General features: G+C 39.6%; 1 protein-coding gene across 1 annotated transcript; it reads left to right on the top strand.

The window, feature by feature from the left end:
• Positions 1-79,635: 79,635 nt before the first annotated feature.
• Positions 79,636-282,099, top strand: DNAH5 (dynein axonemal heavy chain 5). The gene is given in 79 exon segments (XM_060145962.1): positions 79,636-79,656; positions 80,395-80,529; positions 82,417-82,501; positions 84,751-84,911; positions 86,798-87,019; positions 88,871-89,008; positions 90,023-90,199; positions 91,134-91,247; positions 92,195-92,302; positions 94,689-94,811; positions 95,484-95,699; positions 98,561-98,668; positions 102,486-102,571; positions 103,432-103,753; positions 105,032-105,238; positions 109,015-109,186; positions 111,453-111,598; positions 114,853-115,018; positions 115,744-115,983; positions 117,385-117,575; positions 117,690-117,777; positions 122,194-122,327; positions 126,585-126,786; positions 127,358-127,593; positions 129,741-129,959; positions 132,293-132,355; positions 132,658-132,896; positions 133,633-133,873; positions 135,987-136,186; positions 138,611-138,764; positions 140,584-140,747; positions 141,871-142,027; positions 145,499-145,711; positions 146,450-146,674; positions 148,079-148,251; positions 157,718-157,896; positions 158,297-158,484; positions 158,820-159,014; positions 163,728-163,862; positions 164,726-164,833; positions 166,750-166,903; positions 171,575-171,721; positions 174,243-174,484; positions 177,120-177,296; positions 177,731-177,932; positions 179,212-179,354; positions 180,261-180,395; positions 188,860-188,982; positions 189,175-189,388; positions 190,687-190,910; positions 193,435-193,633; positions 195,781-195,953; positions 200,809-200,939; positions 204,505-204,658; positions 205,182-205,449; positions 216,516-216,747; positions 218,155-218,269; positions 218,515-218,691; positions 224,054-224,257; positions 227,879-228,058; positions 231,219-231,356; positions 235,553-235,688; positions 236,256-236,572; positions 237,707-237,862; positions 238,753-238,935; positions 246,958-247,201; positions 248,210-248,324; positions 248,810-249,000; positions 252,899-253,020; positions 256,107-256,256; positions 259,062-259,307; positions 262,069-262,288; positions 263,908-264,113; positions 264,759-264,962; positions 266,715-266,930; positions 268,633-268,845; positions 271,631-271,783; positions 272,202-272,433; positions 281,202-282,099. Coding segments are annotated over 79 exon segments (13,839 nt in total). The 3' UTR covers positions 281,354-282,099.
• Positions 282,100-288,358: the final 6,259 nt, after the last annotated feature.

Here is a 288,358-nt window from a genome sequence, read left to right as displayed (position 1 = left end):
ACAAGTGGCCTCTAGAAGCTGGAAGAGGCAAGGAAACAGATTCTTGCCTAGAGCCTGCAGGAAGGTCGCAGCCCTGCCAACCCAGCGATTTCATTCCAGCGAAACTGATTTCAGAATTCTGACTGCCAGCACTGTAAGATAATATATTTGTATTGTTTTAAGCCACTAAATTTATGGTAATTCGTTACAGCAGCAATAGCAAACTCATACACAGGGGATTCAGATCAACTTGATGAGGATCTAGTTCTTTGTTCCTGCATGTGAGCCCTCTCCTACGGTGTGAGAGAGCGACCAGACCCTGGAGACGGACCTGTTCTGCGGACCGTCCTGGGTCTGGGATGCCTGCAGGGCCAGGGCTCGTGTGAGTGCTTTGGTGTCTTGCTAGAAATGGGTCTGTTGCCAGTTCATCGCTCTGAGACTCCGGGAAATGAAGCCAGATGGAAGCTGAGCCAGGAGGGGGCCTCTGCTGAAGCCTCTGGCTGAAGGGCTGCGGTGAAGGCAGGTGATGCTGGTGGTGGTGGAGACGGGGGGTCAGATCTGGGGCGGCCAGGGATACAGGGAGATGCGGCAGGTGGAGAAGGACCTCAGCACCCACGCACAGAGCACAGCACTTCCGGGTCCTGCCTTTTTTCTTCATTGTGGTAAAATGCACGTAACATAAAATTTACCTTTTAAATCATTTTTAAAGTGCACAGTTCAGTGGTATCAAGTATGTTCACAGCGTCGTACAACCAACTGTCACCACCTACCAACCATCTCCAGAACTTTTTCATCTTCCTAAACTGAAACCCTGTACCCATTAAACAGAAGTCTCCCTTTCCCCCTCCCTCCCCCTAAACCCAGGCAAGCACCATTCTACTTTCTATTTCCATGAATTTGACTATTGTAGGTACCTCATATAAGTGGCATCTTTCAGTAATTGTCCTTTTACGACTGGCTTATTTCATTTAGCATAAATGTCTTTAAGGTTTATCCATGTATGTGTCAGAGTTTCCTTTTTTCCAAAGGCTGAATAACATGCCATTGTATGTATAACATTCCATTGTATGTATGTATGTATAATAACATTCCATTGTATGTATTGTATGTATAGTCCACATTTTGTTTATTCATTTATCCGTCAAGGGACACTTGAGTTACTGCCACCTTTTGGCTATTGTGAATAATGCCGCTGTGATTATACATGTACAAACTATCCCAGTGCCCGTCCTTAACATGTGGCTTTGTTGGTTGGGAAGCAAGCTGGGAAAGGATGGTGTGAACCCGATATAAGGCCGCAGTCTCTTATCCAAAAATGTGGGGTCAGATGTGTTTCAGAGTTCGGAATTTTTCTTTTGAGTTAGAAAGGTAATTCAGTTTATTGTGGTATGTTATATCATAACTACAGCATCATTCTAAACAGACTACAAATAGCCCCACGTCAGTTTCAGGTTTGGTTTTGCAACCAAAGCTGTTTGCCACAAATATATTTTTAATTTTTTAGAGCTTTTTAGATTTCAGAATTGTGGATAAGGGATTGTGGACATATATCACAGGTTATCAGTTTGTAGAGATAAGAAAAAAAAGAAATGGCTTCACTTCTAATCCATACTGTCCTCTGTGTATGGTTTATCTCTGTAAGCATTTTGGGTGAATTAATTGGTCAATTCAAGGAAGAAAAGTGATTGACTTGAAAGAACCAATTAAGTATTTGGTAACTCAATCATTCTGGTAAAAGGAGTTTCTGGGTACACAGAGCTCAAGTCAACGTGAGTGTGGAAAGGAGGCAGTTTTGACAAAAATGACTGGGAAGAGTAAAGCAGACCATGTCAATTATTTGAAAATTAAGATTCCAAGCTGAGGTACTCAGAGGTACTCAGAGCATTCTTAAAAGAAAGGTCAGCAGAATTTAACTAATTGTCCTTTGATTAGATGGGTAGGAGGCCTTCAGAAAATACATGTGTTTTGGATTTAACTACCTAGTTGGGATGGTTACACCATTTTGGAGAACTTATCCTATGTGAAGCTTTGTGTTACGTACTTTAAATACATTCCCTTATTTAATCCTTCTAAACTTCTGCAGTGAATTTTCCTGTCCCCAAGCTGAGCTGTGCAATTTGTGTGGTCCAGTGAAAAATGAAAATGTGGGACCCCTTGTTCAAGAAGTATTAAGAATTTCAAGATGGCAATCGCGTTGCGTTAAAGCAAGCTCCTGGCCCTTCTAAGAGTGGGGCTCTGCATGCCAGCGCAGGCTGGGTGTTACTGTCCCCATTTTCACACGAGGATACCGAGACCCAGAGGGGCCGTGTCCTGCTCCGGGTCAGACAGCTCTGATGCTGAAAGCTAGAAGACAGGGCAGCCTTACCGGTCATTGTACCTCCGGTTCAGCTCAGGGCAGAAGCTCAGTGAGTATGATAGCGCAGCGATCGAGACAATTCAGCAAGTGCTACGGAGCACCTAGAACTTTTGTAGGTATTGTTACTAACACGAGAGAGAACAAGCTAAAATCTGACAACATACGCTGATTGTTCTTGCTGGTAAATCCCTATAAATATATAGGAAACACTCACTCCTCCACCAGACTTTGTGGAGGTCTCTTTCGTTCCTCTGGGAGGGTAATGGGAGCCGTCTAACTTGTGAAGATTTCTCATTCAACAACTATTTGTCTAATTGGGGTAAATCAGCTAAATGCTAATTAGTATCTTCCAAAGAGTAAAAATAGATCTCTAATCACTCACATTATTGCTAAGCACAGAGAGCACCAGGGAACGGTGTTTTCAGAGCCTCCGTCTTATTTCATGTTTTACAGATTCCATGCAAAACCCCACATGCCAGTTGCATGGCAGTAGCTGACACGCAGCTGAGATGCTTGAATGTGGTTGATTTCCAGAGGCTGTTGTCATGAGAAACTCAGTCGTTAGTGGCTATAATTGTGCTTGTGCAACCCTGACAAAGAATTTCCTCCACAGTTCTGTGGCTAGAGTCATGTTAGTGAAATTCCAGTGACAGCTGAAGACAACAGGATGGAACGAGAATGGACCAAGTTATGACAAATAGCTACACTCGTCACATAGTGTGACTTGGGGACGGGCTTTGGCAGATGGTGCATTTGGACTCCCGTGCTCTCCTGCAGGATTCCCGAGAGATTGTTCTGTGACAGCTGACACTTCCAGCTGACCTTATATCTGAGACTCCTGGCTTTGCTGGTCTAAAATTAAAGTGGTTCTTTTGCCTTTACTGACACAGACGTTCTGGAACATCTTAGGGATCACTTAGGGTGCTCCAGTGAAAGTGGCCTAAATGATGGAATGGGGAGGTTCATCATCTCCTTCCAACAAGGATGGAGGGAAAGAGCTGCTTGGGGTCAGCTTCTCAGGGGTGTCACCAGGAGGCCCCAACTCTTCTCATATTTCCATTCCATCATCCTGAGCATGTTGGCTTTCATCCTGAGCTCTGTCCTCTCAAAGTACAAGACACCATTTCTTCATAAAACTGAGTCCGGGTACAGGGAAGTTGAGTTATTCTGGGTTCCCTGAAAAGCAGAGCCTGATACCATTTATTTGGGAGCTGGTCCAGGAAGCAGGAGTGAGGGACTGGGGACACGAGACAGGGAAGGGGGAAAAACCAACACAAGAGCATGTCATTGAGCTGCTGCTGTGAGCACCAGGGGCTAAGTTCTGCTGGGATATACTGGGAAGTGTGCAGAGCAGGGCCAGGATTGCCCATCTGGAAGGTGAGCTCCTGGATCTCCATCCACTGCTCCTATTCTCCAGTGGCCGGGAGGGACGTGAAAGCAGGTGTGTGCTGAGAAGACTCAGGGGCCAAGATGTAAAGAAGTTCAGGGTGTGGGCTTGAGGTGGGATGCTGTCAGCTCAGGGTGAGTGTGAGTGCCTGAGAACGCCCAGCTAGGCCTGAAATTAAGGTTCAGTAGTATGTGCCGCCTCGTTATCTGAAGCTGGGAGGGCTAGTTCTCCCACCCTGCTCCCGCAGACAAGGTCCATTAGCCAAACAATCTTCCTTATCCCAGGACCAGGCCCTGCTGCGGCTCATCCCTGAGTAAGGGCTTCAATTTCCTGCCAGACCACAGAGTTATCCAAACAAGCCTATCCTAGTCTCCTGGGAGAACAAAGGGGTTCACCCCCTCCTTTTGATACTACAAACCCTGCCTCCCAAGGCCATGCTTGTTCACTGTGTTCCTAAGGGCAGCCCTGTGTGCCCTGCATGGTATGCTGTTTCCTACCCCCTCCCCAGGCATGAGTATATGTGACTATAAACTGCTGTTGATCTCATCTGTCCAGTGTTGGGTGTTCAGCCATCCCCAGAGCCCTAAGGTAGGAATGCCTCCCTCACCAGTGCTGTGAAGGTGAAGAGCTCAAACAACCATAACTGAGAACATCCGCCATGCCTGCAGGTGAAATCAGGGTGGGCCAAGACACGTGTTACAGGGAGCCAGAGGCATCTCCTACAGGGGGAAAATGGGGACTTTTTCCTTTCCTGGCTCTTTTCATCAGGGTCAGGAATCCCAGAAGACCCCAGCAGGCACCCATCGCATCTCACTGGACAGAACTGGGTCACCTTTCTCTCTCTGAACCAATCCCTGGCAAATGGCAATGATATTATGATGACTGATTGGAGACCCATCACAGTTAGTCCCCTGTGGTGGGGTAGGGCCCCCTTTCCATGAGCACATCTTCCCAAAGTGCCTGAATGAAATCAGGGTTCTGTTGGGTTCTATTAGAACAAAATAAGGGCGAAATGGCTGTTGGGTGGATGGTCAGCTGTGTCTACTCTCTATATGATGGAGAAACCATTCAAGGGTGTAGGGGCAGGAACAGTGCCATCTCTGTTATGTTTTAACTCTGGTGACAGTATGAAAAAGAAAATAGAAAGACAAGAAATTGGGACAGGTCAACTGATTCTGGGGCAACTGCCTGAAGTGAGGACAGGGGTCATAGCAAATAGCAATCATGTGGGATGCTGACAATTGAGGAGGGGAAAATCCCAGGGGTGACCATTACAAAAGACCCAGATTCATTGCTTCTCTAACTTTAGTGTTGTCAGCAATCACCTAGACCCCTTCCAGGAATTCTGATTGGGAAGGTCTGGGATAAGACCCAAGAATGTGCAGTTTTAACTCCTATCCCCAGGTGATTCTTTTTTTTTTTTTTCAGTTGTGCCATGTGGCATGCGGGATCTTAGTTCCCCAACCAGGGATCTAACCCGTGTCCCCTGCAGTGGAAGCTGGAGTCCTAACCACTGGACCGCCAGGGTATTCCACCCCCCACCCCCTGCCAGGTGATTCTGAAGCAAGTGGTTGGTACCCACAGGCTGAGTGTCCCTTGGGCTGGAATTACTGCAACTATCCCAGTGGGGGTGGGAGGTCATCTTCACTCTTCCCGAAGTTTTTTTGTCCAGCCACCACCGCAGACCAGAGCTCTGCGTCTCTGAGCTGGTGTGCCGGGACTCAGTATCGGCACAGGCTTGTGGTTTCAATGACAAACCTCTTAGTCTAGCTGGAGCCCTCCTCATTTTCCCCTGACGGCTCCCGGCTAGCCAGCTACCTTCAACCCTGGGGTCTACCTGATGCTCGTAGCTGACGTTCACATACCAGACGGCTGTCGTTGTGCCTTCCTATTGAACCGGCTGTTGGCTGACTTGGCTTGAGCCAACACCATCCCATGCACAGGCTGCCTCATTCCTTCCTGCCACGAGTATTTACTGAGGAGCCATGTGCCACGCGTTGTTCTAGGCCATGGGGATCCAACATGGAAACAAATGGGCAGGCTCCCCACTCTCATGACACTGCACAACAAGAGTCACATAGTAAACAAAAGAGTACGTAGCCTAATGGGTGGAATTGTGGCCCTCTCCGAAAAAAAATGATGTCCAAATCCTAATCCTTGGTACCTGTGATTGAGACCTTATTTGGCAGTAGCATCTTTGCAGATGTAACTAAGTTAAGGATCTCAAGACGACATCATCCTGGATTTAGGATGAGCCCTGAATCCAATGACGGATGTCTTTATAAGAGAAAGGAGAGGGAGGTTGGAGACGTAGAAACGGATGGAAGAAAGCGATGTGAACGTGGGGGAAGAGACTGGAGTGATGTTGCCACGAGTCAAGGAACACCTGGACCCACCAGAAGCTGGAAGAGGCAGGAAGGATTCTCCCCTAGAGACTCTGGAGGGGGTACAGCCCTGCTGACACCTTGATCTAAGACCTTTGGCCTCTGGAATCGTGAGAGAATAAACTTCTGTTGTGTAAGCCACCCAACTTGTGGTCATTTGTTACGACAGCCCTAGGAAACGAATATGCAGAGTAAATCAGGTAGTAGTGAGAGCTGGGAAGGAAAATAGAGCAGGGTAAAAGGATGGAGAGGCTGGGAGGGTGGAGGAGATGCTCTTCCAGGCAGAGTGACCAGGAACACACTGGTCCTCGCTTGTCCTTGTATCTCCTTCCCTGGTCACGGCCTCCTGGCCTCTTCCTATTTGTCTCCCAGCTGTGTTCTCAGACCTTGACTTATGATCTTACCTCACAGTCATCTGAAGACGGCAACTCAGTGGGAACTCTGTTTAGACTCTGCAGAAAATAAGTAGCTCCCTTGTGGGTAGGGGCAGGGGTCCCACACTCAGACGAGGCTCGGGTGAAGGGCAACGTGGAGGGCAAGTGCCCCTCCCTCAGTCAGGCAGCTGATGCTCTGCACCAGCTGATTGTTGCCACATGGGGAGAGGGCGAGCACTGCCAGATCTTCTAGTTTCTGAAGTGAAGCCAGAAATCCGATAGAAGTCTCTCTCTCTTTCTCTCTCTCTTTTTTTTTTGGTACTTAAAAAAAATTGAGGTGAAATCAACATACCATAAATTAACCATGTGAAAGTGAACAATTCACTGGTATTTAGTTCATTTACAGTGTTGTGTAGCCGCCACCTCTATCTAGTTCCAAAACATGTTCGTGTCCTGAAAATGAAAGCCCGCACCCATTGGGGAGTCACTCCCTGTTCCTCCTTACCTCCAGCTTCTGGAAACCACCCGTCTGCATTCCATGTCTATGGATTTAGCTCTTCTGCACCTTTCATGTAAATGGGCTCATGCAATTAAATGTCAACAGCAAACTGCAACCACAGACGCCGTGGGGACCATTGGGCTGGCCCTTGGACATTCAGTTTCTGATCTCTGGCTCTGACAGGTGGCTCCTTACATCAAAGGGATGGGGTCACATGGCAGCTGTCTCTGTGGCCTGTTAGGAGGCTGACAATGCCAGGCTGGGGAGTGGTCCAGTAGGTCTGCCCTGGGTAAGTGGTTTTGGCGGCAGTGCTCTGATTCCAACATTGTCCCCAAGAGGAAAGGTGGCTGTGACCAGTGCAACTGGAAAGGCAGCCTCTTCTCTTTATGTGAGAGGGCTCTGAGGGGTTAGAGAGGATGCTCTCCTCCTCTCCTCTCGATGGTCTGGTCTAGGGCACTCCTTGGTGAGAGAGACGGCTCTGGAATGACATCCAAACGGGAGGAGGGCGGAAGGAAAATGGTGCTAGCGAGGACTCAGATCCCATCGCCACAATGGTCCCTTGTGTTCAAGAATTCCCCTTTCCACCTTGGAATTCTGCTCTGGAGAACAAAGTGTGGTTGGTCATTTTCCCTCAGGGGAGGTGAGGTTGTACTCCTTCCTTTAGTTAGAGTGAGAAAAATATGAGATGTGAATGTGGGAAGGCTGTGTTCATTCTTTCCCAGGGTCATTCAGTCCTTTAGTGAGGGGATATTGCGCACCTGCCAGGTACCCAGTGGGATAAAGGTATATTACTCGTCAGCTCTCAGATGTGTTGGGTGACAGATTAAAGAAGAATTTGTGTTACCTAGTGTCAGCAACAGGAACCATGGGGGTAGAGCAGGAAAAGATAGATTTTCACAGCGGGGGAGCGGGAGGCATCAAAATTTGCATTTACTTCTTCCCAGGCACTGCACTTGGTTCTGGGCTTGTTCTCTGTCTAGGAGCGGGGGTGGGGAGTTGGGTGTGTGTGGGGGCCAGTGGTGAACGAGCTGAATCTATTGCTGAATAGATTGCTGAATCTATTCCCCAGTTCTGCATACAGGATCTGGGCAGCTTCTGCCCCAGTGAGGGGGCTTCCCCTAATTCCTTCATCCCCCGGGGATCACTTTTTCTTATTTGCACAAAAGCACTGTATGAGCTGGGCTCCCTGCTTTGCATAGCTCTGCTCTTTCGTTTATACTTTGGGGTCCAAATTTGTAGCCCCTAGCTGTCGTGGTTGGAACACGAGTGTATATAGGAATGAGGTTTATTATTGTTGTAAATGATCCTCCTCTGAGCAGCTTATTAAAAAACACGGTTCCTTCTCTTCTGGCCGGAGTGGTCTAGGTGCGGTGCTACCCCAGGCAGAGCGAGGGATGCGGTGATGACTCACTTCGGCTCTTTTCCAACGTGTAATTCAATGAATTCAGTTTGCTTTAGAGCCCGTGAGTCATTTTCCCTCTCAGTGACTTGCATGACAGGGTGGTGAGATAACCAAAAGCACAGGGAGCCAACGGGTAGGTTTTTGTAAAGAAATGTAGACTTTCACAGACCTGGGGGAGATCCAGAGTGCGGAAAAACATAGTCGTTTAAGGCTACAGTTCCCGAAACAAGGGAAAACATCTTCCAACAGTGGTGTAATTTTTCACCTTCTCACGTTTCACTTTTGTTTAAGAAAAATTTCTGACATCACTGGTAGGATTTGCCGTGTCAGAAATACTGCGGGTGCCTTTGCAAACAGCTGCAGCCTTTGTGCTGGGCTCATTGCTCAGTGTGGGTAACTGTTTTGTCCACTGAGGTTAGAGTCATTCCCCCCAACCCCGTCCACTCAGCTCTTCTGCATTCCTGTTCCACATTGTGCGATGGCTCTTCAGAAAATGCCACGTTCATCTTAGCGTCATCAGATGGTAAACCGGAGTAACGTGAGAGAAGAACCCGCGTATCTGGGTGTGATTAAATGTGTGTAAAGACAGGGGAGAAAGCAGATGTTATCTCTTGATTCTTTTTCAAATTGGAGTTGAACACTCAAAAAGCTGTTGGGTGCCACAAATGGAAATGGTGAAATTATGAAAAGAATGTCCTATCTGTCCCAGCTGTGCTTTCACAGACATTTTCTTTTTCACAGTGTTTGATAACTTTCAAAGGAAAAATTATTTTATGGGTGACATTTCAAATCAATCCGTTGAAAGCCTATTTGTCTGAAATACAAATTTGCCAGGCTCGCGCGTGTGTGTGTGTGTGTGTGTGTGTGTGTGTGTGTGTGTGTGTATGTGAATTGCCGTATGAAAGACTGGAGGGCTTGTTTGTTTCATTATGACCATGTGTTAGCCTGGACCTTGACTGTTTATTTGTTTGGCACTATGAAGGGAGGAAACTACAAAGTGAACTTGTTGCACACTCCAGTTATCTTTTGCGGTGTACCAGACTACCCCCAAACTTGCTGGCTTGAAGCAGTTTTGTGGGTGAGGAATTTGGGCAGGGCTCAGCTGGGCAATTATTCTGCGCCATGTGGCCTTCACTGAGGCCCCTCGGTGGTATTCAGCTGGCAGATGGGCTGGTCTGGAGGGCCCAAGACAGCTTCACTCATGAGTCTGCCACCTCCGTGGGGATGGCTGGAAGGCTGGACTCTGCTGGGACCGTCAGCTGGGGTGCCAACGCTTGATCCCCCAGCATGGCGGCTCAGGAAGCCCAGAGAGAGGGCTCCCAGAGACCAAGGTGCACCTGTCAAGCTTCCTGCAGCCTACCGTCGGAAATCAAGCAGCATCGCTTTCCTATTTTAGTGCCCAAATTTGGTCACAGGTCAGCAGATTCAAGGGAAGTGGAAATAGATCCCGCCTCTCAGTGGGAGGAGGACCAAAGAATTCCTGGCTATCTTTAATGCACCGTATGATATAAGAGAGAGATTTTTCAGCCAGGCTTTCAGGAATGCTTAAAAATATGCTTAGACTTTACCCAGATGGGGTCCTTCGGTGACCCCCATAGAGGCTGTTTAAAACCTTTTCCACTTCCTTGTCTCAAGCCTTTAAAACCCAGCAGGATCCTATGGGGCCTTCTGGGGACAGGGCTCCCTGCCCCCATGTCCTCTGCTTGCCTCTTGCCTATAGAAAAACTTTAATCAAAGAATAAATTTAATCAGAAAAAAATGAGAAAGTGCAGAAGCAAAGGAGAGCAGTCAAACAAGAAGAAATAACAGTAGTTTAGCCATTAAACAAAGGCAAGGATCTTTATAGTGTCTCCTCAAGTGCTGTAGATAATATTCTGAGCCATACCCCTTAAGCTGTTTTGCAGATACAGCCCAGTGCCTCATGACTAAAAAGATGTCTTTATTCCTACTTTCCTGATAAAACATGGACCGTTAGGCATAAACTAAATAGAGTGGAGAAAAGCATGGGTTCAAAAATCATTGTTTACCATCCTTGAGACTTTGGTAAGTTGATCAACCTCTCTGACCCTCAATGGCCTTATCTGTAAAAAAAGAGAATAATAATACCAAAATCACTGTGGTGTTGTTGATAAGTGTGTATAAAAAATGCTTAATAAAAACCTTGGTTAGTATAATTTAAAATGTAGTTATCTTTTAGCCCCATTCTTTCAGAGCCTGTCTTAACATGGGCTATTTTCCTGACACTGACATTTATGAGAACAAATCACTAAAACTCTGAGAATTTTAATTATTTACAGGGTTGAAGAGATGATGAAATAAAATGATGCCGCTGAAACCCTCTGTGGCTGTCAAGTGCATTATAATGATGAATAACATAGCAACAGTATCAACATCACAATCAACTCATAACTGCTTTGTATTCTGCATGGTCACAAGTCAACACCTAGTTAGTTCTCTTCCATCACTTATTTTCACGGTGCCCCGAAGTTGCAGATATTATGGAGTGAGCAGTAGAGGAAAGGAACTTTTTCAAGGGTGGGAACAGACAACCAGCTCATCCACAATAATTTATGTAGTCTAAGCATATGTGCATAATTCACTATTATAATGAAATAAAACCCAACCGAGTTGATCTGACACATCTAATGATATACATAATCCTTGCTTTTGCTGCATGATAATTAGGCATAAAAAGTTAGATTTCACATAAATAACTGTAATTAGTATCACTTGGATCCCACCAAAGCAAATTTTTAATCTATTCTGTGCTTTATTTTTTTCTAGTACCCCTAATTAGCAACCATGCTAACAATTTCCCCCTGACAACCTACACTGTTTAATTCTTTTCATTCGTTCATTCACTCATTCATCAATTCATCAAATATTTATTAGGTTGCCCACCACATGCCAGGCATGGAGCTAAGTAATGTAAAAATAGCCAGTAATGGACGGACAGAGAAGACAAAGGGGTTATTTCAATACTGTTAACCCTCCTGCAGTAGGAGAGTTCTGCACTATAAGAGCACAAAAGGGGCACATAATCTAGTTTTGGTTCCAGTGAGGACTCCCTGGAGGAGACGGTGGCCAGAGGAGTCTGGAGGGGCCAGATCAAGAAGAGCCACGTTAAGCTGTGCTGTCCTAGGAGAGGAAATATTCAGGAGATAGACTTGGTGTCTTGCCGCATGTGGAAGCCAAGGGAGAAGGGGAACCAAGGAGGACACCCATGGTTTGGGTTGTGAAAGAGGCATCTCTTCTGAGACAGAAGGAGGAGCAGTTTGAGGGGAAGACATTTGTCGTGAGCATATTAAGAGAGTTTGGGTTGCTTGTGGGATGTGCAAGAGGAGCTGCCCTGCAGACAGTTGATATGTGGGTCTAGAGCTGCCGCTGTCCAAGATGGGAGCCACCAGTCACATATTCCTATTTAAATTTAAATTAAGAGGAAATGCAATTATAAATGCAGTTCTTTAGTCATACCAGTCACATTTCAAGTGCCCAGTAGCCACCTGTGGCTAGTGGATGCTGTGTTGGACAATGCAGATATAAAACATTTCCATCAATGCTATATTAAGGCTGTCATTAACAAATTACCACAAACTGAGTAGCTTAAAACAACAGGAATTCATCCTCTCAGTTCTGGAGGGTTTTCAAGTCTGAAATGACAGTGTCAGCTGGCCATGCTCCCTCTAGAGGCTCTGGGAGAGACTCTGTTCCATCACGTTCTCTTAGCTTCTGGTGTTGACAGCCGTCCTTGGCGTTCCTTAGCTGTGCAATCTCTGCTCAAATCTCTGCTCCCGTCTTCATACGGAATTCTTCCTTGTGGACATGTCTCCAACTCTTTCTCTCCTTATAACAGCACCAGCCATTGGATTTAAGGGCCCACCCTAATCTAGTATGACTTCATCTTAACTTGATGACATGTGCAAAGAGCCTGTTTCCAAATAAGGATGCCATCACGTGAACTGGGGTTAGGACTTGAACATGCCTTTTTTGGGGAGCATAATTCAACCCATAACAATAACAAAGTTGGACAGCACTGTCCTAGAGCCTAAAGGACAAAAGAAGGAAATCGAAGCCATGGGTCTCATACCTGAGACCATCCAGGAAGTAGATGTGGAGAGAGAAGAGAGGAGTCTGACTAACATTTATGGGATGGGTAGAGGAAAAGAAACTCACAAGGGAACTGAGAAGGAAGGCCAGGGAGATAAAAAAGGAGCACTAGAGGAGTATGGAGGCTTGGAAGTAGAAGAAACCATTTTAAGGTGATGAGTGTGGGCAATAGAATTAAAAACTATGGAGAGGATAAGTAGAAGAATAAGTGAAAAGAACTCACAGGATTTAGCAACAAGGAGGCTGTTGACAAAGACTCTTTCAGGAGAGGCAAAGGGCAGAAGTCAGGTTGGGCTAGGAATTAATGGTGCATATGGAAGTAGAGATGGTACTTCATTCCCCTTTTGAAGATTCACAAATAATAATTAACTATAATTGATATTAACACACATTAATTACTACACATTAATTAATATATATGTAATATAATACACACTCCTATTAGTACACAGAGATAATAATAGTGAACCTTTAGGGTTTATTATGTGCCAGGCATGGTCTTAAATTCTTTACCCAGATAAATTAAAATGAATTAAATCCTTACAATTTCCCTATAAGCGAGGTACTCTTATTATCCCCATTTTATAGGAACTGAAGCACAGAGAGTTTAACACCTGCCCAAGGCTGCAAAGCTGGTAAGGGTCATGTCAGGACTCAAATCCCCATCTGCGCATTGACCTATTTATCCTGTAAGGGGTGGGGGGCTGAGTTTTGGTGGTGTTCAGGACTCTTCCCTGAGAGAGACCAGAAGGAGAAAGGGTGACCCACGTCAGGGCAGGGGAAGGGATTTTGAGCCAAAGGGAGGGATGCTGACGGAGGTCACAGCCCGCAGTGCCTCCTTTTCACTGAAGGTGAAATACACTGTGGGGAGAGAGGAGGGTAGAGGTGGAGGTGGGGAGCTGAGAGAAGTGATGAAGACTTACAACAGCTGCAGAGAGGGATGGAAAGGAAATCATGTAGTGATTAGGAACATGATTGTCAAGAAGCATTCAGAACCCAGCTGTGAGATGGAAAACAGATTTGTAGTGGAACCACTCAGCTCAGTTAAAATTTTTGCCATCAGCATTTAGGCAGTTACAGAGCAGAGTATGTTGTCTTGACCCCAACTCTTGAGTCTATTTATGCTCTGGGGGTGTTAGGTGTTATGGTCCTGATAGATCCTCTGACTTCCATTCTCCTTCCCCTTCCTTCTGACTAGTAAGACTGTCCAGTTCTCTGCTCTCGTCCCAAAAACTTGAGGCAAAATTCAGGGTGTGAATAGTTGGGGCAGACATGGCAGCTCTGGAGAACCAAGAGCCCAGAAAGCATGGCATCAGGGAACAAACAGAGGGTTGGAGGAAGGAAAAAGAGGAAGAAACCCAACTGTCCCCTCTATTCCAAGCACTGGAGGGTAACCCAAGCCATTACCACCTAGGGTCAACCTCTGTGTTATTGTCTTTCCAGGGACATTTGAAAGGAGACCCCAATCACGGCTTCCAAGGCAGGCTGAGCTAAATCACTCTTCTTGCCCAAAGTAGAGGAACATTACTGGCTTCAGCATGGGGTAGAATGCAGGATCTAAAAGGAGAGAAAGGGGTTCTGGGGCCAGCTGAGGGTCCAGTCTGTGCCCACGGAGAAACAGAAACCATTTCAGGGGCAGTAAAAAATTATCAGTAGATCATTTTGGGCATGCCACTGATCAAGTCCTAGAGGATAAGTAAAGTTTGAGCAGAGGTTAAGAAATTTCTGCAAATAATAGAGGTTCTGCAGTAAGAAAGTGGCATCTGAGAATGGACCAGTTCAAGACAAGAGCACCACTGGATTCACAGAAACACCCACTAGGACCAGCATAAATAGGGACCTGCACAGAAGACATTTTCTTACCCTCACATTATTCCTAATGGGGAAGTCAGAAATTACTAACTTGAAGTTCATTTCCTCCTACTCTATATCATTACTCTTCGGGGTGTATAATTATGCTTAAGTCAAGTATATTGTAAACTACATTTAGTTTTGACTCCATGGACTAAATTCATTCTTACCAAATCCATATGTGTTGTTATGGATAATTTTCTGACCTTAGTAGCTCCTTCGTACCTATCATTCAAGATTCTAATTCCCAGAGTGAGTGAAACAAGGAAATTTGTTGCCTTCAGAAAATGCTGCTTTTATGAGGCTTATTTCTCTGGGGAGTGTTCCTTTTTATGTTAGTGTTTCCATTCAACAACGTGTCTCACTGCTTTGACCTGAAGTTGCATGAAGCATTTCCTTTTCTCTTTTTATAGTTTTATTGGTATTTTTATTTCATATAATATGAAATGCACCCATTTAAAAGATACAGTTCAGTGAGTTTTAGTGTATTCAAGGAATTGTGCAGCCATCACCATAATCCTGTTTGAGAATATTTTCAACACGCCAGAAAGATACCTCTCCCTGTTAGGAATCATTCACCATTCCTGCACGGCTTCTCCCCAACCTTAGGTAACCACTAATCTACTTTCTGTCTCTTTGGTATGGAGTTGCCTATTCTGGACATTTCACATAAATGGAATTATACAATACGTGGTCTTCTGTGACTGGCTTCTTGCATTTATCATTATATTTTTAGGATTCATCCATGTTCTAGCATGTACCAGCACTTCATTCCTTTTTATTACCAAATAATATTTCATTGTATGGATATATCACACTTTGTTTATTCATTCATCAGTTGGATGAATAATGTGGTATTTCCAGGTAACAGAATATTATTCACAGATTTAGGTTATTTCCACTTTTGGCTATTATGAATAATGCTGCTATGAACATTTGTGTCCAAATTTTTGTTTGAACATATGTTTTCATTCTCTTGGGTCTGTACTTAGGAGTAGAATAGCTGGGTCCTATGATAAATCTGTGTTTAGCATTTTGAGGAACTATCAGACTGTTTGCCAAAGTGGCTGGACCATCTGACATTCCCACCAGCAATGAATGAGAGTTCTAGTACCCCCACATCCTTATCAACACTTGTTATTGTCTGTCTTAAATTTTAGCCACCCTAGTGTGAAGTGCTACCTCACTGTGGTTTTGATTTGCATTTCACTAATGACTAACTGATGTTGGGCATCTTTTCATGTGTTCCCTCTGTCTCTTTATCTTCCGACCTCCTACACGTTTCTGGAAAGACTTCAATGTGCAAAGCATGAGGGCAGAATATCATGTTCTCAATGACTTTATAGTCTTGTTAAGGAGACAAGAAAGTGGCCAAATGAGAGCCCAGGCAGTAGGGGGTTAGAAGTTCAGAAATTGTGGTGACACACAGGAAGCAAAAATGATGGGTACATTACCCAGAGGACAGGGAGGATCTGGATAGGAAGAGAATGAAATGATTCCCCTTATTTTAATTCAAATAAAGTAATTTCTGTTTACCTTTCAATGACACTAGAAACCAAAATCTCCATGCCTAGGTCATTGAAACAGAACTCAGAGTGGGAGTTTACTCCAGTAAATGAATTTAAAATGAGAGGATGAGCATCCCATGTGCTTATAAAATATAAAGATTCACTCCTTCGTTTATGTGTTTATTCATTTATTGCATAATTATTTAATGCCATGTGATTTCAGGTCATTTTAGGAAGAAATTGAGAAAAATCAGACCCATAGATTCCATTTATACACTGTGTACTGCTCACCCATCTACACTAATTTATAACCCCCGCCCCCCAACATATAGACATGTTCAAACATGTTTGCCTACAGTTACTTAGATCTGTTCAGAACTGCTTACCATTTGTGAATGTTCTTCTCTTACTGCTTTCCTTGTTGCCTATACCTTGCACATATGTACTTCTATTACTTAAGGGTTTCACTGTATTATATTTATTGGTTGACTTGTGGGTTTTTGAGAGTAGGGGCCATATTTATATTACTTGCCTTGTATCTCAGTGCCTACATATTTTAGTTCCTGTTGTGTAATTAGTGTCCAAAAAAAAATGCTGAATGAAATCAAAGAGGAGCCAGGGACTCACAGACATTATTCTGTTCAGAAATCAAGATAGAATTAATACATTCTTTTTGAAAGGCATCGCCTAGAAACCAGGAAACAGAAGAAAGAATTTCAACAGTAGATTCTGTTTTCTTTCATTCATAGGCTCATACACATACCCACAAACCGATGTGTAATTCCAAGGTGCTTTTGTGTCGATGTATAAGGGCACAGGTCCTGAAGTGCCTGAAGGAACAAGGGAGGATCCTTGTCTTTTGGGAGCTGGGTCTGCACAAAACAAGGTAAGGCACTCAGTGGAGTGGAGAGAAAGCTCAGTGTCTAGAACAAGAGTCAAGCCCAAGAAGCCCTGAGACTAAGTTCTGGTTTGGGATTCCTTTTGGTCTTCCTTCTAGTGCTTTCAAGGTCTGGAAAGGGCCAAACCTACATGGCTGTAACTATAGGCAGGGAATGTAGCAGACAAGGTGTAGAAAGAGGTGGAATGTCCAGGAAGTAAAGATGGTAACTGGCCAACCCAACTGCAAGGGATGGCTAAGGCTTTAATAGTTGACTAACTACCATATTACCAGTGCTGAGTGTGAAAGGGTCTACTGATTCTGACTCCAATTACAATGTGTGGGTTTTGCCCCCCACACCAAGCAATTCTCCAACACCAGCTGGGTGTCCTACAATTCAACTCAGTTATGACATTCTACCTGGAGACAGCGTCAGATCTCACAGGTTAAGGGCTCAGTCCCACAAGACTACCCTCTACCCGCACTTCAGGTGCCAATGGAAAGTCAAGATTTTCACCTTTACTATTGACCGGCCAGCTATAGATTGGAGGTTCCATTGACCCCCTCCTTGGGTTTAATTAATTTGCTAGAGCAGCTCACAGAACTCAGAAAAATATTTTACTTACTAGATTACCAGTTTATTATAAAAGGCAATAACTCAGGAACAGCCAGATGGAAGAGATGCACAGGGCAAGGTATGGGGAAAGGGTGAGGAGTTTCCATACTCTCTTGGGGGGCACACCACTCTCCCACATCTCCATGTCTTCACCAACCAGAAGCTCTCTGAACCCTGTCATTCTGGGTTTTTGGGAGGCTTCAGTACATGGGCATGATTGGTTAAAATATTGGCCATTGGCTATTGAACTCAACCTTCAGCTCTCTCCCCTCCCGGGAGGTCAGGGGGTGGGACTAGAAGTTTCAACCCTCTAATCACTTGGTTAGTTCTCCTGGCAACCAACCATAACCCTTAGGAGTTTTCCAAAAGTCATCTTGTTAACAAAAAAAAAGACACCTTTATCTCTCTCATCACAGAAAATACCAAGAGTTCTGGAATGAAGAACTACTATATATTTTTTATTATAAATCACAGTATGATGAAGGGTCTTGGAAAGATCCTCTAGGAGTGGGGAGATGCTACTCAACTTCTCACACTTTTTACTGTTAAACTCTGCCAAAAGAAGGAAAGAACGTGGAGAGGATGAATCTTTCACAAAATAGGGTAATGTATTGTTGAACTGTAATGTCATCAGCCATTAAGTTCTTTTTGCACGACAACCAAAACAACATGATAATGAGTGCTAATCCAAGAGGTATTTGATGTTTGTAATTGGGCTCAGCACTCATATGTGATCTTCCATCCATCACAGCTCTGCACTCGATCAACCATCTGTGCTTCTCAGAATTTTAAATCACATCTTGTTAAAATATGCACACTCAGGGCTTCCCTGGTGGCACAGTGGTTGAGAGTCCGCCTGCCAATGCAGGAGACGCGGGTTCGTGCCCCGGTCCGGGAAGATCCCACATGCCGCGGAGCGGCTGGGCCCGTGAGCCATGGCCGCTGAGCCTGCGCGTCCGGAGCCTGTGCTCTGCAACGGGAGACACCACGGCAGTGAGAGGCCCGCGTGCTGCAAAAAAAAAAAAAAAAAAAGCACACTCAAAGTAGCTTGAATGTTAACCCTCGTTGTTACATTCCATATCGTGCCACAGCCTTTTAAGCAAACTAAATCATGCTGTAGTAAATTGAGAACCCAGTATACACATTCTAGTACCTCTTTCCCTGTGTAAGTCAGGAAACAGGTCTTGCCATAGTTTAAGGGACATATGCCACGTGGTATTAATAACATTGTTATTGGTGGACACAGAAACGCATTTCTTAGAACTAAAAGCTCTTCAAAAATCCATTTAATGAAAGCTAGTTTTGAAAAGAGTAATACAACCACTGCATTTCTATAGTGAATCTAAGGATGGCGGATCCTTTATTTAACTTGACGTAGGTCTACACCTTTCCCAGGATTTTAACTCTCACTGTTTATGATTCATGTTGTGAAATACAGACAACCAGGACTTCCCTGAGGGTTCCGTGGCTAAGACTCCATGCTCCAAATGCAGGGGGCGCAGGTTCAATCCCTGGTTGGGAAATTAGGATCCCACATGCCATGTGGCATGGCCAAAAAATTTTTTAAAAATTAAAAAAAATAAATTTAAAAAATGACAATTTCTAATAAATAAATAAATAAAATATACACAACCACTTCTGTAATGATTAGAGGAAAATAAATGAATGTTTTGGAAAAATGAAGACAGAAAAGAGTATTGTATGTTTACTCTCTGGCAATGAATTTTTCCCAAATATTGGCTTCATTCAATAAATGGTTATTATGAAAAATTTAAAAGGGGGAATGTACTTAAGACACCAAAGGATAAAAATAAAATAAATAAGGATAAATTGAAAAAGAAAAAAAAGTTTTAGCCACCTTCTTCAAACACTACCAAGGAAAGATCTGGTGGAAATAGAGTGGAGTTGAGTGTATTGCTTAGTGTCTGCCTCACCTATTTCTCCTTTCAGCTCCTTAAACTGAGAATGTCACCTGCCTCATATTAAGCCTCCTAGAAGCATGACCAAGGTCTTAGTTGCTCAAATTTAACTTTCTGAAAACCTAAATGTAAGGTAGGAGTTAACAAGAGGGAAGTATTTTATTGTATTTTTTTGGTGGTTCTGTCACGTAGAGAGTTTCTATTGAAACATTCATTCATTTAAATTGCTTTTAAGATATCTTGTAAAAAATTTTCCCCTACCCCTTTTGGTGCTTTTGGCTGGCCTAATAATTAAATTGACGTAAGATAGATTAACAGGAGAAAAAACAAATTTAATTACTTTTGTACAGAAGTATGGATTCTCATAACTCAGAATCAGAAAAAAAAAAAAAAAGACCAAAGCAGACAGCTTTCATACTTTTTAAACAAAGAAACAATAAATTGTGCAAAGCTAACAAGACAAAGAAACTCATGCCTGGGTACTAATTAGTGAAGAACTTAAGCAGAATACCTCTGGTGGGTGATAAGGCTGTCTCCCCATCTTCTGGTGCTGGGAGTGTACCTGTCATATGGGAGATTTACTTACTGCTTTCATGAGGACAGAGAGGAGGGTCCAAGTGTCCTTGCACCAGCTCTTTCTCAAGTAACTTTAATTCAAAATAATCCATATGCCACTTTGGCATATTTTGGGGCAGACTGACCTGAGCCCAACAGTACAATGTTTATTATTTTTAACTATACACAGCAATTAGGGTCAGGATAGCAAAGCACTGCCTAGCAGGAGTCCTGAGGGAATCAGATTTGATGAATATATAAGAATGCTTTCCAATTAATGTATCAATGATTTCTAAATATGCAGTTCCCTGGAACGCTTACAAATATTTGAAAACTGTAATTACTTACAGAAGGATTCAACAGACTATTTTTCCCCCTCAAATAAATTTTGTATACACCATTCATTTACTCAGCAAATCATTTCTTTACAAATAATGAAAAGACACAGGAGCCCAGCCTTTGTTTGTATTATCACAAATGTCCAGTTTTGTGGAGTCTGAATTATGAGACTTTGTACGTTTAAAGTCTTGAGGTGGCCTATCCCCAGGTTTACCTAAACACATTGGATTTGTCACCTTAGAAGGAACAAGGATTCCTCAAGATCTATCACACCATTCTTGCCCTGGTGAGTAAAACTCAAAAGAATGAACAGCAGTTGTCTCAATAGTAGTAATGACAAGTGGCATAAAGTGAGCCATTTAAGTTTTAAAAATTACATTAAGGTAAAATATTAATTTTATTTAAGTCTTTATCTACTACTTAAGTCTTTTCTTTTTTAAATTTTATTTAATTAATTAATTTTTAGCTGCGTTGGGTCTTCGTTGCTGCGTGCGGGCTTTCTCTAGTTGCGGCGAGTGGGGGCTACTCTTCGCTGCGGTGCACGGGCTTCTCATTGCGACGGCTTCTCTTCTTGTGGAGCACGGGCTCTAGGCACTCAGGCTTCAGTAGTTGTGGCTCGCGGCTCAGTAGTTGTGGCTCGCGGGTTCTAGAGTGCAGGTTCAGTAGTTGTGGTGCATGGGCTTAGCTGCTCTGCGGCATGTGGGATCTTCCTGGACCAGGGCTTGAACCCGTGTCCCCTGCATTGGCAGGCGGATTCCTAACCACTGTGCACTGGAGAAGTCCCCTTAAATTTTATTTTTTAAAAAATTGAAGTATAGTTGATTTACACTTAAATCTTTCTCTTAAGGTCCAATTTTGAAATTAAATTACTGTAAGAAAAGTTTTTCTATCCAGACTGACCTTGATTTTCTTAATAAGAGTCCTGGGATAAAGAAGATGATGTCAGCCTGACTGTGGGCCAGTCTGCAGTGACCACATCCAGGGTCCACGGATCAAATGAGGAACTGGTTTGAGAGAAATCAGAAGTTTTAGTATGTTTGGTCGTTAAGAACAGACATATTTCTTGAACTGAAATGTTTTCATTTGTTCAAGAAATTTAATGGACTTTTATTTGACAGTGGAAAAAAAAGGGCAGGGATTGTGTCTTATTCTTTCTTTGTCCCTAGTACTGCTCCTGGCACATGGCCAGTATTCACAACATGTTTGATTGATGAATGAATGAAGAAATACATGGAATGTTATGTTATGGTGTGAGATGGAGGTTGGAAAAGTGAGAAGAAAGTTTTCACATCCTTGGAGAGGATGCTCTTGGATTGTAGTGACACCTCCTGGGTGTCTGTCTATTCCAGGCCCTTCCTTCCTTCAGTCTTTAGGTCTTGTGGACCCCTCTGGCCAGAGCTGATTGGATCAGGGTGGGGATGAGATCCAAAACTCTCTCTCCAGGAACTGGAGTTAAGGCATCCTTGTCTGTCTGTCTCTGCTGGGCGCTTGAATTAAGGACTTGTAAACTGGGGAGTCCTGGGGCAGTAACCTCCTGCCGAGTGCACAGAGAGGCAAAGCTCTTTAGGGAGAGCTATAGAGAGAGGCAGGGGCTAGGGATCGGGTCCCACTGAGGGGACAGAGTTGCCTGCTGGCTGCTTCCATTCTGCCCTGGGATACTGAGATGCCCCTGTATCCTCCTTGTTCATCCTCCTCTTTGCTTAAACCCATTCGAGTGGGTTTCTGTTCATTTCATCAAAACAACTTGACAAAGATGAGACATTCTGAAATTCACTTTCCGTTTCTGGCTTGAGTTTTCATGAAGGAGAATACAGACTATGAAGTATGTCAGAGGCATACGATAAAGTCTCCTCTTTATAGGCAAGAGAAATTTTTTAAGTGCCCAATTCTAAGAATTATCCGGCATTTTTCTTCCTGATATTCCTCCCCCAGTATAATCCTGTGAAAGAGTGTAATTCTATGGTTATTTCTGTCTATTGATGGTAGACGATATACATAGTGTTTTCCAAATTTAAAAAGGCAGCTCAGAAAGCAAACTGTCTCAAACAAGATCTGGTACCTACATTTTTTTTGCAGACATAATTTACAACTCCTGGGAAAAAATTAGCATTCCAGAGCAATTTTCTGATAGACTTTAAGGAGGTTAAGATATCCTTTTGGAAAGTTATGTGCCTATCTACCCACCCAACTGACCATCTGCCTTTTTTGGAGTCTGAGGTCACCATGCATATTTTATATTGTATCATATCGAAGTATAACTCAAAACTTCTAAAAGCATGATTCTTAATTCTTACATAAATATAAAACAGCATGTGTCACAGATTTATTTTACACATTAATGAGAGATCCAGCTAGTTTAAAAATTATGCGAAATATTGAATATCATCAATGGAAGAATGCAAAACTGGTTAATGTCCTACATGACAATAAAACGGTAACTTTTGTGATTATATTTTCTCCCAGACAGAAATCATTTCATTTGTACAGGACAGAAACCTACTAGTTAACCTGTAACTTCACAGTCTGCTCTCTAATTAATGGTAATAATTCAGACACAGATGCATTCTTCTGAAGAATTAAATAATCCTTGGGTGGACCAGTTATTAAACGATTTTCTACTCTAAGACTGAAAAGTCACACAAGTTTCTTTCTTTCTTATTTCCAAGTTTTGGAAAATTTTTCTTAACAGCCAACTTTTTTTTTTTCTATAAATATCTCTAACAGAAGGGATATCTTTAAATTGGCTGGCTCTTCTCTTGTGGAAAATTTTAAATAAAACTTTGACACATGCTCTTTTCAATTTGACTATGAAATTGCTTTAACACTTCAATATTAAAAATTATTAGTGAGGTCATTCAAATACCAGAAAGTAGCTGTTTCTTTGATAGACTATCTCATTTGTTTTTGAAAATCTAACGCCATACCCAAAGGCCCAAACTAAAACACACAGTGTAAAGGCAATTTAAATAACAAGGAACTCTTCATGCATTTATACCATTTTTTGATTTTCATCGTTAATTTTTTCCAAACATTTAAGCAATTAATTGGCTATATTCAGCTATAGGTGGAAAATATTGTTTTGATTAAAATGTAAATTCTTTTTATAAAGTGTCATTATCTTATTAGAACATTGCACTTTGGCAAAAAATAGATGTAGTTTTATTACATACATTCGATGCTAGCATTTAACACATTGTAATTGCACACCCTACTTGTTACATTTCACTGTTAGATATTGAGGTCTGTCTATTGGTTTTATAGGTAATATTTTCTCCATCTTTAGATAGAAATATTTTGGTAAACCATGATTCTATAAATATACGATACAATGGAAAATTCTTTTCTGTTTCTTTTTCAGTGCGTACCTTTTCAGTTTAATCCTGTGGTAATTTTATGTTTTCTCAGATAAGAAAAAGCATTCATCCTGTGTGTGTTGCTTACCATATTATAAGATTTTATTTTTAGTGCAAAGTCTAAGTTTTAATTATAAAAGTATTTGTATCCCTAAAATTTTGCAAAGAATGCACTGCAAAAGACATCTGTCTTATGTTTGTTTTGTATCAGATTGATGTTGAGCAACTGATAATCGTTGAAAGGTTGTTAGAGCAAAGCTGAGGTTTCCCTGAGGAAGAAGGAGTCGCCCGTGGGCTTTGGCTTCCACTCCAGCCCAGGAGTTTCCAGCCTGATCTTGCCAGCCTGCCCTAAGGATTTTAGGCCTGCCAGCCCTCACAACTGTGGAAGCCAATTCCTTGAAATAGATCTCTTTATATGTAAATGTATATAGTTCACTTGTGTGGTGTGTGTGTGCATATGTGTGCGCATGTGTTTATATACGTGTTATTCTCCTGGTTCAGTTTCGCTGGTAGAACTCTGACTGTTACACCTTTGAAATTGGTAAAGAAAGCTAGGAACTTGCAAACTGCTCCCTCTTTCCCTAGGAAGAAACTCCCTTTGAAGAGCTTAACTCTTTAAAATTGGCCCCCCAGGGGGAAGGAGGGGTGGGATGAATTGGGAGATTGGGATTGACATATATACACTACTATGTATAAAATAGGTAACTAATGAGAACGTATTGTATAGCACAGGGAACTCTACTCAATGCTCTGTGATGACCTAAATGGGAAGGAAATCCAAAACAGAGAGGATATATGTATACATATAGCTGATTCACTTTGCTGTACAGCACAAAGTAACACAACATTGTAAAGCAACTATACTCCAATAAAGATTTTTAAAAAATGGCCCCCCAAGTCTGAGAAGTTTATATTTTCTGTTACTTTAAATCTCTCCTCCCTTCCTTCCTTCTGTAATTCTTCTATTCATTAGTATTTCCCAGCTTGAATAAAGGTCATTACGCACACACCAGCCTCAAGTTAATGTTGTTCAGAGGACTTAGAGGATGGGGCAGTGTTAAATGTGCAGCTGTCAAAATCATGGCTCTCAATCGCAGTCAACAGAAATTTACTGTTGCAAATTTTTTGTTTGCTGGACTGAAGCAAAAAAAAAAAAAAAAGAAAAAGGAAAAAGGACTGGATTAAAAGGACAATTGGGCAGCTCAGAATAGCTGAGAAAGTTGGACAGTGATGCTTGGAAAATGGCCCGGAGGATCTGTCAGCCGCAGCCAGGAGCTGGTCAGACACCTGCCACACAACCAGCCTGTTCATGATACTGCTACCGCCCTGACCTACCGCTGGATGCACTGCTTAGGGGGCCACTGCAGCCACGGCTGGCTAGGAAATTTACTCAGGGTTGTTGCTGACACTGTCCACCAGAATGCATTCTCCACCGCCCCACGTCTTTGGGTCATCAGCTCCTGGTTCAAGTCCAAGGTTGATGCAATTGATTGGGTCACATGCCTGGGTCACCTGCTGGTGCCCTAGTGGTGAGGAGGTCGGGAGAATATTTGGTACTTTTGGCTTCTATATGGGAAAGAGAGCTCTGCTTGGTGGGAAATTCTCCAAACACAGGGAGGGGAATTGGATGGGGGTCAAAGAGGAAAAATGCCCACTACAGTGCCTTCGGGCACCACCCCTCTGTGGAAGCTAGCAGGGATGTAGCAGCCTAGACTCCATGCAGCAGTCGTGCTGGAGCACCTGGCTGTTACCAGCACGGAAGCAGAGCTGGATGAGACCGGAAGAAGCATGTGGGGCAGCCAAATGGCTGGAGGGCACCCGAGGATGGTGCCCTTGGGCCTCATGGACCATGGAGGACCAGAGGGGAAAAAGGCATCTGCAGAGAGTGGCTTGGCCAACACCCACAGATCCTTATAGGAACATCTCTGAATGATGCCTGTGGAGAGGAGCCATGCCTGCAGCCCTTCTCATTACCATCATCCAAAGGATGGCTCACCTCCAGGCACCTGCTCAACTTCTAGCAGGACTGATGCCCACTTGTGCCTGGAGGCTTTGCTTGGCTCATCTTAGCAAAAGGGAGGCTATCCCTGCTTCAGTATCCAAGGGTATTTGTAAGCCCTTTTAACCCCTGCCTGCAAAACAGAATTGGGATTCTGGACACCAAGGGAGACGGTGGTGGTCGTGGAGTAAAAGAGATGCCACCTGCCCAGCAGCTGTATTTGGGAGGATCTGAATAAAACCAGCTAGAGGTTTTATTCATGGATTGTTTCACTTCTGCCACTCCTCCTTGCCTCAGGTTGGGACAGTGGTGAAAGTTACCTCTAGTCTGAGACTGTCCAATGTATAATTCATGTTTGTAAAATAAAATTGACCCACAAAAAATCTAATGGTTGGCAGTTGCCATATCACTTAGGAATGCTTTCAGTTGCAGGGAACAGAAAACACCATGTACAAAGCTTTAATTTCCCATCTAACAAGTGGTCTGGAATTGGCAGTTGCTATTGTTGGTTCAGACTCAAAGACATTAAAGCTATCATTTTTGTAATTCAAAGGGCTGTTCCCTGATGGTCATTACAATGGACTGAATGTTTGTGTCCCCCCTAAATTTCATATGTTGAAACCCTAATCCTAATATGATGTTATTAAAATGTGGGGCCTTTGGTACTTCATTAGGTCATGAGGGTGGAGCCCTCATAAATGGGGTTAGTGTCCTTATAAGAAGAGGCCAGTGAGTTAGCTAGCTCTATTTCTGTCATGTGAAGATACAATGAGATGTCAGCATTGGTAATCTGGAAGAGAGCTCTCATCAGAACCAGACCAGGCTGGCACCTTAATTTCGGACTTCCAACCCCTAGAACTATGAGAAATGTTTGTGTTTTTTATAAGTTATCCAGTCTATGATACTTCTTTATAGTAGCTCCAAATGACTAAGACAGTCATAATGTAGCTGATTGCAACAGCTCCAGGAATCATGGTTGCATTCCAACTGCAAGAAGGTGTGAAGGGGACAGCTGAATCTGTCTCTTTCCTGAGGAAAGCAAAGGCATTCCCAGGGGCCCTAGTAGACTGACTTTTATGGTTCACCAGCCAGAATCATGCCACATAGCTACCTATAACTACAAGGGACCCTGGGAAATATTTGCCATTTCCTGCATATATAGGAGAGGTAGATGTTTCTTTGCCAATCTTATTCTTCTTAATGAGACTGAAAAATGTGTGGGTTAGCCAACCAACAGTGACTTCTTCCGCTGCCAAGTCTATAATTCAACTTAATATTGATTTGTGAATAATTCCTTCACTGTCTGTTGATGCTTGCTAGCCCACAATTTGTGACCAGCAACAAAAGTTTCCCCTCCAAATTATGGAAGTAAAATGGCTAACAAAATTCTCTCCAGTAATCAATTTTTTTTAAATTAGAAGTTACCATTATATCATTTTAGTGGCAAATACAATCAATTTCGTGGAATGCTACATTGCTGACAAAGCATTGTAAAGCATTGTGATTTTGAAAATCACACGTGGAGGAAAAAACTGTATAATTTTTAAGTCTTGAAATAGATTATAAAACTCAGTACAAAAAAGGAGACTTGGTTTCTAGTCCTGTCTCAGTTATTACACAGCTTTGTGGCCTCTGACAAGTTGGTCTTTGTTTTCTTTTCCATACAGTGATAATCTTTTCTATACAATAAAATTGTGATCTACATTAGTTATTGTCAGATCTGAAATTTCATGATTCTATGTAATTAGTCTTGGTGTCTTTGATTCTGTGTGGGTGGACAATAAATAAATTGCTACATGTTCATTCATTTGGTTTTCTTAAATTCAAGAGCTATTTTTTGAACACCTACTGTGTGTTGGGCAACAGAAGCACCAAGGATAAATCTCTTGTTAAAAGACCAATTTAAGCGGGGATTTTAGTTTGAGGTTTACTTTAAAATTTTTTAGGGAAAATAATTGAATTATTTTCCTTAAAGCAGATTTGCCCAATTCCTTCAGTGGTGGGGTTATTTCCAGCCATGGTCAGAGAGGGCAGGACCTAAGGAACCTGCAGGGTCCTCTGGCTCAAGCATCTTCCCTGCCACCCTGTCATCTCACTCAAGGTTCCTATCACTGGGCTGACTCCATCTCCAGAAGGTCAAGTCTAAGAGAACAGATGCAGGAGGGGCACGAGAACGGGCTGAGACAGCTATCTGCCCAGCAACAACTAACTGCTGGGATTAATCTAGACTATTAGGAAGCCAGAAGGGCGTCCTCTGAGGGTGGTGCCCCAGGCAGGAAGTTATGGACCCCTATAGCTAGGGAAGGTCTGGGACTCAGGCCAGACCCAAGGAGGTCTGCTCTAGCTTGGGGATCCTGAACAATGTATACCCCTCTGAAAGCAAAGAAGAAATTTTAGCAGGAAGAGAAGACCAAAGACAAAAATATCTAGTTCACAGTTTTGCCTAAGATGGTACAGACCAGGGAACTACAGAACTGTTTTGAAAGTTAGCTCTGGCTTTCTTTCTGAAATCAGCCAGACTTGTGTTGGTGTGTCATCATTTCTGAAGGTGCCCCTCTCTCCTGCTAGCCCCTCACCTTCACCTTCTGTCACCTCAACACAGGCATACCTTGTTTTATTGCTCTTTGCTTTATCAGGCTTCGCAGATAGTGTGTTTTTTTTTTTTTACAAAGTGAAGGTTTATGGCAACGTTGTGTGGAGCAAATCTAACAGCACAATTTTTCCAACAGCTTTTACTCACTTGGTGTCCCTGTGTCACATTTTGGTAATTCTCAAAATATTTCAGACTTCTTCATCATTATTATATTTGTTAGGGTGATCTGTGACCAGTGATCTTTGGTGTTACTATTGCAAAAAGATTACAACTGGCTGAAGGCTCAGATGATGGTTAGCATATTTTAGCAATGAAGTATTTTTAAACTAAGGTATGTACACTGTTTGGACATAATACTATCGCACATTTAATAGACCACAGTATGGCATAGACATAAATTTTCTATGCACTGAGAAACCAAAAAATTCATGTGACTCACTTTATTGCAGTAGTTGCTTTATTGCAGTGGCCTGGAATTGAACCTCCAATGTATCTGAGATGCCTGTATAGTCCAGAGCTTAAACACCAGATGGAGTCATGTTTCAGGGCTCACAACCTCTTTCTGGTTATGGTCCTGGGGAACTCTCTGTCTCCTCTGTAATATAGTGATAATGGCCAAGTTTAGAGTGTGTCTTAAGATATGATTTAACTCACAATCATGACCTAGAAGAGTGTTAGCTCTCATTTCCCATTCTCACACCTACCCACTACAGACACCCTCTTTTCCTGGGCTGTCTTTCCTGGCCAAGCTGAGTTTTCATCTCTGTTAAAAGAATAACTCTTTTCTTGAGGGCCTGGTTTTAAATCTTCCAAGGTGATTATTGGGTGCACAACGAACTCTGACAATATGCTACGGAGAGAAACAGGATGATGACACTCCCTAGAACCAAAAAAAGTCATTTAATATTTTCTTAGTTTCTGAAGAGTGTTTAGAGTTTGTACTGCTTCATGGTTTTTTTCCTAGTAAGAATTTGAACAATTGTTCAAGAGCTAATCGGTATTTAGTAGCCCTTATGAACAGATGCAATCTTCTCCTTCCCATGGAGACTTGGAGCTGGTCTCCCTAGAATTTATAGTCTAGTAGATTTGAACTGTTTAATACAGTAGCCAGCAGTCATATTAACTATTGAGCATTTGAAATGAGACCGGTCTGATCTGAAACCTACTGTTCGTGTAAAATACACATAAAAATTTGAGGATGTAGTATAGTTAACGCAAGTTCGTGGTTCACATCTGCAAAACAACTCAGGAAACGTGCATCAGATACGGCTGCGTAGGTACTTCACAGAGGAGCTAAAGCAGAGGATATGGGGGTAGGCCTGTCCCAGGAAGGCCCCATAGGGTCCGGCTCGGTTACAGCTGATAAAAAGAATCTAAAGTATCTCACGAATAATTGTTACATTGATAACATGTTGAAATAATATTTTGGATATGTAGGGTTAAATGAAACATTGCTAAAATAATTTCACCTGTTTCTTTTTACTTGTTAAAAATGTGGCTCCTAGAGCTATAAACGGACACATGTGGCAAACATATTTCTAATGGTCAGACCTAGTCCCACTGACAAAGAACAATTTGCAGAGATAAAATATTTATATTCTCCTTTGTAAAGTCCTTAAGGGCAAAGTTCCTGGAATCTTCACACATGCCAATGCAGCTACTGTTCTGACAGATAGACAGCATTTAGGAAATTGTCACCTCCAGGTTAAAACTCAAGGTTAAACATTTCCAGTGAGTTTTAGGCTGAAGAATCATCTGTGAAGCTACCTGACAAGGACAAAACGAGAGGAACCAAAGTATGAGTCAAGACTGTGGGAAGATGTGCGAATAATTAAAGTTGAAACATTCTAAATCTCAGTTTGAAAAATTTTCTCCTGAAGCTAGAAACATAACATTCAGAAGAGACACTCCAAGCAAGGGGACTTGGTTGACGCTAGCAGGAACATTCAGCTCAGAGCCAACCGAAACTGGACGGAAAGCAGCCAAGAAACGGCATCTGGGGCTCGGCAGCCGAAACCTCTGGATTTCCGCTCTCCGGGAGCCGGCGGCGAGCTTGCCGCGGCGTAAGCGCCTCTGGACCCCCGAGCCCGGGGAGGCGCTGGAGCACCCAGAGAGGGAGGAGGGAACCCGGTCTAGGCGGAGCAAAGCTCGTCGCCATGGCGACCGCCTGAGCCGCAAACAGCCCGGTGAGCGGAGCGAGAAGCAGCCCGAGCGGACGCCGGGGAGCAGCGCGGGCCGGCTGGCCCCGACCCGTGGCGTGTCCCCGCGGAGCGCCGGAAGGCAGCGCCATGGACAAAATGGTACTGTGCGTGCTCGCTCCGCGCGGCTCCCACGCTCGGCCCGCCCCGCCACGGCACATGCGCGGCCTCCCAGCTGCCGGGTGCTCGTGGCTCCACGGGGTCCGCGCACGGGCGGCGCGGGCTTCGGTTGCGGGCTTCAGCTTCAGGGCGTGGGTCCTGAAAGCGCCTTAGTGAGCCTGAGGGGCTGGAGTTGTCGGGTTTTGAGTTTGGCGTGTTTTGCTCAGGATGCCAGGGCGCTCATAAAATACAAAAGCCTAGGTTCAGGGACCACCTCTCCCCTTTATCTTCAAGTTGCTGCGGAAAGGCCACTAGTGTGCTGCGTTGTGGACCCAAGCAACCCTTGACCCATAGCGAGCATTCAAATAGGTCCAGGTGTGGCGGAGGCAGCCCTTGTGGGAAGTTGTTGGCTGTAACTAGCTCTCATTAGCCCTTGGGTTTGGACAAAAGCCAGTGTTTAGTTTCCTTGGAGAGAGGGAGAGGGGTGAGGTGCAGAGGAAGCCCCATTGGGCAGTTTCCTGGTGTCTTACTTTTGCCTGAGTGCACAGCAGGTGAGAAAGGGCCGGAAACGAACTCTGTGCATTTAAATCAGCGTTCGCTTCATTTGGCTTTGCTCGCTCTCTTAAATGAATATTGTGGAGTGGAAAAAAAAATCCAGGTACTTGTTTTTGCATTTATCTCCAAAAGTGATTCCTGCTCTTTGGAATTCAGGGAACGTCTAGGAGACTAAAGCTTTTCCTACAAACAAGAAACTAGGGACACGGAGGGGCTTTTGTACGCAGGAGGGCCCGGCAAGGTCCTACTCAGTTTCCATATAGATTTCTGTGGTTACATTATACATTTTATCATTTACACTATCTATAACTATATTACTATAGGAATATATTATGCTAATCAATAAAATATGCATCCTGTCATGATTTAATAAACATAAATTGTATTACTGACTTAATTAAGAGCAATGTATATAGTTTGTATATATAATACTTCAACGTTTTCCTCCCCTCTGTAGATATTTACCTTGCAGAAAATTACCTGTTTTATTCTTGTGAGCATCTTGCTATGGTAGACTCATATTAATATCTTATTTTCATATAACATGTCATAAATGTAAGGTCGGATCTTAACAAACGGCACCGCGAAACAGAGGAAAGCTTCAAGTGAGCTTTATTAGGGAGCGCTCCCGGGCGAGGGTCACTGGTCCGAGAGAAAGGGGCCAGAGAAGTCGCGTCCAGTACTGGATGAGGGGGATTTTTATTGGGGTAAAAGCAGAAGGCGGCTTGCAAGGGGAGGGGGTGGTTTGCTATACAGGGTAATTCCTTATTTGGTGAGGATGCAGCAGGGCCAGGTGTTGGTTGGTCTGTTATGGGGCGTAAGCCCATTTTCCCTTCCCGTCAGCCCCATTGTTTTCTGGGCAGGAAGTTAGAGTCTCTTGTTGATTCCCAGAACAGGTGAGGTCGTTATGTCCCAATACCTCTCCTACCTCATACTGGTCGATGTTTTCTCTTACCCCCCGGGCCTCCTTTCACCCGGGGCCAACGGACCTTACAATAAATACTTGGAATATACAGTGTATCTACTTTGTGTTTCATTAAGACAAATACTCGTTAGTTCACTTTAATCTTTTTAGTGACTCTTTTACCCATTTTCTGTCCAGAAAAACAGACCCTGAAATGACAGATGGCATTGCAACTGCTAATACCTATAACCCAATGTCTTTTTTGTATTCCTTAATTTAAAATCCATATATTATATAATCTTACATAAATTTATCAAGTTTAACCCTGTAAGAATATAAAAATATGGCTATTAGCCTTATAGCATATTCTTATGTTTTATTAATTATGCTCACTTTAAGGCTGAAAAAAGTAGGCCACTAAAACAATATCATTCCAATTTTATAAAAATGAAAAAGGTATGTAAATATGTATAGAAAACAGACTAAAAGGACATATACCAAAATATTGATCTCTGGCTGGTGGCATTAAAGAGGATTTTAGTTTTCTTTTTTTCCCTTTATTTAAAATTTTTCATAATGAATATACATATGGTAAATCTGTAAATATTTATATATTTAAATATAAATTATCGGTATATATTTAAATTATATACTTAAGTAAAATGCAAACATATTGTTAAATATATATATATATATATATATATATATATATATATATATATATATATATATATATATATACTCCCTGATGGCTTTCAGGGGAGGATTTTTTTTTTTTTTGGCGGTACGCGGGCCTCTCACTGTTGTGGCCTCTCCCGTTGCGGAGCAGAGGCTCCGGATGCGCAGGCTCAGCGGCCAAGGCTCACGGGCCCAGCCGCTCTGCGGCATGTGGGATCCTCCCGGACCGGTGCACGAACCCGTGTCGCCTGCATCGGCAGGTGGACTCTCAACCACTGCGCCACCAGAGAAGCCCTAAAATGCCTCTTGAACGTGATTTCTCATGGCTGTGTTTAATTCCATCGTACACCTCTACAGTAAGTTATTTTACGAATCTCTTATTATGAAGCTGGGAAGATTTTTGTCGTAAACTATTTCCTACATTAATAATTAAAGAAATATATATGCTATTGTTATCACAATATCCCTATGCCTCTGCTCCCACCTGCAGGCATCACGTCCTCCACCCACTGGCACCCCCTGCTCCCAGCACTTCCTATCTTCTCAGGCCTCCATTTTCCCTGGCTTCATTTGAGAAATGCTCTTTAGGAGATTTTTCTTGGTTATCAAAACACCTTATTTAAACAGCAAACACCTAATGGATGAAGATGTGGTATATATATATACAATGGAATATTAGCCATAAAAAAGAATGAAATAATGCCATTTGCAGCAGCATGAATGGACCTAGAGATGATCAGACTAAGGGAAGTAAGTCAGAAAGAGAAAGACAAATATATGATATCACTTATACGTGGAATCTAATAAAAAATACAAATGAACTTATTTACAATATAGAAGCAGGTTTATATGTATCGAAAACAAACTTATGGTTACTAAAGGGGAAATGTTAGGGGGAGGGATAAATCAGGAGCTTGGGATGAACACACACACACTACAAAATATAAGATAGATGACTAACAAGGACCTACTGGATAGCACAGGGAACTCTACTCACTATTCTGTGATAACCTCTGTGAGAAAAGAATCTAAAAAAGAGTGAATACATGTATATGTTTAACTGAATCATTTTGCTGTACAACTGAAACTAACAACGTTGTAGATCAACTATACTCCAATAAAATTAAAATATTAAAAAAAACCCCAGCAAACAGTGATACCCCTTCAAAGTAAAGTAAAACAAAGCCAAAGCCCTCATCAAACTCTATAATAATGCCTCCCGCCAAAGGGTAGGAAGCTAAATGGAGCAGCAGGAAAAAAATACAGCCCCAGGACAACTAAAATGTTCTCTACTTTTGTATTATCTATAATAAAACAATTCTCAACTTTTTAAATTTAGACAGTTCTTACATTCTCAGGTTATTGCAAGTAGATCTTTATTTGTCAAATAGCAAAGTCTTAACAACCAGAATAAGGGCAGAGCCAAGCCTGGAGTGTCTCTTTTAGGTAAAGAATCCAAGGGATGGTTAAGCTCTCCATCTAGTGGCTGCCCAGGAAGTGGCTTCCTTGAATCTGGCCTTTTTCAGTTCTGGTTTCTGTGTAACAGGCTTATCACGATGTGTTCATTTTTCTCCAGGCAAAGTAGTTATTACTTGAGAAGTCCCATTGAAACATCTCATTAAATTCGCTCATATCTGGTATAGAACGAGGCAGTAAACTTAGTTCATTTGCTAATAGGATCTTTCCCTTCATTCTCTTGTGTGGGAAATCGATTGCTGATCTGTTACTACGGCAACGCTCAGTGGAACCCACTTACAGGGGGATGAATTGCTTCATGTCTCGTGTCCAGCTACTGTAGTATCCTATGGCATTTTCAGTTACTGAAAAGAAAACTAGCCAGGAAGTTTTCGTCTCTACCATGTTCAGCTTCTAACTTGACCATAGACCTCATTTAAATCAAGAACATCTTGGAATGAGTTCCCTAAAAAAACAGAGCCGGGGCATGGATTTGTGTTACCAATTTGTTAGGAGTGCAATCCCAGGAAAGCAGGCGTTGAGAGGAAAGAGGAGTGAGGTGGGGAAAGAGGTGTGAGGTAGGGAAAGAGGGAAAACCAATAGGAGGGTGTGTTATTTAGCTGTATGCTTCCAGGTAGCAGTCTGGTGGGACTCCTCGCCACGAGGCGGCTGGGAGCATGAGGCTGGCCATGCAGCAGGAGGGGGAAGGGAGAACTTGCCTTGTGCTGTACTTTCCCACTAGTGAATGTTTGCTTCATTGACATTAACTAATTCCCTTTTTCTTCTGGTTGTGCATCATGGGTGACAAGCAGATTCCAGGTGTCTTGTGGCAACAGGGAAACCTTGGGCAGGAGGTGAGGGGCATACAGTCTGGAAATGAAGCAAGAACTGTTGTGGGCCATGTGTATGCAGAGGTGGTCAGCGCCCACCCAGAGTTGGATACAAAGCCACAGCTGGGCCAGAACAGGTGGTCCAGGGCCTCAGAGACAGGTGAGGCTGAACGGATGAGAGGTGGTGCTTGAAGGTGTGGGACTCAGTGACCTTGTTTAGTGTGTTTAGCCCAGATTCTGCTCATGGGAGCCCATCAAGGAACTAAATAAATATTGGTTATGGATTTTAATATATTTTCTAGTAAATGCTTCCTGTAAGATTCCTTCTAATGGTGATATCGTGCATAGATTAGGATCCTTTTGGTTGCAGAAACCTAAACCAATGAAAGCAGGGAAGGGTTAAAGCCCAAGTGGCCAGGGTTGCCCTGGGGAATCACAGTGTGGGCAGCAAGGAGGCTGGATCTGAGAAAAGGGCAAGAGTCAGGACTGGCAAGTACCCTGGACTCTCATCTCTGCACACGTGGGGTGTTTGCTTCACTCTTGTCCATCTCTTTCTCAAGACCGGCTTTGTTTGCGTCCATAGTCTGCGTGAAGGCATGGCATTTTGTTCGGAGGGGATTGGGGAATAAGGAGGTGCAAGGTCACTGGGAGCAGAGATGGAAGAGTGCCCTTCACACTGGCTTTCCTAGTGAAGTCGAGAACTGGGGGCTGTAGAATGCAAGCCTGGACTTGAAGACAATTGCATGAACAAGCAGAGGCTGAGAAGTTACAGCTCCTCAAATGGTGCTGGAAATCCCTACCCTTCACCTTAATTAATGATTCCTAGAGTTGCAGTTAACGAGCCATCCTATCAAGACAGCTAGCATGAGTGACACTTTATAATCAAACATTTTCAAAATGCCACACGGCTTAGCAACAGAATTGCTTGGAGAGTAGCCCCATCTTGTGGAGAAGCCTAAAAATATTTCAGTGACTTACTGCTCAAGGTTAAGGAATTGAAGCCAAATGCATTTGAATTTTAATATTATTACTCTTTTGGGAAAATACCATGAAATTTTATGTAATCAGACCAGTACATTTTGTGTGAAACTTATAGATGTTATTTTTCATAGGTGATGAAGTTATTTCAGCAAATGATACTGACTCTAATTGCACTCATTTCTTAAAGTCTAGATGGCTTACCTTTAATTTCCTGCACAAAGCATTATTGTCATGATTCTACTCCACTCACTTATGTGAATTCTAAGCAAATCAAGGATGATTATGATTAGCTTGGACATGAATAAAGATTCCTATAAACTCGAGGAGGCTGGGTAAACCATCTAAGGATAGAGCAATGAAACAGAGCTGGATGGATGAGAAGGTTTTGTGTTAATGTAGTTGAAACTCCCTCTGTTTTTCTAGAAGTTTAACAATGTCATGAAATGCAGCAGATGGCTAGATTTTCTTTCTCTAGGTATGGTTAATATTAAGGAAAGGGCTGAAGTAGGATGCAGAATCACTTCTTACTAGAGAATCTTAGACCAACTCTTCACCTTCAAATGTGCAAAAAGACCATAAACAAGGAGCCCTGAGTTCTCGTCCTGGCCAGTCACCACCTGCCTCCCTCATCTGGGGGAAGCGACTGAACTTCTCCAGGGACCAGTTTCCTAATCTGTCCTGCGAGGAAATTGATCTTGTAAGATTCCACCTTTCAGGTTTAAGCGTAGGAGCAAACCAGAGGCATTGCACGATGCTGCCCGCCCCCACAAGAGGCCCCACGTGTGGGTTGTGAGAGAGGAGGTGGTGCCTAGGTGCCCAGGTGTAGCTGCCCCGGGAATGTGAGCTCCCTGCTCACGGAACTTACCTGTGCCTTCCGGATCTGGTGGACAGTCATTGCAAAAGCCCACATTTATGACCTGAAGGATCAGAAAACACTGGGTTTATGAGGGGAATTTCAGGTACCATGGCACTTGGAGTTTCTACCGGCCCCAGTAGCAAGCTAGGAGCTGTTTCAGGAAGAGAAGAGTTATTTCCAAAGCGGGCAGGGGGCCTCTGCTATGATTTTCTTCCCAGGCCTCTATGCAGCATTCCATCTTCCCCAGGAGCTTCAAGCTGGGTCAGAGGGTCAGAGGGGCTTGCACCAGATGGAGCCGTGTCTTGCTCTAGGCTCCCTGCGCCCCGACTCAGAGCTGGAAGCGTTATACATTACTATGTCCATGGCAGGAGCAGTGCCCCCCAATATGGGATATATCGCTTCCAAAAGCCAAAGAGGCTCAACAACACTTGTGCTCCTTTTTAGTTCAAGAAATCATCTTTGGAAACAGCAGCTGTAATTAGAGTCAATCTCTGATTAAGCTTATTTCGTGTTGTTCAGAGCTTCTCACCCAAGAGCAGTTTTGTCCCCCAGGGGGCATTTGGTAATGTCTGGAGACAACATCGCAACTGGAGAAGGTTTGCTACTGGCGCCTAGTGGCTAGAAGCCAGGGGTGCTGCTAACCGTCCCACAGTGCAAGATTTATCCACCCCAAATAGCAGGAGGGCCAAGACTGAGAAGCCCTGCTCCAAAGTCGTTTGTCTTGAGACAGGTGCTGGTAGAAGAGGAGGATTGGAAGGGTTTGCGGCGGGGATTGCCACCTGCACCTGTCACAGCTCTGACAGTGCACCGCTTTCTGTTTTCAGTGGGAGAGGATGTTCCAGGAGGATCTATACCTGAAAAAATGGAGGGTTCTGTCATTTGCCAAGGATGTCTGTTCCGATGATACACTTAGGCATTGTGGAAGCAACCACTGGATGAGTTCAGTTGTCCATTGGCTCACAGGATGAGTCTGTGTATCCACGGGGTCCGCTGGAGAGAGACTTGGAGTCAAACGCCATTTATCACTAACCCCAGACTCCCCTGCTTTGACTGGTGGCCAGCTGCTTTGCCAGCTCAGAGCAGGATTCACTAATTTCCAAGGGTCTGGGAATCTCCTTTCCCCGGTGCAGTTACCTTGCTCAGTGGCTGCCACCCTACAGCGCTGTATTCTTTGCATTCCCCGTAATTGTTAATTGCAGGAGACCTTGGGGTTTCTAAGGCCATGGCCTTCAACGTCGCTTCATTCCGGACCACTACAAGTGACTATCTAAGTGCTTTGCCACTGTGTGCTGTGACTGTTAGTGTCCCCGTGTCTGAAAGCATCTGGGTACAGGTAGCCAAGCTCAGATTCCACATTCCTGTGAGGAGCTGTTTCCTGAATTTCATTTCTGGTACCATTTGCTCGGTCATTGTTCTCCGTTATAGACATCAGCATCCACTTTCCTGTTTAAAGTGCAAAGGACTTTATCAAGAGGTTCAGCTGTCACACTGAATCGAGTGTGAAGTTTTGAACAAAATAAACAGTATAAAATATAAAAATAAGCAGCTGAGCTTCCAAAGCCACACCACAGAGCTGGGCCACTAAAGGGAACGTGGCGTCTACTTGATCAGTGAACTGCCAGCCTGGTCCTGGTCCCATGGCCACATCACCTCTGCCGTAATTTGCACTAGCAAAGTGGATGTCTCACACCCTACCTCCCATCAGAGCTTGGTCTGATTCAAAATCTCATGCAAGTTCACCTGATGGGAAGAACCTAAGTGACATATGGATCCCTAGCTGCAAGGGAGCTGCAAAGGAGTCTGGGAAATATAGTTTTTAGCTGTCAAGTTACTACAGTACAAAAAAAAATACTAGAAATGGATTGGCATGGATGTTGAATGAGTGAATCTTCGATATCCACTGCAGAGTACAAGGTGGAATTTTAGACAAGGCTGAAATTCAGCAGATACATACTGGTACAGCCATAATAATTGTTGAAATGTTGGGTACCTCCATTCCATATGGTAAGTAAACCCTTGCTTCTGAACTCTCAAGGGCCCCGTTGTTGCCCTGGGTACTCTCTGTCCCCTCACTGGGAGTCCATGATTCTTCTCCATTATCCAGCAATTTAAAGACTTCCGCCTGGACAGAGCTGTAGACTGTCATCTCTTCTTTTTGTTGGTGCCCAAGTCCATCCCCTAAAGTTCTGCCTCTTGGATGCCTGCTATTTGCCCCCTCCCCATGTAGACTCCAGAGGGTCAGTCTGTACTCCATCAATACTCCCCACGTCCTGGGAAGTCCCAAGGGAGCCTGCCATTCAGCCATCCTAGTCTCTACCAGCCTCCTAACCACCTAGACACGCTTTCCATGGCTTCTGGGTCATCCACATGCCTCTCCCAGTGGGCTCAGAGGCGATGGGGAAACAGTGAATGGTGGTGGTAGCATTGGCACCCCAATGGGCAAACACCTGGTGCCCATCTGGCCCATGAAGCTGTGGCTGTGCACTCTTGTAGAAACTGGTCTCCTTAGGACTTTGGCTGTAAGGAAGCCAGGGAAAGAGTGTGAGTGGCAATGGGGGCCACCCAGGCACTGATGTGGAGTGTCAGTCTCCCTGGACATCATGGGTACTCCTGAGGCTGGAGAGAGACCCTAGAGGATGCATGGGACTTGTGTGGGTGGTATGGGGCCAGGGAAGTTGCTTTTCAACATCCCTGGAAAAGTCATTAAAACCCCTCAATGCCAATGCCAACCTATCATAGGCATTAACGAATATATATATATATGTATCTCACTGCTCTGTGCCAAACATGTTCTGAAAGAAAATTAATTTGGGTACTATAATTAGCATCCTCTTCTCCCCACCATTTTATGAAGGAGAAAACTGAAGCATAGAGAAGATACTTTACACCAAAGTTCTACAGGAGGCAACCCAGCCTAGAGCCATCCCTCTTACCCACACCACTGCACCATCTCTCACAGAACCTGAATGGTTGGGTTCGACCTTAAATACGACATGCCAGCAAACACCCTGAAGACTTAGTTGTTTATTAGTTTCCTACTGCCGCTGTCACAAATGACGACTAACTCAGTGACTTAACCCACATTTCTTCTCATACAGTTGTGGAGGTCAGAAGTCCAAAGTCCATTTCACTGGGTAAAATCAAGGTGTTGGCAGGCATTCCTTCCGGATTCTGGGGTGAATCCATTTCCTTTCCTTCTGTGGTTTCTCAAGGTCACTTGCATTGCTTGGCTTGTGGCCCCCTCCTGGCATTGTTCCAACACCCCGTCCTTTATCACATCAACTTCTCTCTTGAGTCTGACCCTCCTGTTTCCTGCTTAGACAGACCCTTGTGATGACAGTGAGCCCACCTGGATAATCCAGGATATCCTCTCCCTTCCCCAGGTCCTTAGTTTATTCACCTTTGTGAAGTCACTTTTTTCATGTACGGTAATTCATAGGTTTACAGGTCAGGACGTGGACGTTTTTGGGGCTGAATAATGATATTCAGCCTACCGCTGTTGTTAGTGGAGATTTTGAATATGTAAGAATCTCAGTATTAGGAGGGCTAGGAAAATTTTGAATATATTTGCCATTAATTCAGTAGAAACTGGGTGAATATTCAGCCCCATGAATAATAGAGCTGATATTAAAAATTCTCCAAGGCTATGCCACTTAATGACTGTCAAATCAATGGGGGAGATTTATTGGAAGATTATTGATTATATCAAATAATGCCTTAGACCAGATATGTATTTTAAGCTGATGTGCTATAAGACCGTCTTGTTTTATAATATATATAATTTATTTTCTCTAGAGATAAAAGGGAAAGTACTAAAACATCCAGTTTATATGTTGGTTTATATATTGATTTTTTTTCGTGTATAGGTTGTTAAATATTATTAATATACCCCCAACAATAAATGCTTGAAGGGCTCAGTCTAGTAGAGGGGAGAGAATTATCTGAACACACAATTATATTACATTGTGCTGTGTGCAAGCAAGGAAGGGTGTAAGGATGGAGAACAGCGGGTGACGTTGGGGAAATCTTTCCTAAGGTGAGTCCTAAGCAAGTTGGAAGCAAAGAATAGGAACTTAGCAAATGGACAAGGCACAGGGCATTTTTCCCAACATAGGAGGACCGGTACCAGACAGGTGTTTTGGACATTGTGGTGTAACTAGAGCAGATGGTATAAAAGGGTGTAGAGAGAGGGCGTTTGGGGTGAGGAAGCCTGGGACCCCAAAGCAACAAGACAGTGTGATTTCTGTTCACGATGTTCACATTATTCTCTCACATCAGATGGATACTTCTCAATCCTTCTCCTGCTTGGACTCCATGTCAATTTAAACACTATAAATCATTAAAAAAATTTAAAGAATACACAAAAGTAGACAAAAAAGTCGGATGAAACCTCCATGATGCTCATCACCCACCTCAACAATTAGCCACATTCTCTGACAGTTTTGGAGAATTGTTTTATTTATTCTTCTCCTTTGTTGTTGCCGGGGGATTTTAAAGCAAATCCCAAACATCACATCATGTATGTATGTTTAACAAGTAAAGACCAAAAAATCACAGTATCATTTATCACACTCACCTATTCTCAGTGTCTTTAGTACTCATTCCATGTCCTTTTATTTAAACAATTTGGAAACTGTTGGTTTATTAGAAGGTTAGTATACTGCCCTGGGTTGGTGTGTCTTGTAAATCTCTTTCAATCTATAGCAGCTCCTCCCCCACTCTCCTTTTTTTTTTTTTTGCGGTACGCGGGCCTCGCACTGTTGTGGCCTCTCCCGTTGCGGAGCACAGGCTCCGGATGCGCAGGCTCAGTGGCCATGGCTCACGGGCCCAGCCGCTCTGCGGCATGTGGGATCTTCCCGGACTAGGACACGAACCCGCGTCGCCTGCATCGGCAGGCGGACTCTCAACCACTGCGCCACCAGGGAAGGCCCCCCCCCCACCCCGCCTCCATTTAAGCATCACTTCTTGCTGGTTGAAGAAACAGTGTCATTTATACTGTTAGAGTTTTCCCTGTTGTGAGTTTGGCTGACCTCATCATCATGGTGTCATCTAACAATTTCCTCTGTCCCCACCTTTCCCTTAACTGGTAGTTTGATATAGAAGCTTGATGAGAATCACTTTTCTTTTTTCTTATTTTGACAAGAATATTTCATAGGCAGTGCTGTGTAGCTCCTATAACATCGCATTAAGGGGCATAATGTCTTGTAATCTCACTTTTAATGACGTTAAGATTGATCGATGAATTTGCCCTCATTTTTCTACTGTAAAATTCTCCATCAATCTTCCACCCAATGGTTTTAACATCTATTTTTCTAAAAAATTAATTAATTTATTTTTGGCTGCGTTGGGTCTTCGTTCCTGCGTGCAGGCTTTCCCTAGTTGTGGTGAGCGGGGGCTACTCTTCATTGCGGTGCGTGGGCTTCTCATTGCGGTGGCTTCTCTTGTTGCGGAGCACGGGCTCTAGGTGCGCGGGCCTCAGTAGTTGTGGTACACAAGCTCAGCAGTTGTGGCTCGCAGGCTCTAGAGCTCAGGCTCAGTAGTTGTGGCGCACGGGCTTAGTTGCTCCGCGGCATGTGGAATCTTCCCAGACCAGCGCTCGAACCCGTGTCCCCTGCATTGGCAGGTGGATTCTTAACCACTGCGCCACCAGGGAAGTCCCGGTTTTAGCATCTATTGATACTTGCTGCCTAGATTCACTGTTTCATTAAGGGTTCAAATGGTGACTTACTCTCATTTATTCTGCATTTTAAAGCTAGAATTTTTCTTTTTTTTTTAATATCTTTATTGGGGTATAATTGCTTTACAATGGTGTGTTAGTTTCTGCTTTATAACAAAGTGAATCAGTTATACATATACATATGTTCCCATATCCCTTCCCTCTTGCGTCTCCCTCCCTCCCACCCTCCCTATCCCACCCCTCCAGGCTGTCACAAAGCACCGAGCCAATATCCCTGTGCCATGCGGCTGCTTCCCACTAGCTATCTACCTTACTACGTTTGTTAGTGTGTATATGTCCATGACTCTCTCTCGCCCCGTCACAGCTCACCCCTCCCCCTCCCCATAACCTCAAGTCCGTTCTCTAGGAGGTCTGCGTCTTTATTCCTGCCTTACCCCTAGGTTCTTCATGACATTTTTTTTTCTTAAATTCCATATATATGTGTTAGCATACGGTATTTGTCTTTTTCTTTCTGACTTACTTCACTGTGTATGACAGACTCTAGGTCTATCCACCTCATTACAAATAGCTCAATTTCGTTTCTTTTTATGGCTGAGTAATATTCCATTGTATATATGTGCCACATCTTCTTTATCCATTCATCCGATGATGGGCACTTAGGTTGTTTCCATCTCCGGGCTATTGTAAATAGAGCTGCAATGAACATTTTGGTACATGACTCTTTTTGAATTTCGGTTTTCTCAGGGTATATGCCCAGTAGTGGGATTGCTGGGTCATATGGTAGTTCTATTTGTAGTTTTTTAAGGAACCTCCATACTGTTCTCCATAGTGGCTGAACCAATTCACATTCCCACCAGCAGTGCAAGAGGGTTCCCTTTTCTCCACACCCTCTCCAGCATTTATTGTTTCTAGATTTTTTGATGATGGCCATTCTGACTGGTGTGAGATGATATCTCATTGTAGTTTTGATTTGCATTTCTCTAATGATTAGTGATGTTGAGCATTCTTTCATGTGTTTGTTGGCAGTCTGTATATCTTCTTTGGAGAAATGTCTATTTAGGTCTTCTGCCCATTTTTGGATTGGGTTGTTTGTTTTCTTGTTATTGAGCTGCATGAGCTGCTTGTAAATTTTGGAGATTAATCCTTTGTCGGTTGCTTCATTTGCAAATATTTTCTCCCATTCTGAGGGTTGTCTTTTGGTCTTGTTTATGGTTTCCTTTGCTGTGCAAAAGCTTTGAAGTTTCATTAGGTCCCATTTGTTTATTTTTGTTTTTATTTCCATTACTCTAGGAGGTGGGTCAGAAAGAATCTTGCTGTGATTTATGTCCTAGAGTGTTCTGCCTATGTTTTCCTCTAAGAGTTTGATAGTTTCTGGCCTTATATTTAGGTCTTTAATCCATTTTGAGCTTATTTTTGTGTATGGTGTTAGGGAGTGATCTAATCTCATACTTTTATATGTACCTGTCCAGTTTTCCCAGCACCACTTATTGAAGAGGCTGTCCTTTCTCCACTGTACATTCCTGCCACCTTTATCAAAGATAAGGTGTCCATATGTGCATGGGTTTATCTCTGGGCTTTCTATCCTGTTCCATTGATCTATCTTTCTGTTTTTGTGCCAGTACCATACCGTCTTGATAACTGTAGCTTTGTAGTATAGTCTGAAGTCAGGGAGCCTGATTCCTCCAGTTCCTTTTTTTGTTCTCAAGATTGCTTTGGCTATTCGGGGTCTTTTGTGCTTCCATACAAATTGCGAAATTTTTTGTTCTAGTTCTGTGAAAAATGCCAGTGGTAGTTTGATAGGGATTGCATTGAATCTATAGATTGCTTTGGGTAGTAGAGTCATTTTCACAATGTTGATTCTTCCAATCCAAGAACATGGTATATGTCTCCATCTATTTGTATCATCTTTAATTTCTTTCATCAGTGTCTTATAATTTTCTGCATACAGGTCTTTTGTCTCCTTAGGTAGGTTTATTCCTAGATATTTTATTCTTTTTGTTGCAATGGTAAATGGGAGTGTTTTCTTGATTTCACTTTCAGATTTTTCATCATTAGTATATAGGAATGCCAGAGATTTCTGTGCATTAATTTTGTATCCTGCCACTTTACCAAATTCATTGATTAGCTCTAGTAGTTTTCTGGTAGCATCTTTAGGATTCTCTATGTATAGGATCATGTCATCTGCAAACAGTGACAGCTTTACTTCTTCTTTTCCGATTTGGATTCCTTTTATTTCCTTCTCTTCTCTGATTGCTGTGGCTAAAACTTCCAAAACTATGTTGAATAAGAGTGGTGAGAGTGGGCACCCTTGTCTTGTTCCTGATCTTAGTGGAAATGCTTTCAGTTTTTCACCATTGAGAATGATGTTTGCTGTGGGCTTGTCGTATATGGCCTTTATTATGTTGAGGAAAGTTCCCTCTATGCCTACTTTCTGCAGGGTTTTTATCATAAATGGGTGTTGAATTTTGTCAAAAGCTTTCTCTGCATCTATTGAGATGATCATATGGTTTTTCTCCTTCAATTTGTTAATATGGTTTATCACATTGATAGATTTGCATATATTGAAGAATCCTTGCATTCCTGGAATAAACCCCACTTGATCATGGTGTATGATCCTTTTAATGTGCTGTTGGATTCTGTTGGCTAGTATTTTGTTGAGGATTTTTGCATCTATGTTCATCAGTGATATTGGTCTGTAGTTTTCTTTCTTTGTGACATCCTTGCCTGGTTTTGGTATCAAGGTGATGGTGGCCTCGTAGAAGGAGTTTGGGAGTGTTCCTCCCTCTGCTATATTTTGGAAGAGTTTGAGAAGGATAGGTGTTAGCTCTTCTCTAAATGTTTGATAGAATTCGCCTGTGAAGCCATCTGGTCCTGGGCTTTTCTTTGTTGGAAGATTTTTAATCACAGTTTCAATTTCAGTGCTTGTGATTGGTCTGTTCATATTTTCTATTTCTTCCTGATTCAGTCTTGGCAGGTTGTGCATTTCTAAGAATTTGTCCATTTCTTCCAGATTGTCCATTTTATTGGCATAGAGTTGCTTGTAGTAATCTCTCATGATCTCTTTTATTTCTGCAGTGTCAGTTGTTACCTCTCCTTTTTCATTTCTAATTCTATTGATTTGAGTCTTCTCCCTTTTTTTCTTGATGAGTCTGGCTAGTGGTTTATCTATTTTGTTTATCTTCTCAAAGAACCAGCTTTTAGTTTTATTGATCTTTGCTATTGTTTCCTTCATTTCTTTTTCATTTATTTCTGATCTGATTTTTATGATTTCTTTCCTTCTGCTAGCTTTGGGGTTTTTTTGTTCTTCTTTCTCTAATTGCTTGAGGTGCAAGGTTAGGTTGTTTATTCTAGATGTTTCCTGCTTCTTAAGGTGGGCTTGTATTGCTATAAACTTCCCCCTTAGAACTGCTTTTGCTGCATCCCACAGGTTTTGGGTCGTTGTGTCTCCATTGTCATTTGTTTCTAGGTATTTTTTGATTTCCTCTTTGATTTCTTCAGTGATCACTTCATTATTAAGTAGTGTATTGTTTAGCCTCCATGTGTTTGTATTTTTTACAGATCTTTTCCTGTAATTGATATCTAGTCTCATGGCGTTGTGGTCAGAAAAGATACTTGATACAATTTCAATTTTCTTAAATTTACCAAGGCTTGATTTGTGACCCAAGATATGATCTATCCTGGAGAATGTTCCATGAGCACTTGAGAAAAATGTGTATTCTGTTGTTTTTGGATGGAGTGTCCTATAAATATCAATTAAGTCCATCTTGTTTAATGTATCATTTAAAGCTTGTGTTTCCTTATTTATTTTCATTTTGGATGATCTGTCCATGGGTGAAAGTGGGGTGTTTAAGTCCCCTACTATGAATGTGTTACTGTCGATTTCCCCTTTTATGGCTGTTAGTATTTGCCTTATGTATTGAGGTGCTCCTATGTTGGGTGCATAAATATTTACAATTGTTATATCTTCTTCTTGGATCGATCCCTTGATCATTATGTAGTGTCCTTCTTTGTCTCTTTTAATAGTCCTTATTTTAAAGTCTATTTTGTCTGATATGAGAATTGCTACTCCAGCTTTCTTTTGGTTTCCATTTGCATGGAATATCTTTTTCCATCCCCTTACTTTCAGTCTGTATGTGTCTCTAGGTCTGAAGTGGGTCTCTTGTAGACAGCATATATAAGGGTCTTGTTTTTGTATCCATTCAGCTAATCTGTGTCTTTTGGTGGGAGCATTTAGTCCATTTACATTTAAGGTAATTATCGATATGTATGTTCCTATTCCCATTTTCTAAATTGTTTTGGGTTCGTTATTATAGGTCTTTTCCTTCTCTTGTGTTTCTTGCCTAGAGAAGATCCTTTAGCATTTGTTATAAAGCTGGTTTGGTGGTGCTGAACTCTCTCAACTTTTGCTTGTCTGTAAAGGTTTTAATTTCTCCATCAAATCTGAATGAGATCCTTGCTGGGTAGAGTAGTCTTGGCTGCAGGTTTTTCTCCTTCATCACTTTCAGTATGTCCTGCCACTCCCTTCTGGCTTGTAGGGTTTCTGCTGAGAGATCAGCTGTTAACCTTATGGGGATTCCCTTATGTGTTATTTGTTGTTTTTCCCTTGCTGCTTTTAATATGCTTTCTTTGTATTTAATTTTTGACAGTTTGATTAATATGTGTCTTGGCGTATTTCTCCTTGTATTTATCCTGTATGGGACTCTCTGTGCTTCCTGGACTTGATTAACTATTTCCTTTCCCATATTAGGGAAGTTTTCAACTATAATCTCTTCAAATATTTTCTCAGTCCCTTTCTTTTTCTCTTCTTCTTCTGGAACCCCTATAATTCGAATGTTGGTGCGTTTAATGTTGTCCCAGAGGTCTCTGAGACTGTCCTCAGTTCTTTTCATTCTTTTTTCTTTATTCTGCTCTGCAGTAGTTATTTCCACTATTTTATCTTCCAGGTCACTTATCCGTTCTTCTGCCTCAGTTATTCTGCTATTGATCCCATCTAGAGTATTTTTAATTTCATTTATTGTGTTGTTCATTGTTGCTTGTTTCATCTTTAGTTCTTCTAGGTCCTTGTTAACTGATTCTTGCAGTTTGTCCATTCTATTGTCCATTCTATCTCCAAGATTTCGGATCAACCTTACTATCATTATTCTGAATTCTCTTTCAGGTAGACTGCCTATTTCCTCTTCATTTGTTAGGTCTGGTGCATTTTTATCTTGCTCCTTTATCTGCTGTGTGTTTTTCTGTTTTCTCATTTTGCTTATCTTACTGTGTTTGGGGTCTCCTTTTTGCAGGCTGCAGGTTCGTAGTTTTTCCTGTTTTTGATGTCTGTCTGCAGTGGCTAAGGTTGGTTCAGTGGGTTGTGTAGGCTTCCTGGTGGAGGGGACTAGTGCCTGTGTTGTGGTGGATGAGGCTGGATCTTGTCTCTCTAGTGGGCAGGTTCACGTCTGGTGGTGTGTTTTGGGGTGTCTGTGGCCTTATTATGATTTTAGGCAGCCTCTCTGCTAATGGGTGGGGTTGTGTTCCTGTTTTGGTAGTTGTTTGGCACAGGTTGTCCAGCACTGTGGCTTGCTGGTCGTTGAGTGAAGCTGGGTGCTGGTGTTAAGATGGAGGTCTCTGGGAGATTTTCGCCGTTTGATATTATGTGGAGCTGGGAGGTCTCTTGTGGACCAGTGTCCTGAAGTTGGCTCTCCTACCTCAGAGGCAGAGCCCTGACTCCTGGCTGGAGCACCAAGAGCCTTTCATCCACACGGCTCAGAATAAAAGGGAGAAAAAGTAAAGGGAATTAGTAGAAGTATAAGGAAAGAAAGAAGGAAAGGAGGGAAGGAAGGAGGGAAGGAAGGAAGGAAGGAAGGAAGAAAGAAAGAAGCAAAGAAGGAAAGAAGGCAAGAAGGAACGAAAGGAGGGAGGGAGGGAGGAAGGAAGGAAGGAGGGAAAGAAGGAAAAACAGAAAGAAAGAAGATACAGTAAAAATAAAATAAAGTATAATAAAGTTATTGAATTAAAAAATTCTTATTTAGAAAAAAAAAAAAGGGACGGATAGAACCTTAGGACAAATGTTGGAAGCAAAGCTATACAGACAAAATCTTACACAGAAGCGTACACATACACCCTCACTAAAAGAGGTAAAGGGGGAAAAATCATAAATCTTGCTGTCAGAGACCACCTCCTCAATTTGGGATGATTCGTTGTCTAAAGGAGGGAAGGAAGGAAAGAAAGAAAGAAAGAAAGAAGGAAAGAAAGAAAGAAAGAAAGAAAGAAAGAAAGAAAAGGTAAAGTATAATAACATTCTTAAAATTAAAATTGATTATTAAGAAAAAAATTTTAAGAAAAAACCATGGACGGATAGAACCCTAGGACAAATGGTGGAAGCAAGACTATACAGACAAGATCTCACACAGAAGCATACACATACACATTCACAAAAAGAGGAATAGGGAAAAAAATCATAGATCTTGCTCCCAAAGTCCACCTCCTTAATTTGGGATGATTGGCTGTCTATTCATGTATTCCACAGATGCAGGGTACATCAAGTTTATTGTGGAGCTTTAATCCGCTGCTTCTGAGGCTGCTGGGAGAGATTTCCCTTTCTCTTCTTTGTTCTCACAGCTCACAGGGACTCAGCTTTGGATTTGGCCCTGCCTCTGCGTGTAGGTCGGGCGTCTGTTTTTTGCTCAGACAGGACGGGGTTAAAGGAGCCGCTGATTCGGGGGTTCTGGCATACTGAGGCTGGCGGGGAGGGAGGGGCACGGAATGCGGGGCGGGCCTGCGGCGGCAAAGTCCGGCGTGACCCTGCACCAGCCCGAGGCCCGCCGTGCGCTCTCCCGGGGAAGTCGTCCCCGGATCCCGGGAACCCGGCAGTGGCGGGCTGCACAGGCTCCGCGGAAGAGGGGCGTGGAGAGCGACGTGCGCTCGCACACAGGCCCCTTGGTGGCGGCGGCAGCAGCCCCAACGTCTCCCGCCCGCCTCTGGAGTCCGCGCCTCCAGCCGCGGCTTGCGCCCGTCTCTGGAGTCCGCGCCCTCAGCCGCGGCTCGCGCCCGTCTCTGAGGTCCGCGCTTTCAGCCGCGGCTCGCGCCCGTCTCTGGGGTTCGCGCTTTCAGCCGCGGCTCGCGCCCGTCTCTGGAGTTCCTTTAAGCAGCGTTCTTAAACCCCTCTCCTCACGCACCAGGAAACAAAGAGGGAAGAAAAAGTCTCTTGCCTCTTCGGCAGGTGCAGACTTTTCCCTGGACTCTCTCCCGGCTAGCCGTGGTGCACTAACCCCTTCAGGCTATGTTCAAGCCGCCAACCCCAGTCCTCTCCCTGCGCTCCGGCCTCAGCTCGCAGCCCCGCCCGCCCCGGCGGGTGAGCAGACAAGCCTCTCGGGCTGGTGAGTGCCGGTCGGCACCGATCCTCTGTGCGGGAATCTCCCCGCTTTGCCCTCCGCACCCCTGTTGCTGTGCACTCCTCCGCGGCTCCGAAGCTCCCCCCTCCGCCTCCCGCAGTCTCCGCCCGCGAAGGGGCTTCCTAGTGTGTGGACACTTTTCCTCCTTCACAGCTCCCTCCCACTGGTGCGGGTCCCGTCCCTATCCTTTTGTCTCTGTTTATTCTTTTTTTCTTTTGCCCTACCCAGGTACGTGGGGAGTTTCTTGCCTTTTGGGAGGTCTGAGGTCTTCTGCCAGCCTTCAGTAGGTGTTTTGTAGGAGTTGTTCCACGTGTAGATGTATTTCTGGTGTATCTGTGGGGAGGAAGGTGATCTCCGCGTCTTACTCTTCCGCCATCTTCCTGCTCTCCTAGAATTTTTCTTTAAATTCGACCATCTCATAAACTATTTGATTGCTGTGAAATACAGTTTGTTCTGGAAAGGCAGGAACAATGATTGATCCTTTCCCTTTATCAGTTTTCAAAGTAAGTTGGTGCCAGAGCAACTTCCTGAAATGACCAAAGTGTTTTTGGTTTTTGCTTTTTAAATATCACCATGAAATCATGGATCTTGTATATTTTCTGTTTCAATCCATTGCAGTCATTATTGTTTTTATTGTTTACGTTTCTTCTTTGGTCCATGGGAGATGCTGCAAGTTGGCTCCTGTGTTCTTTGACATGACTTCAGTTGTCTTTGACAGCTTCCGTGCTTTCTGGTATGAAGATGCTCCAGGCTCACCTTGTCTATTTCCTGCTCCACTCTAAGAATCCGAGGAAATCTGGTTCCATTTCATAGGGGATGTATTTAGAGACTCTAGTCTGGGTCCTAGGGGTGTTCATTGCTGCTGAGTTGATCGTTGTTTATCACTATTTCAGTGGATAGAGCAAGGAAATACATTGTTTTCAAAAGGAGAAACATACATCTGAGTTCATAAAGATACTTCCAGTCAAAATTAAGATTAACCAGCTTTGGGACTTCTCTGGTGGCACAGTGGTTAAGAATCCTCCTGCCAATGCAGGGGACACAGGTTTGAGCCCTGGTCCAGGAAGATCCCACATGCCACAGAGCAAGTAAGCCCATGTGCCACAACTACTGAGCCTGTGCTCTAGAGCCCTTGAGCCACAACTACTGAGCCCACGTGCCACAACTACTGAAGCCCACGCACCTAGAGCCCATGCTCCGCAACAAAGAGAAGCCACTGCAGTGAGAAGCCCCCACACCGCAACAAGGAGTAGCCCCCGCTCACTGGAACTAGAGAAAGCCTGAGCACAGCAACAAAGACTCAAAGCAGCCAAAAATAAAAAAAATAAAAATAAAAAAAGATTAAACACCTTTTACTTATTTGATTTTTATGTTTGTGTTCCTTTTCTTTTACACTGAAAATCCTAGTTCCTAATGACATTACCCTAGTTGCTTATTTGCTTTATCCTACTATATGGTAGGATATAGACTATCCATTATATATTCCCAATAACAATCATATTATTATTACCAACAATATGATTACTGAAAACAATTTAATACTTCTTTGAGGTTCTTTCGATCTTTAGTATATATCATAGATATACACAAAAAAATTACTTCATTTTAAAGTAGCTTAAAATAGTTCTTCTGTTTGTGGTTAAGCCACCAACTTGAGACATAATTAGGGCCATTTCTCTGTTTTCCTTTTTTTTTTTGGCCACGCCACGTGGTTTGTGGGACCTTAGTTCCTTGACCAGGGATCGAACCTGGACCCCTGCAGTGAAAGCACCAACTCCTAACCACTGGACCTCCAGGGAATTCCCAGAGCCATTTCTTTTTCAATTTACTTTCCATTTTTAGAGATTGTTTTTAAAAAGAATTTGATACCCTGTGTTTTATGATTATGTGTTGAACCGTGATAAGTCAAAACTATAAAATATGGTGCATTTAGGGAGTTCCAGTTTTCATTGTTGTCTTCTCCCCTTGTAGGTAACTTTTTGATTTTAGGTTTTTGGCTTATTCTTCCATTGTTTGATTTTAAAAATATAAGCAAATACGTGCGCATGCATGCATTTGTGTGTTCCCCCTTTTTACACCGAAAGTGGCATACAACACACTGCTCTGCACTGTGCTTTTTTTCACCTGTGTCTGAGGGATCACACACAGCAGGATATAGAGGTCTCCCCATGCCTCTCTACTCCATTGTATGGCTGTATCATGGTTTATTCAAACAGTCCCTTCTTGAGGGACATTTGGATTGAGGTTTAACGCTCTTGGCTCCTTTTTTCTTTCTTTGAAACATTTTTCTTCTTTGCCTTGAGTTCCAATACATTCCTCTTCCTTGGCTCTCATGCTGCCTCTCTGACTGTTCTCAGTTTCTATAATTTGTTCCTTTTTCTCAACTCACACTGAATCTCACTGATCCCTGATGCCCCAGTGTTCACCTCTCTTCTCAATGTTTACCTTCTTCTTGGGGTGATTACATTAGTATCACTTTTATGCTGATGATTCTTAGATCCATATCGTGAAGCCCCCGTTTCTTTTCTGAAATACAGATTTTCATTTTCAGCTTTTCACTGGAACATTCAGAGACCTCGAGTTCAACGGACCACTGAATTCTTATCTCAGATAATAGCTTTACCACTTACCTTGTGGTTCAAATGAGAAATCTAGGCATCTCCTTCAGATCTTTTTATCCCCAACTTCTACTCAGCCAGCAGGTTCTTCCAGTTCTGTGTCATCTCCATTCCCGTGGCTGCTGCCTTGGTTCAGGGCCTCCAGTCAGGTGCCCTGGTTTGGGACTTGAAATCTAGGGGGAGTGAAACAAGGTCAAGCGTGTTTACAGCCTATTTGTGGTGGTAGCTGAGGCAGCATTGAGAGTCAGGGGGCATCTGGAGACCGTGTCACATAGTGTGACCTCGGCGGATCTTTGACCTCCAGCATCTCTTGGTTCCCATCTAACTTCTGAGCCCGATCGTCTAGTCTTTCTGTCTATCCTCTGTACCTTTTAAATGATCATTCTAATAGATTCCTTTTCTGCCATTTATCCAGAGTTGATTCCAGTTGTCTGCAGCCAGGAGTTCTGGTTGATCCAAGGAGTAATAGGAACCGTTGAAACAAAAGGAGAAGGAGAAGGTTGCTGAGTCATCAAAGAGGTGGAACACTTGGGCATGGAAGATGCTCCCTGCTCTGGAGCCTGACCACTGTAGTGAGGGAGGCACTGCCGGAAGCCACTGTGGGGTGTGATGGATGTGGCATTTCTCTGTGAGGCTGGCCAAGCAGCTGCCATGACAGTTTGTCACTCGTTCATTTATTCTTAAACTCCCATTACCTCTGGCAAGGACTCCACCCTTGACCAAACTTTAGTCAGGCTCCTCTGAGCCCTCTTTGTGACTCTGCCTCATCCTTGGCCCAGTGCTTGGCCTGCAAAGCCCAGTTTTAGCCAGAATCCTGCTAAGCCAGTATAGTGAGAATCTCCCCACCCTTGAATCTAATCAAGTTCCTCTTAGTGTTTTCTATCCATTGACCCCTGACTATTGGCTATAAACCAGCAGCTGCCCCTGCTGTATTTAGATTAAGCTCAGTTCTGTACTGAAATCTTGCTTCCTTACTGCAATAGCTTGAATAAAATCTGTCTTGCCATTTTAACAAGTGTCCATTGAGGTTTCTTGTTAACACCTGTATTCATAAGAGTGTTTTTCTGTTCCTTGCGATTCAAAAGAATCTTGAAAAACACAGACGTGTTCTATAATATTAAAAATTAAACATATTGAATGTTTTATTACAAATTTATTGCTTTCTAAAGTATCAAAACATGATTTTTCATTATTTCTTGGATTCGCTTTCTTTTTCTGTGAAAAACTTAAATGATGACATATAAATTAGAAAATATTATTTGATTTTCTAATATTCCATTTACACACAAGAATTCATGTTCTATGTTATAGAAAAGAATCTATACACATTGCCACATGCTTTGAATTCAAAGTAAAACATACGACAGATACAAATAAAATAATATATACAAATAGTAAAGGCTTTAAGGATTAATTTCTCTGTAGAGGAGTACTCAGGGTCAGTGTCAATCAGGGCACCATTCTTGGAGCAGGTAAGATGTGCGTCAGCTGGCAAGGGAGCTGAGAGTCAAGGGTTAGTAGAAATAATGGGAGAAGCATCTTAAAAAGATGACTTATAATGCTCTGTTATGAACATGGACACTTTGTCCACAGGCTTTGGACAAGTCACTTTACCTTTCGGACTGTGTTTCCTCATCTGAGCACTTATTTTCTACTCTGACCTTCATATTCAACTGTAGCACGGAGTGAGTCCAGATTTGGGAGCTCCCTTCCTGGAGAGAGGAATGAGGAATCTTGATAGAACACACCTAGAATTCCAGAAAGGGAGCTGAGAACCAGTTAAGGAATGAATAAGGAGACTTTAGGTGGTAATACCACCTCCAGTTCTCACCTGTTCTTTCTGCCCTGGACTCACTTTTGGGCCCCATCTATTCTCCCAAGTACCTGGGGGGCTCCAAGGACTTGTGGGCTCTGGGTTGGTCCTGAAACACCTGCACTCAAGGCATGAAGAGGCAGAGTCCCATCCCTGAATTAGAGGTGCCAACTCAGCCTGACTAGGGCTGCCCCTCTCCTGACCTTCTCTGCCCTATGTTCCCGGGATGCTGGGAGTGAATGCAGTCCCTTCCCTCTCTGTTATTCAGTCCTCTTGAGTCTTTAGTGGGATTTATTACATTCCAAATGGCCTCTATTTGCAGTTTGGAGTTCTGCAAGAATCCAATAGTAATTTCAAAGAAGATTTTCTAAACTTTAAAGCAGTTGAGAGAATAAAATTCCTTCAAGATTAATTTCCAATTTCCAACATTATTGTTGGCGATTGTGACTTGTGTGGTTTCTGTGTTCCAGCAAATGATTACTTTTGTTGACCATCTACAGCACTTTAAAAGACTAATATTATTTGGGGAGTGTCAGGGTATTTCTATGACATTCTTTTAGAACAGCCTTTTATTACGGTTTTTCTGTTCATGTTGCCTGTATTTCTACCAGGTTTTGCTTATTTTACTTTAGGACTGTTATTCAGTACATAGCTACCATATACTCGTAGTGGATTATACCTTTTATAAAAGTAAAATGCTTATCTTGGTCCAAATCTTTTAGGCTTTTGTCTTTAATTCTACTTTGTATGATAGTAATATTGAAGCAGCTATTCATTTTCTGTATATGTGCTATCTTTATCCAATCTTAAAAGGAGCAATTATAAATCAGGAGAAAGAAAATCACTAGGAGAAAAATAGGGACATGTACAGGCAATTTACAAACCCTCCCATCCCAAATGGCCAATAAATATTTAAGAAATGTTTAGCTTCACTATTGTCAAAGACTTGCGAATTAAACTAGCAACGGCGTAACAGCCATTTCTCATCTATCATATAGGCAAAGACGAAACAAAATTAATTTCTCATGGGAACCAGTGGATATAATTTTTAAGGAATATTTTTTTCTAATAATTTATTGAAATAAATAAGCAGAGATCTATGCAAGGATTTGACCACCGAGATATTCATTATATTGTTATTTATAACAGTAAAAAATTGGAACCAATCTAAAAGCTAAAAAAAATATTGGCTAAATAAATTAAGGCCTAACAATATGATATGTAACCGTTAAATCATAATTCGAGGAATATTCAGTAGAACATTTTCATGATATCTTGTAAACTAAAATTAAAGGTGTACATATGCATATATATATATTTATGTGTATATATACATATAAAATATTTTTTTAAGAAAAGGGAGATGGGAATCAGAGCATTTCTCTTAGAAAGCACACTGTTAATGCTCAGATTATGGTGATATTTATTTTTTTTACCTTTTTACAATAAATGTGCATCACTTTTATAATAAATAATTGTCAAAAAGTATTTAAAAACATTGGTATTATAATTGTTTAAAAGAGGTTAAAGATTTAAAATAAGAGAATGGTATTACATTTTACATGAGCGAAAATGATAAAAATCATTCAGAATGAATTCACTATGTAACTGTAACCATATTGGGATCACTATGGATATATTTGCATGTTTTTCTTCCCTAGAGATTGATATCAAAATTTTTGCCCCTTCAATGTGCTGTATCCCATGCAGTCAGATCTATTTTATCATTGATAATCATTTTATTATTTAGTTTGGTTCATATGACATAGATAGGCAAATTTTCTAAATTGGGCATTTTTTAAAGGGAAACCGTTTGAACATAAAGATAAGTTTCTTATGGCTTAGAATTATAAAGGAGGAGACTGTGGCTTCACTTCCACTAAAGCATTCAATAATTTTCCCATCATTCTGTCTTTACATAAATATGAGACAGTAAATGTATATTACTGTTAGCCTTTGATGTACTTATGAGACGTGGCTCCGTTCAGCATTTCCTTAGCTCATTGGGCAGTGGGTGTGGGTGAATTATACTTCCAGCCGCTGGATGGCAGCTAACATGCACTAGTAGTCAGTTGTTTCCATATCCCTCTTTCCATAGCTTAGACTGCATCATCTAATGTAGTGCATTTGAAAGGAAAAAAGAAAAGACCCCAACATGCAGTATCTCTGGATCAATCTATTTTATTAACCTCCAAACATAAGATTTTAAAGGTCATAAGACTGAAATGCTGTAAATCTTGTAACTGGAATTCTGAAGATTTCTTTTTAAAAAGAAAAAAAAAAAGCCTGAGAAGCCTAAGCCTGTTGATTGCAGGCACAGTGCTCCTTTCATGTGTCTACAGATCCATTGTTAATAGTAGAGCTTTACCAACTTGACATTCCCCTGCTAGAAATACTATTGCAACAACAATTCCCTGTAAGGAAACATTTGTAAACTTTAGCTGATGGCTCCGAGCAATGGTAAGTTGATGTTCAGTATATTGAAATTCACTCTAATGAATAATTCAGTTCACAAAATTCCAGTTTGCAATTCTATCCCATTTGATAATCATTCAGTAAAATAATCATTAAAAAAGAGCACCTGCTTGTATATTTCAGTGCAAGAAAAAAAGTGTTAGAGTTGATTGTGGTGTAAACCTCAAGCTTCAGTCTAGGCTAATTAAGGAAAGTAGAAATGCAGAATAAGTAAGTATGCATCCTCTATTTAACTAGGGACACAGAGAAAGAAAAGTGACACGGGGGGGGCTGGAATTGCCTTTCACATTTATCAATGCTTTCTTCTGCTGCACACCCCAAATAACACTACTGCTACCGATTCAACACATTAGAAAAGGAAAACAGGGCTTCCCTGGTGGCGCAGTGGTTGAGAGTCCGCCTGCCGATGCAGGGGACACGGGTTCGTGCCCCGGTCCGGGAAGATCCCACATGCCGCGGAGCTGCTGGGCCCGTGAGCCATGGCCGCTGAGCCTGCGCGTCCGGAGCCTGTGCTCCGCAACGGGAGAGGCCACAACAGTGAGAGGCCCGCGTACCGCAAAAAAAAAAAACAAAAAAAAGGAAAACAACAGAAAGAATGAGAACAACAGTGGCATGAAAAACACCTTCAACAGGGTTAAAAAAAATAGAGGGACTACTTAACAGAAAGAAATACCATTTTTGATTTATTACTATATACACTATAGGTTAATTTAAAAATGATCACCTGCTATGTGTGAGATGCTGCAATTCACAATATTCAAAACCTTTATTTCAAAAAATATCCTAGTACAAATTATGTTTCTAAAATGTAATTATTATTCAGGATGAAAACTATTTGAATCAAGGAATGAGCAATAGAATTTCAGAGAAGGGAACCTTGAGATTCAGGAAGGACTCCATAGAGGAAGGGACATGGGGACATACCCTTGTCACATGAATGGGACTTTAACCTGCACAGAAGGAGGGATGTGGGTTTCAGACAGATTCTGAAGGTCCGTTTGGAAAAGAACGTGGACCCTCACTGGGGAGAGTGGGCGATGGGTGATGTCCTTGCCCAAGGGGGAGGTTTGTAGGAAAGGGAAGGAAATGGCTTGAAGCTCTTTTCTTTGTTCACTGTTGCACATTTTTGGCCAGGACCTCCCCTGCCCTTCAAGTCTTGCTTTTCCCTATATATCAGAATAAAATTTTAATACTTAAACAAGAGTTTTGACCTGATTTTAATGAGATTGAATCTCAATAAGAGTTGAATGGAACTAATTAGAGAAAAATAAAGTCTGATAGACTGCTTACCACTTGGAAAACTTTCTACAGGACAAATTTTTGTGACTTAAAAATGTTCTCCATTTCATTAATTTTTTTTTTTTAAAAAGGTCAAATGTAATTCCCCAATGAGGATGACAGGTGGGAGGAAAATCACCTTCACCTGTAGTTCTTATATTCGTAATTGCCTCACATTTTCTCTTAGGAGATGGCTGTTTTCGGCTTTGTGTATTTTCTGGATTAGAAAAGCAATAGATTTTCTCCTATTAGTCTACATCACTCAGTGCATTAACACCTTCAATTTTTGTGTTTCTGTGCTTTGTTATTATAATGTAATAAGCAATTGGGCACACCATGTTTTCTTCCTTGTGTGGTTTGGCTGAAAAACCCACTCGCCGAACGATTCTGTGGTCTGCCTCAGTCTTCTGGTTGACGGTGTGATCCTGGTTTGTTTCAAAATGATGCTCAGAATGGCAAGAGAATCGGTGATGATGTGCAAGAGAGCGCGTGAGATTTGGTTGAGAGGTGATCTTCCTTTAGGCTTGAGGTTAAGAAAGGAGGGAGACTGAAGCAGAGGGGGAGGTTAAGAGAGAATGAGGAAGACCCAGATGTAGAAGGTGGGATAGGCCTCCCTCAGGAAATGGCAGTGATACGAATGCTGGGGTGGTTTCATGGGGAACAGGGAGGCACTGTCTTCCTTCTAGAATTTTCTCTTGGAGCAGATTCACATGTTAACCTTTTGCTTTGGTAAAGGGGGAGGAAATGGAAAAGCAGAAAGTATTTTCTCCTGGCCTGCTCTAGCTTACTTTCAGAACATTTAACTGCAAGAACATATTTTCCTTTATCTTGTGTTGTGAAAGGAAAATGGTACAGAATTTTTTAGCTTTTTAATTTTTCCCTTTAGTTTTTAAGTGTACTCTTGCTCCTACTTTAATTACGTGATTTAGACTAATTTCAAAACTGCGTTTTTGTTTTATTTTTTTCTTTTAAAATTTTTGGCCGCACTGTGCGGCTTGCAGGATCTTAGTTCCCCAACCAGGGTTTGAACCCGGGCCCCTGGCAATGAAAGCTCAGAGCCCTGACCACCGGACCTCCAGAGAATTCCCTCAAAACTAAGTTTTATGAAAAGTTCTTATCTTTTAAACCTTATTGCATATTAAGGGTATATTTTACACACATCGACTTGATATCGCAGCCTGGATTCCAATATACCTTGATAGGTTCTTATAATTTAGTGCTTCATTATTGACTAATTGTGGTTTTGTCACCTTTGCTAGATTATAAACTCTTTATATCTTATACTTGAATAACATTATGTTGGGTGTATCAGAGAAGCTCAATAAATATAATGGTGGTTGACTTTGATGAGATTAATGAGCTATACTAAAACATTTTCTTAAAATATATAACACTTTTACTTAGATCACACCTAAAATATGGAAATAGGGAAGGAATTATACAACCAGGTTTTATCCTTAGCGTTTTTCTTCGCATCTTTGGTTACTTTTAAACAAGAACGTTCCCATATTTTTGATGATGTAATGTTTGAAAGTTAAAACAATACAAAGAAAGTAATTGTTCAGATTAATTTCATGTCAAACACTAAATCACCAGGTAAGGGCTACATTTTCAAAAACCTTGCCTTATCCTGGCCTTCACATTTTCGTACCTGGTACATTTATGTCCCCATAATAATGGAATTAATCAATGGAATTTTATTTATGTAATTAATTGTGCCATTTTACTTGGATATTTGAACATTTATGTCCCCATAATAATGGAATTAATCAATGGAATTTTATTTATGTAATTAATTGTACCATTCTACTTGGATATTTGAATCTACCTGGGAGCTGCCTTTGAGTACAAGACCCAACGTCAACCGTTTTCGGTGGAAGAGTTTTAGTAACAGATAGAAAAACCAGGGAGCTGGTAATTAAGTAGCAGGAACGAGATGTTGCATTATAAAGCATGGTTAAGTGTACTTGTGATAGGAAACGCATGTATATATATTAATATTAACTGGGTGTCCTTTCATCCCCAGTCTGTCAGGAAAGTTGTGATGCTGGTTTTGTAAGTCGTAAGCATGAAAACTCATCCTAAAGAAGCTTAGAAAGAACATTTGCGATGCACAGCGTTTATATAACTTAGTTTTGTTAGCAATAAAATGAATTTATTCTTTATGTATGCAGTAATGGAGTTTATGTTTCCTCTCTGAAATGATATTTTCACACTTTTGCTGTCGAAGGAAATGGCAGTGTTTGAGATTTGCCTTGTGAAACCTATAGGCAGTAATGACATTTATTACAAATTATGTTACGGTCTTTAAGAAAGGTGAAGTCTAGAAAATATGAACAGGTAAATAAACTGGGTTATTTTTGTCTTCATTGGCAAAAGAAATTTTGCTCTCTTGGTAGCAGAGTAACTTATTTGTAACTGTAGGTTGTTTGGGGTTTAAAGACCTAATTAGCTCCTGGATGAGGTTATAAATGGGACTGTTCATTCACTTAATGAGCAGTGCAAAGATCCAGAAATACAGCTGTGATGCAGACAGATCCATCCTTGACCTCTTAGAGTTTGCAGTGGTATTGGTGGAGGTCAGAGGTCACCAAAAGCAAAGCATCTGAGCCTCCCCTGGAACTCAGACCTTCTATCAGCAGCTTGCTTTCTGAAGTGATCATTCTTGGCTCTGACTGGACACATTTTCCTTTGATGTCTCCCCAAGTTTACCCTTAAGCTTTTCAAAGAGAGACAAAACATTCTTTAGAGAAATTACTGCTTGGTTCCAGATACATGGATTTTCTGTATCTGATCACGTTCTTGTAATCAAAAGTTTTTCTGCCTCACGAATCAATGTGTCTCATTTTACTGCCAGACACCTTGGCATGGGTATGAGTGCTAACCACTGGTGTTTATAAATATGTCTTGGTTATTTTCATGGGTTTCTATTTATGATAAATATCATATTAAATGAGGGTTTGCAAAGTCAAGCTATCATACATTGGGAAGTTTCCCATGATGGTGGCTAATTAATGTGCTTCCGATGGGGTGATATTAGAAGCCCTGGGAGGTATTCTTCTTTATTGCTTTTAGAAGATGTATCTTGAGTGAATCAACTAATCATCTCTAATATTAGGCTTTGATTTTTACACTGAATGACATTTGACTTCATTCTCTGAAGGAAAGGAACACGATTTTGAGATTACCATTTCATGACATTTTAGCACAAGAGAAAAGCAAAGAGGAACCAGATGCAGGATTAAGTAAGAATTTTGATGTTTGCTGGTGAACCTGATTCTCTACTTTTTTCTTTCCCTGTTTAACAAAACAAGCACAACTGTGATAACAGCAGATAGCCCTTAAACTGGCCCTCCAGTGCACCCTGGGCCCCTGATCCTCATTCTGCAGCTGTAGTCTTGGCTTCCTGGAGGGTTGTCTGTGTCTGTTGGCGAGTCAGTGAGAGCAGGCGGATAGGCGCTGAGGGACTTCTCAGTATTATTCACTGGTCCCCGATGTCTTCAGTACCAGAGGTCAGATCTGGGGATGGGCAGTGACTTATGTAATGAAATATAGTTTTCCCCTAAATAAATACCCGATAAACTAAATCAGAACCAAAAAAGGTGGAATACGAGTTGAAGTTTCTGTCTTTCTTTTTTCACTGTCGTGGCCTCTCCCGCTGCGGAGCACAGGCTCCGGACGCGCAGGCTCAGCGGCCATGGCTCACGGGCCCAGCTGCTCTGCGGCAGGTGGGATCCTCCCGGACCGGGGCACGAACCCGCGTCCGCTGCATCGGCAGGCGGACTCTCAACCACTGCGCCACCAGGGAAGCCCTCTGTTGTTTTATATTCAGGAAAATGATCATGCCTTGGTGCCTTAGAAAGCCCATGTGTGTAACAGTAGCAACTAAAAGGTAACATAAAGGTAAAGGTCGTTTGTGTCTGCTGCTTTTATAAAGCAAGAACTATCACATTAATAAGGACTCGCTTCATATCTCTCTAATTAATACTGGTCTTATATTTGTTTGAACCTTGGATTTAGGAAAAAACATGTAATCAAGGCATAGGATCATTCCCAAGCTGTTGCTTATCCTTTAGATTATAACTACAAACAAGATTCTACTTAAAGAAATATTATTTTTCTCAGTTGTGTGTGAAATAATGCTAAAATTTTGGTCTTAAACAGCGAGTGGGATAACTGATCTGGAAAGGATTAATATGAAAAATTATAACCATGCTAAGCAGCCAACCCCAAAGCAGGATACTGGCTGGACTTATTACCATGAACTCCGAGATTTGCAGCCGAAATTTTTTTTTTTTTTTTTTTTTCTGTACGCGGGCCTCTCACTGTTGTGGCCTCTCCCGTTGCGGAGCACAGGCTCCGGACGCGCAGGCTCAGCGGCCATGGCTCACGGGCCCAGGCGCTCCGCGGCATGTGGGATCCTCCCGGACCGGGGCACGAACCCGTGTCCCCTGCATCGGCAGGCGGACCCTCAACCACTGCGCCACGAGGGAAGACCCAGCAGCCAAAATTTGATTTCCATATCTTCATTCGGAGCTCCTGAGCCTGTGTTTTGGTTTGGGAGGAGAATCTTATAAAGCATTACAGCTTTACTGTTTTAGTTTTTAAAGTTTTTATTGAAATGTTGATTAACAATGTTGTGTTAGTTTCAGGTGTACAGCAAAGTGATTCGGTCGTACATATACATCTCTATTCTTTTTTAGATTCTTTTCCGTTATAGGTTATTATAAGATGTTGAGTATCATTCCCTGTGCTATACAGCAGGTCCTTGTTGGTTATCTGTTTTATATATAGTAATGTGTGTATTTTAATCCCAAACTCCTAATTTATCTCTCCTCCCCTTCCCCCTTTGGTAACCATAAGTTTGTTTTCTATGTCTGTGAGTCTATTTCTGTTTTGTAAATAAGTTCATTTGTATCAGTTTTTTAGATTCCACATATTAGTGATATCATATGATATTTGTCTTTCTCAGTCTGACTTAACTTCACTTCGTATGATAAGCTCTAGGTCCGTCTATATTGCTGCAAATGGCATTATTTCATTCTTTTTTTATGGCTCAGTAATTCCATTGAAAGCACTATAGCTTTATACACAAAGAACAAGTGTCATGGTCCAGGGGATGTCATTTGTTCAAAATTGGGCATCTAGAATGGGAAAAAATTCCTATGGGGAAAACAATAATATCAAAGTTGTTACAGCACTGTACCGTTAAAGCGATCAGCCTCATTTCAGATGGTTCCAATGATATCATAATTTTTTCAATGTTTTGTATGCCACGTTGTAAAATTGTATGTGTAAAACTCATGTTAAAATAATGTTTCGATGACTTTAAGATGCTGTGTGCTTGGGATCCAAGTGGCAGAGATCGCTCACTTAGTTCATGCATCTTGCTTAGAGCTGGACAGGACTTGTAAGATCATCTGGCCACCTACCATGTATTGTTCACGGGGAAAATGGGGTCAGTATGGCTGCTGGTTTATCAACATCACACAACCACCTTGTATGTGGGAGTCAAGATCAAAAGCATGGCTTCCCAAAGCCAGGACGACACTGTTTCTATGAATATGTTGAAGTGTCACCAGGGGGAAGACAAGAAGTCAGAAGGTTGTTCCTGAGCTTTTCTTGATATGTATATACCCCTCTCCCAGTACCAAATATTCCTAATTCTTACACTTTCTGCTTGAAAGGTACTATACAAAATAACACCTGGAATGTGCTTTTAGCATCGAGCGTCTCTCTTCCTTCAATGTATACCTGCAGAACTTGGATGTTCTGTTTACTGTATGCTTTACTCTGAATGCATCAGCTTTCTGTATCATCCTCTGGGATTTCACCTGTGTTTCCTCCTTCCTCTCTTGAATTTTGGCAGATGAGGCTTTCGGAAGACTTACGTATCTTTTTTTGCTTTTGCTGTGCAATTTCCACTCATGGAAATGGTGGCAAAACCAGCAAACCACACCACGTAATTTAAGCTTTCAAACATTTTTTTTGAGAGGAAGCAGCTCAAATAATTATTGAATTCGTATATGATTGGCTCTTGTATTCTCTTTTAATTATGAGTTTTTCCTTTCTATTATGAATTTAGAAATAAAGAAAAAGGTGCTGGTTGTTTTTGGTCTTTCATATACTGACCTTCACGTTTTCAAGATGAAAAGACCAACAGGAAGAGCAAAGAACCAGAGCTTTATTTCCATTTCTTTAGTCATCTCGTCTTCAACATGCACGCTTTCTCTAAATTCCCCCATTCCTGTTGAGTTATTATGATTCCTCACTTTACCAAGCTTGATCAAATGGAATCACCTTGGACAAATGTGTCTACTTCCCCCATTACCAATTGTCAAGTTCCATTTCTCTGTTCCTTCCCACTCCTTCAACCAGGATTTCCATATAGGAGTAGCTCAGGGGTGGCAAAATGGTGGATGGGATAAGAGGACTTGCCTTTTTTTATTTACTTGTTTGTTTTTGAGTGGCTTGGGTGACCACTGCCTCCGCCCCTCTGTCAAATCCTTTATTTCCTCGTGCCTAGGATTCTGACTTCAATCTTTCTTTACTCCCATCCTTCAGCATAATCTTCCTAATCAAGACTTTCATCAGCTTATTCTTCAATGACTCCCTAATGCCAGCAAAGGCCAGTGCCATAGGTTGACACCCGCAGTTCAGCCTCCACATACCTTTCAGAGATTAATCACTCATGTTTCCTCATAACTGCAGCACGGGAAAGGCTTTCTTTTGAACTGCAACCTCTGTGCTTTGCTGGTGATATTTTCCTCATGTTACGCCCTACCTCTTCCTATTTGAATCTTACTGTCGTTCAGAGCTTGACTTAAATCCCTTCACCAAGAAGTTTTCTTTGATCAGTAGATATCATAAAACTGTATGTCATCTGATCTAAGCCATTATCAGATAAAAGACGCACCACTGTTTCCTTCACCACTAAGAAAAATAACTGTCGGTTAATCTAGGATGCACTGCTTTCTTAGAACTTTATTTATTCTAATCGAAAAAAGCTCTTTCAGACTTAATTAAACATAGATTTAAAAAAAATTGTGTCACCCTCGTGCATCCATACAAAAATAGGTGCAATGAATAGGTTAAGAAATTTCTAAAACTTCTTCACGTTCAGGGTCTGACTCTCCCGGGATTTTCTTTCCGTCTACTGTCATTCATTCTGTAAATTGTGATGCTGGTGTTTCCTTGATCTTCCCAGAAGGTGTCAGTGGAAGGTTTTCAGAAAACAACCAGGACACACATTCCTCCCTCAAATGGATCTTCAGTAGTTTGTTGACTGTGATACTGAGGTGCTGCAGTGGCCTTGTCATGCTGTCCGGAGTGCCACTGAGTCTATGCAAACTGGCAATGACAACTATGTCATGATTGCTGTTGACCAACATTTATAAGGGTACATAGCAGGTGGACCCAATTTCATTATGGTAAAAAGTGCAAAAAAATGTGCAACTCCGAATGGATGAAATATGGTACTTTCTCATCCCACTGAACTCATTTACCATTTTTATATGCTGCCCCTGTATCATTGTTTACAAAGCCATTAAACTGATGAATGTGTTTAATTCTGCTGGGCGTCGGTAGGACATTTAGAAGTAGAAACTTATGAAAAATGTGTAGATGGTAACCAATAAAACCTGGACTTACTCTTTCTCTTAGGACATATTGGGAAATCAAGAGCAAAATTTCGAGATAGCTCTAGATTGGGTTAGGTTAAATTCCTTGGGAGTTTGTACCCTACATTGGTATTGTCACTAATTGTAGTCATAACTGTTTTGCAAAAATATAGTCATATTTTTCATGTATTATGTACCTGTGAGGATCCAGGAGTTTTACATATATTTAAATCATCACAAGTCTGTTAGGCAGGTGGCTTTATTTCTAAGGTACCATTTAGGAAACAAAAGCTCTGATGTCATATAGCTAAAAGAGGACAGAGCTGGGATTTAAATCCAGGTGTGTCTGACCCCAGTGCTCGCAATTGTTTATTATACCACATGGCCTAGGTTGTACATATAGGGCTGCAAGGCCTAAGGTAGGTGACTCTTCGTAATTTAGGAACGAGTTCAGGAAATTTCACACTTTGGAATGTAAGCATAAAATGGCAATAATTCAAAACACAGATCCGAGTGAAGCTGGCCCCCAATTTTCTTTTTTTATGGCACTTTCCACAATTTGTAATCATTTTATTTATAATTATGTATGCATTTATATTTATTTATTTTGTATCTCCCCCCAGTGAAGACAGGAACGTTGGCTTTTCATTGGTTCTGAGATGTACGTTTTCCACATTTTAACATCTGTGAATTCAGAATGCAGCTTCAAATTGAGGTTGTATTTAAGGGTAATTGACAGCATTTGATGTTTTTCTCTTTGAGTGTTCTATAAAACAATTATGCATCTTACAATTAATATTTTTTAGTGCTTGACTAAGTGTGTGTTTTGGTTAGCTTAGTATGTAGTACAGTGCCTGGCCCCATAAAAGGTACTCACATTTGTTGAATGAATGAATGAGTGAATGAAAATGAAACTTTAAACTTTGCCTGAAGGTACTTGAATTTCTGGATGAAGTCTCCTGCCTACATGAGGCCCATTGTCCGCTCTTGTTTTCTCGTTATGTCTGACTTAAGGTTTGGGAATGACCAGTAGTCTCAGTCTGAAACAGTGCCTCATCCACAAAGATAGGGCTGGAGGTCGACCTCGGTTTAAAAGTTCCTGGAGGAGGAGTCTTGCCTGCTGAAGCTGTTGCCTGGTGGAAACTGCTCATAGGAAAACCCTCTTGGGTCTCCCTCTGAGCATTGTTTGTTGACTCTTCTCCAATGACCAGAAACCAATTTCATTGCAGGCTGGCAATTAAGGGCAGGTGGTCAGATGCAGATTCAGGCTTGTGCTTTGCTTTGTTTGTGCTGCTTAATGACAATTCTCAGCGAGCTTCCTTTACTCAAGGGGATTCCTTAAGATACCTACTGCCTCTGCCTTGCCCACTTTGAGGCTGAAATTCAGCCACAGAGGTTGAAGACTTTGCAGTTTACTGCAAAGCCTCGAGAGAGCCATGGTGACGCCTGACAAACGCAGAATGAATGCCATCAGCCATCTGTGGAAGTCTTCCCAGAAAGTAACTCTTCCCAAGAGAGAAGGTTGTAAATGGGCTGCTGATGAAATGAGGATGGTGCCTAAAATACCATTAGGGAAGCTCCAGTTTCAATGTAACTAATGAAAGAGAATGGATGATATAATGAATTGTGACCTCTGTCCTGAGGTCATGTGTTGACACAGGATTCTTGGGACTGATACTTAGATGCTGAGCAAGGAGGATGAGAAAATTCTGATTTGCTGGTGACCTTTCAACACCGCACAGAGGAGAATGACTACTAGTCCAGATACTGTCTTCATTCATCATTAGAACAGAAAACAGCTGCTTACTGATACCCAGAGGCTGATTTAAAAAGTATTCCATAAACAAACTCTAACTTCCTGTGCTCTAGCGCTTTGTTTACCAAACAATATTTAGGTCTAAGTGCTATCTCTCTGTTAACTCTACATATGGAGGCCACGCCCTAATACTGGCTGTGGAGCAGGTGAATTTCCCAAGTTCAGGTGCCAAATTAGCATCCACATTGGTGGTAGGTGTCAGTACCAGATTAGCATCCTGGCTTTCAAATCAGTCTCTTGTGAGGTTAATTAGCAGGATATTGGTGGGTTGTGTTCTCTATTTCCTGTTTTTCCTTGGATGACCTGATTGGATTTGAGTTCCTGAAACTTGAACTTCAAGGACTAAATCCTGGATTCAACATGCCCAACCTTATATGTCCTGCCTTTTATTCATCTTTTTTCTTTTAAATTTAATTAATTAATTTATTTATTATCTTCGGCTGCGTTGGGTCTTTGTTGCTGTGCATGGGGTTTCTCTAGTTGCGGCGAGCAGGGGCTACTCTTCGTTGCGGTGCGCGGGCTTCTCATTGTGGCGGCTTCTTTCGTTGTGGAGCACGGGCTTTAGGTGCGTGGGCTTCATTAGTTGTGGCACGCAGGCTCAGTAGTTGTGGTGCACGGGCTTTGTTGCTCCGCGGCATGTGGGATCTTCCTGGACCAGGGCTCAAACCCGTGTCCCCTGCATTGGCAGGCAGATTCTTAACTACTGCGCCACAGGGAAGCCCCTTTTATTCATCTTGATGAGATAAATCACATAGATTAGATCTCTCAAATCACACTGCCTATGATTTCCCATCATATCTTTACAGTAAGGATGATCAAGATGTTTAGTCACAAAGAATAAATTACCCTGGTTTATTTGTATGTACAACTGTGTGAGTGCAAGTAATCTATGGACATCATTTTCTATTTACATGTGAAATAGGCTGCTTGTTCTTTACGGGGAGAAAATAGCTCATTTGGGTTACAATCCGCCTATCTGATGGTCACAGCCACAGTGCTGGTACTTAACCACACAGTTGTTTAGACAAAGACAGACTGAATTTCTTGTACAACTTATTCCGAGCTGTGGCTTCTCTGCTTTCTATTTTGATATGGTTTAAAGTTACTCACTGTTCAAAGAAATGATTCAAATATCTCTGTTGACTCCAAGTTTACTGTTGGGCAGTGTATAGAATTAAATGAACATCAGAGGTTGTGTTGCAACCCAGCAGTTCAAATGCTTTGATTGGTTGATAAGCATGGATGAGAGGCACAGTTAAACTGTATAGCAGGTAAATGGTATTGCCCTAACAACACAAGGCTTTGGAACAGAGGAGAGGGCAAAGGGGAGCAACTGTAGAAGGAAAACAAGGAGAGTATAGGTGCGCTTTTAATTTTTATTCCGTGTATATGGTGACTAATACCTTCAAATTAGACATGTGAACGTGAACTTCTGGTCCTCCAAGGGACTTTTCATGTGAAAGCCTGTTGGATGATGAGTAGGGCTCCCAGGAATTAGAAGATCATTCTGGAAGAGTCCATAAGCTGAGCAGATTGCTGTGATGTTTAGGATCGGTAGGAGACAGTTCTGGAAGCAGAGCGTCACCTGGGTTTTAATGGTTGCTGTTTGTAAGCTTGCACGTGTGTCTTAGACCATCATCTCTCGCACCTGTGTGCAAAAACCTTAAAAAATTCCAAAGTTATATTCAGATGAATTTGTGAGCAACACTTTGTCTACTAATTTTTGGATAGCCCATAAGGCTATATGTTGATATTTCAAATTAAAAAAAAAGGGGAGTGTATCTTTAGGCTTCTCTGCACATTGCCACATAAACTAGAACTACTTGTAGAAAGACAGGCTTCAGCTTTTGAGATGATGCTTGCCTGATGGAAAAAAACCCCATTCAGAGTGCTTTGGTGGCTGCATTCTCCCAGACCTGTAAGCTTTTGTTGGTGATGAGAAATAATTAAGGCAGATTCTAGGCTGCAAGTTTTCTAAGCCCTTTGAAATGACACCCCTCTCCACCTTCTAAAGGCCCAGAAATGTGATCACAGATCATGAGATGCAAGGATGTGCCTTTGGAGTCACATTGAAGAACGAGCTTCCCTAGCCTAGGACTCATCAGCCGCTTTTGATTACGCAGATGCGTAAAGAGATGTTTGGAGCCTCTTCCATGGCTGATTGACGTCAGAAGAAAATGGAGGGTTCTCCAGAGCTCTGTTCTCAACATTGAGACATGCTTCCTCAGGGCTGGATCGCTGTATCTTTTATGGTCCCCAGCAGCCAGATGATTCTGGCCAGTCTTGCAGCCTGCTTTTCCACCACAAGACACAGGAATGCTGTCTCTGCATTTCCTAAGCACCCTGCCACCAGCCACCCTCCACTTCCCCTCGCCCCACCATTCTGACACATCCTTCCCAAGGTCAACATCTTCCAGCCAAGCTCCCAAGGTCAACATCTTCCAGCCAAGCCCTTGAACTTGTTTGGCTGCAAACGCTTATTCTTTAAGACCGAATGCAAGTGTTGCCTCCTCCAAGAAGCCTCCCTGACACTTTGAGGAGGCGGCGGGGTCTCAGCGCTTTGCTCCTCTGGCTGCTAGAGCCCTCGTCACATCACTGTAGTGAAATGACATTTGGCTACTTGTGATTCCCTGGAGGAAAGGGATGATGCTTCCTTCATTTTTAAATAGCCTTCTGGTGACACAGAAGCTGGTACTAAATACACCTTAATTTATGCTTGTGCAATCAGTTGGATGAATTAAACTCTTCACATGTCTGAATGTGTTTCCAATTCTTCATTTCACTTTTCCATGCTTCAATACCAAGTCTAAAAAATTAAAATTGCTGATAAAATCTCAAGTATAATTAATGAATTAGATTCTTTTTTGGCACGAATGACCTTCTGGGAGTATGTTTTTTGGAAGTTTCTATATATTTAGGATGCTGGCTCTGTTCACCCCCCTGATGTATGATGTTAACAGAATTACCTTAATATTGTTGCAGTGTATTATGTAAATAATTACACATTTTTTTGTTTAGTGCATTGATTTGACAATTTATTAAATTGTAACTTTGTCATCTAACATAATCAATGAGAAAGAATCCAAAACCACTTAACATACAAACTATAACTCTCTCTCTATTTAACCTTAGTCTGGAAATATTACTGTAATGATGCCATATTATAATTAGGTTATTGTAATATAATAATTGACTTTATTCAGAATACACAGCCAAATAAACCATAAGCTCTCTGGGTTTAGAAAAGTCAAGCCATATATCCTTTTTGTTGTGTAATAAACACAAATGCTTTTCAATGAAAAAGCTCGAAATAATTCTGTATATATTGACTCACTTATGTACAAAAGTATGGCTCAGATATGATGTCTGCCTTCTTTTTTGCTTTTCTCTTTGGTGAAGAGAGCTCAGTACCAACTTCCAAGCATACAATGGACATGAATTCCAGACTTATGGATTTTGTTTTTCTTTCTTTCTCTAAAATTAAACTGAAATATATAATTTTGCTGGTTGACTTTGTTGACCTTTAGAAAAAACACACTTGAAAGATTTATGACAGTCCTCTTGACCTAAATTCACCTAATTGCAAAGCTAGTTTTGAAATGGAGACCAGTTTTCTCCCTGCTGCTGGAATGTGTATCGTTCATGTTTCCACTGATGTATTGATGCTAGGGAATACCGTTGCTCCTTGAATTTCAGATTGCTAGGTTTCTCTAAACAGTGATCCTCGCAGTGGGGCTAGAGACTGGCAGGGGAGAGAGGGCAGCTCCTTTCCCTACTGAGAAACTCCCCAGGGAGGGGCCATTGTTGCCCTGCGGGTGCACAGTGGAAGACAAGACAAGGAAAGACCCTTTGCTCTCAGATATGTTTTGAAAGCTGAAAGGATGTCAGTGTTGTTATTCTTTGGCAAAATAGTCAAACCGGTTTCAGAATCCTCTTAATCCCCAGATATGTTTGGCCCTGTGAACACATTTCACATGCACAGATCAAAACAACTTCCCTGGAGCGTTGGGAGGTGAATGGCTCTAGGATGCAGCTGTGGGGAGGGGACAGGTGCTGCTTTTTAGCGCCCAGGTAAGGGCTTCTGAACCTGAAGGCGTCAATGCCCCATGAGGCCACCTCGTACTTACACCATAGCCAGAGCCCGGGAGGATGTGACTCTAGGTGCAGATCCATCCATTCCGCTAGTATCTGTTGAACACCTACTTTGTACCAAGTGCTGTGCTTCACAGGACAGTGGGGAAGAGCACGTCCGGGCCTCGTGGGGTTGAGCTGAAACTTGTCCTTCCTGTCAATTTTTGCACGACTCTAGTAACAAGAAACAGAAAAGGTCTAGAGTTGCAGGGATCCCAGATTTATGCCCTTGGACTTTATTGAGTTCCTACTTCAAGTGAGAACCTGGTAGCACTAGTCAATCATGATCAAGTCATAAAATGCTTTCCGTTGGAGCAGTGTTCTCAGGCTGGGCTGCCACGATAGTCGCCAGGGGAACTTTTGAGAAACACCAATGCCAGGTCCCCATGCCAGGCAAGAGGGGTCAGAGTTTCTTGGGAGGCAAAGGAATCAGCATTTCAAAGTTCCCAGGTGATTGTGATGAGCATCAGCTGTAAGCACTCTGATTCATTGTGATAAACAAGGGAGATTTTGGAATTTCTCCCCTGAGCCATATATAATGTGAATGATGATGTTATATACGTACTTTTTAGCAAATGAGCGAAAACTGCTTGAATTATGTGGCTTCTGCTGCCAGAGGGGACTCTTGGAATTCTACAAGAATTTACTCCTGGTTTTAGAGTAAAACCAGTGGAGGATTGGGGGAAGATAGAATATATGGCCATGTGAAGGCCCACTAAGTCTGGATCAGGTCCAGATATGTGGGGTGTAGAAAATGGGCTCTAAGTTAGAGTTTGGATAGTGTAAGGCTGGGGGGAGAGGAGGTTGTGGTGAATGGGATACCCCTTTAGCAGGTTTTGGGTCTGCTTGGGTGAAAAATCCACATATAGTGAAAGGTAAAGAGGCATCTTTTATTTGCTTGGAAAGAATGACTGATAGGGGAGTTCATAAATGGGGAGATTTAGGGGCCCTGAAAACTCCAGCAAAAATAGACAAGGTTCCAGAGCTTACTGTCAGCACAAAAGAAAATTGATGGAACCCTCTCCGTTTAAGCGCTAGGCTCTTTGCGAGCGAAGGAGAGTGCCTGCCGTTCTCGTTAAATAAAAGAGGGCTTCACTGTAGCACCTGCTGTGAGTGGATTAGCCAGCGTGGAGTGTCTTCCCTTCCAGCCACCACTTTTCTCAAGTGCTCTTCGTGTGGGAAGGAGGTGTGGTGCTTCCTCTGCAGCTGTGGCCCTTCACCTGGAGAAATGAAACACAAGGCAAGTTAAGACGCGAAAAGTACAGTTAGGAGTTGAGAGTGGCTCAACTGTGGTTCTTCCAGCCAATTAATGAGCAGGTTTGGACGGTCCAGGAAGTGTCACAGAGGAGCCTCTCCCAGAGAGGAAACGGGGCCCTGTGGGTTAAAGTGAAAATGCTGGAAGCCAAAAAGGGAGGCTTTTCTTTGTTTGAAGACATGGAAATTGGGTTAACTTTGTGGAGAGGGCTCTTTCATTTGGAGAAATGAGTAGAAGTACTTCCCTCAGTTTCTGTAATTCAGCACATTTAAATGGGATGTAGGCTAAGCGAGGTTAGTTATATTTGCTGTGAATTGAGGGAGAGCCGTAATCCATACTAATGGTGGAATTTCGTGCAGTGGTTTATGCTGAAGCCATAACAGCATGGAAGACCCGGGAGCTTGTTGACTGAATTCTGCACCTGCGATCATGAACGCACACAGAGCTAGAATAATTTGCACCAGGCCTTAATTACTTGAGAGTGACTTGTAAATGATAAACGTGGTTAATCGTCCCTGGATTAGATATCAGTTGAGGTTTTACTAAGTGCCAGGCCCTGTTCTGGGCTCTGGAGATATTGCAAAAATCAAAATAGAAAATATCCCTCCCTGTGGAGCTGATACTCTTGTAGGAATGATGAGATTCAGGTGATATTTATTTTAGTTTACCCCTCAGGAGACGAGGAGGATCGGGTTATATATATAGCAGACAAGTGAGTTAAACTAGCCTGGGCCATTTGGTTATCTCTCTTAAAAAAAGAAAAAGAAGGACATCTTTTACCGATAACCAGGCATTTTAGCTAGGCCTACACTTGGAGTAATTTTTCCTCTGCTCATGGATTTGTCCTGATTCATCCACAGCCGGGGAAAATGGAATAAAGTGAAACTAACTGGCCTAAGATGATCAAACCCACGTCGTTGGCCTCTTTGGCACTGTTTCATCAGGTGATTAATTAATTATCTCTGGCCTTGCGATTGATACTGAGAGCCAAAGTGAAATCTGTCTCAGAGGTATTTATTTGGTGATTTAAGATAAGGAATTTCAATTGTAATTTGTAGACGCCACATTACTTACAGTGATCTCCAGTGGGGATTTAAATCTACGTTATACTCTCCCCTGCTATGTTTGTTACATTGCTATAAGCACACATACGCATAAGAGAACAAAACACCCAAATAAAAAATGGAAATAAATTCACTCAAAAATAGGCAACAGACTGACATTAAAACAGATCTCTTTCTCAGATTCAGATCTGCAACTAGGCTAATCATATTGCCTAGAAAAACTTTTTTTTTTTCAACAAAGAAATATATGTATATTTTTTTGGCTGTAGAACCTACCCCTTGCCTCACACTCTGCTGTGCAAAAGCATCCTATGAAGGCGTGGTGTGAACAGTACGATATAGATAAAAGTGAAATTGTCCAGTAATGGGTTGGGCGAAGCAGGGAGCCCAGCCCACTGGCTGCCCACCCAGGCAGGGAGCCTGAGTCCTAGGCACTTCAGGAGGCGAGGATGGGGTAGGGAGTTACCATTTGCTGAGACACAGTCGTGTGGTAGGGGAGCTGGACACAGAGCACGCCAGCTGGAAGCCGGCTGGGCACCAGTCCATCCTGGCACTAAAATATTACCGGTGTAATTCAGAAAATGGTGTCAGTTAACGCCAGTCTCCACCACAAATCCTTCTATAACCCATGCAGTGTATATGGGGTCTCCTCCCAAGAGAGCTCTAGATAACCCTTGAGTGGAAATTTAGAGAATGTCAGTTTGGATGGATGCAAAATTCTCAGTTGCCCGGGACACCCCATGTCTTGGCCTGGCCCTGCAGACACGCCAGGGCTTGAAGCCCAGCCCTGCCACTTACTTAGCAGTGTGCTCTTGGGAAAGTTGTGAGTGGTCCGTAGTCTTGATTTCCTTGTGTGGAAATAATCATGTCTGGTTCATTGGGCTTTTGTGACAATTATACCTAAGCACAGGAAGCAAATGATGACTTGCTGATCCAAAGCTAGCAATGCATCCGGGGCAAAGAGAGCAAAATGTACCCTGACATCTTCAGGAGGGTTGGGGACAAGGGTGTCCTTGCTCAGCCAACAGAGGGTTTCTCAGACCCGACAGCTCCATCCTCCGTCCATTTCTCGTTGCCAGAGACATGAGTGGGGTGGACCTGGATCTGAAACAATGCCGCCAACAGGACTGGGCTTTCTAATGGTGGAGGGAGTTTAAGCATTTGTACAACTGAAAAATCATGATTAAGTTTTGTCGCCTGAATTTTGATGTCCAGGGTCAAAGTCTCGGTCATGCCGTTTTAATTCATGCGCTGATTGCCTTAGTATTATCCCCAAACCACACCCCATTTAATCTTTGCAAATACCTTCAAGTTTGGACTTTTATCCCCATTTTACAGACAAGGGTAAGGTCTCTGTTGGAGTTGGGGGTTATAACCTGGAGCCAAAATGAAATGTGTGTGGTTCATGCACAGTTTACATACATGAACGTGTAGACCTGGGCTTTGGTTCTACAGAGTTAAAGGCAAAGGTTAGTATATTAAAAAAAATTGGAAGGATGGGTTTGTCATGAGAAAAAGTCACAGAGCTTTATTATGAAAGCACGTGGCATTGGGTCTTCGTTGGGATTCACATTTTAAAATCTCAAGTTTCACCCCAGACACCTCCCGATCCAATCAAAAGATTCCAAGAACCAAAGCCAACAAACAAAAAACCAAAAAACCCCCTCAAGTCTCTTGTCTGTATTAACTTTTGAACCAATGGGAAGCAGCCCGAATGCTAGAGAAGAAACAGAGCTTAGCTGTTGCGTAGTCCAACACTTTGATTTTAGAGTTGCAGAACCTGAAGCCTGGAATGGTTAAATGACAGATGCGAAGTCTTACAATTAATGGCAGCCCTGGGTCTGGACCCCACCCTGGCACCAGGGCTCGTTTGTGTACATGAAGTTGCCCTATCTTGAAAGCACCACTTGTTTCTTGGGAGGTAGCACATTAGTCCCTGTTTTATCCCAAGGTGGTAGTAACATTCTTTGTTACCAAGTTGCAGAAATGTGTTAAATACTGTTTTAGATTTCCTTGGACATTGAATAGGTTTCGGGCCACCCTCCCCACTCCCATCAGTTGGTGCTTGTGCATGCAATGTAAAACAATTTTAACGTAATCCTTAAAAAAAAAAAAAAAGAATTCCATGGTTCGCCTCTCGCCTTTGTCCTCCCACTCTGCCCTCCCTCTCCAAGTGTCCTAGATGTTTCAAAGGCGACAGGACAAGCCACCTCCAGTTAGTCATCTGACTGCTTGTTCTTGCAGTTCCCTGGCAGCCAGAAAGCTGCAAGTTTAAGTTTAAGGAGTGACAATGCACTGATCCCATCACCAAATATTTATTTGACATTATTGACTTTTTGTGGTAGTAAAATAGAAGTCCCTCATTGTACCCGCATACCTCGGTATAAGGCAATGAAAGTTGACATTGATAAACATTGTGCTCTTTCATGTACATGGCACTGGGGTTGACTTCATATTACTTATCAGGAGATAGAATAGTTTATGTAAGAACATATTCAATGCTTAACGTGCTTTTGAATATAGCTTTGAAAACATTTTCTTTAAAAACACACTGATAATTTGCTTTTTTTTTTTGGATAATTTGCTTTTATATGTAAAATTGCTTTGGAAGGTTTTTTCGTCTGTGATATTTAGGTAAAAATAGAATAATTAGTGTTCTGTTTTAGAGGCCAATCTCTCCTTTCCTCCACTAGAATGTATAGTTTTTTCCTTTGGAGCCCTGTAAAATCAGGTCATAGAATAATGTGTTGCCATGGCAGAATGTTATAGAAGTTTCTGGATTCTTTGGAAGCCTTCAGTTGGTTTACATCCTGACTTTTCTAGTTCTCTAGTTTTTTTTTTTTTTTTAAATATTTATCTGTTTGGCTGTGCCGGGTCTTAGTTGCGGCATATGGGGTCTAATTCCCTGACCAGGGATTGAACCCGGAGCCCCTGCACTGGGAGCGCAGAGTCTTAACAACTGGACCACCAAGGAAGTCCCTGGTTCTATAGCTTTTTAGTGTCTTTTTGGCTGCCCAGCATTTGCCATCTTGTTGGTTTGTTGCTGGATCCCTGGCTCCCCTGGTTGCCCACCATGTCTTCAAGCTGCTGAAGACATTTAGTACAAACCCAGAAAGATCACTCTGAGAAAAGCCTTTATTCCTCCCTGACGAGAGTGTGGAAAACGAAGAACAGGACATTCACCTGGTTTTAGCCATGGTTGAAAAGAGATTTAAATTTACTTCTTTTTGATGTTTATGGAATGTATACTTTGTGTCAAGACCCGTGTGTTCTCTTTTTAGGGAAATGGCAAAAAAGTAGGTAGAGCGTTTATTTTTTTAAACCTTAACCTTGCCCTGCATCCCCACCCCCAAGCCCAACTAATTTGTCTCCCTTCAGTTTTGGAAAAAAGAACATAAATCGCACATGTCTAGCGATTGCCTTTCAATCACTCGGAAATCCCCAACTTTTTCCTCTTTACTTTTTCTTAAGTCTTTTGTATCTTAAAAAATTCTCCTTTGACTCTGACTTCCCCTCTTTCTACTAGTAACCACATTTCTTTCCTTTATAGTCAAGTTTCTGGAAGGAATAGTTTATATTCAGTACCTTTATTATTTTTTAAAATTTATTTTTATTGAGGTAACATTGGTTTATAACATTATATAGGTTTCATGTATAGGACTTCCCTGGCGGTCCAGTGGTTAAGACTCCATGCTTCCAATGCAGGCGGTGCAGGTTCGATCCCTAGTCCAGTAACTAAGATCCCACATGCCATGTGGTGCGGCCAAAGGAAAAAAAAAAAAAAGTGGAGATATTCATTCCATGAATGATTTCTCTTTTACCAATCATTCTTTTCTCAAGTCTGAATCCATTTGTTTTCTGTGCAACCAATGGAATTATTCTAACAAGGATTACTCTGTTACCTACTGCTGCATAACAAACCGTAAGAGAGCTAATGGCTTAACTATCTGTTATCAATTATCTATTATCTCTTAACAACTATCTATTATCTCTCTTGATTCTGTGGGTGGCTGGGCTCAGCTGGATGGTTCTTCTGTTTCATGTGGCCTTGGCTGGGTTGCAGTCATCTGTTGGCTTGACTAGGTTGGAATGTCCAAGGCAGTTTGAAAGTTGATGCTGGGGTATCAGCTAGGAGATCTTCTGGGCTGTCAGCCAGAATGCCTTGGATTTTCTCCGTGTGGTCTCTCCATGGGTTTGGACTTCTCATAGCTTGGTGGCTGGGTTCTGAGGGAGCATTCCCAAGTGCAAAGGCAGAAGCCGAAAGTCTCTTAAGGACTAGCCTAGGAAGTTTTACAGTCTCACTTCTTCCCACATCCTTTTGGTGAAAACTGGTCACAGGGCCAGCCAGATTCAAGAGGAGGGGATATAGAGTCCATTTCTTGATAGGTTAGTGGTACAACCACATTGCAGAAGAGCTGTGAGGGTGCTGCAGTCATCTTGTAAACACAATTACAGGAAAGATCTGTCCCATATTGTCTATTGTGCTGTATTGAGAACCAGTATCTGTATCTGTCTCTGCAATGCAATTTCACCTTGGGCTCCAGATCCACATTCCCAGTGGTCTGTCTGGGACAGACATTTCCCAAGCTCTGGGAAATGCGGCCACAATCCACCTGCCTGGCCTTCCTGTCTTCAGGCTTGCATCACTCCAGTCCACTTTTTTTTTTTTTTTTAAGATTTAATTTTATTTATTTTTGGCCGTGTTGGGTCTTTGTTGCTGCACGTGGGCTTTCTCTAGTTGCGGCGAGCGGGGGTTACTCTTCGTTGTGGTACGTGGGCTTCTCCTTGCTGTGGCTTCTCTTGTTGCAGAGCATGGGTTCTAGGCATGTGGGCTTCAGTATTTGCGGCGCGTGAGCTCAGTAGTTGTGGCTCGCAGGCTTTAGAGTGCAGGCTCAGTAGTTGTGGTGCACGGGCTTAGTTGCTCCGTGGCATGTGGGATCTTCCCGGACCAGTGCTCGAACCTGTGTCTCCTGCATTGGCAGGCAGATTCTGATCCACTGCGCCACCAGGGAAGCCCCCTCCAATCCACTTTTTATACTGCTTTCAGAATGACTGATGTTTTGAGGCAGCACAGACAGCTAAACATCTTTCCTGATTTGAAACTCATCAGTGACTCTCCATGGACTTCAGATAATATTTATACTTTCTAACATGGCCCATAAGATATTTTATGGTCTGACTTTTTTTCTCATTTCCTATTACGCCTTTTTCTTTTTCTTTTTTTTTTTTTGGCCTCGCTGCATGGCATGTGGGATCTTAATTCTCCAACCAGGGATTGAACCTGTGCCCCCTGCGGTGGAAGCATAGAGTCTTAACCACTGGACCGCTAGGGAAGTCCCTCCTGTTATGCCTTTCTAGTTATTTTCAGTTCAGCCATCCTGGCTGCCTTGTGGTTTCCAGACATGCTAAGCTTTCTTATGTCTTTTGGCCTCTGCATGTGCAGAGATGCCTCTATCCCAGGGAGTGTGGCCAACTCTCCTTCAACTCGAGCTCAAGCCACCTGTTCCTGAAACTTTTCCTGTACCTCCACCCCTCTTCAGCCCTGGGCTAGAGGGGGAATCCTCCCTTCAGCTCCTTCTCTGAAGACCCATTAATGCCCCTGCATAAATCTGATGCCCCTGTAGCAACCATAATGCCATCCTCTCATATTTACATTTTCTGCTTACATTCTGCCAACCAGGCTATGAGTTTTTTTGAGGTCACTGGGTAGTGTTTACCTCTAGAGTGCTTGTACATATTTGAGGTTCAGTAACTGTTGAATACAAGAAAGGATCCAGAGGGGCTACCTAGCAGGAGCTACTGGCTAGCATTAAAGATAATGCCCTTAATTCAAAAAATGAACTAGAAGTTGAATATCCGCCAATGGTAAAATGGTTGATTATGGTACATCCATATTGTTGAATATTTTGCAGCTATTACAGGAGTTGGAGTGGTCTGTACTAAACTAAAAAGAAGTCTGTGATGTATTATTAAGGGAAAAATGCATGAAAAAGTTTTATACTATATATAAATAGAAATGTGTATATATGTTTGCATATGTTTGTATGAACAGAGCACATATGGAAAGATATGCTTCAAACTGCCAATGTTGGTTACAGTGAACTTGCTTTGTTATTGTAATTAACAGTCAACAGGTAAAAATTAAGCACTGGTATTCAGAAATTAATTTCAAAACCAGATATGAACCTGTAGACAAACAAGAAACATAGGAGATAGTGTACAAGAATAAGTATTACTTTAGCAGCCTAGGAAATGTTTACAAAAGTGGAGATCTTTTTGATTTTGGTGTGTGTCTGTTGAACGCTTACATATGGGTAAAATTAAGTCTGTAAAAATTTGGAACAAAATGTTATCGGTAATACTGTCTGGCTGGCAGATGATTTTTATTTCTACTTTTGGCTTATCTGTGTTATGTAATTTCAAAACGATGAGCACATCTTATTTTCATAATAGAAATAACATTATTTCTAAAAACAGAAGATAGTACCTAAAAACTGGTACCATTAAGCTGTTATCTGAATACCCAAGACTTGAAAAAGCACCAGTAGTATGAAATGATTACAGAATGAATCCATTTGAGAACAGCAATTGCCACATAACGTTTTTCTTCCCTTCTTGTAGCAAAGATTGAAGGAAGAGAAGGAAGCCAAGCGGGCTCGTCTGGATGGGAGACATGACTACTTATTTGCGATTGTAGCTTCCTGTGTGGACCTCAACAAAACCGAAGTGGAGGATGCCATTCTAGAGGGGAATCAGGTGCGATGCATTTGAGTTCTCACTGACTTGATTATGGAGGGCACAGCTGGCGTTGTCCTGTGGCAGGGTCTGTGCTGGGCCTTAGGGAAGGGTGTCTGTTTCAACATGCTCAGGACCCTATTCTGGCTTGGTATGGGTGGTGGCAGAATGAGCTTGGGCTCTCCAGCTCTCCATGTTGAGTGGGGTATTTAGAATTGACATTCTGACAGTGATGTCTGTGTCTCTCTACATCCAGTGAAGCTGGGCTCAGGCACCATTTTGGAACCTGAGGTTAGAGAACAGAATCTCATCTCAGCTGCTGATTTATCTTGTTTTTGTTTTTTTTTCTTTTTTGTTTTTGAGTTTATCCCGTTCTAGCCTGGGAGATTAAATGCGCCATACCTTTCTGGCTTTGGCTTTGATTCGGCAGCTGAACTGGTTTCTTTTGTTCCTGACCTGACTTCCATCTTCTGCCCTGATATCCCTCCAAAGCCTGGGGCGTGATTTAGTTGGTGGGGAGACCAAAATACTGGAAGATACAGTTTCCTGGGCAGGGAGGAAGGCATTCCAGGAGCTGTGATGTTTCCTGAAGTTTTTTTTTTTTTTTTTTTAAAAACTTTTTAGGCATTAAAAAAGAAATAAAGAGAAGAAAGGAAGGAAGCCCTTTTTGTTGACAGGGATGTCACATTGTTGATAATACTTTTTAGTGATAGGCTTGTAAAGGTTTGACAACCAGCTTTGGGCAAGGGGAAAGGAAGGCACTAGTTTGAGCGTTTCCTGATTCTGTGGAGTAAATATTCCCACCATGGCTGATTCCAAACGACCAACATGATGTTACTAAACACCGAGTTGGGAGGAGTTGTGGTCAGTTGGCTGTCCCAAGCCTGTACGAGCCGGCTGTAGCCCTCTACTGGCTTTATCCCTTCCTGCAGTGCCACTTGGGTAGGGTTAATTGGGGTCAGTGGACCAATTCAGGGTGGATAACACTAAAATAGTTAGACTACAGAATGCATCAATTAAGAGTTGAGGAAATGTCCTTTTCCTTTTTCTCCTCCTCATAGCTAACATTTATTGAATATTTACCATATGTCAGTCTCTGTGCTGATTTTTATCTATTATCCCATTTAATCTTTGTAATACCAGGAAGTAGATAAAATTATTCCCCCCAAAGGAGGCATAGAAGGAGACAAGTTCACATGGCTGATTCAGGCGTGGAGAGACAATTGGATTTGGGATAATGCAGATGGAATAACTGAATAAAAGCTCTGAACTGTAGGAATCCCAAGTCACACTCTATGCCGTATTCAGGACCCAGAAATGTCAGGACCCGGGAGGCTTAAAGACAACATCCTGTATCAGGCTTACTGAGCCAGAGGGTGGGGAGAGGGCGGGGAGGGAGGGTTTTTTTTTTTGCGGTACCCGGGCCTCTCACTGTTGTGGCCTCTCCCGTTGCGGAGCACAGTCTCCGGACGCGCAGGCTCAGCGGCCATGGCTCACGGGCCCAGCCGCTCCACGGCATGTGGGATCTTCCCGGACCGGGGCACGAACCCGTGTCCCCTGCATCGGCAGACGGACTCCCAACCACTGCGCCACCAGGGAAGCCCAACACTCATCTCTATTTATATCTGCCTTTAACAGCTCAGCACTTTAGGAAATCAGCCAATATGGAGAGACAGTCTTTTTCAAATGTGTGTATGCCACAAATATTTTTATGATTAATCAACGCACTTCTGTGAATTTAGTCTTTACTGTGGTAAGATATTTAGTCTTTCATGGTTTTATGTTAAAAAGATATGATCCTTTCTATATGGTTTGCTGAAGTCCTATGCAGATGAGAAAGATGATAGTAACTGCTGATTTAAACGTGGTTTCTGATTCAGTCATTACTTTGCCTTTCCTTTTTCCCAGATTGAAAGAATCGATCAGCTTTTTGCTGGTGGAGGTCTTCGTCACCTCATGTTTTACTAACAGGATGTGGAGGTAGCGGAAACAGGTATTTAAATTTGATGTGACATAACCCAGAAATGTGTTGTTAGATTGATCCAAGTATGGCATGAAGCAGGAGGCCACTGGGAGCACTGACCACTTTTACCTTGGCGGGTGGGACGGGTGGGGAGTGGTGAGGTGTGGTGGGTGAAGCCCAATGGAACAGGTTCTGTTTTCACCCCAAGCAAAGGACAAATGGTAGTGGGTATGTAGCCTGGTTGTTCTAACTTTATTTGGGATATTTTGTTTTCCTTTTCAGGCTGTGCTGGCTACTGGAGAATAATAAAATGATTTACATTTTGAGACTTCCCTTCCTTATGTGTTAGCGCATTCTGTGCAGTTATGTTCTAGAACTTCTTTTGGGCATCTGCTTCTTTTCTATTTCTTTTTAGCATAGGAATTGTTGCCAGTAACAGTAGTTTTTTAGTTAAATATCATATCATGTTCATTTTCTGCTGACTGTGATTCAAAGGAATAATATTGAATGACAAGTTTAGCCATTTTCACTTAAGAAAAACTTGCAAATCTTCACGTGGGTTCAACTGGCATATCCCATTCTACTTTTATGTGAATTAATGCAATTTTAAAGCCAAACTAGGGACATAAACAAATATATTATGATTATATTAAAATCATATATAGGGTCCATCCCTTTATGACCTCTTGGAAGAAAAGGAAAATAGTTATCGCTCTTGGCATACAGTGTGACCATGGTTTTTGTTTAAAAACTGAGGAAATTATGCACGCATAAGTGCCTGGCATTTTCCCAAAATTATCTGTTTTGTGTTTTGTGGTCAGAAAGGGCACTACATTTTGAGTGAAAAAATCAGAAGACAAAAATTTTAAATTATATCCCAGATTGCAAAACATAAGCTCGGGTGAATAAGTTCATCCGTGAACGACACTGGGTGAAGCTGGCCTTTGTGTGTCAGTCTTACATTGAGTAAGAAAGATTCATGGACGTAAACACAAATGCAAGCTTGTTCTTGTTTCCCACTCTCCCTTTAAACCTTTTCGGTAGGAGTACCTTTTTTTCTGACCTTGAATTGAAATCCAGACAACCCCATGAAGTTTTCTAGATATTCTTAGATAAGAAAAGTGCCCGTGGTTGTTTCCAATTACAAACACAGTCTCAATTCAGAAGCTAAAAATATCCAGTTGATCAAAACTAGTCGATCTAAAGTTAAATCTTCTCTACTCTTGGCCCTCCCCCTTCCTTCCATCCCCCAACACCCTTGCAGCAGGGCCCTCTGAGGGTCAGTGTTTGCAGTGGCGGAGGAGCCTGTGGGTCTCCTTTTCTCCCTCAACTTCTCCTTCCACCCTTTGCCCAATCATGTTAATCATAGTTTCTGACTGAGTCAGGCTTGAAGCAGGGCAGAGATTACAGCTAAGAGGTAGCGGCCAAGGTTTTACTTGACTGACATCTGTCGTGAGCTGACTGGCCTGGCGTTCTCTGGGCCTTGCTCAGATGGGAAGACTGAGGCACAGAAAGATTAAGTAACTTGCTCCAGGTCACGTGGCTCGGAAGCTCAGCCCGAGATGGAAACCCCGGGAGACTGACTGCAGAGCCCACGTCACCCATCCCTATGCCGTCCTACCGCTACAGCAGCCTCCTGACTCTAGCGATACTGCAGGGCCAGCTGGACCAGGACAGCAGGAGGTAGAGGTTCTGGAGTTCTGAACAGGTTTTTGATGTCGGCTCTGTTGGTGTGTGACTTGGCGCGGGTCACCGCTGCTCTCAGGGTTGTAGGGAGTTTTAATAATGTAGACACGGTGCCAAGCAGAGGGCCTGACACAGGACACACGCCAATAGATGCTGTCTCCTTCCTCACCCTTTCTCCCATGAATGATGACTTTTGTAGCTCCAGCAAGAAGCTGCTCTGGACCAAACTGTCTTACTCCGGTTTCTTCTATTCCGGTTTTGAAATGAACTGCAGTCTGCAATCGAGCAGATCCTTTCATTTACTTTTTATTATTTATTTATTTTATTGACATATAATTGACTTACAATATTAGATTAGTTTCAGGTGTACAGGGCAGGGATTCGATATTTTTGTCCATCATAAAATGATCACCACGATAAAGAAGATCCTTTTAAGATCCCTTTAGGCCTCAGGCTCGAGGTTGTCCAAGAGGTGGAACTTCTAGGGCACGTGGCTGAGTCAACATATCAATATTTTAACAAGGAAACTTCATTCTAAGAGGCGACCACATGGAAATAGTATTCGTAAAACTAACATTCTTTTGCATTCGTAGGGCAACTTGGCTCTCCAGGAGGAATAAATCGTATTTCTGGAAAGATTAAAAAACCTAAGGTGTTCGTGACGGAGGGAAAAGATGTTGCTCTTACTGGGGTTTGTGTGTTCTTCATCAGGACCAACCCTTCCAGACCCATCACCCCTGAGAACATTCATCAGGTAAGAGGCAACAGCAATCCTTTATCCCAAATGACCAAAAATCACATAAATTCTACCAAAATATCCCTTCCCATGGAAACAACCATCATATTAAGTATTTAAAACTACTTTCAAAGAAATATTTTAAAAGCACTAAAAGCAAGCAATTAAGAGGACAGTTCCTTAAAATCTGTTGAGTAAGAGGACTTAATATTCAATTTATTAACAAAAATTGATATAACGTTGTATCTGTGAGTGTGTGTAAAACAGTGAGGTCTTTCCTTTTAAAAACAATTCCTCTACCTCATTTACTTAATGGCATATTTCTTACATTTAAAATAAGATTTATTACAGCGGATACACCCTTGAACAACACAGGTTTGAATTGTGTGGGTCCATTTATACATGGATTTTTTTCAGTAGTAAATACTACAGTACTATATGGTCCATGGCTGAATCTGAGGATGCGAAACCAGGGATAAGAAACTGCGGATATGGAGGGCTGGCTGTACGTTACACCCAGATTTTCCAACTGCTCGTAGGGTGGGAGCCCATAACCCCAGCATTACTCAAGGGTCTTCTGTATAACTTTATTTTGTTTTGCAAAATAAAATGCATCTGTACAAGTCTCCCCTTCCTTCAATGGGTGCATTAGCTGCTTGGAGCAAATAAACTGGTAAACATCTGGTATTCTACTTATTTCTGCTTTTATTTTTATTTATTTTAAAATCTTTTTAAAAAATTATTTATTTATTTATTTATTTATTTATTTTGGTGCGTTGGGTCTCCGTTGCTGGGCACGGGCTTTCTCCAGTTGCAGTGAGCGGGGGCTACTCTTCGTTGTGCTGCACAGGCTCTAGGCGCGTGGGCTTCAGTAGTTGTGGCTCATGGGCTCAATAGTTGTGGTGCATGGGCTTAGTTGCTCCGCAGCATGTGAGATCTTCCTGGACCAGGGATTGAACCCTGTCCCCTGCATTGGCAGGCGGATTCTTAACCACTGTGCCACCAGGGAAGTCCCCATGCTTTTATTTTTTAAATTTATTTATTTGGCTGTGCTGGGTCTTAGTCGTGGCATGCGGGATGTTTAGTTGCAGCATGGATGTGGGATCTAATTCCCTGCCCAGGGATCGAACCTGGGATCCCTGCATTGGGAGCGCAGAGTCTTAACCACTGCACCATCAGGGAAGTCACCCCCTGCTTTTATTTGATGATTGAAATTTAGAAGAGTATAAAGCTTATGTCTTAACTAGGTGTCAAAATAATAATTTACTGGATCAAGAGACAATATACAAACAGACCATCTACCAAAAGACTTTGACCGACAGCCCGCAGCAATCTGCTCAGGAAATCAACCTCCCTTACCTGCAATAAACAACACAGGTAGCCAGACCGCTGTGTCAACCTGGTAGGAAGCCAGCTAGGAAATGAATTAATAACTCCTCTAACAATTGGTCGAAATGGCCAGGACTTGATTCATGACTGCCAGCCTCAATTTTTGTCTGTACTTTCAACATACTTCCTTGGGGCCAACCAGAGAAGGCCAAATGTGCACCCTTAACCAATCACATAGGATGCCCTGCTTCTAGTGAGCCCACCTTCAGCTTCCCCAGGCCAACAACCTCCCCTCAGGGCCCACCTGAGCCTCCCTTTTCTCCACTAGGAAGCTTTCCCACTCCTCTGCCTGCTTTTGAGTCTCTGCTGAAATGCAAGTGATGGTGGCCGACTCCCTTGCTATTGCAAGGAATCAATTCTTGCTCTGAATAAACAGCCTTTGCTTTTCTCATTTGGTTGGTCTTCATTTATTCCCATAGGATATTTGGTTAATGAACACCATCAGAAATGACTCAGTAGCTAGGTTGCAGTTGAAGATAATTTTTACCATAAAGGTTTTCCCGATTGTTTTGCAGGAGGTGAGCTTCAACATGCTTGACACTGCAGACGGGGGTTTGCTCAACAGTGTGAGACGTCTGCTGTCGGACATCTTCATTCCTGCTCTCAGGGCCACAAGCCACGGCTGGGGTGAGCTCGAGGGCCTTCCGGAAGCCTCCAGCCTTCAGCAGGAGTTCCTGGGCTCCCTGGAAGGCTTCGTGAGTGTCCTGGTCAGTGCACAGGAGAGTTTGAAGGAGAAGGTAAGAACAAACATGTTATTCCTTCAAACATTATCTGATGGTGAACAGATCAATATGTAAGTGTGTAATACTTCTCTTAGAGGGTCTTGATTCCACTACTTGCAAATCTTCAAAATATTTTGTGGGTGTTTTTGTTGCCCCCTGAAGAGGTGGTGGTGACTAGATTTAAATTCCTATAATTTGGAGTGATGAGTGCATTAGGGGTTCCAAAGAAATGTTGGCCGCAATGGAGGGTTTTACTCTGTCATGTCAGATGTTGGACTGCAAAGAGAAGAGTATGAAGTGCTTCTGGTATTGCTCTGCAGCCTAGAAGGAAAGGAATTTGGAGCCAGAGTGTGGTGTGTGTGGTGTGTGTGTGTGTGTGTGTGTGTGTGTGTGTGTGGTATGTGTGTGTGTGTGTGTGTGTGTGTGGTGTGTGTGTGTGTGGGGGGGGTGGTTAGTGATAGCTGTGTGCTGGGGGAAGATGGGGGGGTGATGGTGGGTAGGGATGGGAGGAAGTGTTGAAGAGGAGGGAGAAGGAGAGACGAATTGACATATCTAGAGAGAGTGGGTTGGGTCCTGTGGTCCAGCCAGTGAGCAAAAGGGCCTTTAAGAATCAGTTTGGCATTTTCAGGATTTAGCTTCAATAAAATTTGTGCCACCTACAGTAAACCTGTGTTAGTGATTACCTGGGGTAGATGGTGGTGGATACAAAACCTTGATAAATGACAGCCCAGGGCAGGCATGAGTGGGAGATAGAGAAATGGTCCCATTAGACCAATGGCAGTGTAACGTTCACTGCTCTCCAGGGAATACTGAGAACTTTTGGGACCTATTGGGATATTGGCAGGGAGGGATGCTATAGGCCTTCTAAAGGATGTGGGATGGGGGAGTTGACTAAATGTTATCCAGACAGGGGCAGGATGATTCCAGCTAACATTTGAGCTCTATTTGCAATTAACTATGATGCAGGCCATCCTAAATGCAAGTTGAACCAAATTAAATAGTTGTTCTACTGAAAAGAGTAGTGTTTTCATATGGTTCCACTTCATACTGTGGTAGAGGTTTTAAAAAATGTGGGATGGAACCTCACACAGGAGACAGGCAGTGCCACTTCATGAAGCCTGGAAGCCTCCTCTGTAAAACCAAGGAGAGGTCCAGGAGGTGTGGCAGACGGAGGGTGCAGTGTCTGTCAGGAGTGAGGAGTGGGGGGCTGAGACCTCAATTGAGAGACTCACAGGGCCAGGTGCACTCTTACCAGAAGGAAAATGTCCTCATCAAATATTGAGGTGTTTTTGGGTTATGTGTGTTTAAAAATATCCTAGGTTTCTTTGTCAAGTCAAAATCCAACACACCTCTTTTCCTACCCGTCTCCACCCCTCCCTCCTGAAATGAATCTGTGTATTTGCCATTGAACTTGCTAACCATAAGGAAGTTTTTGGATAAGGACATGACCCTCTTTTCCTCTGGTTAGTTTCCAAAAAGAATATGATAGATTAGAATTACCCCTCCCCCCCAGTCAATTTTTTTGAAGGCCCCCACTTTCTTTGGTTTCATGAGTTGACTACTTAATTTCCAAGTTCCCTATCAATTCTCAAATTCTGTGATATTATGTCTCTGTCTCTCTCTCTAGTTCACTGTTTGGTGTTTTTTTTTTTGACCCAAAATTTGACCTCAGAACCAATCACCTTTACTGGTGTGCTCAATGCAATATGTCTCACTGTGTTTTCAAGGACATTTCTCAGGGAGCAAGATAGTTTAGACTAGAAAGAATCCCCTTAAGATCCTTTTGGATCAGTCAGAAGTGTGTGTGTTTGTGTGTGTGTGTGTTAAAATAGCATCATCTGATTATTTAACTTTCATTTTAATTAGGTGAACCTTCAGAAGTGTGACATATTTGAACTGAAAACCCTGAAGGAACCTGTAGACTACTTGACTCTAGCTAATAACCCTGAGACTTTGGAAAAAATAGAAGGTTGTATGAAAGTATGGATCAAACAAACAGAGCAGGTAATTTTCAGAAACGAAACATCAGAAACTAGCTATCTGAACACTGACTAGTTCAGATGCCATGTTACTGAACCAGCCAGTGGAAGAAGGTATGTCACATCCCATTCCCATTTGCCTAAGTATTTTACCACAAGTCCCTAACAAGGTGACAGGTTCAATGCAATTTTAATTTATAGTCATTAGTTAAGAGATAGTAAGAATTCTAGGAGATGAAAGTAAATAACTTTATATACTTATATAACTAAATGACTGTACTTGGCCAGTTTTTTTTCTGAAAGGTGTAAGTTACTTTGAAGAGAATCTCTCTGTAGAAGTACAAGAAGCTTTCTAATTCAGTGTGTCCTCCAAAACAAAGCTCAAGACTTAACCTTAAAAAAAAATATTTTCAGGGCTTCCCTGGTGGCGCAGTGGTTGAGAGTCCGCCTGCCGATGTAGGGGACACGGGTTCGTGCCCCGGTCTGGGAAGATCCCACATGCCGCGGAGCGGCTGGGCCCGTGAGCCATGGCCGCTGAGCCTGCGCGTCCGGAGCCTGTGCTCCGCAATGGGAGAAGCCCGCATACTGCAAAAAAATAAAAAAATAAAAAAATAAAAAAAAAATTACAAATAAATAAATATTTTCAGAAAAGTCCCAAGTGAAGCTGGATGTTACATCAATAAGGAAGCATAATGGAAATTAACCAACTGAAGGCATGAGGGCTTTCCAAGGTTATTGTTCTCTGAGGTTCTAAGTGAATAGCCAAGGAAACTTTCTGAGGTCATGTCCTCGGAAAGTTCATGAAAGCTCCTTTAACAAATAGTTTTCCGTTAGAATGAGTCAACTAAATTTTTGTTGAAATTAAAACAATGGATACATGTTAGGTTAGTAAAAGGCTGTCATTTGAAGCATGCAGATGAATAAAAATATATCACGATTCAGATAGCAGAATTCACTTCTTTCCTTACATTTTGCTTATGTATAACTTTTATATCTCCAGACCTACTCACTGGTTCGTGGGCCTTCTGTGCACTTGCAGGTCCTTGCCGGAAGCAATCAGCTACGGACGGAAGCGGATGACCTTGGGCCCCGAGCAGAGTTGGAGTACTGGAAAAGAAGACTGTCTAGATTTAACTACCTTCTGGATCAGTGGAAGAGCCCAGATGTGAAGGCTGTGTTGACAGTGCTTGCTGCTTCCAGGTCGAAACTTCTGAAGGTTGCTTTTTGCTTTATGAAGTGGGAATGAGAATTCTGTATGCATATGTCCTGGGGGAATTAGGAACAGAAAAATGTCATTCTACCTCTATGAAAACAACTTTAAGATTGGATTATACTGTCCTTTTATAATTTTGGATACTGTGGAAATAGCCTTTGAATGAAAGGTATTTGTTGGCTGGTGTACATGTATTATTAGAGGGTACTGCAAGTCATTAAGATGTAACATAATAACATGATTGTATATATATTATGAATTCAGACCAACGAGGAGTAGTAATAATGAAACCTTACCTTATCTATTTTTTTTTTTTTTTAGCACTGGTGTATTTGTTTTATATCCCTGTGTAACAAATTACCCCAGCACTTAGCCACCTGAAACAACAAACATTATCTCATAGTCTGTGGGTCAGGGGTTTGGGTGCAGCTTAGCTGGGAGCATCTGACTTGAGATCTAGCCTGAGGTTGCAGTCAGGGTGTTGGCTCATCTGAAGGCCTGACTGGGATTTGCTTCCAAGTTGCTTATGTGATTGTTGTGGGATTCAGTTCCTTGCTGGCTGTTGGCTGGAGGCTCCCTTCCGTTCTTTACCATAGACAGTATGGGAATGAGGTGCAAAGTGGATTCAGCAGTCTGTGGAGGAGAAAGGGTGTAGGTTTAAATGGACGTGCTGCCCTCTTGAGGCTTTGTCGTAGTTATTGAATAGATGTCATAAGAGAAGGCCTGGAAGAGATACCTTTGAAAATTTTGTCAAAACATTTAAATTGCTCTTCAGTGTGGCAATGCCCCCCACCCCTCTGGATTCAGTTTTATGTGAGATGCATAGGGCAGACTGCAAGTCTGACCCATGGGACTTGTGATGACTTTTAGCAGCTGTTATAGTGGAATTTCCTCTATTAATAATTGCATTAAAATTTCTTTCCTGTACTGTGCTTAGACTTGGCGGGAGATGGATATTCGAATCACTGATGCAGCTAATGAAGCAAAGGACAATGTCAAATATCTGTACACACTTGAGAAATGCTGTGACCCCTTGTACAGTAGTGACCCTGTGAGTTAGAGATTTCTACCCCCTTGGTGTACTGATGACCCTTTCGCACTAACTGAATTGAGTCTGGAGTTTTGGTTCGTGAATATTTTATATATATATATTATATATTATATATATAATATATATATTATATATTAAATGTATATTTAAATATATATAATTATATTATATTTTTATATATTATATATTATATTTTATATAATTTTATTTTATATAATTTATATTTTATATATTTTATATATATTATATAATTTATATAATTTATATTTTATATAATTTTATATATAATTATATTATATATATTTATATTAATATATAAATATATAATATATTATATATATCTATTTATATATAATATATATATAATATATATATAATATATATATATACTTGTCTATCTACTTCTGTGTCTCTCTCTATATATCTCTCTCTATATAATATTTATATCATATATCTGTCTGTCTAGCATCTATTTATCTATCCAGATAAGATGGACAGGACATGCGACATTATATTTTAAAAACATTTATTGCATATTCCATTTCCTATTAAATATTGCAGTTGACATCCTGGACTATACTCAAATAACTGTGGGAAGAGTTATTGGCTCATTCTTTTTCTTCTTCTTTTTTTTTTATTTTAACTTTAGGATGTGCCTGTTTTTATTTATTACAAAATTAACTGTTAACACAACTTCCTTGTCCATAACAGAAAGTTAGTGTTTCTTGCATTGAAACAAAATTTGATTAACTGTGTGTGACTAAATAATAAAAATAAAATTACCCCTAAATATATTCTATTTATGTGGAGTGATAGATAATATTTTAAAAATTTAAATAAAAATATTTTACCTAAATTTTTTTCTAATGAAGTAGGAAGGATTAGCCTATTGGAATTTTGCTGAGTTTGATATCTGTTTCCCTGAAAACTTTTGTGATGTTTTCCAGATGTCCATGATTGATGCTATTCCTGCACTTATAAATGCAATTAAAATGATCTATAGTATCTCTCATTACTATAACACCTCTGAGAAGATCACGTCTCTGTTTGTAAAGGTAAGTGCATAGCATAGAGTCCATGGTCACTTAGATTTCTTTGCCAATGGTTAATTTTTTTTTTTTTTTATAATTAGAAATGACCATGGGACTTCCCTGGTGGTCCAGTGGTTAAGAATCCGCCTTCCAATGCAGGGGACGCGGGTTTGGTCCCTGGTCAGGGAATTAAGATCCCACATGCTATGGAGCAACTAAGCCTGCACGCTCTAGAGCCCACAGGCCACAGCTAGAGAGCCCATGCACCACAACTACCGAGCCTGCATGCCACAACTAGAGAGCAGCCTACGCGCCACAACTAAGACCCAACACAGCCAAAAATAAATAAATAAATATTGAAAAAACCCCATAAATCTTTTTTTTTAAAAAAGAAATTACCACATTGGTGCAATCCAATGTCTATGTACCCTACAATTAAAAAAAAAAGCTTAATCTCTCAATAGAGAGAGGAGGCTGACTCTAGCAAATCATAAGGCATTATTTCCCAAAGTAATTAATATAATAAATATTGTATTATTTATATATATGTATATAAATATATATTTATATTTTTTATATATAATAAAAATGAAAGAAAGATTCTTTTTAGAATGTCTTTCCTTATTTTATTTAGCACATGATTTCTATCTATTGGGTAAATTTTAATTAAGAAAAACTATATTTAACTGGCTATCTTCAGTTTCGTATTTTATGTGCCACTGCTCCAAATTTATTTGATGCCACAGTTGTTTACTTGGTGTTATTAGAACAGTAATCATGGTAATAAGAGCCACTTGCAACGTTCCAGTAATCCATAAAGCAATTATAATGATTCTGCCCAAAACCATAACGATGTTTAAACCTTATGTCCTAACTCATAAGTGTTTATGGTGAGCATTGTTGCTTTTTCCCATTTTTGAACAGTCTCTAAGAAGTAAATGACTTTTTCATTACCAAGGCGAAAGTTTTAAATGTTGCATTAAAATAGAGGCATTTTTGACTCATCAGGACTGTGTTGTGAATACTAATGCAGTAAGAGGCATGATTCTTCCCAGGAATAGGGACATCCAGCCTTGAGAGCTTGATGGGAAACTTCCTTCTGCTCTCGTACTCAGGAAGAAAGGAGGGGAATCCACAAGACCCTCTTCCAACTTCTTCACACATTAATGTTATGTTGGGGTCGGGAGGGGTATTCCCTGAGAAGACTCAAAAGTCAATTTGTGTTATTACTCCAAGTTTCATGCATTTGCAAGGCTTATTTTGGAACATAATTGTGAAACCACCATTTCTCTCATTTTCAAAGACCTTTCATAATGAAAAATTTGTAGCAGGTACAAAAGGAAAGAGAATTGTATGTATATGTACGTGTCACCCAATCATCAACTATCAACACATGGCCGATTTTGTTGCACCTAACCTTTGCACTGCAAATCCCAGACATCATGTCATTCCATACCTACAGTATAGACCTCTAGTTTTCCTTTTAATTTATTAAAAAATCACCAAAAGAATTCTGAAGTCTTTTTTTTTTAAGTTTGGAGGGATAAATAAAATGTTGGCAGTTACACACATTATCTTTCCTCTGTTGCCTTCTGCTTTTGACATTTCTGCTACAGATCATGGTGGCATGAAATGATCAGGGTGGACAGTTCGTTTCATGGCACTGGGAAACCGTGAGTTAGATTTTAGAGCAGGCTGCCGAAGAAGGAGACGGGGTGGGGGAAGCTCTTGACAGCTTTTAGGTAGGGAAGTGAATCCCTTCTTGCTTGGTTAAGATGTTCATCCTGCATTAACACAGGGGTCTGAATTGGCAATTTTCTGTAGTGCTTCCAGCTCTGTGATTTTACAAATGACTTTGATAATAGATGTGTAGAACTTAAAAAGTTGAACAAATGGAAGCAGAGAGTAAAATGGTGGTTGCCAGGGTCTGGGGGAGTGTGGAACATGGGGAGATGTGGGTTAAAGGCTACAGACTTTGAGTTATAAGGTGACTGAGTTCTGGGACCTAATGCACAGCATGGTGACTATGGCTGATATTGTATTGTACACTTGAAAATTGCTAAGAGAGCAGATCTTAAGTTTTCTCAACACACACACACAATGGTAATTATCTGAAGTGTTGGATGTGTTAATACTCGATTTTGCTAATCACTTCATTATGCATATGTGTATCAGGCCTCACATTGCACACCTTAAATATATACAATTTTTGTTCGTCAATTATACTTCAATAAAGCTGGAAAGAAAGAGGGTTAGTGCTTGATCATAGTTGTGATGGAAAAACAATACATCCAGAGATTTATTTACAGATTTTATACTTGGAGAGGTAGGTGAGCTAAGGACCCTTTAGCCCAATTTATGTTTGATGGCTGCTTAATGTCCTTGGCATCGTTTTATTGGAAAATTCCAGGTGACCAATCAGATGATATCTGCATGTAAAGCCTATATTACCAACAATGGAACTGCTTCGATCTGGAGCCAACCACAGGATGTTGCTGTGGAAAAAATATTATCTGCAATTAAACTGAAGCAGGTAACGGTCAACTTGATAATATATTTAGATTTTTTATTATTTTTACATTGTTTTTTGCCAATGCACCTTAAATCATTTAGCAGTTATCATATTAGTGGTTGCTAAAAAGAATGGTAATCTTTTACTGTTAAGAAAACTTGAATGTTAATAAATCAGTCCCCCACATTTGTTCACTTACTTTACCCTTTTTGAGGGCCTGCTATGTGCCAACACCACACTAAGAACTAGAGATACAAAAATGAAGTAGTTTTCCTTAAGCTTCTTGTAGACGAACGGAGAGATACACAGAGTTAAGCTTCTACTAACACAGTGGGACCCAGGGGGAAAGGCTGCATCTTTGAGTCACCTTATGAATAATTAGGAGTTTGAACTTCCCTGGTGGTCCAGTGGTTAAGACTCCACGTTTCCAACGCAGGGTGCATGGGTTTGATCCCTGGTCAGGGAAGTTCCGTATGCCATGTGGCCAAAAAGAAAAAAAAAAAAAAATTAGGAGTTTGCTAGGTTGGGGGATGGGAAAAGATGACATCCCAGGCTGATGAAGGAGTAGCTACAGAGGCATGAAACTGAAAGGTTTTGTAATTCCACCCTAAATTTGCTGTCGCTTTCACTTAAGAGAATAAGGTTGATATCTTTGTTGTGTTCCCTTTCTTGTATTTTGGTTTTTACTTTAAGGAATACCAGCACTGCTTTCACAAGACCAAACAAAAGCTTAAACAAGATCCAAATGAAAAACAATTTGAATTCAGTGAGATGTATATTTTTGGAAAATTTGAAACTTTCCACAGACGTCTTGCCAAGATAATGGACATCTTTACTACCTTCAAGACATATTCAGTCCTAGAAGATTCTAAGATTGAAGGACTGGAAAACATGGTCACTAAATACCAGGTACTGTTTTCAAAACTAAATTTGCTACCCTTATCCATAATAAAATGTTAATGTGTTATGCAAATGACTGTATTCAGAAAGCTTTAAATAATCAGTCTCTAATGTAAAAGATAAGCTCATGGCCCTTAAACAATAAAGAAGTTAAATCTATTTGAGAGTTGTGTAATGGTGCTAATATATTATTTTCAGCTATGTGATTATGAGAATGACTTCCCTATAGCCTAAAATTAATCATCATTAGCAAAAGCGTTTTCATTAGTAGCACAAGAAAAATGTTTAAATATAACTTATTATTTCATTTATTCATGCAAGAAATATTTCATCAAGCATATACTGCGTGTCAGTCTCTCGTTGACCCTGAGTTCTGAGTGGTTGGTATCTGATTATATCTGCAGTTAAGCATTTATATGGACTCATGTTAAAAAAATAATAGGGATTGGATTTTATTTTAGCTCTACTATTTTTTTTTTTTGTGGTACGCGGGCCTCTCACTGTTATGGCCTCTCCCGTTGCGGAGCACAGGCTCCGGACGTGCAGGCCCAGCGGCCATGGCTCACGGGCCCAGCCGCTCCGCGGCATGTGCGGTCTTCCCGGACCCGGGCACGAACCTGTGTCCCCTGCATCGGCAGGCAGACTCTCAACCACTGCGCCCCCAGGGAAGCCCTAGCTCTACTATTCTTAATTATTTTGACTTTCGACAGCTTTATGTTATAAGGATATATGTGTGACTAATCTTAGTTTTTAAAGTGGGCACAGGGATCTAATGTTTCGAAGATTTTTAAAAAACAATTTACAAACACGATGTGCTTTGCATTTTTAATGTGGATATAGTCAGTTTTTTTCTTGTTTGGGGACAGTGACACTAAACCTTAATTTTTTTTTGTACTTGAATTTGAAAAGGATCATATAATTTACTGTCACTCATTGATTTTTCTACTCTAAAAGTTTAGGTCGATATAAGAAATCTTTTCATTTCCTGAGTATATCAGATTTGGGGAGAGAAAAAGAAAAAACCTTTTCTATATATATATAGAAAGTTCTGCCTCTGAATCATCACATGGTTATTTTCTCCTTGGCCTCTAGATCTTGATTTAAATGACCCTCTCAATTAAGTTTTCCTTGAGCTCTGTTTCACCTCAGTCACTCTATGTTACTTATTTTTTCACTGTCTGCAATTATCCTGTTCATTTATTTGTGACTTACATAGATTCCCACCCTCTCTCCCCGACCGAGGATGTAAATTCCCGAGGGCAGGGATGTTTCTTTGTTCTGTTCATTTCTGTATCTTCCAAGTTTGCTGGCATATAATAGGTGTGCAATAAACATCTGTCAAGTAAATGATTTAGTAGATTGAGTTTGATTAGTTGGTTTAAAGGTCATGATTAATCAGCTTATTTACTTAATACTCTTAAGTGACCATTAAATCCAATCACAAAGCAGAATTTTCTAAGGGCCGCAAATCTTTTAAAATGCAACTTTAAAATGTAGGAATGTAGCTTTTCCATACTTTGTTTACACATTTCCTATAACATGATGGGTAGCATTATAACATTATATATACACAATTTCTGAATAGACCTAATTTTGTAGTTATACGGCATGAAAGAGTAGGTTGTTTTAACTTGTAAACTTGATTCAAGAAGTTATGCAGCTTATACACTCTTGTCTATTGAGACACTTGAGGTGATGTTTAAATGGAAATATCTTTGAAGAAGCGTTTGTGGAAGCTGGCCCAACATTCTTCATAAAGATTATAGGCCTGTATCAACAGTGTGGGTACCGAGTTTGAGAACGGCCTAGTACCTGGTTAAGAATGATCACAGAGCATTAGAGCTCACTATTCAGAGCAAACAGAACTTTGGATAATAGTATTTTCAAGAAGATGAGTTTCCTAATTTGCACTGTTATAGTCACAGACTGCAGCTTTGGAGGAAGCAATTAATTCTAGAGATTCTTTAAATAGTAGATTATGGTTTGATATTTTATTTAGGACATTTGAGGCTTGGAGGATAGTTTTTCATCTGCAGATGTTATAACTGTGTTCTTCCTAAGTTGTTTATATTCTGTTAAAGTCTTATTTATTTTCTGAGAAGACAAACTTTTAAATGAAAAATATTTTAGTAAATTCTACTTTGGGCTTGCTTGCTTCCTTCCTCCCTCCCTCCCTCCCTCCCTCCCTTTCTTTCTTTCGGCTGCGTCAGGTCTTAGTTGCAGCACGTGGGATCTTCGTTGAGGCATGCGGGATCTTTCCTTGCTCTTCCCTTGAGGCGCACGGGCTTCTCTCTAGTTGTTGTGTGTGGGTTTTCTCTTTCTCTAGTTGTGGCGTACAGGCTCCAGGGTGCATGGGCTCTGTAGTTGCGGCATGCAAGCTCTCTAGCTGAGGCACGTGAGCTCAGTAGTTGTGGCATGAGGGCTTAGTTGCGTCGCGGCATGTGGGATCTTGGTTCCCCACCAGGGATTGAACGTGTGTCCCCTGCATTGCAAGGTGGATTCTTTACCACTGGGTCACTAGGGAAGTTCCCTGGGCTTCTTTTTCTTTTTCATTACTTCCGATGTAGTTTGTAAGAAATTTTTAGACAGAACATCTTTCCTACTTTTCAGGTGAGGTTTTTATTTGATATTTTTCTTCAGAAATACATAAAGTCTCATGAAAATGCTTTCAAAATTATATATTTGAATGCATTCGGCAATATTATACTACCTGTAATATACATGAAGCAATGAGAATAATTAAAGAAATAAGGCTCCTCTTAAGTTGATTTTTGGGGAATGATTGCACAGGTTCTATATTTAAAGGTCATATTTACCTAAGTAATGCAAGAATATTGAAATATTGTCTTATTTCTTTCATAACATTTCAGGGTATTGTTGCCACCATAAAGGGAAAGGAATATAATTTCTTAGACCAGCGGAAAATGGATTTTGAGCAGGATTATGAAGAGTTTTGCAAGCAGACTAATGACCTTCACGTAGGTTGGATAATGAAACTCCTGTTGACAGTCTGGTGTTTATTTTTTCCGTTCTGTGTAATGCTGGTTATCATTACCCATTCAGAAGGGAGAGGCATCTTCATCATGGAGGTGACCGATAGCAAGCTTGGCCTGCATTTTGTGATTGCAGATTAATGACTGAAGGCTCTTTTTCATGGATTAAAGGGTCATAAATATAGCTTTGGGTAATGATCTGTGATCACAGACTTCTGCATGTGTTCCGTCTTAGATCTTAGAAAATTAACTTTTATCTTCTGTTGAAACAGCATTATTAGAATATAGAAATTTGTTTCCATTTGTTTGTTACTTTAGCAATGATTGTGACCAGAGGTAGCTTGAGCAAATAAATGATCAGCAATGCCTGGCAGATCTCAAAGGCAGGGTTACAGCTGGCCTTGAAACAGTGGTACCAGGACTGGCTCAGCACCTGGACCCCTCTTGGTCTCGAAGCCCCATTCTCTCTTCCTTCTCTTGTCCCTCCTCCCACCCCCGGACCAGTCCACAGGAGCAGCGTATGGCCGTCAGCGGCTTCTGAGAACGTATCATGGAAGCAGCCTCATCTCCAAGTTCCTAAGGAAAAAGTTGGGTTAGCCAATTCTAATGTGGTGCCTTGTCCTGGACCTGTTAACTGTGGGGTCATATGGTAAAAGCAGAGGGGATGAGATCCACTTGCGTGGTTGGGAGCGTTTATTATCAGCTGAGGAGAACCAGGGAGGGTAAGATTGGGAGACAACCTAAGAGGTGTCCACTATAATCAACATGCAGACTTCTTTCCATCCCAGTGAGATCTAAAGTGTGCACCTTTCTGATTATTAAAGGAAAAGGATCATTCTGTTTCTTCTTTTCCAGAATTTTTAGTTTGAAATAAATTTATACACTTCAAGGGAAAAAGAGCTCCAAAGCATTTCTGGAGGGATGAGTTCAGTGTAGGACTCATAATAAAACTAGCTAATTCTATGTGTCAGGTCTGTTCTCAGCACTTTATAGATGTTAATTCATTTAATACTCACAATAATCTGATAAAGTGGGTGCTCTTATTACCCTCTTTTTGGAGAGGAGGAGACTGATTCACATTGAGGTTAAGTGATTTGCCCAAAGTCACAGAGATGGCAAGTGGCAGGCTGTCTGGCTCTAGGATTCAAGTTTTAAACCATTATGCTGTAAGACACATTTCAGGTGATGGGAAGATAGAGTGCCGGTAATAATTTAAGCACTGATCTCTTCTGGGGGCCGATTCAGACGTAAGGAGTGTGGGTCTTGATCTCTTGTTGATGGGCGCTGGCAGATCCTGAGTCTGTGCTCCACGGTCAGTGTTTATTTGTCACATCTTCATTTGTGTGTCCTAGCAGTTTCTGATCACATGGTACTTCAGTAGTTTGTATGTGGGATCTAGGTAGATGGTGAGCACCTTGAGGGCAGGAATTGTGTTCATTCCTATTTATGTCTCCAAGGCCTAGGGGATAGGACCTTATGTTACTGGAGAGCAAAGAATGTTTGCTGAATTAGTGTATGAGTTGCGAAATAATAAGGAGTAGACTGCTAAGTGAAATAAGTCAAGCAGAGAAAGACAAATACTGTGTGATATCACATATATGGAATCCAAAAAAATACAACAAATTAGTGAATATAACAAAAGAGAAGCAGACTCAGAGAAATAGAGAACAAATTAGTGGTTACCGGTGGGGAGAGGGAAGAGGGGAGGGGTAATATAGGGGTAGGGGATTAAGAGGTATAAACTATTCGGTATAAAATAAGCTACAAGGATATATTGTTCAACATGGGGAATATAGCCAATATTTTATAATAACTATAAATGGAGTATAACCTTAAAAAATCACATCCCAGTTCCACATATATCAGGGGCATCAGATCTGAAAAAAAGCACAGGTTTTACTTTAAGTGGAACATAAATGAAATGACCCAATAAAATGTTTATTTTAAGAAAAAAATGGAAAAGAAAGATAATTACTGATAAGGTAACAAAAAAATAAGAACTAGATTTATTGCAATTAAACGTGCATTTACTGTATGTTATTTATGTATAGAGTTCTATGCTGTAGCTTATGGATACAGAAATAAATCAAGTTGATTTGCCCTCAGAAATCACATTAGACATGTGATATGATTGAAATATAAGTACATATATGTTATAGAACAGAGTAATGAATATATCATTAAAGAAGGGCAAAGAGTGGCTAAAATGGCTAATTATAAAAGTATAATATTCTGATATTGTACTGGGAAGTAAGGATCCAAAGATAAGTTGACATATTCCAAAGAAGTTCTAAAGAAACTTATATGGAGAACAGACCTGCAAAACATTACATAGACTCTGAGAACTGCTACAACCCGTAAGGTAGGGTGTGAACCTAGGAGAAAAACAGTTCCATATTGTTGCTTGACTGGGATTAGGAAAGGCTCCAGAGAGGAGGCCATGCTTGGTGTGAGAACATGATTGATGTTTTCCAAGTAAATGGAGCGGAAATGAGAGTAATGGGAAGACCGTTTCAAGACTGTGCCACTTTTTATCATACTGAGAATATAATTTTATAAATGTTTTAAAGTCTGGTTTTTAAGCACTAGTTATAGATACTAATTCCTAGTCTCTTGAATTTTTTTTTTTTTCATTCAACACTTTTATTCATCTTGTCTTCCATCTCAAAAATGGTCCACTTCTCTCCTTGGTTTGCTGACCAGTTTTCCTCTGACTTCCTTTTCCCTTTCTCCATCCACTTTCTCTTAACTAACATTTTTATACTCTCTCCTTTAAATAATTCACGCAGTCTCATGAATTCAGCCTTTGTTTCTGTAAAACTGGGGGGCATATACTGACCTCCCCATGACTCTGGGTGTAGTGAGCGGGGGTGATGAGTCTTGGAGACAGAATGGAGAAAACCAGTAACTGTGGCATCTCCAAGATGTGAGACTGGAGGGTGTGTGTGTGTGTGGGAGCATGAGATATACTGTCCATGAGTGATTTGGATCAGGGTTGTGTCCAGGCATCTGCTGTCAAGGGCATCAGGGCCTGGGATCCTGTCCAGATTTCGGGCTCATGCTTATACTAATATCAAAGAGCTGCAGCACGTTAGAACCAGGCGGGCCATTGGCAGTCTAGAAGGATATTGTCTCCAGTGGGCAAAGTAAGGCACTGTTTAGTAAAGGACCAGCGTTTGAGGTGGCAAGCCGCCTTAGGAAAAACTGAGTAGGGCCTGAGAGCCCAGAGCTAAGAGGACTAGAAGATTCCACACCAGACTCCAAAAGACTGAAAGAATGGACCTAAGGCTCAGAGAGAAAAGACTAAATTGAGGTCTTAGGTGTTCATGAAGAGCTCAGTGTAGGCCTTCGTGAAGCCATAAGTTAGAAAAGCAAGGAAAACTAGGTCCAAGCGTTAGGGCTCAGTAAAGATTTACTGTGTCTCAAGTTCTGTATAGTTTATACTCGGATATTTTTATGTCGTGAAAAAATTTGAGTGTTTATTTAGATAGGCTAACTGTACAGTTCTTCAGTGCAAGAAGATTTCTTGATCCTAAGATGTGATGTTTGTGGAAGAAATATCTGGTCCAGTATCCCTGGGGCCTGCCATGGCACCAAACCCTATGACTGCTCTGGCCTTCACGTCCCTCTTTGTTCTGGACATTTATCTTTCTTTAAGCTTAGATGAGTATTATCTTCTCTGTTATACTTTGTCCTATATTGTATGTCTTTGCAGAGATGGGGAGCTCTTTTATCTTGTTGCTAAGTAGAATTTTTTGCAATGCTAATTCATTGTTCATAATCAGACTTTATTCTGTTTTAGAATGAGTTGCAGAAGTTCATGGATGTTACGTTTGAAAAGATTAAAAACACAAATCAAGCTCTAAGTATGTTAAAGAAATTTGAAAGGTAAAAATTTGAAAGACTTTTCTAAATTCTATTTTCTAGGTTGGGGTAATATGAACATGGTTTAACTTACGTTATTATTATTTCATATTCTAGTGGGAAGGAAATCCTCTCTTGACAATCTGAATAACAAGGCCACAGTTTTAAAGTTCTTCAGAGGATTAAGAGTTTGTTTTATTTCCTCTCAGCTTTGAAGTACCTTGTGACTGCGTATCATAATATCACTTAATGTTTAAGTAATTTTTTTTTTTTTTTTTTTTTTGCGGTACGCGGGCCTCTCACTGTTGTGGCCTCTCCCGTTGCGGAGCACAGGCTCCGGACGTGCAGGCTCAGTGGCCATGGCTCACGGCCCCAGCCGCTCCGCGGCATGTGGGATCTTCCCAGACCTGGGCACGAACCTGTGTCCCCTGAATCGGCAGGCAGACTCTCAACCACCGCGCCACCAGGGAAGCCCAGTGTTTAAGTAATTTGAAGAAACTCTTACCAAAAGTTTTGACTAGGTTTTAAGGATTGATACTATTTAAAAAAAAAAAAAAGGAAACCAAAAAACACTCTAGGGAATTCCCTGGTGGTCCAGTGGTTAGGACTTTGTACTCTCATTGCCGAGGTCCCAGGTTCACTCCCTGGTTGGGGAACTAAGATCCCATTAAGACAAAAAAAAAAAAAAAAAAACAAACCGAAAAGCTATAACCTCTCTATTGTGATATGATTGACAGACTGATTCCATTTTGATTTTTTAATATGCTAACACAAATATTTCATTCTCTTCCATCAGCATATGTTTTTACAGTTAAGTCTTAATAAATAAGATTTCTCAATATCATCCCATTAATTCAAGCCTTTCACTTTAAAAAAAAAATCAGATTGGATATACCTAATCTTGGAATTGATGACAAATACCGGCGTATCCTTGAAAACTATGGGGCTGACATTGATATGATCTCGAAGCTGTATACGAAGCAGAAAGACGATCCTCCTTTGGCTCGAGACCAGCCTCCCATTGCTGGGAAGATTCTGTGGGCCCGACAGCTCTTCCACCGGATTCAGCAACCAATGCAGCTTTTCCGGCAGCACCCGTCTGTGCTCCAGACGGCGGAAGCCAAGCCTGTGATTCGCAGTTACAACAGGGTGGCCAAGGTCCTCCTGGCGTTTGAGGTTCTCTACCACAGGGCATGGCTTCAGCAAGTGAGTCTCTGCATGTATGCTCTTCAAAGACGGCTCCATAAGAGTTTATAAACTGCTCGCATTGGGCAGTTTTATTCCCCTAGAAAGTTGAGTTTGTGGGTATTTTATAAGACAGGGTTCGTTGACTCTAAGTAATCAGTCAAAGAGTGTAATATGTCCCTGAAGAAAAACAATAATTAATTTTGGAAAAAAGATCATAAGCCAGGTAACAGAAACTCATTTTTTAAAAAATAAATTAGTTATTTATTTATTGGCTGTGTTGGGTCTTCGTTGCTGCGCGCGGGCTTTCTATGGTTGCGGTGAGCGGGGGCCTACTCTTCGACTTGGTGCGCAGGCTTCTCATTGCGGTGGCTTCTCTTGTTGCGGAGCACAGGCTCTAGGCACGTGGGCTTCAGTAGTTGTGGCTCGTGGGCTCTAGAGCGCAGCCTCAGTAGTTGTGGTGCACGGGCTTAGTTGCTCCGCGGCATGTGGGATCTTCCCAGACCTCGGCTCGAACCCGTGTCCCCTGCATTGGCAGGCGGATTCTTAAGCACTGCGCCACCAGGGAAGCCCCAGAAACTCATTTTTATTTAATTTATAAACTCCTAAGGAAGAAGATCCTGTTTATGGGATCCTGTACCTGGTTGATTAGGATTTCTCTTTCTTTTTTTTTCTCCATTGTGTCTGTGAACACTAGTATGCCTGTTAAACAAAGTTTTAAATTTTATTTGGCCATACTAGGTTAGTCAAATTATATTTCATACCCTACCAACACTTGTATTTCTTTGTAGATTGACAGGAAGTATTTTGGAGGATAAAATTCAGCCTAACAAGGCCTCTAAAATGGTATCTCATTTTCCTAGTTCAAATTTTGGTGTCTGAATCAATAACAGAGATGTCTCTGTAGTGTTTTACCTTGCTTTTCTAGATAACTGAAGACTGAGCTTGGTAGGTTTCTTGAAACTTTTATTAGGAAAAATAACTGAGTAGGCATGAAGGTATCAGGGAGTGAAGTGGCTTTTGAGAAGTCACCTTTATTGCAGTATCCACTTATCAGGTGTGAGAGATTCATGACCCAAGCATTTTGTTGAATTGACTGTACATCACCACCAAGAACTTGAAAACTCTTTCCTGAGAGTGAAGTTAGGAGAAGAGTGAGAGACCCCATTGTCTTTAGTTTGAGAAGCTCAAATCCATGGAAGAAGACGTAATGACCTTCATTCCCAGAAATGGCCAAGCTAGATACCCTGTGTCTGCATTGAACCCTCTACTAGTAACAATGTTGATCTCTTCTCACAGACTGAAGAAATTCATGTAGGACTTGAGGCTTCTTTATTGGTGAAGGCTCCCGGCACAGGGGAATTGTTTGTAAACTTTGATCCTCAGATATTAACCTTATTTAGAGAAACAGAGTGCATGTCACAGATGGGTCTGGAAGTTTCACCATTTGCAGCTTCCCTTTTCCGGAAACGAGACATATACAAAAAGAACTTCAGTAACATGAAGGTATAGTACTTTTATTTTTTTTTCCCTTCTTGGCTAGCCCCAGTGTGCATTAAAAAAAAATCTGGTGGTGTGTCACTGTTGAGAAGCAGAAAGTGTCCAGGATGACTGTAGTGGAGTGACTGAGGCTAGAATGTAGAGTTGGCGAGGGCCAGGTCATCATAGAGCTTGTAAACCAAGGTTACACGTTTGAGTGCACCAGGAAGCCATTAGAGGAATCTGAGCAGGAGAAAAAGGCATGATGTCTTTTACAATAAAAATCATTCTTTCTGCTGGGTGAGGAATAGATTCTAAGGGGACAAAAAGGGTCAGTGTGAGGCTAGTTTGAGAGCTGTTGCACCGGTTCAGGTTGGAGATGATGGCAGCTTGAACTAGGATGCAGCAGAGTAGTAGATCAGTGAATTAGAGAATGATGTCAACAGGCAGGTTATGAGAGAACTCAAGGATGATCCCTTTGTTTTTGGTGTGAGCAACTCAATGGAATTATTCAGTCGTTACGTTGGTTGTATTCTGCACACATGTTCAGTAACATGCAGTGGCCCCAAATGGAAGTTCCACTCGTGGAGATGGCAAAGACTGGAACTAGCTTGTTTTGGGGGGCAGAAAGGAATTAATAGCTCCCATCTTAAGTATAAGATGATTTTTAGAGATCCAAGTAGAGGTGTTATCCATGCAGATAGATATGTAAGTCTGGAGTTGAGTGGAGAAGTCAAAGTTGAAGGTGTGTTTTTGAGAGTTATTAGAATACAGTTGCTATTTAAAGTCATTGTCCTGTATGAGATTTCCAAGGAGGAGAATATAAAGAAGCGTAGAGGGCCTACATTGAACCCTGAGTTGTTCCAATATTAACAGGTCTGATAGAAGAGGACAAATATGCTAGTAAAATTAAGGATTGCCCTTTGAGGCAGGTGGAAACCAAGTGTCAAGGAAGCCAAGGGTAAGAAAAACCTCATGATGGAGGGAATGGTCACCAGTGACAAATGCTGCCCAGAGGATGCTCAAGATGAGGTCAGAGGTGCTGCCACGATATTTGACAACATGGAAACCATTGTTAGAACTTTATAGTGGCCAATATCATAGGACAAGCCCTATAAGGCCACACATTTGCATAATACTTTACATTTCAAACCGTTTTCATATTCATTATTCCATTTGATATTTTCTACAGCCATGTTAGGTAATTGGAATAGAGTACTATTATATTATTTTAGAGATGACAAAACCGTGGCTTAGAGAAGTTAAATGACGTAGCCAAGGTCTCATAGCTAGTAAGTTGCAGAGGTAGGACAAGAACCCAAACTTGTAGTCTACTGTTTTCCCCCTCTTTCATGTTATATTAAAAAGTTAATATTGGCAATGGACAGACATTCCTCAAATGTAAGCTCATCAGATACTAGTCAGAATGTTGGAATTCCCTTTTAGATTTTTCTTGGATGTTAGAAAAATAGCTAAGTCAATCTACATATTTGTAAAGAAACAGTTAGTTTTACTATATATAAAATAGGTAAACAACAGGGACCCACTCTAGAGCACAGGGAACTATACTCAGTATCTTGTAATAACCTATAATGGAAAAGAATCTGAAAAAGAATATATATATATGTGTGTGTGTGTATAACTGAATCACTTTGCTGTACGTCTGAAACTAATACAACATTGTAAATTAAATATACTTCAATAAAAAATAAATAAAAAAGGAAAAAGAAAGTAGTTATTTTTATTAAGAAACACTGTTTATCAGAATATAAAATTATGAATGATAATTTTGTCCACAGAATTGCTGTTTCAGTTATCTGTTGCACGTAACAAACAATCCCAAAATATAGTGGCTTAAAGCAACCATTTCATTATACCTCATGATTCTGTGAATAAAGAATTTAAGCAAGGCTTGGCTAGGTGATCCTTCTGTTCCATGTGGCATTGACTAAGATTACTTTAGTTCAGTTGGCAGATGTTTGATCTGGAAGGTCCAAGAAGGACTCATTCTCTGGTTCTATGGCGGGAATGGCTGGAAGTTTTGCTTAGTTGGGGCTAAGGACTGGAGAATCTATGTGAGCATTCCAGGATGGAGGGAGGCCTCAGGGTAGTAGAATTTCTTATAATTGCAATTCAGGATTCCAACGGTGGGTGTTACAGTAAGCAGGGAGGAAGCCACATGGCCTTTTGGACAGCCTCAGATGTCTCATAGCATCATTTCTGTTGTCTTCTGTTGGGCTTCATAAGCCCACCCAGATCCAAGGAGAGGGGACATAAACCCCACCCCATTAAGGGAGGACGGTCAAAGAATGTTTTAAAACCACCACAGCTGTAAATGACAATTCTAACAAGTGAATTATCATCTGGGTGACATTTATTGTATCTTGAGGTTGAAAGCATTAAAGGTTCCCACTCACTGCAAGTACCTGGTAAGAGCAGATCTATTGACATGTTTTGGAGACTATCTCAGGTGTTGCTGAGTTATTGTGCTGAATATTTAACAGTTTTCAGGCTTCTACAGACATGCTGAAGTAGCTGAGAGTTTGTTTTCTTCATCTATTCCTTGGAAGGCAGTTCAAACTAGAAAGAGATGAGCCAACATAGACTAATAGTTACGAATACAGATTCTGAAGTCAATCTCGATTCAAAGCATTATCTTTGGGCAAATTACTTTACCCTTCTAAGCCTCAGTTTTTCATTTATAAAATGGGTGAATAATACCTCCTAGATTAAAGGATTAAGGTAGGAAGTAAAAGGCCTGCTGGAGGCTGATTTAAGAATTGCTTCCCAAATAGAATAAGTGATGAACATTGAAAAAAAGGTAAGCAGTGGATAAACGGTTCAGGAAATGTATAAGTAGCTGATAATAGAACCATCAACTTTAGGTGTTTCATGGGAATTGAAAGGATATTACAGAAATTGTGGAAAAGTATTAAATGAAGAAAGGATTATGTAGTCCAATGGGAAATGTTGAGTTTAACACAATTCACAAAGACTGTTGGGCTTCTTACTTCCTTCTTGCAATTTTCTCAGAATCATTACTATTAATTGTGACTGTCAAAGAAGGGAGATATTGTGTACAGTGTTTTCCAAACTTATCCACCCAGGGGCCATTTTTCTTATAGAATCTCTTGTGGCTTGCATTTCAGCGTAAACACCTTGGGAAACAGTGATCTAATGACAAAGTAATACTCACACGCACATTACAAAGATGAGCTTAAAAACAATTGTATTAAAAAAAAAAAACAATTGTATTTAAGAAGTGCATTAAAGTTGCTTTCTTATAATTAATTATTATTAATATTAACATTGCTATAAAAGGTAGGCTGGAAGTACTATCAGTCTTATTTAAATATGGTAACATGTGAACAAAATACTGACACAATTTAACATTATACAGCAGGTAAATTTCAATGGAGGACCATGAGTTTCTGATCACAAATGCTCGTTCTAATAACAGCTAGTTAATGAATCAGAGAAATATTGATTGATCATCTTCTATGTGCCAGGCACTGTTTCAGGCACATTGAACAAAGCAGACAACATTCTTGTCCTTTAACTTGCTCTTAAGTTCTTTCTCTCTCCTTCTCAGTCGTATTTTATTAGATTAGGAATTTGTGTCTATGGAGAGATTTCTTGCCTGTTCTATTCTTATTATGTTTTGGCTGCTTTACTTGCCAGGCTGCTATTGGAACCCTGCAACTGGACCCTAAATAAAAGTAATCGTTTTGGATAAAAATGAGCTATTACTAGATATTCAAAGTGAGATATTATTTGATTACTTCACCCCTATTTCCCTGCAGATGATGCTGGCTGAATATCAGAGAGTGAAGTCAAAAATGCCTCCCATTATAGAGCAACTGATGGTCCCTCATTTGGCAAAGGTGGATGAAGCTCTGCAGCCTGGCCTGGCTGCACTGACCTGGACATCACTGAATATTAAGATGTACTTGAAAAATGCTTTTGCAAAGATCAGTAAGTCTGTTTAAATGGTTATTATTTTTCAATTCAAAAGGCTGAGTTTTTAAGGTCTATGATATAATTTCTTATAGATGTTGTGATATGAATAATGAAACAAGAAGTGATATTCTTAAGCTGTTCCCTAAGGAATTTTTACCAAGTATATGAAGTCATTAATTTCCTGGAAACTGTATATATTCAGTATTTAATTTTATCCCCCGAGGCTAACTACATTTTAAAGTTATACTTACTGTTGGCCATTAGACTTTAAAGGAACTTGAGTCCTTCAGCTTTTTATATTAATAGGTTAGTGTATTCTGAGACCCCGATTTGAAAGATGTGATTTGGACGCAGCAGAATGCTGAACAGCAGGGTACATGGGAAAAGTTTAAGCAAACATTTTTTCCTAATGAGGGATATAATATACTTTAAAATATATGTAACGTGGTGTATTCCATTAAATACAGTTTCCCAGAATGTGTACAAGTATGCTGCAAAGAAGTCTAGGCTCAGATAAGTCTGGGAAATCCAGGTTAAACAAAGTCAGGCAGATTCCTCTTCTGGAGGACTTTTCAGAGCCCTTGATATGCCAGTATTTAGTGGTCTCCAAAAGTGGGCTCCTGTAGGTGGCATTTCCCAGAATTCCTTGGCTGCTTACCAGGAAAGCACGTTAACACCTTGTAGACCCTCTGTGGTGGACAGTGGAACACAGGTTGGAATATGGTGATAGAGGGATTGTTCTAGGAAGACTTAGAAATCACCATTCTCCTCTCCTACACAGTGTCCTCACCTGCTCTCCATGCCCTAATTCTCCCCAAGTTTTATACCCCAGAGTACGTCCCACTCCCAAGAAGCCCACTCAGACTATGCTACCACACAGGACCACTTTTTCCTGTGACTTCTGTTTCACATTGGGACTAAAGAATCTGTATTTTGGTTTCTTCTAATGGTTCTATCTTTCTCCCCATACTGACTGCAAAGGGCTTGAAAATCAGGCTGTTTCTTATGCTTTTGTATTACTCTGAGTTGGGTTTGTACTAGACACCCAGACACACATGGATTCATAATTGCAATAGTTTTATATAGTTAATCTCTTAACATTTCTTTTTCTCCGTAACCCCTTTCCTACCCTTTGATCCCATCACCTCATTTCTGGGTCCCTCCTTCCTGAGCCTCCCTTCTACATACCCCTCGTGATAACTGCTTTTATTCTCTCTCTCTTTCTCTCGTATTTGTGGCTGCTGAAATAGTACCTAGTCTTTTTATATCCTAATTTTTAAAGAGATTGTCTTATTAGTATGTTTTCACTGTACCTTCCAAGTAACTTAGAGCTCAGAAGGGTCCCCCTATTTACTTTACCAGGTTCACTATACTCAAGAATATTTATAGGTACTGGGTTGGGTGGGGTAGAGGGGTGAGGAATTTATGGTTGAACCCTCTTACCCTCTTTGTTTTGCTTTGTAGATTTGGGGACTAGATTCAAAGATAAATTGTGAAGGGGTCTTTGGATATGCATGAGATGTGTTTTAGGCTCATTACAATTTGAAGGTTGAATAATATAAAATGCATGAACCATAGCATTATAAGAATGGAGAAGATCCTCTGAGATGGAGGAGTGCTCAGGGGTCGATGCCGGCACAGGAGGAGGGGGCCATGCGAATATGGGCAGATTCACAGAAAGCCTCCTGGGGGAGATGCGTTTGAGCTGACTTCAAGTTTGAGTCAGAGTAAGGCAGGCTGAGAAAGCTGGGAAACTGGTTTAAGAAAGAACAGTATGTTGGGACTTCCCTGGTGGCGCAGTGGTTGAGAGTCCATCTGCCAATGCAGGGGACATGGGATCAAGCCCTGCTCCAGGAAGATCCCACATGCTGTGGAGCAACTAAGCCCATGAGCCACAACTACCGAGCCTGCTCTCTAGAGCCTGCGAGCCACAACTACTGACCCCACATGCCGCAACTACTGAAGCTCACGCGCCTAGAGCCCGTGCTCCACAACAAGAGAAGCCACCGCAATGAGAAGCCTGTGTACCACAACAAAGAGTAGCCCCCGCTCACCGCAACTAGAGAAAGCCCGCGCGCAGCAACGAAGACCCAACACAGACAAAAATAAATAAATAAGTAAAATTAAAAAAAAAAAAGAAAGAAAGAACAGTGTGAGAAAACCAAGTATGAAACAGCTCTATGGAGCAACTTTAATCCTGATTTTGCTACTGAAATTTAATCATGTTGGTTTTTTTTTTTTTTTAAACAAAATGCTTAATCTCTTTTATTTTTTTCCAAAGAGGCCCTGGAGTTGCTGATTGACAGGGTCAATGATTTGATCGAGTTCCGCATCGATGCCATCCTGGAAGAAATGAGTAGCACGCCTCTTTGTCAACTCCCCAGGGAGGAGCCACTTACCTGTGAAGAGTTTCTCCAAATGACAAAGGTTATTAGAAGACTGATGTTTTTATTTAAATTTTGTTTTGTGATTCATTTTTCTATAAAGGGCATTTTTGGGAGCATAAATTAAATTTGTTTTCTCTATGCATGACTGGTCTGTGATAGATGTGATTCAAACGAGGAGCCTTCAGACAATAATCTGAAAATGAAGAGGAACGTACCTGAGGGGTCACGTAGACATGAAGAACAAATCATCTCTTTTCAGATCAGTAGGAGGGAAATTGCCATGGAACACATTTCTCATTTCCTATAGTTTGTGAAGAATAGAGCTATTTTGCTGAAGAGCTTCTAATAAGCTAGGGTTAATTAATAAAACAATTGTTTTAAACAGTTTCTGGGTAGAATTTCTTCTTTAAACGTTTCTGTAGAGCAGCGTTTCCCAAACTGGTGTTCTGTGGCACACGGTTCTGGAGCCATTGCTGGGAAAGCTGGAAAAGGCGGGGTCTGTGTTCAATCTGCTTGGGGTAAAGACTGTACAATCCCTTCCCCATTCAGATTCTCTTCACATTAACGTTTTAGAATAAAGACCTTCAGAAGGGCTCCTGGGAGTGTCTAGTTAACTTTCTTTAATCCATTATTTCTCAAATTTTAATTTGCATTTTGATTACCAAAGTGAATGATTACCAATATAAAAGAATGCTTTCTCTTGAATATGTTTACTTCTTATAATTCGTTTAGTCCTTCAACAATTTTTGTGGAGCTCCTATGCGAACCACTATTTGGGAATAAAACAGTGAACAAAACTGATGCAATCCTTGCCATTGTGATGCCCACTTTCAAGTGGAAGATATAGAAAAACAAGCAAACAAAAAAAGCCAATAAACAAACAACATGCCAGGTGATGATAAGTTCAATGGAGAAAAATTAAGAGGATAGTGGAGGAAAGGAGTACCTGACAGAGAGTTGTGATTTTATGTTGATGGTCAGGGATGACTTATGTGATTACATCTGAACATAGGAAGTGAGGGAGCAAGCCATGTGAATATCTTTGGGGAAAAACATTCCAAGCAGAGGGAACAGCAAGTGAAAAGGCCCCGAGGCAGAAGCTTCTTATGGTAGAAAGATGTTGAGTTGAAGTTCATTGAGTATGTTCATATGCTGGGGGGAAAGTCAAGTAGAGAAGGAAAAACGGAACGGTTGGTAAGCATAGTCTCTGGCGAAGCAGCAGAGTGTGACTTAGAACTCAGATTGTGTGATTATGTATTCTTTTTTTAAAAATTAATTAATTTTTGGCTGCATTGGGTCTTCATTGCTGTGTGTGGGCTTTCTCTAGTTGCGGCCAGTGGGAGCTACTCTTCTTTGCAGTGCGCGGGCTTCTCATTACGGTAACTTCTCTTGTGGAGCACGGGCTCTAGGTGCGTGGGCTCAGTAGTTGTGGCTTGCAGGCTCTAGAGCTCAGGCTCAGTAGTTGTGTCACACAGGCTTAGTTGCTCCACGGCATGTGGGATCTTCCCGGACCAGGGCTTGAATCCGTGTCCCCTGCGTTGGCAGGCGGATTCTTAACCACTGCACCACCAGGGAAGTCCCTATGTATTCTTAAATAGAAGAATAAACATTGGATTCACTGACAAAGGAGGAAAAGGGGAGGCTGATTTGTCTTCTGGATAAGGGCATGGGGTCAGGGCCATGTTGTGGCCTCCATTTGCTTTGTGCTATAGAAATCAAGGTTATTATCTGAGGACGATGAGGGAGGATGGTGTAAGGATTTGAGGACGCAAGAATTTGAGGACACAGCAGTTATGGGGCCTGGCAGAGAAATATGACTGGAGTCATGTAGAATGATCCTTGGGTAGCATTAGGGGCCTGCCTGAGTTTGGGGACCATGAATTTCCAGGACCAACACCTGCCTTGCCATGACCTCTGTGTGCAAGTGGAGAGGGTAGATGCCCTGGTTCATTTGGGTAGGGCTGTGGAAACAGGTGATGGAGTAAAGGCTGTTGGCAAAGGAATGATCGATGTGGGAAGTCATGTCCTTAGGGGAGGGTGTGTAGAGTCAGAGGATTTAAGATGAAGGCTTGAAAAAATGTTAGCAATCTCTCAGAGAACAGGGAGTTAGTTCATTGTTTATATGGAATGAGGTAAGCAAGCTTCGCAAACAAACGTCCTCCTGTGTTTGTATGTGATTTGCTGATCCATAATAATAACAAGCACTTCTTGGGTACTTACTTTGTGGCAGGCACTGTTCTTATCATTTTACATACATTGCCTTTTGGAATTCTCACAACAACCTGAGGTAGGTTCTACCATAATCAGCATTTTACAGATGTGGGAATCAAGGCCCAAGATTTTCCAGAATCACACAGAGCTAGGATTTGAATCCAGGTAGTTTGGTGCCAGAGTCTATACTTGTTACTGTACTTGTTGCTGGACGGCGCTAACTCTATTCCCTCCCTTACCCAACCTCTGACCTGCATCTTTTTCATAACTGTCTGTAGGCTAAGGATGGTGATTATTAGTTAAGTGAAGTTCTGAGCTGGGAGTTATTTTATACTTTATTTGATGGTAAAGAAGTTTAATAGTTTCAGAACACATCAAAATCTTCCTGTTTTAATGATATCAAAATGCCATATGCCCTACAGCAGTGGAATGGACGTGAATGTCATGGGTAATGAGGAGGTAAATGAACCGTGAAGCTAATGCTTAGAGTGGAGGGTCCATGAGCACATTAGAGAATCTTGAGATGAATCATGGTGGAACTTGGGAAGGAGCTGGAGACTATGACCTACTCACAGTCTATTGCTTTATGGGCTTGTTTTCCAACCAGGTGGTAAATCACTGACTATCTCTCTGTCTGTCTTGATTACAGTGCTCCAGTATATTCATTTATGTTTGTTAAATCTCATTTTTGAGAAATGCATAATCCAGTTGGAGGCAGGAGAATATCTGAAATTAATTAGGGGTTGATGATGGACTGTTGGCAAAGGTGAAGAGAGAAGGAAGGCTGGCTAGAGCAGATTTATATGAAATGAAGGAAACTTCATGGGAAGAGAGGCAGTTCATGACTTTTGGAGTTATTTCCTCCATTGCTGGAGAAGTAAGCATAATTTTGGTCCATCTATGATCCAGTTGGTTCTCTTGTCTTTAACACATTCCTTTACAGGATGCCTGGCCTGGGTTAGTGTGAGAGGCATGGCCAAGCATCGTTGGGGACCAAGATCTCATCTGGAGGCTGAACCTATGTGCCCTCAAGAGCTAGTTAAACAAATATGACACAGTGCTAATTTTTTTTTTTTTTGATAGGACCTTTGTGTAAATGGTGCTCAGATACTACACTTTAAAAGCTCATTAGTGGAGGAAGCAGTCAATGAGCTAATAAATATATTGCTGGATGTGGAAGTTTCATCTAAGGAAGACAGAGAGAAATCATCCAATATGAAGAGTACTGATTCAAAAAATGAAATTTCGGGTAAGACGGGGTAATGGAAGGGTCTTGTTTTTCTAGGACATTACTGAAAACTAAAATTTAATTTTCTACATGGCAATGAATTTCACACTCTAAAAAGACCCTCCCAATTTTATAAGGACATTTATAAATCTGAAATTATGATTCAGAGCACATTTTAATGATGCCATGTCATTCATTCCCATTACTTTTTGTTCAACTCTACAAGCGTGTACTTTGCATTGGCCCTTGTTAGCTCTCTTTGCATTTAGGTCTAAAGGTATGTTTTTTCACTATCAGTAGAGTAGGATGGTTTATGGATTGGAATCCCCACTGAGGTACGTCTACACCAGAGCAAAGGCTTGCAGGACAGAGGAGGACACTGAGAGGCTGAGGACGGTCGCTGTTCCCCAAGGGTTTATGGTTATTGGTGGAAGAGAGAACCCAGAGAACGAGCACCCAGGCGCCCAGGCCCTGTCGTTCTTTTGTGGCCACAGCTCCTGCCTCTCCTCCTGTTTCCGCACATCGAGGAGGAGAGGCCTCCTCAGACCGCCTGGTGCCCCGAGTTCGTCTCCCTATCCTTTGATGGCCTCATTTCGTAAGAAGTGTGACCTTTGAGTGTTATTCAACTTGCATGTAATTTATCTTAATTTTCTTCTCTTTAACTGCAGTAGATGGTTTTCTGTCTGTCTGTCTCTTTCTCTCTTTCCCCATTCCCATCTCTTTCAATTTCTCTCATTGTGTAACAGCAAAAAGAGAAGAAGGACATTCCGACACCTTGACATCTTCTCTTAATGCTGGGGTGGGCCTCCTGCCTTCGACGACAGTCGTGAGAAAGAAGAAAGAGACCAAGGTGTTACAGGAAGGAGCCCGCGAGTTGCTCTCTCACTTCAATCACCAGAACCTGGGTGCTCTGCTGAAAGTTACAAGGAACACGCTAGAGGCCATTCGCAAGCGCATTCATTCCTCCCACATGACCAGCTTCCGGGGTAATGATCCCACACCATTTGCCTCCTGGCTGGCCAAGTCTGGTTGCTGGTTGTGTGTGTGTGTGTTCCTGTTAAATTTAAATAATAAAAACCCCCACCATTTCTTGAGTGCCTCCTTGTAAGTTTAAATGTTATGAACTTGGATTATCCCAACAATTCTATGAAGTAGACACTATCATTCCACTCATTTAAGACTGAGTCCAGGGAGGTTAAGTAATTTGCTTAATGTTGCTTAGCTCTTGTTAATAACATCATAATCAGCATCACGTTTAATCTTTTTTGTAATAAGGTGAAAACGTGTGAAATGAATTATTTTAATTAGTGAAAGAAAAAATACATACTTTAAAAAGAAGATATCCAGAAAGATAATTTCATTGTTAAATTATTAGATTATTAGTCAGTCTTATAAAGAGAGAAAGATCTTATTAATGCCATGATCTCCAAAGCAGAAATTGTCTTTACTATTTTCGTGTCAATTTAGTACTTTCCAACTGATTTCTTCATTCTCAGTACAGCCATCTCTCCTCGGCACCATTCAGAAATAGGTGTTGCATTTCCCAGAGGGGCCACAAAAATCCATCAAATTTAGAGACATTCTGAAATTAAATTTTAAATTAAAAAGATATAAAAAATAAAGTAACAGTAATTAATTAAAATTGAAAAAACAATAGGATAACAAAATATTTTAATTTATTTTGCATATTGGCAGTTAAGGGAGAGCATCTCTAATATTTAATTAAAAGTGGATGAATAAAAGTGGAAACATTAAAATAATTTTTTGATTGGTGGCATGGCTTATTATGTTTTATTTTACTTCAGAATGGAGGATAGTACTTTCCTTTGACATGGGGATAATATTAGAACTTATCAACTGTTGATATGCTGAATATTGTCACGTCTTCCTCAACTTTATATATTACAGGTATTTCCAACTGTATATATAGAGTTAACACGCACACACATATACATATTTAGACACCTATACCTATATCCAACTTTAAAAGCCCCTTGGGTATGATGTAAATGGTAAATTACACTTTATTTCTTCTCTACTCTTTAACCGCGCCCTTTTAGGCCAGAGTTTACATAATTAAATCTGACTCCAGGCAGTGGGTTGCCTTTATGGAGAGTGTACCCATAGATTGTAATCAGCAGAAAATGGCTTGGGTTCCATCGAGCTGCTCTGTTACATTGAGCAAAACTAGATCCTCCATTAGTTTTTATTCATTCATTCTTTCATTCATTCAACAAATACATACAGTCCAATGATATACCTATTATGTATTGTTCTAGGTGCTTTAATTTTTCTGGTTAAAAATGAAATAAATTAAAAATTTATTAACTAAGTTAATACATTTTAAATCAAAAAGATTAAATCCTCCCTGTTTTGTGTTAACTCAGACAGTAACAGTACCTCTAAAATGAAGCAGAACGTTCTGCCCATTTTCCGGGCAAGCATCACTCTGGCCATTCCCAACATCACCATGGCCCCAGCCCTAGAAGACATACAGCAGACGCTGAACAAAGCCGTGGAGTGCATCGTCACTGTCACCAAGGGGGTTAGACAGTGGAACAGTGAGCTATGGTCCAAGGTGGGTGTGGGATGTGGAAATCATTTCATATGATTGAAATGAATCATATGATTGGTGGCATGGTTTATTATGTTTCAAGGTCATATGGCTGAAATATGTCCTCTTCCACTGTAGAAAAAGATGCACGAAAGAAAAATGGCTGCTTTGCAGAGTAACGAAGACAGCGATTCTGATGTTGAAATGGGAGAAAACGAACCTCAGGGTAAATGTTCTTTTAGTTCTTTCTAACTAGTCATTCTAAATCAAGGTATATTGAGCTAAAAGGTATTTTCCCTCCATGCAATTCTCAAATCAGATTAGATCGGAATATTAATCTATGAGCCAATTTCTAGTTTATAAAATATGAAGATCCATGTATTTTAATATCACCATCATGAATAGTATATATATATATTTTTTTTTTTGCGGTACACGGGCCTCTCACTGCTGTGGCCTCTCCCACCGTGGAGCACAGGCTCCGGACGCACAGGCCCAGTGGCCATGGCTCATGGGCCCAGCCGCTTTGTGGCATGTGGGATCTTCCTGGACCGGGGCACGAACCCGTGTCCCCTGCATCAGCAGGCGGACTCTCAACCACTGCGCCACCAGCGAAGCCCTGTTTTTTCACTTTCTTAATGGTATCTTTTGAAGTATAAAAGTTTTAATTTTGATTCAGTCCAGCTTAGCTACTTTTTCTTTTGGTGCTTTTGATTGTGTATTTAAGAAACTGTTGCTTAACTTAAGGTCATGAATGTTTACTCCTATGTTTTCTTTAAACATTTTATATTTTTAGCTCTTATATTTAGGTCTATGGTGCATTTTGAGTGAAGTAGGGGTCCAAATTCATTCCTTTGCCTGTGGGTATTCAGTTGTCCTAGCACCATTTGTTGCAAAGACTATTTTTTCCCAATTGAATTTTCTTGAGACCCCTGTTGAAAATCAGTTAACCGCAAGTGCAAATGTAAGCATTTATTTCTGTACTCTGGATTTTATTCCATTGATCTTATGTCTATCCTTATTCCAGAACCCCCTCTTGATTACTATAGCTTTGAAGTAAATTTTGAAGTCAGGAGTGTGAGTCTTCCAACATTTTTCTTCTTTTTCAAGATTGTTTTTGAATATTCTGGATCTCTTTTATTTCTGTATGAATTTTGAAATCATCAGCCTGTTAATTTCTACAAAAAAGATTTGTGATTTTTGGGATGTGCTGAATCTGTAAGTCAATCTGGACACTATTGAAATGAAATTTAAAAAAACTGAAATAATACAAAGTATCTCCTCCAACCACAGTGAAATGAAATTAAAAATCAGTGATAGGAGATTTGGGAAATTCACTAATACATGAAAATTAAACAATATACTCCTAAATAACCAATGAGTCAAAGAAGAAATCACAAAGGGAATTAGGAAATAGTTTTAGGATAAATGCAAAGGAAAACACAAAATGCCAAAACTTATGAAATGCAGTTAAAACAGTGCTTAGAGGGAAATTTATAGTCTTAAACACTGATACTAAAAAAGAAGAAATATCTCAAATCAATAACCTAGCTTTCTAGGTTTTAAGAAACTTAACTTCAAGGTCACTGATTCTTTCTTCTACAAGCTAAAATCTGTTGAGCCTTGCAAGTGAATATTCATTTCATTTATTGTTTTTTTCAACTTTAGAACTTGTATTTGATTCTCTTCTACATTTCTATATCATTATTGATATTCTCTATTTTTTGAGACATACTTCTCATACTTTAATTCTTCAGATAGGGTTTTCTGTAGTTCCTTGAACATATTTTAATAGCTGATTTTAAATTTTTCTCTAAGTTTAATTAGGTCCCATTTGTTTATTTTTGCTTTTGTTTCCTTTGCATTAGGAGACAAATAAAAAAATATTGCTATGATTTATGTTAGAGTGTTCTGCTTATATTTTCTTCTAGTTTTATGGTTTCCAGTCTTACGTGTAGGTCTTTAATCCATTTTGAGTTTATTTTTGTACATGGTGTGAGAAAGCTTTTGCACAGCAAAGGAAACCATCAACAAAATGAAAAGATAATCTACTGAATGGGAGGAAATATTTGCAAATGATATGACCAATAAGGGGTTAATATCAAAACTATATAAATAGCTCATACAACTCAATATCAAAAAACAAACAACCTGTTTGAAAAATGGACAGAAGACCTGAATAGACATTTTCCCAAAGAAGACATACAGATGGCCAGCAGGCACATGAAAAGATGCTCAACATCACTACTCATCAGAGAAATGCAAATTAAAACCACAATGAGATATCACCTCACACCCATCAAAATGACCATCATTAAAAAGAACATAAATAACAAATGTTGGCACAGATGTGGAGAAAAGGGAACCCACTTGCACTGTTGGTGGGAATGTAAATTGGTACAGCCACTGTGGAGAACAGTATGGAGGTTCCTCAGAAAAACTAAAAATAGAACTACCATATGATTCAGCATTTCCACTCCTGAGTATATATCTGGAAAAATAAAAACAGTAATTCGAAAAATATAAACACCCCAGTGTTTATAGCAGCGTGATTTACAGTAGCTAGGAAGCAATCCAAGTGCCCATCAACAGACAATTGGATTAAGAAGCTGTGATACATATATACAATGAGCTATTACTCAGCCATAAAAAAGAATGAAATTTTGCCATTTGCAACAAGATGGATGGACCTGGAGGGTATTATGTTAGTGAATTAAGTCAGACAGAGAAAGACAAATGCTCTATGTTATCACTTATATGTGGAATCTAAAAAATAAAACAGAGGAAAGAATATAGAAAAACAGAAACAGATTTACAGATATAGAGAACAAACTTTGAGGTGACCAGTGGGGAGAGGGAAGGGGGGAAGGGAAAAGATAGGGGTATGGGATTAAGAGATACAAACTACTATGTATAAAATAAGTAAATAAATAAGCTACAAGGAAATATACAGCACAGGGAGTATAGCCAGTATTTTATAATAACTTTAAATGGAGTACAATCTATAAAATATTTGAGTCACTATGTTGTACACCTGAATCTAACAGAACCTTGTCAATCAACTGTATGTCAATAAAAATTTCTTTTTGTCTAGTAATTCCAATAGTGGGCTTTCTCATGTATATTTCTATTGGCTGTTTTTGTTCCTATGGGTGGGCATGACTTTCCTGTATCTTTGCATGTCTCACAATTTTAATTTTTGTTTAAAACTTGATATGTTAAAGAGTATAATGTAGCAAATCTGATTCTTTCTCCCAGGGTCTGTTGTTATTGTTGTTATTACTGTTTTATATTGACTTTCCTGGACCAATTCTGTAAAACTTGTCTTCCCTGTGGACTGCACCACTATAGTCTGTGCTTGGTTAGTTTAGCAGTTAACTATGATTGCACAGAGATTTCCTTTAATGCTTTGAACAAGTAAGACTTCCATGCTTTGCCTAGGGAGTTTGTGTGTGCACTGGAGCATGCTGAAAGCTCAGAAAGTTTTCAACACTGCTCTAGCCTTTATTTATTATTTGTGCAAGACCTCAATACATGAGCCAGCATGAAAGATTGGGACATTTTTAGGTCTTTCCTGGGCATGTGCACAGCTCTGTACATACACATGACCTTCTAGAACCCCAGGAATATGACAGGGCCCTATAAGGCCTTCTGTGGACATCTCATTCCCCAGATCTTTAACTTTTTTGGCCACCCTTTCCATTGCCCCAACAGATATCATTGCCTCAGACAGCTGTGAAGTTAAATGTCACTGATGTTTTTTTTTTTTTAATTGAAGTATAGTTGACTTACTTCATAAGTAAGCGACTTATGTACTTCAACATAGTGACTTGGTATTTTTAGACATTATGAAATGATCACCACTATGAGTCTAGTTACCATCTATCACCATATAAAGTTATTACAGTATTATTGACTATATTCCCTGTATTGTACACTACATCCTGTGACTTATTTATTTTATAACTGGACTTCTTAATCCCCTTTATTGATTTTGCCCATCCTCCTTTCCCCTCCCTCTGGCAAGGACTAGTTTGTTCTCTGTATCTATGAGTCTGCTTCTGTTTTGTTCTCATTGTTTTTTGACAAACACCTTGGGGATAGGGATTTTCTCAGTCAGTGGGTTCTGAGTCAGGTCAAATAAAGATAACCTCTTTGAATGGGGCTTGCCCAGGGAGCTTCCAGACAAGCCAAGTAGGGACAATTCTGTGGGGCTTCTTGAGGAGCCTTAAGCCCAGGCTGGTCCCTCTGGTGAATGTGGCCTGCTGCTGGCTGTGGTTTTCACAGCCACGGTCATTGCAAAGCTCCTGTTTCTCGAGGCTGCCGCATAGCCAGCAAGGGGCAGTGTACGTAGAACCGATTAACAAAACAGTGACAAAACTCACTGTTGTTACTCAAATTTCAAAATATTTCTCTAATAAACAATTCCTTGAATTGTTGCAAGCTTTGGTTAATGTCCAGAGTCCTGAAAAAATTATTATTGACAAATTTGCCCAGTGTTTTCAATTGCTTTTATAAAGAAGATTTTTTCAGAGGTCCTTACTTTACCATTACAGAAATTCACTCATCTTTTTAAAGCATGTTCTATATACTGTTGATATAAATGTTTCTCTCTCTCTCTCTCTTTTTTTTTTGCTTTTAGATACCTTTGAGATAGCATCTGTGAACTTACCCATTCCTGTGCAAAACAGGAATTATTATAAGAATGTTTCTGACAACAAAGAGATTCTAAAATTAGTCTCTGTGCTTAGCACAATCATCAGCTCCACCAAAAAGGTATGCCAAGAGGATCTGCAGCCAGGGTCTTTTGCTTTACAGCAAGATTGAAGTTGAACATTTAAGCTTGTCCTTCATGTAGCCTGGGTCTCACACACTGTACCTTCAGTGAGCAGCTTATGGAATCTCGTACGTGCCCAGCAAATGTTTGTTTAACTCAAGATTTTTCATTCTAGGTTGCAAGGTGAAAGACAATTATTATTTCTGTGTTTTATATTGTCTTCTGTTTAATGCCTTTAAACTCTTTATGTATTTATGTAGTACAGATAAGTCTGTTAAAAAATTCAAGATGTCTCAAACCCCAGGTCAGACTGTTGCTGCAGTTCACCTTCAAAGAGTCAGTGATGCTGGAACTGACTTGAATCATTTGAAATAGAATAAGTTTACATTCAGTTTTTGTGTTTCTGTAGTTGGGCAAATCTTATAAAATAGATGAAAATTTATATATATTGTATATACATGTATGTATATCATGGAAATAAGATAATACTGGGAATTTCGAAAATATTTTCAGCACGTACTGGTACTGGACATGGATGTAAATTCAGGTTAATTTTTTCTTCCAAACTGCTCTTCTCTCACCTTTCCCTTTTCTGTTCAGGCAAATCTGTCTTTGTGGTTAAAAAGACTCAAAATCCTGGTGTCAATTTCTACTTAAAAGAAAATATTCACATTGGCACTAAGACCTGCTGACTCTTTAAAAATGTTTCTCATTGTTGAGGGAACAGTTGTCACTCAGTAAATATATCTTTTCTATTACTCAGTTTTGATAGAATGAGTTTCACTTGTTTGAAAGTGTTTTGAAAAGCTGCCTTTGCTGTAACCATGTGAGGAAATATTAAGTTTAATTTTAATGTATTCCTGAGGGAACTGGAAGCTTTTGCATTTATACATTTTCAATTTTCCTTCTTAATATCTTGAAGGTCTTGTACTTAATTTTGCCCTAGGGACTGCGTTCACATAATTCAATTTAACAAATATTTGTCTAGTGCTTAGTTTATCAAGCTCTGTACTAAACGATAAAGGTAAGTAGAGTATTCTATGATGATAATAAACATTCAAGTGTGCTTTCAAATGTCTCAGTAATCATGGAAAATACAATAAAATAGATCAATAAGCAGCCACTGTTATGAAAATCTAAGGGTAAGACAGAGTAGTTGAAATTAATGTACTGCAGGCAACAAGGTACTTATGTCTGTGTCATTGTTGTTGCATTTGCCTTTATACTATGTGAAGGAAATGTACAGATCTTAGTACAGTCTTCCTTAAGATAATAGAAAGGGTTGGCACTTAGAATAACTTGAAGGACTTTATCCAGATGGATAGGATGGCCAGATTGTTTCTGGAAGACTATATGCACACTTGGTCATAGTGCTAGACGTGGCTCTCCACAGCCACAGACCCTTCTGAATTTTCTGTGGCTGACCCTTCCTCGACCACAGAAAATCCTCTGACCCCAGCCCCTTTCCTCTTACAATAACTGGTTGGATCAGAATACAAACCTGACCTACATTCAGCACATCCATAGTTTGGCCATCGACTTATAACACTGCCTGGCTTGAAAAGATGAGCTGGACCAAACAATCAAAATAACCATGGCAATTAAAATAACTTAAGTAGATCAGCCCTACATATGTAGTTCAAGTAATTTTTCCTTTAGGCTTTAGGTTACCTCTGCTTTCAAAAGTTCCAGTTTAATAAAGATTGACTCAGATAAAATAAATGAGAGTCTAAAACTTATTTAGTTAGGGTATGTTCTTTTTTTTTTAAATAAATCTATCTATCTACTTATTTATTTATTTATTCAGGCTGCGTTGTGTCTTTGTTGCTGTGCATGGGCTTCCTCTATAGTTGTGGTGAGCGGGGGCTACTCTTTGTTGCGGTGCACGGGCTTCTCATTGCCGTGGCTTCTCTTGTTGCGGAGCATGGGCTCTAGGCTTGTGGGCTTCAGTAGCTGTAGCACACAGGCTCAGTACTTGTGGCTTGTGGGCTCTAGAGCCCAGGCTCAGTAGTTGTGGCACCCAGGCTCAGTAGTTGTGGCTTGCAGGCTTCAGTAGTTGTGGCTCGCGGGCTCTAGAGCTCAGGCTCAGTAGTTGTGGCACAAGGGCCTAGTTGATCGTGGAATGTGGGTCTTCCCAGACCAGGGCTCAAACCCATGTCCCCTGCATTGGCAGGCGGATTCTTAACCACTGTGCCACCAGGCAAGTCCCAGGTACGTTCTTAATATTATAAACTCTTGGGTGTTGAAAGAGCTCAGGATTCTGGAATTTTACCCATATTCAGGGATCTTTGATAATCTGTAATTCGTTCTCCAAACCATCATACATTTGTGAATATGTCTAGATGCTGTTGCAGTGCATTCTGGGTGTGCATGTCAACATCTCAGCCCGTGCCAGGGCATCAGGGGTAGCTGGGACAAGCGGGGGCAGGCTTAGCTTTCTGCATTTTAGTGGGTGTGAAGTGTCAACACTCATTAATCCTGAGGTTTCAAGAGGCATCTTTAGCTGCACATGGGGAACTAGAGTAAAGCTACTGCTTGGCTTGGTTCAGGTTGGTGAAATTTACTTAAAATAATCAGACCATTTAGAATGCCGTTGGTAATGCTCTATTCTTTCAAATAATGCCACTTTTCGCTCTATCTCAGTTGAAATTTTTTTCTTCTCATGCAGATGTAACTCTGAAATTATAATGTAAGCCAATAGAAAAAGTTGACTACCAAGAGGTATAAACATTAGAAATGAGGAGACAAATTTTAATTATTTGGAGATGATATGATTATCTATCAAGTAAATCCAAAAGCGCTAATCTAAAAAATACATATGGCCCAAGAAGAGTTAAATTAGTAGTCAGTTGAAAGGTAACTATAGGCATTTCTGCTGTAATGCAATAAACATGTTCCTGAAAAGCCAGTTTTGCAAAGTTGCACATCTAATAGGGCTTATGAGAAAAAAGAGGTTGAGATAGACACACACAACCTAGGAACTTCTGTAACCAGAGTAATACCCAAAACAATAACAATCATAGTAAAATATTAACCTGTTTAACAACGCTGTAGTCAGTATAGAACTTTACATACTATCGAAAGGTGAAAGAAACTTGGTAGAAGTTGTAACAAGGTGTAAGAAACAGTTGAAAATACTGAGTTATGGAGACAAATATAAAATATACAAAGATCAGGTCTAACTGTGCAAAGAACATTCTCAAAACAAAGTGGAGAACAAATTAACCCAAAAGAAAGAAGAGACAAAAAGCATTGTGCCCCTCTTTGGTTTGCTGCTTTAGTGGGTACAAAATGAAGTGTTAGGAAAAACAGCATTTGATAATGTGACCTTCCTGTTATATTGACATCATTTCTTATTTGCCAGTTGTGAGAGAGCCAATTCATCTTACAGAAGCACACTTTGTAACAAAGCAGACCATTTGTTAAAAAAACAGTTTTTAAAAAAACTTATATGCCATCCATACAGTTATAAGGAAAGTGGAAAAAAGATCCTTTTTACAATAACAACATCATTGAAAAATACCTAGGAGCGTACATAATGAGAAGTTTGTAGGGTCTTTTTGAAGAGTTCTCTAAAACTTAACAAGGAATTAAAGAAAAAGAGGTGAGAAGATTTAGAAACACATGGGAAGATTTAATGTTGTATGGATGTCAGTCCTTATCTAATATATTTATACATTTTGTGTGATTCCATGCAATCTTTCAATGGGGCTTGATGCTGGATATATTCTATTTGTCCCTCTAGATCTAATCTCCACGCTCTGACCTTAGGGAACAAGTCAATGGGTTTCCATTGAGACTTCCAGTAGATTTCACCAATGAGAGTCTTGGAGGAGTTTGTGCAATGGGAAAAAGTGACCTCAGGGTATTTTTTTTCCCCATAGCATCACCCTCTCTGTGGCATGATTTGAGCTGTGTTTTTTGACCTAAGGTCCAGCTTCAATCAGTAGGGCCTGGTTCACAAGAGATTTTATGGACTCTGTCTCTCTCTCTCTCTCTTTTTTTTTTCCTGGGAAACTGTTCCCGTCTCTTTTTGGCTAGGATGGTACCAGTTACATTGTTACTAGTCCCAGGTTACTATTTACACTATTGTATCCAGTTCCAGTCCTGTGGCATTTTCAACTAGTCACACGGTTCACTAATTAAACATTTTAATAAATCCATGGGAACCACCAGCAACTGGCAAATGTTCATTTATATCATGATACCGTTTCTGATTCTTCCTTCTCTACACAAATACGTTATTTGTATTCTAGGAAGTTATTGCATCCACCGACTGCTTCAAACGCTACAATCACATTTGGCAAAAGGAGAAGGAAGAAACCATTGTGACATTTATTATGAAAAACCCCTCGCTTTCTGAATTTGAATCCCAGATTCTCTATTTCCAAAAACTAGAGCAAGAAATTAACACTGAGCCTGAGTATATCTGTGCGGGTACCATTGCTCTGTACACAGGTTGGTTCATTTTCTTTCAGACAGTCATAAAAATTCAACGTATTACTCTGTCTCTTTACCTAGATTAGTATTCCAGAGAGTTCTAGCTATCTTAAAGATTGACTTTCCTTTTATTGGCCTCAAGCTTTAAGACCAACTTATAGACTTGTTTTTAATTCCCTTCTGCGTAATTATTTATTCTGGACTATTTTGAACACTCTGCTGCTAAACCTTGAAAATAAATGCTAATTCAGATAAGGGATGAGTCTGTCATATTTGGAATTAAAATGTACCCTTTCTTTAATAAATAACAATAACAAAGATTTGAGGCTTATCTCCGACAGTTTCGATAGGTACTGTTTTGTTTTTTTTTTTCCCCATTTTAGAATGTGTTTTGAATTGTTACAAATAGGCTTTATGACATGAATGGATATATAATGATTGGGAAAAACTAATTTTTTTCCAGTTTGATTTTTCATGTGTTAGAGGGCTATCAGCTGCAAAGTATTTACTGTTGGTAAACCGTTACACTGGGTCTCCTTATACTGGTTCTAGTTTTTCAAACTGAACGGTGGACATGTGGGTTTTACAGCTGACTTGAAGTTCACCTTGACCGCTGAGACGAGGGCCTGGATGGTTGTCACTGGCCGTCACTGTAACAAAAAATACAGAAGTGAGATGGAAAACATTTTTACACTTGTTGAAGAATTCAGTAAGAAACTGAATCGCCCAATTAAAGACCTAGATGATGTTCGAATTGCTATGGTGGCACTGAAGGAAATTAGGGAGCAGCAAATCTCCATTGACTTTCAAGTGGGACCTATTGAGGTAACTGATAATCACTTGTTCTATAGAAATACCTCCATATGTTGGGCTCTATTAGATGAACTATTGACCAGATCTGGACTGGAATTACAAATGGACGCTAAACCCAAGAACAACGATTTCAGTAATGATACCTAACCTATAGGGTGCCTCGTATGGGCAGTTCTAGTACTTTACACAGCATTTAAGGTGTTGAAGAGCAGAGCCTGAGATGAGGATTTCTGTATAAGTGATTTATTGATGAGTGCTCATGGGAGAAGTAGAGTGAACGAAACAGAAAAGGATGAGGTTGGGGGTGGGAGGAAGCTAAGCCAGGGTGTGATCTTAGCTGTAGACTAACTTCAGCCTGATCCCACAGGGAGTGTTCTGGAACATGAATTGTACCACACAGTTGGCCCCATTTTGAGGCAAGGGGGACTGTCTTTATTCCCCCAAATCAGTTGGTCATTGACCATTATTTCCTCATGAGGAAGCTCCTATCAGCTGAGGACCATTTTCAAGGGAAGAAGGCAGCTTGATTCCTATAGTCAACACACCCAACAATCTGGGTTGCAAATACCAGCTGATAAACAGGACCTGGTTGGGGCACTGACAGTGTCCATTCATGGGTTTACTCTGTATTAACTCGTTTAATCCTTCCTACAACACTCCACTTACAAACAAGGAAACTGAGGGTCAAAGAAATCATGCAGTTTGATTAATGTTGCACATTACTTTTGTTTTTATTATCATACTCTCTTTTCTAGATGCAAATGCTTTATCAGCAATGGGTTACTATATTCTTTTAAACGAGACTAGTATAACTGTAGCATTAGAACAATTCCAGTTATAAAAACATTATCTTTTCATCACACCATAACTTAAGTGTCTGGACTTAAACTCTGATGGTCAGGATCATACTCTTGTCTCATATTTTCTGCACGTCTCTTTGAATTTTGAAAAATTTCAAATTACCATGAAAATGGCAGAGATGACTGAAGGTTTGCACCTCTACTGTGTTGGGTCAGGGAAATCACGTGGTTCATTGTGTTCTTCTTTGGAATTGAAACATCAAGGCAAAGAGCCCCTACTTGGACCAGGGGAGTTTGAAGAAGGGGTTTGAAGAGGAGGTCCAGCAATTGCCAAGCCTTTCCCCCTGATGTGAGAGTTAAGACAAACTGTTGTCAAGTATTCAAGCTCAACATGCAATCTTCAGTACTGATAGAACTTATTTGAAAGACCTGATTTAGTGTTCAGCTCCCATATTCCCATTGTATCTTACTTTCCCCATCTCCCCACCCTATTCACACACACTATGGCCTTGTGAGCACTAAGTTCCAGAATTGTACTTATTCATCCATCAAAGGGAGCATTGGAAAGCTGCAGGTCTCTGTGTTGCTTTGATTGGTACTGGGGTGTAGACTGGAGGCATGCCTTCAAGGAGAAAGAGGGAAGAGGAAGAGAGGCACTGGGCTATGCTTGCCCAAATCAACAATCTTTTCCCCAAATCAACAATCAGGTGTTCATTCTATGTCTTTGGGGAAGAGTAATGGTGGGAGAAGAGGCCAGGGATATTTAGGAAAAATCCTTTCTCATGAAAACCAAACTTTGCCTTATTTTAATCTTCTAGACAAGAGAATAGTCCAGGATTTTGTGTCCTGAGGGCAATAACTTGGCTTAGGCTCTGATTCAAGAATGCCCTCTTATGTCCTACTGTTGGAACCTTTTACCAACAAAGTGAAATAGGATAGAGTTAAAACTCTGATTCATTTTGTTATTCTAAAATTAGCAGTTAAATTGTTTTATGTTTTTCATTTACTTGATTTAATTTTGTAGTCTTCAAATACAATTTAGGGGCCTAAGTAAAAATACCTTTTATTTGTATAATGATTTATAGTTTTCAAAATGCATTTAAATTGATATATTTTTTGATATTCACGAAAATCCTATGAAGCAGCCAGGGAATCTTCCTGTTTTACAGATGAGGAAACTGAAGTTAAGTGGCTCAGTTGCTCACTTAAGCTTTTCCAAGTTTGCAAGTAGAGTAACTAGAACTCTCTGGGCAGTTTCCCTGTCATGTGGATCTTTTCCATTCTAATGCTTTAAAAAATGACTGTGCATACATTTATGCAACTGACTGGCAGAAATTAAATTTTTCTTCTTTTGTGTAGGAATCCTATGCCCTGCTTAACAAATATGGGCTTCTGATAGCAAAGGAAGAGATGGACAAAGTGGATACTCTGCGTTACACTTGGGAGAAGCTTCTGGCACGTGCCAGTGAAGTGCAGAATGAATTAGTCTCACTGCAGCCCAGTTTCAGGAAAGAGCTTATTAGTACCGTGGAGGTCTTCCTCCAAGACTGTCACCAGTTCTACCTGGACTACGATTTGGTACAACTCTAGCTTTCTCTGTGTATTTTGGGAGAAGAGTGACTACAGCATGCAAAATGTAGTTGTTTAAAGATAATATTGGGTGGGCCAAAAAGTGCCTTCGGTTTTTTAGGTAAAAATAAAGACACATTTTTCATTTTCACCAAGAACTTTATTGAACAACGTATTCATCCTTTTGTTCCACTACCTTCTGCCATTTTTCAGGCAACTTCATAATTCCATCTTCCCAAAACTTTTTATCTTTTTGAACAAAGAAATGTTCCAGGTGCCTTTTACAGTCTTCCAGGGAATTGAAATTTTTTTCCATTAAGAGAATTTTGTAAAGAGTGAAATAAATGGAAATCCGAAGGTTCAATGTCTGGTGAATAAGGTGGATGAATCAGAACTTCCCAGCCAAGCTGTAACAGGTTTTGCCTGGTCATCAAAGAAACATGTGATCTTGAGTTATCCTGATGGAAGATTATGCGTTTTCTGTTGACTAATTCTGGACACTTTTCGTTGAGTGCCGCTTTCAGTTGGTCTAATTGGGAGCAGTACTTGTTGGAATTAATCGTCTGGTTTCCTGGAAGGAGCTTATAATAGAGGACTCCCTTCCAATCCCACCATATACACAACATCACCTTCTTTGGATGAAGACTGGCCTTAGGTAGGGTTGGCGATGGTTCATTTCGCTTGTCCCATGATCTCTTCCGTTCCACATTGTTGTACAGTATCCACTTTTCATCGCCTGTCACAATTTGTTTTAAAAACAGAATGTTTTCATTACGTTTCAGTAGAGAATCGCACGTGGAAATATGGTCAAGAAGGTTTTTTTCACTTAACTTACGTGGAACCCAAATGTCAAAGCGATGAACATAACCAAGCTGGTGCGAATGATTTTCAGCGCTTGATTTGGATATTTTTAGTGTGTCGGCTATCTCCCGCATGGTATAATGTTGATTTTTCTCAATTATTGTTTTGATTTGATCACTATCAACTTCAACTGGTCTACCAGACCGTGGAGCATTGTCCAGGGAGAAATCTCCAGCACGAAACTTCGCAAACCACTTTTGACATGCTCGATCAGTCACAGCACCTTCTCCATATACTGCATAAATCTTTTTGTGCATTTCAGTTGCGTTTTTACCTTTCTTGAAATAATAAAGCATAATATGCTGAAAATGTTACTTTTTTTCCTCCATCTTCAATATTAAAATGGCTACACAAAAATTCACCAATTTTGATGTCTGTTTTTAAATGATATGACAGCTGTCACAATACAATCTAACAAAACTGTTTCGAATGCAGTTAAAGACAACGAGAGCTATCTTACGAAAAAACCAAATGAACCTTTTGGCCCACACAATATGTCAGATTTAATGAAATTCCCTAGGAATGGAAATTTTATTTTCACAAGAGCAAAGATATTTCCCTTTCACAATCCTTTCTGCTTAGAATTCATCCAGAATAATTTCAACAGTAAATGGAAATTTAAAAGTGCTCTTTATTTATACCATTGGTTCCGTACTGAAGTTATTTTGGTAGCTTTTCTAGATGTGTGTAGATAAATATTATTCGCTTATAGTTGTCATGATCATCCTTCACACAGTATTCATTAGTTCTGCAAATACTGTAGAACTGCCCTTGGTGCTGAAGACGCAAAAGTGGACAAGACAGATTGAGTCCATATTTTAATCATACATACATAAGTTTTCATGCAAAATCTTCTGCTGGGAATATGTTGCTTAAGGAGACCCATTTCCAGCCAATTACAATGTGCTACAGAAGGGAAATGTGTAGAGTATAGGGTAAAACTTGTACTTACTAACTGGTAACACGCCAAACCACAAAGTAAATGAAATTAGGAGATTGGATTCATGAACCAACTTCATGGATGAAGAAGCACAGAAATCCAGTTATTTAAGGTGGTCTAATATAGGAAAACCTGATTGGAATGTTAACATTACAGGTCACTTTACAAATAGATATTAGAGTGGTGAACTCTGTGTGTCATGTGGCATTAGTGTTCTAGTTCAAACCAGACACCGTTTGTGCTTCTTACAGAATAGTTATTTACCCTTCATGTCACCTGATAAATTAATAGCACATAGTTTTAATTTTTAAAATTTCTTGACATATGAAAGCTGTGACCTCAATTTGGCTTTTTTTTGGCCTTGAAAATATTTCCAAATGAGTTACTTTCCTGAGTCCTTTTTTACAAATAAAAAGTAAGTTTCCTATCCTGTATGTGACATGCATGTAAACAAAATTTGATATTCAAATACATAGTGCTCATGAAATTTGTATGCATTTGCTTCATTTTACTTTATGTTTATTTTAACTTTTTGTGTCAGAATGGTCCAATGGCTAGCGGCTTGAAACCCCAGGAAGCCAGTGATAGACTTATCATATTTCAGGTGATCTTTTTAGTTTCTTTGACTTTCTATATAACCAAAACCTCAATGTCTTTTAAACACATACTTTTCTTCTGCTTAATATAGAGAAGCCCATTGTGGAATATAGTATGTACTTACCTTTTAAAAACTGTGATTTGGTATGGTTAACGTTGGTTTCTATGTAATTAATTGTACTCATTTAGTTCTCATTTACATGTGCTCAGAGATCATACATGTTTGCTTATTGGCCAATTTTTTTTTCATTTGCATGTTTATTCACATGTAAATCACTTTTGATGAGTTTTCACTTGTATTTTTATTAGAATCAATTTGATAATATCTATCGGAAATATATCACCTATACTGGAGGAGAGGAGCTTTTTGGTCTGCCAGTCACACAGTATCCTCAGCTTCTCGAAATCAAGAAGCAACTAAATCTTCTACAGAAAATATATGCTCTGTACAACAGTGTCATAGAAACTGTAAATAGCTATCACGATATTCTGTGGTCAGAAGTAAATATTGAAAAAATCAACAGCGAACTTTCAGAGTTCCAGAACAGGTGAGAAATTAATGTTTATCATGCCCAGAGCTATTGAACCTCAAATACTTTCTTCTTTGATAGGCTGTCAGGGTTCTTTTTTCACCCAGATGTTTCGAAAGCACATCATGCTTCATTGCTGTTGTCCACTGACATCACCCTTGTCAAATGCGATTTATTAATTACCCCTGTGTGTGCCTGGTGAGACAAGCACATCCTTTAAACCTGGATGAATCTTGCCAAGGGCTTTCCTGCATCTTAGAGAGAGCTGATCTCTATTTATATTACACTTACCAACATTTGAAGTTTATGTTAGATGATTTATTTGGAATAAAAGCAAGAGCCCTGTGATATTTCTACATCCTTGAAGTGTTGAACCCCCCCCAAAATGGAGGATCATTTGTTGTACTTTTCAGTTGACAGCCTGAAACACTCTGCTGTGCTTTGTACTTGGTAGGGTCTCAAAACATGTTTGGAGAATTGAATTGAATTGGGAAGCACCTCTATTCTTTAAAATAATGCCTTTTACCTAATTTTTATGAGGAAATTGAAAAAAGTCATTCCTGGTTGGGAGGAGCAAATTCCCGCAATGTAAAAGTGGGTTATATTAACAGCTATCCGCTGAGTCATAAGATTTAACAATGTGATGGGTATTTGAGGTGACTGTTTTTTGATGGAAATGCTAGCAGACAGTCTTGGATTGGAGACATTCCAGGCTTATATTCGAATGAACTTTCACGTTGGCTTTTCTTCGCAGGTGTCGGAAGCTGCCCCGAGCCTTGAAGGACTGGCAGGCTTTTTTGGATCTGAAGAAGACCATTGATGATTTCAGCGAGTGTTGTCCCCTGCTGGAGCGCATGGCCAGTAAGGCCATGATGGAAAGGCACTGGGAAAGGATAACTGCTCTCACTGGGCACAGTCTAGATGTGGGGAATGAAACTTTTAAGTTAAGACATATCATGGAGGCACCTCTTCTGAAATACAAAGAGGAAATAGAGGTACAATGATTGAGTGTATGATGTGGTGGGAGATTGGAAGGTCCCAGGGGATTTGAGAGTCTTCCTACATCATGGTCTGTTGTTGCAGTACATCATGCTAGAACAATCAAAACTCTTTTCCTGGTACTCAGCTATTATTTCTTCAACAAACGTTTATGTAACAGGTTCTGTGTTAAGTGCTGGGGACATACGTTCCTGTGTTTACAGATCATTAAATAATTTGTATAATTAAATAATTGTACAAATGAAGGTGTAGTTACAAACTGCAGTAAATACCATTGAAATGGAAGTATGCTGCTCTATGAGGGCCTCTAATAATGGGGTTGACCTCTCTGGGGGTGGGGCGAGAGCAATGAAGGTCAGGAAGACTGGGTGCTGGGTGAACGGGGTGTGCTTGTGTGGTGAGGGGGTAAGGGGCTTGGAAAGTGCAGAGAAGACAGTGTCAGGCAGGTGGAACAGCATATGTGAATAGTCTGAGGTATGTTTAGGGGACCAGACGGCCGAGATGTGGAGGTGGGTGAGAGAGGAGACAGCTAAGGTTGGGGAGATGGAGTGGGTCTAGAATGTGTTATCGATTTCAGTCTTTGAAGCAGTCGGTAGCCAACTGGGAGATGTATTTTGATTGGGGAATGATGTGGTTAAATTTGCATTTTGTAAAGATCACTCCGGTAGCTGTGAGGAGAAAGAATTGGAAAACGGAAAGGGGGAATGCTGGGAAACCAATTGGGAGGTTACTTGAATATCCCTGGCAACAGATAATGATGTGTCAGATGAGGAGGCAGGTAGTGAAGCTGAAGAGGGGAGACAAGATTGAAGAGATCGTTAGGAGGATAGAATTTGACGGAGTGAACATGGTAGGGAAATGGGAGGGGCTGAGGATGAACCCTAGAGTTCTTGCTGAGAGATCTAAGTGGGTGATGGTGCTTGTGACTGAGATGGGGAATGTTGGAAGGTGATCAGGTGGAATGACAAAGTGCAAAGACTATGAGCTTGATTTTGGGCATGAGTTTGATATTTCACAGATTGTGTTTTGGGTTCCCTTGATGTATCCAAACAGAGAAGCCCAGTAAGCAGTGGGTGTGGGTCTTTCCTGGAGATACAAAAGGTTGCTGACTGCACGGGTGTGGATATGCTCATCCAGAGAGGGACAAGAAGAGGGCAAGGACAGGTTTGACCAATGGTCCAGGAGAAGATAAGGCTGCAGAGAAGACAGGGAGAGTGATCAGAGAGCTGGGAAGAAGTCAGGTTTCTGTTCACTCCCTCCTCTCGTACTGCATTGATTTGACTTTAGAGTTAAATCAGAGACACATTAAAATTTGAATCTTTGATGAAAGTGGCAAAATTTAAAAGGTTATTGCATATCTTTTTTATCCTAATTTTTATTGAGATATAATTGACATTTAACATTGTGTAAGTTTAAGGTGTTCAACATAGTGATTTGATACATTTATATTGCAATATAATCTCCATTGTAGTGTTAGCTAACACCTCAGTTATCATTTCTTCTAGTGGTGGGAACAATTGAGATCTAGTCTTTTAGAAAATTTAATGTTTAGGATACAGTTTTGTTGTCTATAATCACTGTACTGTGGATTGTATCTCTAGGACTTATTTATCTATTAGCTGTAAATAGATATAACATCTCTCTCATTCCCCCACCCCCAGCCCCTGTTAACTACCATTCCACTTTCTGTTTTTTCAAGTTTTTTTGTTGTTGTTGGTTTTTTTTTTTTAATTCCACATATAAGGGCTATCATATAATATTTGTCTTTGTCTGACTTATCTCACTTAACCCAATATCCTCAGGGTCCCTCCATGCTGTCACAAATGGCAGGATTTTCTTTTTTATCGTGGCTGAAAATCTTCCACTGCTGTATATCTTTTCTGTCTTCTTTCTGGAATAGTTTGGTGATAAATTTTACAGATTAGGATAAATCTATATTATATCTACACACACACACCATTTATTATATTGCAGTTTAGATCAGGAAATGTAAGTATTTATAGATACATATAAAGGAAAGGGTATAGACAGGACCTCTGTTGAACCAAGACTATTTGAGAAGGTTGTGTGACTTTCATGTGATAAAATGAGAGCTTGCACTTTTAATAGGACATCTGTATCAGTGCGGTGAAAGAGAGGGACGTTGAACAAAAGCTGAAGCAAGTGATTAATGAATGGGACAACAAAACATTCACATTTGGCAACTTTAAAACCCGTGGAGAGCTCCTCTTGAGAGGAGACAGTACATCGGAAATCATCTCCAACATGGAGGACAGCTTGATGTTACTGGGCTCCCTACTGGGCAACAGGTAGGAAAACCGTCCTTCTTTCCCCTGAGGTTTGAGAACCATAAAAACAAACACTTCAAGGGAAATTAATTAAACAAATGCAACAATACCCCTCGTACAATCTATTCAACATTAAAAGTACTTGTTTTAATTTTAGCCTTTGGCACGGCATGGATAAAACTGTTTTGATTTCATTATCCTCTATTTGGGGGATGTGTCTGAGACCATCAGTTGGACAAAATCATGCACCATGTGATTAGCCACTTGGATCTTGCGGAACATTTCAGCTTTGCTGCTGACAAGCCTCACTGCACAGCTGACAGCTCGACAGGCTCTAGATTCCAGAAGGAAAATTATTCTGAATTTTAGAATAATTACTTCGGAAACCTTTTTGTCAACACCTATGGACTAGAAACTCTTAGTTGTGTACACACTTTAATGAGATGACAGATTAAGATAGAGAATGAAGTCAATTCATAAAGAGAAGTAAAGCAGCACAGACCGATACCATCCTAACATTTCTGTTTGATGGTAGCAGCAGAGCTGTCATGCTTTGGACGTGCGAGCCAGAGATGCATAAACTTATATTTCTTTGGTTCAATGCTTCCTCTGGTCCTTTTTGAAATAATTTTTTTGTTCACCAGGATTTTCTCAAATATATGGTAATTGTGTAAGTGTTTGAAATGAGTAATATAGAATATAAAATTAGGTCTTATAGATTCAGACTATTGGTAATATTGAGTCTGAACTACTGATAATTTGGTGAGTTTTAATGAATTTGGTTACTGGTCACACCCAACCAGAATTAAGGACAGATGGAAGATAACATACCCTATGGAGGTAGAAGAAGTACACATATACATTAACTAAACATCATCTGTGTTAGGAATGGGTAAACTTTTCTTACCAATGGCATTGAACCCACAGACAGGGTTGTATGAGGAACGCATATTCAACAGAAATTTACAGAATACCTACCACGTGCCATGTGGTCTTCTAGGTGCTGTGGTTAGAAGGGTGAATAAAACAAAGATTTCTGTTGCTATGGACCTATATTCTTGTGAAAAGCATAAACAAGCAAAACCCCCCAGAAAGATGTGTAGAATATTAAAGCAATCTGCTTAACACTTAAGACTATGGAAATTAAAATTTTATTCACTAATATGACTAATATTTGAGACGACTTCAAGCCCGTATTATGTTGGACTGGAGAGATCAAGAAAGGGTGAAGAAGGAGAAGAGGAAAAACAACAAAAGGCAGGACAATCGTTTAGGAGTAGGGTTGTCTACAAATAACAGAAGCACCACATACAACATTGCTTGAACAAGACTGAAGTGTATGTCTTTCTCAAGTAAAAAAAGTCCCAAGGTTGATGGCTTGGGAGCCCTTCTCCTCCTTCTACCCGTTACATCCAATGCTGCTGCTCTCTTCCCATCCGGAAGAGTGTTTTTCAGACTTGGCTACACACTAGACACACCTAAGGAACTTTAAAAAATCCCAAAGCCTGGGCCACATCCCAGACTGATCGAATCAAAGCTCCTAGGGGTGGGATCCAGGCAGGTATTGGTAGGGCTTTTAGTTGTTTGTTTCAAGGTATTGGTAGTTTTTAATATTTATCGGATGATTAGAATGTGCAGCTAGGGTTGAGAAATATTGATGTGGAGCCTAATCCCGGGACTGCACATTGCTGCAAAGGAGGCTGCGAGATTCAGTATTTTAACTGGGCAGCTATGAGTCTAGGTAGAAATGGGGTTCTGTATCTAAAGAAGAAGGAGAAAAAGATATTGGGGGACCACTGTTTCTGTCTCACGAGGAAAAAGGGAAGATAGATTAACTACGAGAGAGGAAGAAAAGTGGCTCTCAGGCTTTATGTGTGTACACGCAGAAAGCCTCATGCATACATGTACACACAGACACGAGTGGGGTGGGCAGGAGTGGATGGGAAGTTGGAAGGAGGCTCAGAAGAGGGCAGGCTAAAGAGAGAGTCCAGATAGTATCATATTTGAAAACGGAATTTGTTGTTCTGTCCCTGCCAACGGCTCTGTAATGGCTCCACATTACATGAAAAACAAGAGGCTCCACGGAACAGGCACAGAAGCTCAGTGGAGAGAATGTTATTCCCTTTGCGACAGCAACAATGACCAGAATGATACTGTTCCAGCAGCTGGGCGGAGTCAAGTCTAATGCTTGATCTGCTTCTTAGATGATACATCTCCCACTTCTCTATGCCCTGGGTCAAAAGGGAAAAAGTCAGTTTAACAATGCCCAGTATATGGTGAGGAATGAATCACTTGGTAGCGTCATTTTAAAAGCCAGCAACGTAATCAAAGGTGTAAAGAAACAGGTGAAAATCAGGATTTTTTAAAAACCTCTTTAGTTTGAAAACAACAACAATAAAAACAAAACACTAAAAAAACAAATTCTGAATGTATTTCTCGTTTTAGGTACAATATGCCATTCAAAGGCCAGATTCAAAAGTGGGTGCAATACCTTTCCAACTCAGCAGACATCATTGAGAATTGGATGATGGTGCAAAACTTGTGGATTTACTTAGAAGCCGTCTTTGTAGGAGGAGACATTGCCAAGCAGCTTCCCAAGGTCTTAGAAATTTCTTTATGATTTCATTCGGCTTTTAAACTTAGAGAACTAGCTAATAACTCAGAATGCCCTTAAAAATGCAATAAATTTCAACCTCTACTGAGCCACCCCTTCTCCAATCTTTTGGTTGTTGCTGTCAAGCTGTTCTTCAAAGAGAGAGAGGGTAATTGTGGAAAAGAGGGGTGTGAAAATGAGAGGAAGAATGCTTCAAAATGGTGAGGTTTTATAGGAAATGGAGGGTTAAAAAACAAAGAATGAATGCCTGCATAATTGATATACTTCTTCAGATAATTTGAAGGTGGAACTTGGAACAGTGTAGAATTACAGAGTGGTTATCTTGACAGTGGTAGGATAATTTGTTCTCTACTACTGACAGTTTAAAATAACCCACACTCTACAATATACCCAATTATATCAGTACTGTAAAATGGGGTGGAAATCTGCAAGGAAAAACTCAAGGAGTCTTACCCAATTACGTTAAATTGTTTGCTAAATTATAACGTGTTAACAATACATTTGAGTTTTAGAAGCGTGATTATGTTGAGTGTTCTTTTCACTTAGGTTTCCTTAGCTTTCTCTTTGGTTAGTTTTCAGTTTAATTATAGAGGGAAGACCCATTAGCTGATTTATTTTTTGGCTACCAGTGAAATGTATCCATACATTATAATTTTAGGTATTTATTTTTCTTTTATATTTGGGCGTGTTTTTCCTCTTGATGGGTGAAGAGTCTCAAATTGGACTTAATGGAAACTTTCACATACAATATTGAAGGAGTTAGGTGGAGTTTCTTGCTCTCATACTTGATAGTATGTGCTCATTGGTAAAATATAGAAAGTTTTAAGGAAGAAAATCACAATTATTCCTACTCTCTCAAATTAATCTGCACATTTTCCATTTTTCCTCAAAAATCTATTTAAAAAATTTCAGAATATTAGGGTCACACTATAATTAATTTTGTATCTTATTTTTATTTTTTTTTGCGGTACGCGGGCCTCTCACTGTTGTGGCCTCTCCCGTTGCGGAGCACAGGCTCCGGACGCGCAGGCTCAGCGGCCATGGCCCACGGGCCCAGCCGCTCCGCGGCATGTGGGATCTTCCCAGACCGGGGCACGAACCCGCGTCCCCTGCATCGGCAGGCAGACTCTCAACCACTGCGCCACCAGGGAAGCCCTGTATCTTATTTTTAAATGTTTGTTTTCTAAATACACAAATAATGCTCAGTGTAGAAAACTTGAAAAACATAAGATTCACTTAATTTGGAGGTAATTGAAAACAGTTGGGAGGGTGCTTTTCTCCCAAATTATCTTGTGTTGTATTATTATTATTATTTTTAATATTTATTGGACTGTAGTTGATTTACAATGTTATGTTAGTTTCAGGTGTACAGCAAAGTCACTCAATTATATGTATACATATATCCACTCTGTTTTTAGATTCTTTTCCCATATAGGCCATTACAGGGTACTGAGTAGAATTCCCTGTGCTATACAGTAGGTTCTTATTAGTTATGTATTATATGTAGTAGGGTGTATATGTCAATCCCAGTCTCCCAATTTGTATTATTATTTTTATACCTACTTCCTGCTTTTAGTTAACATAATGTAGGTCCCAGGGTTGAGCTAAAGATTCTTATTTAAGAAAGGGGGTGCTCTGGTGCAAAAGACCCAAGGAAAATTGAAATAGAACATGTGTGATATTTCATGTATGCACAGGGTATCCAGAACGGTTACAAGTCTGACCTCAGCGGGAGGTATGTGAGACACTCTGTCGTTGGGATCACAGACGTGTCCAAGTGTGCTTTGTTACCTTGTGCTCATAGGAGGCCAAGCGCTTTTCCAACATAGATAAATCCTGGGTGAAGATCATGACTCGGGCCCGTGAGATGCCCAGTGTGGCTCAGTGTTGTGTTGGAGATGAGGCCATGGGGCGGCTGTTGCCACACTTGCTGGACCAGTTGGAAATCTGCCAGAAATCCCTTACTGGGTAAGTTCGCTCTAAGCATCCTGGAGATGAAAGGGACCAGAGACACGAGACAGGATTAGCCAAATGGGTGTTCTTTTGCTTAGACTCAATTCATGTCTAACGTGGTGGCTTAGATAAAACTGATAGTTTGGAGGCTTATCGTCTCTCCAAGCAGTTACTAGATTGTCTCTGATGTTTAAATTATAGGCTTTATGGCTTCTTCCATCATTGGGACAAGAGCTTGTAAATATTCTCATACAGTCCTTGTTTTTAAAATGAATATACCTGTTTTTCTGATCTCCTTCTTGGATAAACATCTGAAGAAGCAAAATATTTCCTTATACTCAACCAAGAACAATATGAACAGTGTGTAGTATACACAAGCAGCCAAGATTATACAAAAATGAGAGCCTAATCTAATACCTAGCAATATACACTGACACACCCACACCCACACCCACACTTACATAGATGGAGGCTGGAGGAACTCCAAGAGTAATAAATAATTTTCTTGCCCTTTGGCTAATCACGATAAAATCACTAAGTAGAAATATGTTAAATAGGGAAACAAAAGGGCAGCAGAAGTAGGGTGATGACAGGTAGAACAAACATTCACTGGGTTTTTGTAACTCCTCGAGGCAGAGAACAGTGTCAAGACCCTTCCTTCCATGTAGCTGGATTTTGTTTCTGCTTCAGTGATAGATTCATTGGATTCTTTTACGATACAATCCTAAGAATTGGAATTGTCAGCCTTTAGCTGACATAGCACTGTGCTTGCAAATAAAATAAAACAAACACAAAACCGAAAGACTCCCTGTGTGTAAATCTTCCTGTCTTCTACAAAGAAAGTACAAATATTTCCAGGTTAAGTCAAATGTATACATTATACTTGTGAAAAATGAGGAAATTCTATTAATTCTGGAAAAAAATAGTCTCCCAATCAGAATATGGACTCCCACTTGGCAAAATTAGTAATGAAAAAAAAAAAAAAAAAAACAAAAACACAGAACAAAACAGAAACATTGAACAGTGTGGGAAAACTAGATTCTCTCAAAGTCTTTTCCCTTTTTCCCATCCAGATTAATTTATTCCTAGAAGACCTGTTTTGTGTGCTTATGAAGTTTATCTTTTCCTCCCCACTTAGGTACTTGGAGAAAAAACGGCTTTGCTTTCCTCGGTTCTTCTTCATCTCAGACCCCGCTCTTCTGGAGATTCTGGGGCAGGCGTCAGACACACACGCTATACAAGCCCATTTGCTGAGTGTGTTTGACAACATCAAAACGGTCAAGTTCCATGAAAAGGTTTGCCTAATTCTAATTGCTGGCCAGCAATTTACGTATCTTAGAATCTCAACTGTCTTTATTGAATTGCTCTCCAATAGTGTTTACAAAGATTTACTTCCCTGTCCATTAAATATCACCCGATGACTAAAAAGATACTTTTGGGCCCAATTTGCCTTCAGAACTATGTGACTTCTTAATATCCAAAGTGTAGATTTGAATAACAGTTTAAATGTGATTAGGAATGCTTCGTATGTAGCATTCATAGCTTCACATGCCAAGTTAACTGTTTAGAAATTCAATAAAACAAAGGAACAAATTGCTCATCAAACAGTGCCTTGACTGAACAGAATTCCACAGTGACTTGTTTTAATCAGGCTTCAGATGTTTTTGGCATGATGGTCCTCCATGTTTTTCATCATACTCCATTGAAAACCTTTTCTTTCCTTTTTTTTTTTAAACACTCCCAACAATTTCTAGAATCATGGAGTTGTATGGGACCCAAAAGAAGTTATCCAACATGAGGAAGACTATACATTTGCCTAGCTGCCAGAAGATATTGTCTAATCTACCCCCTTACCCCAAATTCCCTAAAAAAGTGACCCTTCCAGTTGGATAACATATCCAGCTCCCTTATGGTGTTTCATACAAACCTTAGTATCATTTATTTATTCATCCCAGAATGCAACTTGCATCTGTTGAGCAAATACCATGGACTAGATGTTGTGCTTAACAATGGGAATATACCATCCTCGGGGTTCTCGTGCCCTGGTGGGGTCTACAGAGTGCAGCTCGTGCAGTGGTAGAGCTAGTCCATTGGAGGTCATTAAAAGCCAGTCATTTAAGTTCAAGCCCCTCGCTGTGTGCCAGGCATGATGCCAGTCCTGGGGTTCCAAGGAAGAATATATCGCAATCCATACTGCAGTTGTTTTTATGCTGTACAACATTCAAGAAAAATTTGGCAATTAAACCATCGATATTTTTGACTTGCTGTGTTTGTGTGATGCACAAGGAGCATGGAAATGCCCACCAGGGAGCCCTAACCTGGGTGTAAGTGGTGTAAGAGAAAGCTTCCTGCAGGACAATGTGGTGTTTGAACTGGTTTTTTGAAGGTGAGTGGAACATAACCAGGCAAGTGGGGAAGGGACGCACAGTCTGGCCAGAGGAAGGGCAAGTGCAATGGCCCGGAGGTGTGGGCAGTCTAGGATGTCAGAAGTGTGGGTATGTGAGGGAGTGTATTACTTTCCTAGGGCTTCCATGGATTAAAACAACAGAAAATTATTCTCTCACAGTTCCGGAGGCTAGACATCCTGACTAAGGTGTTGGCAGGGTTGGTTCCGACCGGAGGCTCTGCAGGAGAGTCTGTTTAGTGCCTGCCTCCTAGTTCCCAGTGGTGGTCAGCAATCCCTGGTGTTCCTTGTCTTGCAGACACATCAATTTGACCTCCACCTTTGTCTTCACTTGACATTCTCCTTGTGTGTCTGTGTCTAAATTTCCTTCTTCTTCTAAGGTCATTGGATTCAGGTCCACCAGCATCCAAGATGACCTCATCTTAACTTGATTACACCTTCAAACACCCCATTTCCAAATCAGGTCCCACTCACAGATACTAGGGGTTGAGGCTTCAATATATATTTTTGGAGGAGACAGTTTAACCCACAACATGGGGTGATGAGCAAAGGGAAAAGAGGGAGAAGGAGGCATGGACCATATTCCAGAAGGTCAAGTGCATCACACTATGAATGTACTTCATCATGAACGTGACAAAAGGTGTGGGAGGTTTTCAGCAGAGCAGTGACCTGATTTGTGTTTCAGAAAGAGCCTGTGGCTCAGAGTAGGAGGCAGAATGGAAGGGGGCAAGGAAACCAACTTCGAAAGTGATTGCAAAGTCAGGCCGAGTTGCTACAACAAAGCGGGTGGGTGGAGAGAAAGAGGAGACCGTATGGATTGAATGGTTTAAAAATTGATCTTTCTTTTAGATCTACTGGATGCATGGGTTGAAAGAGGGCATTGAATTACCGAGGAAGTTCTTCTTGATGTTTTCCTCAAATCCTTCTGCTTTAGCACCAGGACTTCATGGTCCTAGAGTGAAGCTTCTTATTGTTTGATTGTACATTGAAGATAATTGAAACTTCCTCATTTTCAGCCTCTGTTCCTAGCAATTACTTCTTAAAAATAAATAGCATTGATTTTTTTTTTTCTTGTTGCTGTTCCTACCATAAGGTTTCTACAGCCAGGGGCAGATCCTGGTTTTGTGGGTCCTAAATCTTATAAAATTATAAATACAAACTTATATTCAGGACCTAGAAGGGTCTGTGCAAGTGAGGGACCCTGAAACTTAAGGCTCATTAGCTTCTTGGTAGATCACTTCTGTGGACAACTAAGGAGGATTTCATTAATACAGAGTAAATCTGGGCCCAAGGGAACAATATTCCACTTACTAGAGAACAAAACAACAACAAACATTTGCATTTACTTTATAGTTTGCATCACAGTTGTTCCTTGGTGTCTGTGGGGAGGATTGGTTCCAGGACCCCAGCAGATACCAAAATCTCTGGAGGCTTAAGTCTCACATAAAATACTGTAATATTTGGATATACCTACACATGGTTTCTAGATTACTTATAATACAATACAATGTAAAGGTTATGTAAATAGTTGCCAGCATGTGGCAAATTCAACTTTTGCTTTTTGGAACTTTCTGGAATTTTTTTTTTCAAATATTGATCAGAGGTTGGTTGAGTTTGTGGATTCAGAAACCGTGGATATGGAGGGCCAACTGTATTTTGCATAAGTGGCATGAGTGTCCTGTAAGGTGAGTTGGGAAGTAGGACAGGCATGGTTTTTAATGACTAAATAGAAGCAAGAAATTTAGTCTCCGAGATGTGTCTTCCAACATTGGAAGGTCAGTGAATAGCACAGCACGATTTGAACCGTATTTTAGAATTCCAAATACTCCACATATTCTCATTAAGCCATACTGCATGGAAATTGAAGTGAGATGACCAGACTAGGAGCTGGGTTTGCATTAGAATATATTATGTGCAACCAACAGCTCCTGTAAAGAGCGCAATGTTTAGTATAGAATTGGAATTGCCTTGTGAGATGTTTGCATTGATCATTTTGACCAGGTCATTGCTAATGTCAACTTGATAATCTCGTGGTGTGGATGACAGGGTCTTAGAAAGTCCTATTTCATCTTGGGAAACTTTAGAGATTTTTTTGATTATCACATTTGTATTGAACATTTCTCTTAGAAAACAAGTTTTCCCCTCTCCGGTATAGACTATTCGAAATTGATTTAGTATTCCCTTTTCGATTTCATGGATAGCTTTTTAAAAAATTGTTTTGGAATTGATTTTGTATCATACTTTGCCTTTTATTTTATAAAATGTGGCTTAACTTTCTACAGGAAGGATAACGTTGACAAGAGGGCAATGGAGGAATTCATTCTTTGTGTAAATATAGCTTCTTTTTGGGCTTCTAACACAGATCTATGATCGCATTCTGTCAGTTTCCTCTCGAGAGGGTGAGACGATTGAATTGGATAAACCCGTGATGGCAGAGGGCAATGTGGAAGTTTGGCTTAATTCTCTCTTGGAGGAATCTCGGGCCTCATTACATCTTGTGATTCGCCAGGCAGCTGCAAATATTCAAGAAACAGGTTTCCAACTGATTGAATTCCTTTCTTCCTTCCCTGCTCAGGTCAGTGTATTGAAATTGGAAGGTATTTTTTATAGAATAGTCATTTTAGATCTCAGATATTGTCTATTGTAAACTACACCACTGCCTATAGTTTAACTCTAGACCAATATTAAGATTTTCATTAGGATTTGTTAAATATAGATAAGCTTAAAGATTTCAACTATAGATTATTTGGTGTTATGTATCTGTATCTATACATATATATTTATAAATATACATATATTTGTGCTGAGATATTTGATATGTTTTCTTTAACTTAAAATATTTTTTTCCTACTGAATCTCTTCAGTACATAAATCATAAAATGTACTGGGTGTGTTCTACCAGAAAAATGAGAAATATGTTTCAGCAATAAAATACAGAAAATGATGTTTTCTTAGTCATGTGATCAATAGAGATTTTGTGTCTACTATGTGTAGACAGATAGTGTTAGTTTGGGGAAAGTAGGTTTAAGACGTATTCTTTCCGTACCAGTAACTTAAAATCTATCTAGGGAGAAATATGACTTAGAATGAGAAGAAAAAATCTGTAGACATGTCATGAGGCTGTATGTACTTAATTGTCAGGTAAACAATATGAATAGAGTCTCCATAGGTTTTGAAACAACCCATCAAGTTGATGTAATCAAGGATGGCCTGACATTTGCATAACAATCACAGCTGTTTACTATATTGTGATTTCTATTTCAATATATTCATATGCCATACGCACTCATAAAGCCTTTTTTATTTCCCTAAGGTTGGATTATTAGGAATTCAAATGATATGGACACGGGATTCAGAAGAGGCTCTTAGAAATGCCAAGTCTGATAAAAAAGTCATGCAGAAAACCAATCAGTCTTTCCTGGAGCTACTGAACACATTGATAGACATGACAACCAAGGATCTGAGTTCCGTGGAACGAGTTAAATATGAGACTTTGATTACTATTCATGTGCACCAAAGAGATATCTTTGATGACCTGGTAAATGCTTTACAAATGCTGTGGCATATACAGAAAAGCAAATACTAGAAACTATCTTTGTTTACCCACTGGGAATAGTTTGAATGAATTCAAAGAAAAGGTAAAATTCAGGCAAAGAAGCATCTTCATGATGAGAGATTGTTTGTCAGACTTTCTTTTCAATCTTTAGCTGAAATTTCAGCTCTTTTCCAATGAGCTCGGCTAAGGTGTTATGGAGGCAATTAGACTTCATTTTAAAATTCTTTATGTGATCATTTTTAATGCTGAAATGCCATGTAGCATCCTGAAAAGCTTTTATTTGTCTTGTGCTCCTTTTGATTATTAGACTGAAGATGACCAGTTTCTTGCTATAGAAATAATAAGTGGTATTGCTAGTAGAACTGCTTAGTAGTTCCTTTAAGGCTCTTCATAAATCACAGCTTTAACAAGTTATGATACATTTTATGTCATTGATTGCAAATGGTCTTTCCTAATATAGTTTGTGACATTCAGGAGACATGCGGATTTTGCCTTTAAAGAAAGAACAGGGATGGAAAAGAGAGTTTCGTAGCTATAGAAAATAGGAAATGGGAAAAGAAATGCTATTTGTCCTCTACTATAAAATACAACATTAGATAACAGGCATGAAGCTCTTATTTTCATAATAATTTTCTGGATCATGTCTCACCCCGTTATTTAAAAAAGATTATGAAAGATTGGTTCTGATGTAATGGAAATAAAGGCAATGCTTTCAAGCTGTTATGTGCTAATCTCCTCTCTTAATAGTTAAGCACACTGTTTGCCTCAATGAGAAATAAAGGGCTCAGGGTAGGTAGTTTTAGATTTCTTATTTGTCAAAGAAAAATGATTAAAGTGGCTTAAAATTTTGGTTAAAAATATTCAGAAAAAAGCATTGCTGGGCAATAACCTGCCATTTAGATGTTAGAAATTTGGCCCCCTGCAAATCCTAGGAAGGGTAATTAACGGATTAAAAAAAAAACCCAAGAATGTACTTTATCATAATCATAAGAGATGACTTTTTTTCCTAATGAGATTGTTTAGCTGTATCTTTGTAAGCCAAATGTGTTTTTTCATAGGTTGTATTTCATGGTTAGGACTGTGGTATTGGACATTTAAGGGTGAAATTTAAGAAATGAATACCTTCCTCTTAAAATAGATCACGTTATTTAAATTGAGGGCCACAATTAGTTTCTCTTGACTTCTCCTTTTCTCATATCGTTGAAAGTATCTTTTTTTGCTGATCAATAAATGAATGGGTTGGATGGTGATGTAGTTGACATCTCCCAAGTAGTTGGGCTCTCTTTGCGTTCCATTAACTTCACATAATGATCTACCTGAATGCTAATGCGTGTAGTTAATAAGCGGTTCTCATCTCAGTTTTAACACATACCTTCTGCATTTCAGTGTCACATGCATATCAAGAGCCCTACAGACTTTGAGTGGCTGAAACAGTGCAGATTTTATTTTAACGAAGATTCCGACAAGATGATGATTCACATCACAGATGTGCCGTTCATATACCAGAATGAGTTTGTAGGCTGCACTGACAGGCTCGTTATAACTCCCCTCACAGACAGGTGATGGAAGGGTTCTGTGAATCCTCAACTTCTCCCTCCTCCACCCCCAACCTTCTCATTCTCTCCAGGTGCTCAAGGGATTTTGGCTGACGGTCTCTTTAGGGTTTACAGGCTCTTTTATATTAAAGTCTTCGAAATTCGGTGTGTTTAGCTTTACACACATGTCTTCACATGGGATTTAGTAGGTTTGTGACTAAAACAGACTTTGCTTCCTTTGCCTTCAGTCTTATAGAGTCTAAGTTTAAATGACCTCCGTGGACATCAAATGGGAAAAAAGCGAATTAATCGCTATGTTATCAATAGGTGCAAATCACCATGGGCTTTGAGGGCTGCTTTAGGGGACTGTGGCACTTACTGTCATTACAGAGACAATAAGGTGGTTTTTTAGCAGGAAAGAAATTGAGTATGAACATTGGTGAATCGTGATGGAGAGGACATTGACCTGTCCTGCCCTCTGCCTGTTATTTACCAACTGTGTTAGCCAGAGCCGCCATGCAGTTTCCCTGGACTCAGTTTCCTCATCTGTAAGATGTACTAGGTTATCTCCAGGGGTCCTTCCTCCATGACTAATAGCCTGTAATTCACTTAGTTTAATTTGAGCTTTGTGGCATCAGCTAATTGTATATGTGCTGTTCAGGGATGCTTTGAATACTTATATTGGACAAAATGGCTGAGTGTTAAAATCAACATTGGGCCTAAGGAGAAGCTAAATATCAGTCATTTTCACAGGATGAACCCCTGGGCTATTAGACTGAAAATATTATTGGACAAAGTATAAAAGTTTGACGTAATAGCCCTGTCTGTGAGATTTCCCCCTCTGCTCAGTTGTGATACTGAATGAAATCTCACTTTTACCTGAGGATTGAGGAGTAGCAGAAGATTTTACTGTCCTTTTCTCCTCACATTTTCTTTGTCTTCATACACTCCATATTCCTTCTTATGTCTCATTAAAGATGATTTCTTTTTTTAAAAAAAATTTTTATTGGAGTTTAGTTGATTTACAGATGTTAGTTTCAGGTGTACAGCAAAGTGAATTAGTTGTACATATACATATATCCACTCTTTTTTTAGATTCTTTTCCATATAGGCCATTACAGAGTGCTGAGTAGACTTCCCTGTGCTACACACTAGGTTCTTATTAGTTATCTATTTTATATATGTCAATAGTAGTGTGTGTATATCAATCCCAATCTCCCAATTTATCCCTCCCCCCATATCCCCTGGTAACCATATGTTTATTTTCTACAAAAGATGGTTTCTACTGGGTGCTTTTGGATGTCTTTTTGGAGTTGTTCTCTTTGTTTTGAAGTGCAGAGGTGAATAATGACAAAATGTGGAGAATTCCTTGAAACACTTGTAACAGCTATTTCACACCTTCTCTCCTTCCAGACCTCAAGCATCCCCCTCTCTTCCTCTCTCAACTGAAGACCCCATTTCCTGTTTTACTGAGAAGATAGATGCTACCACAGGAGAGGACCTGCACTCATTCCCCACCGTCATGTCTGCCAACCAAGCCCCTATCCTTATGCTGTCCACTTTCTCTCCTGGTTTTAGGAATGGATTTTGTGCAGCCATCCAAAGCCAACACCTTCCACTGAAACAGTTATTTTCTCTCTGGGAGCATCATCAATTTTCACTTTCCACTGGTTCATTCTCATCAACGTACGATGTGCTATAATGGCTTCCAGAAAGGAAATCCTACCGTGAATCCTCTAGTTTCCCTCCCATTTCTGTACTCCCATCAAAATGCCTCAAAATCACAGTTTTTTCTATCTATTTTACCTTGAATTCACACCATTCAGGTTCTATGTATTAGTTTTCTGTCGCTTTCATAACAAATGACCACACGTTTAGAAGCTTAAACAGCACAAATTATTTCACAGTTGTGTACGTCAGAAATGTGGCGCACACCTTGTTGGACTAACATCAGGTGTCAGCAGGACTGTGGTCCCTCCTGGAGTCTCTAGGGGAGAATCTGCTTTTTGTTTTCTAGTTTGTTGGCAGAATTCTTTTTCTTGTGGTTGCAGGACCTATGTCCCCACTTCCCTGCGGACTGTCAGCTGAGGGCTGTTCCCAGTGTCTGGAGGCTGCCGTATTTCTTGGCTTGTGACCCTTCCTTCATCTTCACAGCCACAACCATGGGTTGAGGCTCCTTCATGCTTCCAGTCTCTTTTCCTTTTCCCGTCTCATGTCTCTGACCCAGTCTTCCGCCTCCCTCTTCCCCTTTTAAGGACTCATGAGATTAGATGGGGTCCACTGCGTAATTCAGGATAATCTCCCCATCTTAAGGCCTTTCACATTAATTGCATCTGCAAAGTCCCTTTAGCTGTGTAAGGTAACATATTTACAAGTTCCAGGGATTGGGATGTGGATATCTTTGGGGGACTTATTCTGCCCATCACACTTTCTTCCCCCAGTAGGGCAGTCACCCAGATCCTCATGTTGCTAAATCCAATGGTCATTTCTAGTTCTGACCTTCCTTGACTAGTCAGCAGCATTTGCATAGGTGATCACTGTCTCCTTTTTGATACACTTTCTTCATGTGGCTTCCAGGACACAACATTCACCTAGTTCCTCTTGTTCTGGTTGTCCCTTCATACCATCTCCTACTGGTTCCTCTTCATCTTCTTGACCCCTAATCACTGAACGCACCAAGGCTCTTCTCCATCACTCACTCCTCAGGTGATCTCACATGGCTTTAAATACCATCTAGATGTGGACTCCCCAATCTCTGCACCCTGACAGGGCTTCTCCCTTGAACTCCAGACACACACATTCACTTGCCTATGTGACATGTTTTCTTGGATGCCTACTGGGAATTCACACTTATGGTTGATTGTCCGCCCACAAAACTGCCCTCTTCTCCGGCTTTGCAAATGGGAATTCCATCCTTCAATTGCTCAAGCCAAAATCCTTGGAGTATCCTAAATGCCTTTCTTTCTCTCACTTTATTATCCAATCTGTCATCAAGTTTGGTCACCACCACTTTCAGAACTCACTTAGGATGTGACCACTTTTCTCCCCTTTGCTGTTATCATGTTAGTCCAGGCCACCATAATGTCTGGGCTGGATGACTGCAATAGTCTTTTATCTGGTTTCCTGCTTCTGCCATTGCCTCTCAATTCAGACACTGGAATATAAGTCAGGTCCTATCATCCCTTTGCCTTGATCTGCACTGTCTTTCCATCTCACCCAAAGTAAAAGCCAATGTCCTTACATTGGCCTATAAGACCTGCCATGATCTGATCCCTGCTACTCTTTCTCCTTCCTCATTGAGCTCCAGCTACTTGCTCCTTGTCTGTTCCTTGAATAGTCTCAGCACACTGCTGCCTCAGGACCTTTGCACTTGCTGTTGCCTTAACTGGGAACCCTTTTCCTTTCAATACTGGCATAGCTCACTTCCTCTTCTCCAGGTCTCCGATTGAATGTCATCGCACATGGGTCTTTGGACTTGACACATTTGAAGCAGCAATCCCCACACTCCTGAACCCTCCTAACCAGCTTGATTTTTCCTGTTTTCTACTTTTGAATAGTTTATTTCCTTCCTTTAGGATATCAGGTATATCCTTTGAGGTATAGATTTCCTGTGATTTATTCACTGCCCCTAGAACAGTTCTGTGCCATAATAGGTACTAAATAAAATTTCCCAAATGAATGAAGAAATGTTTATTTTCAAAGTCACATCTTTGTGGCGAAAAAATTAAATCGTACCTAAAGATATAAAGTTGAAAGTATGAGAGGAAAATTTTTCTATTTTTCAAAATGATTAGTAGTTTATTTTCTAAGAAATTTCAAATGCTTATATGTCAAGATTCTTTTTAACTTTCATATATAGGTATCAGATTATACAAACTTTTTTGCACCTTGATTCTTTCACTGTATTAATTATCTTGTATATATTTCTGTATCAAAAAACTTGAGAACTTTAAAAACAAAGTATGTAAGTGGAGGTGATTCTAAAGTTTGTTTCCCCCTGTTTCACTCTAAATGTTCACTTGTTTGTTCTTCTCTAAGTTGATTACGGGAGGAGTGAGTCACCATTTTTTGCTGGTCATTGGGATTGCATTGCAAGATTGGCTGCCTTTTTACAAAAGAATTCCTCACTAAGATTAATACTTGAATAAAACAAAGGCCAGAGACCTTGACATCTTGTCAGCTTTTCACTGACTGCCCTGTGAAAATTCAACAATGTTGATAGTGATAGTCTCTGGGAAACGTGACATCATTTGGATGGAGTTGCAGATATTTCAGATGATAAAATAGTTAATAAATATGCTAAAAACATATAGTGCCTTTTTCGAAAAGCTCATGGTATTTTTCATGACCAGTCCTTCCTTCTACTTTTGAGCACAAGTCGAGAAGTCTGGAATCTTTCTTACTACAGTAAGTCCCCTACATACAAGTGAGTTCCATTCCGAGAGCACGTTCGTAAGTCCAATTTGTTCGTAAGTCCAGCAAAGTTAGCCTAGGTACCCAACTAACACAATCGGCTATATAGTACTGTACTGTAATAGATTTATAATACTTTTCACACAAATAATACATAAAAAACAAACAAACACAAAAAATAAAGAAAACATGTTTAATCTTACAGTACCTTGAAAAGTACAGTACAACAGCTGGCATCCAGGGGCTGGCATCGAGTGAACAGGCAAATAGAGTTACTGACTGGAGGAGGGAGAGGAGGTGGGAGATGGTAGAGCTGAAGGATTGTCAGCAATAGGAGACAGAGGGAAAGCTGCAATTCCACTCATGCATGATGTTGATGGAACGCACGTTCGCATCTTTGAAAGTTCGCAACTTTAAGGTTCTTATGTAGGGGACTTGCTGTACTGCTATCACTTAAGACCGAGGGCAGCAGAAATTGAAGACTGATGGAGACATCTTATCTTCTTGATAAGAAATGTAAACAGGGGAATTCCCTGGTGGTCCAGTGGTTAGGACTCTGCACTCTCACTGTAGAGGACCTGGGTTTGATCCCTGGTTGGGGAACTAACATCCCACAAGCCACGCAGTGTGGCCCCCCCAAAAAAAACATAGACAGGCCTCATGACGTGTGTTCTTTCTCTAACATTCTCACAGCTGCTGTGAGTTATACCTGGATCTTGACCACTGGGCTGTGTAGTCTTTGCCAAGACAGCTAACCTTTCTGAGTCCCTTCTTTTGGAATCATTGTGTGGACTAGATGTAATGTAGATAGGGACCTACATTAATGTAGGTAGGGACCCAGCACTGGGCCTGCCACTGAGTAAATGTTAGTCATCATTAATAATGTTGCTATGACTATTGTTTTTCATTCTTTTTTTTTTTTGTTTAGAATTTTTTATTTTAAAAATTTTATTTATTTATTTATTTTTGGCTGCGTTGGGTCTTTGTTGCTATATGTGGGCTTTCTCTAGTTGCAGCGAGTGGGGGCTACTGTTCGTTGTGGTGTGCTGGCTTCTCATTGCGGTGGCTTCTCTTGTGAAGCATGGGCTCTAGGCACGCGGGCTTCAGTAGTTGTGGCACACAGGCTCAGGAGTTGTGGCTCGTGGGCTCTAGAGCACAGGCTTAGTAGTTGTGGCGCATGGGCTTAGTTGCTCCGCGGCATGTGGGATCTTCCCAGACCAGGGCTCGAGCCCGTGTCCCCTGCATTGACAGGAGGATTCTTAACCACTGCACCACCAGGGAAGCCCTAGAATTTTTTAAATTGAAGTATAGTTGATTTACAATATTGTGTTAGTTTCAAGTGTGCAGCAAATTGCTTCAGTTATTTTTTTTCAGATTATGTTCCATTATAGGTTATTATAAGATATTGAATATAATTCCCTGTGCTATACCATAACTCCTTGTTACTTATCTATTTTATGTATAGTAGTGTGTATCTGTTAATCCCATACTCCTAATTTGTCCCTCCCTCTCTCTCCCACTTGGTAACAGTAAGTTTTTTTTTCTGTTTGTGAGTCTGTTTCTGTTTTATATATATATTCATTTGTATTTTTTTTTAGACTCCACATATGCGATATCATATAGCATTTGTCTTTCTCTGACTTACTTCACTAATATTCTCTAGGTTCATCCACATTGCTGCATGTGGCACTATTTCTTTTCTTTCTTTTTTTTGTGAATGAGTAGTATTCCATTGTGTGTGCGTGTGTGTATATATATACACACACCACATCTTAAGCCAATCCTTTGTTGATGGGCACTTGGGTTGTTTCCGTGTCTTGGATATTGTAAATATTGCAGCTGTGAACATTGCGGTGCACGTATCTTTTTGAATTAGAGTTTTCGTCTTTTCTGGATGTATGCCCAGGGGTGGGATTGCTGGACCATACAGTGACTCTGTTTTTAGTTTTTTTAAGGAACCTCCATACTGTTCTCCATAGTGGCTGCACCAATTTACATTCCCACCAACAGTGCAGGAGGGTTCCCTTTTCTCCACACCCTCTCCAGCATTTGTAATTTGTAGACATTTTAATGGTGGCCATTCTAACTGGTGTGAGGTGATACCTCATTGCAGTTTTGATTTGCATTTCTCTAATAATTAGCGATATTGAACATCTTTTCATGTGCCTGTTGGCCATCTGTATGACTTCTTTGGACAAATGTCTATTTTGGTCTTCTGTCCATTTTTTGATTGGGTTGTTTGGTTTTTCAGTATTGAGTTAATCATTGATAACACATTCTTTACCAACCTTTCCTTTCATTTCTCCTTAAGCCTGTCCTATAATCAAAGAATCTATAACTAATCCGAGTTCTCAACAAAGATAATGAACTTTCTGATGCATATACCCTGTTGTCTTGACAAGTTTTTCAGCATTTTAGAATCAATACTGTTTAAGAATAGGAGCTGAAAGCACTTCTGGTTTACGTGTGGTGAAATGCATCTAGATCACTATGAATACTTAATACTATACTTGCGTGCTAATGAGCCTTGGGTCATGGGGTTGGTCATTGTTCATTTGGTGCCAGGGTCACATTCTACATCTCTAACTCTAGTAGCTACTGGGAAAGGAGGAAGCAGATAAAAGTGTATGGCTGGACCAGCACAAGCCATTTATTCAACAAATGTTCACAGAATACTGGGTGACAAGGGTTAGGCAAATAGCTGGGAGTAAAAGTAGTTCCTGACAGCAGAGAGCTCATGGCCATCTAGTGGGGAGGCAGGAAAGTATAGCAGAGCTGCTAAAAGGCCACTAGATCACATAAACTCCAAACCCGTTCATGAATGATAAGATTTTTGAAAGCAGCAGAGACTGGAAAGGAAAGCAGAGAAGGGAGGGGGTGAGGTACACTTACATGTAGAATGCTCTGGAGAGAATCATGTCAACAAGTACATGAAGATGGTCTGGCAGATCCATGCTTGCCTCTGAAAGGCAAGTCCTCGAGGGTTTGGGTGCCCGCATATTGGCCTCTGTACCCCAGCACCAAATTAATTCTCAGAGACAGAGTTTGGGGTGAAGTACAAAAGCATAGCTTTATTGCTTTGCCAGGTTAAGGGGGCCACAACGGGCTAATGCCCTCAAAACTGTGTGTCCCGATCTGGAGGGGGTAGTGAGGAGTTTTATAGTAATGGTTCAGAGAGGGTGTGATCAGCCTGTGGACATTCTTCTGACTGGTTGGTGGGGAGCTAAGTGGGAGTCGGCATCATCAACCTTCTGGTTTCAACTGGTCTGGGGTCTACGTGCTTGTGGGCAGCATGCAGTTAACTTCTCCCACCTGGCAGGGGGTTTCAGTATCTGCAAAACAGCTCAAAGATATTGTTGAATATCCTGTGGTGGGGAACCAGGACCCTGCCCCAAGGCTGCGCTGTTGTTTCTTTTGACTGTTCCTCCCTTGTCTCACATCCCCCCTCTTCCCTAATTAGCAACTGTTTGAACCTGCTCCTTGGAACTCAGGGAAGGTCTTGGAGGCTGAATGAAGCCTGTTTCCTGTAATCAAGAAATAGGGGACACAGGACAGCTTTTGTGCCCAGGAGCCGCACAGGGTCCTGCTTGGTATCAATTGGACTGAAGTCCCACCTATTGGAGAAAGTGAGGGGTAAATCACCGGGCATGGCTGCCCTTTCTTCATGTAAATAGCATGATTTCTTTCTGGCAGCTTAACAACTTGCTACTTCTTCAGTTTAAATATAAACCCAAATGATCCCATGATAAGGAGGATTTGCAAGACAGAGCAACTGGGTGGCCAGAGTTCCTGGAGATTTATTCCTTACCATGAGAGTGTGGACGTGTCCTAGACCTGGGCAGCGTGAGAGCTTGTGGCCACACAGACTGGCTGAAGTCTCTGCTCCCTCCACCATGACCCTCAGAAAAATTATTCCATCTCTGTGAGCCTCTCTCCTCATCTGTAAAATGGTGAAAATAAGTGGCTTCCCTGCAGGGTTCAGTGGGGTTTAAGTGCCATAGTGTAGGTGGAGCTATTGTGACATGTTAGCTGTTATTACAGAGACTGCTGTGCAAGGGATAACAAGACTTCAAGAGGAAAGATAAGACCTTGGGTTAAAAGGCAGAATCAAAGTGAGATCAGGCATCCTTCTGGTTTTATACCCACATTTCCTTCTTTGAATCCAGGCTCATTTTTTGCATTCGGGGCTGAGTCATTTACCTGCCTTTTGGGGAACCCAAACCCAATAAAATTGAGAACCTAGACGCCTCTGGATGGGTGTGCTCACTTCTCATTCCCACACTTCATTGCTGGATAATCACTTTATTTTCTTCAAAAATTTTTTTCAAGTCCAGATGAATGCTTTAGAGTTTAGCCGTCAGAAAGCCCTAAACTGCATTACATTATAGATTACCTCCTTTTACGGCACTGGGTGATGCTGGGAAATTGAGCAATTCATCAGCAAGTTATCGGTTGTTTTCCTTCACAGGCATTCTTGTATTCTCTCACCAGAATCTTTTATTTGTTAATATCATACTGTAAGATACAGTAGAAGGTATTTGCAGGTTTAGTAGGTGCTCCCAGAAATAGATTTAAGGTGTGATTATTTAGCAATGTGTGGTTTAAATCTCATGTGATCATTGGTTTCCAAGTTTATCAAATCATCGACTCTTAAGATTCAAAAGGGGATTAATCTACATAATGGCCCCAGTCTGCTTCCTAGAATACTCTTCTTTAGATGTTGGTAGACTTCTTTGAAAAAGTTGCCAAATAAGTTTTGGAAATGCTATGTACCCTTTTTCATAATTGAAGATTGTGAATATACATTATCATAAAAAATCCTGTTGAACCTTTTTAAGAGTTTTCAAACATATTTGACCATAGACCACTCCCTCCTTCCTTTTTCCTCAACACATGTTAATGTCCATAAGGATAAGTGTATTTTAGGATGCAGTTTTGGAAAGGTTATGTAGGGATAATGGTCAGGATCTTCCTTTTTTCAATTTTTTGCCTGTATCATGTCACTGCGATGTCTCAGAAGTATCTTCCAGATGCCAGTGGTGTGGTTCTAGTGATCTCTCTACCCCTCCCCCTCCAGGTGTTATATCACGTTGGCTCAAGCTCTGGGAATGAGCATGGGGGGAGCCCCCGCTGGACCAGCAGGGACAGGCAAAACAGAAACGACCAAAGATATGGGACGATGTCTTGGGAAATACGTCGTGGTTTTCAATTGTTCAGACCAGATGGATTTCCGAGGACTTGGACGGATTTTTAAAGGTGAGGGTTATATTTTTTTAAAATTTTTAAATTCATGAGAAATTTAAGCTAAGGTGGAATATCTTGTTAAGATTTATTTTTCAACAATTGGCTACATCTTAGTGTCATTTTCCAACTTTGTAAAACTTTTTGGGAAACCTGAATCTTACCAGTGTTGTGTGGGTCAAATGTCAATATCACTTGCCTTTGTAATGTTCCTTTATCCCTGCGGGTTGGGTGTTTACAGATAAAGGGTCACATTGTGCGTTATTTTGGAGGCATTTTATGTATGATCTATTTGTTCAACTTTATGTTTGAGCAAACTTATCTGTGGCTTGACCTGGCAGTTGCATAATGCTCTTTTTCTTGACTTTCCAAAATTATGTACTAATTGGATTTTCTATTTAATTTCCGTTCTAAGGACTGGCTCAATCTGGATCCTGGGGTTGTTTTGATGAATTTAATCGTATCAACCTACCAGTTCTCTCTGTTGCAGCCCAGCAGATTTCCATTATTCTGACATGTAAAAAGGAGCGTAAAAAATCTTTTATTTTTACTGATGGAGATAATGTGACTATGAACCCTGAATTTGGGCTTTTTCTGACTATGGTAAGGAACCACAAGAAGAGCTACTGAACTTCAGCCTTCTTTTCACAGTTTTCACACATGTCCCTGTTCATATGTCACTTATTTTCCATGAATGGAAATTGGGATTGTAATTTTCACTCCTGTTTGAAAACCTTTGGTGTTAAACAGAGCTCATATTAATAACTCATGACTTAGTCTCTCCAGTTAAAAGGAGAGTGAGATATGTAAATGAATTTTCTGGTTGTCATTCCAGATTTGTTGTGTGTGCATAATGAATCTTTTAATATCATGCTGATGTGTTGCACTTGTTACCCCATGACCGTATCGTTCATCCTTGGGTTTTATTTTCTGTATAGAATCCTGGCTATGCTGGGCGGCAGGAACTCCCTGAAAACTTGAAGATTAACTTCCGCTCCGTGGCCATGATGGTGCCTGACCGACAGATTATCATCAGGGTGAAGTTGGCTAGTTGCGGCTTCACTGACAACATTGTTTTGGCCAGGAAGTTTTTCACGCTCTACAAGCTGTGTGAGGAGCAGCTTTCTAAGCAGGTGTGACATTCTGAAGGTCCCTATGTACTTAGGCGTATTTAAATTTTTTATTCAGTGCTGGAGAGGGTGTGGAGAAAAGGGAATCTTTCTACACTGTTGGGGGAAATGTAAGTTGGTGCAGCCACTGTGGAAAACAGTATGGAGGTTCCTCAGAAAACTAAAAATAGAACTACCATATGACACAGCAATCCCTCTCCTGGGCATATATCCAGACAAAACTGTAATTCGAAAAGATACATGCACCCCAATGTTCATTGCAGCACAGCTTATAATAGCCAAGACATGGAAGCAACCTAAATGTCCATCAAAAGATGAATGGGTAAAGAAGCGGTACATATATACAGTGGAATATTACTCAGCCATAAAAAAGAATGAAATAATGCCATTTGTAGCAACATGGATGGACCTAGAGATGATCATACTAAGTGAAGTCAGGCAGAGAAAGACAAATATCATATGATATCAATTACATGTGGAATCTAAAAAAATGATACAAAGGAACTTATTTACAAAACAGAAATAGACTCACAGATACAGAAAACAAGCCTATGGTTACCAAAGGGGAAGGCAGGGGGAGGGGTAAATTAGGAGTTTGGGATTAACATATACATACTGCTATATATAAAATAGGTACACAACAAAGACCTACTGTATAGCACAGGGAACTGTACTCAATATTGTGTAATAACCTATACCAGAAAAGAATCTTAAAAAGAATACACATATGTATATGTATAACTGAATCACTTTGCTGTACACCTGAAACTAACACAATATTGTAAATCAGCTATACTCTAATATAAAATAAAGATTTAAAAAAATTGTGGACTGGGGTTGTTGACAAGGTACCTCATATATACAAAGTAGAAAGTTGTATCATGGCAAAAACAATTTTACATGCATAGTTTTACTAAGTACATTTGAAGAAATTAACATTTAAGGCATAGAAATGAAGTTAACACTATCTGAACTGACTTAAGAGCCAAAGAATTATGAATATTGATGTTTGCTTTTTATCTCACCTGTTCATTCATCATAATGTATGTCATGTGTCCTCATGGTTTTGAGGAACCTCTCAATCCAAACTTCTTCGAATCTAGGTTATACCCACAGGTTCAACTATATTCCATTCTCACTCAAAACATTCTTGGTTTCTTCTGATTATTGCAGCCTTTACTCACTGATTCTTCCCTTTTCCCTGCTGTTTCTTGCAGGTAGAGAAACTCCCACGTCACTGACTCCTGCCCTCTTCCTCTCTAATTTCATTTCTCCTCCTTCACTCCTATTGCCCTTGTTCACAAGGTCACAAGGTCACAAGGTCACAAGGAAAATGAAATGAGTCCATGTGTACAAAACAATTGGCCCCATGCTGATTCCTTGGTGAGCATTCTGTGAATCTCACTTCATGCCCACAGATTTAACAGAGTCTAATGCTGATAAGTTTTCCTTAATTAATTCCACTCACCAGTACTTTCAAGTCATTGTTATTGTACTTTTATGCAAGCTTGCTCATGTTTTTATTTTATTGCCACAATTAGAATTTAAACTCCTTGAAGGCAGGAACTCGGTCTGAATATATATATATATATATATATTTTTTTTTACATCTTTATTGGGGTATAATCGCTTTACAATGGTGTGTTAGTTTCTGCTTTATAACAAAGTGAATCAGTCATACATAAACATATGTTCCCATATGTCTTCCCTGTTGCGTCTCCCTCCCTCCCACCCTCCCCATCCCACCCCTCCAGGCTGTCACAAAGTACCGAGCCAATATCCCTGTGCCATGCGGCTGCTTCCCACTAGCTATCTACCTTACTGCGTTTGTTAGTGTGTATATGCCCATGACTCTCTCTCGCCCTGTCACAGCTCACCCTTCCCCCTCCCCATAACCTCAAGTCCGTTCTCTAAGAGGTCTGCGTCTTTATTCCTGCTTTACCCCTAGGTTTTTCATGACATTTTTTTTTCTTAAATTCCATATATATGTGTTAGCATACGGTATTTGTCTCTCTCTTTCTGACTTACTTCACTCTGTATGACAGACTCTAGGTCTATCCACCTCATTACAAATAGCTCAATTTCGTTTCTTTTTATGGCTGAGTAATATTCCATTGTATATATGTGCCACATCTTCTTTATCCATTCATCCGATGACGGGCACTTAGGTTGTTTCCATCTCCGGGCTATTGTAAATAGAGCTGCAATGAACATTTTGGTACATGTCTCTTTTTGAATTATGGTTTTCTCAGGGTATATGCCCAGTAGTGGGATTGCTGGGTCATATGGTAGTTCTATTTGTAGCTTTTTAAGGAACCTCCATACTGTTCTCCACAGTGGCTGTATCAATTTACATTCCCACCAACAGTGTAAGAGGGTTCCCTTTTCTCCACACCCTCTCCAGCATTTATTGTTTCTAGATTTTTTGATGATGGCCATTCTGACTGGTGTGAGATGATATCTCATTGTAGTTTTGATTTGCATTTCTCTAATGATTAGTGATGTTGAGCATTCTTTCATGTGTTTGTTGGCAGTCTGTATATCTTCTTTGGAGAAATGTGTATTTAGGTCTTCTGCCCATTTTTGGATTGGGTTGTTTGTTTTCTTGTTATTGAGCTGCATGAGCTGCTTGTAAATTTTGGAGATTAATCCTTTGTCGGTTGCTTCATTTGCAAATATTTTCTCCCATTCTGAGGGTTGTCTTTTGGTCTTGTTTATGGTTTCCTTTGCTGTGCAAAAGCTTTGAAGTTTCATTAGGTCCCATTTGTTTATTTTTGTTTTTATTCCCATTACTCTAGGAGGTGGGTCAGAAAGGATCTTGCTTTGATTTATGTCATAGAGTGTTCTGCCTATGTTTTCCTCTAAGAGTTTGATAGTTTCTGGCCTTACATTTAGGTCTTTAATCCATTTTGAGCTTATTTTTGTGTATGGTGTTAGGGAGTGATCTAATCTCATACTTTTACATGTACCTGTCCAGTTTTCCCAGCACCACTTATTGAAGAGGCTGTCCTTTCTCCATTGTACATTACTGCCACCTTTATCAAAGATAAGGTGTCCATATGTGCATGGGTTTATCTCTGGGCTTTCTATCCTGTTCCATTGATCTATCTTTCTGTTTTTGTGCCAGTACCATACCGTCTTGATGACTGTAGCTTTGTAGTATAGTCTGAAATCAGGGAGCCTGATTCCTCCAGTTCCTTCTTTCGTTCTCAAGATTGCTTTGGCTATTCGGGGTCTTTTGTGTTTCCATACAAATTGTGAAATTTTTTGTTCTAGTTCTGTGAAAAATGCCAGTGGTAGTTTGATAGGGATTGCATTGAATCTATAGATTGCTTTGGGTAGTAGAGTCATTTTCACAATGTTGATTCTTCCAATCCAAGAACATGGTATATCTCTCCATCTATTTATATCATCTTTAATTTCTTTCGGTCTGAATATTTTTATGTGCTCTGTCCTCCAAACGATTGGTATTAAGTGATGCATACTGCTCCCAATTAGCAGATAATGTTTTTTTTTTCTATAGGTTTTTGGAATTATGATGAAAAAATATTAAATTTATCACTTAACCATTTTTAAGCATATAGTTCAGTAGTGTTAAGTAAATGCACATTGTTGTGAAACAGATCTCCATAACTCTTTTGTCTTGCAAAACTGAAACTCTATACCCATTATACAACTCCACTCTTCCCTTCCCCCCATTCCCTGGTAACCACAATTCTACTTTGTGTTTCCATGTATTTGGCTCCTTTAGATAGCTCATATAAGTGGAACCGTACAGTATTTGTCTTTTTGTGACTGGCTTATTTAATTTAGTATAATGTTCTCAAGTTTCATCCATGGTGTAGCATGTAATAGTATTATACTTGCTTCCTTTTCCTGGTTGAAAAACATTCTTAATTTTAAATGTATGCCATGTTTTGTTTATCCGTTCATCAGTCGATGGGCATTTGGGTTGCTTCCACCTCCTGGCTATCGTGAATAGTGTTCCTATGAACATGAGTGTTTAAATCTCTTTTCGAGACTCTGCTTTCAATTCTTTTGAATATATTCCCTGAAGTGGGATTGCTGTATGATATGGTAGTTGTATTTTAAATTGTTTGACCAACTGCCAGGGATACTCTTTCCTATAGTGGTTGGATGATTGGTTTTTAATTATTCACTTTATATGTGTTGAAATTTGGCATGATTGAGCTTTTATAAATACCTCTCAAGGGGACAACAAAGCTGGGGGCTTGACTTTCTGATTTGTCCTTACTGTTTCCCTCTCTAGGTAATCCTGGAATGTAGCTACTTTTCTTTCTCCTCAATACCCCTGTCTTTTAAACTTATATGATGTTCATGAGTGAGGTCTCAGTTTAATTCTGGTTCAGAATTTTAGCTTTCAAGATATGAGGAAATTTTCTTATGGATGATTGGTTAAGAAGGGCTCAAGGGGACATGTATCTCCAGGAGGAAATTTATTCCTTTCTGTCTGTCAAGATCTATTAGTTCTGACCTAAGGGCTTAAATTAATGATGGTACAGGAGAGGATTCTTTTGGGTATTCTCCATTTGCTAAAAAAAAGAATCTATTGATAAAAAAATTTATTGCCCCACTAACTGTACAAATTTTCTAAAGGAAAATCAGCATTTATTCATTATGTCTTTGTCAAATTTGTACAGTTTCTATGGGTAAGTTAATATTGAAAATAAGCCCCGTGTACTTCATATTCTTCAGGTACATTATGACTTTGGTCTGCGTAATATTCTGTCTGTTCTGCGAACTCTGGGAGCAGCCAAAAGAGCCAACCCCACGGATACGGAGTCCACAATTGTCATGCGTGTACTACGAGATATGAATCTTTCCAAACTGGTAAGATTCACAGATGGAAATGTTCCACCCACTTAAATTTCAGTTTAACTAAGCACAAATGCGATTAGAAATATTTATTTAAAGTGCTCATTTAAAATGCTTAATTATCAGATAAATACATAGAGCATAACATAAATTTAAATTACATAGAGCATAACTTTAAATTACATTTTTTCAGGAGCAATTTTTGTGGTGGCTCATCTCTAGTCTAACATGTCTATTCCAATAGAATTAAAATGGATTTTTAAAAATCCACGTCTTATATTTCCAAATACCTTGAAATTTTTGTGCTGTAGAGCTAAAATCCCTTTTACCTTCGTGAAAGTAGACCTTGGAAGGAAATTGTATGTGAATTTTACAAGTGCGTAATAATTTCACATTCTCGGATTTCACAGTAGAGACTGAACAATCAGTTGTCCAGTATCAGTGGATCCATGTATGGGATGACAGAATGATATATTTTTATTTCAAAATAAGAGTATGAACCAAATTCCAATTCATGAATTTGCCACTATTCTCCTTTTAAAAAATTATTTTTAAGTTAAATGAGAAATTGTAGGTTATTTAGTAAATTCCCCAATCTGGTGGTTTTATGGAAAGGTTGTCATGTAGGCAATATTTTCTTTCCTTCTATTTCCTTCCTTTTTTTTTTCTCTTCTCCCCCCACACCGCTTTTTTAAAAAACTGATTTTTAATTTAGTAAACATGATGAAAATAGTTCTCAACTTCAGTGGAGGTGATATTTTATTTATTACTGTTTGTGACAAAGTAATCTGGGCTGTATTGGACATCTTTAGTTTATCTGATATTGCCATGTTTATGCCAAAAGATTTGGTCTGATCTCCCTTTATTTTCTTTCTGAGATTGATGAGGATGAACCCTTATTTTTGAGTCTGATTGAAGATCTCTTCCCAAATATTCTTCTGGACAAGGCCGGTTACCCTGAACTGGAAATGGCAATTAGTAGACAGGTAATATATTTCACAGGACATCAAGTACAGTGTCCCTTTCATCTGAACTTCATGGGAATCAAGTGGAGCTGTTGTGGCCTAAATCTACAGGTTCCGAGAACAACACTGAGGCTGTGACTACAGTTTTAAGAGAAGCCGTTGCTCACCATTGATAGAGCTTTTCCTCCCAGGGGGTCTCCTACCATCACTCAGCTACAGGTCCAGTTAACCATGTGCTAGTGGCCCCATTATTGATGGAGACCATTCCACACCAGATTCCCAATGAAATGTGATGGGTCAGCAGGGGCCGGTGGAGCTTGGCCGGCTGCATCGCCCATGCTGGTTTTGTTTCTCTCTGTGGCCCTGGTGTTTACGACATTGCTTTGGTCTCAGGACTGTAGCTACTGAGTGTCATTTGCAGTGATCTCATATGTCTCCTTAGCTGTCATTCTTTTTCCCCAGGCCCAAGATCACTTGTGATTTCTTCCTTGGGCTCTGGCGGGATCCATCATGTTAAGTGTATCATTAGGTGTCTGGATTTCCCATGATACCTGGTGCAGCTTTAACTTTTTATAGTCTTCCTAGGAATGGAAATGAATCATGGAAACCTTGTGCCTCAACTTCCTTTCCTATGAAAAAGAGTTTTTAAAAAAATTTTTTATAGAAATGGTGATTAGCTCATATTTATAAAATACATTTCAATCCTTTGAAGATATTTGTAATAAAAATCAATATGGTAGTATTTTATGGCCATTTCCCCTTTAAATAGCAGTATATAAAGATCTTAATTTCCTAATCAGGTAAAAGTGATAATTCATTTTGCAAATGGCTTCTTCATCATATGGCCAAATTAATTGTAGCATTGCCTAAAAAGCTAAGTATAAACTAATTTATAAAGTGACTTACATTAGTAATTTATAGCATATGAAAAATCTGAAGAGAAAATACATAGCATAAAATGATACATGATTATTATCCAAAATTATTTAAGTAAAAATAAGAGCATCATTTATAGTGAATTTAAGCATAGTGTGATGGTTAAGAGCATGGACCATAGGGATGAATTTCTTGGGTTCCAATTCCTACTCTATAACTTAACAACTAATAATCTTGGATAAATTGCTTAGTCTCTTTGTGCCCCAGTTTCCTTACCTATAAAATGAAGACACCAATAGTACTAATCTCATAGAAGATTAAACTTAGAATAGCGTTTGGCAGCGTAGCTTCCATACATGTGTTTGATAGATAAAAACTATCCAGAAGATTTATAAAGATGGCTTGACATTGATATGGAATATCAGTCAACTTGATATGCTTGAAATAATCTTTTAAATTAAACATTTAAAACACATTTTGATATTTGAGCCTTTATTCTTAAGTTGCTCCTAATACATACATTCAGTAAAATGTTAATATAAGTGTATTTAATTCCCAAAGTCAACTGTAGGTGTTTCTTGTTTGCCTGGGATATCATTTTGATTATGTTCAGCCTGCTTTTGCCTATGTATATATATTTTTTATGCAATATATTTTTTTATTGGGAATTCCCTGGCAGTCCAGTGGTTAAGACTCGGGCTTTCACTGCCGTGGACCAGGGTTCCATCCCTGGTTGGGGCACTAAGATCCCATAAGCCCTGCAGTGCAGCCAAAAGTATACATATTTCATTGTGGTAAAACACATGACATAAAATGCACCATTTTAACTATTTTTTAAGTGTACAGTTCAGTGGCATTAAGTATATTCATAGTATTGTGCAAACCTCACCACTGTCTGTCTTCAGAACTTTTTTCATCTTTCCCAACTGAAACTTCATAGGCATTAACAATAATTCCCCATTTCTCTAACCTCGCTCCATGTCTATACTTATTTTGAGCACAATGGTAAGTCCAGATATCTGTTCATGTGGCCCAATGTGGGCGGCTTGTTATGTTTTCAGGTCGAAGAAGCTGGTTTAATCAACCATCCTCCTTGGAAGCTGAAAGTCATCCAGTTGTTTGAAACACAGAGAGTGCGGCATGGAATGATGACCCTGGGGCCTAGTGGAGCAGGGAAAACCACCTGCATCCACACCTTGATGAACGCCATGGCAGGTAAGGGGGCGGGTCAATCTGGAGACACATTTACACTGTTGTGACACATGTGAATGCCCCAAGAGGGACACAAATGTAGATGTATGTTAGCATATATTTATAGGAGGGGATGCTGCTTTTTTGACTATTGGGTAGATTTTAGAGATAACACAGTACATTAATGGACCAGAGGAGAAAAACGTTTTTTTCCAGCTTTATCGTATACGAATATAATTCGGACACATAACATGTGCAAGTTTAAGGTGTACAGTGTGTTGATTTGATACATTTATATGTTGCAAAATTATCACCATAGCATTAGCTACCACCACCATCGTATCACATAATAACCATTTCTTTTTTGTGATGAGAGCATTTAAGATCTACTTTCATAGAAATATTCAAGTATATGATACAGTATTATTAGCTATAATCACCATGCTGTACATTAGATCCCCAAATTTGTTAATCTTACAACTGGAAGTTTGTACCCTTTTCCAATATCTCCTCATTTCCCTCACCTCCAATTCCTGGTGACCACCGTTCTACAATCTGTTTCTCTGGGTTTGACATTTTTAGATTCCACATATAAGTGATATCATACAGTATTTTTCTTTCTCTGTCTGACTTATTTCACTTAGCATAATGCCCTCAAGGTCCCTCCATGTTTTCACAAATGTCAGGATGTCCTTATTTTTCATGGATGAATAACATTCCATTGTGTATGTATACCACATCTTCTTTATTCATTCATCCATTGGTAGACACATAGGTTGTTTCCATATCTTGGCTTTTCTGAATAATGCTTCAGGAAAAACATTTTTTAAAAGTGATTTTATGGACTGTGCTATATGTTTTACATATGTTATGCCATTTAGTTTTCAAAATGGTCTTGAGATGTGGCTATCATTATCCCCATTTTGTACCAAAAAGTCAAAATTTAACTTCAGAAATATTCAGTGTCAAAAAGATGGTAAATGATGAGACTCAAAATTAAGGTCAGGTCCCATTAATGAAAAACCCAGAATTTTCCCAGTAAACCATACCATTTGCCACTTATGACTTAACACAAGATGCTACCTCGCAATAAATATAATTATAATTCTAATCCCAACTCTTAAATTCTATGTATTGAAAAATCACCCTAATTATAAACTAATTTCCCACCCAGAATCAGATATTTTTCTTGTGAAGTGAAATAAATGTATTTAATTTCCAGATGTCCCTAAGCTTTACATCTAAGTCCCTAACCTAAAGTTATCTAAGGATAATGGGCATTACCTTTTTCATGATTATTCTTGTATTCTCTGGTTCTGATTAGACATTGATGACTTCCTTCTTAAAAGTATTCGCAGCCCTTAGCCATGGCAGTTCCAAAATTTCACAGAACTTTGGCTGTTAGAATGCATCATACATTGTCCCACAAGGAAAAGCTGCCCGGCTGGGTTTCCAGTCAGCTCATGGAACCCCAATGCATCGATATTGTTTGGTGACTATGGTCTGTATTTATTCTAGGGTCCTGCATACATTAGATTTAGTCTCAATTTCCTCAGCTATGGGACAAAGTGAATTCTGTACCTCAGGACTCTGCCAGGCGGTCTTCACACTGAGACAGGCTTATGCTCTCAGCTAGCACCTACCTCCACCAAAACTGAGAGATCACACCTGCAAAACTTACCACATGGTTTTCATGTGTACTGTTAAGGTTCTGCTTTGGGATTTTTACATAGCATTAAAATGATGTATCTCCTTCTCAAATTATGCTTCAAGATGCTTTTGTTGTTGTTATGAAGCTGCCTTCTGTTAATAATAAACGACAAATGCACTGGGTACAATGACTTGAACAAAATGAGTACTAAATATTAAACAATAGAGATACATTGTGTATAATATGTCTAAATGATGTAATCAATATGGCATCACTGGTTTTGGAGAAGTTCTTTGCAAAGATGAATAAATTATTAGACTATTTTCTGTTTATTAACCTGTTCTTGGTTTTAGTATGTAGGGTAAACATTTGTTATATTAAATGATATTGTTTTTTACTGAAAACTTGGATTATCCAAAAGATTGAGAAAGTAATTGGGTTGAACTTCTGCAGGACCCATGTATGTTATTTGTTCCCTTATTCATCATGTATTTGTTCATCAAATATCTTTGATGTTCTGTACTTTGAGGTTCTGTACTAGAAATGGGAAAGCAGGCATGGAAAAAAAATGACCATGTCTTTAAGGAGTTTACAGTGTAGTGTAGTGACACAGGTAATTGTAACTCAGCATGGAAGATTGGACATGAGGAAAATTTGGACAATTATGATGTGAGCAGAGGCAAAGGAGATCAGAAACCTTTCGAAGGAATTCTAGAAAGGCTTACAGAGCAGGTGCTACTTCATCTGAGGTTTGCGGGTTGAGTAGCAGATGGATGAAAGGCATTCTTAGCAGAATGAAGAGGCTGAGCAGGTAGGAGGGACTGACGAGAGCTTGATATGCCTGGAGAAGCTCTCTGGCATGGATGAAATCTAATTTGTGGGAGTGGGAGAGATGAGGAGGTATAGCAGATGCTATTGGTGCCTAGGGCCGCATCCCTTTGGCCCTTTCCTGCTACAGATGCAACTGTTGGAGAGTTTTTCCCCCAGATGCCAGCGGTGTCTCCCGGTTTTTCAGCCTTATGACTTTCCTTGAAGCTAGAGAACTGGCTCAGCCTGGAAGAAGGTTGGGTGAGAATTAATGCTCCCGAGGCAGCCATACCCTTAACCAATGAGGGAAAGAGTGGAAGGGAAATGTCCCACCTCCTGTCTTTTAGAGGGACACTCCATCTGTGACCAGCTCACCAATGAGCCCTTTATTGGCTCTCTCTCCTTTCCTGTCTCACCCTCTCTTTCCCCTGAATCCAAACTCTCAGTTCCCATGTCTTTGTCTCAGGCTTAGCTTCCAGGGGGAATTCAAATTAGTACAGAGGGCATGGCATGAGAAGCTCTGTAAGTCACAATAAATACCGAGATTTTATCCTGTGGGTGATGGGAAGCCATAGAGCTGGGGAGTGGTGTGATTAGCCTTGTGTGTAGAAGACCATCCCGTGGCCACGTAGAGAATAGACTGGGACAGGAGGGGCTGTCTGGGAACTTCCATAAGGAGGTCCTAAGAAGGTGACAGCAAGAAAAGGGTGCTTACTCTGGGGCAGAGTCCATGAAGGTGGAGTGATCAGGACAGTCAAGAAATGCCTAGGAGAAGAGTTAAGAGGAATTAGTTTAACCAACATTTAAAAAGTCAACCTTTTTTTTTTTTTTTCCTTAGAGTGCTCTTATAAAAATGTTATGGTATCATATTTTAAATGAAAATGATATAATTCTACCTACAACCATAATGAAATAATTTTTGATAGTTTCTCTTGTATGGGCAACAGACCAAGTCCAGTTTTCACCTGTGATACATTTGAAGAGGTTGCTGGCCTTTTGTAAAGTGTGATTAGATTTTTAAAAAATGTTGCCAGTCTTACGGATATCATGTATTGAAAAAGCTGAACTGTGACTAAGTTGAATTTTTCAGCACTGTAAAATGTTGTAAATAATTACCCTGATTCTTTTTGTGATTTTGGAAAAAGAGAACTATTCTCTAATTTTCTAGATAGGTTTTAATGTAACACCTTTTCCAGTGTACATATCTATGTATGTGTGCCTGTGTTTGTCAATCTTTCACACAGTATGTAATATTTTAGCCTCTATTTTTATGATTTTATACTTTAAATCTTTAAACTTTTTAAATTGAAATACAGTTGATTTACTATATTGTATTAGTTTCAGGTGTACAGCAAAGTGATTCAGTTAATACATATACATGTATCTATTCTTTTTCAAGTTCTTTTCCCATTTACGATATTACAGAATATTGAGCAGAGTTCCCTGTGCTATACAGTAGGTCCTTGCTGATTATCTATTTTACATATAGTAGTGTGTATATTTTAATCCCAAAGTCTTAACTTATCCCTCCCCACCCTTTCCCATTTGATAGCCATAAGTTTGTTTTCTATGTCTGTGAGTCTATTTCTGTTTTGTAAATAAGTTCTTCTGCACCATTTTTTTAGATTCCACATATAATATACTTTAAATCTTATTCTTCAATTTTTTACTTAGTAACTACCGTCCCCTATGTACAGAATCCATCTTATTTAAGAATAGTTTTAGGGTTTGAAAGATTTGAATACCTTTTCTGAAGCTGACCACAGAAGAAAAATCCTTGATTTTTGTAACATTAGTTTAGCTGAATTTTTTCCAAATGAGTAAGACCATATCTCAGCAAATCAAAGCTGTTAATGGAGAGAATCAGGTGTCTTTAAGTGACATTTCAGTTATAAGAGTTAATCTAATACGCCGTAAACCAAAAGAGTTTTGAGCTGTGAAATTTGAAGAACTTCCATCCTACATTAATTCCTTCGTCACTTCCAGCATGGTAGCATTTTCCCCCTTATGTAATATGCAACTTTCTTTTCCAGAAGATAAAAAGTGCTTTAGTCAATAAAATATAATGAGGGTAATTATGATAACTTGAAATGCAGTAAGATGTGTTTTCAATGTAATTTTGCATTTTTTCATGTTTTGAACACCTGCTGACAGTACACTGCAAATTGGTGCAATGTTGCCTAATGATGGCTCATTCTACATGGGAGTTGTTTAAAATTTGTATTTACTTGGTATAGATTGTGGAAAACCACACCGGGAAATGAGGATGAATCCCAAAGCGATTACGGCTCCACAGATGTTTGGTCGGCTTGACGTGGCAACGAATGATTGGACCGATGGGATATTTTCTACTCTTTGGAGGAAAACATTGAGGGCTAAGAAAGGTAGAAGATGAATTACAAGTATAATTTTTGACATGTACTTCTAAATAACATCCTTTGTGGCTATTTAAAATTAGTAGAACAACTGTAGTCTCCATATTATATCTTATCCTAGACCAAGAACTCATAAATCAGTATGATATTTGTGAACGTTGAAATACTGAAATGACTGGTTAGTGTATTTAAAACACCCCCTCCCCTTTTTTTTTGGTTACAAAGGGAATTATTTTCCTTTTGAAAAAAATATTTCTATATTCCTTTGAAAACTTAGGATAAAATAGTTAGAAAAAGCTGTTAAGGAACATTGATAGTACTGTATTCAAGTGATTTCATCATCACTGTTTTCACTGAAGAGTTAAAAAGTGGTACTCTTGTTTAAGTATGGCCTATTTTTAGAAAACCGATTCTCCTATAAAATCACAGGAGGAAATGGGCTTCTTTGGAAAGAAAATTGTGTATATCAAAAAATGAAGTCTAACAAATTATTCTCTTTTAGATGTACATGGGTGTTTGTTTAAACACACTCCTTAAGGGCTAGTGGTTTACTCTGAATATTCTCTTACTTAGGGACTTGAGCCCAGTGGTCCCAGAAAATAAGCTCAGATGGAAGAGGTGATAGCAATTCTCCTCTCACTCCTGAATAAGTAAGAGAAAAGCACAGTGCAAGCAATTGCAGGGACAAATAAGAATATAGGAGGAGGACAAGACATTTGGCTTACTTCACGAGTCCACACTTCGGGCAACAGTGTTCTGTTGAAAAACGTTTAAAGTGGCACCACTGACGTTCTCTTTGAGAGAATGTGGCTGATCAACCCAACACCAATTGTTAAAAGAGAAAAGAAAGCGCTTCATTTCTAAAGCGTGCTCATATTAGAAATTGCTGTTGTTATACGGGAATAAAATAAAATTTTGTGTCTGATTTGTTCTAGTAATCCTGTGTAAACACAGATCCAGTAACCAAATGTTACCTTAAAGAATAGGTGCTTAGAGAGGTTTTTTCTTAAATCCTTTCTAGAAAGGCAACATATGCTTTTTCTTTCACAGGGACTCTGGTGATCAGATCATCATTTTACTTAAACTGCTAGTTGAATGAGCACGATTAGGAATTTCATAGCATTTGATTTGACTTAGAATATTCCACAGTTGTTAAATTAGAGATAAAAATTAGAACTGCAAACTTGGTCATGGTGTTGGTAAGTAAGAGTTAACTCGTGGTTAAGAAATTAAGAGTAACTATTAAACTGAACACCTAAATTTACAAGGGCGTTTCTGTTGGACATTCTATCGATTCTCAGTATAACCCTGCTCTCAGTAGCATCTGGCACAGTTAATCACTCTTATTCTATTTTTTTTTTTTTTTTTTTTTTTGCGGCACGCGGGCCTCTCACTGTTGTGGCCTCTCCCGTTGCGGAGCACAGGCTCCGGACGCGCAGGCTCAGCGGCCACGGCTCACGGGCCCAGCCACTCCGCGGCATGTGGGATCTTCCCGGACCGGGGCACGAACCCGCGTCCCCTGCATTGGCAGGCGGACTCTCAACCACTGCGCCACCAGGGAAGCCCAATCACTCTTATTCTTGAAATTCTTCCACCACTTGACTTCAGGGATACCTTACTGGCTGACTCGCCTCCTACTTCTGTTTCACTGAAACTCAGCCAGAAGGAGGAAGCAGTGGAGGAGACCCTACCAGAAGGCTAAACGTTGAAGTGCTTGTGTCCTCAGACCTCTTGTCTCTTATCTATACTTATGATCCAGAAGAAACTTACCCAGGCCATGGTTCTCAATGCCATCTCTAAGCTGATGGCTTCTACATTTTAATCTCTAGCCCTTGAATTCCCAACTCAACAGCTCTATGGGCTGTCTGTTGGACATCTCAGACTAAACGTGTGCAGACCAGAATGGATTCCGTGGCTCTGCCTTTCTGACATCACTCACATCCCTTTCCCCCTTACCTTCTTCTTTCTAACCAGGTTCGACTTCCCGCTGTTCCTGGAACATGATCACCCTAAGCTTGTACCCACTTCAGGACCTTTGCAACTACTGTTTCCACTGCCTGAAAAATTCTAGCTCTAGATCTTTACATCACTTCATTCTCCTCCAGAAATACTTCATTGACCACCTTATCTAAAATGCCTCACCCTCTTATCCTGCTGAATTTTTCTTATATATTTCTTTGCATATTGGTTTGATTGTCATGTCTACCCCTTAGAAAGTCAGCTCTGTGAAGGCAGGATGTTGTCTTTTTTATCACAATATCCCTTGAACTGTGCTGATACAGAGAAGGTGCTCAGGGAATATCTGTTCAATGAACTAATGACTTTTTCTTGATTATGGGCTTGAAACAACTGCTATATAAAGAACAGGAAGAGTCCTCTGTGACAAAATACGATAATCATTTAGATCAAAGCTTTATTTAAAAATTAATGAAAATTACATCAAATTATAGCACTTCTTCAAGCATAGTAGTTACGTATATATGCATATATGTGTGTGTATGCTTTTCTCCCTGCCCTTGGGATGTTCTAGGGGAGCATATCTGGATAGTTCTTGATGGGCCAGTAGATGCCATCTGGATTGAAAATCTGAATTCCGTTTTGGATGATAACAAAACTCTAACCCTTGCCAATGGTGATCGGATTCCCATGGCTCCAAACTGCAAGATTGTTTTCGAACCTCATAACATTGACAATGCTTCGCCTGCTACTGTGTCAAGAAATGGGATGGTTTTCATGAGTTCTTCTGTCCTTGATTGGAGTCCTATTCTTGAGGTATGATTGGAATCTTTTTTTTTTTTTTTTGTATAATTAAAGAGGGAAACAGATCCTTTAGCATTCTTTTAGAGTGTGCGCTGATTTTTCTGCAGACCTGTTGGTGTAATTGCATTTTAATGCTGATGTTTGTGGAAGATCCTTGAATGCTCTGGGACCTTCAGCCCAGGTTGTCCCTTACAGGTTTCTTCAGTGCTCAGGGTTCTTCAGCTCTGATAATTTTAGACCTGTGAATTACACCCCGTGGGCTGGGGAATAATTGCAAGGCCTAGGTGAATCAATAATCCCACTAGAGACTTCTCTGGTGGTCCAGTGGTTAAGACTCTGAGCTCTCAATTCAGGGGGCCTGGGTTTGATCCCTGGTCAGGGAACTAGATCCCATATGCCACAACTAAGAGCCCGCATGCCACAACTAAGACCCAGCGCAGCCAAGTAAATATTAAAAAAACAATCCCACCAAACTGTGAGTGAATAAGGAAAATTTAATTGTATCACTTTGGGGATTCATGATATTTTAAAAAGGTACTCATTCAGTTGCTCGTGTATTCCCATGAACACGACTGTCTTAGAATATTAACTCGAAGAGACAATTTATTAAAATTCATATAAAGAATTTTTATGAGATTCAATAGTCATAACGTTAGTTTTAAGTTCACACTTGGAAATAATATTTCAGATAATATCTTTTCAATTCATGATAAGGTATATTATTTTATTACTACTAATGTATGTTAGAGTATGTTGATTATCATAAGATTATAATTGAATGCCTTGCATACTTAGATATTTTACTAAATAAATATTATAGTGTAAGGCAGAATGCTTATTGGACAAGCCACCTGTAAAATCTTTTTTGACATTGTTGGTCAAATTATTATTTTTATTTACATAAGTTTTTCGGAGATAATTTTGATTGAAAACTTACGAATTCATATTTTAAATCAAGTAGATGAAGACGTGAAGAAAGAGGGGATTTTAAAGCAAAATGATACTGAAGTACAGTTTAATATGTCATTGAAAATGCTTCTGAAGATTTCAGATTTCACAGTTAAATTATCCATCCTTTAAGAAGAATACAGAGCAAGAGTTCTCAACCCTGGCTTTGCAAGAATAATCACCAATGACAGTTCTTTAAAATACAGATGACTGGGCTTCCCTGGTGGCGCAGTGGTTGAGAGTCCGCCTGCCGATGCAGGGGACGCGGGTTCGTGCCCCGGTCCGGGAAGATCCCACATGCCGTGGAGCGGCTGGGCCCGTGAGCCATGGCCGCTGAGCCTGCGCATCTGGAGCCTGTGCTCCGCGATGGGAGAGGCCACAACAGTGAGAGGCCCGCGTACCGCAAAAAAAAAAAGAAAAAAAAATACAGATGACTGTGTCATACCTCAGTCTGTCAATTTAGAATCTCTGAGGAGGAAGGTGCAGGAGTTATTGTGTTAAAAAATTTTTTTTTAAGAAGTACCACAATGCATTCAGTCTTGGTAACCACAGATGCAGCAAACTCCAAGTGAAAATGAATTTGTGATTTTCCCCCAAATACTTTAAATTCACAAAGGCTTTTAAACAATACTTTTACACTATTTGCTAATGAATATTTACAGTTTGCTATTTATGAAATGAGCTTCTATTATATCTGTCCATGTTGAGGCTGAATAAGGCCTTTACTGCTAAGTTGCTTACAAATGGTTAGCAAGAAGAAAGACTCACAAGGTGTTTAGAGCAGGGCAGGGCAGCTCTGAGAGAACTACTAGGGGAAGTTGTGTTCGTGGGACTCCACGAGCCTCTGTGAGCCACGCTGATTGCATAGCACCGTCAGCTTGAAAGTGCTATGTTTCCTTTTTGTTGCTGTGCAATCATGTTGAATTCATGAAATGATGGATGATTGAGAATCAATATTTTATTGCTTCTGTTCAGAATCTCTAAGAATGACCTGATCTCTTGATGCCAAGGGAACTTTCCTCACTTGAAGAAAATATTGTGTTAAGTGATATTTTGTTATGAATCACATGTAGTTTCCTAAGATTGGGTTTCCAAATGACTAAATTCCCCATTTTCCTGAGTATTCTTTGATATTTTTTCTACATTGGTTATTCATTAAATTAGAAGAAATAAAATTGTGATAAACCTTTGTTTCCTATTTTGAAAAATCTGGGGATGGATTTCCTTTGTTCATCTTTTATTCCTTTTTCTTTTTCTAAGTTATTTCCATGTGTATGCCTCCTCATTTTCTCCTAGCATATTTTAATCAAGAGCCGAAAACTTTTCCCTCCATCTTGCTTCAAGACCTGAGCTTATGTGTAGTGTAGTAGCTGAATGTAGGGATGTTGGAATCAGACTCTGGGTTTGAATTTTGACACCTACCAGCTGTGGGATCCTGGTCATGTTGCTTAAACTCATTGGGCCTTAGTTTCCTCATCTGTAAAAGGATAATAACAATTCCTACCTCACAGAGTTGTTTTGAGCATTAAATGAGGTAATACATGAAAGAATTTATATCAAGGTCTGGTACATCAGAAGTGCAGTATAATCATTAGATATTATTATTGTTAACCGATATTTAGAAAACTTTTGTCCAAAAATGGCCAGTTTTCTGGTGTGCTAATAAATTCAATTAATGCATGCATCTGCAAACCAACAGGGTTTTCTTAAAAAACGTTCGCCTCAAGAAGCTGAAATTCTTCGTCAGCTGTACACCAAGTCATTTCCAGACCTGTATCACTTCAGTATTCAGAACTTAGAACACCAGATGGAGATGCTGGAGGCCTTTGTGATCATGCAAAGCATCAACATGCTTCAAGGCCTGATCCCTTCCAAGGTAAATCACTTAACTTTCTAGAACTGTCTCTCCTTTTAGCTGAGCCATACTGTGCAGGGTCTGTGATATTTGAACATGATTCTTAGAACCATGGGGAAGTGGGGAGGTTTCAAACATGGACACTGCATATTTTGTATTTTTCTTTCATTTCTTTTTTTTGTTTGTTTGTTTCCACAAAGCAAACCACAGATTTGTGGATTAGGGGCAGGTTCTCAGTCGTCTAACAAGCATTCAAAATTTATTTTGGAGACCAGCTTGGTATTCCCAGAGATCAGTTCTGCATTTGTTCTCCAGTTTTATTCATCTTTCCCTCATTCTTGTTTTGGGGGAAAACTGTTATCCCTTTTAGATCTTTGCTATTTTCATTAAAATGTCAAAGCCAAGTTTTGGTTTGAGAATTAAGTAAGTAAAAGAAAAGTTTCTTTCGTGCTCAGGAACAAGGTGGGGAGGTCACGCCGGAGCACCTGGGGAGACTTTACGTCTTCTCCCTAATGTGGAGTGTCGGGGCAGCGCTGGAACTGGATGGCCGGCGCCGCATGGAACACTGGCTGTGCTCCCAGGAGAGGCTAGCCTTGGACCTGCCGCCTCTAGCAGGGCCTGACGACACCATGTTTAACTATTACGTCGCATCTGATGGTGAGCCCCTCTCTTCTATCCATCCATCACACGTGGGACCAGTTTTTTTCAAAATGGCTAATATTTACACTCTATTTATCTATCTACCTATCATCTATCTATCATCTATCAATCTATCATCTAGCTAGCTAGCTAGCTATATTTCTAAATGGTAATGAAAACTCTTGGCTGTAAAATTGAAATGGAAATGTTTATGTGTGTATGAAAGAGAGTCAATTGTTTCTTTTTCAAATATTTATTTCAATTGAGTTCCAAATGCACATTTTCTTGTTAAATATATCGTGTACTGAACTTTTAATGAAATAAAAACAAATGAAAAAAATTCACCAAATCAGATCCATTTCAGCCATTCATTCTATATAGTCAGCAACTTATAAAAAAATGACAAAGTAGGTATATTTTTATGAAATAGGTGTGTATATCTATACATCTGTATCTATGCATGTATTGCAATACTTTAAGTTTATTTAAATGTGCATACATATATAAAGTACATATACATATATATATACGTACATATATAAAGTACGTATATACACATATATGAAGTACAAATATACATAATATTTATATATGGCATCCTAGGATGTTTTATTTTTGGTTTTACAGTTAGGGAAGTACATAATGAAAAATGATTTTAGGTATATATGACTATCACTCTCCTGTATTTTTCTTTTTAATAAATTATTTATTCATTCGGCTGCACTGGGTCTTTGTTGCTGCGCGCGGGCTTTCTCTAGTTGCGGCGAGCGGGGCCTGCTCTTCGTTGCGGTGTGCGGGCTTCTCATTGCGGTGGCTTCTCTTGTTGTGGAGCACAGGCTCTAGGCGCGCAGGCTTCAGTAGTTGTGGTGCGCGGGCTCAGTAGTCATGGTGCACGGGCTAAGTTGCTCTGTGGCATGTGGGATCTTCCTGGACAGGGGATCAAACCTGTGTCCCCTGCATTGGCAGGTGGATTCTTAACCACTGCGCCACGAGGGAAGTCCCCTGTCCTGTATTTCTATACACATTTTTTGTTTTTGAAAACCTACATGTTTAAAAAGAAAATTCCAAGATACTTCTTACTATTTCCTAATATTACCACTTTGGGAATAGTTTCTTGGGAAATTTTGACTCAGCGAATACATACTGAAATACTTAGATGTCTGAATTTAATGAATTTTACATTGTGGGGAATTTTTGGAAGATGGCTTCATGAGATTCAAGGAAGTCTGCTCATTATAATTAGGAATTAAATTATTAATAGGAATAAGAAGATGTAAATGTTCTCTGTTCACCTCAGGTAAGTGGATGCACTGGAAGACGTGTACTGAGGAATATGTGTATCCATCTAATATCACCCCAGAATATGGCTCCATCCTGGTGCCAAATGTTGACAATGTGAGAACTGACTTCCTAATTAAAACCATCGCTAAACAGGGCAAGGTATGGCTCTTTCACTTTTATTAAAAGTAACATATTTTAAAATGTCCCTTGAAAACATGAAGCATCTTGTGACCACCTAGAAGGGTGTGATAGGGAGGGTGGGAGGGAGATGCAAGAGGGAGGGGATATAGGGATATATGTATACATATAGCTGATTCACTTTGTTATACGGCAGAAACTAACACAACATTGTAAAGCAATGATACTCCTATAAAGATGTTAAAAAGAGAAAAAAGAAAACATGAAGCATGTTGCATTTATTTTAGAATGTTTTATGTTGCTGTTTAGAATAAATAAAAGTGTTAGCCAAATTAATATACTTCTTTTATTATTCCTCAGTAACAATATTAAAGTTGAATAGCTTTAATTCATAATTAAGTAATGATTTTTCATATATTGAGAGAAAGTGAATTTTGACTTGTTTTTCTAAAGAGAAATCCTTCTCTTTTGATCATTATATTATTTTGCCATGGCTGCCATAACAAAATACCACAGGCTCAGTGGCTTAATCAACAAACATTTCTTTCTGTACAGTTCTGGAGCCTTGAAATGCAAGATTAAGCTGTTGGCGGGTTTAGTTTTTTTGGAGCCCTTTCTCTCTCCTTGGCTTGCAGATGGCTGTCTTCTCACTGTGTCTTCCCATGGTCCTTGTGTGTGCATCTTTGTTTTTCTGTGTGTCAAAATGTCCTCTTCTTGTAAGGATGCCTGTTAGACTGAACAAGAGCCTACCTTAATGGCCTCATTTTTCATGTAATCATCCCTTTAAAGACCCTGTCTCCAAACGTAGTCACATTCTGCGGTACTAGGGGTTAGGGCTTCCACCTATAAATTTTGTGGGGACACAATCCAGCCCATGACAATAATTTTATTGTATTTCTTGGATTTCTTTCTCAACTCCTATTTTAGGCTGTGCTGTTAATTGGTGAACAAGGAACAGCCAAAACGGTCATAATCAAGGGATTTATGTCAAAGTACGATCCTGAAAGCCACATGATCAAGAGTCTGAACTTTTCTTCTGCAACCACCCCTCTGATGTTTCAGGTACTGGCTCACTGGTGCTGCTGGTTCAGCCCAGGTTTGTGATAAGCTTTGGAGGCTCAAATCTCATGCTGTTCTTCTGTACCCACTGAACTTCATGTGCACTTTCACAGCCATAGTAAATCCCCTACATACGTCTTCCATTATCTCTATTTTTCTGTTGCAATAGAATCTCCCCCTAGTTAGATGATAACATATAATCTTAAATTATGGAGAAATAAAAAGATTATATATGGTGTTAAAAGCCTCAACTCTGTTTAGAATATCTCTGTAGAAAAGCCTGTGAACATGCAAAATCCAAAATTGAAAGAAATATTTTTTATTCCCCACCTAAACCTACTTCTTCTCCCTACTGTCTGCTTTTCTGTGGGTGTTACTATTATTCTAGTCATTAGGATAGACACACTGGAGTCATCTTTGATGGTCTCTCTCCTGAGTCAAGGACTGCTAATATATCTAAGGAAATACTTTTCATGTTGTTTCCTTTTTCTCCCTTCCCCCTATCCACCTCTACATAATCTACTTCATGATTCCACAACAGGGTATTAGCGTCAAAGAATCTTGAAGCTGGTCTTGCTTCAAGTCTGATCTTCTTCAAATCTAGTTTCTATTCTTTTTCCAATCTCTGGTTCCTATTTATCTTGTTGTTCACTGACTTAACATTCCACAGTGGCTCCTATTGTCAATTGCAGCAAGGAATACAATCTTAGAATCTTAGCACATTAAAGATTTTGCTTATGGTATCATTGAGGAGGAACAGAGAACAACTCTCAAGTTTGCATGGCTTTTGTCAATGGAACTGCCAAGACTGACCAGGGCTTGCAGTGGCTAACTGGTTCTTTTTCTCCTATTCCTAAATTATTTAAGAAACCGGAGAGTAAATCTTAAACTTCAGTCCATGCTTTAATTGTTTGCAAATGATCTATGATACCTTTATTAGAACATTAATACATTAATAAAAGATACATTTTATAAATTGAAATGTATGAAATGGTACACTTGAAAAGATACATATGAAAAAGAGTTAGGAAAAGGTACATTCATAAATTGAAAATGGAAGGGAAATTTTTAGGGGAATTCAAATCCAAAGAACTTCATTTTTGATTAACTTCATTGTTCTTTAGTTGTTGGAATGAAAATATCAAAGAGCAATGAGAATTCTTGAGAACAAGGCTAAATCATGACTTTTTAATCACTTAATGTAATTGGTGACTACAGAGTGCCAAAAAACTAAGACCATTGATTAAGTTTCTAAATAAGACTGTCAAAACATTATGCTCCTCTGTTAGAGATGGAATTTCCAAAACTGGCTAGCCTTCTATCATTAATGAATATCATTTACACACTGTTGTGTTGGGAAGGTCTGGATCGAAGGTGAACCCCAGATTGCAGTGACTCAGCAGTGGTATTTTTGTGTTTGGGGAACTGCACACTAGATTATCCTAGGCTGGCAAGGTGCTAACATTATACACATTCCATTGATACTATTTTATATTTTTAAAAGTTTGTTTTACTTTTGGAGAACATCTCTTTAAAGGTTATAATATAACCTTGCTTGTGGATGCAGATTGTTGAGCATTAAATCAAAGTGTGATTTTTTTTTTTTTCATTATGTAAGGTAGCTATCTAGCTCTTCACAGTTCTTGGGAGTGGATTGAATCTTTAGGGCTGCAGTGCAATTCTGACAGCAACCACCTGGAGTTAGTGCAGACTTCACAGGTGAAGGGCTCAGTCCCTACAAAACTTCTCTCACTTCAGAACCAGCCACAAGCTCAGGGGTTCCCAGGCTACCAACACTTCTGAACAACTGGCTGCAAACTGAAAGGTTTCTATAACCCTGTCAGTTTTGATAATTCACCAGAATGACTCACAGAATTTAGGAAAATGCTATGCTTATGATTATGGTTTCATTATAAAAGATATGAATTGGGATCAGCCCAAAGAAGATGCATAGGGCAAGGTCTGGGAGGGTCCTGAATGTGAACCTTCTTTGTCCTCAGGATGTATTACTCTCCATGCATATCTGTGTATATCAGCAACCAGGAAGCTCACCTGAGCCTGATGTCCAGAGTTTTTACTGAAGTTTTATTACATAGGCATGATTGGTTGGCCACGTGATTGAAGTCAGTCTCCAAACCCCTTCCCCCTGGGAAGTCAGCTGATATCACGTGGTTTAAAGCCCTAACACTCTAATCGTAGTTTGGTCTTTCTGGCATGAGTGGTCTGAGGGACCCACAATGAATAACAAAGACGTTCTTATTATGCGGGAAATTCCAAGGGTTTAAAGGCTCCCTCCTAGGAACCAGGGACAAAGGCTAGCCAAATTCTTTAGTATATGGCAAGGAGTTGTCACGTATTTTTGCTAGTAACTCTTGGTGATATTTACCCCTCTCAGGTGGTAAAGACCTGTGCTTTATGTCTCTATAGCATGAAATACTTATTAATTTCCTAGAAAAAGGCACACGTAATCTAGAAAACATCCTGTTTATTAATATACAAATTCATAAACTGTGTAATAAATTTCTAGAAGCAGTACCATATCGAAGTATAATAAATTAGAAGAAGAAAAAAACAGGTTTTCATAACATGAACATCTGTATTCTTTAGGGTTCCATTATCTGATTCACAACTATTGATGTTTAACCCAAATCCTTCCTATCCTTCAGTAAGAAAGTGGTCTCAACACTTCACTATTTCTTTTTCTGTTCAGAGGCATCACAGGATCATCTGGTCTGTTTAGTGCCTGTTTTGACTGCTAAGCATCAGGGCTTTCAATTAAGCTAGACTCATTAGTTTTAGAAAACTTCCAATTAGCCAAACTGCTGTAATTAACTTTCTCACTATAATTTTCAGCCGTTCATGCTAAACAAGGGCTGATGGAGCTGAGCATTTGTCTCTGTGTGTCCCATTTATTTGGATCCAAACCAAATTGAAATCGTAGATGAGAAAATAGATACTGTCCATCCCTCCCGTGTTGCCATGATGGCACATATGTCAAGGACACACATCTGTTACTTGACAGGTTGTTTTCACCTGAACTTCCTTTGTTTTTACCATGGTGTCACTTTCACATCTTTTATCAGCAGGAGGACAGACTCTATGTTCTTCTTTTCCTGGGGCTGTCCAGTTAACTTCTGTTGTCTCAGATGAATAATGAATAGCATCCCTGTTACTATCCAAAGTATGAAGTTTGGACCAAAATTATATGGTCACCCTCTTTTTGGCTAAGGAAATTTCAGTTAGTCTTTTAAGAGAGATGATTTTTTTTTCAAAACAAATATTGTTTTAATTTTTTTATTTTTGAAAGTAATTCACACGTACCTTTAAAAATGTAAACAATACAGAAAATAAGACGAAAAAGAAAATTTCTTAAGAGAATTTCTGAAAAGAATCTCTGTTCTAAAAATAATCTCGAAGTATTCCGAGTGCAACAATCGTCTTACAAATGTTTGTGTAGCAATAGGTTTTGTTTTTTAAAAATGACAATTGTAGAGCTTGGAAGGAAATTCCACATTTTTTCCTAGACTCAGAACCACTTTTCCTAATGAAATCTTATGTAGAAGACTAATCTATCAAACAGGTAACAAGGGATTTGCTTTGATGGAATTGGAGCTGACCTCCTGAAATCCCTTCCAACCTCCTTCTTGCTTCCTGTAGGGGCCTGTGTGATTGAAGAAAATCCTTTCTATGCTTCAGAGCATAGCCTGAAGACCAGTTTCCAGAGGAGACTCTTAAGATATAATATGTGAAAGTATTTTTTTATGGTAAAAAGCTCTCTAAAAATGTCAGGTTTCACTGTTAATATTAACACACTCAGGTTGAGGAAGATTGAAATACTCATTTGAGTTCCCAGATAGTTAGTTGGTGGCAGAACCTGGGTGAGAAACCAAGTTCCCATGTCTTCCACTGTGCTTTTCCAGTTCACCCATCTGATCCTTCCAATGACTTTTCTTTATTCCTATTAATATTAAATGGCTGATTTATCACAGTGCATTTTTAAATTTTTATCTTTTAGTTATATATTATTATATTTTGATGTTATTTTTGATATAATTTTACTTTTTGTAATATGCTATTGAGAATTTTAACCTTTACTAATATAAGCCTGTTTTCATTTGGTTTTGATGAGTTACAATAAAATGGAAAGGTAGATTTCTTAATAAAAGGCATAAGCTCTCCATTTTTATCTTTTAGCTAAATAGCAGATACATGGAAGCCTAAACTTAAGTATATTTTATATTTCAGTTTGATTGGATGTAATATGTATGAAAAATGATTTAAGTGCTGATATATAGAGATACCTATAGTAATAAAAAATATCTTTCATTTTTATGATGCATTAAATTCACTAAGTGCCTTCACATGTATTATATCATTTATGGATAATATTCTGTTGTGTGTATACACACACATACATGTACATGATTTATGTACCTCTATATACATTCCCACTTTTGAGCTGTGGTTCAGTGACTTATGTGGTTTAAAATGACTTATAAGTCATAAAGCTAATAAGTGGGGGAAGTAGCCGTTTAACCCCTTTTTTTCTAACTTTAAACCCAGTCAGAGCTATTGCATAAGGCCATTGCAGTTTACACACATTTTGTGTTATGTCCCATTCACAGAGACAATAATGTGAATAGTGAACCCAAGAACTGGGCAGTGCACAACCTCCTCAACTGTACCTGTTCCTCCCCCTGGCTGGGGAAACAGACATGTGTACAATCAAGTATAGCTGATGTGATAAGTGCTACTTATGGAGTAATCTAAGTACCCTGGAGCCCAGAGGAGGAGGGGATTCATTTCGTTAGGGAATTACAGGACTAAATGTAATGAAAGAGTTGACCATTACTTGGGGGAATTTAATATTTATATAATGTTAATAATTTAGGGATTACAGAGGCTGAATTGTCTATTAAGAGACTAATTCAGAAAATTGAATTGCCCTAGTTTTAGAGCTTTTCATTTGGAATGAAGAAGAGTAGCGTAGAATGGCTTTCCTCAACCCCATTCCTAAGTCTATCTGGATGACTAACCATCTGTTTTTTATGTCTAAAATGTCACTGTCACAGCTGGGGTTCGCTCTAGTATCCCATGTATGTGTGAGCTAGACAGACAATGAGGTCAGAAAGTTGTTTAGGTGCCATAGATTGCTTCAGATGATGTCATGCCGACTACCATTCTCCTATTTCAGAGTCAAGTTATTGTCTATTCTCAGAGAACAGCATAAACTACCCTTAGTCCAGGCCCTTGCTAGAGATTTCAACTCTTTACCAATAAGCTGGGTTGAGAGAAGTGACTTTTATGGAAGATCATTTATCTAAGTCAATATTTCACAAATTGTGTTTGGGTACTACTAATGCTGAGAGATTTCTGGCTCAGAAATGGCTATGTTAGGAATATGTAAATAAGGATCTCTTAATGAACACTGTAAATCAGTCTGAGAGGAGCATCATTTTATTGTTTTATTGTTAACTGACTATGAACAAATGAAGACCGTGAGGGGCCGGAACCAAGGGCCTGAAAAGGAATGTTTAGAAATGAGACTGGAAGGTGAGCAGGGAGCATCATGGTGTTCCTTGTAAGTCACTAATAAGGAACCACTGGAATACTAAGCAGGATTACATCAGCACTCAGCAAGTTCATTCTGGCTGCAGATGGAAGAGAGAGGGCTGTACTCAGAGAGACTTTAGAGGAGATGGTTACAGTAATTCCTCCGGAGAGAGGTTGACGTGGACCAAGATAGTAAGAGTGGGAATGGAAAGAGCACAAGGATGTGTTCAAATTGTGGTTGAGAAGCAGAACAGACAGGACTCGTTTTTGGTTGAGTGGATATTGTTGGAGGAGAGGGATGGGAGAGAGAGAAAAAAAGTTAGAGATGACTCCCAAGTTTCTTGTCTTTATTGATCTATGTATCAAATATTTACAGATAAATATTTTGTACCAGACACCTTTCTAGACACTGAGGAGCACGTGATGAACAAGATAAACAAGGTGCCTGCCTCCCTTGCATTCTAGTGGGAGAGACAGACAATAATCAAGTCAATGAATATACCTATTTGGTTTTATTAACTGGACTATGGTTTATATCACCAAAAAGATGGATGAGGTGGGACAGTAGATCAAGGAGACTAGGGAGAAGGTGGCTGGCAGAATACTACAAAGATGATAAATTATTCTTTAAACTGATTTCTTTGGGGGGACAGAAGAGTCTAGACAAAATTGTAAATCACACAATATAGACATTGTATATGACTTATAAAGAAGTTTCCAGGCCTGACTGGAGGCAGGGAGGGCAATTTAAAACGTTGTGACATTAATCCATATGAGAAAGACAACTAACTGATCAAGGGCATATCATTTTTCAGAGAGGATGAGATACATTAAAAAGCAGTATTTGAATTGCAATAGGCCTTATCGATGTTGGATGTGGGAATGCTTGGTTGAGATTTAGGTAGTTGGTGCTAGCCCTGAGATGAGCACCTAGGAGCGGGTGCAGATTTTGTGATGCGGCAGAGATGTCTGCGTTTGGATATGTTGATTCTGTGATGCGATGGATCATCTAAGTGGGGAAGTCCAGTTGGAGACACTAGTCCAAGTATATGGTTTTCCTAAATATTCCCAAACACATAGATCTGTGATGGAGGAGAACATGAAGTTACTGTGTTTCAGGCTTTTGGGAGATCTTATCCAACACCCCAGTTCATTCGGTAACTATTTAATGGCCAGCAGTTATGAACACAGGAAGAAGTCTCAGCTTCTAGGTTCACAAGCTATTTAATTTTTCTCCCTCCTTTGTTTTTATCAACTTAGCTTTTTAATTATATATATATATATATATAAAAGTAATAATTTTATATATTAAAATGAATTCCTTCTAGTAATTTCCTGCTATTTCAAAGAAATTAGGGTCATAATGAAGGGGAAGAAAGTGCAGGTATGTGGCTATTACTCCATATTATTTCACCTGTTCCACCTATGGCTTTTAGCTCTTAGAAAGCCCCCCAAGACATAAAATCTTCATGTGCCTATGAGTTCTCATTAACAGATAAGGGAATATCTGGAAGGCTCTAGTTTGCCATAGGGGGTTGTCAAGAGATTATTAATTGCTTTATCCATTTAAATTCATTGAGGAGAGCTAAATTTAGCCTAGTACATTACTTTAAACAGTTTTCTTTTATGTCAGGGGAATGTGAAATTCTTTTTGCCATTGTACTGTTGTCATGGGAAATTTGTGTGATATGTTTATATATCTTTCTATTTTAAAATGGTGAAAAATGTTCACATCTTTTGCTATTGTTCATTAAAATGATGACAGAAAATTACAATTTGAAATTACCAAACTGGGGGAATTTTCAAGGACAGATGTATAGATTTTTGTTTATATCTTGGCCTTATTTCTTGGTTGTATCTTGAAGGGTTATTAATGTCATTTTAACTGGTTTGCTCTTCATGAAATAAGGAAACTTTTTTGGATAGGATGAGAATGCATTTTATCTCAGTACACCTCCACTTTCTCTTATATTTTATACATTATCTTTAGCATGACTTAAATCATGAATCAGTGGGAATAAAATGAGGTCTTTAAGGTTGAGTTTCTGGAGCATGAGAAGTGTGAGCCCTTTCTGTTTTCTTTGCAGTGCTGGCTCTGCTTACTCAGCACATATATTCTGAACAACTGATTGATTTCCAAACTACACTCTATGACCATGGAAATGTTAATACTGTAGTCAGTAGTCTGGGGTTCTTCCCTCATGTCCCCATTACTCCTTCCAACACCCCTTCTCTCAGTTTTAGTATTCCTCTCCACATTGCTAGGGCATTTTTTTATAGAGCACAGTGCAGTTTCCTCCTGTACCACCAAAGCTCAGAATGTATTGGATAGAAAAGAGGGGGCATTGTCCTCCACTTTGTGAAGGGGAAGAGAAGTGATTCAGTGTGATTGCATCTGCCCAAAGCAGACTGTGTCAGGCTTCAGAAGCCAGTTGGCAGATTTCTCAACAAAGAGAGAACAATCTTCAGATTATGGCCGCCCGTGGAGCTCAGAGCAAGACCTGAGAAGCCTCTTGGACAATAGCCCTGTTTAGCTTTGTCTATGATTATAAGGAAACTTTGAGGAGGGCTGGACCTTTGAATAATGGGGGTTAGGGTTATATTATATTGTCACCAACGTAGGCACAATAAGACAAAACTAAGTCTGTAGAAATAAACAGAAGAGTCTCATCCCATTCAAGATTTACATTGATCAGAATTTTCTTTACTCCTAAATTAAACCAGATTTTCAAAGGTTATAAACGTTATGCAAGAAAAGTTAGGTACCTCATGCCCTGCTTTCCAGAATTAAGGGACATTTTTGGTTTTTTTCTGAGTAATTTCTGTCATTTCAAAGTTTCCTGGATTTTTAAAATAATTAACCGTGTCAGGGGATATTTTCACAGATGTTCCTGTTGACTTTTCTATTTAACAGAGGACAATAGAGAGCTATGTGGATAAACGCATGGGCACAACATATGGCCCTCCAGCAGGAAAGAAGATGACTGTTTTTATTGATGATGTGAATATGCCAATAATCAATGAGTGGGGAGACCAGGTATATCAATCCTATTGTGCACTTTATTTGCCTAATTCCTCATTGATTTATTTTTTGATGAGTAAATATTTTTTACTTTTTCAACTTGCAATTCCTAAATTCCAATAAGGTCCATTATTTGGAAACACTCAAAGAGTTAGGTCCTGGGATATAAAGGAATGACATTTTAATTCTAAAAGTTGTCTTTCTTAGGTTACTAATGAGATAGTACGACAGCTGATGGAACAGAATGGATTTTATAACCTAGAGAAGCCTGGGGAGTTTACCAGCATTGTGGACATACAGTTTTTAGCAGCTATGATCCATCCTGGGGGCGGACGCAATGATATACCCCAAAGGCTCAAGAGGCAGTTCTCTATATTTAACTGCACGTTGCCCTCTGATGCTTCTGTGGACAAGATCTTTGGTAAAGTGAATGTCAGTGGGGCATGGGAGGGAAGAATCCCTGCTTGGGTTCCAGTGAGAATATATCCACCTAGAGGTCAACACAGAAAGAGCATTGGGTGGTTCCTTAGTCTATGGGCTTCATCACTCTCAAGCAGTGTATTTTGTTTATATAAAGATTTACTTTATTATGTATGTACTGAGTTGAGTGCTAAGTAGATTTTTTCTGCCTATGTATTTCTTTAAGAAACTGTCGCTAGCTTCTTAAGGCAGAAGGTTAAACATTAAATGGTCTTAGACACGATGAGATGCTTTCCTCGTGGGTATACATATTTGAGGTCTGCATTGATATAATGCCATACCAAAAGTTTATGTAGCTGATACCTAACCAACCCATATAATGATTTTGGCCAAAGAAATAATATTGCACAGAGTGGAGATTAGCCAGAGTCTGATCCTCAGAGTAATTAATAGGGTTGTAATAAATTACTGATTGATTACATATGCAGCGTTTCAGAAATAAATTCACCCAAGAAACACTAGCGCAATCGATAACCATAATTATTTAACTGAGAAATGAAAATGAGTTTAGAAACTGATTATGGAATCACTCTTTTCAGAAAAAGTGTAAAGTTATGCATGCATTCGTGTTAGGTACTAATTTACCATTTCTGAAATTGCAACTGAGAAAAAACTAACTAAGATTACCCTAATAAATTTCTGGCAGACTAAGAATGTCTTCTTAGTGCCCTAGGGTAGTGGAGTATGGCAGTATCTGCCTTCAATCACAGTGGTGGGCAAAGGTTTGGAAACCAAATGACATAGGAATTATCTAAACTTGGGAGAAGTAAAATGGACTAGAAGGAATGACTATTATTGCTTTTAATTATTCTTTTTTGCCTGGAAAATTTTACCTGTAAAGTAACTTAAAATATTTTATAATGCATGGAAAGGCAACAAAAAAAAAAGGAGAAATCTTAGCGGATTCACGAAACCTCCCTTTTTCTTATCTTTTTCTAAGGCACCTTTATATATTCATCATTGTTACCCATTTAATAATACTGAATCAGTTCAGCTAGAGTTTTCAGTAGTATTTCTTAGTCAACTTTTCAGTATTTGAATGCTAACTTGCTTGTAACTATACCTACTTGGTAGGTTTAAAAAAACCCCAAAGAACATTAATTAATAGAAATTTCTTTAATATGTGGTTAACTATTAAAATGTTTAATTATTTTTGTACTCTGCATTATAATGTTTTTCATTTTCACTTAGGTGATCTGAACTGTCAGTCAAAATGTTATGACTTTTTTCCCCTTTCAGGTGTGATTGGGATAGGATACTACTGTACCCAAAGGGGCTTCTCAGAAGAAGTGAGAGATTCAGTGACGAAACTGGTTCCCCTGACACGCCGACTGTGGCAGATGACTAAGATTCAAATGCTCCCTACCCCTGCAAAATTCCATTACATTTTTAACCTTCGAGATCTTTCTAGGATCTGGCAGGGAATGTTGAACACTACTTCAGAGGTTATCAAGGAACCAGATGTAAGTGATACACAAGAGAGTAAAACAAGTAACTTTGTTATTTATTATAAACTCTAAATATTCTTAGTAATGCAATTTTTAGTGGCATTATGAAAATATTTTGGGATGTTTTAGCATGGATATTTTTTTCTTTGCTGCTTTTCACGAACATAAATAAGGGAAAAGTATGCCAAAATATTTCTCTTTAAAAGTTTCAATTAGGACTTCCCTGGTGGCATAGTGGTTAAGAATCCGCCTGCCAATGCAGGTAACACGGGTTCGAGCCCTGGTCAGGGAAGATCCCACATGCAGCGGAGCAACTAAGCCCGTGCGCCACAGCTACTGAGCCTGCGCTCTAGAGCCCGTGAGACACAACTACTGAGCCTGTGTGCTGCAACTACTGAACCCCGCGCGCCTAGAGCCCGTGCTCCGCAACAAGAGAAGCCACCGCAATGAGAAAGCTGTGCACCATAGCAAAGAGTAGGCCCCGCTCGCTGCCAACTAGAGAAAGCCCGCGCACAGCAACAAAGACCCAATGCAGCCAAAAATAAAAAATATATAAATAAATACATAAATTTTAAAAATTCCAAATAAATTTGGTTTATGTTTAAGGAAATATTATATACAATTATTTTCTAATGAATAGAGTAAAAGGAAAAATTGATTTTGTTTTTTCATCATTATTTTCTTATACTAAATAATGGAAAGAATCCCTGTTGATCTTATTATATGTCTTCCTATTATTCATATTATAAACTTCATATCATAAACCTGACATTTTAACTTTAAAAAGTAATTATCTTTATAAATAAACTTTCAAAATTGAAGAATGAAACCATTTTGTTGTTAATCATCCATGATCTTTCTTTCCCATATAATTTGATGTACTAAAAGAAATACATATATTGGTAAAACTGAAAAGAGACAGAAGAGTAGAAAGTTCATTTGACAGAAAAATGAGCGTTTGTACGTACACTCGAATAAAAGAGTTCCTAGCATTATAAGAATGCTCTTCGAACTAAAAGGGAATTCTAGTACGTAAAATGCAGTATGTATGTAATATGTAAAATTGTAAAGTATGTAGTATGTAAAAATGCAGTATGCCTTTTTTTGCCAAAGCATAAGGCTAAGGCAACATCAGCCTGTTTTTCCATCCTTTTATGGAACCAAGGTTGTAGTTAAGCAAATAGGTTTTAGGGGACTTCTCCACTTAAACGCACCGAAATAGTTGAGATATCAATCAAACTGTCACTAGACACATCCAATGTGGACTATTAAAAAAAACTCAGCTTTGCCTCAGATGCTCACAAAGTAGGTAACCACACTGACTGACTGCAAGAGGACGTTTTGGGGAAAACTCAGTCTCCTTGTTACAGAGAATTGGGGAGTCATTTTAACAGCAGTGAACATGTTAACTTGATTTTTTTCCCTCAGAGTTATTGACAAATTAATAGTGTTGTGGAATGCAGTCTTCCAAAATTACTTTTTGTGTAGCCATTTTTTGGTGCTTATTTAAAATCAGCATAAACTGGTCTAGCAATTGGTTTGTCATGAACTTTTGTCATAAGTGAATCATTAAATATATTTTACTAAAATTTTATTTTCTGGCCACCAAAGAACATTTGATCATTAGTAATATAATGGCTTAAAAGCCTTCTAACTTGCAAAACGTTACCAAGGTAAGAAATTTCCACCAGTGTTTCGTATTAAATAATTAGCTTAGACAAACACTTGTTATGCTTGCTATAGGAACAGGTATATTGAGCAATTAATTCTCTCAACTTCCAGTTAATTTTGGGTCCTGGATTATCTAGACTAGGTGATTGCTTTATGCAGATAATCCAGATTTTTGCCATAAATTTCCTTCACACTGTGTTAAATAAATATATCTTTGTAATGATCTCAGTTGCATACATGAGAGTTGTTTATATGCAACTTTTTATATTATGCTCTGGCCACATGAATGTAGGTGTCTTATCCAAACAGACTAATTGATCACAAACATAAGACTTTTATGTAGAGTATTAGTTTGTTGGTTGTTCAGAGTGATTTAGTATTTTGTCTAGGAATGTTTTTGTTTTAATTTAAAGGCTGAAAAGGAATATACACTACTCTCTATTTACTCTACTTGAATGAGACCAATTTGAAATGAAGTTAAGTACATTTTAACTTATTTTATTTATTTTTAATAGGACAGTTATATTCATGAACAATTTGTTGTATACTAAGACTGTGCAAAACATGTTTTATATCCTTGTATCCCCTGTACAAATGGCAGTAACATCTCCCACGTCATTCTGACAACCCCAAAATGTCCTTTTTTGGTGATAACACACCAAATGAAAACCATTAGTCTAGGATTTTGTTTCTAATGTGCTCCCAAAGCTGTTGTTCACGTTAAAAGGAAACCAGTAGTGTTAATCTTAACTTTTTAAAATGTAGTATCTTAAATCAGGAAGGATGCTGCTCTGTGATATTGTCCACTTGAATTCCCAACTCTGGCTTAATGGGAATTAATAACACATTTTAATGATGCTTTTGACAGGAACTGTTAAGGCTGTGGAAGCATGAGTGTAAACGTGTTATAGCCGATCGTTTCACGGTGTCTGATGATGTGACCTGGTTTGATATGACTTTAGTAAACTTGGTGGAGGAGGAGTTTGGTGAAGAGAAAAAACTCTTGGTGAATTGCGGAATTGACACTTATTTTGTGGATTTCTTGAGGGATGCACCTGATGCTACAGGTAAACTATTGAAGCAGAATTTGAAATTCCCAAAAGTGATATCTGAAGACAAGTTCAGTTCAGGGATGTTGAATTTCTGTTTAGTAAACTTTACTGAGACAAGCCTGGGACATATTAGGTGCTCAATAAATACAGAATGAGTAGATAAATGCATACTGATGGAGTTCAAAGATTAATCATTTTAATGCACATCAGTCTTGGATATTAAGGTAGATTTGGGAGGCATACTATGGCAGAAGACAGTGCTAAAGACTTACAGCTGTCACATAGAGGTAGATTTAAGGAAGGGATCTCCCACACATTACCTGGGCAAGTCTCTGAACTTTCTTGAACCTCATTCTCCTCATTTATAAAAATAGAAATATTAATATATGAGTCATGGGGCACTGTGGGGAATAAATGAAATGTTATCTGTGGATGGCTTGGGCAGTCCATGGCTTGTACTCACTGCCAGATGAAACATAGCAAAACTATGATAATTATTACTCGAGTATTCCAGGTGCTGAAAATAAAAAGAAAAACCTCACATCCTCTGAGAGGGCTGTTGAATACAATTAGAAAGAGGTGGGTGATGTTGAGGGAAGATTTTGTGGTTATGGTTCCATAAAAAATTGAGATATATTACTTATGAAAAGAGGTAGGGCTCCAATTATTTTTTTCCTTCAGAAATAACTGAGCTTAAGTAGAATATTCTTCTTTCATTTAGAAACCTCTTCTAATACTGAGGAGGAATTTTAAGTTAATTTTCATATTCAAAGAGGCATGTTTAAACACATGCCATTTATATCTTCTAAATGATTGAAAATGACCAGGCAGCCCCTTACTAGATTAGATAAGGATGTATGTGATCTGTTAAGTTTCTGAGTGACAATTGCAAAGGGAGGTTTATTGCTGGCTATGCAGTTGGACCGATCCTTCCACAAAAAGAAGCTGATACAGTTTATTTTCAATCAGGCCCCCCACATCCAAAAATCATGTAAAGGTAAGAGAATTTACAAGGTAATTAGAATTTATGTATTTTATTTCCTCTAGTTCAGAAGGATAAGTAACTAGATTACGGTTTTCTAGGAGCAAAGCGCAACTGCAGCATTGTGGGGCGGGGGCTGGAGGTGGGGAGTTTGGTTGGGGATGGGGTGAATGAGTCTAGAGGGAAGCACAGAACCTTTCAGTGACTTCAAAGCACTTTGTCAAAGCTTGAAATGAACATCTATGAAATAAGGAAGTGACTATTGAAATTCAGTTAGTGGGAGCTTTGCAAATGGACCAATCCTAATAATTATGTTAAATCAATTTCCTTGCTTTGTCATAAAAAGGTTAAAATACTTTATATTAGGACAGGGTCAATCGAAAGTAATTATGTACTATTAGATTTGGAAGATCCACTCACTCTTCTAGTACCCAGTGAATTTCTGGGTTGTTACTGTATCAGTATATTCAACTGATGTTAACTGATAGTGAATTTACCTATGCCCAATTTAGCTTTTTCTTTGGCATTATGCTTTATAGTCAAAGTTGGAAAAGTATTAAGCTGGTATGTTATGTGTTTCTAATTTTTAAAAAAAGTTTAGTGATTTTAATACTTTTCCCAGTGAGATAACTCAATGTTTGTTTATTTAGGAAATCATTGTTTCTATTTTATCTCTACCCTTCACCTCCATTCCCCCAAATTCACTTCTATTCTCACCACTAACTTAAAATTTCTGACTCATAAAATTTTCCTAAGCAAATGCAGTGACCTTTTTCTTTTTATTCTTATTAAAAATAATTTAATTTTTGATTTCTCTTGCTGATTTGGACATTAAATCCCTACTTTTTCAATCTTCATTAGCGAATATCTCTGGGAAGATCCTTGAAATGCCAATGGTCTATTATGGATTCAAATTAAATTCAATGTATATGACATTATTTGAAATTGACCTTTTCTATACATTTAAGAATTAAGACTGCATATGATCACAAACATTCTAATGCTTTTACTACTGTGTGCTTTCTTTTCTTTTCTAAAAATACATACTCTGACATTTGGATAAAAATCAGTATTATTCAGTGCTAAATTGTAGAGCTATGAGTGTATTAATTTAGGTTGAAGGAAGTGGTAAAGTCCAGTGATTTGAAGAAACTTAATTGATTTTTCTTCCCAACCCCAGGTGAAACATCTGAGGAGGCTGATACTGAGATGCCCAAAATTTATGAGCCAGTTGAGTCTTTTGATCAGCTGAAGGATCGTTTGAATATGTTCCTGCAGCTCTATAACGAGAGCATCCGTGGCGCTGGCATGGATTTGGTGTTCTTTGCAGATGCGATGGTCCACTTAGTCAAGGTCAGAGGCCACGCCCGGTAGCACCCGCAAAATGACAGACCCTTGCCTTTACACCAGAATTTTTTCCCTCCTCTTTCATTTTCTTCTTCTAGGAGAAAATTCAGTTTAAAAATAAACCCAATGCTCTATTCCAATTTAATTTCTGAACTGAATGCAACATGTCACACCTATAGGTTTAAAATCAGAGCAGGTGTACTTCAAATGTGTGATATGATAATTTTATTCACTGTGGCTATACTGTTTCCAGCTCAGTGTTTTCACTACATAGAATGAATGTGGTTGGCATCTGAGTTCAAAGCACAGGCACAAAGTCTACTTATATTTTGCATAATGCAAAGGATAACTATAAAAAACAGTACATTAGTTTTGAGGACATTATGCTAAGTGAAATAAACCAGTCACAAACCCACAAATACTGTATGATTCCACTTATATGAGGTCCCTAGAGTAGTCAGTTCATAGAGACAGAAAGAATGGTGGTTCCTGGGGGCTGAGGGGAGGTGAATGAGGAACGTTTAATGGTACAGTTTTATTTTTGCAAGATGAAGAGTCCTGGAGATGGATGGTGGTGATGGCTGCACAACAATATGGATGTACTTAATGCCACTGGACTATACTCTTAAAAACGGTTAAGATGGTAAACTTTATGTTGTGTGTATTTTACCACAGTTAGAAATAATAATTAAAAATAGTGCATAAACAGTTGATTTTGAGTTGGGATGAAAATTCTGTTACAATGAAATCCACCAGGAAAGTACAGTTGCCTTTCTACTTTGTCATATGAGTCATTACAAATTCCAATCACAGTAATGATTGCCCCTCAAAGGTTAGAAGTAAAATATATTATTTACTTGATAACTTACATGATCTAATTTATTGATGGTGGGAGATAATGCCATTTAAAGTTCGTCGTTGATATTCTCACTTTATTGATGTCAATTATGTTTTCAGACTACATCCTTTTAATTAGAACGAAGACAATTTGAGGCTGTCTCCCATTACTTAGGCTTAACCATGAGGAACAACCTCATACTCACAAGTTGTCACCTCTAATAATTACAAAACCTTAGAACTGGAGAGGGTTTTAGAGGTTACTTAGTCAACTCTCCCTCTGAAAATTGAGGAGGCCAGACTAAGTCAGGGAGAAGGAGGAAAACAGAGAGTGTGTTCTGAGGTTAGATGTCCCCAGCATGAGGACACTTAGCTTGGAAACTGAATTCTCAGAATCTGAGATATCTACTGAATTATGAGTGCAAATGTTCTTCCAAAGCCAAATATAAATAACATTTTGAAATTAGCTCCTAATTTATAGTTGACTAAAAGTCAAAAGGAAGAATGGAGATACTATCATATTTAATGATTAAAAGAAAGAAGACAAAAAGAATAACATTTTCTAAATAAATAATATCAAAGGCAACTTCATGACTAAGTGTCTATGGAGACAAAATCTGATTGGCTTGGGATTCCATAACAGCTTAAATTGAAATGAGGTTATTGATGTTAGTCTTGTGCTTGAGGATGTTCGTTAGAAATGTTTTTTTTTCTGGGTTTTGCAGCACAGATGATGCATTTCTTTACTTTGGGTGTGACATTAAAGGCATGTGTGCCTCAGTACAGGTCCTTGACTGTGTTTTCCCTCACTCTCAGCCTCTAGTGTGCCTGCTCTGGGATTGGCCAAAGAATCCATGATTGGAGTTTCTGAGCTAAAATGCTACATTCCTCACTGTTTTCTAGGCCAACCCTCTCTTCTATACTCTTGCTTTCTGTGTACAGTTACATCCAAGCTCTGTCATGTGGGTGTGAGCCTTGAAATATGTGACCTAGTTATAAGACATGATAGAAGCCAAGAGACAGGATTGAAGATGAAAACTGCAGCAAAACAGGATGTGATCTGAAACCAAGTGTGTTTCTTAGTTCCTTTCTTAATCAAAATAACAACTTTCTTTTAAAACCAAGAATATCTCTGCGATATCTCTTTTGCCTCTTTGGTTAAAGTTCAAATCATGGTGTGTATTGTTTTTCATGATCTAGTCCTTGCTTACCACTCTACCCCTTGTGCGTGGTGCTCTGCTTAGGGTGTAATCCAGAAAAATCAACTGCTTGTGCTTAAACACATCCTGATTCCAGAGCACCTCATCAATGCCGCATTCCCAGCAGGTGTTCTGTTGTATAGAATTTATTTGTTTGTATTTGTCTTTTCTGCCAGACTGTAAGCTCTGTGAGGGCAGGCACCCACTTTATTCCCCTTCATATTCACAGGATGGAGTATTGCTGAGACAGGCACACTTGTGATGCTTGATAAATAGGTTTAGAATTTAACCAAGTCCCCAATATGGCCCTAAACAACGCTTTGCACCTTATTTCCTGATATTTCCATACCAGGTACTGAAGTTCCCATCCCTATGAGGACACCTCAGGCCTTTTGCTGATTCTGAGACTTTGTGCATCCCATTCCCTCTTCTTAAAATTTAGCTCACTTCCTCCCAGTGTGCCATTTTCTTTGCATCATAAACTTCTAGTTATCGTTCAAGATCTAGATCAAATTCCAGCTCCACACCTAAGACTCGCCTTCACAAGCAGTGTTGTTTCCTTTGCATTCTTTCCAGTTGCCATCATTCCTATCCACCCCAGCATTCACCATGGGGCATTATTGCATGTTTCTATTCATAGGTCTCTCAGGATGTGAGCACCTGTAAGGCAGGATGGGCATTATTAAGTTCTAAAATATTTGCTAAAGAAATTAAAAAATGAGTATCCGTATGTTACAATCTATAGATAATAGGACAGGATAGTCCCATTTGAACTTCTCACTTGACTGTGTTTTCTCTTATAGTTTCTGTTTTTAACTAGATTATGAGTTTTTTGAGTCTGCTTTTAAAGTCTTCTATTTGTTTATATATGATCATTTGTCAAATATGTTTTAAGGACTTCTCATGTGCTAGAAACTGGGAATGGAAAACTTCAGTGTAACACCTAAGCCCAGTTGCAGGAAAAGGTGTTGGGATGAAAGTTCCTTATACTTGATTAACAACAATTATTTAAAACCCTAATATATTCACCAGCATCAACTAAAGGAAATGGTTTATGAAAAAAGTTATATATTTTGAAAAAGTTAACCAAGAAACAACACAGACGATTCTAGGATGGCCTGCAGTAGCTTCTTACCTGTCTTATCTATCTATGCCTCTTGAAGTAACACCAGGGAAAGAGTAGGAATAGACGCTGGCAAAATCCTAAGAATTCTTGCCAGTACCACTCCTCCCCTGCCTATAGCAACTTAGGAGAGCATCACATGGAGAGGATGAGTAGGAGGCTGGAAGAGCAGAGCATATCACTTACTAATCTCACCGGGATTGGTGGACCAGGTTCTTAGGTCCACAACAAAAAAATGGTCTCCATTTCCAAGGGCTCACACTAAATTGGGGGATATAATCCCAAAGCAGCGGTAGTCCCAATAGGAATAGGGTATAGCCCCCGCCAGTGGAGGGAATCCTGAAAAAGGATGTTTAACAAAACCTTGTCAGAATGCAGAGCCGAGGTTGTACCAGAAGGCTTCTGCCAGCACCAGAGAAGTGATCCTTTCTCAGCCCCCAGATAGCCTTCTATCACTAGTGTAGAGAAAAGCTGGCATTACAGCAAAACTGCAGGCTCAAACTGCAGTTAGGAGGGAAAGACAGTCATCACATAAGGTGAAAAATGCATCCAAGAGAATTCTACAGCGAATCCCCTTTAGGTGGGGTTGGAGACCTGACGGTGAACGTAGTTTATCAAATACAAATAAAGCCAAAGAATCATGGACTTCTACCACAAATATGACCTGGAATGGTCTGGGGCTACTGACTGGCATAGAGTGGACTTCTGGTCTACCCATAATACCTTAGGTATCACTATCTTTGCCAAATAATAAGAAGAGTGTTTATGCTTATTTTCTTCTTTTTAAATTCCATCATCTATGCCATATTTTGGAAATTTTCTTGCCTTCTATTTAAACTATGTTAGTTTTCAAATGTGGAGGATACTCTAATTAACCTTGTGTTCTGTATTCCAAGGATACACATTGTTTTGAAATTTCTGTTCTTTTTCCTATCCTACTGAAGTAGATTGGCAAACTAAAAGGAAACCTCAAAGTCCCCTTTATTTCTCTCCTTGAAAACCCAGAGCAAGCCACAGTCTGGGCTGTCTGATGACTTTTCTCTACTGGTCTCCTCCTATCCTAGTTTCCTAAAGGCACACGCCCTGCTCCCCACCCTGTCCAATACTTCTTAAACACTGTTATATTTCAGAAATGCCTTCATTAGTCCAACCAGTATATCTTTGTATTCTGATCCTAAGACATGTACAGCTTCCAAAATGCTTATACAGGCATACCGTATTTTCTTGCCCTTTGCTTTAATGCACTTAGCAAATATGCAGTTTTTTACAAATTGAAGGTTTGTGGCTACCCTGTGTCAAACAAGTCTATTGGTGCCATTTTTCCAACTTTTGCTCACTTCGTTTCGCTGTGTCATGTTTTGGTAATTCTCACAATACTTCAAACTCTCTATCAGCAAAAAGATTATCACTCACTGAAGGCTCAGATGATGGGTAGCATTTTTTAGCAATAAAATATTTTTCAATTAAGGTATGTACATTGTTTTTTTAGACATAATGCTATTGCAAAATTAATAGATAGTGTAAACATAACTTTATGTGTACTGGGAAACCAAAAACTTGCTTTATTGCAATATTTGTTTTATTATGGTGGTATGGAACTGAACCTGCAATATCTCCTAGGTATGCCTGTGTTGAATAAATAGGAAAAAAGTGAAATATTTGCACATTAAATGATACATGCTTTTTCTGTTTCATATTCTAGATCTCACGTGTCATTCGTACTCCCCGGGGAAATGCCCTCTTGGTCGGGGTGGGTGGATCGGGAAAGCAGAGCCTGACCAGGTTGGCTTCATTCATTGCTGGCTACACTTCCTTCCAGATCACTCTGACAAGGTAACACGCTTTCACTTTAATTAACCTGAAATGGATTTTGATAAATGGTTCTCAGAAGCCACTTGGGGTTAAGAATGCGTTTTTCTTATACATAAGGGAATCATAATCGTTTTTCTTCTTGAATATTGACTTATTATCCTCCCTTTTCAACCTCTGTCATAGACCATGAAAATTTCACATGAATGATTTACTTTTAAAACACTTTAGCCTCTCATTTCAGTGAACAGATGCCTCTCTGTTTTCATGTTATGCTTGATATAAGTATTGTGTATATTCCTTTTAGTGCATTTCAAAAGAAATTTGTCCCTACTAAATGTTAATTCAGGTTTCAAGAATGTTATTAAACTGGAAAAACAGATGAAAAGTTTATGCTGATTTACTCATTCATACATTTAAAAATATTCATTGAACACCAACTGTGTGTCAGGCACTGGCTTAGTGCTGAGATACACGGTAAGCAAGATAAACCTGGCCTGTGTCATCATGGAATTTACAGCAGTTCAATGGGGACAGTTGAGCAACTCACTCAATAAGATGTGATACGTAGGTGCTCTCTCTGATAAGGAAATAAATGCAGACCAGACCAGAGTCTGTTGAAACATGAGGGAAGGACTCCTAATCTTGTCTAAGGGATGGTCAGAAAAGGCTTCCTGGAGAAAGAGATGTTTCAGCTGAGACATGAATATGAGTAAGAATTATCTCAGAGAAGAGAAACAGTAAAGAATGTTCCAGGCAAAAGGATCAGCACATGTGAAGTTACATTTGAGGGCCTGGAAGCAGTTAAATATGGCTGGTATATAGCATAAGGTGGGAAGTGGGAAAGGAAGAGAAATGGAGGTCTTTGAAGGTATCATAAGGAATTTGGACTTCATCCTAGAGCAGTGGGAAACCATTAATGTGTCACCCCTAGGGGAGGCATGTCACATCTGCATGTGGAGAAGGTGGAAGAAGGAGCTAAGCTGGAAGGGTTATAAGCCTGTCTCAGGGATCTCAGCAACAGATGGTGGTGTCCCGAGGGGTGGAAGTGAAAGAGGAGAAAAGAGGGAAGATTCAAGATATCCTTAGGAAGCTGGAGCTTTTGGACTTGGTACATCCTGGTTCTGGCTTGGGAAACTGGATAGTTGGTGCTGCTACTCATCAGGGTAGGGAATCCCAGAAGAGTTGTCCTTGGCCATGTGTGTGCAGTGCGGGGAGAATTAGGAAGTGGAAAAGGAACATGTAGAGAGGCTAAACAGAACTTAAGGATCAACCGAGATAAGGCGAGAAGCAAGAGGCCAGTTTGGGAAGTTTATTTGGGCTGAATATTATTAGAAGTTAATTTCTAGGTGTGAGAGTCTTGCCTGTCGGGCATTGACTAAGCGTTGGCTTGGAGCTGTAGGCAAAACATGCTACTGATCTATCTCACTGATGGAGGGCCATAGCCACCTGCTGGGACAAAGGGTGGAAATGATTAAACATTGGGTTTGGAGATCCGAATACTCAAGTTGTTGTTGTTACACCTTTTATTTGGTCTAAATGACTGGATTCTGCTTGGAGAATCAATCTAAAACGTTACTGTGTCTTTCAAGTACTGAAACAGAGAGAAATAATCTTAGTTGCCTTGTGTATAATTCTTCTAGTTTGTGGATAGAAGCAATGTTAGATAAAAGGTAACCTGTACAGGAAGGGGATTGAACTCTGAGATTTTTGTTCCTAACATTTTGTATAAAACCTTATCGTTTTCAAAGTGCTTTTACATGCGCAGGCTAATTTGATCTTCAAAAGAACTTTGTGGCTTTGTGGGTTAGCAGGACATATCACAGCTGAGGTTCAGAGAGGCTATGATTTGCCTGAAGTCCCGGATAAACCTGGGAATTAACCACAAGATTTCTGGTTTCTGGTCTGCCATGACTTTAACTACACGGTGCTGCCTCAGAAAAAACACCTTACGAGTCCTCTCTTTGTGATAAATTGGTTCCTCTGCAGGTCATATTGGGACTGCTCCAGTACTGATGAAAAGGAGGGTCAGGGCCTTCTCTGGATTCTCATAACCTTCCAGAGACGATCCTACTGCCTTAGCCTTTGCATAGCCACATGACCAAGGCTCAGGAAGCAAGGGCCTCTCCTTTGGGAAGCGCAGCCATTTGTTAGATGACTCAGGTCATATTATTTGAGGCAGGGGGGTCCTTGAGATCCAGGGGACTGGACTGAAAGTTTCCCCCATATCACAAGAAGCTGGGGCGAGCTATTTTCCTTTGTCCTCTCTCTCCCTCCCCACCCCTCTTCCTTCCTTCCTTCCTTCCTTCCTTCCTTCCTTCCTTCCTTCCTTCCTTCCTTCCTTCCTTCCTCCTTCCCTCCCTTTCTCTCTTTATTCTTTCTCTCTCTCTTTCACGGGACTGTGTCTTTGAACATGTTTTCTGGTATCTCAGATCTCACTTTTCTAGCAGTCTTCTTGAAATATTGATGCATGGTAGTGGTATTTCTGGTTCTAGGGTTTAGGTTTTAAGTGTTAAAAAAGCAGAGTATAGAAGTTAAATATTTGGTAGCTTTTTAAAAATCAGAAGGCCATTTGCTCTTGTGCTCTGAACTCTGAGTTTATTTAATGACACAAAATTCAAATAATAATTTAGTGAGTCTGAGTCTCCAGGACTGGAATATTTTAATTTTTACTTTTGGCAGTAATGGGCTACTCTATATTGTCTAACATTTCATGATTGCAAGTTGACTTCCACTAAGTGATTGCTTTGGATGTGAGAGATTTAGAGTAGGATATTTAATGTTTCCAACGATTCTACTATAGTGCACTGATTGCTCAGAAAACTCTTTCATGTGATGTCCAAAGATGCAATGAAAATAGTTGTGTTGGGAATGAGGAGGGTGCAGTTTACAGTGGGGCATCGCCCTCACCCCATATAATGACGGCTTGAAATGCTTTAGTTTAGATTAGTTCAATTTATGAGGTATCTTCTAAAATATCAATTGCAGATGGGTGCTTAGTAAATATTAGAATTTGACATTTCCCTTACCTTTTTTTTTTTTTTTTTTTTTGTGGTATGCGGGCCTCTCACTGTTGTGGCCTCTCCCGCTGCGGAGCACAGGCTCTGGACGCTCAGGCTCAGCGGCCATGGCTCACGGCCCCAGCCGCTCCGCGGCATGTGGGATCTTCCCGGACCGGGGCACGAACCCGTGTCCCCTGCATCGGCAGGTGGACTCTCAACCACTGCGCCACCAGGGAAGCCCTCCCTTACCTTTACCAACAAATATTTTCAAAATGAAACATGTATATACATTCTGATGGCATTATGGTGTGGTTAAAAATTATACTTTTGCTTCAGGTTGATTTTTCACTCTAGATGTTTTTTGTGTGTAAAAATATAATGTTTTATAAAATCTGGAGTCTTAAAAATTATTTTAATTTCTGCAAGTAAATATAATGAACAAGTAATATTTACATACAATAAAATACCTGTATGATGGCACAATATCAGCATTTTTTGTTAACCATATGGCATAAAGCATTGTTATAAGGGTCTTTCCTTCCCATTAGCATATTTTAGCTGATGACACGATGACAATATTTCTTTAGGTCCTACAACACATCAAATCTGATGGAAGACCTGAAGATTTTGTACAGAACCGCTGGTCAGCAAGGCAAAGGAATCACTTTTATTTTCACGGACAATGAGATTAAAGATGAGTCGTTTCTGGAATATATGAATAATGTTTTATCATCGGGTGAGGTAGGAGCTCATTTATTCTTGATGTGTTTTGCCTCTTCAGATTCCCTCCAGTGTTAGAGCTCTGTGTATTTCCTTCCGTTAAAGTACTGAATAAGTGCTATTATCGGGATTAGGTGGTCGGTAGGAAGAATGGGTTTTTCTGTTGGGTTTTCGAAGAACAAAAATCCCAATCAAAACGTGGAGCTATGCATTGAAAACGTTACTGAAAACTCCAAGTGAGAAATGGAAAAACGGAAGAAGAAGGTTGCAAGGAAAGCTGGTTGGATTTTTGATATGTCCATTTACCCCCTTAACGGGCTATGACTTTCCAGTTAGTAATAGAATCGTTTGTGTATTTTAAAACACGGTTTAAAATTCTGTCTAATCTTCCATCCTATGGAACATTAATGCTTCTCTTATTCTATACATGAAAGGTGAGTTTAAGGACACAAATGAAGGAAAGAGATTATACATATTGAGCTGTATATTTTGATCTGTTTTCATACGCCTGTATTGAATTTGAACGTCTGCACTTTTCTCGAAGGTCTCCAACCTATTTGCCTGCGAAGAAATTGATGAAATTAACAGTGATCTCATATCAGTCATGAAAATAGAGTGCCCCAGGCGCCCTCCTACGAATGAGAACCTGTATGATTTCTTCATGAGCCGGGTCCGACAGAACCTTCACATTGTGCTCTGCTTTTCGCCAGTGGGGGAGAGATTTCGAAATCGCGCTTTGAAGTTCCCTGCCCTTATTTCAGGATGCACTATTGTCTGGTTCAGCCGATGGCCTAAGGATGCCTTAGCTGCGGGTTAGTGTGGTGGAAATTTTTATATCAGAGTTTCTGGTTTACTGTGTGTGTGTGTGTGTGTGTGTGTGTGTGTGTGTGTGTGTATTTATATTCTGTGCTCTTTGCTGTCTCTCTACTGGATTGAGCCAAAAGTCACTTTGTCCAGGGTTTGAGGGTTTTTGCAAGACTGTTGCTCTCTCTCCTTTGGCAGCAATTTTTTTCCTAGAGCGTGATTATCAGCGAATGAGATCTTCAGTCTGTGCCTCCGTGGGTTAATTTACAGTGATTCTAGTGTTTTCATTGTGGTGGAAAGCTTTGTCTCAGTTGGTCCCCAGGCCGGTTCTAGGACGTCACAGGAGGACACTGAGGTTTTAATCTCATTTGTGTTCTTTTTTAAGCGGGTTGGCCAACCTCAGAGTAGTTTAAGCCGAGTATCTCTTGGACGTTTCCTCCTTGTGGCTGCAGTGCTGGAAATCCAAGAGGAAAATGTCAGCCATCCTCTGGTGGCTTCTGTGCCTGAAACAAGGCGTTAAACAGAGACTTTTAGGACTGGAGCCCTTGCTGCTTCTGCTTCTGTCTAGTCTCCCATCCTATGGAACATGAATGCTTCTCTTATTCTATACATGAAATTGAACACAAAAGTTGTATAGGAGATGTTAGAGATCATCCCTTAAGTTTATGGTTTTTTCAGCTTTTGGTGAGAAATTATCTGTGGCTGTTTTAAAGGATAGAGATAGTTAGGTCTCACCTCTGATCTATTGTAGCAGAACTTCAGAAGAACCCTGATTCAGGGCAGTAGCTTTCAAACGTTTTGTCTGATTATTGTGTCGTAATAATAATTAAGAGGAGTCTTGTTTTCCAGTAAAACATGACAGGTAGCCCTAACAGATAAAACAGCGAAGAGCAGAGGACAGGAAAGACTCTGAAGCCTCACCCTTTCACGGTGCTGCCAGCTGCTGCTTCTGCATCTGCCTCTCCAGCTATGTGTACCCAGTTGGAGAACGACTGATTAACCGTCTCCTGCCCTTTATAGATGGAGAACTGGGGACAGTGGAGCTGAAGTAATTATCAGAGGTGCAAGAAGCCAATAGCTATAGCCAACGTGTGTATATATACACACACATATATAGTATATATATATATTCTCAGCACACTACTCTTGATAAAATGGTTTTTCTGATCTGTGGCTTTTAAACACAAAATATTTTAATATATTTGAAGTACAAATGTACAGTGTTGTCTCTTATAAGATTTGAGAAAACATCCATGATTTAAAATTTTAAGTCCTGTTAAAATTTGAATACAACTAAGGGTAAAACTTTAAAATTCCTTGAAGTAGGATATAAATGCAGAGCACAAAACCACAGTAGTTAAGAGCTATTTTAAGTTTACTATGAACTGTGATAATTAGTACGCAAGTGGTTTGTAGAATATCATGTAAGGTATTATTATTAATAATAAAAATAATTTCAGGTGACAAACACTGTAATATACTATAATTAGGATGACTTAATTTAAATAACGGAGCCCTTCCTGGCAAGTCTTTATTTCAATTGTCCCTTCTATTGCAAGATAAAAGGTTGTTCCTTTGTTGATTTCTCACAAATCTTCCCCATTGTTTTAAATCTCATTGCATCAACCCAAGGCAAGGTTACATGGAGGGCAAGGAAGCTTTCATTTCTGTGTCAGCAGTTCCTAGCAATTGTCCTGACTTTCATGCATACATCTATTTTTTCGTGTATTCAGAACATAATTATTGAGCTTCATACGCCATTTATGGAGCCAGGCATATTGGAGGGCAAGGCAGACCCATTTCTTTGCCCCAGATCCTCTTCCCTGGCAAGCTCATCCACAGGCTCCTGTGTAATATGCCCCATCAGTTTTTATCTCTGGTCTCGTCTGTCCTCTGGCTTGAAATCTGTGCACTCAACTGCCTGCTTGATACGTTCTTGTAGATGTTTCATAGGCTCCTTAAACTCAAAGTGTCTAAAACTGAACTGGTTCGGCTCTGGTCACTCTCTCCCAGGAAGTCCCACGATCGTCCATGAAACTTGGCAACAGAAAACTCTTTGTCTTTAACACCTTTCTTTTCTTCAACTCTCAAGTCTGCTCTGTCACCAAGTCATGCCAATTTTGCCTCCTAAATATTGGTGGGATCTATCCAACTCTTTCCCTTTCACTGGCATCCTAGGCCAAGCTATCATTGTAACTCACCTGGAAAACTCAAAGAGCTTTCTAATGATCCCTCCTCCTCTTTCACCTGTCTCTCATCCATCTCACGATGCGGACAGAACAGTGAGAAAAACATAAACCCAGTCACGTTGCTTTCTATTTAAAACCTTCCACCGCTCTTAGGAAAAAGCAGTCTCTAGCTTGGCCTTCAAGGCTGGGAGAAGCTGACCCCACCTACCTCCTCAGCCTTACCTGAGGTCACTTTTTCCTCCTGATCTGTTCTCCTGGATTCTTGAATATGGCCTTTTTCTTCCCATGCAGTGCCCTCTTCCTCCCATTCTCCCTGAGCCCTCCTCCCTCTTGTCTGGATACTCCTGACTCAGCTAAATGTCACTTCCTCAGGGAAAACTTCCCCTGTTCCCACCCCCTCCCAACACTCCCAAAGCCAGTTCCACTGTTACGTATTTCACAGCACTCTGTGCTTTTGCTTCCTGGGACTAGCCACAGTTTGCAATTTAAGTACTTAGTTGTATGATTTGATGAATGCTTATCTGTCCTGCTAAACTAAAACTCCATGGGCTCAAGGACTACATATCTTTGTTCACAATTTCAGCAGCTACCAGTATTCAACACCTACAGTGTTCAGCCAATGGATCAGACTGTCAAAATTCATCATCCTTCGATAATATGGCCCTAACTTACTTGCAGTCTTCTCTAATCCAACACGAACCTTCTCTTGGTTTTTTTCAGATATACATCTTTTGTTTGATTTCTGAGCATCCCTTAATCATCTTTATTCTTCTACACATAGTCCCCCTTTATCAAGAATCTTCTCTCTCATCTTTGTTTATCTAAGTTCCAAAGCTTAATCAAGACCCATCAGATCCTTCACTCTTCTTTTGTTCGCTTAGGAATATTTTTTCCCCCTTTTCTTAAACCTCCTATATCTTTAGCACTTAAACTTTATATAATGCACCTAGGCATTTCAATCTTTTCAAACCTTTTGATAACCAGTGAGCTTTTGTGACTATGCCTCCAATCTAGTCTAGTAAATATTTAGAGCCAGTATACTACATGAATATATAGTACTGTGATAGTCACAGTAGTGGATAAAATAATTATAAGACATGAGACATACCTCCTTTCTTTTATAAATATAAAATCTTGTTGGGAAAACCAGCATCTACACTTAATACCAACCTGCCTTATGTTATTTTGAAAGAATACCATCTGTAGGTATTGGAAGCACTTCAATACATTTAGGGATTTAAGTGTTATATATTCTTTTTAGAAAATTAGAAGGAAGCTTTCTAGAAAAACCATTTAAATTGCTTTTATGATCCTGATTCTGAATTAAATTATTATCTCCAGTCACATTAATGAGAAAATATATCATTTTTAGCATATTTTATTTATATTATAATAAATATTTTCTATAAAAGTATTAAATTATTGTGTATTTTTCTAATTTATTTATTTATTCCTTAAGATATACTTTATTTTAATTTTTTTAAACCACTTTATTGAGGTATGGATGACATAAAAAGATCTGTGCATATTTAATATATACAACTTGACAAGTTTGGACATAGGTATATACCTGTGAAACTATAATCTATGCCATAAACATATCCATTATTACCTCTAAAAGATTCCTCCTCACTTGAATGATGAAGACGATAATGATTGTTTTGTGATAAGAACACTTAACATAAGATATACCCTCTTAGCAAAATTTTTTGACTATACAATACAGTATGGGTAACTATGGGCACTATGGCATACAGAAGGTCTGTAGGACCTATTCACATGTATAACTGAAACTTCGTATCTTTTGACTAATACCTCCCCATTTCCTCCTCCTAGCCCTTGGCAACCACCAGTCTACTCTCTGTTTCTATGATTTGATTATTTTAGGTTCCTCATGTGAGTGACATCATGTATTATTTGTTCTTGTTGTCTGACTTATATCACTTAGCATAACGCCCTCCAGGTTCATCCATGTTTTTGCAAATGGCAGAATTTCCTTCTTTTTTTAAGGCTGAATAATATTCCATTGTATGTAAATACTGCATTTTCTTTATCCATTCATCCGTGGATGGACACTTGAGCTGTTTCCATGTCTTGTTTATTGTGAATAATGCTGCAGTGAACATGGGAATGCAGATATCTCTTCAGGATCTTGATTTCAATTTCTTTGGATATATACCCAGAAGTGGGATTGCTGGATCATAGGACAGTTCTATTTTTGACTTTCTGAGAAACCTCTTACTGTTTTTCATAGTGGTTGTACCAATTTACATCTCCACCAGTAGTGTACAAGGGTTCTCATTTCTCTACATCCTGGCCAACACTTGTTACATTTTTTTTTCCTGATAATAGACATCCTAACAGGTATGAGGTGATATCTCATTGTGGTTTTGTTTTTTTAAATTATTTTTATTTTTTATTGAAGTAGAGTTGATTTACAATGGTTTCAGGTACACAACAAAGTGATTTCAGGTACACAACAAAGTGATTGGTTTCAGGTACCAATGGTTTCAGGTACACAACAAAGTGATTCAGTTATATATATATATATATATGTATGTATATATTCTTTTTCAAATTCTTTCCCCATATAGATTATTACAAAATATTGGGTATAGTTCCCTGTGCCATATAGTAGGTCCTTGTTGTTTATCTGTTTTCTATATAGCAGTGTGTATACGTTATTCCCAAATTCCTAATTTTTCCCTCCCCTCCCACCTTTCCCCTTTGGTAACCATAAGTTTGTTTTCTATGTTTATGAGTCTGTTTCTGTTTTGTAAATAAGTTCATTTGTATCTTTTTTTTGTAGATTCCACATATAAGTGATATCATATATTTGTCTTTCTCTGTCTGACTTACTTCACTTAGTATGATAATACCTAGGTCCATTCATGTTGCTGCAAATAGCATTATTTCATTCTTTTTTATGGCTGAGTAGTATTCCATTGTATATATTACCACATCTTCTTTATCCATTCATCTGTCAATGGACATTTAGGTTGCTTCCATATCTTGGTTATTGTAAATATTGCTGCAGTGAACATTGAGGTGTATGTATCTTTTCAAATTATAGTTTTCTCTGGATATGTGCCCAGGAGTGGGATTGCAGAATCATATGGTAGAGCTATTTTTAGTTTTTTAAGGAACCGCCATACTGTTCTCCATAGTGGCTGTACCAATTTACATTTCCACCAACAGTGTAAGAGGGTTTCCTTTTCTCCACACCCTCTCCAGCATTTATTATTTGTAGACTTTATTTTTTTATTTTTATTATTATTTTTTTATATTATTTGTAGACTTTTTGATGATGGCTATTCTGACCGGTGTGAGGTGATACCTCATTGTAGTTTTGATTTGCATTTCTCTAATGATTAGTGATGTTGAGCATCTTTTCATACCTTTGGTCAACTGTATGTCTTCTTTGGAGAAATGTCTATTTAGAGCTTTTGCCCATTTTTCAATTGGGTTGTTTGTTTTTTTGATGTTGAACTGTATGAGCTCTTTATTTTGGAGATTAATCCCTTGTTGGTTGCATCATTTGCAAATATTTTGTCCCATTCTGTAGGCTGTCTTTTCATTTTGTTTATGGTTTCCTTTGCTGTGCAATAGCTTTTAAGTTTAATTATGTCCTATTTTTTTAGTTTATTTTTTATTTCCATTACTCTAGGAGACAGATCCAAAAAGATATTGCTGTGATTTATGTCAAAGAGTATCCTCTGTACTATGTTTTCTTCTAGCAGTTTCTCATTGTGGTTTTGATTTGCATTTCCCTGATGATTAGCGATGTTGAGCATCTTTTCATATACCTGTTGGTATTTATATTCATATATCTTCTTTGGAAAAATATCTGTTTAGTTCCTTTGCTCATTTTAATCAGGTTACGTGTTTTTTGCTATTGAGTTGTAGGAGTTCCATATATATATATATATATATAAATAAAAAATATATAAATATCTATAAAAAATATAAATATCTATAAAATATATTAAAAAATATATTTAACCCTTTATTAGGTTTGCAAATATTGTCTCCCATTGCATAAGTTGCCTGTTCATTTATTGATTGTTCCCTTTGGTGTACATAAGCTTTTTAGTTTGTAATCCCACTCATCTATTTTTGCTTTTGTTGCCTGTGCCTTAGGTGTCACATCCAAAAAATCATTACCAAGACCAATGTTAAGAAGCTTTTCCTCTACATTTTCTTCTAAGACTTTTATGGTTCAGGTCTTACGTTTAAGTGTTTAATCCATTTTGAGTGAGTTGATTTTTGTGTATGATGTAGGATAAGGGTCCAATTTCATTCTCTTGCATATGGATATCCAGTTTTCACCATTTACTGAAGAGGCTATCTTTTCACCATTGTGTATTCTTGGCACCCTTGTTGAAGATCATATGACTGTACATGTGTGGGTTTATTTCTGGGCTCTCTATTCTGTTCCATTGGTCTACATGTCTGTGTTTGTGCTAGTACCATGCTGTTTTAATTTTTGTAGGTTTGTTATATATTTTAAAATCAGGACATGATTCTGATTTGTCCTTGCTCAAAATTGGGAGTCTTCTGTGGTTCCATATGAATTTTAGCATTTTTATTTTCTATTTCTGTATAAAATGCCTTTGGAATTTTGATAAGGATTGTATTAAATCTGTAAATTACTTTGGGTAGTATAGACATTTTAACAATATTAATTCTTCCAACCTGTGAACATATGATGTCTTTCTATATATTTATAACTACTGTAATTTTTTTTTTTTTTGCCGTACGCGGGCCTCTCACTGCTGTGACCTCTCCCGTTGCGGAGCACAGCTTCTGGACACGCAGGCTCAGAGGCCATGGCTCACGGGCCCAGCTGCTCCATGGCATGTGGGATCTTCCCGGACCGGGTCACGAACCCATGTCCCCTACATCAGCAGGCGGACTCCCAACCACTGCGCCACCAGGGAAGCCCTGTAATTTTTTTATTAGTGTTTTATAGTTTTCAGTACAAGTCTTTCACACCATTGGTTGAGTTTATGTCGAAGTATTTTATTTTATTTTTTGATGCTCTTGTAAATGATACTATTTTCTTAATTTTGGGTAGTTTATTCTTATTGTTTAGAGCATTTTTCTAATTTAAAGATACTCAGAAAAAGCCAAGTGTCCTCCTCTTTATCCCACACATACCATAAATACTAGATTTTGTAGTAATTATATTGCTTCTGAAAAAAAGTGAGATTTTTATATGTATGAATTTAAATGGACTGAATCTCTAGATGAAACATTTAAAGAAATATACGCTTTAGTTTATTTCATAAAATTCTTGTCCTTCCCACCATTTAGTAATCTCCGTTTTGGCAAATCTTTGTTTTTATCTTTATATGGAGTTGTTTTGAATTGCTTCTAAGTATCTGTATTATCTTTATTCTGGTGATATTGTATTTCTTAATGAAACACTGTGATTGCAAAGTCACTACTAAATCAATTAAGTTCATTTAGATTTCTCCAAGGTAAAGATAATTAATAATGTTCTACCAGACTCTGTTTTAAATCAGCAGATTATTATTAAAATAGGCCATCCTTATTTGTAACTAAAGTTTCAACAAAATCAATAGCATATATATGGCATATATTTCTTTTGAAAGAAGACCATTTTAGTTATGTAAGGAAACTGGCCCTCTTGAAAATTATTACTTGATTTATACTGTACAAGATTTTGGCCTTAGGAGTTAGTCACCACTGCTTCTGCAACTGCTCACAACTAATGGTGTATCATAAAGAGAAATGAGGCAACAGCACACAATAACCACTCAGAAAGTAATACCAACCACGTAGTTCCCACTGTTTCCCAGAAAAACTAGCATATTTTGTTTATGAAGCACATTAATCAGGAGATATTTTTGAACTTCGGGCTTCAATGAAAAAATGTTTGTTAACAGTCTAAAAACTCTATATAGTTTTGTTGCATTTGAATTTCTAAATCAAGGTGCTGTAGGCATTGGAATTCATCATCTTGGGCTTCGAATTCCAATCCTCCTACCTACAGGCAAACTTCTCTAAGCTTCATTTTCCTTGTGTATAAAATATACATAGTGATATCCATCACTTAAGGATATCCTAAGGATTAATTAATAAAGTTTTGTGGTTTAGGATCTGCCAGGATTAGATATGCTTGCCTTCTGAATGTAGAAATTAAGAATCTGTTTGGCTGTAAGAGAAAACCAGAGCAGCAGTGGCATAAACAAGTAGTTTTTTTTTTTTTTTTCGTTTTCCTGCTACCAAGAAAGGACACAGATGTGCAGCCTAGAACAAAGCCAGTGAGGACCTTACTGCTAGCTTGCTGTCATCCTTAGGGTGTGCCTCTTGTTCTTATAGGCACAAGAGGGCTGCTGCATCTCAAGGCTTTGTGTCTGTTGTTGTCTCATGAAGCTTTGCCTTTTATGTCAGGACAGGATTCTTCCCCAGGGACTTTTGTCTGCATGTCTTTGGCCAGAACTGAGTCACTCCCAGCTACATGAGGGTTTGGAGAATCAAAAGACTTTTAGTTGGGCAGATTGTTACTCTGAGCAAAATCCAGATTCTTTTAGCAACAAAGAGAGGGTATGGCTACTGGATAGGCAACTAATGTGCCCTTCTCACTTTATTACTTCAGTTCTTTTAATCCAAATGAAGTAGGAATTTGAGGGCACCAAAATTCAGGGACTGAGGCCACCGTACTCCCTTCTATCCCACACATCCATCACCTTATTCTACAACAAGTGCAGGGAACAAACAATACCAGGATATAATCTATACCAACCTCAGACATCAGCCTAAAGTTGGGCCCCAAAACTGGCATTGCTGCCTTGATGATTGGATATTGAAGATGACTAAAGGGTTTTCCATGGCCTTTTGTCTGAGTCTCAGCAGGCTTGGGTAACCCTAAGAGGAACTGGTCCTTTTTTTAACCTTTCCTGCATTAGAGATTGTGGGTATATGGAAAAATATACTTAGAATCCATTCCATTTTTTTTTCTTTGACTTTTTGGAGACATAAAAAGACAACTTGCTAAATAAAGAAAAAGTCACCATTATTGATACTCTCTGTTCATGTAAGGATAAAAATCATTACATGGTAAATACAAGAAAGTTTTCAGAAAGTGGGGATGTCCCTGAGAATATCCCATAATGCCAGGTAAAGCACTTGGTATCATGCCTGGCACATAGTAAATATTGCTGCCATTGTGGTTAAAACCTACAAACAATTTGTCATAGGCAAGAATAGTTTATATGTTTCCAATAACCAGACTTAAACTTCCTAGAATTTAAATTGTTCTTTATAGTGGTTGCTTAACTCATATGAAAAAATGACTTCTGAGTGTCTTAATTTATTGCCTTTCATTATCTACAGTAAACTGTATTTGTAACCAAGCTGATAAATTGTCTCTATTATTTACATAGGTGTAAATACTGCCCCACAATTACATCATTAAGAACTTTAATTACTAACAGTGAGAAGATACCATTTTTTAATTTCTCTACTAGCTATCACCTGATAGGTTTGTTCACTCCATTCCTTCTCTTTCCCTCCCTCCTTATTGACCATATTTGTATTTGCAGCTCTTATGCACATTTTTCAATACTTTTAGCACTTTTAAAGGAAATCCGTAGGCCATTTTCTTCTCCGATGAATAAAGATGGTTGTGATAATTTTTAACTGGGTTATGTATAACCCTTGTAAGTTCCTCGGGATGGAGACCAAGTTCCATAGTGGTGGGGGCTTAGCACACACTCTACATATATGTGATGACGGATTAGCTCTGACTTTATGGGCTATTCTTATAATAGAAATGCTGTCTTAGAATTGGTCCCATGTTTGGCACTGTTGGGAAGATAAAGGTCTACAACAGAAGATTTTTACTCATACATTTTTAAAGGATACCATAAATTAGAATTGACAGATGGCCAGTTGCCACATTTAAGAATAAGATGGCCAAGGCATAAAAAAATGTAGTGATGAACATTCCACATGCCAAATGCAATCAGAGCCTGGGGGAATTAAGGTTTTTTAACTCAGGCTCTGAGTTAAAAAAAATAATAAATGGGGTTGTTAAATATGAATACCAGGTGGGCACTGATTTCTGAGTTATTTGTACCACTTTTGTCCTTATGTAAACCATAAAACAGTCTGGCTGCTGACCAGAACCTGCAGCTGTGTAGAAGAAACTTCTTTGTACATGTACCAGAAAACAAAGAATTATGATAGGCTTAAAGTCTGTTAGTTTTGTACATGAAAGGGAAAATAAAATTGTTAATGTCATAGGCCTGGGGCCAAAAATGCTGACATATATCTACCTAGCTGGGGCTATAAAAATGGCATGCATTCCTAAGAATTGTCTTTAGTTTATAAAAATATCCAGTTAACTTGTTTTCTTTTCTTTTTTTTTACTTTTCGGCCACGCTGCATGGCATGTGGGATCTTAGTTCCCTGACCAGGGATCAGACCCGTGCCCCCTGCATTGGAAGCGAAGAGTCTTAACCACTGGACAGCCAGGGAAGTCCCAACTTAAAAAAAAATTTTTTTTTAATTGCAGTATAGTTGATTTACAATGTTGTGTTAGTTTCTGCTGTACAGCAAAGTGAGTCAGTTATACCTATACATATATCCACTTGTTTTTAGATTCTATTCTCATATAGGTCATTACAGAGTATTGAATAGAGTTCTCTGCATTATTCAGTAGGTTCTTATTAATTATCTATTCTATATATAGTAGTGTGTATATGTCAATCCCAATCTCCCAATTTATTCCTTCTGCCTCTTTTCACCCCTGGTAACCGTAAATTTGTTTTCTACATCTGTGACTCAAGCCAGTTAACTTTTAAAATGGTAATTCTCTTTCGTATTTCACATGCTGTTGTCTTTATTCTTTCTAGTGTCTGAACACTTCCTCTCTTCCTATGATATTGACTGCAGTTTGGAAACCAAGAAGGAAGTGGTCCAGTGCATGGGCTCCTTCCAGGATGGGGTAGCTGAGAAGTGTGTTGATTATTTCCAGAGATTCCGACGTTCTACCCATGTGACACCCAAATCATACCTCTCCTTTATTCAGGGCTATAAGTTCATATATGGAGAAAAGCATGTGGAAGTGCAAACTCTGGCCAACAGGTAAGTGTGAGGATCAAATATAAAGTTTTTTTTTTTTTTTCTTTTGCGGTACGTGGGCCTCTCACTGTTGTGGCCCCTCCCATTGCGGAGCACAGGCACCGGATGCGCAGGCTCAGCGGCCATGGCTCACGGGCCCAGCCGCTCCGCGGGACGCGGGATCCTCCCGGACCGGGGCACGAACCCGTGTCCCCTGCATCGGCAGGCGGACTCTCAACCACTGTGCCACCAGGGAAGCCCCAAATACAAAGTTATTTTAAAGCAACAGCTTTTAACTAGGGGCAAATTTGCTCCTAGTGGACATTTTGCAATAACTGGAGACCTTTTTGTTTGTTACAGCTAGGGTGGAGAGGGTGGAGAGGTGCTACTGGCATCAAAAGAGTTAGCGGTCAGGGATGCTGCTAAACATCCTAACAGTGCACGGGACCATCCTCCACTGCAAAGTGTTATTCAGCCCCGAATACCACTGGTGCTGAGACTGAGAAACCTTCCTCTCAAGTTTGTTCAAAGGATTATTCCCTGGTTGCTAGGGGCTTTTTCTTGCCCAATAGGATTAAATGTTGCCAAGTTTTCATGTGGCCTCCCACTTTCTATAATATTGAATGACAATAATAGAAACCATGGACCTGGAAGAAAGCTGAGAATACAGACATCCCCTCCCCGCTCTACTCATCTCTTTCTTCCTGCACATTCTGAGTGTCTGGGATAGAAAAGTCTGCCTGATGCTTATGTTCTCTGCATAGTAAAACCCTATTCACTGAAGCTTGTTCCCAATTTCCCTGCTCTGCCTTGCTCTTTTCTGAACACTTATATCTTCTGCCTGAATATAGCCAAGAATCAGCCCAGGTTGTTACATCAGGGACCTCTGGGTGGGTGATTGGACTGAATGACTCTGAGGCCTCCTGTCTTTAAGATCACATTATTTCAGAGTCAAGCAGGCAGTCGGGCCCTTCCCGAGGCTGTTCTGATGGCTTTAAATTTGTTTCTTTGCTTGATCCCAAATCTTTCTTCTTTTAATTTCATTGGTCTCATTAGAAAAACAGAGGTTATATATTTCCTTTTCTCCATGATAAGACTTCAAGCATTTGAAGTCTATTGTCTTTTAGCTAAAGTTCATTAAGCATGTTTCCTGGATGAGACAGATTCTAGACACTGTCGTTCCTCATGTCACGCAGTGTTCTTAGCAGACTTAACTCTTTTCACACATGGTCTATGAAGAACATACAATTGTCTTTAGTGTGGAATCAAGCCTGGACATTTACTCTCTTTGTCAAGCCCTCTCGGGTTTGCTACTGTATATACATTATTCTTCAAATATCACCATTACTATATATATCAGTAGACCAGCGCTTAGAAAGTGTGGCCGAGAACCACACATTTTACACTCCCCACTTGGATTTTTAATCTCAGAATGAATACTGGATTGGAAAAGCTAAAAGAAGCTTCGGAGTCTGTTGCGGCCCTGAGCAAAGAATTGGAAGTGAAAGAAAAGGAGCTCCAAATGGCCAATGATAAAGCCGACACAGTGAGTAGACATTGACACGTGGACCGTATTCATTTTGAATTCCCAGCTCATAAATGTTAATGATGTATGCTCCTTCACTAAATTATAACCATGGAAGTACAAATTATTTATTTCCATTAGAATACCATACTCTTAATTCTATGCACGAAGAATTGTGTAAGTGGACAAAATCAAGGCAAAACTGTGCATTTCCAGCTGGGTCTTTGGTAATTTTTGATGTACTTTTTTGTTTTATATTAAATTAGGTCTTAAAAGACGTGACAATGAAAGCACAGGCTGCCGAAAAGGTCAAAGTTGAGGTACAGAAGGTGAAGGACAAAGCCCAGGCCATTGTTGACAGCATCTCTAAAGATAAAGCCATTGCTGAGGAAAAGCTGGAAGCAGCAAAGCCAGCGTTAGAAGAAGCAGAAGCAGCCTTGCAGGTATATCTTTGTGATATAACAGATGCCACCTTTTAGGGCCTTGGAGGAAGATTAAGGCAGAAAAGATGAATAACAACAAGGAAATGTTCTACCACTTCAGATGAAAGCTCTTTCTACTGGAATGATTTCAAGTCATATTTTCTGCTTGGAGATGTTATTTGAGTTTTTTAGATACTGCACATGGCACTTCACATCTCATCTTCCTCACTCATGAGTGATGGGCAGTGTCATACAATGGTGATCTGGAGTCCTGGGTTCTCATTTCAACTCTGTAACCAATAAGCTATGTGACATTGGGAAAGTCACGTAAAATTTCTAAAATAACATTTCTTTTTCACTCATTCATTGTGGACGTTGGAGTAGGTTGGTAAGATACAACATTCTCTGAGTGTGTATATGAATTATCCAAATAAAGGACTACCGAGCTAACGTACCACGTTAATGTCAGAGTTCCAACACAGTTACTCAGTGTGATTGTGTGGCAAGAACAGAAATGGTGAAATTAGGAAAGAGGTTGGGTTCAGAGAAAATATGTTGAGTTTAGTGAAATAGGTCACACCTTCAAGGGCTGGTCGAGTTTGGAAGACCCAATTTGAGATGTTTTGGACTCACAATTGCTTTTTCTTTAGTCTTACTCAACTACTGCCTTATGTTATTGATTCCTGGCTTAGAATGTGGCTGAAGAAATGGAACACTGCTGATCTGTCCACTGCTAATTCAAGTTATATAACCTCAATTGAACATGCATCATTACTTGATAATGTAATTATTATTTTTCACCACCTTCTCAGAACACCACCTGAAACACTTCTAAATGCTTTTGATCCAAGTTAAGTCTTTAAGCTTTCTGAGTCAATATACAACATATTGTATAAGAGAATTTCTACTCTTTTGAGACAATGAAGATATTGTCTTCTTTTTTTATCTTTCCAATTTTCATGCTACTGTTTTATGTGATATATCTTTCCTTATTTTTTCTCCATCCCTCCTTGCACTGGCTAAACTGTCCTCCTTAATCCTTGAAGTCCTCCAGGGTCTTTAGTCTCTCAGATTGGTGGGTACCTCATCTCCCCCGCCCCACTTTTAAAAAGCCAATTTATGAAGGTAAGATTGACTTACAAAAAGCTGTACGTATTTAATCCGTATAGCTCACTGAGTTTGGGATGAGTGTATGCCTATGAAACCATCACCATCTTCAAGGCCATAGATATATCCATCAATGCCCAAAGTTTCCTCCAGCTCCCTTTATTATTATTACTATTTTTTTGTGATAAGAACACAGCTTAAGCTCTACCCCCTTAACAAATTTTAAGTATGCAATAAAGTATTGATAACTATGGGCACTATGCTGTGTAGTAGATCTCTAGAATTTATCTCGCATAACGAAAACCATGTACTCATTTTAAAAAAAATTTTTTTACATCTTTATCGGAGTATAATTGCTTTACAATGGTGTGTTATTTTCTGCTATATAACAAAGTGAATCAGTTATACATATACATATGTTCCCATATCTCTTCCCTCTTGCGTCTCCCTCCCTCCCACCCTCCCTATCCCACCCCTCTAGGTCACAAAGCACTGAGCTGATCTCCCTGTGCTATGTGACTGCTTCCTACTAGCTATCTATTTTACATTTGGTAGTGCATATATGTCTATATATACGCTACCACTCTCTCACTTTGTCCCAGCCTACCCTTACCCCTCCCCGTGTCCTCAAGTCCATTCTCTAGTAGGTCTGCATCTTTATTCCCATCTTGCCCCTAGGTTCTTCATGACCATTTCATTTTTTTTTTTTTTTAGATTCCATATATATGTGTTAGCACACAGTATTTGTTTTTCTCTTTCTGACTTACTTCACTCTGTATGACAGACTCTAGGTCCATCCACCTCACTACAAATAACTCAATTTTGTTTCTTTTTACGGCTAATATTCCATTGTATATATGTGCCACATCTTCTTTATCCATTCATCTGTCGATGGACACAGGTTGGTTCCATGTCATGGCTATTGTAAATAGAGATGCAATGAACATTGTGGTACATGACTCTTTTTGAATTATGGTTTTCTCAGGGTATATGCCCAGTAGTGGGATTGCTGGGTTGTATGGTAGAAAACTTTGTACTCTTTGACCATCACCTTCCCATTTGCTTCTTCCTCCAGTCCCTGGCAACCACCCTTCTACTGTCTGCTTCTATGAATCTGTTTTAGATTCCACATATAAATGAGATTGTGCAGTATTTGTCTTTCTTTTTAGCTTATTTCACTTGTCATAATGTCCTCCAGATCCATCCATATTGTTGCAAATGGCAGGATTTCCATTTTTTTTAAAGGCTGAATAACATTTCATTGTATCTAAATACCACATTTTCTTTGTCCATTCATCCGTCAATGGACATTTACGTTGCTTCCATATCTTGGCCATTGTGAATAATACTGCAGTGAACGTGGGGGTGCAGATATCTCTTTAAGATCCTGGACCTCATCCTCCCCCTGCCCCTTTTAAGGTACTCTGGCTTCACCGAGAGTCTCTGATCAACAGAGAGAAGACAATGATTGTGTAACTTCTAAACCTTTATTGAACTCATGATACCTAACAGCATCATAGGAACTGAGCATATGGTATCTCAGTTCTTACACATTTACATTTTCGCAAGATTTAAAAGCTTAGCATTTGTTTTGATATTATAAAATATTTTCCAGTATCCTTCTAATTTAGTAATCTCTACCACTAAAATATTCAACATAATCATCAATGCAGAAATGTGTGGGAACAGGGGTAAGGTGAGGGAATATATAGGAGAGGTTTTCAATAATTTCCTTCATTGGTTCTGTCTGCATTTTATTGCCTCTTTATGAGCTTTTGAAATCTTGAAGTCTGGTACTACTAATTTATACTAATTAAGTTCTGGGTACATCCAAATTCTCTTTTGGCATTAGGCCACGTAAATCTACACAACAAATAAGGTAACAGCAAAGAATGTGTCTCATCCTATCTCAATGCTCACCTGACTTGACACAAATATATATAAATATGTATTTATATATAACAGCCATATTGCTTTGCCTGCAGAAAAAAACAGGAATCTAATCCTTAGCCGAAATAAGTTGCACTTCAGATATACTCCTCTCCCGGACTCTTTTTACCTGGGTACCTAACATAATTGAGCCCAATTCTGTTTGAAAATTCCCCTTTAAAGCTAAAGTGAAAATAAACAAATAGGACCTAATCAAACTTATAAGGTTTTGCACAGCAACGGAAACCATAAACAAAACAAAAAAGACAACCTACGGACTGGGAAAAAATGTTCGCAAATGATGAGACCGACAAGGGCTTAATTTCCAAAATATACAAATGGCTCATATAGCTCAATATCAAAAAAACAAACCACCCAATCAAAAAATGGGCAGAAGATCTAAATAGACATTTCTCCAAAGAAGACGTACAGATGGCCAATAGGCACATGAAAAGATGCTCAATACCACTAATTATTAGAGAAATGCAAATCAAAAGTACAATGAGATACCACCTCACAGGGGTCGGAATGGCCAACATCAAAAAGTCTACAAATAATAAATGCTGGAAGGGTGTGGAGAAAAGGGAACCCTCCTACATTTTTGGTGGGAATGTAAATTGGTGCAGCCACTATGGAGAACAGTATGGAGGTTCCTTAAAAAACTAAAAGTAGAACTACCATATGATCCAGCAATCCTGCTCCTGGGTATATATCCAGAGAAAACTATAATTTGAAAAGATACATGAACCCCAGTTTTCACTGAAGCACTATTTACAATAGCCAAGACATGGAAGCAACCTAAACGTCCATCGACAGAGGAATGGATAAAGAAGATGAGGTATATACATACAATGGAATACTACTCAGCCATAAAAAAGAATGAAATAATGCCATTTGCAGCAACTTGGATGGACCTAGAGATTATCATACTAAGTGAAGTAAGTCAGACAGAGAAAGACAAATACCATATGATATCACTTATATGTGGAATCTAAAATATGGCACAAATGAAATTATCTGTGAAACAGAAACAGACTCACAGACACAGAGAACAGACTTGTGGTTGCCAAGGGGGAGGTGGGGAATGGTTCGATTGGGAGTTTGGGGTTAGCAGATGCAAACTATTACATATATATGTATAACTGAATCACTGTGCTGTACACCTGAAACTAACACAGCATCGTAAATCAACTATACTTCAATAAAGTAAATTTTAAAACAAACAAATAAAAAGCTAAAGTGAAATAAGCATGCCCAGCTCTTTTATATCTACTTTAATTTGATCCTTCTTTCCCTATTGGCAGGTATTATATTTCTCTCCTTTCTTTTATAGCCAAGCATCTCAAATTAAGGTCTATCTGCAATTTCCAGTTCTTTACCACAAATTCCCCTTCACTTCCAGCTGTCTAGAATTCACAAATGCTAGTGTGTTGAAACAAACCTTTTCAAAGTAGATAGTTCCATTTCTAATGACCAAGTTCAGTGGTTTTCTTCTTTTTTGTCCCAATTCTCAGAGAAAAGATCATTAGCTTTGATGTGAAGGGGGTTGTGTACCTTTCTCTGACAGGAGGGATGCCAATACAAATCGGATGGAAGGTTTCTCAAGACCTAGAAGGAATTAATGTACACTATGTCCTAGAAATAGGACAGTGTCATATGCTTATCTTTAATATTTTTCCAATGTTTATTCCATAAAGAGTTTGATAGAACAGTTATCGACTACAACAAGTCTAGGTGACTATTAAGTAATTTTCTGTATAAGAATCTCTGTACTAGAAATGGAACAGAACTTTTCTAAGAGCTTAGTGAAATTCCTATCGTTCAAGTTCCATCATTTAAAGGTTAGTTCCCAGCTAAGAAACCTCTAACTATTCAATCTGGCAGCCCTGAGGCTACAACTAGTGTCAGTCCCTGGTGACAAGTCTTAAGAGAGAGAGGCAGATTCTTGACCTACATAACTAATGAGTAAAAAAAGAGCACTGCAAATTCTGGAGTTTTCCTGGTTTAGAATCCCTGGAATCTACTTAAGTGCTGACGATTCTTTTCCTTTCAGATAAGTTTTTTTCTGAGGCTAAGTTGTTACAATTTTAGAGAAGTCACAGCTCCTTATCTGCTCGCAAACACGCCTCTCACTATATCTCCTTTGGCTGTCACTTTGAATTGTAAAAATGTGAACTTTGGGGGATGTGTGGTTTTTCTTGGGGATTAAATATGCATCTACCTCCCATGACTGCATCAAACTTAAAAATGCTTTCTTTCCTCTGTTGAAGTAGTAGCCTTTAGAGAGAAAAGGTTTGTTTTCACTTATCTTGTCTGAGATTGGGTGATGACCTCCTTTCCTCCCCAGACCATCAAGCCTTCTGACATTGCTACTGTCCGCACGCTGGGCCGACCCCCACATCTCATCATGAGGATCATGGATTGCGTGCTGCTGCTGTTTCAGAGGAAAGTCAGTGCAGTGAAAATTGACCTGGCAAAAGGCTGTACAATTCCTTCCTGGCAGGAATCTTTAAAACTGATGACCACAGGAAACTTTTTACAGAATTTACAGGTTGGTGGTTCAATAATGATGGGCTAGGAGGGGACTCAGACTTCATTAGAGTATCTGGGTCCTTTAATAGAGGACGTTTCTGAAGAGAATCTACCCTGTGGACATATTTTTAACTTACTAATTTTTTTCATCTTTATTAGGGTATAATTGATAAATAACACTTTTATATAATTAAGGTGTATGACTTAATGTTTTGATATATGTTAATACATTGTGAAATGATTTCACCAAAATCCATCCACTAAATCCAATAAATAGCCAATTAAATATCCATCACCTCACATAATTACCGTTTTTTCCTTTTTTTCTTGTGGTGAGAGCATTTAAGATCTACCCTCCTAGCAAATTTCAAGTAAACAATACAGCATTGTTAACGATATTCACATTGCTGTACATTAGGTCCCCAGGACCTTCTCATCTTGCATAAGTGACCCTTGACCCTTGACCAACATCTTCCCCTTTCTTCCTCCCCCCAGCTCCTGGCTACCACCATTCTATTCTCTGCTTCTATGAGTTTGACTATTATAAGTGACACCATGAAGACTTTGTCTCTCTCTGGCTTATAGCACTTCGCATAACGGTCCATCCATGTTGTCACAAATGGCAGAATTTCCTTCTGTTTTAAGCCTGAATAATAGTCAACATACATATTTTCAACTTATATTTACGTATTTTTTCAGAGTAGAATTTCTCTTTCAAATATAAGACATTGTAAGTATTAGAGCTTTTTCTGGCAGATTTTAGGCATATTAAAACATCATCAGCAGCATATTTCAGTAAAAGTTAAAAAAATCATTTTAAGGAACCCAAACATATGTGCATATATTATTTGCATATGAGTACATATATATTTTTATTTCACAAGTCTCAATTGTAATTTTTTGAGTATTAACTTGCATCTTTTAAATTTTATTATGAGGTAACATTTACATATGATAAAATGCACAAATTTAAAGTGTATATTGTAAATCAACTACACTCCAATATAAAATAAAAATTTAATTAAAAAAAGGGTATAGCTTAATGAATATTTACATATGTCTATACCTATTAATGAACACTGAAATCAAGATTTGTATTTCCAGACCCCAGCAATCTCTTTTGTGTCCCAACACAGTCAGTAATCTCCCCTAAGATAAACATTATTCTGACCTTTATCCCAATAATTAGTCTCACCTGTTTTGAAATTTACGTACATGAAATCATATCATATGAACTCTTGTTTTGACCTCTTTCATTCAACACGTCTGTGAGATTCTTTCTTATTGTTGCACAGGACAGTATTTCATTCTTTTTTCATTGCTACACAGCTTTCCAGTAGATGAATATGCAATAGTGTGTGACAAATGTTTAACAACTGGTTCTCTGGTGAGAAAAAAGAAAAAGCTCTGATTTGTAGTGTTTGCCGATTTTCATAGTGTAAATATCCCCACAATGGCTGATTTCAAGCTACCAAAATAATGTTGCTGAATGTAGAGTTGGGAAGAGGTACATGGTAGCATGCTGTGATAAGGTAGTCCCACCGGGTAGATACAATAAATGTAAATGACCTCAAAAAATGTAGATAGTAAAATGTAGCAAAATAATTAGAAGGTGATGACTTTTGACTATACGTTATTTTTGTTCAAAATAACATTTAATTGTAAGTTTTTATAATTTAATTTTAAATAATGGCTGTATTTAACAAGTCTGTAAAATTTCTGAAAATTTAGTAATCGTTTCTCATAAGTTTATATCTACCAGCACCAGCGTGAAATGCTGTAATGCGCTTTAATTTGTTTGTCCTTGTATTGTTGATGGATTTTTGAGACGTTACTAGTTTTGGGCTATTATAAATAAAGCTACTATGAATATTGGTCATTTAGTGGGCATGTTTTCATTTCTATTGGCTCTATACTCAGGAGTGGAATTTCTGGGTCTTAGGTTATACATTTAATCAGCCTTAGTAGATAGTGCCAAAGCGGTTTCAAAAATTGTTGTATCAGTTTACATACCCGCAAGCAGTGTATAAGTTGCTCCACGTCTTAACCATTTTCTACTTTTAGCTATTCTGATGGGTTTGTTGTGTTGTCTTATTATTGTGGGTTAGTTTGCATTTCTCTGATGACAAATGATGCTGAAAATCTTTTCATCAGTTTATGAGCCCTTTGGGAACTCTTTGGTTAAGTGCCTGTACATTTAAATGTACAGATCTCCTGTACATTTAAATTTTTTATTATTTTGTAGAATTTATATATAAAATATGGGTAATTTGTCATTTATATGTTTACAAATATCTTCTCCCACTTTCTGCCTTAGTTGTTCATTCCATTAATGGTGTCTTTTGATAAGGAGATATTCTTAAGTTTAGTATAGTCCAATTTATCAATATTTTCCTTACAGTGCTTTCTGTGTTCTGTTTAGGAAATCTTTGCCCATCTCTAAGGCAGAATAAATGCTTCTGTGTTTTCTTCTGGCAGCTATATTGTTTTATCTTTAATATTTAGATCTTGAGACAACTAACTGGGAATACCCATCCCCCATCCATAACCCAAGCAGTAACTTCAGCACTGTCTTTCATTCAGTTTTTAATTTATCATTGCCCAAGTGGCTGCTATGGCCAGAGCATCTTGTGAGGCGCCTTACAGCAGCTATAACACCAAATAGCTTCTGAAACCAGTGGGCCATACAGACTCATTTCAGATAATTAAAATATAAGCCTCTGTGATATAAGGGCCACCATGAAGGAATAACATGCTATTTGATTGGATAGGAGGTAGTGATTAATCAGACTGAGCGTGTGGAATGGCAGTGGTCCTTGGGTAGGGGGGAGCTTAAAAAGCGTCCACTGAAAAATGTGCTGTGGAATTGCACTTGCCTTATATACCTGGTGCAAAGCCACTGCTCTTGGAAGCAACCTTGCTATTTGCCTTTTGTCACCACCATCCTTCTGTTGTTCCCAGATATTCTTCTGGCTTCACTATTTTTCAAGTCTCATAAAAGAAACTTGCATTTAAAGAGGTCTGGATGAAAGTGTGTTTTGCTCTGTGTTATGTATGTTCTGTGAAGGCTTATTTCTCTGAATTATTTAGGTGCTAAGTTTCTTTCTACTTGGAAAATGTTTAATTATCCTCGGTTAGATGATCAAACACCACTTTTCAAAGATCCAATTTCATTGTTTGGTCAGTCTTCTCTCTTAATACAAGAAGGCCCTCATAATCAATTTCTGCTACTATTTTAAAATTCTATCCCTCCAGAAAAGAACAATTATCTCATAATCTTGATAGTTCTATGATTAAAAGTTAATTCATCACCCTGAAGGCCTAATGTCCAAATTATTTTCTTCACATTTCAGGTGAGTTTAATAGAACCTCCCTCTGAATGCATTAAGCATTTGGTTGCTGCTAAATATTTATGTCTAAATATATATGCTTTACATTTTTATATACAATGCTAAATATATGTACCATTTCATATGCCTAAATAGATATGATTTTTGCCTAATAACCTGAAATATCAATGAAATATGGTATCATTCATCCATTCTTGGTTTTAACAGTTTCAGTGGCATTGTAAGCATAATGTGATTATGACTTCATGGAAAGAGGTATTTTGACTTTATTTTACTCCGTTCTTCCATAGCAATTCCCCAAAGACACAATCAATGAAGAAGTGATAGAATTTTTGAATCCTTACTTTGAGATGGCAGACTACAACATCGAAACTGCTAAACGTGTATGTGGGAATGTAGCGGGGCTTTGTTCCTGGACCAAGGCCATGGCTTCCTTCTTTTCTATAAACAGAGAGGTGTTGCCCCTGAAGGTAAGCCTCCTCGGTGGAACTGCAGGACGTGTGCCGGCAGGGGGGTCTTTGAGTCAACTGGGCTTGTCTTTCATGCAACACAGAAGCCTCAGGTTTTATTGTACCCAAGTCTGCGGGGAGAGCTAGCGATAGACAGACCGAGCATAGGATGTTTCTTTCTTCTCTGTAATCCAACTCCAATTGGTATTGTCTGAGCCTTAAGCATGGACTCTCTACAAGGGTACTAAGTCCATGTTGGGCTGCTGGACACTTTTTCCCCCCACAATGTCAACTTGAAAAAAAGAAACACAGGGAACTCTAGCATAGGATCCACCAACAATGTCCAAGATCTCCTGCCAGGAACTCAGGTGAATGAGGCAGGGTGGACACAGTCATTGGTGTCTGGTCTTGGCTGCAGGGACAACATAGTATTTATTCCCTCTCCCCCTCTTGTCCCTCAGGAAAGAAACCAAATATCATCCTTTATTTAAAATGATTTGAGAGCATACCAGTGTTTCCCTTTGAGTAATTGCATTTCTCAGCTTCATTTGTCCACATCCCCCCAGCATTCAGTGACACTCAGTCTTTAGCAGATGGAGAGGAAAGTACCTGTCTTGAAAATGAAATACTGATGCCTCAGAACTCATACGTTATGGCTTTGTTGATTATTTTGCTTTTTGTAAGTCTGATCTTACTCAACCATCAACTAAAATCCACGTACACTTATAAACTACCCAAGGAGCTTAATAATCACACTAAAAATAATCAAGAATGAAAAGAACATAGGGATCCAGTTGCAAGTCCCATTTTATTTTCTCATTGTTCCCATATCAGGGCCATTTATTCAGTGGTGGAGGCCCTTGGGGTCCAAGGGCAACTTAAAAGAGAAGGGATTCATTTGGCTCAGAGATTTTTAGAGCAAATAGTTGATGTCATCCTGTTGGGCATTGCGGATTTGGGGACCAATGAAGACTCCAACATAGCTCACAATCAGACATTCTGATATTGACTGAATTATAACAACCATATCCAGTGAAAAGTACAGGGCATCCTTTGCAAGTATTTCCAGTGGGTAAGCATACATAAGTGTCTTTAAGGGAATTACAGTCGAATTCACAATGGGGAGTTTTTATTTTGTTGCAGTTACTTTAAATAAAATGAGCTGAAACCAGTACAAAATAATGGATGCTCTGAACAAGCCTTACATGAGAACGATGACATCTCCTCCCTTACATTCTGTACGTTTCAGGCTCCACCCCGTCCCAGGACGACATAGGTCCTACAGTAGGAAGTGAAGGGAACACAGTCAGGAGGGGGGACCTTTTACTTGTGCCTGGAACCTATGCTTCTCTTCTGAGAAGCCTGTTCTGGGAGTGCCCCCTGTGTCCTTAGGAGCATCCAGCATCTGGGAGTCTTCAGTTTGTCAGGTCTCTCCTAATTGCCATTGTCAGAAAAATAAATGTAGTTATGTAGATGCGACACATTCACTGCTTAGAGGGAAGTAGAAGACAAAGAAAGGGCAGGTTATCATCGGCAACTCTGCTCAATATATTAAGAAATACAGACCAAGAGCTCTAACTTCACTTATTCCTGGAGGGGCTTCACTTGCGAACTCCTGCTTTCCAAGTAAAGAGAGATTGAGGACACTCCTTAAACTCCTGTGGGAACCTCTTCACCACTAATTAGTGAAGGAGACTCTTCTTTCATCTTACAATTCCTATAGATGGGCCAAGTGACTTCTAGTAGTGAGTAAACTTAAACAAATTTAATTATAAGAGTAGCAATTTAGATTCTATTCAATTTCATTCATATGAGATTTCTCCTTGGACACTCTTTGAAAACCAGTAAATGTTAGTTTACATAAGCAAAACATAGCAACAGTAGAGTCTTAAATATTGAACACGGAAAATAAAAATAATAATATCTATGGTATTATTTAATCAAACTCTTGTTATATGCCAGGTCCCAGACTTGGGTTTTTACATATGTTATTTTATGTAACACACACACACACACACACACAAACACACACACATACACACACTCACAAATCCTAGGAGGTAGTTTTTCAATATCTTAATGGAGAAACTGAGGCTTGCAGAGTTTAAGTAATCTTAATAGAGTCCTATGGCTTCTAAGGTGAGCAGCTGGATTTGAAAGATTTTATACCCTTTGATTAGTAGCTTTTGAGAGTTTCATTAAAAAAATTCATATTATTATTATTTTTATTGAAGTGTAATTGCTTTACAATGTTGTGTTAGCTTCTCCTGTAGCATGAAGTGAATAAACTATATGTGTATATATATCCCCCTCCCTCTTGAGTAAAGTCCTAGAAAATATTCAAGATCTTTGGGGCTGCGGTAGTTTGACATTAGTGGGTTACTTTAGTAAGACTTAAAGGGAGAACATTGATTTCAAATTTTTTTTGAAAGGATTTTAATTCCATGGACTATTTTCTACACCTCATCTTTTTCCAATATTGCTTTGATTATGTCTTTTAAGTCTTTTTTAGTAGCTTCCTAAAAGCAAATATTATTTGGTCACAGCTCAAGTATCTGTTCTTTTCTGGATGGCAAGCAATATATGCAAATGACAGGCATGCTATCAAGTCCATCACCACCCATAAAACCTAGATCTTTATATTCAGTGGTTAATCATGTTTCATCCTTTGTCTTGTTTTAACATCCTCATTAACAGTGATGAGCCCTGCTAGGCAGATGGTTCTAAATATTCAGATTTCTTTTTCTACAACTCAATATTAAAATGTTCTGTGATTTGCCTATATACATTTAATATTACAATGTTTTGATTTAGGGATTGGCAAACTATGGTCCACAGGCTGAATCTAACCCACCACCTGTATTTGTGTGGCTCGTGAAATTTTAAATTAAGTACCTGAACAATAGTCTTGATTTTGCCTCTTGGCCCCAAAAGCCTAAAATATTTACTCTCTGGCACTTTACGGAAAAAATTTGCTGACTCTCTTCTAATGAATTATAAGTTTCTGCTTATAGACATGTCAAGTTCACATTAAGGTTTGTTCCTCACCATGCAATTTGAGAGGAGTCTAGGGGCGGATCAAAGAACAGGTGTTAACACGTGGCTGCTGAGCTCTCAGACTCCGACATGCTGGGTGTTCGGTTTGCTGCCCATCTCTTCACCCTGTGTGTGTCCCGTGCAGGCCAACCTGGTGGTGCAGGAGAATCGCTACGTGTTGGCCATGCAGGATCTGCAGAAGGCCCAGGCTGAGCTGGACGACAGGCAAGCTGAGCTGGATGTGGTGCAGGCCGAGTATGAACAGGCCATGACCGAAAAGCAGGTCACTGTCTTCTTGCCGTAGGGGTTTGGGGCGGGTGGTGACGTCACAGGCCCTCCTGGCTGTGGTCAGCCCTTCATTCCTCTCCTGCTTTCTCTCTCCAAGGGTTTGGTTTCCAGCAGGGATTCATTTAATTGATATACGATACAATACACATATACATACATACACACACAGCACATACTCCCTCGCTAAGCTCTGGAGTTTGTTTCTAACGGACACCGAGAGGACCTTTGGTGAGAGGTCAGGATATTCAGCCAAAACAGAAGTTACTGCTGGAAGACGCATGTTCTGAGTTTCCTTATTAACGGTGAGGATAACAGCATCCTGTGCAGCATTTTTAACATATTTTTCAAATCATGTCCTCCCACTTTATCTCATTTAATATTGGAAAGAATCTTTCAAGGTACGCAGGGTAGGTATTTTTATTTTACTCTTTTTTTTTTTTTTTTAAGATGTTGGGGGTAGGAGTTTATTAATTAATTAATTAATTTTTGCTGTGTTGGGTCTTCGTTTCTGTGCGAGGGCTTTCTCTAGTTGCGGCAAGCGGGGGCCACTCTTTATCGCGGTGCGTGGGCCTCTCACTATCACGGCCTCTCTTGTTGCGGAGCACAGGCTCCAGATGCGCACACTCAGTAGTTGTGGCTCATGGGCCTAGTTGCTCCGCGGCATGTGGGATCTTCCCAGACCAGGGCTCGAACCCATGTCCCCTGCATTAGCAGGCAGATTCTCAACCACTGTGCCACCAGGGAAGCCCTATTTTACTCTCATTTTAAAGAAAGGAACTTAGGCCCAGAGAGGACAAGAGGAGGACTCCCAGGCATGGGCATTGGTCATAGGGCTGGATTAGACCTTGATCTTCTGATGTCTACTTGGGTCTTTTTGCTGGACCAACGTGCCTGACCACGTGGCTGTGTCCCAGTGACAATGACCACCTACAGCCTTCTCAACCTATGCATGTTTGTAGCTTTAGCACATTTCAGAATCAAGGCTCGTATATTTCCTCTCCACTGGGCAGCAAGCTCTTTAGTTGATTTATACTCAGTCCGGCTCCACTGGGGCCTCCTTCCTTCTGGTAATAGAGGCAGATTTAACATAAACCTAATGTAGCTTCAGTTTTCCCTCACTTGCACAGGCCCCATGAATGCTGGGGTGACTGGGAGTTGTAGAGAGTTCTGTGGGGAGGGGAAACCAGATTATGATTGACAAGCATTTGTGTGTAAGCATTCAGATAAAAATGCCTGGAGATCCCAGGGGAAAGGTACCTGAATTTCTCAATTATCAAGACTTTGTAGTGATTTCTTTCCCCAATTCTCATTACATGTTCACTTTGGTATTTGTAAAAATTCTTTAATGATTTTTTTAAAGTGGTCCCCAGCTTAGATAAGCATCTGGCCTCACAAAATCTGTATCTGCCTCTGAGAAAACCTGTGCTTGATAAATAAGAGCTAGATTCTCTCTGTTCTTTCCTCGATGATTATACGGAGCCCACCTCTGCCTCTTCTCAGCCCTCACTCAGCTGGATTGAGATTCCTGCTCTGTTAGTCTGTTCCCTTATAGGGGTCCCAATGAGGGAATTTAGATAAACATTTCAGTTTCACTATATACAAGATATATGGTATTTCCTCTTAAAGATAAGTCTCCTGAAAATAACATAAGAGCTTTTCAGAAATTTTAGAGAAGTAATTATATATCACCTATTTGGGTTTGTTATTTATGTTCTATGAAATTTACTACCATAATATGAAGAGAAAATTAACTTTGCAATTTGAGCGTCTACTTTAGAAACTGTGAGGAAGACACCTTAATTTCTACCATTTAGACACTCACTTATATCAGGAAGCACTACTACATACCGTAAAAATATTTTTACAGCCTCATTTTATTATGGTTCAGTTTGAACAATTTTGCATTAGTTCGCTCAATAAGCTTTTCTGTTTTTGAATATACACTATTTGTTAGGTAAGCAATTATAGGGACCACATAAGAATGGCTACTATAAAGGTGTGGCTCTAACTTTAAAACTTGGATCTCAACAAATGTCAAATGTTTTTCATTAAGAAAACAAAATCTGGCTGTGTGCCCACCTGCTCCCAACATGTTGGAGTGAACTTGACCTTTAGTCATTGTGTTGCTCCTTCTTTCTCCATGGGGCTCCGTGAAGAGTCCAGGGAGTTACAGACTGCAGGGGCCAGGGGAGGGCTCTCAAGTCTACAGCTCATGGTCACCACTGGCAACCTCACCACCAGGTCTGTGCAGTCCCTGCAGGGGTGTGTGTCCTGCTGCTCTGTGCACAGGGCAGTCGGTGCCTTTGCAGAGGGTCCGCTTCCACAGGGCCTCCGGACAGCTAGTCAGACTCTGGGGCACTAGGAGAGAGAGGGCCGGGGCCACTACCCGCGGAATGCAAGGAATTCTGCACGCTCCCCTAGCCAGGCTTGGAGGGAAAATCTGCTTTTCAGTCCTGTGTGCTCATTTGCTTCTCTCCCATCCTCCATTTCCCAATCCCCTAAAGGAGCCTGGGTTTCCAGAAAGCAACAGCCAGGAGGGGAGGGGTTGGCCATTTTTTATTTGGCCACATGGCAGTGGGGACGGGGAACTTAGGGAGGATAACGTATTAAAAATATCTGTCATGTGAAAAGTTTGTTTTAAAGGTAGGCAGAAATAAATGATGTCGTATTATACTTCCAGCTGATATCTTTCTTCTTGGGGAGAAACAAACAAACAAATATGGATGGTGTCGATGTGTGGGTACACCTCTCACCTGGGATTTTGGGTTTTCTGCATTAACTCTAGTGGGAAGGAAAACAGAGCAGACTAGAACAAACTGGAACAAATATCTTGCTTCTGAAAAACACTGTATCGTGTTATTATTACAACAGCCATTCATGTTCCTTATAGAAAATACACATAGGTAACCCTGGAGATGAAGCCTAAAAATATTTTACTCTTTATCATTTCATATCTGCACATATGCCTGATTTACATATATTTAAAATCCATATAAAATTGTAGCAGATAATTGAGTACATACTGCTTTATAAATTGAATTTTTAGCTAATGACTGTTTTTCTTTAACTTAATGATTATTTTTCTTAATGATTATATTTTTAATGGCTTCAGAGCATTCTTGTTCACAATATACCATAATCTATGTAAATTATCCTCTATTGGTAGACATTTAGCGTATATATGCCATATGTACATTATATAAATATATATAAATATTATACATGAACTTCCAGTGACTGGTCACATAGCCAAATCTTTAGCCATATCCATTATTGTACCATAAGTATACATTTTTACAAATAGAATTAGCAGCTGTCTTTTCAACATAGAGAAATGGAACCATTTGTTTTTTGGTTTTTTTTTGCGGTACGCGGGCCTCTCACTGCTGTGCCTCTCCCGTTGCGGAACACAGGCTCCGGACGCGCAGGCTCAGCAGCCATGGCTCACGGGCCCAGCCGCTCCGCGGCATGTGGGATCCTCCCGGACCGGGGCACGAACCCGCGTCCCCTGCCTCGGCAGGCGGACTTTCAACCACTGCGCCACCAGAGAAGCCCCTGGAGCCGTTTGTTTTTAAGAACAAAGCCCTGAGTGGCGATAGTGTGTGGAAGTCCGGTTAAAGGTCTTTTACTGACACAAGAACAGCAGAGAGGGACCTACTAAGTCAGCGTGGCCGGAATTTGCGAATGAGCTTCAGGACTCCACGACCTGAAGACAATCTAAAGTTTCACCTAAAGTAAAAGGAGATGTGCAGTTAGGCAAAGCAGTAATGATGCTAGAACTTTAACATGAGAAATATTCCTCATTTTTAAGTAGGGATATGTATTTCTTTTGTATGTATTTTGTTGTGCTATGTGTGTTGTGGTATTAGCATGTATGTTGATATTTTATTTCTAATTTTTTAATACGAACATCATAAATGATGCAAATCTCCATTGTTTCTCAGTTTATTAACATCTGGGGAGGGTTTGCCCATTGGCTCAGGGTCCCTCCTGAGGAATCCATAGATAGGGCTTAAGACACAGGCTGGGCTGAGACAGACCCACAGAAATGGAATCTAACGCTTCCTGTGGAATAAGTGGCTCACATATCTCAGACAGGAAGATAACATATGATGTTTTAAAATTATGTTTTTGAGCTCCAGGATACATTTATCTGAACAAAGGTTTTCTTCTGGTTCTGTCTGTTTTTAGACCTTGCTTGAAGATGCAGAGAGGTGCAGACATAAAATGCAGACCGCTTCTGCGCTGATCGGGGGACTGGCGGGGGAAAAAGAAAGATGGACAGAGCAGAGCAAGGAGTTTGCTGCACAAACTAAAAGACTTGTAGGTATGTAATTCCTTTATTAATGAGATTACGTGTTGACTATGATAGGGAGTGAGCAAACTTAAGTTTTAATCAGAATACCCATCAGCACTCTATTACTTCAAATTCCTCTGTGTGTGTGTGTGTGTGTGTGTGTCCAGCTATTTCAAAAGGATGAATATTGGTTTGGCATTTAGGCAACGCTTATTAGATTTCAACCTCTTATTATCAGGTCATTTTTGAATTCTCCCACGAGTGAATGGCCATATCGATCAAGGTCACTTAGAACGGAGGCTCTGTCTTCTGAGGTTTTGGTGTATCTCTTAAACTCAGAAATCATCCTCTCATATCCAACAAGAGTCAACATAATCTGGTGCGTGACTACTAGCAGCTATTACTTGGTGGACCATGTGGACTCATTAACAATGAACTAAGCTACTGCTATTCACAAGACACAGCAACTTGTGGTTACAATTTGGTTTCTGAAATTTCGTTTGAAAGAATGGTTGTCTTTTTTTTCATTTCTAACAGTCTGCACAATTACAGGGCTGATCACAGAGTATTTCAGTGATGTTTCGTTTTCCGTTTTAGGGGATGTGTTGTTGGCTACAGCTTTCCTATCTTATTCTGGTCCGTTTAACCAAGAATTTCGCAATTTGCTGTTAAATGACTGGCAGAAGGAAATGAAAGCCCGGAAAATTCCATTTGGAGACAATCTAAATCTCAATGAGATGTTGATTGATGCTCCTACCATTAGTGAATGGAACCTCCAAGGCCTGCCAAACGATGACCTGTCCATTCAGAATGGAATTATTGTCACAAAGGCGTCTCGCTACCCTTTGTTAATAGATCCACAGACTCAAGGGAAGATCTGGGTTAAAAATAAAGAAAACCAAAATGAACTCCAGGTAATCTGGGTTTGAGTCTATTTATGCTACTAATCAATTTTAGTGACCCAGATCAACAAGTATCTGAGAATAAAGAAATATTTCATATTTAGAAATAATTTTATTATTAATATTTAAAAATGATTTCTAAAAATTGCATTATTTGCATTCTTGTTGATCTCTCCAATGCCGTCTTTCAAAGGTTTCAGACTCCCTTCTGTTAGGTCCTAGGGCCCTCATTCATAAACAGAGCAGGGTAGAGCTATATCACACTAAGTATACAGCACTTTATAAAGACACTTCATAATTATTCCATGATTATTTGTCACAAATATGGTGGTGGTGAGGAAAAGGCAACATTGCCATACAACCTTTACTTGCTTGTCAGTAAAAGGGAATGATGCAGTCAAATGCTCTGGAGCCTCCTTAAAAAACTAAAAATAGAGCTACCATATGATCCTGCAATCCCACTCCTGGGCATATATCTGGAGAAAACCATAATTCAAAAAGGTACATGCACCCCAATGTTCATTGCAGCACTGTTTACAATAGCTCAGACATGGAAGCAACCTAAATGTCCATCAACAGAGGAATGGATAAAGAAGATGTATATTTATACAGTGGAATATTACTCAGCCATAAAAAAGAATGAAATAATGCTATTTGCAGCAACATGGCTGGACCTAGAGATTATCATACAAAGTGAAGTAAGCCAGACAGAGAAAGACAAATATCATATGATATCACTTATATGTGGAATGTAAAAAAAAATGATACAAATGAAGTTATATACAAAACAGAAACAGGCTCACAGACATAGAAAACAAACTTATGGTTACCAAAGGGGAAAAGTGGGGGAGATGGATAAATTAGAAGTTTAGGATTGACATAAACCCACTACTATATATAAAATAGATAACCAACAAGGACCTACTGTAGAGCACAGGTAGCTATACTCGACATTTTGTAATAACCTATAAGAGAAAAGAATCTGAAAAAAATTATGTATAACTGAATCACTTTGCTGTACACCTGAAACTAACACAACATTGTAAATCAACTATACTTCAATTAAAAAAAATAAATAAGGGATTGATGGTTTGCTAAGGTGAAGAATGGAAACAGTTTAGAGCAGCATTTCGATCTTCTTTGTAGATCACATCTCTAAATCACAAGTACTTCAGAAACCACCTAGAGGACAGTCTTTCTCTTGGAAGGCCCTTGCTTATCGAAGATGTTGCGGAGGAACTAGATCCAGCCCTGGATAATGTTCTGGAGAGAAACTTCATTAAGACCGGGTCTACCTTTAAGGTAGGTTAAACCTATAGATGACAATGTGCAGAATAATTACCATGAGGCCAGGTAAATGTGACATAGGTGACAGTTTCTCAATAGGCAGCAATTCAAATCTGAGGCATTTGCTTTTCTCTTCTACGCTTCCTGAGTTGGGATCAAGAGCCGTCTTTATAGGAATATCTACTTCACTTGTATAATAAAGTCTGACTCCATTGTGATGTTTGACTTTGGACAGTTTTCAAGCCCTGTCATGACCCTCTCCCCTTCCATCCCCAATGTGGGCAAGCTGATAAGAAAACGCGGGTCCACTCTCCTTTGGCACTGGTGGGAAGTTCAAATCATGCAGCTCTCTGCTCATGACCATGTCTGGGAAACTTCATCCCAGCCCCATTGGGTAGCCACCATAAAACTCTAAAACAGCTTCCCCTCCCTACTCTCTCAAGTGAGGTTTTTTTTGGACCTGTTTGGGAGCCTACCCTAATATTTCCAGAAAGTCTCATGTGAATAATAAACATTTTCATATCTTTTTGTTACATGAGTGACATCATCAGTCTTGACTTCTGAACCAAGTTTTGGATGGGGAACCCATCTCACTTCTGCAGTATGATCACAACAATTTTGGTGATAAATTCTCTCTATATTGTATGGTGTATATTGAATTAACTTCCTTCCTTCCCCCCTTCCTTCCCTCCCTCCCTCCCTTCCTTCCTCTCTTATTTCCATCCTTCTTTCCTTTCATCCTAGTGGCTTAAAGCCCTGTGGATGCCTAATGACCATTTCTTTTTTAGTATACAGATGATCTCTAGGTACACAGCTGTTAAAAGCAATACTGGATCCTATACAAAAAGCACACAGTAAGGTGTATCTCTGTTTTATGACTTTTAACTTTCTTTTTTATAAAAAAGGTGAAGGTCGGTGACAAAGAGGTAGATGTGATGGATGGCTTCAGACTCTACATTACCACCAAGCTGCCCAATCCAGCCTACACCCCTGAAATAAGTGCGCGGACCTCCATCATTGACTTCACTGTCACCATGAAAGGTCTAGAAGATCAATTACTGGGGAGAGTCATTCTCACAGAGAAGCAGGTGAGTGAAGTATGGCCCTACCGCTTTCTGCATTATGTTGCGATTTTTTCATTGACAAAAATGATATGATGAAAGTTGTAATAGGATTGAGTCTCCTCCTTTAATTCCTATGTTTCTTCCATTATTAATTTCCAAGTGTCTTAAATAACTACTAACCAATTATCTACCCAGTATGTTGCATCTGCATCACGTAAATCATATAGATCATCAATTGATTTTATATAGGGGACTGGTGTAACTATGAGACTATCAGTCTCAGTATCATTGTTCTGGATTTATATTACTTTATTTTTCTGAAGTTTGTTCTATTATTAATTCTAGTCACCTGTTGATTTTTTAGCTTTCTAGTACACATCTAGATTTTCTTTCATTCGATTCATTATTATGCTTTTGGAATATAAAATTAAAACGTTTTACTCAGATGACATGACATTGCCAATTCTTATTTGTTATGCAAGAGAGCTCTGTGTATGTTGTGAGAAGATAGAAGTTGGTGACACTAGGTTTCACTGTGCACCTTCTGAGGGCTACCGGATTCATTATGCTCTAAGCATAACTCCATATCTGTTTTCTCTCAATGAAAAATGGCCAGTAATTTATAACTTCTGTGTTCTGAGTCACCATTTTCTCCGGGGAACATCTGAGCCTTAAGGAAAGAAATCTGGAGGATTTTAATAGGACTGCTTTGGTGAAACTGCGTGAACTCTGAAAGTTGCTATTGATTTTTTTCCTGAGTTCGATGGCAATGTGGAGTTTGGTTTACTTTATACCTCCCTTCTACACTGACCTAAAGAGTTATTTAGGTTAAATCTCTTGGCAAAACCTTTGAAATCTGTCCCTCCCATTCTTTTTACCTTTTCTGTATGTCGTACCATGCTTGGCCTTCTGAGCCCTTCCTTATGTTTCTCTCTTTCTCTCTCTTTCTTCCCCTCTTCCTTTTTTATGAATCTTCTCTGTTTACTTTTTAATTTGTTGTACATAAATCATAGAGTTATACGGTTGGAAATTGCATTCAAAGCCTTTAATCCAACTTCATAAATTCACACGGTTGGTGGCCTCAGTATGGCAGGAACCGATGCTAGCGTTCCTACCACAGACTGGCTGTTGAAGAAATAACATCCTTCCAAATATCTACTTGTTTATTTTTGAAATCTCAGTAGAGGTGGTTGAGGAAGTTTAGTGCTGCCACACCCTTATTTCAGGAAGGACAGGGGTTCTTGATCAACAGCATATCTGTGGAGCCGGGGCATCCCTGAGAGTCCTCGGGCAGTATCCATTGCCCGTACTGTAGGCTCTGCTTTCACCTGTAGTGCTGGCTTCAGGTAGATAAGGGGCTTTGATAGCACTTTGAATAATATCCTTGTCCTCGGCTTTCTTACGATTCAGCTGAGATGAATACAGTCTCCTTGGAAAAAAATAATTTGGCTTCCCAGATTTTTGGTTGCCACAAAACACAGCAACAACTCCAGGACTGAGCTGTAATTGTTGCAGCAGAGTTTTAAGATGAAGTATGGGGCACTGGAAGCTCACTGGAAGATTTTGAACAGCCTTGAAAAGCCAGTAATGGATCCCAGGCCAGGCTTTTTCTTACTTCCTGGGAAAGTTGGGTGCCTTCAGACATTATTCTCTTACCATCATCTCATTATCAGAATTTGTCCCAGTCTCAAAGGAAATGATTCTCACAAAAGTGTGGTCAGAGTGACGTGACACTCATTCTGTTCTAATAGTCATTTTACCCTGAACCACGTTAGAATACAACACGTAACCTGTATTTTTTGTTTCTCTAAAGAAAAGTGAGCTGCTAGACTTATTTGTGATGGATTTTAAGTAGCCTCCTTTCTGCCAGCAGCTTTTCCTTTTGCAGCATCTTTTCTGCCCATCATGCTCCTGAATTTGCTCACTTTGCTGAATCTTTTCAGCCTGGGTGGTGGCAAGTGGGTCTGAGTTGGTCTCTGGTGCTTTCAGGGTATTTTTTTTTTTATCATCTAGTGACTCAGTTGAAAAGAGCCTATGTCTATGCCTATGGATACAGATCTAAAACGTTAAGTCCAAATTGTTTCTTTGACTTCAGCGACCTGGAAGTCTCTCTTACTATGATCACATCTTGGGTGATGGTAAAAATATCAATATGAAATGTTTTTGGGCCAAGGCGGGGGGGCCCTTGAAAGCTAGGAAGATCCCACAGATAGGAAGTTGATGTTGGAAAGCATCTAAGAAATTCCCTAAATGTAGAGAGCATTGAAACAAATGGTGAACATCTTCAGTCAGGATGAGTTATGCCTTCACTGGTCTGTTGATTCTTCTTGTGAAAGGCAGCTTGGAACAGTAACTTAGGATACAAGGGAAAGGCTACTCTTAGTTCTTTGAGTCCATAAATTCACCAGCTGTCCAGTGTTCTGGGAATACAGGCAGTGAGGAACCTTATTATCGTGCAGGATCTGGTCTCATGAATGCTCAGCTGTACAGCCTGAGCAGGTTTGTTTGTTTAAGAGACAAAGGGAAACCTCAGAGCCTATGAAAGCAAAAGGAAGGCAGATTTTTAACTGACTTTATACTTTTCTGTGTGCTTCAAGGCAGTCTTTTTAAATGCATGGGCTGTTCAAGTTCACATCAAGGTCATATTCAATTGTTCACCTGATGTACCTGTGAGTATATTTAGACGGCCTGCTGTTGTCATCAGAAGGTGATGTATCAAGACCATTTTAAATAGGCAGCAAACCAGTAGCCCTCCGGAAACTTTCCTTTAAAGAAACCTGGTCTCTTCGGGTCACCCTCACCTTGATCCTAGAGAATAAGAATCTCAAAGAAAACTATGTACTTTTAGGAGAAAAATATTAATATCAATTAACAGCTTCTACTAGCCGCACAATACAAAGCCTCAAGCGTCATCCTTGTTCAGAATTTCGGATGAGCAAACAGGTGTATGATTTATTTCTTTTGGAGCTGGAAGGACCTAAACTTGGTGGAACTGACATGGGAAATAACTTAATAAAGACACTAAATAGACATTGTTATCACCATTGTTATTGGTGGTGGAGAAAAAATAAATCTGTTTCTGAGTTCAGTTGTTTAATCTTTCATTTTAATTACCAGTGCAAGTTACAGAGAGAAAGAATCTTTGGGAATAAAGCCTGGGTGATATGTTAAAAATGAGAACTGTGGAAGGCTGTCATCTATTTCCTTTTATTGATTCCAAAACTTTGGTTATAGTTGAAGTTTATGAACAGAAAGAACTTGAGTTTTCATTTGCATCCTTGTTGAGCCACTTAACGTTTGATCATGTAATTGATCAATAGTACATTTCATGAAGTTGTACTGAATCACTGATGTACTTTCTTATTCAATTCAGGGATACTTTTCACATTATCACAGTTTATATAAAATTTTTACATTGCGGTCTTAATGTATAGAATACATAGCACAAATGTGTGTGTGTGTGTGTGTGTGTGTGCGCGCGCTAAGGGATAATCCCTTTGGTGGGAAAAATGCTAATAGACAAAATTATTTTGATTAATTTTGCCCCTTTGTATTAATTTGTAAAAGAACTGTATTATGGAACTAAAGTTGTAGTTCAACAGAAATATGGTTAAATCTGTCATACAAATGAAAATATGCCTAAAACTTTATCCCATAGGTTTTCCATTTTTAAAACTCAAATGAAAAGCAAATAGCAATTGTTCTATTTTCTTTCAGAGGTATCTTTCTTTGCCCCATAACTATTGTTCTATTCTACTGTTTGGCCACTGGTGTGCTATTTAATGAACAGTTTGCTTTTGGAATTCCAAATATTACTTTAGGTTGTAGTATTTACTTTAGAGTATATTATTTCATCAGTTTCAAACTATGGGGGAAATGTACTCCTTAGCCTTATTTTAATCCTTTGGGAATATAAGCATTTCTTTAAGTGACAATTTTATTTAATTAATGTTGTTAACAATGACATTAAATTGACCATAATCAACTCAATAATTTTCAAGCTTTTACTTACTATCTTTAAAATCAGGAAAGGAATAATTTGTACTTTATTGTATGTATTACTAGTAAGTATGTTCATTTTCTTAATAATGGTTTTCATAAGCACTGTGGAGGCATAATTTTAGTCTCAATCCTGTAGTTCTCAAGTGGAGATGAGAATGGAAATGTAGGTTGTAACAGGTTTTGCAAACTATGTTGAAAATTTTGGACCTTTCCAAATAGTAAAGGAAAGGTCTATGACTGGGAGCAGAAAAGGGGCTGATGGCAGAGCAAAAGATCAGTGGGGAGACCAGTTATGGTTAGTGTAGTCCCCCGAGCAGTAATTAAAGCCTACATTAGGGCAATTGCTATGTAATTGGAAAAAAACGGAGGAAGGCTTATGCAGGAAGGCTCAGTAAGACTTGGTGCAGATTTCGGATTTGATAGCCCATGGTCTCATCTCCAGCAGACATGAAAGCATGCATCCTTAGCATTGTAAGTGCAAGATTAGAAAGTTCTCCTTAAAAAAAATCCCTTTCAGCTCCTTTATTATGCTTTTACAATGATAGGTGAAATTCTAAAGTGTGATTTATTTTGTACCAACTTATAATTTTACTTTTCAAACTACTCATTTCCAAATAAACATTACAATGCATCTGAAAAATCCATGCTGGAAACGAGTGAAGGGAGGGGATAGAGAGAAGAGACGTCTTCTGAGCAGCTGTCATGATCCAGTCACTGGTTTGAGCTTCTTTGCTAATGATATCCTTACAATCACTCTCTGAGCTGTTTTTATGTCCATTTTGCAGATGAAGAAACTGAGGCTTATAGACTTGCATAACATGGCCAAGGTCATGCAGTTAATAAGTCCTGGGTGTTAGAATTTAAACGTGTATTCCTGATGTCAAAATGCTCACTCTTCTCACTGTTTTACTTTCCTTCCCTTACCTGTCTTCATGTGCGGACTTTTATCAGGCTCACCTTTAAGAACTCAGAAACGATAATAAGAGTGTGTAAAATTTGAGAATATGGCAATAAAAATACTTGGATTATTTCCATTTAATTTTATTATCACTTTGTTTCCTAGCGTAACCATATTGTGAGTGCATTTATTATAACTGCCCATGGAAAGGAATTTTATAGTAACCATTGAATGTCACTTGTTTATACTAATTTCTACATTATCTCAAATACAAGATTATTATCTAGTAAATAAATGAATTAAAATGACCAGTAAGGATATTGCCAACAAACACATGAAAGGATGCTCAACATCACTAATCATTAGAGAAATGCAAATCACAACTACAATGAGGTATCACCTCACACCTGTCAGAATGGCCATTATCAAAAAATCTACAAACAAAAAATGCTGGAGAGGGTGTGGAGAAAAGGGAACCCTCTTGCACTGTTGGTGGGAATGTAAATTGATACAGCCACTATGGAGAACAGTATGGAGGTTCCTTAAAAAACTAAAAATAGAACTACCATATGACCCAGCAATCCCACTACTGGGCATATACCCTGAGAAAACCATAATTCAAAAAGAGTCATGTACCAAAATGTTCATTGCAGCACTGTTTACAATAGCCAGGTCATGGAAGCAACCTAAGTGTCCATCAGCAGATGAATGGATAAAGAAGATGTGGCACATATATACAATGGAATATTACTCAGCCATAAAAAGAAACGAAATTGAGTTATTTGTAGTGAGGTGGATGGACCTAGAGTCTGTCATACAGAGTGAAGTAAGTCAGGTAGAGAAAAATACTGGATGCTAACACATATATATGGAATCTAAAAGAAAAAAAAATGGTTCTGAAGAACCTAGGGGCAGGACAGGAATAAAGATGCAGACGGAGAGAATGGACTTGATGACACTGGGAGGGGGAAGGGTAAGCTGGGACGAAGTGAGAGAGTGGCATGGACATATATACACTACCAAACGTAAAATAGGTAGCTAGTGGGAAGCAGCTGCATAGCACAGGGAGGTCAGCTCGGTGCTTTGCGTCCACCTAGAGGGGTGGGATAGGGAGGGTGGGAGGGAGACGCAAGAGGGAGGGGATATGGGGATATATGTATATGTATATGTATAGCTGATTCACTTTGTTATGCAGCAGCAACTAACACAGCAATGTAAAGCAATTATACTCCACTAAAGATGTTAAAAAAAAATAAATAAAATGACCAGTAAGGAAGCTTTCAAATGTAACCAAATAACACATGGAAGCAAAGACAGTAAGAGCAGGTCTTAATTGCATTGCTGTATCTCAAAGAATTAAGAATTGATGCAAGTTTGAGCTTTTGTTTTGCTTAAAGAGGGAATTTTTCTTTTTTCTAGAATGTTCCAGGACCTGACTCACTGTGCTCAGAGCATGAGTTGGGAGCCTGGTAGGGTCCCACCCACCATAACTGTTCAACCAATGGTGATTAACTAGCTAGAACATACAGCAGAGGCCAGTGCTCTTTGCTTTTTGCCTTCGTGCAGTTTTGCTACCATGACCTTTATTTTTAACTTCATGGTTTTTGTTACAAAGGGAGAATTTTCATGTCTGTATTTCTGGCACTACGCCATGACTAGATTTTCTGGTACACTAATGTGTTTCAGTTTATCAGTTTGAAAAGGGGTATAGCATTTAATCATTCACTGGGCAATATTGAGAGCCTACTACGTATCGGACATTGTACTAAGAGATGGAGAATGTATCAATGAACCAAAAAATCCTTGGAGCATAACTATTAAGTAATTTATATGTTATTAGAAAGAAAGTAAATAATCACATAATTAATGAATAGTCCTATTATGTTTTATATGATTTCGTGTGATTCATCACTGCATATAACTTTAGATTTGTAGTTTTCTCGATAGGGGGTAGAATCTACAAAACCTGCTGAGCCATATCCAGAATACCTAACTGAGTATTTACCTTTCTGAAGCTGCTCTAGCAGTGTGAGCTTGGTATCACATGCCCAGGTACCCGCACACCTGGAAGTGCCGACAGTGCTCTCCTGTTCAAGTCACCTGCATTTAACCCTCGTTTCCCCATATTGTATTTACACTGAAATGTGCGTAACTTTAGTAATGCAGGTAAGCATAGGTACCTTGTCAATGGACACTATATTTAGAAAGCTTTTCAAGCAAACTTGCTAATGCGTATCTTTCTCTTCCAATTTTAAATTCTATTTCCTCATTGTCTTTTCCTCTTTTGAATCTTTTATATTAACTTCAAGTTAGAGTCTCTCATGAAACAATTTGACTTTCATGTACAAGTTGACTTGGTGCTGGCAGCATCTCCCAGCCTCTGGGTTTCCTGCTGCCCTTGGCTTGTTGAGTGTCATGGCATTTCCTCCTTCCCTCACCCTCACCAACCCCATCTTTTCTTTCCTTCTCTTTCACTGTCTCTCCCTCTCCAAACCACCAAAAGGAAGGAATAGCCAATAAGGGCAATAATCTTCCAAAGCCATTCTCTCCCCAGCTACCCGTAAAAGCCTTTTAGGAAGGATTCAGAATGTCCCTTCTCTTGGAGAGGACAGCATCTATTCTTTTCAGGTCAAGATGATTTTTCAATTTAAATGTACCTGCAGTAGCAGCGCAGTTTGCTTGCCTAACTTTTGGACACTTGCTTGTCACAGAGTTGGATACTATTTCAACACACAAGTTGAGAATAATCACATTCAAACAACAATAGAGCTCTTTTAAACAAGAAACCAAACAGAGGTAAATGTATTTAATCTGAGACGCATATATTGTCTTCAAATAAATTTCAGTTTCAAAACAGGAGTAAATATGATCACAGAAGTCCCTTAAAAATGAATTGACTTTAGGAAATAAATAGATGGTAAATAGTTAATACTGGTAATATTTTTAGCACATTTTACATTGTTTGCCACCAATTCTTCTTTCCTCCATTAATTCTCCTCCTCTAATTTTGATGTCCGTATTTCCTGCAGTCAAATATGATAACTACAGTACAGGAACTCGAGAGCAGCCCCATAGGTAAACTTTTTAAGGAATGGCCAAACCATAGGTGTTCATTAAGAAAAAAATATATTTATGCAAATTAACAGGAACTGGAGAAAGAAAGAACTCATCTCATGGAAGATGTAACTGCAAACAAGAGGAGAATGAAGGAGCTAGAAGATAATTTGCTTTACCGTCTGACCAGTACCCAGGGGTCCCTGGTGGAAGATGAGAGTATCATCCTTGTGTTGAGTAACACAAAAAAGACAGCCGAGGAGGTGACCCAGAAGCTGGAAATTTCAGCTGAGACAGAAATTCAAATTAACTCAGCCCGGGAGGAATATAGACCTGGTGAGTTTGGTAATAAAAGACAAATGTCACAGGAAAATGAAGCGAGAAATGAGAATTAGAGAAATTGAAGTAAGGATGTTATGAAAACAACTATGCAACGTGGGGTGGCCATTTGTGTTGTGTGGCATTTCTTTAAATATTCAGTAAAATTGAGATGAAGAAATTTTATAATGGTGTAAATTTTCTAGGTGCTTATAATTCATGTTGTTGGCAAATTCTTTAAGGTTCCTGTGAACTTATTTTTAAACCAGAAAGTAAAGAGGAGAATTATTAAAGACATCCGACTACAAACTAGTGAAGTCTGAGGAATTTGTGCTGCATTTGTGGGCTGTTCACTAGTTGTTTATCATTTGGTAACAATAAGCCTGTATTTTGTTTGTAGTCCTGTAGAGTTCCCATGAGTCCAGGTAGTTCTCTGGTCTCATGGGAACTCTTCAACCTTATCCACAGATCAGCAAATCAGTGTTGTTCATGGGTTATAAAGGGAACCTGCTAAAAGAATTCAATTTCCTTTAGTAATTTATCATGCCTTTTGGAAAAATAATTGAAACAATATCTACTGGTGGAGAGTCAGGAGTGTCATCTTTGCGATGCCTTGGCTTACCACCTTGAGGCCAAGTTTAGTCAGGGCTTCCTCATGGAGCTTAAGAATGAGGTCCTTAACAATGCCTACACAGTTTGCCGGATGTTACAATACAATCCATGCTGTCCCACTGTTTGTCTTTTCTACCTATGAAAGAGTGTAATAAAATTTATTTATAAGGAATCTAGAGATTCTAAAATAGAAAGTATCATTTAATGAACCCAAATAGCAGACTACTTGTTCAAAGCTTACAAAGAAGAATTAAATATATATGATGACATTGCTCTAGACTCCCATTGTTGGTAGATAGTCATTACTAAGACGTACAAATAAAACTTGTTTCATTTAGCATTTAGACTGATCTGTGCATGGGTCATTTATTTTCTGCGCTTGTAGCAGGTGCATCGTTGCTCTTTGTCTTTTAGTTGCTACTCGGGGCAGCATCCTCTACTTCCTCATCACAGAAATGTGCTTGGTTAGTGAGATGTATCAGACTTCGCTCCGCCAGTTTCTTGGCTTGTTTGACCTTTCCTTGGCCAGGTACGTCTGTACTCAGGAAGCCAAGCTGAATTCTGTATCTGTGGGTTAGAACGGTGACATTACACTGATAACTTATTTTCCCTTTGCAACTAAGCTGCTTCTTTTTCTTTAAATCTAAGTTGAGTGTAATTACCAGTGTGTTAACAAATCATTCTCATTTGTCACTTTATGCTTAGAGAAAGCTCTACCAACTATTCATCCACTGATCGATTCCTTTGGTTTCCCCAAGTTTCTGTTAAACAAGAAAATTCCCCAGACATTGTTGTGAGTGATAATACTCCGCAGGTAAAATTGATTCAGACAAAATGGAGGATTCTGTTATTTCATGTGGAGAGAGTGCTTGTTATTTTAGATTTAGGAGGCTTACTCTTGATGTGTAAAAAATAAGAATTGGTCCTCCAGAGTTACTTATTTTCCATTAAAGACATTTTTAGGGACAATTGAAAAGGGTGGGACAAGGCTGATTTAAATGTTCTCTTCTCCAGGTCTGTCAAGAGCCCGATTACAAGCAAGAGGATCGCTAATATCATTGAGCACATGACCTATGAGGTTTATAAGTACACGGCTCGGGGTTTGTACGAGGGGCACAAATTTCTCTTCACCCTGCTGCTTACCCTAAAGATTGACATGCAGAGGAACCGAGTCAAGCATGAAGAGTTTCTCACCCTTATTAAAGGTCAATATTAGAATAGAAAGCATTGTGCACAGGTGCAGATGTAGGAATTATAGTGAAGGTCTTGTGCATTTTTCTTTTTAGCAATAGCAGTTTCCTTGCATTTCACTGAAGATTGCATTTATGTGAGATTTTTTTTAACATTAAAAAAATTAATTAACTAATTAATTAATCTTTTTATTTTTGGCTGTGTTGGGTCTTTGTTGCTGTGCACGGGCTTTCTCTAGTTGCGGCGAGCGGGGGCTACTCTTCGTTGTGGTGTGCGGGCTTCTCATTGTGGTGGCTTTTCTTGTTGTGGAGCACGGGCTCTAGGCGTGCGGACTTCAGTAGTTGTGGCATGCGGGCTCAGTAGTTGTGGTGCACGGGCTCAGTTGCACCATGGCATGTGGGATTTTCCTGGACCAGGGATCGAACCCGTGTCCCCTGCATTGGCAGGTGGATTCTTAACCACTGCGCCACCAGGGAAGTCTGAGCTATTTTATTTGTTCATTAATTGCATGAATATTTATTGGGAAACTATTGCATGCCAGGACACAGAATAGGCGCTTGAAGCATAATAAACAGTAAGTAAATTGTGCAGTGTGTGAGGAGCTAGTAAGCACTATGGAAAAACGGAGAAGGATAAGGGAGTTGGGGAATGTTTAATATGTGGAGTGGGGAAGGTTTAAAATTTTTAATGGGATATTTAATGGGATCTCTCATTGGGTAGGATTCCCGAGGGATGGACAGGTGGCCAAGACCTGAGGGACCAGGGGATGTTGGTCCTGGGGACGTTTAGAGAAAGTGCTGAAGGTTGAGGAGGTGACATCAATGCCTCTAGTGGGAGAGGGCGTCCTATGATGAAGGCAAAGCAAAGCAACCAGGGCGGCTGGAGCAGAGTGGGTGAGGTGACCATGCCACTCATCCCATGGATATTTCCTCTGTATCTATTGTAGCATTGATCACAGACAGGGCCCCTCTGCCATGGAAGGCTGGGAAACACACATTTGCTATCACATTCTTGAATGTCTGGACAAAAAGTATTTAAAGGAACAGTGGAAATGATGCTAGGCTCGAAATGGTTTTATCTACTCTACCTTTTTAAACAAAGGCTTATCTTTAAAGATAAGGCACAACTTTATCTTTGGAGGGGTGGATATTCACTGACTTCACCTACATGGAGAGTAGATTTGCAGAGGAACTTGAAGAGGATCCCAATGGGGGCAGTAGAGAAGGGCACACATGGGGGTATGTAGGTCAGAGTCATACTTATACATACACAAATGCATATTCATGTTCATATACCTATGCTTATGCATCTATAACTATATCTGTGTATCTTATGGTAGCAATAAAGACTTATTTAGTTAGACTTGAAAACTCAGAAATTATGATTTGGGGATGATCTCTCTTTCTCTTTCTCTCTCTTGTTTCTAAACGTTGAACCCTTGACCCTTAGGTTTCTTTTTGTTCCAAGTGTCCTAAATCGGAGCACATGGAAGATGAATGGTCTGGTGAGACATCACCTTAGATGGACATGTAGGTGTAGGAGTTGCCTTCTTCAGTGAGTCTTTCGTATATAAATGATTTCTGGCCTCAGTGACTCTGGTCCTCCAGCTGATGGAGCTTCCCATGGGAAAGTTGTTCCTGACACCCTCAATTCAGGCGTGAGACGCATTTCCCTATGGAAATGTCATTGAACATAGTGTCCAGAAATACTGTAAAGTGTGTTACAGTTTGGCGTGATCGAAACAAACATGGGATTTAGAGTTGGGAAGACTCTAAGGGAAAATAGTGGCTTTGCCACCTTCTGGATGAGTGGTTTTGATCAGGTTATTTACACTTTTCAAGCTTCAGTTGCCTCAGCTATGAAACAAAGATAGTCAAATCTACATAACAGGATTATTGAGAATTCGCACAACTTATATAAACCCTGGCACATAGAATAGCTCAACAGATGATAGGCATTGTTATATTATCTTTAGTTTTTTAGTTTATTTCGATTAGTCTGAGGTTTGCATAGGTTGGACAGGATTTTGTGGGACTTTGGCATTCAACAGCCATTTCTTGTCCTCCTTTAGGACACAGAGTTTCATAAGATTTCCCTTTGTTAGTTATGTTGGTGAAAGCTACCCAATGACATGAACTCTTTCTGTAAGGACTTTAAAATCACTTGTTTGAAAATGTTATTTAGAGAGCAACAGTGTTTTGATACTGATTTTTTAATTTACTCATCTCTAAGATGGGAAAGCATCAGGCTGGATGACTACGTCTGCCTTAGCTATGCCGCTTCACGATACAAGGTACAACTTGTATAAATCATTGTAAGCATGTTTCACTTTTACAAGGTATAATGATAAAGATTTAAACCTTCTTTCTCCCAAAGCAAGGGTTTGAGGGATGAAGGGACTGGCATAATTCTTAATCATCTTGAGAATTTAGTTTGAATTATTCCTATCCCAGCAGTTTATTCATCAAAAGTCCATCTAATCTCATGCCATATTATCCAGGAATATGTTCCCCACTCCCTACCATTACAACATTCTTTGTTGCCCAAAGTATACTTTTGAGGCAGGCAAGATATTCATGACAGTGTTACCCTCTGTTAAACAATGAATAATCTTTGGCTGCAAGGAACACTCTTTTCCATGAAAAGCTTCTCCCTAATCCTGTGGTGAATACATTATTCTTTTCAGTTTGTTGGAAAACGGACAGTTTCCATGGAAATTGGTGTGACACTTTTCAACACAGTGGCATTGTCCTTAGGTCTTTCACTGCTTCCTGGTGTTCAAGCAATCTGTTTTGCTTTCATAAGCTAATATTTTCACTGAAATGGCTTCACTTACCTCTTGTTCCACTTACCTTGGACGTCTACTAAGATGGATTTGGCAAAAGACAGCAATTTCATGGGGTCCATGGTACCTGAATAAAGTAGAGATTGGCTCAGTAAATATCTTGAGTATTATTACTTGTTTATGACCTGCTCTGTTCAAAAAAAGATTGTAGCCAAATGGATTGGTTATATCTTTCTAAGAATTATGGTTAGAGCATATTTTCCCTGAAACATTTTAATAGATGTTATTTATTGAACAGTATATTTTATCCTATAGAAGACTTGCTAACCCTTTCTTTGACCTAAAATATGATTGTTCACACATTTAGTTTTTCTGGGATGGGCAAAACAATAACTTTTTAAACTGTCATTTGTTTTCTGGCGCTGTGAGAGTTATATGAGTTACGTGAGCGTAGGTAAATCATCAGCAAAAAGATAGGCGTCGGTACCAAATGGAAATGTTTGTTGTGGGTAGATTGACGAAAAATAAGTGACATAGCACAGGGCCCTTGGGTGTGCTCAAAACGGATATAAATAACATACTGATTTATAGAGGAGAACCCTTAAAACGCAGGTAGTGCTACTAACGTTTCTAGATAAATTATCTCCTTAAAATGAGCTTGTGCCAATATTTGGCAATTCTTAATGCTGACAATAGCTGCTCATTTAGTGACCCTCTGCTTTGTCCCTGATCCTGTTTTGAGTGCTGTACACTCACTTTATATATTTTCTGCCATTATCACAACACCTAGGCTTCATTATTCCCATTGTACATATTTGGAAACAGAGTTCCAGACAGATGAGCTGGCTTGTCCCAGACCTTGGCCAGGTGGAGCTGAGACAGAATCCACTACTTACCTAAATCCAAAGTTATATTATTGATCCTTAAATATGTTTTTCTAAAATCATCTATTCCTTTATTAAATGTTAAACCTTGTTCATCACTATGACTTATATTTCTGAGTTTAATAAATGTCCAGGTAGTAAAAGAATTGATATTAAAATAGTTTCAGCAAAAGCTTTTTATAAAGAGATTGTTTTACAGTAAAGAAAGAAAAATTTAATAACTTATTATGTTTAACTTGAAAGGTGGTGCCTCGTTGGACTTGAAAGCCTGTCCTCCTAAACCAGCCAAATGGATCCTGGACATGACCTGGCTGAATTTGGTGGAACTGAGCAAACTTAGACAGTTTTCTGATGTCCTTGATCAGGTAACTTGTGCTTTGAGTAAACTTATGATAATGTCACAGTGAGCAGCTTCCTGATTTATCATTTGGCTACACTACTTGGGGAAGAGAGAGATTTCTTTGTCACTCTTAAAATGGTATGACCAGTGCTTGACTTTCCTCACCGCTCACTCATACTCTGATAAAGCACACTCCATCCATGGCAGGCTGGTCTCGCAGGAAGAAATTGGTTACCTAGGAAGTTTAACCAACGCTGACCTGGATGATATGTCAGTATCACCAATTGGAGACCCGCGAGTGGGAAAACAGATTCAATTAGATTAAATGATTAGATATGGTTAAAAGGTCTTGCCGTCTTTCTAAAGATCAAATGAAAAGTAATAAGAACACCCTTCCTCTAAGTAATAAATATCCATTCTTACCTCTTGTTTCTCTCTTCTTCCTCTCCTCCTTATACTGCCTTAGCTAGGCATCTGGGTCTGAATCTGACACAAACACCTGGCCTTTTATCTTTAGAAGTCGTTGTCCTTTCATAAGCAGCAAGTTCCTGATGAATTGTGTATATATTGGTATTATGGAACTTGGGTATAGAAAGTTGAATTGGGACAAGCCAGGAAATAGCTTCTTGAGAATCTGATGACCAGCGAGAAGCTGCATGGACCGCAAGGTGGCTTTCTTCAGCTGCCAGATGAAGGCTCTTTTTCACCAGAAAATGTCTTAACACTGGTTCTTTTTTTTTTTATCATTAAAGTATAGTTGATTTACAATGTTACGTTAGTTTCTGGTGTACAAGAAAGTGATTTAGTTGTGCATATATATACATATATTCTTTTCCATTAGGGTTTATTACAAGATATTGACTATAGTTCCCTGTGCTTTACAGTAGGACCTTGTTGTTTATCTATTTTATATACAGTAGTTTATATCTGTTAATCCCAAGCTCCTAATTTCTCCCTCCCCCACCCCCTTTCCCCTTTGGTAGCTGTAAGTTTGTGTTCTATGTCTGTGAGTCTGTTTCTGTTTCATAGATAAATTTATTTGTATCATATTTTAGGTTCCACATACAAATGATATCATATGGTATTTGTCCTAATGCTCTTTCTTGACTTTGCCAGTTTAAATTGACTGGAAGCTTAAGCTCTGCTATATTTTTATGTTTTGACTTACACCTGGTGATTACCGTGTAATTAGGGTATAAGCCATTCTTTTGGGTTAAACAGCTCTTTTGGGGGGGAGATTTTAATGCATTCTAGCTTGTTCCCCCATGGGATGACTCCTAGTGACCTTTCCTGGACCATTATCAGTTATTGAAGTAGCTGTCTTCTGGAGATTATATTGTATACCTGAAATCCCTCCATATTATGTAGTGTTTCATGATTGAAAGAGGTTATTTTTTTTATTCTTACATGATATTTTCTAAATATGAACCCAAATGGTTTTTCCTTTGATTAGATCTCCAAGGAAACACTTGGGGCTGTAATCAAAGGGAATATACCAGAGAACATAAGATCATGTTTATCTGCAGATGTGATTTATTCTATGATTTTGAGATGCTTGCCCATGTAATGCTTGCCTCTCTTTGATTTTTTTTTTTTTTTTTTTTTTTGCGGTATGCGGGCCTCTCACTGTTGTGGCCTCTCCCGTTGTGGAGCGCAGGCTCCGGACGCGCAGGCCCAGCAGCCATGGCTCACGGGCCCAGCCGCTCCGCGGCATGTGAGATCTTCCCGGACCGGGGCACGAACCTGTATCCCCTGCATCGGCAGGCGGACTCCCAACCACTGCGCCACCAGGGAAGCCCCTCTCTTTGATTTTTTAAGCTTCAAATGATAATGGACTGTGTTTTTTTCCTTTATCAATTGCCTAAAGGAAGCAAGTGTGATTATTCATTTGATGCTGATATTAAGTGGTGTATTTCAAATTACTGTAGATTAATAGAGTATTGACCAAGAGACTTCAATAATAAACATGTATTAAATGTCTTCTTTTGTTCCAAGAATGGTCCTGGGAAATGAGGAAACATAAGTGAATGAGACTTGGTTCTTTTTTTTCTAAATAAATTTATTTGTTTTATTTTGGGACTTCCCTTGTGGTGCAGTGGTTAAGAATCCGCCTGCCAGTGCAGGGGACATGGGTTCGAGCCCTGGTCTGGGAAGATCCCACATGCCGTGGAGCAACTAAGCCCATGCACCACAGCTACTGAGCCTGAGCTCTAGAGCCTGGGAGCCACAACTACTAAGCCCATGTGCCACAACTACTGAGCCCGTGCGCCTAGAGCCCGTGCTCTGCAACAAGAGAAGCCACTGCAATGAGAAGTCCGCGCACCACAACGAAGAGTAGCCCCTGCTCGCCGCAACTAGAGAGAGCCCGTGTGCAGCAGTGAAGACCCAAGGCAGCCAAAAATAAAAAGATAAATAAATAAATAAAATAATAAATTTATTTATTTTTGGCTGCATTGGGTCTTCGTTGCGCGCGGGCTTTCTCTAGTTGTGGCGAGCGGGGGCTACTCCTCATTGTGGTTCACGTTGCATTGGCTTCTCTTGTTGTGGAGCACGGGCTCTAGGAGCATGGGCTTCAGTAGTTGTGACTCGAGGGCTCTAGAGCGCAGGCTCAGTAGCTGTGGCTCACGGGCCTAGTTGCTTCCCAGCGTGTGGGATCTTCCCGGACCAGGGATCGAACCCATGTCCCCTTCATTGGCAGGCAGATTCTTAACCACTGCGCCACCAGGGAAGCCTGAGACTTGGTTCTTAGTCATAGGGGATCTCATGGAGCAAAACAGATTTCCTTAAAATAATGAAAATGAATTTCCATTGATTTCTCTATTCTTTGCAGATTTGTTCCCACAAAGTCATAGAAGAAATTCCACAACCCAGGGCTCTCCCTCCTTTAAGAGGGAGCCGGAGGCTGGTGTTAGTACAGACTGACTTTAGAGCAAATCACATTTGATTTTAGACTCTCAACTTTTTGGTGCTAGGATATAAAATTTTAAAAAATACTCAAGGAATAGCATTCACACATGCCTGGAATGGTCAGAAAGAGAAAAAATATCTGTGAATGCTTACTGAAAGATTTTTCTGTGGTGTGACACTTTTCTTATCCCCTGGTATTTTCAGATATCAAGAAATGAGAAAATGTGGAAGATTTGGTTTGATAAGAAAAACCCTGAGGAGGAACCCCTTCCAAATGCCTACGATAAATCTCTAGACGGCTTTAGGCGTCTTCTTCTTATTAGATCCTGGTGTCCCGACAGAACCATTGCCCAGGTAAAAAGTACCTATTTTAAAAATAGGAGAATATTTTACAGGAACATTTCCTTTTAAATTTAAAAGAATATTTAAAATATTAATCCCAATGAGAATTTTTGTGTAGGCTTCTGTGTAATTTTCTAGCAATACAATTGTGAAAAATGGAAAAATAAACAACAAGTAAGTGTACGGAGGAGTATATTTGGGCTAAGTGATTTAATAATTTTCTTTGGTCTAAGTGTTACAGCAAGAGTGAATGAGGAAACTATGTAAGGTGGTTATATAGGTCTAATGTGAAGGTAATGCATCGTTTTTCCATATTATTTTTATATTAACTCAAAAAAGATATGGCTACTCCATTTTGCTAGTAGTAAAGTGATGTTTCTTGAATAGAAAGACTGCTCAGGTACTGGGGAGGGGAGAGGAAGACTACAGGGCAGTGTAGCATCCCCAAATCCGTAGCCATTACACCAGGATGTGTCACAAACCTCGATGTGAGAAAGAAGGTTTGCCTAAATTTCTTTGAATGATACATACGGTTTAAATGTAAACCCTGGCTCTACAAGATCCATCTTTTCAAAGACTTTTAATCTGTTGGCCTTACCGTCATGGAAATTTACCCATGAAACAGACTTGTGGTGTCTTGCCTTCACAGCTAAAAGTTGAACTCTACTATTCACAGACATTGATTTTTTTTTTTAAGGCCTTCTTTAAATAAGTCATAAAATAACAGTAGGCTGGGGTTTCTAATAGAATGTAGGAATTTTTCCCCTTCACTCTCCAGAGGGAGTGTTAAAAACATATGGAATAACCACCTGGGTACTGTGGAATCATGAAAACAACTAGATTCAATCATTTATTGAGAAAAGAAAAATGAGTTTTGCAACTCAGGGCACTGAGATCACCCTTCCTTTGGTTTTTCTTCTCAACTTCATTACTTTTATCCTGCCCAAATGAATTGTCAAACAGTCGCCTTATTTAAGGGGAGTGTAGAAGTTTCTCTTCTTTTCCCCTTCCTCCTCTCCTTCCTCCCTCCCTCCCTCCCTTCCCTCCCTCTCTTCCTTCCTTCCCTTTTTATATTTTTCATAACACTTTATTGGGTTCAGTGCTGAAATGTAAGTGTCTGCCACCCCTTTGTAACTTTGTCATCTTCATTCTGGCCTCTGTCACCCTTAGGCTGATGACAGCCATGTCTTTCTAACTGGTCTCCTGTAGTTCATTCTTGCCCAGTCTAGTCCATCTTGTATATTCTAGAAGAAACAGAAATATCATTATGGTATTCCTTTAATGGCTTCCCATGGCCCTTATGGTAACACCCAAGTCTTAAGCAAGATCTAGAAGGCCCCTTGGAAAAATGTTCTCTCCCCTGAAGTTTTTATTCTCACATTAGATTCCTTTTGTGATTTTCAACCAGACACCACTTGGGGAAGCCTATTACAAGGTCTACAATGTGGACATATTTAATCCCCATTCCCCACAAGCAACATCAGGCTTGTCCGTAGCATTTTGACTGAGCATGAGTGCATGTCCAGGGACATTCAAAAGCCTGGTTGCAAGAAGAACACACTGTCAGAGGGTGTCTTGTGCTACTGCCTGTTTATGTACAGCTGTGAGCTAAGAATGGTTTTTATAGTTTTAAATGGTTGAACAAAAGCCAAGAAGAATAATGTTTTGTGATATGTGAAAATTATATAACATTCAAATTCCAGTGTCTATAAACTTTTATTGGAACATAGCCATGCTCATTTATTTATGAACTATCATTTGTTTATGCTGCAGTGGTAGGTTGAGTTGGGCAACAGAGTCTGTACGGCCATGAAGGCCTAATGTATTTACTACCTGGCTCCTGATGTATGTGTAGGTAACAGTATGTTAGCTCATAGCTTGGATGGAAATGTCCAGGTGGGGTCAGTGCTGAATTCTAAGGCAAGATTGGCCATTTTGAACTCCTTGCTATGCCAGAGGACAAAACACCTGGATCTTGAGAGATGCTGCAACGATGGCAGGTACCCAGGTGCCTGTGGCTGAGAAACAACTGCAGTTTGTGGAACACCTGAGCGTCCAGCCTTTGAAGTCCTTCCTGATTGTGAAGCACACTGCCCAGTGGCTGTGATGAAGGTGTAAACAAGTAGACTTTTGGAGAAGCCAAAGAACATGTCAGGCAAACTTGTAAAGTACCTTTCAGAAAGCTGTAAAAAAATGTACAGGCATTTATACTCAGGTTAGAGACTTCAATACTGGATCTGGCCAACCTTGAAAAAATATTAAGAGGTACAAAATTACGTGGTACCGTGTGCTCCGAATGCAATTGGATTAAATCTTTAAAAATTAATTAATTTGATAAGTATGCAATAAATTTCATACATAAGTAGTCACTCAGCAGTAATTATCTATTTGTTAAGTACCTATTAAATCCCAGGCATTGTACTGTTTACTTGATTACTTGAATGCATATACTTTTCCCTTAAAGCATCCTCAATAGTAGAGTTGCCTAATATTTCAAATCTTTTGTATAGCATGAAGCAGCCGGTGTATGGAAACAGGTCCCAGACAAGGAGTCAGCCAACCTGGGTTCTAGTCTTTTAAGTGGGTGATTGTGTTTTTGGCAAGTAACTCAGCTTCTACAGAGTGAGGATTAAAACAAGCAAGCAAACGAACAAACAGATAAACCAACGAGAAAAAAGCCTCTGCCCTATTTTCCTGGCAGGGTTACTGTAGACATCATTGAGATAATCTACAAAAATGAATTTTGGAAACCACATTGAATTATGCACAAGAAGGCGTTGGAGCTAGTTTTGGTGACCCGTGTACTGTTTTTGGCAGGCACGTAAGTACATCGTGGACTCCATGGGAGAAAAGTATGCGGAAGGTGTTATCCTGGACTTGGAAAAGACATGGGAGGAATCTGATCCACGGACACCACTCATCTGTCTCCTGTCTATGGGCTCAGACCCCACAGGTTCCATCATCGCCTTGGGGAAGAGATTAAAAAGAGAAACCCGCTACGTGTCCATGGGGCAGGGCCAGGAGGTCCACGCTCGCAAGCTCCTGCAGCAGACCATGGCGAATGTGAGACCAGATGTCTCCTTTTGTGTTATGATGTTGACATTGCAGGTTATAGAATAACGATGCAGAGAGCTTATGAATCCTTAAGAGTTTAAACTTAGCTATTGTATTCTGTTTACTAAACAGGAAAAAGCATGATATCTATTAGAAAATTTCCATGGAAAAATGGACACACTTAAAACATTTTCTGCTGAGCCTTGACTTATGGAAAACTTGCCCAATCAGAACATCTTATTTCCTGACCAGTTTGCATAACGCTAAACCCCACTGCAGGTCCCAAACGCTCTGTAGGGTTCATAGTTCCTCCTCTCTGCCATACGCTCCAAGCCCTCCAGCTCTGCTCTTGGAATCCATGACCCTCCAGAATCTACAGCACCATGCCTTTCTTGGGTTCCAGAATGCATCATCTGTGCCCTGGGGTCCCCTAGGCCTGCCCCCGATCCCAGAGGCCAGGAATCTGCTGTCATCCTGTGGTGGTACCAGAGGTTTTCAGGAAACCTGGCCTGTTGCCTTCCAGGTGGGTCTCCTAGAGCCCTTTGCAGCTTGCAAATTCAACAGTGTACAGAGCAGACCAAACGCTAAGCTCACCCTGAAACCGTTGGGTTCTAGGTCCCAGCTGCTGACTCTAGAATCTTACCACTGTGCTGCATCCTGGTCCCCTTCCCCTGGTCTGGAACTGAGCTTACTGTGTTCTGGAAGCTCCATATTTACCTCTTCCATCCTCAAGCTGTGCCCTGCCCTCAGCTTTGGTGAAAGGGAGAGGTCTGTCATGTGTGCTGTGCTCTGTCTGATGCACTTAGTTTGTAGTTGGGAGGGAGAGGGCAGAAAGCACCTGATTTAAATATGCTGAGAGATGAAAAAATACAACCATGATTCAGAATCCTAGGTCTGGTCTGACACGAGGGCTTGGTGGGCCTCCATCCTGGCCTCTCCCCTGTCATCCTCCCTCCCCCTTGACTTCCTTCCTCTGCATAGTACTGTACTTAGAGCAAAAACACTAACATTCACAGGACATGGAGTTAACTTGAATTTAAAATAAATAATGGTGTAACTAATAGCTTCAGGCAACTAAATTCTAATTTAAATGGAATATTTTTAGCCTTCAATTTATCTGTGTTTTTTGTTTAGTAGTTTAATTTCAAGTAAAAAATTTTTAAAAATCTTTATTATTATTAGCATGCTTATAACTTGTCAGAGACAATAGTGTTTTATGACAGAGTGAACCAACTACCCAAGAATAGCAAAATGGGTGATCTGCTCAGTAAGAACACAGAGTATTCATACAGAGTGTGACAATGCCAAAGAAACAATTTTGGCCAAAGATTCCTTTCCATGGGTGAAGATTGAACCTTCCAAGTTCTCACCTAAGAAACTTAGATCAGGAGTCACTTGTATGCTGGATGAAAGAGAGCATCTGAAGGCTTTTTGTAGTTATGTTTTATATTTAATTTCCCTTTTTTTTGAATTGTGGATAGTGTCAATTAAATTTTCATAGGACAAAATAAATAGTTATTTATTCAGCAGTGCTATATACTTCTGAAGAAAATGTAAGGGAATATGTGACATTCCAAAATGATCAGTTTTACATGTAACTTGACTAAGATTTTGTATCTGGTGCTTAGTTTGTTTCTTGGAAAGAAAAATATCTCAGGTTACACTAATCAGATCTTTACACTAATCAAATCTAAGTGATCCAAAGTCAGAGAGTCAAGAAAACAACTCGAGGTTATGATCTGGGTATGGTAGATGATTTTGGCAAAAGATGTTCTATAGATTAGGTATTGAATAAATTATTATTTCATGACCTAAATTTTTGCCTGTGTTGCTTTATACAAGAATCTTCTTATGCTCATAGAATAATTTATACAAGAGATATGGCTTTTTATTTTCTAAGGCTCTTGCTGTTAGAGTGGTCAGATTCCCCAGAGAAGGTTCTTCCTTATTCTAGAGGGTATATACCTTGCTGCCTGTATTCTGGGAACTCAGTGGGAGAAGGGAGGTAATAGGTCTCCAAATTCAATAGGTAAGCTTTCTTTTACCTGTTTTCAGTGAGGTTCCTATACTCTTAACAGGCTGCTCTCTTCCACTGCAAACCCTGTCTGTTTTGCCTTCTAAAGAAAATCAACTTTCCACCTTCCATTAAGGAAACATGTCGGGGGTCTGGACTTTCAATCTTCTTGTATTAGTCCATCGTCTTCCCCCACTTCCAGAAGGACCTTCGTCACCTCTTCTTGAGTGTTTTGGGAGTTATATGCTATAAATCAGTTTACGTCTCAGCTCTCCCCGAACAGTCAGTTTAGGGTTCAGTTTTCTTGAGTCTGTTTTCAGTGTTATTGACATTGTCTTCACCTTCACTATCTTTGTCCTTCAGAGTTCATACCTTTAAACAAGTCCCTTCGTTGTACTTTTCATGGAATTTGGGGAGGCAGCTGAGCTAAGTGACGGTTTTCAGTCAAACATCTTTACTTGGAAGTGCCGTTATCTCTTTTTATGTTTCACTTTGGTGATGTTCATGACCCCCACTATATATTATTACTCCAGGTGGCATACTAGTATACTGTGAGACACATACATGGAATAAGAAGAAATGTAACCTATCCCAGTTCAACATGATCATATCCTTAGATTTGACCTAGAGTACTTTAAAGGGGTTAGCGTGCTTTTCTATTAAATTTTAATTACTTAATTTCTAAAGAACATACTAATTTAAATCTCTGGGTGAAACACAAAATCGACTAATTTCCATGTACTGTTGTTGATGTAGGGAGGATGGGCACTTTTGCAGAACTGCCACCTGGGACTCGATTTCATGGATGAGCTAATGGACATAATTATAGAAACCGAGATTGTACATGATGCTTTCCGCCTGTGGATGACGACCGAGGCTCATAAACAGTTTCCCATTACCCTCCTTCAGATGTCCATTAAATTTGCCAATGAGCCCCCCCAGGGACTCCGGGCAGGACTGAAAAGAACATATGGTGGTGAGTCGAGGAATACTTCCAAGTTTACGGGAGTTCTTGTGCTTAAATTGTTTTCTTAAAGAAATTATGAAAAATGAATTAGCTAGGATTAGTTATAGGAAGTGGTGCTATGACTTAACATGATGGTGAGGGGATAGCCCACTCTGTCCTGCTCCATGTGGAATAGCCGCTGACCGTGTTAGGGCGTCAGAGCTCAGGTTTCCACCTTATATTTTTGCTATTTCCCCACTATTGCTCTACTTTGGCCTATGCTATTCTCTGCTAGACACTTGCCTTTCTAAGTTAACATCTAAAATGGATAATGCCGTTTATGGTCTTCGTGCTCCATACCTAACGTAGGGCAGTAGCCTCTTGCAAGAGGAGAGGCTGAGTCACAATTATGGTCTCTACTTTGATTGCATGAAGTTGTGTGTCAGGATGTCAGAATGTGAGCTAAGTTAGAAATCCGACAACGGCCACCAAACCAGACCAAAATGCCCCTCCTATCACAACTGGAGCTGAGATTACTCTCTGTTCATTTGCTCCTTCTGTGTCATAGCTTCCTGTCTGAGGCTCATGGTCACAGAAAGAGTATGGACTTGGAGTTAGAAATCCCGGCTCTGATACTGCCTGAACAAATGCTTTGTTCTCTTGGGCGCTAATCACTCAAACAACCTGAGTTTCAGTTTTCTTGTGCCTAAAATAGTGATAATAAAAACTATCCAGGACAATTGGAGTAAATTTAACTTAAAATAGTGTATTTAATAATAATCATCAAGATAATAATTATTACATAGCAATCTGAAAAATCTACAAAGAAATTTTTTTGGAGTTGTCAACAAGTCTCAAATTTTTGCCAATAAAATAGATGTGGAAGGATGATGTCAGTAAAAAAAGATTTCAAGTGAAAAAATTTATAATTATATATGCAATATAATATGTACATATATAGGAATCATAATTATTTTGGGGGCATATACTCAGGTTGCAATGGGCTTCTTTTTTATTTTATTATTCTTTTTAATTGAGATATTGCTGTACAATATTATATGTTATGGGTGTGTAATAGAGTGATTCACAATTTTTAAAGACTCTACTCCATTTATAAAATATTGCCTATATTCCCCATGTTGTACAATATATCCTTACAGCTTATTTTATATCTAATAGTTCGTACTTTTCAGTAGCAATGGGCTTCTATATACACGATTTTAATTAATATTAAATTGTTAAAAGAGTATATAGAAGCCATTGCAACCTGTGTACATGCCCCTAGTAGTAGTAGTAATAGGTATTATTAGTAGTAGTAATTGTAGTAATAGCAGCAATATTTATTTTACTGCCACTATTCTTCCATCTCTGTTTTATCCCTGCATTATCTTGTTAGGTTGGCCAAGAACTTGATCCATGTTAGCAAGCCCCCAACCGCCTCAAATCTCTGTGCATCTTTTTCAGAGAGGAATGCCCTCTGGGTACCCCAAAGTTAAATGATAATTGTCATATGAATATGGTAAGAGTAATTCAAGATAAGTGAAGTTTAATATCAGGAATTTACAAAAATAATTAATAGATTATAAAAGTAGTAGAAAGTAAAGATGTTTGAGAGATGATATAGTTTTTCACCTAACTGACCACAACAGGTGTGAGCCAAGACCTGCTGGACATGAGCGCTGTAGCCCAGTGGAAGCCCATGCTGTATGCCGTGGCTTTCCTGCACTCCACCGTCCAGGAGAGGCGCAAGTTCGGCCCCCTGGGGTGGAACATACCCTACGAATTTAACCAAGCCGACTTTAATGCCACGGTGCAGTTCATCCAAAACCACTTAGACGACATGGATCTCAAAAAGGTACTGTGCACACACAGCTTCGTGCCCCCGGTGATTGTGGACTTGGGTCCTTGAACTAATATGACCGCCCAGCCTTGGCGTTAATCCTGTAAGAGTGATGATTTTTTGTGCTGGCAAAGTCATTCTCTTTAAGTCATAGCAGCTTGGGTCACACTAGCCTCTTGATTTTAGGGAAAAAAAAGGAACAAATTTTGATTATGTTTTTACTTCTCGAAGATAAGTTGACATTACAGGTAAGACAACCTAACGGGGTCTGTTGGAGGGAGGGGGGAATGGGTGAAGAAGTGTGTTTTTTTAAAATCCTAAAACATGAAAAATTTAGAGTCTGGATTACTTTTGGAGTGTGTGCTTTTTAAAGAACAGCCTCTATATTCTCAAAAAATAAACAATTTTTTTTCTATTGAAATCAAAGTATAGAAACATATGAATGCACCAAGAGAATCTATCTCAGGTCATGATCACGAGCTTTGAGTTACCCCTCATGTCTGCCTATTTGACTTTCTTTCTGCACTTTTCGCATTACTGAGGAGTGAATAAATGAATGAGTAAATGACATTGATGACAATGATTACATGGGTGTTACTTGGCAGGGAAAATGGGGGTGAGACAGTAGTCAGTCCACAATCATTCTATAAATTTTCCCAGGGCGTCTCCTGGACCACCGTACGCTACATGATAGGAGAGATTCAGTACGGAGGCAGAGTCACTGATGACTATGACAAGAGATTGCTGAACACACTTACTAAGGTTTGGTTCGGTGAAAATATGTTTGGACCGGATTTTAGCTTTTACCAAGGATATAATATTCCAAAATGCAGCACGGTGGAGAACTACCTTCAGTATATTCAGGTTTGTCATCTTCAGAATTTTTTGTATAGAGCAAGTATCTATAGCAAGTTGACTTTTTTGATATTTATTTGTACTGTATGTACTTCTTTGAAAATAAATTTTAATGGTGATTCATACTGAACATGGACGGTTCCAAGATGCTGTCTTCATATGTTTATATTCACCTAATTATTAAACTGTTTATATTTGTTCTGAGGGTGTGTTTTATGTGAATTCCCTTCTTTCCTCCCCTTTTAATGCCCCATGAGGAATATTCTTTGGAGAGGTGATAGACTGGGCAGATTTAGAACCAGGGAACCTACACAAATCCCCTGGAGCTCTCTACCCAAAGGCAGCCTCTAGACTCAATCTGTTCTGTTTCAATCCACTTGCATTATCCCGTGACATCTGTTCCTTAATCCTGGCCTGATGGACAGCTTATGAGTATGTTCAGGAACGCACTCTGTAGAAGAGCTTCCTCTAAGACTGGGTTTCTCAGCCTCGGCTCCGTTGACATTCAGGGCTGGATACTTCCTTGAGTGGGGGACTGACCTGTATAGAATGGTCAGCAGCCTCCCTCGCCTCTACCCACTAGATGTCAGTTTCACTTTCTACCCAGTTGTGACAACCTACCATGTCTCCAGACATTGCCAAATGTCCCTGGCGGGGGCAGCTGAGAAGGCCTGCTCTAAGTAGGAATAGGATTTTGACAGGAGATTTGGGAAAAAATATGATTTGTCCTTCCAGGTAACTACATTTTCTGTCTCAGTACCTTGAATTCATTAGATCATCATTTAGCGATCTCTTTTGCCTCTAAGATTTATCTCAGGATAAACAAAGTAAAGCACAACAGCCCGCCAAGCGCTAAATTTATCAGTATATTTAGAGGTTCGTGATATATAAGTGTGATGAGTTTATCATATATCACCACGCCTACCCTTTTATTAATTCAAATCTACAAATATATGTGTCTTAACTGTACTCTATGTGTCTTTAAATCATTAGCACTGAATAGGAGAATGCCTATGAAGGTATAAATTTAGGTATACCTGCACGTTATATTTATTTACATACGCCTCATTTCACAATGAATTTGAGGTAGCTCATAAAAAGGCATTACGTAAAAAGGAATAAAATAATGGACTAGAAGGGAGGGAAACCATGAATAAAGGTAAGGATACAATTCGCACATAAAATTATACATCAAATTGTAGGTAAATTTTCTTTTTTTCAAGTAGCTGGCGGAGTATTTACCTGCTAGTTTTGCTTCTCATTTGCTGTCTGTTTTTCTCTGTAACTTTGTTGCTCTTTCAATATTTCTCATTTTTCTTAGTCTCTGTCCTTCTCCTTGGGAAAGTACATTTCCCACCTCTGGTCTTATTGGGCCATAATTTCTAAAACTGTCATTTTTAGTAACAGTTATACACCATTTATTTAAACAATTGGTTTGAATTAGACGAGACCTTCAAAAAACAAAATACCAATCCATAGTTCCCTTTCCATCTTACAAATATATTATAAAACAAGATAGTGTCTTTTTGATTGAATTTGCTTGAAGTGCAGATATTAAAGAACCATGAGCCAATTATGTTGATTGTTTTTCAAGACAACTTTTGATTCTTCCCTGGAAAAATTGTTGAGGTTGCAGCCTGCCATGAATAAGACATATCATGCAAATGCTTATCCTAATAAAAACGTGCTTATTTGCTAAGACAGTGTAATTTAATTGGTACTTGTGTCAGCAGCTCTGTGCTTACGGTCTGTGTTGTTCAGAGCTTGCCCACCTACGACAGCCCTGAGGTGTTCTGGCTGCACCCCAATGCCGACATCACCTACCAGAGCAAGCTGGCCAAGGACGTGCTGGACACCATTCTGGGCATCCAGCCCAAGGATAGCTCTGGTGGAGGGGATGAGACCCGAGAGGCGGTGGTGGCCCGGCTGGCTGATGACATGCTAGAGAAGCTGCCCCCAGACTATGGTCCATTTGAAGTGAGTTGATGGCATCCTGACAAAACGTCAGCTGTGGATGTGTCTGGTTGGTTGGGGGAGTGAGGACGAAGGGAGGAGGGCAAAAAATAATTTTTCTGAAATTAAAAAAAATCATTTAAAAAACTTGCTTCTTGAAGAACCAGAAAAAGAAGTGTTTGAATTTATAAATGTAATCATCTCAAACGAGAAATAATAAAGAAACCTGATGAGAACGTTAATCTTCATAATTAAATTACAAGTGTGGACCGATGGATTAGGATTGCTTTTCTAAAACGTTCCCTGGAGGCACTGCACATTGTCATTTGTTCAGAGGAAAAAAAATGTATTCTTAGAGTAAAGCATTGATTATTTAGAAAAATGTTGTGTAATTCAGGCCTTCTTAATTTCAGGGAGTCTATAGTTATATTGTTAACTCCGCAGCTTCTTCATCTCATGGGTTTGGAAAATTGATTTGTCTTTTTAATACGCAAGTAACTTCTAAGCAAAATTGATGATTGTGAAAGTTAATTTTTTTTGACATTTTAGCAATTATTGTGAAAAGGTTTACCCTGATAACATGTTTAAGTCTTTGAGAAAAGCAAAAGTAAGTGGCTTACTTTCCATGCAATTTTTTTTTTTTTTTTGGCTGTACCCCACGGCATGCGGGATCTTAGTTCCCCAGCCAGGGACTGAACCCATGCCCTCTGCAGCGGAAGCACTGAGTCTTAACCACTGGACCACCAGGGAAGTCCCATCCATGTAGTCTTAAGAGATGACCTGGACTAACCTTGTGACATTTTTGTCACAAGACCACCGTGTTTCTTTATATATTGCCCTTTCCACCTGGTTTTCAGAAGGAAGTCTGCAGCATTTTGTTACTTGAGCATCCTATTATTTTCCATGAAGCAGGCCATTTTGGGTGCTAGTACTGCAGTCTGAACTCAAGGAACTGTCACCAAGGGACTCATTTCCCTTGGAAGAATCTCTGATCACTTGCTCGGATAAAATCAATACTGCTACCAGCTTTCGTAAGCACCTTTCATTATAGTATCAGGAAAGCGGTCATTCATGTCTAACAGTGGTTGCAATATTTATAAAGCAATAAAAATGCCTTAAAAATATAATAATAATTACATAAATAAACATGGTAAGTATGGGGTTTAGAAGAGACACCTTCCTTTTGCTAAATTTGCTTAGGATAAAGCAACTCAACGTGGCATGATATCCGATCCACAAAAGACTCTGAATAAATACTTGTAAGACAGAAATGAATGGGTGGGTGGATGGATAGATGCTTTGATGGAAAAAACAGAAAGTTTTTAAAACAGAAGTCTCGGTTTTTGAGGCAGCCTTAAGAATTGTTGTGTACGTGTACACATCTGCTTGTGTGTGTCCATGTGTGTATTCGCAAGTCTTGGAGTGGCAGTCGTGAATATTTCCCAATAAGTGCAGTTGCTGTTTGGAAGGCTACATGTTTGTGGACATGGATTGTATATTCTGTGAATTTATGGAGGCCTGTCTTCTCCCACATGGAATGAAAAATCAGCTGGTCATTTAACAGGCGTTTCTTCTTTATTTCTTCTTTGTTTTTTGGCAGTGAAAAAAAAAAAGCTTACTGTTTATGGAACTGTAAAATTTGGGGCCCTTTCAGAAGCCCTAGGGTACCAGTTACATAACGTTAGTAGCTGTCTACTTTTTCACATGCTGGGTGTCTCCACGGCAGGTAAAGGAGAGGCTGCAAAAGATGGGGCCATTCCAGCCGATGAACATTTTCCTCAGGCAGGAGATAGACAGAATGCAAAGGGTACTCACCCTGGTCCGAAGCACCCTGACCGAGCTAAAACTTGCCATTGATGGTACCATCGTCATGAGTGAAAATCTACAAGACGCACTGAATTGCATGTTCGATGCCAGAATTCCTGCTCGGTGGAAAAAAGTACGTTTAGCTCAGCTCTTATTCTGCCTAATCACTTTATTGTTGTGAATAGTTGTAATTGGCCAGTGAAAAGCACGTAAGAATAATGTACTTAAGAGTGTTCTTTTGCTTAGGGACTAATCTCCTTAGAGCCCTGTAGTTTTGGATTGTGGGTGGGGAAGGAAATAATTTAGCATCTCCCACATCTCAGGTTCTCTGCTAGGCAATTTATATGCACTGTTTCATTTCAATCTTGCAATTTATTACCCTTAGTTTACAGATGAGGAACTTGAGGTTGGGGGGGGTGTTAAATCTTTTCCCAGATCACACACCTTGGAAGTCTAAGAATCAGAATGTAAACCCAAGCTTGTGGATTTCAAAGCTCGTGATGTTAGTCTTATAGAAGGGAATGTTCCTAGACACACGCAGGTATCAAAAGTCACACCAAAGAGACACATTTTTCCTTGCTTCGTCTGTAAATATGTGAGTATGTATCTCTCAAGATAACAAGATAATAATTTAACAGTATGCTTATTATGTATTGTTAATTGTGCTAAATGACAGGTGTGGGTTTTTTAAATTTTATTGAAGTATCATTGGTTTGTAATGTGTTAATTTGTGCTGCACAGCAGAATGACTCAGTTATACATATATATTCTGTTTCATATTCTTTTCCACTATGGTTTATCACAATCTATTGAATATAGTTCTCTGTGCTCTACAGTAGGACCTTGTTGTTTATCCATTCTATATATAATAGTTTGCATCTGCTAATCCTAAACTCCCAATCCTTCCCCCGCAGCCCCTCTCCCTTAGCAGCTACATGTCTGTTCTCTATGTCTGTGAATCTGTTTCATAGGTGTGTTTGTTTGTGTCGTATTTTAGATTCAACATATAAGTGATATATGGTATTTGTCTTTCTCTTTCTGACTTACTTGGCTTCATATAATAATCTCTAGGTCTATCCATGTTGCTGCAAATGGCATTATTTCATTCTTTTTAATGGCTGAGTAATATTCCATTATATATATGCACCAAGATCTGGGTTTTATAAAAAAATTCTTTTCCATTATGGTTTATTACAGGATATTGAATATAGTTCCCTGTGCTATACAGTAGGACCTGTTGTTTATCCATTCTACATATAACAGTTTGTATGATAGATGTGGTTTTAAGAAATTTTTTTTTTACTTGGAAGAGTAAAATGAGTACCTGAGTGTCTCTGTAGAGGTGTTTGCTGATCATGGCTCTGAAGATGCTGAGGGTCCAGGGGAAGGACTTGGGAGGCAGGAGGGTGGGGTTATCCAGGGAGGGCAACTTATAGAGACAATATTGGGTCCTGGGGTGACTGGAACCTTCTGGAGGATACTCAGGTAAATGGGATGGTGAGACAGGATGGGGTTAGAACTGAGAGTCTCTCAGAAGAGATTCACTTAGTGCTGAGACTCTGATATCTCACCCAGAGCTTTGGCAGATCCCAAGGCAGTGGGTCCCAAAGGCAGTATATGGTAACTGGGGAGTGTTCTACTGTCTTCTCCATCTTATTTGGTGAACCACCATCCATCCCTCTAGTCACGCAGTCTAGAAACTCAGAATCAGCTTTGACCAGACTCCTTTCTCTCCTCACCTTCAAAAAATTCATTGCCAAGGCCAGAGGCACTCTTTTCATTGCCAATGACAGAGGAAGAACCTCTGCGGTCACTGGCCCTTGCAGCCTCCTTTTCCACTAAACAGCTCGCCCAGCTTGGTCAGCACCTGCAGGCTCTGTAACAGGGATCCTTGCCTGGAGACATCCCCTTATTGAGTCCCTGTGCCCTCAGATCAAATGTCATATAAACACACCTCTTTCAGTTAACACATCTATAAAGAGGTGATAGAATGAGTTACCTCATTTTTAAATTAAAATCATTTTGTACAGGTTTCTATTCTACTTATTATCAGTCTTTGGGAATCTCACTGTCTCTTGAAAAATAGGCATATCAATTCTTAAGATATTTGAAATTCAAGTAGTTTATCTATCCAGGTTGATCACTACATTTATTCACACATAAAATATTGCAGTTACAGTAAAATGGTATAAAATATGATTTGGAGATACCTTCTAGTGTGGCTGCTGATAACGTTACTGACATTTCCATGCCAATTGTAGTAATAGGAGTTCCACATGTGAATTCAGGCAGAACGTTACAGGCAATGAAAGCAATTAATTTGTGGTAAAGAGACCTGTGTTTCCATTTCTACCCCTTCCTCAGAGGAAATAAAAGTGCAGTCTAAGGGACAAAAACTTCAGAGAATAACTGTTGTTTGCCTCATAAAAAATGATAAGTGGAGAAAGGCTTCTATGATTTATCATTCACAAAATATATTTTAAAGTGCTGATAAGGCCATGAGCACATTTATATAAATAGAAATCTTATTTTATAATGTATCTACTGAAAATGTAGCCTAAGGAAAAATAGTTGAAACCTGTTAAATTTAATTCAATTAATTGCTTTATGGCAAAATTGGTCATGACTATATTTGTATGTGGAAGGAGATTCTACTGAAAACAGATGTCTTGAACAGTGTGCTGAACTGGATTGACCTGAAATCCATGTGATGACTAGCTGATTCTATCATATATCATTAAGGAGGAAGAATAATTTGAAAACTTAAATGTCATAACCCATGGAAAATTTATGTCTTAGGGACTTCTAAATTCTAAGAGTGAAATTGTTATTTCACCACTGTTTTCTTCTGTGAACGTAGCCAGTTACACGGCAGAATTAAACCTATATTAATTCATGGTTTAATGTATGCATTTCAGGAATCTTGGGTTTCAAGTACGTTGGGTTTCTGGTTTACTGAGCTTATTGAAAGAAACTGCCAGTTTACCTCTTGGGTTTTCAATGACCGGCCCCACTGCTTCTGGATGACAGGCTTTTTTAACCCCCAAGGATTTTTAACTGCAATGCGACAGGTAATAGCTCTGATTTTCACTTGTGTTATTATAATTTTCCTCTACCAGGCTTTCTTCTCTCATTATGGTTTTAAAGAGTAGAATAAGACAGAGAATGATTATCTCTTTTTGACACCAGCAGTTACTTTGTCCTGAACATAAATCCCGCTTGTTCTCAGGCTGCTAGCTGGGATTTCAAAATATTTGTTATTGTTATATTTGATTTGATTTGCTATTTCTTTTAAAGTACAAGGGGTTAAATTAGGACATGGGTATTGCTTATAAGAGAATCTTTTAGAACTCTTTAAATACTATCCTACCTTCTTTGAATCTGGATAAGTTGGGGCTACACTGTCATCACGATAATGCTCTCTATATTAAGACAAACCTCTAGTTGCTGATTTCATTCATCCTTTGCTTTTGCTCTTGCCCTGAGTAGGAAATAACTCGGGCCAATGAAGGTTGGGCTCTGGACAATATGGTGCTCTGCAACGAAGTCACCAAGTGGATGAAGGATGACATTTCTGCCCCTCCCACAGAGGGCATCTACGTCTACGGCTTGTATCTTGAAGGTGCTGGCTGGGACAAGAGGAACATGAAACTCATCGAGTCCAAACCGAAAGTGCTCTTCGAGTTAATGCCTGTGATAAGAATTTATGCCGAAAACAACAGTAAGTTGTCTTGTGCATTGAGGGATGGTTGGTATTATTAGGTTGGATGATGTTATAAACACAGGATATCGTCATTTTTGTTATCATGGGATAAGGATTATACTATGTTATCAAGTGGCCTCACATTCACACCTGTGTTTAGTGAGTACTGACTGACTGCTGAACTCTTTCTTGAGCGCTCCTGGGAGGCAATGGTTCTAGATAGTTCTTGCCTATCTAATAAAGTAGATAAAGTAGCATTAGCTAATGAGATAAGAAACAGGTGTTTGGAATAGTAAATAAGTGGTGAGAAAGGAGAGTGAGATAACAGTGGGATGAAATAGTTAGGGGCTGGATCTTAGGGGCAGTTGGGCCTGGATGGGCTTGGAAGGATAGATGGGGTTTGGATGATGAGGTAAGTAGTGGAAAGAAGGCTTTCCAGGCAGGACTGCACAGGGCTACGGGAGGTGGTTTCTCCACCAGCTTGGAGATTTAAGCCAGGTTGTGAAATCCAGTTTGAATTCAGGGACATTCAACTTAATCCAGTAGCTAAGGGTAAAACGCTGGGTTCACATATCAGCCTATGAATGTGATAACACTTCTATGAAACACACATGTCAAAGAAGAATACTTTGACAAAGTTATCAAAGCTCTGTTTGACAAGGCTAAAAACACCTAAACTATTTTCCATTGTTGGCTTGATGTTTTCTAGAGGTTTTTGATGTTGCATTGCACTCAGCTAACATCTCCTCAGCAGTAACCACCGTTCACCATATGAGGAGATTCCCTGTTCTTTTTATTTTTTAAAAAAATTATTTATTTTCCTTTTTAAATAAAAATTGCATATATTTAAGGTGTGTAACATGATGATTTGATATACATATACATAGTGAGATGATCACTGTTAAGCCATAAACTCAAGAGGTAGCCAGGATAGTGGCTCCCAAGGAAGTACTAATTTTACAACAGAAGCACAAAAGATTTTTCTTTAAACAAGCAAGGGATAAAACAATCTCTCTTTAAAAGAGAGCTTTTAGTACCTCCATCCTTTAGATAAGTACTACATTTGTAAATATATGTCAAGGGAAGAGAGTGTATAAAATTTGAGTATTTTTTAGGCGAATATTGATGTTTGCTGCATGACTAATTATACCAGCCACAAGCTTACCTGCAAGAGACAGAAAGATAATTATGAATCAGATCACACCCACAAGGGACTCACAGTCTGGTGAGGGAGCCTGATAAGTAAATAAATAATTTAAGTAGAATTTGACACATGTTATGATAGAGATGCTGTCAGGATGGTCAGGGAATCTAGAAGTAGAACATAACTAGGCCTGGGAGGTTGGTGGAGACTGCTTCTGAGATGACTTTTGGAGGATAAGGGTGAGCATGAGAGGACATTAGAGTTAGACTTTCCTTGGCAGAGGGAAAGAGCTTTGGCTCACTGGGTCATCCATTTACTATTTATCTGGTGTCGACCATCTGATACACACTGCTGTATTGCTGGGGATGCAACAATGAGAAAAGGCCAAGCAGAATCCCCATTTGCAAGGAGCTCAGTCTCAAAGAGGGAAGGTAGCTGAAAAAAGAAGCAAATATAGTCAATCCTTGTTACGCAGGGATTCTGTATGATTTTGCCTACACTCTAAAATTTATCTGTGACCCCAGTGTCACTGCTTGTGGCACTTTCACAGTCTTTCATGGACATGTACAAAGCAGTGAAACATTTGAGTTTCCTGACATGAGTGTTCCTAGTTGAGGTTGAACAAGCCTGTGCTCTACTTCTTGTTTCAGCTCAGACCGTAAACAAGTGTCCTTTCCATGGTCTATTTTGTGCTATGTTTTTCACATTTTTCTACTTTTCATTGTTGAAAATGGCCCCAGTGTGCAGTGCTGAAGTGTTGTCTAGTGTCCCTGAGAGCAAGAAGGCGGTGATGTGCCTTATGGAGAAAACATGTGTGTTAGACATGCTCTGATCAGGCATGAGTCATAGTGCTGTTGACCTTGAGTTCAATGTGAATGAATCAACAGTGTATATTAATAAGGTGACTTTAAACAGAAACACACATAGAACAAGGTTACGTATTGATGGGCTGATGGAAATGCTGTGACCAGAGGCTTGCAGGAACCTGACCCTGTATTTCCCCAAGCAGCCATCGGTAATTCAGACTCAGTGAGATTTTAGATTCGTATGTCCCAGGAATAACGAGGATCAAGTGTAAATGAACATACCACTTTCAGATAGTTCTTGTTTCTGTAAAGAACACATACACATGGTGTGTCAGGGAGTGAGAGAATTCAGGGGTTCAGGGAAGGCTTTGCTGAGGAGAGAACATTGAACATTGGACTAGTATCCATGGGGCAAAGGCAAGAGTGCAGAGGCAAGAGGTAGCAACGAATGTGCTGTGTTTGAGGAACAGAAAGACGGTGTGTGAAGGAAGGGGAGCCCATGAAGAGAGCTGAGCATCAGAAGAGAGACGTAGGGTACTCAGTATGCCTCCTGGTACAGGGTGTCACTCATTATGCCCTCGCTGCATCTGAAATTATCCATGTGTCTGCCTGGGCTTCAGCAAACACACTGCCTGTGGCTTCATGTTCATTAATCCTTACGGTCATGTGACGTCCCAGGACAGTGATTGTTTTCTAGAAATAATAATCCATTACGGTCACGTGAAGTCCCAGGACAGTGATTATTTTCTAGAAATAATAATCAATTACGGTTGTGTGAAGTCCCAGGACAGTGATTATTTTATAGAAATAATAATCAAATGTTCTTTTAGCCAAAAGTAATATTTTAGAAATTTTGTTGCATCTAGTCAACATTGTTGGAAAAATATTGCCCTTATAAAGTGAAAGAAAAATCTTTCTTACATTCAGTTAGGTGTTACTTTATTTCTTGTGACTAAATTGTAAAAATCCATTGCCACATGACATTGAACATCTCAGCAGCGTAGTAATAAAGCAGTAAATTTATAATACAGGCAGTCCTTTATGAGTTAAGAGTATGTTGGTATGGAAGGACTGTACTTACGCTGCTGGGCTTTAGTCTGTGGTGATGCTCGTTAGCTGTAGGGTTAGGGAGGAAATAAAAATAAGCAAAGGAAAAAGTGACTCACTAATTTCAAAGTACTAAGAAAAAAGTAAAGGAAAACTGTAATTCTTTATTCTTTTTTTGGCTTCAGTAGAAGTTGGTGGAAACTTTTTGCCAAATAGCTTTGTGGTTGAAGAGGTGTTTTGTTTGTGATAGAAAACTAATATTCCATTACTCTTTTCCTACTGTAAATCTAATTTTCAGTCCATTTTGATGACTAAATAGGGCTCTAATTGAGCTAAAGAGGTTTAACATCATTAATGGCAAGAGGACGCTCCAAAAGTGTAGTATTTTAAAATTAAAATTCTTGTAATGGATTGTTTTTTATGTTAATAGGAAGGGCAATTTCAGTTTAAATAATTCACCATTGAATTTTACATATAGGACTGGTTTATTTGTTTTTAAAAGGAAGTCTAGATATTTATTTCAAAGCTAAAAATTGAGTTTATCAATATATCAAAATTGAGCTATATATTGAGCTATATCCCCAAATGTTTGTTTTATTTATATTTCTTGTCACGGGAAAGTCACCCAAATAGTACTAAATACTCCAAGAGAGTAAAGCCACCTGTACCCACTCTAGATCCTCTGTTCTCAAAGGAAGTTGAAAAGAGGCAGCTACAGGAAATATGTGTCTCCTATAGAGAGAGAGTGATGCTTCTAATAACTTCGGTGCTGAAGCCCATGTGATGGGAAAGCAGTGGTTAGAATTTGGGGGGAACAAAGCAAGACTTACATGTATCTCTGGTCACTAAGTAAGATGTGAAGAATCTCAGGGTCCCTGCAGCTAATGAGACTATTTCCTGCTAGAGGAACAGTGTTTCTAAGAACGCCCTAGGACCCACCCTGATCCAACACCGTGCTGTTGTGGGCCTGGAGTGGGAATAGCCCCGCACAGCGACCTGGAGCTGGAGACCTCCTAACTCCTGAGCCCCGCAACGTTTAATCCACTTTCAGTTTGTAAACCTGAACTCTGTTAAAGTCACGGGGAACCTGAGACTGGGCAATTTGTTTTAGTGAAAAGGTAAGTGTATATGTGCATGTGTGTGTGTGTGTGTGTGTGTGTGTGTGTGTGTGTGTGTGTGTGTGTGTACAGGGAGCGAGGGGAGAAATCTAACACATCTTGGGCATCTACTGCATTGCAAGCATTATACTATGCTAGGCATTCACATATATTAACTTATTTAGTCTTTACAACAACTCTGTAAGATGTATCATGACGATTTTGCAGATGGGAAAATGAAGGTTTAGAGATATTAGGTAATTTGCCTATGATTCCTGGCTACTAAAACTGCTATGAGAATCACATTTGTCTGTTGTGGGATGAATGCAGATCTCTGGGAATTCTTGTGGTAGTGTTCTACTTAAGACTGCATTTAGGGATGAAGCTTGAAAATAAAGGCTTAATTGGAAATGAGGACAGTTTCCTTGCATTTTGAAGTCATGTATTAATATTTCTCAGGTACCTGGTGAAGTAGACAGAGTAAAGCCCTCTGCCCTATGCAGATGAGAGCTGTCACCCCCTGTGGCTCCTCTCCCTATGCTGAAGGTCACCTCCCTGCCCCATACGGGGGCACATGTCCTCAGGTAAAAGGCAGTGAGCCAGGAGCCTGGATATTTGGGGTGCTTTCATGGCTTTATCACCTTAGCAGTTAGTCATGTAGCTTTGGAGGAGTCTCAGCTATGCCACAAGTTGAAGTCAGGTATCTAGTTATCTCTGGTCCACATTTACATATTTCTGCAAAGATATGGAGACACATACGCATAGTACGTCACACTATTGCTGAGATTAAGAGCTTAGGCTCTGGATCCATTCTGGCCAGGTTTGACTCATCACCTACAGCTCTGCAACCTTGGATAAGGAACTCACCTCCTTATGTTCTTCCAATTTTCTCATCTGTAAAATGGATTTAACCATGGTACCCATCTCATTGGGTTGTTGAGAGAATGAAACTGACAATGTCCAGCACATAATTAGCATACAATAGATAACAATAAAAAATTTATTATTATTAATATGATAACTCTCATGCTTGTTGAAGGATTAAAATAAATAACACATGGAAGAGTGCACTGTTTAATAACCTAAATGTTATTAGCAAAAGAGGGACTAAATAAAGGAATGACATAAGGAATCTCTATGTAACTTGGTTATTCTGGATATTAGAAGGAAAATATGATGCAATGATATACTTACATTTGGATGAAAAATGTAGGCTAGAGAGGGAAGTTATTGAGCTAGAAAATGAAATTTCCTCAAGGCGTTTTATTAAAACCTTTAGCATACTAAAGCACATAGCTCTCCGGTTTAGATACCCTCTTCTCTCTTCTCCTGGAGCCCCAAGGCTTTAAACGTATTTAGCTAATTTGTTCTACCTACTTAGCATGTTTATTTTTGTCTTCAAAGTTATTTGTCTAACCAGAGGTAACGGTTTCAAATCATCTCTTTATGTGCTTGTTTAGCATCTGTCAGCACTTTTGCCATGAAATTATATTTTCAGTGGTTTCTAATCCTGCTGCAGAAGGTTGCTGCATGCTGTGACTTGGTGTGGGCTCCTTCCCTTCTGAAGCAATTAAAAATAAATAAAATTGGATAAGTATTTCAGAGAATTGCTTTTTTTTTTACTGCTTCTTGAAAAGAATGCTATTTTTTCCAATTCTATTTTTCTTTTGGGATTAAAACCCAAGTAATCGAATACTTCCCAAGGTGCAGTTATAATTATCACTTGATTCAAATGTAAAACTCCAAGGGCTTACATCAAGATTTATTAAATGATTGTTGGTCAAGTGTGCATCAAGAAGAACGATTAGTTAAATATTTGTTATATGTTCAGGTCTTAGGATTAAAGGGTTTAAATATATCAGTGTAGTTAGCATTAACTGCACTCCTCAAATTCACTGTCATTCATTTATTTAATCAGATTTTTTTGTATGTTTGCCTAATTATTATCACTAATGACATTCTCATGGTAATTAAAAATTAGCATCTAGACTTAAAATTAGGTGTTACATTAATTTAGATGGTTTCTAATAATTAATTTCATGGGATTAAGCAAATACATAATTTTAAAGTACTGTAAAATATCTGCGACTTTGTTTTATTTATTTTTTAATTTTTTCGGATCATCCTTATTATATCTTTTATTAAAGTTTTAAAGTATTTTCTATACAGATCACTTGGTTAATTCCCTGATACTTTATGGTTTTGTCAAAATTAAAAAACTGTATCCTATTTTTTTTTTTTTTTTTTTTTTTTTTTGCGGTACGCGGGCCTCTCACTGTTGTGGCCTCTCCCGTTGCGGAGCACAGGCTTCGGACACGCAGGCTCAGCGGCCATGGCTCACGGGCCCAGCCGCTCCGCGGCGTGTGGGATCTTCCCGGACCGGGGCACGAACCCGCGTCCCCTGCCTCGGCAGGCGGACTCTCAACCACTGCGCCACCAGGGAAGCCCTGTATCCTATTTTTTATTAAAACTTTTAGTTGGCAGTTGCCAGCACAGGTTGATCTTGAATCCAGCAAGATCCTTACTAGTTGGTGAAGATTCTTAATTGTTCTAAAAGTTTGTTGATTTTGTTTTTCTATTGTGATAGTTGATTCTCTGCTCTTCTAATTCTTACCAATTTTATTTATTTTTCTCTTCTTAATGTTCTTGATCAAAATTGTTTCTGAGCCTCAAGAAAATCCATGTAAAATTTCTCTAAGTATATTATATGCTATAAATTTTAATATAACCTTTACTAAGTTTAAGAAGTTCCTTTTTATTCCTGGTTTGCTCAGAATTTTTAATTATAAATTGTACTGAACTTTATTAAACGATTTTTTCTACATTGAGATAATCATATCTCCTATCTTAGTTGTGTAATGTGGTGAATTACATGGGTAGATTTTCTGACATTGAGCCATCTTTGTTTTGTATATTTAAATATTTTTTCTTTATTTTAAAAAAATTAAATTAATTTATTTATTATACAGCAGGTTCTTATTAGTTATCTGTTTTATACATATTAGTGTATATATGTCATGACTATGTTTTAGAACAGCATTTCTCAACCTTTGTATTATTGACATTTTTGGTCCAGATAACTCTTGTTGTGAGGGGCTCTCTTGTGCATTATAGGATGTTAGCAGCATTCCTGGCCTCGACCTACTTGTTGCCAGTAGCACCTTAGTTACCTGTGATAACTAAAAATGTCTCTAGATATTGGCAAATGTCCCCTGCTAAAAATCACACCTGGTTAAGAATTACAGTTTTAGATTATTTTATATTGAAACTTTTGTATAATATTATCATATTCAAATGTTTAACTTCTTCCAATAAAATTAATTAAATTTAGTGGAGGTATAAAAACACATGGCACAGTAGGCTGAAGGTTTTCTTGGGTCAAAAAATGAGACTTTAATTTCTGATAGTGCCTTACTTTTTTGATGTGTTAGGAAAAGCTAAATTATTGAGTAAGTTAGTTTGGGGAAATAAATTCAGTATCATTAATATATTATTATTGCATTTTGAAAGTTACATGTTTGTTACACTAAGTCACCAAAGCAAAGTTATCCTCTTAGTTAAGTATGTTTTCATCTCAATAATTATGTGAGGGTCATTTATACTATTGGCCTTCCAGAGAAGTACACGGATGAGTGCAGACACAACTTTCCTCCTGAAATAATTTATAGTCTGGGAGAGAAGAGGAAATAATATACTGCTTCCCGAGATGGGTGTTACAAGATGTGCAAATAAACTACTGTAGGTAGAGTGGATTTAACCAGAAGCAGGTGAAGCTTAAACTCTAAGGCTGCTCAGTGCAGAGGCTCCTTCCAAAGCTTAATTTTATATTTGCAAATTGTACTTTTTTCTTAAAAGAAGCCCCTCCCCCAAACTGCGTAAGTTTGAGGCCCCGCAAGACCTGCATCAGTCCTCAATATGGGGGTGCCAAGGCTGGACAGAATGCATAAAAGAAGACCTTTGAAGAAGGGGCACACAGGTTGTCTTTCATTGCATATGTGATTTTGGAGACTTCATCTGTTCATGTACTCCAAAAAGGTATATTGAATCTTAGAGAGCTGAACGGTGGCATGGTTCTCTGCTTCCCTGCCGTTTTTATGTCTCTACGCACATGGAGAACTCACAACACCTGGTAGTGGTAGGGAACATTCTCTGTCCTGTGATTTCAAATGTGGTTTGGACTATGGCACAGTGGGTTGAAGATGGGATTTTGCCATAATAATAGTGAAATAATAGTGAGCATTGGTGCTGGATGTCTGATTAAAAGACAAAGGCAAGTCACAAGGGAAGTATAGAGAGGGTGTGTGGGCACAAGATTTGGTGGGGAAGAAGTACAGGGGAGAGGGTGGAGGAGGGGTGTTGAATTGACAGGTGGAAAGGAGGGGGAGGGAGCAATGGGGGGTTCACGGTTCTGTCACATGGGCAGGGGTTAATGTCAAGGACATGTGACAAGGGGTGAGTGGGGTAAATGTGAGGACGTCTGGGTGTCTTGTCACACCCACTGGAAACCTGTGGTAGCCTCTGCTTCGCATCTAGGGATTATCTGACCTCAGGAAGAATTTCCCTCATTCTACTAAACCCATCTCTCTTTGGAATGACCTTCAGAGTGCACAGAGTTGGCTCTGCGTTCTGTTTGGGCTTGGGGCTGCTTAAATTAGAAATTCACCAAGGTTTTTTTTATGAATTTTTTTGTAGCTGTAAGAGACCCTCGGTTGTACTCCTGTCCCATCTACAAGAAGCCAGTCCGAACAGATCTGAACTACATCGCTGCTGTGGACCTCAGGACGGCCCAGGCCCCCGAACACTGGGTGCTCCGTGGGGTCGCCCTTCTCTGTGATGTCAAGTAACATGGGGCATGTCTCTCACCCAATAAATGCAGGATCTGAAGTATCATAACCTTTTCCTTCTGCGTGGACAGTGTGTAAATCAGGTTGGTCATGCAGTGAGAGCTGTATCAGTGTTCCCTATTCTAGCTGGATGCTTGGTTACATTTAGCCTGTTTCGTCGTTCATGACCAATCACTGTGTTTTTGTGAAAAGTTATTTGGTGATTTAAAAGTAAAATTTACAACTTTCTAATGAAGTGCGGCCCTCAAATCCACAATAATACATTTTCTTCTTCAACTCCAAGGACTGACTAGGCTAAACAGATGGTATTTCCCTTGAAGGGATTATTCTTCTGTTAATGTGGTGGTTCTAGTGACAGCCCAATTCTCTAAGGTATCATGACAAGTTTGTGCTGATTCTGCTTCTGTTGCCTTTTGCATTTAGGTCAGGTAAGAGATTTGTTTTCATGGTTCAAGTAGCCAATTAAATAGACCTTTTAAAAAAATGGAAGGAAATAGAAGGGTGGGTTAAGAATGTGAATAGATGAATAGACAATTCAGGTAATCCTACAGGATAAACATTTAGAATAGCATTCAACCCCACTGATAGTTATTAATGAGATACTAACTGATATTTGTTAGAATTAAAAAATTAAAGCTAAAGTGAATCGTGGTGAGGTCTTTGTAAAAGTGATACACTCACAGACTCCTTGAGCAATGTAAATTGACCCATCCTTTTTGTAAAATGATTAAATAACTAAGCACAGAAAGAATATATATATATATATATATATATACACACATACATATATATAAATGTATTTAATAGCATAAAAAATACCCTAAAAGTTCAAAAATAAGTCTATCTTAAGGAAATTAGAAGTATTTGGCAATCATGAAAAACAATAGTGAAGATTTCATAACACAGAAATGGTGAGCACATACTGTTAATTGAAAGACATAGTTAACAAAATATCAAGTACACTGTGATTATAAGTGTAAAATGTATCTGGTGTGGACAAAAATTAGAAAATAACATGGAAAATAAAAACAGGTATGATCCAATGGTAGAGTTTTCAGTTGACTTGAACAAATGTAATGATTGGAAGAAAAAAGTAGAGAAAGGATAAAAGTCGTAGATAGTGGGTGGGAACTTCACATAAGTTTTTATTAATTAAGAAAATACTACCTAAGGAACTTTTCACATATTTTTATTTTAAATTATGATTATAAATTATAAAGTTGTTTCATCTATAACCTGTTGACTAGGAAATTTGGTCAGTGTTAACTTAGAATTGCAGCATAGAATTGGGTAACTTCAGATCTGTGTAACTTCATGCTTCCAATGATAAAAAGTTTTTTTTATAGGGAGGAAGGGTTACAAGGAGACCAGTGTGGGTCCCTCTCACTAGGATTTGCTCTGTGACAAGTATCATTTTATGCTAAGTATGATGAGAATTAGGCCTGAGTGGTTCATGTGATACCTACCCATCCTGGACAATGCTATTTTCATTTGAGTAGCTTCTTTTGGTCTGAATTAATATATCAGTTGATTTGTGTGAATTGCTGTAAAACAATCATTTTATTTTGAAGAATACATAATGAAAATGTAAAAATAATGCAGATTAATAAAAAGTTGTTAATGAATATCTGAATTGTAATTGCTATTTATGAACAAGGGGGTGAGTGCCATTGAGTAACCAGAAATAAGCTTCCAAAACTGGCTTTTTTAATCAAATAACTTGAAAATGTATAATTGATATAATTTTGTGATATACTCCATAGGTATATGTGTATGAGTTTTGGAGACCCAAAGTAGAAAAGAACACCATGAAAACAGCTAGAAATTTTTAGGAACTAATTCAGCAAGGGTCATCACTAAAGCGTGGAGATGCCAGTGAGGCCCCTTCCTGCTTCACCTCCACTCCCCACTCCCCAGCTCCCACCCATTGAAGGGTGCTCAGCATCCTACTGAATCAGGGGATCAAGGGAAGACCAACTGACTGAATTTTCCAGTTGATGGAGAGTCCCTGACCACCTTGGATGTGGAGAAAATTACAGTGAGGGTCCCATTGCCATAGCAGGGTGATAGAGCCATCTTTTTCATCTGTCTCAATACTGATTTATTAAAGATATTTATTTTGCACCTCCTGCGTGTCAGGCACTCTGGTGCCCTGATGGAATGATGGTGGGAAAAGAATTGTCACAGTCTCTGATTTCATTCACATAAGAGGACGAGACACAGAAAATAAGCAGTTATTCAGGCAGGTAATTTTATATGATCTCAGTTTATGACTGGATAGCCTGACATGTATGAGCGATACATAGAAAAAGATATAGGGCTTCCCTGGTGGCGCAGTGGTTGAGAGTCCGCCTGCCGATGCAGGGGACTACGGGTTCGTGCCCCGGTACGGGAAGATACCACATACCGCGGAGCGGCTGGTCCCGTGAGACATGGCCGCTGAGCCTGTGCGTCCGGAGCCTGTGCTCCGCAATGGGAGAGGCCACAACAGTGAGAGGCCCGCGTACCGCAAAAAAAAAAAAAAAAAAAATTAAGGTAATTGAAATTATTAGACTGAGTTATGTATAGATTTATAGATTTGTTTTATCTTATTGCAGCGTTTGTGGAGGAATATATATTTAATTGACTATTTTCCCCAGCTTTGTTGAAGTTTAATTGCCAATTAAAAATTGTATATATTTAAGGTATGAAATTTGATGATTGGTATATGTATACATTGTGACATAATCACTACAATCAAATTAATCAACATATCAGCAGTTCACATAGTTACCCTCTTTTTTTTCTGGTTGGGAGAAGTGCTATGAAAACATATCATCGGAGTTCCTTATTAGAAATGTGACATGATGCACTATATCAGTATTCTTAGATTTTACTATTTGCTCAGATCACCTGGGGATCTTGTTATCAATGCAAATTATAATCAGTAGGGCAGGCTCTGCATTTCTAGCAAAGCTCCTAGGTGGTACCAATGCTGCTGACAAGACACTATGTGATATCCCTTCGTGGATTTTGAAGCTCTGTTTTTACATACATACACGTTGAGGATGCTTGTGTCTTCCTGGTGAATTGACTCCTTTATTATTGTGTGATAGTTCTTGGTAATATTCCTTCTCCTGATGTTTCTTTGTTTGATATTAATCTAGCCATTCCAGATTTCTTCTGATTACATTTTCCCATCATTTTATTTTCTTTTCAACCTATCTGTGCCTTTATAATTAAAATGGGTTTCTCTTTTTAAATTGAACTATAGTTGATTCACAACGTTGTGTTCATTTCTGCTGTACAGCAAAATGATTCAGTTATACATATACATACATTCTTTTTTTTAGTATATTCCATTCCATTATGGTTTATCATAGGATACTGAATATAGTTCTCTGTGCTATACAGTAGGACCTTGTTGTTTAGCCATTCCATATATAATGGCTTACATCTGCTAACCCAACCTCCCACTTAAAATGGGTTTCTTATATAGTTCTGTTCTTTTTAATAATAAACAGGTAATGTCTTTTTTAATTGAAGTGTATAGACCATTTATATTTCATGTAATTATTGGTATGACGATTTAAATCTACCATCTTACTAGCTTTCTGTTTGTTCCATCTCTTCTTCCTTTTTTTTCTTTTTCTGTCTACTTTTTTATTGAGTATTGTTTATGACTCCATTTTATCTCCACTATTGGCTTATTAGTTACAACTCATTCATTTTCCTTTCTTTTTGATGGTTGTCCTAGGGTGACCAAGATGACCTTACTGACCTCTCACCTTGACCCAAGTGTAGACAGGCTAATTCCTGACTACAGGGCCCTGTCTTCCCTTCTCTTGTAATTTCTTTCTCTGAGCCTTTGAGAGGTAAGTCTTTCTCAAGGGCCTGGGAGCCCTCCCTTTGGAATGTGATCCTCAAGGAAGATGGGGCCCTGCCTCCTAGTCTTTGTGGGAGGGTAGGAGCCTAACTTCAATAAGCAACAATTAGCCAACACAGATCGCCTCCTCACATCAATAAAATCTCCCCCTCACGTCCTGCCCTAATTTCCATCAGCTCACCCAGTGTGTAAAAATCCTCTCGCCTTTTGTTTCTATGGAGTTGAGTTCAATCTCTCTCCCCCTATTGCAATAGTCTTCAATAAAGTCTTCCTTGCTGTTTTTTAACAATTGTCCGGGGCAATTTTTCTTTCACAAGGGTTTACAATATACACTCTTTCTTATCACCGTCTACTTTCAAATTACATCACTTCAGGTATCAGAACCTTACAGTCCCTCTCTCTCATCCTTTCTGCCATAATTGGTATACATTTTACTTTTAAATGTGTTCTAAGCCCCATAACTGTAACAATCTTATCTTGGCCAGTTACCTTTGAGAATGATTAAAAATAAGAAAAAATGTATTTATCTGACTTTTTGTCCCCATTTTCTTCACTCTTCCTTTCTTTGTGTACATGTGAGTTTGCATCTTCTATCATAGCGCTTTTGCTTGATGAATTTTGAACATGACTTGAAGCATGTTTCTGCTGGCATTTTTCAGCTTATGTTGTCCAGAAAAGTATTTCACCTAAAATTTTTTGTGGTGTATAGAATTCTGGGTTGTCAGGTTTTTTTTTTTTTTTTTTTCAGTACGTGGGCTTCTCACTGTTGTGGCCTCTCCTGTTGCGGAGCACAGGCTCCAGACGCGCAGGCTCAGCAGCCGTGGCTCACGGGCCCAGCCGCTCCGCGGCATGTGGGATCTTCCCAGACTGGGGCACGAACCCGTGTCCCCTGCATGGGCAGGTGGACTCTGAACCACTGCGCCACCAGGGAAGCCCTGGGTTGTCAGCTTTTTTCTTTAAAACCCTTTTAACATATGGTTAAATTTGAAAACAAAACTGTGATAACCAAATAATCCATTTCCTTTTTCCATTTCTTTCAGGGATGGCAGGCAGGATGTCTTCTGATAAAATCTGGTACTCTCAGATGTGAAAGGCTGAACATAGCTGAGTCAGGGCCTCTTCCAGGGCATGGAGGACAGGAAGGGCCTCAGATATATTCTAGGTCAACCACCTTCTACATCACAAAAATGCTTCCGTGAAAATTAGGGGAGTGTTCCCTGAGAGGTGAAATAATAATCTAGGCCAGTGAAGCACACAAAACAGAGGTCTCTTCAATTCCAGGTCTTTATCTCACACAAGTTATAATTTTATAGTTTCTGGCTTTTTCTCACCATTAGAATGGGGGCAACTTTCTTTGAAACTTTGTACATTTTGTGTGGAAGCAGAATATAGGATTTTTCTAATTTCCTAAAATAAAATCTCATTGTTAATATGCCATCAATCTCTTTATGGCTTTCATGAAGGTCGGACCCTTTATTTAAGCAAAGAGAAAAAATTTACTCTGTAAAAATGCTTAGCTTTCTAGTGATTAGCAACTTAACTTGTATACATATAAACATTTTACTTAAACCAATTGTATTCATTTCCTATGAGTGCTGTAAGTCACAAACTTGGTGGCTTAAATAATAGAAATAAATTTTGTTGCAGTTCTGGCCCCCAGAAGTCCAAAGTCCAGGTGCCAGTAGTTCTCTGTTTCCTCTGGAAGCTCTAGGAGGATCCTTCTTTGCCTCTTCCAGATTCTGGCAGCTGCCAGCATTCCTTGGTTTCTGGCCACCTACCTCCAATCTCTAGCTCCTTCTTCGTGTCACCTTCTCCTCTGTAGGTATGTCTAGTGTCCCTCTGTCATTCTCTTACAAGGACACTTGTGATGGCATTTAGGACCCACCCAGATAATCTAGGATAATGTCCTCATTTCCAAATTCTAAACTTAGTCACATCTGCAAAAGCCCCTTTGCCTTATAAAGTAACATTTACAGGTTCCAGGTATCTGCATATCTGTTCCTGACATAGGACATGATATCTCTGGGTGGCCATTACTTAGCCTACTACCCCAATGTTATTTTAATTTTACTGTCTGCAAACTTTTCTTGAAAAACACTATTTCTGTGGGTTAGTAGGGAATTATGAAGGCATTCCATAGCTGAAAGGAAGGACTGCATGCAGAGTTTTTGATTTGGGGCCCTTAATTAATTATTAATCATAATAATAAAGCAAATATTTACTGAGTATTTACAATGTGCGAGACCTGAGAAAGCTTTTGTAAAGCCTTGCTGTTGAAAAGATGGTCTGGAGACCAAAAGCATTGAAACACCTGGGACCCTGTAGAAGTGCATGATCTTGGTCTTGAATTACATCTACTGAATCAGAGTCTGCATTTTACCAGGATTCCTACCGATTTGCCTGAACATTAAAGTTTGAGTAAGTTCTTTTTGGTATTAACTTATTCAAACCTCATAAATACTCTATAATGTAGGTATTTTTTTTCTCTCCCGTTGCGGAACACAGGCTCTGGATGCGCAGGCTCAGTGGCCATGGCTCACGGGCCCAGCTGCTCCACGGCATGTGGGATCTTCCCGGACCGGGGCACGAACCCGTGTCCCTTGCATCGGCAGGCGGACTCTCAACCACTGCGCCACCAGGGAAGCCCAATGCAGGTATTTTTGTCAGCACCTGTTTTACAAACGAAAAACACAAGGTTGAAAAAGTCTGGGTCACTTGCTCAAAGCCACTTAATTAGCAGGAGTGGAGCCTGTAATCTGGGTCAGATCTGCCTTTTCCCAGATGTGCCATTAAGCATTTATGATGTTCTGTTTCTTCATACAGCAAAATGGATGTTGGCTCACTAAGGACACAGGGAAACCTGCTTTCCAGCAGCCCCTGTAAGTCCCAAGAGTTTATAGTATGTTCTCAGTTTCTCCAAGCTAGTCATTTACTTAATATCAGCCCTATAGGATGCCCTAAAAACAGCATTTTTAAATAATATTGTCCTAGATAAATACTGTAGACTTGCTAAAAGGATCGGTTAGTCAATTGTCTGAATGTTGGCTAATGAAATGAATTTATTTTGCAGAAAATTAAAAAAACAATAAGGCAATTAGAACCAGAACACAAGTATAACCCTTACCATCTGTCTCCTGTTT

The sequence above is a fragment of the Lagenorhynchus albirostris genome, chromosome 3, assembly GCF_949774975.1.
Source record: "Lagenorhynchus albirostris chromosome 3, mLagAlb1.1, whole genome shotgun sequence".
Classification (NCBI taxonomy): Eukaryota; Metazoa; Chordata; class Mammalia; order Artiodactyla; family Delphinidae; genus Lagenorhynchus; species Lagenorhynchus albirostris.
This window is presented reverse-complemented; position numbering and strand designations above follow the sequence as displayed.